Source organism: Mauremys reevesii, linkage group 4 (assembly GCF_016161935.1).
Source record: "Mauremys reevesii isolate NIE-2019 linkage group 4, ASM1616193v1, whole genome shotgun sequence".
Lineage (NCBI taxonomy): Eukaryota > Metazoa > Chordata > Testudines > Geoemydidae > Mauremys > Mauremys reevesii.
The window spans coordinates 120,689,377-120,973,395 of record NC_052626.1 but is presented as its reverse complement, the minus strand read 5'-3'; the positions used below and the strand labels follow the sequence as shown (position 1 = coordinate 120,973,395).

At 50.4% G+C, this 284,019-nt stretch overlaps 4 protein-coding genes across 18 annotated transcripts; 3 read left to right on the top strand and 1 right to left on the bottom strand.

The window, feature by feature from the left end:
• The first annotated feature begins 54,478 nt into the window (after window positions 1–54,478).
• Window positions 54,479–96,346, top strand: AMPD2 (adenosine monophosphate deaminase 2). Of its 8 annotated transcripts, none has more exons than XM_039536493.1 (18): window positions 54,479–54,696; window positions 72,317–72,447; window positions 75,250–75,380; window positions 76,256–76,324; window positions 77,810–77,921; window positions 83,484–83,670; window positions 84,306–84,447; window positions 85,413–85,502; window positions 85,899–86,028; window positions 86,426–86,620; window positions 87,170–87,301; window positions 88,109–88,272; window positions 88,879–89,005; window positions 89,376–89,539; window positions 89,971–90,091; window positions 90,525–90,698; window positions 92,191–92,301; window positions 93,601–96,346. In XM_039536493.1, the coding sequence occupies exons 1-18, from the start codon at window positions 54,687–54,689 to the stop codon at window positions 93,814–93,816; spliced, it is 2,406 nt and encodes an 801-aa protein (XP_039392427.1). In that variant the 5' UTR covers window positions 54,479–54,686; the 3' UTR covers window positions 93,817–96,346. The 8 variants fall into 8 exon arrangements, with proteins under 8 accessions (XP_039392427.1, XP_039392425.1, XP_039392428.1 ...); XM_039536491.1 differs by lacking the exon at window positions 54,479–54,696 and adding an exon at window positions 58,825–58,984; XM_039536496.1 differs by lacking the exon at window positions 54,479–54,696 and adding an exon at window positions 65,775–65,792.
• Window positions 96,347–118,460: 22,114 nt separating this feature from the next.
• ADIPOR1 (adiponectin receptor 1) lies at window positions 118,461–152,172 on the top strand. Of its 3 annotated transcripts, none has more exons than XM_039538171.1 (8): window positions 118,461–118,482; window positions 138,374–138,633; window positions 139,698–139,823; window positions 140,934–141,105; window positions 143,158–143,344; window positions 144,134–144,321; window positions 149,999–150,192; window positions 151,315–152,172. In XM_039538171.1, the coding sequence occupies exons 2-8, from the start codon at window positions 138,379–138,381 to the stop codon at window positions 151,441–151,443; spliced, it is 1,251 nt and encodes a 416-aa protein (XP_039394105.1). In that variant the 5' UTR covers window positions 118,461–118,482; window positions 138,374–138,378; the 3' UTR covers window positions 151,444–152,172. The 3 variants fall into 3 exon arrangements, with proteins under 3 accessions (XP_039394105.1, XP_039394104.1, XP_039394106.1); XM_039538170.1 differs by lacking the exon at window positions 118,461–118,482 and adding an exon at window positions 129,049–129,209; XM_039538172.1 differs by lacking the exon at window positions 118,461–118,482 and adding an exon at window positions 129,053–129,209 and having other exon boundaries at window positions 138,374–138,564.
• A 10,286-nt stretch (window positions 152,173–162,458) lies between these two features.
• TIMM17A (translocase of inner mitochondrial membrane 17A) lies at window positions 162,459–184,224 on the bottom strand. 2 transcript variants are annotated; one of them, XM_039538796.1, is made up of 6 exons: window positions 184,099–184,224; window positions 177,405–177,504; window positions 174,017–174,080; window positions 169,732–169,860; window positions 168,348–168,458; window positions 162,459–164,421 (listed from the first exon to the last, which is right to left on the bottom strand). In XM_039538796.1, the coding sequence occupies exons 1-6, from the start codon at window positions 184,122–184,124 to the stop codon at window positions 164,351–164,353; spliced, it is 501 nt and encodes a 166-aa protein (XP_039394730.1). In that variant the 5' UTR covers window positions 184,125–184,224; the 3' UTR covers window positions 162,459–164,350. The 2 variants fall into 2 exon arrangements, with proteins under 2 accessions (XP_039394730.1, XP_039394731.1); XM_039538797.1 differs by lacking the exon at window positions 162,459–164,421 and having other exon boundaries at window positions 169,704–169,860.
• A 13,009-nt stretch (window positions 184,225–197,233) lies between these two features.
• Window positions 197,234–249,215, top strand: LMOD1 (leiomodin 1). Of its 5 annotated transcripts, none has more exons than XM_039533157.1 (4): window positions 197,234–197,639; window positions 245,135–246,020; window positions 246,192–246,604; window positions 247,690–249,215. In XM_039533157.1, exons 1-4 carry the CDS (start codon window positions 197,379–197,381, stop codon window positions 247,714–247,716), a joined length of 1,587 nt encoding a protein of 528 aa, XP_039389091.1. In that variant the 5' UTR covers window positions 197,234–197,378; the 3' UTR covers window positions 247,717–249,215. The 5 variants fall into 5 exon arrangements, with proteins under 5 accessions (XP_039389091.1, XP_039389092.1, XP_039389090.1 ...); XM_039533158.1 differs by having other exon boundaries at window positions 245,135–246,316; window positions 246,498–246,604; XM_039533156.1 differs by having other exon boundaries at window positions 245,135–246,410; window positions 246,498–246,604.
• Window positions 249,216–284,019: the final 34,804 nt, after the last annotated feature.

Sequence of the window (284,019 nt, the reverse complement as noted above, 5' to 3'; positions counted from 1 at the left end):
GTCTCCCAGAATGACAGGGGAATCACAGAACCGTTGATGTCCAGAGTGGTCCTGGGAGCAAAGTTCTCTTTCTCATTACATTAAACCGGCTAAAGGCACCATGGCCCTTTCCAGACCCACCCCAGTTTAATATTGGCAAACCTGCCACGGTGATCAGCCAAGGCCTTGAAGCACCCTGGAGAAATCTCCCTTTCTGTTGATGAACTCTGAGGCCTTGTGTAGGGCTCAAAGAATGGGCACATGTGGGTCCCACCTATGGCGCCAATACAATTTTGGAACCCCAGCTGTGCAGATCCATCCATAACCTCCTGTGCATTGCTGAGCTGTCTGACCCAGGCATCAGCATGCTCTTTTAGCAGCACACACCACAGTGTGCCCTGCCATGAGAATCCTGATGGTTGATCTACTAACCCCAAATTGGTGAGCTACTGACCAGGGATGGCAAGCTTCAAGATGGCAATGGCCACACACTTTTTCAAACCACGAGGAGCTCTCATGTTGGTTTGCCACCACTGCAACTCCAGGTGAGCTTCTGCACAGATCTCTAGGAAAGTGGCCTTTGTCATCCTGAAATTCTGCCCTTGGTGGTCATCCCAGATCTGCAGTACTGTCCCATCCTGCAGTCAGGGCTAGTTGGCCAAGCCCAGAAACAGCAGGTTCCCGAGTGAAGCTGCTCCAGGAAAAGTTCAGGCACAAGTAGCTGCTTGACTTCATCCTCCTCTTCCTCTCCTTCCCAAACTGGCTCAGCAGCACAGCGGCATCTCCCAAAACCAAACATCTGGCTCTGCAGCTGAAAATACAAGTGCAGCAGCCACTGTATATTAATGATTGCCAGGATCACCGTGTCCAGCACAGTCCCCTCCAGGCTGGCTGACAGCAGTTTGAAAATGGTGCTGGCTCACGAAAGACAAGTGAATCATGGGGACAGGAGGGGAATCATGGGACCCCCAAGTCCCAGAATTCCAGTGGCTTCCAGTAGGTATCCCACAATGCGCTGTGAGAAAAATCCCAGCGTTCATAGACCCCGGGAGCAGGACAATGCATGACGGGATACCTGCCCAGAATGCTGTGCACTTATTTTGAAAAAACTCACTGCTGTGTGGGCACACTGATTCCAAGGGGCATAGGTTAAAGCCGGCCATGTGGACCCAATTTTTTTGGATTAGTTACTCTGTGAATATTTATACACAAACATATGTTCTGCAAAAGCCACCCTGTGCGGACAACAGCTTGTGAACTGTGGGTCCTCCTTGCCTTACTTGGCCAATTAGAAACTCCCTCTGCTTGTCAGACTTGTCATTCAATGGGACAACCTGGAACTCGCCTACTAGTCCAACCTGCCCCATCCAAAAGGGAGCCAATGGGAATGCTGTCTCCCCTCTTCCCCCCAAACTAACTGCTCTTGAATGGATTAGGACAATGGAAATCCATGTGAAAGACACTTGCTGTAGGCCCTTGGCACCTGCAGAGCTTTCACCCAGCATGGGAGAGAAGGGATCCATTTCCAGGAGCCACTCCACAGGTGCAGGGCTTAGAGCAGACGTAGTTTCCAGTGCAAGCACCCTGTCCTCTGCTTGCACAGGGTTCTGTGCAGTTGACCTCAGGCCTGGCCTCTCAACTTCTATTAGGCAAGATGAAGCCTGATGGCTTTTGTGATTTCTGACCCATGCCTGCTGCAGGGTGCAGTCAGGGAGGGAAGGAAGCCAAGTTTGGGTCCATGCCAGCTGGGGTCTGCAGGGTTCAGATGTCAGGCTGTGATGCCATGGAGTGTTCTGCTCTGCAGGAATGGGGAGACATGCCAAGAGTTAATAGATACAGAGGTGAAAGTGGGCCGGTACAGAGGACCGGTAAGAAGAGGTGCAGTAACTACCGGCAAGAAAATGGAGCATTCTCTCCCTCTCTGACTCCTCCTCCTGGCTCCAGCAATATTGAGGGTCTGAGCCTGGCTCCACAAATGTTCGGGGCCGGGTCTCCCACCTGGCCCCACCTGCTGCCCCCCCGCGCCTCCCCCGAGTGTGCCCCGGCCCCCCTTTGCTGCCCCCATGCACCTCCCTGGGTCCGGGAGCAGAGCATTTGTCTCTCCCTGTCCCCTGTAGCTCCATGCTGCCTGCCTGCATTAACTGTTACCACAGGGTCCTAGTGCCCCCCTTCACTACTGCCAGGGCAGGCTGCCATTCCCCCTCGGACCCTTTCATTTTCCAGTGGGACCCTCCACCAGTACAGCCGCCCCCCTGCCCGCAGTCACTGCTCTTGCTCCACGCTGGGCAAGGGGCAGCCCCAATGAGGCTACAGTGAGGGGCAGCAGCAGGGGAGGAGGTGCACATGATAGCAGCCCCCGCCCCGGAATGGCACCCAGCACAGGGGAGGCGAGGGGGATTCCTGGACCTGAGAGGGGCCCTAGGAGCACGTGCAGTGACGGGGGGGTGAGTGTGCTGGCGGGGGGAGAAGGGGGTCCCTACCCCAGAGCTCGCTGCTGCCAGCAGGGAGAGGGCGGGGGAGAGTCCTTCTCTCTGGCTCCAGTCCCAGGGCAGACTGCCTGCACCCCAAACTCATCCCCTGCCCCACCCCAGAGCCCACACTCCCAGCCAGAGCCCTCATCCCCTCCGCACCCCAACCCTCTGTCCAAGCCCTGAGCCTCTCCCAAACCCCTCATCTCCAGCCCCAGCCAGAGCCCTCATCCCCCTGCACCCTAACCCTCTGCCTCAGCCCTGAGTCCCCTCCCACACCCCAAACCCCTCATCCCCAGCCACACCCCAAAGCCCTCACCCCTGCACCCCCTCCCTCCACACCCTCTCATCCCCAAACTCCCTCCCAGAACCTGCACCCTGCACCCCTCCTGCACCCCTGCCCCAGCCCAGGGCCTGCACCCCAGACCTCCTTCCTCACCCAAACTCCCTCCCAGAGTCTTGGGCAGGTGGGGGGTGGAGTTTGTGGGGGCAGAGTTTAGGCAGGGGCAGGTTCTGGGCACCATCAAAATTTCTACAAACCTACCACCCCTGCCGGCAAGAGCTGGTGCACCATACTGGGGTGGACCGGCTTCCTGAGGCAGCAATTTAAAGGGCTGGAGCCCAGGGCCCTTTAAATTGCTGCCAGAGCCCCGCTGCCAGAGCCCTGGGGTAGCGGCTGCGGGGCTCGGGTGGCGATTTAGAGGGCCCAGGTCTCCTGCTGCCACTACCGCCCCAGGCCCTTTAAATCGCTGCTGGAGCCCCACTGCTACTACCCCAGGGCTCCGGGTACAATTTAAATTTAAAGGGCCCCCGGAGCCTGCCGGAGCCTTGGGGTAGTGGCAGCAGGGCTCTGGTGGCTATTGAAAGGGTTTGGGGCTCCTGCTGCCTCTACCACCCTGGGCCCTTTAAATAGCCACCGGAGCCCTGCCGCTGCTGCCCCAGGGCTCTGGCAGCAGGGCTCCGGAGATGATTTAAAGGGCCCTGGAGGGTAGCGGCAGCCGGAGCCCTGGGCCCTGCTGCTGGAGCCCTGGGGCGCCGTTGGCAATTTAAAGGGCCGGGGCTCTGCTGCGGTAGCAGCAGCTGGAGCCCTGGGCCCTTTAAATCGCCCCATTTAAATTGCCCCCGAACCCCAGGGCTCCCAGCCACCTTTGCAGCTGGGAGCTCAGGGGGTGATTTAAAGGGCTTGGGGCTTCCAGCTGCTGCTACCACAGCCCTAGCCCTGGGCCCTTTAAATCCTGATTTAAAGGGCCTGGGGATTTAAAGGCTCCGCCTCTTCCGGTGGAGGCCACGCCCCTCCTCAGGATTTCAGAGTACCGGCAAGTCCTTTAAGTTACTTTCACCCCTGAATAGATCTGGTTTCTCTAGCATACTGCTGGCCCCATGGTTCCTGTCCTCCCAGCAGTTTGGACAGTGCGGGGTGGGAGTGAGGAAAAAGAGAACTGGATCGCTTTTCGTTTTCTTCCTTGTGGCACTGGCTGCTCTAAAGGATGAGGCGGTTAACGAGTGCTCCTAATCCCTCGATGCCAGGAGAAGGACTACCACTGGCTAATCAGGCTCCTCTATCCTGCCACTTAAGCTCTTTAAAGGGTTAGCGTTGCAAACCAAATCCTCCTCCTCCTCCACTCCCTGCTGCAGTCAAGTCCCTCCCCTCCTGCATCTTGGTGGGCCTGCCTCTAGAAGGATCAGGAGATCTCTGCTCCCAGCCTTTGGGTGATGCCTGCTAGGTGGGTGCCAGTAAAGCTCACAGCAAGCCACCCTTCCCCATCCCCCACAATGTTACAACATCTTTCTTATCCTCTCTCCTGAGCCACTTGCTCTCTGCACATTTCTCCTGCTGTTGCTGCAGATTAATCTGGTGAGTTCCCAGCCGTTCCCCTCTGGCACATTCCCAATCTATTGCCTGGCCCCTGCTCCCCAGGAAAGTTGGTATTTCTCCTAGATGGCTGGTGTGTCAGACTAGTGTCAGACTTGGCCAATGCCCCAAGGTCGCTACTCAAGCTTAGAAGCCCTGGCGCTCACTCCAGAGGCTAGTGCAGGACGCTCAGAGAAATCCTTTCTCTGGTCTCTCCAAACCCGGCATACCTGATGGTAGATCCATCTGTGGGGAGCTGTTGGGGAGAAGTGAGCAAAAGGAGAGTGGATGTCCTGAGAAGAATTTAAATTTGTGTGCCATCATGGCCATTTCTTGCTCCATCGTTTGCTACTAGTTCTTAGGGTTGGATGAAAGCCACTGTCTTGGCTGGCACCGGGGACCACTAGAGCTGAAAGCCTGAAGCTGTAACAGATCCACATCCCCAGGGATTCAGACACACAGGGGGACCCATAACACACTGACCAGTGGATTGTGCTTGCTTTCTCCAGGCCTAGTGACAGGGCAGCCGCAATCACGGGTCTCTGCCTATGGAACCAGCTTCTCTCTCTAGTACTTATCTGGCCCCCAGAGCCATTCTGGGACCACTGGGACCATCCAGTCTGACCTCCTGTGTAACACAGACCAGAGACCTGCCCCCAAACAGAGCCCATCTTTGAGAAAAACATCCCATCCTGAGTTAAAAATTGTCACTGGTGGAGAAAGCACTACAACCCCTAAGAGGCAGGGCAGGGCTGTTATTCTATTGAACAGACTGGACCTGAGGCCAAGAGAGAGCAAAGGACTTGCCCAAGGTAACACAGGGCATCTGTGGCAGAGCAGGGAATTGTCCCTTGGTCTCCTATCCTAGTGCCCTAACCACTGGCCCATCTTACCTTCTCTGCCCCTCATGCTCTGCCAAAGCACAAGCAGGAGATTTCAAGGAACAGTTTGAGGCTTGTTTTATTTTCAGTCAGGCCTTTCTTGAGTTACACTGACTAGAACCACCACGTGGGCGTGAATTTCCTGTGTGTAATGTACATGCTTTGGTGGCACGTAGGGTGCCAAGTACTAAAAAAAGTAATTAAGGCCAAGATATTCACAAGTGACTAGTAATGCGGAGTGTCTCGAATTTTTAGTGCCCAGTTTAAGATGCCTTAAAAGGGCTCAGTCATTGCCAAATGCCTAGCCTCTGCAAATCACGTCACCGCAAGGGGTCTCACGGTGGGTGCCAGATATTGCTTCTGGAAACCTGGGCCTAAATAAAGTAAATCTGTATTGGCACAGCAGGATTTCCCTTTTGGATTCCAGCCCATTCATATTTAAACTGTCAACTAGAGTACTTTAGACCCAAAGTTTAGGTTTTCTTTAGAGCTAGTTGGGACTTTTCTGCCAAAGTTATTTTCCAATGGAAAATGCAGTTTCCACAAAGTCAAAATTTTCTATGAGGAAAAATTCTCAGTTTTGCCAAAAAATTCTATATTTTTTTCAGTTGGGGAAATTTAAATGGAAATATTTCATTTTGGGTTGGTTGAACCCAAATCAGAATATTTTGTTTTATTGCACTGACCCAATAATTTTGTTCCATATCAGTTGAATACAACATTAAACTTCACCTTCCTATCACTGCAATGCCTTATGGGATTTGTAGTTCAGCCCTCAAGTCTCTCCTATAGGCTGAGCTCCCTAGAGAACCACATCTCCCAAAATACAAATATGATTTTTTTCCCTCTGACTAAACTCTGTGTGGTGCATCATGGGAGTTGTATTCCAACCAAGGAGCTTGACCTAAAGGGGAAAATGGGGGCATCTGGCTCCCAAACTGTAATTTCCATGAGACAATGTGCCACAATGGGAAAATGCAATTTAATGTTGAAATGACCTGAAATGAAGTGTTTCAGGTCATTTCAACAAGCCTAAAGGAAACATTTTGATTTTTGGAATATCAGAATGTTTCATTTCAATTGAAAATGTCAAAACAATTTTTTTTTGTCCAGTAAAAAAATTCAAAATTTCAACTTTTTTGTCCCAATTGGAATGAAAACAAATGTAGAGCTGTTGGAATTTCCCAAGGCACAGCGATGCTCAATTTTGCTCACCTCTAGTTGTGTTTAAAACAGCGGAAGAGGGGAAATGTTCTGGTTTTCAGTAGCATGAGCTTCCCCAGAAGCGTTGGCAGAATTGCCAGTGCCTGTAATGTTTTCCTGGGGCTCACCGTACATTTTCATTTTCCTTTGCACACTTTTCCCCTTATCCAGAGGACTAATAATGCTTTGTTCTTACCTAATGCCTTTCATGAGTAGATCTCAAAGCACTTTACTAAGGAAGTTGGTATCATTATCCCTATTTTACAGATGGGAAAACTGAGGCACGGAGCAAGGCAGCTACTCACCCAAGATCACCCAGCAGGCCAGTGGCAAAGCTGGGAATAGAATCTAGGTCTTCTGCATGCCATGCTGCCTCCCCACCAACTGCTAGTACTTTCACGGGGATTGAAGGCAGGCAGGCCCTTAACTAAGGCTAGCCACACACTGTTCGCCAAGGCCCATTGAAATCAATGGAAAGATTCTACACAGGCTTCATGGGTTTGGAATCAGTCCGACCGAACAGACCCCCCGTGTGCAGACAGTGAGGAATGTGGGAGAGGGAAGAGAAGGAGACTGAGGAGGGCACAGAGGGAAAATGTGGGAGCCAAGAAAGACTGGGAAGGGAGGGAAGAGCTTACTGGGGAGGGGTGCAAAGAGGGCTAGAATGTCAGCTCTCCCCACTGAGGGGCTAGCGGAGGTTAGGGGCAAGCAGCTAGGGGATAAGACCTGCATTTCTGTGTGACCATTTTCACCCTGAAATGATCAGACTGGAGTTGGGAGGGTTAAAAATCAGAAGGCTGCTGGAAAAAACAATACAGCTTTTGCTTTTTCCCTCCCATGGTCATTGCCCAGGTTAAGATTTTGTCACGGTTACTTTTAGTAAAAGTCATGGACAGGTCACAGGCAATAAAAACAGAACAAAACAAAAAGCATGGAAGCCTGTGGCCTGTCCCTCACTTTTACTAAAAATAACTGTGACAAAATGGGGCTGATGGTGGCATTAGAGCCCAAGCCCTGTTGCAGGACGGGGGCAAAGTCCAGCATCCACTGCCACCGCGTCTGGGAGCTCCAGGGTCCCCGTGCCACCTGTAGCGGCTCGGAGCTGTGGGGGCCCCAGCGGTGACTCAAAGCTCTGGGGCCGGAAGCTGGGAGCTCTGGGTCCCACTGCTGCCTGCAGTGACTGAGAGCTGCAGGGGCCTCCTGCCTGCCTGTGGCGGTCAGAGCTTCAGGGCATGGGTGGCACATAAGGGAGGCTAGTGGAGGTTAAACCTCCCCAAACCTCTCGCCGCCAGGAGGGGGGCAGTGGCAGATTACCCCATGGGGCCCGTGCCCAGGGGCCCAGGCCAATTTGCAGCCTTGGGGCTGGAGGAGTTCTTGCTCCCAGCTGTGGAGCTTTTCCGAGGGTGGGAGGAGTGAGTGGGGGATGGGGCCTCGGGGCAAGAGGTGGAATGGGGTGGGGTCATGGGCAGGGCTGCGGGTGGAATGTGGGAGGGGCTTCAGGCTGGGAGTTCTGGCCAGGGCCAAGAGCTTCATGGTCCCAGCCCAGGCTAAGAGCTTGACCCTAGCCACGGTCGAGCTCTCAGCCCCCTGCCCTCCATGGCCCTGACCAAGCTCTCAGGCCCCCGCTGCCCAGCCCAAGGCCATGGGGGGTGGGGGAGGATGGGATGAGAGCAGCAGGTCACTTGCTGGAGGATTCTCTGCAGCTTGAGGTCTTCAAACTGCAATTTGGGGACTTCAATAACTCAGACATAGGCTAGGGGTTTGTTATAGAAGTGGATGGGTTAGATTCTGTAGCCTGCATTGTGCAGGAGGTCAGACTAGATGATCATAATGGTCCCTTCTGACCTTAAAGTCTATGAGTCTATGAGTCTATAAGTGGGGGCGGGGCCTTAAACAGACAAAGCAGGGCAGTACAGACCCCTGGGGGACACCACTATTTACCTCTCTGCATTCTGAAAACTGACCATTTGTTCCTACCCTTTGTTTCCTGCTATCTTTGTTACCAGTTACCAATCCATAAGAGGACCTTCCCTGTTATCCCATGACAACTTACTTTACTTAGGAGCCTTTGATCAGGGACCTTTTCAAAGGCTTTATGAAAATCTAAGTACACTATATCCACTAGATCCCCCTGTGATGTTATCTGATTAAAATATGGCCATATAGATCATTGTTGCAACCACTGTTATATATTTGCATCAAATATTGTACAAAGGTTGTCAAGTGAGGTGTCTATGAAAAGGTTATGATTTGCTGGTTATGATTATGCTGTCCGTATGCAGCCATTTTCTTGTTAGCCAGTGTGGTGAAACAGGAGTTTACTTCTGTGGCTGGTTTGTAAGTGAGCTTTAGCTCACGAAAGCTCATGCTAAAATAAATTATAAGTATTGGCTCTATACTTGGATTTCAAATGTTTGCTCCTGGGGTAACGCCCACAAGATAACGCCCAGCACATCTTGGAGGGACTATTCAAATTAAGTGGCTCATCAAGAAACACTTGGTTGACAATGGACCATGGGAGATGCCCATCTACACTGAGTGGACTGTCATGTAAACGTGCTGTCTGGTGTGTAGGTAATGGCTTCCTGCAATGACTGAGGCGAAATACATGGACATGGACTTGCCTATGTGACTCCAAACTCCATCTTGTTGCTGTCATTTTCCGCAGTAAGAACAATGGGATGCCCTCCACATGGCAAAAGCTATAAAAGGCCCTGGAAACATCTCTCTTTTGTTTTCAATCCTGCTTCTTACCTCTGGAGGAACTTTGCTACAAACTGAAGCTCTGAACAAAGGACTGAATGACCCATCCAAGCTGTGGCTGTACTCCAGGGACTTAACTTAAGCCAGCAGTTTATTCCATTACTGCTACAAGCCTGAACCAAGAACTTTGCCATTATTGTATGTAATTGATTCCTGTAACCAATTTTAACTCATCTTTCTTTCTTTTTATAAATAAACCTTTAGATTTTAGATACTAAAGGATTGGCATTAGCGTGATTTTTGGCTAAGATCTAAGTTATATATTGACCTGAGTGTGTGGCTGGTCCTTTGGGATCAGAAGAACCTATTATTTGATGAGCCTGGTTGTAAAGAACCACTTATCTCTGAATCCAGTGTTTTTGGTGGTGATATAAGAACTGGAATACCTGAGGAAACTGCCTTTATGTTTTCTTGTTAGCCAGTGTGGTGAAACAGGAGTTTACTTCTGTGGCTGGTTTGTAAGTGAGCTTTAGCTCACGAAAGCTCATGCTAAAATAAATTTGTTAGTCTTTAAGGCGCCACAAGTACTCCTGTTTTTTTTCACCAGTTTTGGGTTGTGTTTGCCCTATTTCTCAGCAGTTCGTCCTGAATTTGGCTATGACATTGTGAGGACCTATTGTAATTATGCAAAGTGTGGGCCATTAATGGTAGTTTGGAATCTTAATGGCTCCCATCAACCAAGATAATTAACTGGGGCTCTGTTTGCAAGCAAGCCTTCCTGTGAGTCAGGCTGGGAGGAATGAAGGCTTGGGGTCTTACAGTGACATGTGATCATGTCACATGAACTGGAATCCATCTTTAACCTGGTGCTTTTCCGGGCGGGGGTTGGAAACCCAGAGAAAGACAAAGGATTCCTGCCTTATGCAAAAGATATATAAAGGGGTGAAACAGAACAAAGAGAGTGAGCCATCATGAAGAATCTGCTAGCTACCACCTGAGCTGGAACAAGAGCTGTACCAGAGGAAAGAATTGTGCCCAGGCCTGGAAGCTGTTTAGTCTGAGGAAAAAACTTACTGAAGCATCTCTAAACATCTCTAAGGGTGAAATTATCTGTATTTAGTTTGATTAGACATAGATTTGCATGTTTTATTTTATTTTACTTGGTAATTCGCTTTGTTCTCTCTGTTACTACTTGGAACCACTTAAATCCTACTTTCTGTATTTAATAAAATCATTTATTACTTATTAATTAACTCAGTACGTGTTAATACCTGTGTGGGCAAACAGCTGTGCATATCTCTCTATCAGTGTTATAGAGGGCGAACAATTTATGAGTTTAACCTGTATACGCTTTATACAGGGTAAAATGGATTTATTTGGGTTTAGACCCCATTGGGAGTTGGGCATCTGAGTGCTAAAGACAAGCACACTTCTGTGAGCTGTTTTCAGGTGAACCTGCAGCTTTGGGGCAAGGAAAACAAGAGCAGAGGTAGTCCTAGCACATCAGTTGGCAGCTCATGGGGGGGTGGTTCTGTGATCCAACCCGTCACATTGGCATCCTCAGTTGTGACCCACTAAGGCACGGTTACACCCCTTTGTCCACATGCTTCTTGACTCCCTCAAAGAATTCTACTAAATTGGTGAGGCATGATTTCCCTTTACAAAAACCATGTTGACTCTTTCCTAACAAATCATGTTCATCTATGTGTCTGATAAATTTGTTCTTCTTCAAGTGATTGCTCATATCCATTCCAGTTAGGTGTGCGCGCGCCGCGTGCACGTTCATTGGAAGATTTTTACCCTAGCAACCCGAGTGGGTCGGCTGAGCGCCCCCTGGAGTGGTGCCATAACGGCACCGCATATATACCTCAGCCAACCCACCCAACCCTCAGTTCCTTCTTACCGCCCGTGTCGGTCGTTGGAACAGTGGAGTGCAGCTTGCCTGACCTCCGCTTCCCTAGCTTCCTCATAGTTCTTTCTCTAAATTTGTATATAGTTGATATCTTAGTTGTAGGTTTTCTTGTTTTTGATAGTTTCAGTCATTTTAGTGTTAGATAGTTAGCGGGTTCGGGGATTAGCCCCCACCCACACCGGGGACCGGAGCGCATGCCCGGCTCCCCGGGTTTCAAGCCGTGTTCGGCCTGCCGCAGGCCTATGCCTACAGGGGATCCTCATACCGCCTGTTTGAAGTGCCTGGGAGAGTCGCACTTGTCTTCTAAGTGCCCAATTTGCAAGGCTTTCAAGCCTCGCACTAAGAGGGAAAGAGACATTAGGCTTAAACAACTCCTAATGGAGGCAGCCTTAACCCCTCCGGCTGCGGCACCGCCTGCTGGCCCTCTAGACTCTCGCAGTGTCGCTGCAGCGCCGGGCCACTCTTCGGTGCAGCAATCAAGAGTGCCGTCGGCACCGAAATCCGCCCAGCGCCGCTCTCTCTCGCCAAAGGCGAAGAAAGGCAAAGCCGCTGCCTCTTCGGCACCGCCGGCTCCGAAGCACCAGAGCGCGCCCTGCCTGGACCACCCGGCACCGAAACCTGCCGCGGCACCGGTTCCTCCACCGCAGACGCTTCTGCCGGCACCATTGACTCCGGCCCCTCAGAGGCCGTCGAGTCCGGCACCTGTGACCTCCCCGGCTCCGGCCGCGGTAGAGATGCCACTGCCGTCGACTCCGGAGACCTTCGCAGCAGCGCGGGACCTTATTGCGTTGACAGACCCGGCTGTGCCTCCGCCCCCGGCACCGCCAGTGCGGGCGCCCCGTTCCATGGGCAAGCCGTCAATGCTTAAGCCGCCTGCCGGCACCGACTCCGACCGGCACCGACCCCGATCCCGGTCTCACCAGCGCTCACGGTCTCGACGCCGATCTCACTCCGGGCCCCGATCGCAACGCTGCTTGCAGTCCCGGCACCGCTCGACAACGCGGCACCGGTCAGACTCGTGACAGCGATCATTCTCCCGCTCTCCGACTCGTCGTTCCCGGCACCGTTCCGGATCCCGGTACCACTACGGCCGCCGCTACTCACGCAGCCGCTCCCGGCACCGAGCATGGAGATCCTGGTCGACCTCCCAGCACCGTGCCGGTCGGAGGTCCCGGTCTCGCTCCCGCTGTTGGGATGCCTCCCGGCATCGGTCGCCACAGAGGCGGGCAATGCGATCAGTTGGCACTTCGGCGCAGGGGTTATCCGCTCCTCCCTGGCCCTCCAGGCACGCCTCGGCCTCTTCACATGCCGACAGCTACTACGTCGACAAACACGACCCTCAGGTCCCTTCGGGGGTCTTCCAGCAGTCCCACTACGCGGACCAGGACCCTCATCACTGGGGTTATTGGACCCCTTGGGCCTACCACCAAGCCCAAGGCGCTCCTGTGCCTACCACGCGCACCGTACCACACGAGTCACGCATCCCGGAGGCTACATTAAGCCGCCCCCCAGTTGACACTGAGGTACCATCGCTCGTGGAGGAAGGTAATCAGCCTGCCCAGGAACCTCTGGAGCAGGAACCTTCCCAGGTCCCAGATGCTGAGCGGGATACCATCATTCCCGGGCTTTCTTCTTCTGCCTCCTCCCCGGATGAGGCGGTGGCGGGGTCGTCATCTGCAGGTCCCCCTCCAATTGACGTACGGGCACACCAGGATCTTCTTCGCCGGGTGGCCTTGCGAATGGACCTACAGGCTGAGGAGGTATTGGAGGTGGACGATCCGATAGTGACCATTTTGTCAGCGGACGCCCCAACCCGCATAGCCCTCCACTTCATTAAGACTATCCAGGCGACTGCTGATAACTTATGGCAGACTCCGTCCTCTATTGCGCCCACAGCCGGGGGGTGGAACGCAAGTACATGGTCCCTTCCAAGGGATATGAGTATTTGTATGTGCACCCTATCCCCTCGTCGTTGGTGGTCCAATCTGTCAACGATAAAGAGCGACACGGCCAGCAAGGCCCGGCTCCTAAATCGAAGGAAGCCAGGCGAATGGACTTGCTTGGTCGCAAGGTCTACTCTGCTGGTGCCCTGCAGATCCGAGTGGCTAACCAGCAGGCCTTGCTGAGCCGTTACGGACATGACACTTGGGCTGAGGTAGAGAAGTACAAAGAGCTCCTACCTCAGGACTCACGACAGGAGTTCGCAGCCTTCGTAGAGGAAGGTAAAAAGGTAGCGCGCACTTCGTTACAAGCCTCCTTGGACGCAGCTGACTCGGGGGCACGTACTATAGCCTCGGGCGTTTCCACGCGCCAGATTTCTTGGCTCCAGAGTTCGACGCTTCCCCCTGAAGTACAGTACACCATTCAGGACCTTCCTTTTGACTCCAAGGCTTTGTTCTCCGAAAAGATGGACTCTAGGCTCCAGAACTTAAAGGACAATAGAGTCATTATCCGTACTTTGGGGATGCATACCCCTGTGACCCAGAGGCGTCCGTTCCGCCCCAAGCTTAACCGGCCTTACTATATACCTCGCTACAGGCAGGACTCTGGTCGGCGACGGGGTCGCGGGGGACGTAGACGGCAACCGGGCCACCAACCGTCCCAAGGGCGGACCCCTTCCAAACCAGCGGGGCCTAAACCGTCCTTTTGAAGTTGTGCTCGGGGACGGCATACCAGATCTTTCTCCAGATCCCTCCCTGCCTTTTTCCAACCGTCTTTCCCATTTCCTCCCGGCATGGGCCCGGCTGACCACCGATGCCTGGGTCCTACGCACTGTGGAACGTGGTTACCAACTGCAATTCATTTCACCCCCACCTTCCCATCCTCCTTCCCAGTCCCTCTTCAGGGTCCCCTCTCACAAGCAACTCCTCTTGCAAGAGGTGCACTCGCTCCTCGCCATCGGAGCGGTGGAGAACATTCTGGAGAGGGAGAGGGGCAAGGGGTTTTAGTCCCGTTATTTTTTGATCCCCAAGTTCAAAGGGGGCCTCCGACCCATACTCGACCTGCGAGAACTCAACAAATACATGCTGAAGTTGAAGTTCCGCATGGTATCCCTGGGGACCATTATCCCTACATTGGATCTGGGAGACTGGTATGCCGCCCTCGATTATTTTCATATCGCCATCTTTCCACCACACAGACGTTTCCTCCGATTTACAATCACTCACCTTCACTTCCAGTTTGCGGTCCTCCCCTTCGGCCTATCCACGGCCCCAAGGGTGTTTACGAAGTGCATGGCCGTTGTCGCCGCCCACCTCCGTCGGCGCGGCATCTGCGTTTTTCCCTACCGAGATGACTGGCTCATCAGGGGGGACTCGCAGACCACAGTCCAGCAACATGTGACAGTGATCAAAGACTTGTTCATGTGCCTGGGCCTGGTTCTCAGCGTAGAGAAGTCCACCTTAGTACCAACTCAGAGGTTGGACTTTATTGGCGCGACCCTGGACTCATCTCTAGCCAGAGCCTATCTTCCTCAGCTATGATTCCAGGCCCTTACACAGCTAATTCGCACCCTCCAGACCTCTCGTATGACCTCCGCCCGCGCTTGTCTCTGCCTCCTCGGTCACATGGCGGCTTGCACGCACGTCACTCCGTTTGCCAGGCTCCGCCTCCTCCCCCTCCAGCTGTGGCTCAACTCGCGATACCGTCCGCACAGGGACCCTCTGGATACCCTGCTCACCATTCCAACGGGTGTCCTTCAATCCCTGGACTGGTGGCTGACCCCATCCCACGTATGTGCGGGGGTCCCATTCCATGCTCCTCAACCTTCCCTTTCCCTGATGACGGACGCCTCGTCCCTCGGATGGGGAGCCCATCTCGGCAATCTTCGTACTCAAGGTCTTTGGTCGGTGCAGGAATTGAATATGCACATCAACGTCAGGGAGCTCCGGGCAGTGCGCCTGGCTTGTCAGACGTTCCAGACTTGCCTCCGCGGCCGTTGTGTCTCAGTCTTTACAGACAACACAATGGCCATGTACTATATCAACAAGCAGGGCAGGACTCGCTCTTCCCCCCTCTGCCACGAGGCGATGCTACTGTGGGAATTCTGCATAGCCCACTCGATACATCTGGTGGCGTCGTTCCTTCCCGGCGTCAAGAACACCGTTGCGGATTGCCTGAGCAGGTCCTTTCTCTGCCACGAGTGGTCGCTGAGAGCGGACATCGCTCATGCCATTTTCCAACGGTGGGGATTTCCCCATGTAGACCTGTTTGCATCCCGATCAAACCGCAAATGCCAAGAGTTTTGCTCCTTTCAAGGCCTGTCACCGGGCTCTCTGTCAGATGCGTTTCTCCTTCCATGGACTCGTCATCTGTTCTACGTCTTTCCCCCATTCCCCCTCATACACAGAGTCCTGCTGAAGCTCCGACGGGACAAAGCACGTCTCATCTTAATCACGCCTGCGTGGCCCAGGCAACACTGGTTCACCACGCTGCTCCGTCTGTCCGTGGCCAGCCCAATTCCTCTGCCGCTTCACCCGGATCTTATAATGCAAGATCACGGCACTCTCCGTCACCCAGACCTGACGGCCCTCCACCTCACGGCGTGGCTCCTGAGTGGCTAGACCAGTCGGAATTGCGCTGCTCTGCTCCCATGCAGCATGTTTTATTGAGCAGCAGAAAGCCTTCCACTCGATCTACCTACCCGGCCAAGTGGAAGCGCTTCGCTTGCTGGGCTCAAGCGCGCGATGCTATTCCTTCAGAGCTTCCGCTTCTGGTGGTCCTTGATTATCTCTGATCGCTAAAACAGCAAGGCCTTGCTCTGTCCTCTATAAAGGTGCACTTAGCGGCCATCTCCGCTTTCCACCCCGGTGAGGGAGGATATATGCTGTTCTGTCACCCGCTGACTACCCATTTCAGAAAGGGCCTTGACCATCTCTACCCCCAGGTGTGCCATCCGACTCCCACCTGGGACCTCAATCTGGTCCTCAACAGGCTCATGTCCCCACCCTTTGAGCCGTTAGCCACCTGTTCCTTGCTGTACCTGTCATGGAAGACGGTTTTTCTGGTAGCTATCACATCAGCCACACGGGTCTCTGAGCTCAGAGCGCTCATGGTGGACCCACCGTACACCGTTTTTCATAAGGACAAGGTGCAGCTACGTCCACATCCAGCATTCCTCCCGAAGGTAGTGTCTGCGTTCCACAACAACCAGGACATCTTCCTTCCCGTATTCTTTCCAAAACCTCACGCATCCTCGCGAGAGCAACGACTTCACTCCCTTGATGTTCGTAGGGCATTGGCCTTCTATGTTGATCGGACAAGACCGTTCCGCAAATCCTCTCAACTGTTTGTGGCAATTGCTGACCGAATGTGAGGTCTTCCTGTCTCGTCGCAGCGAATCTCCTCATGGCTCATAGAGTGCATACGCACCTGTTATAACTTGGCTGATGTCCCTTTGGGCCATCTCACCGCCCACTCTACCAGGGCCCAGGCGTCCTCCGCTGCCTTTCTGGCACACGTACGAGAAATATGTCGAGCGGCGACCTGGTCGTCAGTTCATACTTTCGCCTCTCACTATGCTCTGGTCCAACAGTCGAGAGATGACGCAGCCTTTGGCTCTGCGGTCCTGCACTCCGCCACGTCTCACTCCGACCCCACCGCCTAGGTAAGGCTTGGGAATCACCTAACTGGAATGGATATGAGCAATCACTCGAAGAAGAAAAAATGGTTACTTACCTTTGTAACTGTTGTTCTTCGAGATGTGTTGCTCATATCCATTCCACACCCACCCTCCTTCCCCACTGTCGGAGTAGCCGGCAAGAAGGAACTGAGGGTCGGGTGGGTCGGCTGAGGTATATATGCGGTGCCGTTATGGCGCCACTCCAGGGGGCGCTCAGCCGACCCACTGGGGTTGCTAGGGTAAAAATCTTCCGACGAACGTGCATGCGGCGCGCGCACACCTAACTGGAATGGATATGAGCAACACATCTCGAAGAACAACAGTTACAAAGGTAAGTAACCGTTTTTTCTTTACTAGAGTTTCAACCAATTTGCCTGGTACAGAAGTTAGGCTTACTAGCCTGTAATTGCCAGGATCACCTCTGCAGCCTTTTTAAAAAATTGGCATCACCTTAGCTATCCTCCAGTCATTTGGAACAAAACCTGATTTAAATGATAGGTTATATACCACAGTTAGTAGTTCTGCAGTATCACATTTGAGTTCCTTCAGAACTCTTGGATCAATACCATCTTGTCCTGCGGACTTATTACTGTTTAACTTATTAGTGTGACCGGTTGGATCACAGAACCCCACTTGGGAACTGTCAGTAGCGTAGGTGGGGGGGGGAGCAGTTGCTCCCACACTGAGCACATTCCCCAAAAGTAGCACCTTTTTAATTTTTAGAGTCACGCGGGGACGACATTACGAGGTGAGACCTTGGAAGTGCCTCTTTGCTCGCAGCTGTCAGCTCGCAGCGCAGCAGGCACGCCTGTCCCTTTAAACCGGGCAGGAGGGGGCATTCCTATGCTACCTAGCGGTAGGCAGCTTGGATTTTAAATCCTAGTAGCTGGCTGTGAGAGCAGGGTGAGGTCAGCGCAGGGCTGGAGCCGCGCGGGGAGCAGGGCAGGGTTTGGGAGCCACGGGCAGTGACAGGATCACAAGCGTGGTGGCCAAGAAGGAGGTGAAGCCGCTGGGCACGGTGGATCCTGGGAAGGCAGCTGGGGCTGGGGCACAGGCACTCACCGGCAGCAGCGCGGGAAGTGGAGCAACGTGGCCCCAGCCCGCTCCACTCCACCAGCGATGCTTCACTTCCCGCCATCAGGGAATGTGGTGTGTGGAGAGGTTGGGGAAAGGACGCCTCCCGCATTCACCTGCAGCGGAAAGCAGAGCAACGCGGCCCCAGCCTGCTCTGCTTCCCTTGCCCAGGCCCCAGTCATGTCTCTGGGATTGGGGGATTGGGGAAAGGTCCCTCCTCCCCCCCACCACCACTCACCAGCAGCAGTGGAGCAGCCTGGCCCCAGCCCGCTCCACTCTGCCAGCTCCCAGCTGTGTCGCTTCGCTTCCCGCCGCACGTGAATGCAGGGAGGTTGGGGAAAGGACGCCCCCCCTGCACTCACCGGCAGCAGGAAGTGGAGTGACGCAGCCCCAGCCTGTTCTGCTTCCCTTTCCCCTGCCCCTACCCAAGCCCTGTTGCTTGGTTGGGGGGAGCTGGGGAAAGGTCCCCCCTCCCCTTCACTCACTGGTAGGGGGGAAGCGGAGCGCCGTGGCTGGGAGCTGGCGGAGTAGAGCTGGCTGGGGCCAGGCTGCTCCGCTTCTGCCACTGCCGGTGAGTGCAGGGGCGGGATCCCTTCCCCCAAGCCCCGTCCCCTGAGCAACATGGCTGGGGCTGGGGTGAGGGAAGCAGACAGGGACAGCTCTGACTTTTTTGCTGCCCCAAGCCAAAAAAAAATAAAGCGCCCAGGGCACAGGGCGGCCAGACCCCTGGAGGCAAACCAATAAATAAATAAATAAATAAAATAAACCCCAGGGTGCAGGGTGGCTGGACCCAGAGGCAAAGCAAAAAACACACCACACCCTAGGGCAGCCGTGCCACCCTAGGATTGGACAGAATGCTGCCCCTTAGAATCTGCCACCCCAAGCACGAGCTTGCTTCGCTGGTGCCTGGAGCCAGCTCTTGAAGCAGACCAGGCTGCTCCCTGTCTCCCACTAATCCCCTGCGCCACTCTGGGGCTGAGGGCCCCCAAAAGTGCCCCCCACAGCTCCTGCCTCCCAGACCCTGCAGATCTTCGGTGGCGGGACCTTCAGCACCACCGAAGAAACCTGGAGCAAGTGAAGGTCCCGCCGCTGAAGACCTGGAGCGCTGCCGGATAAGTAAAAGCGCTGCAGCGGGTGGCACCTTTTTTTAATTATTATTGCTCCCCCTGTTCCCTCCACCTGGCTACGCCACTGGGAACTGTCAACTGATGTGCCAAGACTATTACTGCCCCTGCTTTCCCTGCCAGCCTGGGAATCCAGCACCCTGTCTTGTTGAGCCAGACACCCCCATCTGCTCCAACAAAGACCCAGGGTCTCAATTACTTGCCCCGAAGCTGCAGACTTAACTGAAAGCGGCTTACAGAAGTGTTCCTGTCTTTAACACTCAGATGTCCAACTCCCAATGGGGTCTAAACCCAAATAAATCCATTCTACCCTGTATAAGGCTTATACAGGGTAAACTCATGAATTGTTTGCTCTCTATAACACTGATAGAGAGGTATGCACAGCTGTTTGCCCCACCCCCAGGTATTAACACATTCTCTGGGTTAATTAATAAGTAAAAAGTGATTTTATTAAATACAGAAAGTAGGATTTAAGTGGTTCCAAGTAGTAACAGAGAGAACAAAGCGAATTACCAAGTAAAATAAAATAAAACATGCAAATCTATGTCTAATACAATAATAAAACTGAATACAGATAAAAATCTCACCCTCGGAGATGTTTCAATAAGTTTCTTTCACAGACTGACCACCTTCCTAGTCTGGGCACAATCCTAGTCTGGGCCCTTGTTCCAGCTCAGGTGGCAGTTAGGGGATTTCTCATGATGGCTGCTTCCCTTTGTTCTGTTCCACCCACTTATATATTGTTTGCACAAGGTGGAAATCCTTTGTCCCTCTCTGGGTTCCCACCCCTTCTTCTCAATGGAAAAGCACCAGGTTAAAGATGGATTCCAGCTCAAGTGACATGATCACATGTCACTGTAACACTTCATTACCCACTTGCCAGCACACACGTATACAGGAAAACTTACAAGTAAAACAGAGCCATCTGCAGTCAATTGTCCTGGTTGATGGGAGCCATCAAGATTCCAAACCATGATTAATGGTGCACACTTTGCATAATTACAATAGGCCCTCAGAGTTACATTTTATATTTCTAGTTTCAGATACAAGAGTGATACATTTATACAAATAGGATGAACATACTCAGTAGATTATAAGATTTGTAATGATACTTTACAAGAGACCTTTTGTATGAAGCATATTCCAGTTACATTATATTCATACTCATCAGCATACTTTCATAAGACCATATAAAGTGCAACATCACAATTAGTTTGTTCCAAAACCTCTTCTACTGACACCTCAATCTGGGACAGTTCCTCAGATTTGTCACCTAAAAAGAATGGCTCAGGTTTGGGAACCTCCCTCACATCCTCAGCTGTGGAGACTGAGGCAAAGAATTCATTTAGTTTCTCCATAATGGCCTTATTCTTGAGTGCTCCTTTAGCATCTCGATCGTCCAGTGGCCGCACTGGTTGTTTAGCAGGCTTCCTGCTTCTGATGTACTTAAAAAAATGTTGCTGTTACTTTTTGAGTCTTTGGCTAGCTGTTCTTCAGATTCTTTTTTGGCCTTTGTGACGGGGTGTGCATACCCCCATAGGCGCTGACTTCCTCTCTGCCCCATGGGTGCTTGACCCCCGGCCCCACCCCTGCACCACCCCTGACCCACTCCAATTCTACCCCCTTCCCCCAAGTCCCTGCTCCTGCCCCGCCTCTTCCCCTGAGCACGCCGTGTCCCCCCTCCTTCCTCTCCCTCCCGGAAAGTCCTAAGCGCCACCAAACACTGTAGGGTGGGGGATGTACTTTCTTTCAAGGACCTTTCAGACTGGGTCAGGTGCATGAGAGTCTCCCACACCTTCGCCAACAGCTGGGCCACATTAGGCACAGCAGTCTTGGAGTGGAGGAGTTCATCCTGGCCCAGGTTCCCTTCAAATTCCCTTGTAGATTCCTCGATCAACTGCAACTGAAAATCAGATTGATACTGAGCAGGTAGGGACCTGAGTGGAGCTACACCTGCCTCCCACTACCCTCCAGGGTCAGAAGATTTCTACCAGTTTCATGCTAAAGAGCTAAGAGCCAGGTTATCTACACGGGTATCCTCAGGGAAGGAGTCACTGATATCCACCAGTGTGGAAGGGTAAACAGTGGTGAGCTGGAGCTGGTTCGCACCAGTTTGCGCGAACCAGTTAAATTTTGAAGCAGTTTTAGAACCGGTTGTTAACCCGCCTCCCTGTGAGGGGGCCCTGCGGCTTTGATGGGCTCTGGCTGGGAAGTGATGTAATTCATCCTCCGGCCGCCAGGGGCACTGTGTTGCGGGAGCCACGTAAGCCACCGCCACTCTGCCAACAGCCAGCCCCTGCCACGCCCCCTGCTGGGCCCACACCAGCCCCGCACCCTCTGCCTGCAGCTAGCTCTGCACCCTCTGCCTGCAGCTAGCCCTGCCCCCACGCCCCTGTCTGCAGCCCACCCCATGTCCACTGGTGCCCTGCAGTTCCCAGGGCAGTAACCCTGCACACCTGCTTCAGTCAGGGGAGCAGCTGGGACCCACACATGTGCACACCACACCCCCAGGGGGTGGCGGGGATCCATACATGTGAAACGGAGCTCATTTCTAGTTTAGGCCCATCTTTAAAAAAAACACACACACACACCCTTTAAGTAGGGTTAACATACATCTGTATTTTCCTGGACATGTCAGGCTTTTTGGTTCTTAAATCGCCGTCCCAGAAAATATGGACGTATGGTAACCCTATGGGTACAAAAAATACATACTGTGGCACATCCCTTAAATCAGAACTTTTTATAGGGAACCAGTTGTTAAGATTTTGGCAGCTCATCACTGAGTGTAACCCTTCTGCCGGGGGAGCCGGCAGCAACCAGGGCCAGATTCAATATCTAGGGGTTCTTTTTCAACAGTACAACACAGAGCTGGCTCAAGCCCCACCCAGTAACCTCAGAAAATTACACCCCACCCACAGGTGCCTTTGAGAGGCAATACTTCCCCACTCACAAGCACAGAGTCTGAGTGTAGAAAAGAAACTTGTAGTGAAAAGAGGGAAGTCACCCGACATTAATTAGGGAAAATACCACAAGCAGGATTCATAATCATAGAATATCAAGGTTAGAAGGGACCTCAGGAGGTCATCTAGACCCACCCCCTGCTCAAAGCAGGACTAATCCCCAACTAAATCATAAAACTGTGAGCAGGGTGCATGGGGCAGAGCTTCCTCCTCATGTTCTTGAGTTCTACAACCAACAGTTCCTTTTCTGTGGCCCTCTCAGCTCCCTCACCACACTCCACTCACAGTGGCTGTCCTTGGTCAGTGATGACCCAGGGCTCAGAGGTGCAGCGGTGTGAGTTTACCTCCCACCAGGAGAAGAAGGCACCTGGCTTCTCCACCATCTGAGCACTTGCTCTGGCTGGCTGCCCCGCCAGCCACAGTTCCTCTCCACTCGCCACCCCACCAGCTACAGTTGCTGGCCGCCCGCTCACCACCCTCTGCTAGCTGACTGCTCCTGCAAGTCAACTGTCACTTACCTTAGCTGTCATCTGCCTCTCTACAGGCAGTGCTTGTCTGTTTTTAGCAGGCTCTGCAGAAACACTGCCCCACCACAAGTGATTTCAACTCTCATTGCAGCACTTAAAATAACAAAGGTTCCTAATGAAGCCTATTTTGTTCTATCTGAACACTGGGGAGGAACAGGTTAAACCAGACCAGGGATCCTTAGAGAGAGACCACACCTCCTGGCTGGGACACCTGTCCCCCACCCATCTTACTTTAACATGGCTCTGGCATTCTAGCCCCTTGCTTAATGAGGTCCTTTCAGCTGAGGATGACCCACTCATTTGGGACAAGTTAAGCACAGTTCTGCTCCACTTTAGTCATACAAGTAAAGATAACAACACTGACAACAATCCCCAGACAGCCAGAGGCCACAGTGCCAACCCCTTGTCACTCCCTTTCACCCCAGTGGGAGCTGAGGGTGTGCTACACTTTTACCTGCTGGATGAAGATGCAACAGACTATGAGCCCTCGACCAAAGGAGTCAAGGAACCAGAAGCAGCCAGCATGGCATTGCCAGGGACTAATCAGAGATGGGACATTCAATAAGACATGCTAGGAATAGAATAGATGGGAGACATTCAGCCAAGAAAATAGTCAGCTGAGGCTTTTAAGGGGCAGTTAATGACATTAGCAAATGATGAAGCAACATCAGCATTAGGAAAATGCTAAAGTTGCCAGGGAAGTTAAGGGGAATAAGAAGGGCTTTTATACATGTGGCAGGAGGGGAAGAAATATTGTAGGTAAAAGAGGAGGGAGGCTAAAATAAATAATGATCCCAAATGGTTGAGATACTGAATGCCTCCTATTTACAATCTGAATGCTATTTACAATCTGCGTGTAAGCGTGTGCTGTTGGGGTCGCCCCTCTCTGGGCGGCTGGGAGCCAGGCCACCTCGCTACACAAGTCCGGTGAGTCGGGGAATTAGCCTGGTGGGGCAGGAAACAGTCAAGGGCTCAGGCCCTCAGGCAGGGGCTGAGCAAATAGTTCTGGAACAAACCCAGGCCCTGGGTCAGGGCAGGACAGCAAACAAACAGTTCAGGGCTCAGGCAGGGGCTGAGCACAGAGTTCAATAACAAGCCCAGGCCCTGGGTCAGGGCAGGGCAGCGAATAAACAGTTCAAGAACAAAACCCAGGCTCCTGGTCCTGAGCGTCGGGGCAAGGGGGAGACTGGCACCCGTGAGTGGGGTGGTGGGGGGACACAGGCCCACCCACTCCACTGCATCCCAGCCCAGAGCCCTAACAGCAGCAGGTTGCTGCTGTGTCAGTGGGGATCCTGGCCGCAACACACTGACATCAGCTCTGGGTGTGCCACAGCCACATTAGAGTCAGCTGCCCCCGAGCTACTTCCGACCTCCCCCTCTAGCAGTACCTGCATCTGGTCAGCATCTTCCATGGCATCACGGACCATGGGCTCCTCGGGGTACTTAGCGAGCAGCAAGCTGGGCAGTTCCTCAGGGTCACTTCTCACCAGTAGGCTTACTGGCTTCTCCAGCGTTTGGTCAGCATCCGGCCTCAACTGGTATGGCCAGTCCTCGGGCGGTCACAGGCGGCAGGAGTCTCCCTGGTGGGAGCTAGGGCACCAGCGTTTGGCCTCTCCAGCAGCTAGGCAGCTTCTGAGCCCTGGGGTTGGGCTTTTATACTTCCAGTCCTGCGCCTTGACCTCTGGGGGGCGGGCGCAGGCTCCAGTAGCTCTGCCCACTTTGGCATCCAGAGGGGCTCGTCCCTCTCTGGGGCGGCTGGGAGCCAGGCCACCTCATTACACTGCCCTTAACTCAAATTTTAATTTAAGCCCCAATCCTGCAAACAATGGATGCTTCCACTGACTTCAGCAGGGGATGCATTGTGCTTGGATTGAAGCGAAGGCAGGGTGCATGACCATGGCCCATGGATTAAGGCACCTGCCTGGGACTTGGGAGACCATGAAAAATGGAGACACTCAATTGCTTATCGCTGGTGAAAATCTTGGCCTAATTGATTTCGTAAGGCACTGTGGTGGCACTAACAAAATTAAACACACACATTACACAAAGGACATGGAGATACGCAAGTCAGCATTTCTCACACTGGGGGGTCCCAACCCAAAAGGGGGTCAGAAGGCTATTGTAGGGACATTACTGTATTGCCACCCTTATGTCTGCGCTGCCTTCAGAACTAGGTGGCTGGAAAGTGGTGGCTGCTGGCTGGGCACCCAGCTGTGAAGGCAGCGCTGCTGCCAGCAGCAGCACAGAAGTAAAGGTGGCATAGTATGGTATTGCTGCCCTTACTTCAGCACTGCTGCTGGTGGCAGCACTGCCTTCAGACCTGGGTGCCTGGTTCTGAAGGCAGCACAGAAGTAAGGGTGGCAATACCATAACTCCTACAATAGCCTTGCCAATCCCCTTTTGGGTCGGGACCCCCAGTTTGAGAAAAACTGCCTATAGCATAGGGTAAAAGCACACAAAAGACCAGATTTCACAGGAGAGAGCGGATTTCACAGTCCGTGATGCGTTTTTCATGGTCATGAATTTGGTAGAGCCCTAGCAATGAGGAAGGATGGTCCAATTAGTAGGGCAGTGACTTGGGGGATCTGGAGCTTAATTCCCTGCTCTGCTACAGACTCCTTCTGTGGCCAAGTCCTTATAGGTATTTAGACTCCTAACGCCCAATGAAGTCAGTGCGCATAGGCACCGACTCTATGGGTGCTCCAGGGCTGGAGCACCCATGGGGAAAAAAAATAATGGATGCTCAGCACCCACCCTCGGACTCTGCCGATCAGCTCCTCCCCCTCCTTCCAGCGTCTTCTGCCCGCCATGGATCAGCTGCTCAGCGGCAGGCAGGAGGTGCTGGTGGGGGGGAGTGGAGCAAAGGCGGGGCGCACTCGTGGGAGGGGGCAGAATGAAGTGGGAAGAGACTTGGGGCAGAGTGGGGGTTGAGCATCCTTGGAGAAATGAGAAAGTTGGTGCCTGTGTCAGTGCCTTAATCCCTTTGAGGAGTTGGGCCTTAGTCTCTCTGGGTCTCAGCCCCCCACCCCATTAAAATGGGGGTAATAGCGTTGCTCTCCCCCACAGGGGGACTGTGAGGCCCTCAGGTGACGGCCATCTAAGTACTAATAAACAGACCAAGAGCAGCCCCACTATATATAGCCTGATGTGACAACACCCAGAACATTGGGTTAATTTCTGGACATGTTAATACCAAATAGAGCCAGGGGGACAGGTGGGAAATGGGGAACAGAGAAAGCAACAAAAACTCATCAGGAGCTGGAAGAATTAATTTATGAGGAAAGATTAAAAAGCTAAATTAGCAGATCTTGGCTAAGAAAGGTGAAGGAGCTGTGCTCGTCTGCAGATAACTGAACAATGTCATCAGAGGGAGAAACTGGAATGATTTCAAGAGGCACCATGGGGTAAAACTCAGAGGAATTAGATGGAATTAAAAATGCACAGATGAGTACATTGAAAAACAGAAAAATAATTGCTGGGTTCAGTCTCTTTCAGATACAGTCAATGCTGCACGTGGTTCGGACAGAGACATCCCTTAGGGGAGAATCTATTAATGGCGATTCTCTATATCCTAGTAAGGAGGAGAGGATGGAAGATGATAAAATATGGGTAGGATCTGATGAGAAACAGTCAAATAAAAAAGAGTCCCATTCAATTACATCATATAATGGCAGACAGCTAAAACGTGACAAATTCTTAGAGTGCTTATATACAAATGCTAGAAGTCTAAATAATAAGATGGGTGAACTAGAGTGCCTCGTATTAAATGAGGATATTGATATAATAGGCATCACAGAATTTTGGTGGAATGAGGATAATCAATGGGACACAGTAATACCAGGGTACAAAATATATCGGAAGGACAGAACAGGTTGTGCTGGTGGGGGAGTAACACTATATGTGAAAGAAAGTGGGGAATCAAATGAAGTAAAAATCTGAAATGAACCAAACTGTACCATAGAATCTCTATGGATAGCAATTCCATGCTCAAATAATAAGAATATAGCAGTAGGGATATATTACAGGCCGCCTGATCAGGATGATGATAGTGACTGTGAAATGCTCAGGGAGATTAGAGAGGCTATTAAAATAAAAAACTCAATAATAATGGGGGGCTTTCAACTATCCCCATATTGACTGGGTACAAGTCACCTCAGGACGGGATGCAGAGATAACCTTAAATGACTGCTTCTTGGAGCAGCTAGTCCTAGAACCCACCAGAAGAGAGGTAATTCTTGATTTAGTCCTGAGTGGAGCACAGGATCTGCTGCAAGAGGTGAATATAGCTGGACCGCTTGGTAATAGTGACCATAATGTAATTAATTTTAACATCCCTGTGACATGGAAAACACCACAGCAGCTCAACACTGTAGCATTTAATTTCAGAAAGGGGAACTACACAAAATGAGGAAGTTAGTGAAACAGAAATTAAAGGTACAGTCATAGGTGGGGGGGTATAATAGGGCGGGGAGGCTCTGCCCCCCCTAGTGAAGCTGCTGCCGCGGGACCCCAGTTGCGGGTTTGGTGGGGGAAATTTCTGCTTTTTATTATGCCCCATACAGGTTCCAGGGCTGCTGAGGAGATGGTATGTGCTATTCAGCTTCCAGGATTCATTAGTAATCTCCCTCTTGGACTCCAGAGAGAATACTGATGAACCAAAGAAGCTGAGTAGCAAATACTGCCTCCTCAGCTGCCCTGCAACCTGCATGGGGCATAGCAAAACTCTGATTCTTCTTCTAGAAGAGAGAAGAGAAGAGCTTTTGAATTTTTGTGGAGCAGCTTGGGGTTTCTGGAGGGGAGGCATGGCTGCAGGGGCACCGGACAGCCCAGGGCTCATCTGGCCAGGTGGCAGGGGGGCTCCAACTGTGGAAGGGGAAGGGGGGTCTTGGGGCTCAGGCTACAGGGAGCAGGGCAGAGGGCATTTTTTGGGCAGGGCAGAGGGTCTCAGAGCTCTGGCTGCTGAGGGGGGAGTGGGGCTCAGGCTGTGGGGGAAAGGGGGGCTCAGGGCTCCAGCTGCGGAGGGGAGGCAGGGGGACTCAGGGCTCTGCCTGGGGGCGTGGGAGACTCTCATGCACCTGACACAGTCTGAAAGATCCTTGAAAGAAAGTACATCCCCCCCCTACAGTGCCACAGCTCCACCTCCCACTGAAGAGTGTCTTTAAGACACAGGGTAAGTAATTTCCCTCCTTCTCCCTGTGCAGTCTGAGCACTGGAGGTCTCAGTTCCCCAATGTTTTCTTTCCTGAAATCAACCCCCCCTCCTACGGCTGACATAGGTGAGCCTGTTCCATACAGTGATGAATTCAGGTAGAATCATAGAATATCAGGGTTGGAAGAGACCTCAGAAGGTCATCTAGTCCAACCTGCTGCTCAAAGCAGGACCAACACCAACTAAATCATCCAGGTAGCTCACAGTCACAGGTACCAACCTGCCTTATGCTTCTCACTCAGGCCCGCCTAGCAGGGTGAAGTAGAGCTGAGATGGTTGGCTTAGGGTGTCTACTCTGCATCATAAATTTGTCTTCTATGTAACTTAGGAGCCACTTTGATTATGCATGTTTGGCAAGTCTCCTACCCAGCAGACAGCTCGGTAATTAACCCCTTGTGACTATAGTACAGTAGCTAGTGCTGGCGTAGGAATACTTTGCTGCTATTTTCCCCCATTCCTGGGGCTCTGGGGAAGATGGCCATTATCCTTGCTCCTTTATTCCTTGTATTAGTCCAGGGTATTTCATTATCACACTCTCCATTTCTCGTTGCCACTGTAAATACTTTTGATCTAGAACATCACTTCTCCGCCCTTCCATCATACACCGCTGGATGAGAACACAGAACCACAGAACTGTAGAGTTAGAAGGTACATAAAGGGATCATCTAGTCCATCCCCCAGCACTTGACCAGATGTCAGGAATGCCTGAGATGATGTCTGTATTGTAACTCTCCTAGATCTCTTTGCAGGTTTCTCATGCTGCTTGCGTTGTCCTTTGACAGCTCCCTTTCCGGCCTAGAAGCTGCAACTTCTACCCTGATCTTAAACTGTTATTTTGTCCTCTGCTGGAATACGTGGCTGAGGAAAGAAGGAACCCGTTTGGATGCTGGTGGCATGATAGAGCAGAGAAACACAATCCCAGTCAGCAGGGCCTTTCCCTCAAGAGCTAGGGACTGGCCTCTCTTGCCTTCAATGTGATCAGAAAGGAATCTGAAAATCTGGAGCTCATCTTCCTCTCTCCTGTGTCCCAACCTCCCAAGCAACCACTTTTATGGGTCATGATTAAGGTTGCAAGTTTGTCATGGATTCTGTGTCTTCTGTAGCAGCTGGCTCCAGGGCAGGACCAGCTGTAGGCACCAGCAAACCAAGCACGTGCTTGGGGTGGCATAATTCCAGGGGCGGCACTCAGAGGTAACCTAGAGCCGGCCCTGCTCCGGGGCTGCCCGAACATCTCAGGCAGCCCCTGGGCCAGTCACACCAGCCGCTGCTGGGGCAGTCTCGGACTACCGCCCCCCAACCCCAGCAGCAGCAGGAGGAGTTTGGGTGGGGGGCTCAGGGCTGGGGTTTGGGGTGCAGGAGGGGGTGAGGGATCTGGGCAGCGCTTACCTTGGGGGCCGCCCTAGAAGCGGCAATATGTCCCTCCCTCAGCTCCTACCTCTGTGCGCAGCCTCCACCCACAGGCACCACTACCACAGCTTCCATTGGCCGTGGTTCCTGGCCAATGGGCTCTGCGGAGCTGGCAGTGCATGGAGCTAAGAGCTTAGAGAGGGACATATCCCCACTTAAGAGAAGCTGGGTAGAGAGCCTGCCAGACCCACCAACTCCCGCCCCCACCCCAGCACCAGGGGGGGCCCAGGCCACCCCCCCCCCAAGCACTCATGGCACCCCCAGTTCTCCCCAGCACCTGCGGCCTCCCCTGTGCACCCGCAGCGCTCCCTGGGCCATCTCCCTTCCAGCACTTGCGGCCCCTCCACGAGCATCTGCAGCACTCCCAAGATTTAGTCGGGATATATAGTACAAGTCATGAACAGGTCACAGGCTGTGAATTTTGTTTATTGACCGTGACCTGTCCATGATTTTTACTAAAAATATCTGTGACTAAAACAGAGCCTTAACCATGATCCAAAACACACTGATGCCAAGGGGTTTGGATTATGGCCAGGTGTCTCTGTCGCCAGCAGCTCGGCATCAGCCTCTTTCATTTGATGCAGCCACATCAGAGGAGAGTGGTCATTGTACACAGTGAAGTGCTGCCCAAATAGATATGGCTGCAGCTTTTTAAGGGCCTGCACCATAGCCAGGCAGCATAGTTCTGCTCCTGGGGCAGCAGCTTCTTGCTCAGGTACCCGATGGGACGTCTCTCCCCATTAACATCAGCACCGTGCCCAGCCCTGCGTCTGAGGCGTTGGTGAACACTGTAAAGGGCTTGGCAAAGTCTGGGTTTACCAGATTTACCGGGCCCTGGATTAGAGCCTCCTTCAGTATACAGAGAGCCCTCTGACACTGCTCGGTCCAGACCACCTTGTCTGGCTTACCCTTCTTACATAGCTCAGTGATGGGGCAGCTAGGGAGCTAACGTGGGGTACAAACTTCTCATAGTACCCTGCCATCCCGATAAAGGCCGGGACTTGTTTCTGGGTCTGGGGAATGGGCCAACCTCTGATCGCCTCCACCTTGGCCAGCTCTGGGCTTGGGCAGCTGCTCCCCACCTTGTGGCCCAGGAACGACACCTCTGCCACCCAACCTTACACTTTCCAGCTTTTGCCATCAGTTCTGCCTCCTTGAGGCAGCCCAGCATCCTCTTTACCTGGGACACATGATCCTCCCAGGTCTGGCTAAAGACAGATATCAATGTATGCCAGGGCCAACTTCTCCATCCCCCTCAGTAACCAATCCACCTGGTGCTGGGAGGTGGCCGACGTCCCCTTGAGGTCAAAAGGCAGGACCAGGAACTCAAAGAGCCCCAAAGGGGTGGTGAAGGCAGATTTCAACCAGGCATTTGGGTCCAAAGTCACCTGCCAGTCGCCTTTGGTGAAATCCATAGTAAAGAGGTAATGAGCCCCTCCCTCGGCTTATCTAGAATCTCACCAGGCGTAGGCATGGGGTAGGCCTCAGACACGGTGATGGCATTAAGCTTCCGATAGTCCACACAGAAGCTGATTGACTCATCCTTCTTGGGGACCAGCACCACAGGTGAGGCCCATGGGCTGTTGAACGGCTGGATCACCTCTAAAGCCAGTATGTCTTTGACCTCTCTCTCCAGGCTCTGGGCTGTTTTCCTAGTAACTCTGAACAGGGGGCACCTGATGGGAGGATTGGCTCCCATCTCAGGGAAGAGCTCCACCAGGGGGTCTTCCCTCTTCTCCTCCCAATCATCCCTTACCAGGTCCGGGGTCCCCTCACTCTCCTTCCATACAGCAGCTCAAAAAGGAAGAACCCTGTGGATTCCTGGAGCACTTCCCTGTACCGCAGGTGGGGCAGGTACTTGTCCCAGTCCTGCGGATACTGATTCATAAAAGTCCTCAGCATCATCCTCAGGGTTCCATAAAATCTCTCCTCCAGTTTGTTGCACTGAGGGTGATATGTAGAGGACTAGGTGGGCCAGACCCCATATTTCTCCCACAAGCCCCGGAGCAGGTCTGACATGAAGTTGGACCCCTGATCGGTAAGGACCTCTCTGGGGACCCGGACTCTGTTGAAGATGGTCAGCAGTGCGTCTGCCATGATGTCTGCCTTGGTGGAGGACAGAGCCACCCAGTGATGAGCTGCCAAAATATTAACAACCAGTTCCCTCCTCCTCACCCCACGAGGGGGTCATGGCCCCCCCACCCCCCGGGACTCCTGCCCCATCCAACCCCCCACATTCCTTGACACCCCACCCCTTGCCCCATCCACCCCCTTCCCTGTCCCCTAACTGCCCCCTGCCGCCCCATCCAACCCCTCCTCTTAGTCCTGATTGCCCCCCGGGACCCCTGCCCCATCCAACCACCCCTTCTCTCTGTCCCGACTGCCCCTGGAACCCCTGCCCCTGACTGCCTCCCACTGCCCCATCCAATCCCTGGTCCTTCCTGACTGCCCCCCCAGACCCCTTGCCCCCATTCAATTCCCCTGTTCCCTGCCCTCTGACCACCCCGAGTCCCGACCCTAATCCACCCCCCGCCCTCTATCCAACACCACCTCCCTTACCACGCTACCTGGAGATGGGGGCCGTGCCATCCAGAGTTGGGGCCGGGAGCCGCGGGTGCCGGGCCGGAGTTGGGGGCCAGGCCAGAGCCACTGACCAGCCCGAAATTGGGTGCCGGCCCGCAGTCGGGGCCAGGGGCTGGCCCAGACCCGGGGGCCGGAGCCACTGTCCGGCCCGGAGTTGGGGGCCGGCCCGGAGTCGGGGGCCGGCCCAGAGTCAGGGGCCAGCCTGAAGTTGGGGCTGGCCCAGAGCCACTGGCCAGGCCGGAGTCGGGGGCTGGCCCAGAACCGTGCCGCCTGGCTGGCTGGAGTTAGGGCCGGGGCTGCCCGGAGACACGCGGCGCCTGGATCCCTCCTCGTGCCCCCCACCCCAGCTCACCTGCAGGAAGCTCCTGTTTCCTTCTCAGCCCTCCCAGGCTTCCCGCGCTAACAGCTGATTCGCGGGAAGCCAGGAGGGGGAGCCTTCAGGGGAGGAAGCAGAGGCAGAGCTGGAGCCAGGTGAGCTGGGGCCGGGGGCAGAGCAGGGAGCTGCTGGAGCTTTTGTTAAATTTAAAAGCCTTTTACAACCAGTTCTAAAAGGGCTTCTAAATTTAACAACCAGTTCCTGCGAACCGGTGGGAACCGGCTCCAGCTCATCACTGGAGCCACCTTCTCTGGGTAGCGGGTGGTAAAATCCATCATCACCAGAATGTATTTCTTCCCTGACCAGGTTGCCTCACTGAGGGGCCTCACTATGTCCATAGCCACCTTCTGGAAAGGTACCTCTATGGTGGGCAGGGGTTTCAAGGGAGCTTCACTCTTATCCCAGGCCTTCTCCACCCCCTGGCAGGGGTCACAGGACCTGCAGTATTGCTGGTCTGTGTCACAGACTGCAGGCAAGTAAAAGTTCTGCAGCAGCCGCTGCCTGGTGCACTGGATCCCCTGGTGTCCTGAGAGAAGGACATCATGGGCCAGGTACAATAGCCTGCGGCGGTACTTCTGGGGCACCACCAGCTGTCTCCTGATTCCCCTCAGTTCTACTTCCCTTTGGGGAGCCCATTCTGGTACAGGAATCCCTTCTCCCACAGGACTCTGTCCCTGCAGCCTTCCCAAGAGGGTTTGCAGTGCTGTGGCCAGCAAGTTCCCTCAGCTTCTCTAAGGGGGGATGCTTCTGCAACTCAGTTTGGAATTCAGCTGCTGGGGAAAGAGAGTGGGACCTCTTCCCTCTCGCTGGCTGGGCCTGGGGTCACAACCCCGCTGAGCCCCATGGTTCCTGGCCAATGGGAGCTGTGGAGGTGGCCATGCGTGAAGCTAGGAGCTTAGGGAGGGACATGTTGCCCCTTTAGAGAAGCTGGGTAGGGAGCCTGCCAGACCCACCAACTCCCCCACCAGCCGGGATCCTGGGCTCCTCCCCCCCAGAGCACTCATGGCACCGCCCCAGGCCACTCCACCTCCTGAGCACTTCTGGCATGCTCTGGGCCAGTCCTCCCCAGCACCTGCAGCCTCCCCTGTGCACCTGCAGCCACCCTGCCCCCAGCACTTGTGGCCCCTCCACAAGCACCTGCAGCACTCCCAAGATTTAGTCAGGGCATATAGTACAAGTCATGAACAGGTCACCGGCTGTGAATTTTGTTTATTGCCTGTGACCTGTCCATGACTTTTACTAAAAATATGTGACTAAAAGAGAGCCTGAACCATGATCCAAAACACACAATGCCAAGGTGCTTTGGAATATGGCCCACAGCTGTTTCCCTGAGCTCCCATGCAAGAGAAGATGAGCTGAAGGGAGCCTCTTGTTTCACCAGTGACCCCCTACATCCTGTCTGAGGGGTGGTGTCACAAGGATACCAGCATGGTGATGCCAAGAGCTATGTCTACATCAAATTGTAACCTCCATTTTACATGGCAACCACCATCTTGGACTGTGACTCATTTCCTAGTGTAACCTCCATGTTGGATTAGATGCTTCACACCTGGTTGAATGACTGGCTGAAAAGCCATTGTTGGGGTGCATGACTCACGGCTGCACTGCCTCTTGGTGGTCATCTCAAGGAATTAGCATTTCCAGCCTCCAGAGCACCCTCTGCAGGCCAGTGTCCCACTGCTGCTAACCCCCATGTCCCTCCCAGGATCCAGTGCCCCTTGCCTCAGTCATGGGCTACTGCCAGTCACCATCTAACACCCACCCACTGGGGCAGACTGCAGTGTAAAAGCCACTTATCACAGGCAAGAAGGATTGGGACCTGCTGCCTCTGCCTACCTGTGGGCTGCCCCCTGCAAACCCAGTACCTAAATGGCCTTCCACTAGACTGCAGCCAGGGGCTGTTTCCAGGCCAGAGCTCCCCAGCTCCCTTAGCCTTCCCCCAGCCCTGCTCCACTCCAGATACCTTCTCTTTGCTCCCTGCAGCCAAGTCCCTCCCTCTCAAAGCTAAAGAGAGTCTGTCTCTGGCTTCTGGACCGAGCCCTCTTATAGGGGCCAGCTGGGCCCTCATTAAGCCAGCCTCGGCCTGATTGGGGCATGGCCCCCAGCTGAGGCTACTTTCCCCAATCAGCCCCACTTTTCCTTCCCTGCCACAGCCCTATCCCCGGGCTGTTTTAAGCCTTCTAAGGCAGGAGCAGGTAACCACCTTGCTACAGCCATCAAGGCAGTGGGCGCTGTCCGGGCAGTGGGCGCTGTCTGGGGTTCTCTGCTCGGTGTCCCCATCAGGCTCCCTCCTTATGACCCTTTGACCTCACTCCTGTCCCTGTTCTTTTATTAGTTGTCCCCCGCAATTAGTGGGTTTCTGAGGCCCTGTGGAACCTCCCCTTAGGCTGGGGGGGGATCCGTTAGCATGGGGCAGGCTTCGCCCGCCCCGTTTCCCGGAAACCCAATAGATACAGCCATCAAGGCAGTGGGCGCTGTCCGGGCAGTGGGCGCTGTCCGGGGTTCTCTGCTCGGTGTCCCCGTCAGGCTCCCTTCTTATGACCCTTTGACCGCACTCCTGTCCCTGTTCTTTTATTAGTTGTCCCCCGCAATTAGTGGGTTTCTGAGGCTCTGTGGCACCTCCCCTTGGGCTGGGGGGGGTTCCGTTAGCAGCCATCAAGGAGCATGCTAAGGCTTTGATTGAGCTTTGTTTGTCTCTCAAGTACCAGCCCATTGCTAGGGACAATGGACTCTTCACAGAAGCCTGACTGCAGGATGGAGCTAGACTTTTCCCGGGCGGGGGGAGAAAGAGAGTGTGGTAAGAGGGGCCTTTGAGAGGGGGAGCTGTGTCTGCACCACAAGACGGGGCGAGAGGGAGACAGGAGGGAGGACTGCCCCCTGAGATGCTGACCAGACCAGACAAGAGAGAAGAAGAGATGCGTGGTTTGTGTTACGTGTTTTTTTTTCCAAAGATCTGTAACTCTCTAGTGCTTTCCTAAGAGTAAAAGTGACTGTGGTTAAGAAATTCCTTTACTAATCCCTAATGTTCTCCCTGTGTTTGTCTTGTGTCTTGTCTGAGGAGATGAGAGAAGCTCAGAGAGCCCACAGCCAGGTGGATTCTGACAGAGCATGGGGGCTTGGGAAGGCTGAGTTGCTGGTTGTGGGGGTTTAAGGCAGGGGGGGCTGCAGGCATGTCCAAGAGAAGGAGGAAGAGAGAGGAAGGAGAGGAGAGTGTTTGAGACCTAGAGTAGAGACTCTAGAGCCATGACTGAGCCCACTACTGTAGGGAGGTATATTAAAGGTTTTTTATATGAAAATTTTATGAGAGAAATGATGTTTTTTGTTATTTAATTTTAATACTTAATTATAAGAGGTTTATGTTAGAAGTAAATTGTGATTCCCAACACTAACCCCCTAACCTGCAAGCCCTGTGTGTGCCCCAGCTAAAGCAAAGAAAAAGAAACTTGTTAATAAAAAAAGTAAAAGCTCAAACAATAAAAAAAAAAAACTGTAAAATACTGACTCTCTAAATTGGTTCTCTAAAATAAGGTAAAGACACGAAAAAATAGATGAAACAGTGAAATAGATGTGATTAAGAATGAGGTGCTAGTTGCTAGTTGAAATAATGATAATGAATGAATGACCTGAAAAAGCCTGAGAAATTGAATGTCGTGGAAGAAAGAAGGTGTCATGGAACCACAGACCACCCCTCAAAGGAAAGAAAAGGAAACAGACACAAACATCAAACAACACCTGAGCCACATTTAGCAACAGCAGAATGAAGCAACTCTCATGAACTAACATAGGGAAAAATCCCTATAAAACTGGACTCTGGAGAGTAAGGACTTTGAGTCTATGGTTCTGCTGCCAGCCTCCAGGAGCATCAGATGCATCTGACACAGACTCGGCTCCATCCTCATGACCAAGATACCTGGCCAGTAACTTGGCATGAGCAACGTCTAGGCTGGTAACTATGACACCTATACAGAACCTGAATGAATGATTGTGTGTGTGTGTAAGGAATAAGTAGTGATAGAAATAAGTAGTAAAACAACGTTGTTTACTGTTGTCTTTTGTTTTGTTATGGTATTTACAATAAACGTGGCATCTTTGCCTTATCCCTCTTAATAAGATCCTGCTGGTTTTTATTATAATGGTATAACACTACTCTGACCTGGGAGCCTTAGGGCTTGGCTACACTTGCAAGTTGCAGCGCTGGTGGAAGCTTTCCAGTGCTGCAATTATTTTCCGTCCACACTTGCAAGGCACATCCAGCGCTGCAACTCCCTGGCTGCAGCGCTGGTTGTACACCTGGTCGGGTTGGGGTATAAGGAGTGCAGCGCTGGTGATCCAGCGCTGCTCATCAGGTGTAGACACACACCAGCGCTTTAATTGGCCTCCAGGGAATAAGGAGATATCCCAGAATTCCTGTTCAGCCACTCTGCTCATCAGTTTGCACTCTACTGCTCTAAAGGGTGACCCGCCCTTTAAATGCCCCGGGAATTTTAAAAATCCCCTTCCTGTTTGCTGCAGCCAGGTGTGGAGTGCAATCAGTTAATCTTTCCAGGTGACCATGCCTCCACGTGGCAAACGAGCCCCAGCATGGAGCAATGGCGAGTTGCTGGACCTCATTAGTGTTTGGGGGAGGAAGCTGTGCAGTCCCCGCTGCGCTCCAGCCGTAGGAATTATGATATCTTTGAGCAGCTATCAAGGCCCATGCTGGATAGGGGCCATGATTGGGACGCGCTGCAATGCAGGGTTAAAGTAAAGGAGCTGCGGAGTGCCTATTACAAAGCTCGCGAGGGAAACCACTGCTCCGGCGCTGCCCCCACGACCTGCCGTTTTTACAGGGAGATGGACGCGATACTTGGGGGTGACCCCACTGCCAATCCGAGGACCACGATGGACACTTCTGAGCAGGGTCGGGGACAGGAGGAGGAGGAGGAGAAGGAGGCGGGGGGGGAGGAAACCGCGAGTGAAGCTACTGGGATGGGGGAAGACACCCCAGAGTCCCAGGAGGCATGCAGCCAGGAGCTCTTCTCAAGCCAGGAGGAAGGTAGCCAATCGCAGCAGCCAGCAGTTGCTGAAGGACAAGCAGAGGAGCGGGTTACCGGTAAGCGGCTTTTATTTTCAGGGTGGAAATGTTTCGGGAGAGGAGGGGGGGTTAGGGCTGCATGCATGCATGCCTAGATGTGGAATAGCCCATTGATGTGGTCTATCACGTCGCAGTAATCGGCTGCAGTAATCTCCTCAAAAGTTTCAGCCAGAGCATGGGCAATGTGCCTGCGCAGGTTTATAGGGAGAGCCACTGTGGTCCTTGTCCCAGTCAGGCTAACGCGTCCGCACCACTGTGCCGTGAGGGGTGGGGGGACCATTGCTGCACACAGGCAAGCTGCATAGGGGCCAGGGCGGAATCCGCATTGCTGTAGAAGACCTTCCCGCTCTTCCCTGGTGACCCGCAGCAGGGAGATATCTTCCAGGAGTAACTCCTGTGGAAAATGTTGGGAGACTGTTTAGTGCAGATCCCCCCTGCAGCTGTTTGCTGTCCCCAATGCACAGAAACCCCTGCACAGCCCTGAAGCACCCAGTACCCCTTACTCACCATTTCGTGGCTCCTGTTGTGTTATGTGTGCTCTTATTTGGTATGGGAAAAGTATGCTAAAGTGAAGACTGTAAACTCCTTCAGTGTGTGGGAATTACTGTCTGGATGAGATAATTAACAATGCTACCCTGTTAACTGTTGCCATTTTTGCCTTCCAAAAGTGACCTTGACTGCTGGACTGCCCAGATCTACCACAGCACAGAGACTACAGAATCTGAGGAAAAAGCCGCCAAAAAACAAGGAAGACATGCTGAAAACAGTTATTAATCACTCTGCTAGAGAGAGTAAACACCTGCAGGAGTGGAGAGAAAGGGAAAGCATGATCCGCCAGAGACATTGGCGGAGAAACGCTGTGGCAAAGAGGAAAAGCACAAACCAGCTGCTAGGCATCCTGGCGCGCCAAGCGGACTCTCTCCAGGCACTCGTAGCCATGCAGGCAGAGCAGTCCCGTGCTGCCCCACAGCCCCCCCTGTCCCAAATTTTATTCTCTTCTGCCCCAATGTCAGCTCCAAACCCCCTTCCCCAGCATCCAGGTTCTTACCACCACCAGCTGCCTCCAACACCTGTACGTTCACTAACCAGCCCTGAGAACTACGACCCTTATCCTCTGCACTCAACCCCCATCACCATGCAGTATATGCACCCTGAAGTGCAGCAGCCATTGCATAACACTGCAGACAGGACATATGCAAACTTGTGACTGTACAGTTCACCAACCCACCCCCCCTGCCCTTTTAGGTTCCTGAAATGTTGTGTGTCTGTCAATGAAGTTTTTTTCTTTTCAATAAAATAAATCTTGGCTTTGAAAACAGTCTTTATTATTGCAGATAGTGAAAGATACCTTATCCCAGTAAAGAAACAGTCCCTGCAAATCATGTTAGGGATAATAGAATCCTAACAGTGTAACCACTGCACTTCACTCCCATGCAAGGCAGCAAACATTACTGGTGGCTTTCAGCCTCAAATTCTTCCCTCAAGGCATCCCTAATCCTTGTAGCCCTGTGCTGGGCCTCTCTAGTAGCCCTGCTCTCTGGCTGTGCAAATTCAGCCTCCAGGACTTGAACCTCGGTGGTCCATGCCTGACTGAATGTTTCACCCTTCCCTTCACAAATATTATGAAGGGTACAGCATGCGGATATAACCGCGGGGATGCTGCTTTCCCCCAAGTCTAGCTTCCCATACAGGGACCTCCAGCGGGCTTTTAAACGCCCAAAAGCACACTCCACAGTCATTCAGCACTGGCTCAGCCTGTAGTTGAACCGGTCCTTGCTCCTGTCAAGCTTCCCTGTATAGAGTTTCATGAGCCAAGGCAGTAACGGGTAAGCGGGGTCTCCAAGGATCACAATGGGCATTTCGACGTCCCCTACTATGATCTTCCTGTCTGGGAAATAAGTCCCTGCCTGCATCTTCCTGAACAGGCCACTGTTCCGAAAGATGCGTGCATCATGCACCTTTCCAGGCCAGCCTGTGTAAATGTCAATGAAACGCCCACGGTGATCCACAAGCGCCTGGAGAACCATAGAGAAATACCCCTTCCGATTAACGTACTCTGATGCTAGGTGGGGGGGTGCCAGAATAGGAATATGTGTCCCATCTATCACTCCTCCACAGTTAGGGAAACCCATTTGTGCAAAGCCATCCACAATGTCCTGTACGTTCCCCAGAGTCACAGTCCTTCTTAGCAGGATGCGATTAATTGCCCTGCAAACTTGCATCAACACGATTCCAACGGTTGACTTTCCCACTCCAAACTGGTTCCCGACCGACCGGTAGCTGTCTGGAGTTGCCAGCTTCCAGATTGCAATAGCCACCCGCTTTTCCACCGTCAGGGCAGCTCTCAATCTTGTGTCCTTGCGCCGCAGGGTGGGGGTGAGCTCAGCACACAGTCCCATGAAAGTGGCTTTTCTCATACGAAAGTTCTGCAGCCACTGCTCGTCATCCCAGACTTCCATGACGATGTGATCCCCCCACTCAGTGCTTGTTCCCGAGCCCAAAAGCGGCGTTCAACGGTGCTGAGCATTTCCGTGAATGCCACAAGCACTGTAGTGTCACACGCGGCAGGCGACTTGATATCATCATCGGACTCCTCACTGTCACTTTGGAGCTGAAGGAATAGCTCAACTGCCAAACGTGTTGTGCTGGCGACACTCATCAGCACAGTCCTCAGCAGCTCGGGCTCCATTTCCCACAGAAATCGCGATTCACAGACAGAGAGTAAAAAACAGAAAGAGACTCACAATGGCGCCAAACGTGGCCGGAAAAACTGTGAATGCTGGGATGTGAAGCGATGCACCACGGGGCGTTGGGACAGGAAGCGGAATGACCCGCACCCTTCCGTCCCCTTCCCACAACCCACAGTGCCAAAATGGGACAAGGTGCTCTGTGGGATAGCTGCCCACAATGCACCTCTCAATACAGCGCTGCAAATGCTGCAAGTGTGGCCACACTGCAGTGCTGGTAGCTGTCAGTGTGGCCACACACCAGCGCTGTCCCTACACAGCTGCACGACCAGCACTGTAACTCCCAGCGCTGCAACTTTCAAGAGAAGCCAAGCCCTTAGAAGCACTAAGATCCAGCAATTGAATCTGCTCGTAAGAGGTTGGTATCCACTCACAGACAGTGACTGGGCCAGGTTGTGGCAGCTTGTTCTCTCTTTTGCTGTGTGTTAAATAGGAAACAAAGGGCCTGTTGTGAAAGACTCCAGAAGGGACAATGCAGTGAGTGGTCAAAGATTCCCAAGCACCCTGGGAAGCATGCAAGTCTCCAAACACTTCTAATAAACCTGCTGCTAATGGAGTGGTGCCAGTAGATGTGACCAATTAAAATACCAAACCCTTCACACCCCTCTAAGCTGAGCTAAGGTTGCTGGGAACATGTGCCCTTCTGGGGCTGGCCTGGGGCAACCCACACCTCCTCCGTCATGGGATGGCAAGAGGAAGGACTGGCTTGGTTGGGGGGGGTGGAAGGACTGCACCACAATAGGAGGTAGCTGTGAGTGGTGGGGGTCTGCACTGAGACCCTAGGATAGGAAGTGTCCCCCCCGGATGCAGCATCAACATCTCCCGCTCTCATCTGAGAAGCTGCTGCCTCGCACATCCTAAGGTTTTGCCACACTAGGCAAACACACCTCCCGGTCTTGCTCTCCCTCTGGGTATTTGCTGCTGTGGGTAATGGCCAGTTCAGACCCATGCAGTAGAGATGACCCCATTGCTCTGGTAGCAGGCGCTGCGGCCAGTCATAGCCACCGCCCCCCTCCTTGCTTTCCCTGGCTGTTAATATCTGCGGCTCACACTTCCTCCATGAGACCCTTCCCACCACCCTGAAGGTCTGATCACCAGTGGGCACAGACTCACGCTGCCTGCCCACCTCACACAGCTGCCTGGCAGACTCTGTGCCAGTTCATACCCACCCTTAGCCTGACCTCTTGGTGCCAGCTGTCTACCCATGGGCTCCCTTTTCAAGAGCAGGGTTGGGAACTGGCACCAGATGCCCAGCAAGGGCATGACAGGCTGAGTGGCTGCTCAAAAGGCCATGAGAATGTGCCTTTTTCTCAGTGAAAATCTGGCTGGGAACTGACTAGTTTTCAAAGGGTTCAAATCAGGATGTGGCAGGGGAGCATGGGTGGTGGTTCTGAACTGATTCCCTGGGGTGATGCCTCGAGGTTGGCTGGCAGGTGCTTGGAACTCTGGGTGCCTGGACCCCTGATCCCCAGCCTGGGTGGGGATCTGACTGGGAGAAAGTAGGCAGGGGAAAGGCATCTCGCCCCACTTCCAGATCCTGCCTGGAGAGAGGGGCATTAACTCTTCCTTCTGCTTTCACCAGTAGCTGGAGACCAGCCCTGCCAAGGTGAGTCCTGACCCATCTTGTCATCCTCCTTCACCAGCTGGATCCCACAATGGCCATAGCAGGCCGTGACCGGCCTTCCAGTCTGCAGGGCCCACCTGGGGAGGAGCAGAATGGCTGAGCCCAGGGGTCGATGCAGCACTGCTGGCTCTCTCCCCTCCCCTGGCAGTCACAGAACATGTGGGTGCCTGGTGCCAATGGGGACTGCATGCACTAGTGACCTTTCTTTCCCAGAGGAGGGAGGCAATGGAGCAGCATGTTCCACCTCCGCCCTGCCCTGAGATCTGCTCCCTGATGCTCTTTGATGTGTGTGCCATGTTAGCTCAGCTGGCCACTTTGCATGCCTTATTTATAGCCCCAAGCTTTGCAGCCACCTGAAAATGATCATCTTTAATGATCCCCTTGTAGGTTTCCCCTAGAAACACTCCAACGGTGGGTGCATGGCAGGAAGGAGCCACCCGGCTGAGTGTGTGGAATTCCCTTTGCTTGGAGGCTTTCTAAAAATAGCCCCTTTGCTAGCCACAGATTAGGGGGACTTTGCAGAGCAATCTCCTGGGAAAGGTCCCTAAGCCCTGTTCTGAAATCCACCCCCTGGCATGACAGCTGCTCTGCCTCCCTGGGGCTTTTCGGGAGGCTCCAGCTAAAGCACTGGAGAGGAGACACAGGGCTGTGAGAGGGAGGCAAAAGGTGCAAGTGGGGGGTGGGGCAAGAGCAGAAGTGGGCCAAGTGAATGAGGTTAAGAGCCATGGGGGGAGGTTTAAAGAAGCATCTCAAGGGGAACTGGTGGGACTGGCACTTCCAAGGAGAGGCTGGCTCAGTGGGATGTGGCTGCTAGGTTGTTAATTCAAATACAGCCTGGGGCAGTCATGCCTAAAAGACGTTGCCTTCTGGTGGCTTCAGTGAAATGCATTGGTGTGTCTGAGTCCGTCTCCTGGCAGGCAGGCACCCACCCCTCCATTGCTGCATCCAGCCCCTTGGCTGGCAGGCTCAGCATAGAGACCAAAGGCCGAATGCACTTTCAAGACTGAGCCCCCCCACCCCCCTTCTTCCCAGCGTGAGGCCTACAGGGCAGGGTGAGGTGCACTGCTGCGGGGGGCCCTGTCTGTGGAGACCGGCCTGGCCCCCCCTCTCCCAACGCTGCTGTCAAGCCCACATCCTTCACCAGCTGAGGAGTTATAAAAGCTGCTGGCCAATCCCCCTCACTCAGCCCTTGAGGGATTAACAGGAAAGCTCTGGAGAGGGTGGATAAGGGGAGCTGCTGAGAATGAGGAAAGAAAGAGAGAGGTAGAGATGTGGGGGAAGGAGGGAGACACATGAAGGGGGATGGCATGGGCTGATTTCCCCCCACACACACCCACACCCACAACCCATGGTTGGTACAGTCACCAAGGGGCAGCCTCATTCAGCCTGAATGATCCTTTCCTTGGCTGAAGTGACTCAGTTGTAGGCTGGAGCACAGCCCCTGTCCAGGTGTGGGAGCTAAGTGCTGCCTTTACCTCTGGGGCTGGCCTGCTCTCCTTTCATGATGGGAGCCTGCTTGCCATGGGGCCTTTCTGGTGGATGGCTTTGCCTTCAGCCGGCACTGGTGGCTAAGAAAGGACCTCCTGCTGTGCACAAGCACTCCCGCATGCTTACAGCCTTGCACAAACATGTACACACACACACGCGCACACTCACACACACACACAAGCACACCCCTTGTGCTCCACAGGCCATGTGCTATGCTTCCAGTGGGGCTGGGCTGGTATGAGCGAGAGGCAGAATTTAACGCCAACACTTCCCATTATCACTCCACTTCTAATGCTGAGATGTGGATCCCAGGCCCCAAAGGGAAAGAGACGTGTGAGGAGCTGAGGGGTGAATGGGGCAGAGTGAACTAGAGACCTAAAGCGAGGGACAGTGAAAGCTAGGTGGGCAAGCAGAGACATGAACCACTGACCCTTGCCATAGCCCTGCATTGTAACGCTCTTCGCCTTTGCTTACAGACCCCTTTCCTCTGGCTTCAGCCTAGGGATTTGTTTTTCTGTTTCCACAACAGACCCTTATTATTAGCACATATTTAACTGACCTAGAATCTTTCCTATGCACATCCGTCCCTCCCTCTCCTGGGTGCTGCTTACCGCTGGGCATTTGAAGCATTTCCTTTGCCTGACAGCATCCCTATGAGGTATAGACACACAGATAGGCTCAGGATTTGAAGGGCCCTTGAGAGCCCGTCATCTAGTCCCGTCACCGGTGCTGAGGTAAGGCCAAGTAAACCTAGACCGTCCCTGGCAGGTGTGTGTCCTTCCTGTTCTTAAAAACCTCTAGTGATGAGGATGCCGTGACCTCCCTTGGGAGCCTGTTCCAGCACTTAACTACCCAGGAAGTTAGACAGTTTCCCCTAATATCTAACCTCAATCTCCCTGGCTGCAGATAAAGTCCATTACTATTTGTCCTCCCTCCAGTGAACAAAGAGAACTGATCACCAGCCTCTTTAAAACAGCTCTTAAGGTATCTGAAGACTGTTATCAGGTCCCCACTCCCGTCTTCTTTTCTCAAGACTAAATGGACCCAGTTTTTTTTACCTTTCCTCATGGGCCAGGTTTTCTAAGCCTTTTACTCTTTTGATTGCTCTCCTCTGGACTCTCCAGTTTATCCACATTTCTCACGTGTGGCACCCAGAACTGGACACAGGACTCCAGCTGAGGTCTCACTAGTGCAGGACAATTACCTCCTGTGTCTTATGTATGACATTCCTGTTCATACACCCCTGAATGATATTTGCCTTTTTCATAACTGCATCATATTCAGGTTGTGATCCACTATAACCCCCAGATCCTAGGTGATGTAGATAGCCTTATCAATCTATCTAGAAGATTTAATCCGCCTTTGTAATGCAGCCACCTCCTGAGTGGCACATCAGTATTCTAACAGTGCACTATAACACTATACAGTTCTCTAGAATGAGAGGAAAGCAAATCCTGAATGGAAATATTATAGGGTAGTGGGCTGATCAGGTGACCTGAGCTCTGCGGTTCTGTTTCTGGCTCACCCAAAGTCACACAGCAGGTCAATGGCAAAGTTGGTCCATCTTTCTCTGCCTCAGTTTCCCCATCTCTAATAAGGAACATGATTTCCCAGCTTTGTTGTTTTGTGACGTGTACCTGACGTATGCTAGATCAGTGCTGGATTCATTTTTTACATAATGCCACAGGCATGTGCAACCCCTTGTAAACAGGGTTGGCATTGCAGTGGGATTGATGGCCCTGTGCTTAGGATGCTGCCTGGGGACTCTGCAGACCCAGGGTCAATTCCTCGGTCTGCATAGAATCCCTCCGGGACCTTGGCCAAATCACTTAGGATATGTCTATGCTCCAGTGTGTCTGTGCCACAGCAGTGTAGATGCTTCCCACATAAACAGAAGTGGTTTTCCTGTTGATGTAGGTAATCCACTGTGACCCAGCGACTGCCTGATGCCAAGTGGCAGAGGGAATAGGGGATGCATAAGATTGTACAGGGATCCCCATGGCCAGAGATCTGCATAATAGTTCACCAAAGGGTGGCATGAGAGTCAGTAGCCCCGGGGCATCAAAATCGTTGTGAAATGTCTGCACGGAGAATAGATAAGGTGTTGTGTCTCTACTGAACACTATGTTGTTAAGGTCCTGGTGTTAAGGCAGGTCACCAGGTGGTGACGTAACTTGGAGACATTCCTTTCAGACAGGAGGTAACTGATACCTAACTCCCTGTCTGGCCATGTGTGCATCGTCTGCCTCACACCGAATGGCTGTTTGCACACTGAGCCCAGCGCCAATTGAGAGATTGCAAAATTGACAAGAGAGGAAATCCACAGGTAGAACCAAACAACTGGGGATGTTCTGTTCATGAATGAAGCCGAAGGATTGTTATGGTATAGCTCGGAGTGCAAAGAGACATTGAATCCTTCACCAAGGAGGCAAACTACCAGCGTGCATGTCTCCTGAGAGAAGCCTATAAAGCAACTGGCTGTAAAGTGCTGGAAGGATTTTTGGTGAGCAACATGTTATTAGACAGGAGAGCACCTTGTTAATTAAGTCTGTGCTCTAGAATGGGTGTTATGATTTTATTTTATCTGTAACCATTTGTTTCCAATGCTACTACTAGAATCTCCGAGCTTTGTTAAATAAACTTACACTTGGTTTCACTATAAACAAATCTAAGCACTGTGTGGACCTGGTGCACTGGGGTGTTCTCTGTCTTTGGAAGCAGCAGATCAGTGAATACTGCGAGCATTGGGATGGGACACTCCAGGTAGATGCTCGGAGGACTCGAGGGCTGGTGTGTGCCTGTTGCAAATCTGTGGAGTGATGGTGGGACCTGCGTGGCCTTAGAGGGCTGGGCTTGTGTTGCCCGTGGCCTGTGGAGTTGACTCCCAGCAGGCACAGACAAGGCTTCCTCATACTAAGGGCAAGTGGTGGCGAGGTACCTCACAGCTTGAGTACCCCAGGAGGCTTCACATCCACCTCTCCAACAGGCAGCAGCTAGATTAAGAGAAAAATTCTTCCATTGACCTAGTGTCTACAGCAGGCGTTAGGTTGACCTAACTATGTCTCACAGGGCATGACATTTTTTACAGCCCTGAGCAACACAGCTAGGTTGACCCAAGTTTTAGGTGTAGACCAGGCGTTAGCTACTCTGTGCCTCAGTTCCCCCTCTGTGAGCTGCCAGGCTGCACAGGAGAAATCCGTGAAAGGTGTGAGGGGCTCAGAGGTTGTAATGATGGGGGCCAGATAAATACCTACGATCCCTAGTAAATAGTTATCCAGGATGGAATTTATTAGGACAAGAGCCCAGGAATCTTTCATCACATGTGTGGTGGACAGAGCCTTGGCTCTGTGTCTCATCAAAGACGGCCCTGCCAGCAGCACAGCACCTGTGAGTGCTTTCCTAGAGCACTGATTCAGCACCAGCTGGGAAGAGCACCCTCTACGGACTCACACTCCCCATGTTCTCCAGTTCCTGGATGGTGCTTGGGGTCAGGAACCTTTGCTGGAGTAAACTAGGGAAGCTGATGGAGCTCTACTGAGTTACACCAGCAGGGATCTGGAACATCTGACCACGTAGTGACCCTGCTGCAGTTGGACTGTCTTGGCACATGTGTCTCTTAGAAGGAAAAGCCAGCCTTTTAAACACCCAGACCCCCAGTATTGCCAACCATTCCCCTGTGGCTCACGCTCTCTGCTGCTTGCAGATCCAGCATGCTTGCAGTTCCCTGTTGCGTAGGCAGGGTGTTACCCGTTAGCCACGGAGCAGTTCGGCAGTGCCGGGGGCTTGGCTCTCAGCACGGCAAAGGCCCATGATCCCTGCCCCTCCTGAAACTCGCACAGCTCCAGATTTCCATGGGTCTGTCGCAGGAGTGACAGTTCAGTGATCCCACATTGAGAAGCTGTTTAATGGCGAGAGGCTGTTCACACCGGCAGAGCCCCAGCACCACAAGGTCTGAGTGGGGAATTTGCAGCTATACAGGCATCCCCATTACCTCGCTATGAATCATGTGACGGACTATTTTATAACAGGCCCAACAGCAAGGTGGCATCCAGCCCCCCAGGACAGACTTGCGGTGCAGTAGGTTAGAGCGGAGTAGAACCCCTGCTGGGTTCAGAGATCAGGTGACACGGGGCTGCCCTCTGGAGCCCATTTCATGCATGGCTCTAATCTCCTGAGCAAAGTCTCAGGAAGAGGAACTCGTAGGTGCATGCACTGCGATTCTGGGCGGAGCTGGCAGCTGCTGGGAGACGCTGCCAGGCAATCAGCTTGACATCTGGAGCCGCTGGCAGCTGGGACCAGCCTTCTGCACCACAGGGAACAGCACACGGGGATGGAACCCCCTGTTAAACCAATGCAGGGTTATTCCCTCCAGTTGCTTTAAATGCCCCATGGCAGGCTGGTGACCAATCTGGTAGATCAGCGCAGGTGCTTGGCTCAGCTGAGCGGTTTGGGCTCTTTTAGTTTCTCCCCACCTGCCAGCTCCCCCTTGCTCTTCTCTGACCGCCCTGCTGTTTGTCAGTATCGTCTGGGTGATGTGGCGCTGCAGCTGAACCTGTGATCCCTAGTGGCATTGCCCTGGGACCACCTCCTCCTTGCTCTGGGGGCTAGAGGTTTCTGTGGGTGCAGCCTCAAAGAGCAGCACCATAAACCCTTCATGGCAGGGAGGGGGCAGGTCACAGTACCCTCTGTGCAGGGGAGGGATGGATCATGGCAGCCACACTGAGGGGCGTTGGATCGCTCAGGAGGCCAGGCTGTCTGACCAGCTGTGGAGGTGGATGGTGGTGCTTGGGTGCCTTTGCCTTTGGGGATGGGTACTGGTGATCAGCCAGCTAGTCCTGTCCATGCTCTAGCATGGGTTCACACCTTGATCCCACCCCCAGGGACCCTGGCCAGCATCCAGAAGAAGATCCTGGTGTTTTTCTGGCCAGGAGTGTACTGGGTTTCTCTCTGTGGGTGTCCCGAGCCTCCCCCTGGGCCCTTATTCACAGACAGGTGCACTCGTTCAGCCATCTGGCCATGCAGAAACCCCTTTATAGTGCTCATAGTCCGGTACTCGATATGACCAGCAGCTCTTTTATCTCCACCTGACAGGTCTTCCCTGGGACCTATCTGAGCCGCTGTTTGTCTGCCAGGACCTGGAAGCTACTCTCAGTGAGCATGGCCACAGTGACCACCGAGGGGGAAGGTCTCCTTCCCGACCCCAAATATGGCGATCAGTTAAACCCTGAGCATGTGGGCAAGACTCACCAGCCAGCACCCAGGAAAGAATTCTCTGTAGTAACTCAGATCCCACCCCATCTAACATCCCATCACAGACCACTGGGCATACTTACCTGCTGATAATCAAAGATCAATTGCCAAATTAATTGCCAAAATTAGGCTATCCCATCATACCATCCCCTCCATAAACTTAGCAAGCTTAGTCTTAAAGCCAGATATGTCTTTTGCCCCCACTACTCCCCTTGGAAGGCTGTTCCAGAACTTCACTCCTCTAATGGTTAGAAACCTTCGTCTAATTTCAAGTCTAAACTTCCTAGTGTCCAGTTTATATCAATTTGTTCTTGTGTCCACATTGGTACTAAGCTTAAGTAATTCCTCTCCATCCCTAATATTTATCCCTCTGATATATTTATAAAGAGCAATCATATCCCCCCCTCAATCTTCTTTTGGTTAGGCTAAAGAAGCCAAGCTCTTTGAGTCTCCTTTCATAAGACAGCTTTTCCATTCCTCGGATCATTCTAGTAGCCCTTCTCTGTACCTGTTCCAGTTTGAATTCATCCTTCTTAAACATGGGAGACCAGAACTGCACACAATATTCCTGATGAGGTCTCACCAGTGCCTTGTATAACGGTACTAACACCTCCTTATCTTTGCTGGAAATACCTCGCCTGATGCATCCTAAAACCACATTAGCTTTTTTAACGGCCATATCACATTGGCGGCTCATAGTTTTTCGCCTTCCTCTGCAGCATGGGGCACTGGTCACTTGCTGGAGGATTCTCTGCAGCCTGAGGTCTTTAAACCACGATTTGAGGACTTCCGATAACTCAGACATAGGTTAGAGGTTTGTTACAGGAGTGGGTGGGTGAGATTCTGTGGCCTGCATCATGCAGGAGGTCAGACTAGATGATCATAATGGTCCCTTCTGACCTTAAAGTCTATGAGTCTATGAGAAACCCTACACAGCCCACACCTTTGTGTGCAGTGGATGGTGTCCCTCTGGGTGTGCTGGAGGCTGGTCCTGGCTGATGCCACCAGAATCGAAGACCTCCTGGACTATGGTGGGACTGTGTAGAGCCCATGGTGCTCAGCCAGCACATGGGTTTGCCTGCTTTGTGCATCCCCGTTGTATGCCCCAGGAGGTGAGGGTGGCCTTGTCCCCTGCTTCTCTCACTGTTCTCGAGCACGTCCTGCAGGAGGGCGCTCCCCGCCCACCCCTAGCCCTCCTGAGCTCCTCATTAGACCCCTGCCCTGTGTGACATACAGGCCCATTGATGGTTCACTACTCTGTGCCAGCAACTCTGTCAGACCTGACACACTCACTACACCTAACACACTGTTGCCATGATATATATCCAAAAGGTGGCATGTCGTATGTCACTGAAAAACTCATATCTCACTGATCACTAATATTCTTGCATGATGTCTGTAAGGGGGATGTACAAAGAGTTATGGATATGTGCTAGGATTATGTTCTTAAAACGTGTTTGGCCAGCAATGCATAAGCCAAGGCTGCCTTAGACAAAGGAATGTGTATTTGCTTGTCTAACCAGGCTGGTCTCAGGCAGAGACAATGAAGGTATATTTACATATAAGGTAAACAAAGCTATCAAGCAGGGGTGGAGCCAACACAGCATCTACACCCCAGAAGGAGCAAGAAACTGTATCTGGGGATACACTTCAGAGGAATCCATTTCACAGGTTTACTGGGCTCTAAAGACATGGTGTCTGACCCGCAAATGATAAGTATTGAATCAACAGATTGTAAACAACATTACTGCGTGATAGAAATGTACTGAGTGAGCTCTTTTAGGAAAGCCTGTAATACACTAGTCTGAATTAACACTATAGTAGGAATTATGGATACTCATCGATATTATACTTTAAAATTGGTGACCAGACACGGGGTTTTCTCCCAGATAGGAGGGAAGGCAGCTAATTGTCTCCAGTGTAAATTAAGCCTTATGGGATCAAAACAATGGAAGCTCCATTTACATATGAATCAGCAAGGGCATGGAAAGCCCACAGGAAGAGAAGAACAGCAGGAAGCCCTTCCAGCCTCTTGGAACAGGGTCAATGAGCTTTGGGAGGTATAAGCAGAAACAGAGCCATTCAGGTATCCATCACTTGGGGGATTCCAGGGGCCGGAGCTCTTGAGATCACAGAACGTCTGAGCCTTCAGCCAAGGGGAAGGATTGTAGGCAAAGATGGTAATGTGCTGAAATTAAGTTTTAGTCTTATATGCCTATTTTTACTTTTGTTTGCTTGTGAACCCTTCTGTCTTTATTCCCTACACTTGGTATCACATAATCCTGCTGTTAAATAAACTTGTTTTACTTTTACTATAAGCCAGTTCAGGCTGTTATTGAAATCAGAGTGTTTGTCAAGCCTCAGTTAAATTATATTGTCTCTTTACAGAAGCAGCAAACTGAATAAATCCTGGGAGAGCTACAGGAAAGGGCTGGACACAAGGCCTGTTACCTGCCAGGCAAGGCTTGGACTGGCAGAGCCCTGAAGAGTTTGCTGGCCAGGCAGACACGCTGGGGTGTCAGGAGTTAGAGACAATCTCCTTTATTGGCCCAACTTCTGCTTGTAGGAGAGACAAGCCTTTGAGCTACACAGAGCTCTTGTTCCGGTCAGGAAGTTGGCACACAGCTTAGCAATAGCAGAACTCCCACTTGCTGAGGCTGTGAGGGGTAACACTAACTCCAAGCCTGGCAACCCCAGCAGACTGTTATGTTGGCAGATGGCTTTGGGAAATTTGGGACTAGGAGGATGTTGGGGTCACCCTGACAGGAATCACCAAGGCAGATGGGAACCAGGGTGTGACCTACATGCCTGTAGGCTGGCTGTTGGTGTCAGAGCTGTGAGCCATCGCAGAGTAGCATTTAAGGCACCCAGAGTTGCAGGGCAGGTGGTGACACAACCCCTTACTGGTCTGGGTTGAACCTCAAAGTATCACACCCCGCAAACCCAGTTGCCCCTGACACACTCCCTGAGTTGGCTAAATGCCATCCAGCCAGTCCATCTCTGAACTGCACCCAGAGAACATCCTTACATGCTCATGCTTCATACCATCCACTTCCTTTCCCTTGTTTCTCACACCGACACTGAGTGGCAGGAGGAGCTGCCATCTGCGGAGGGTGGAAGCTCTAGTGTGACAGTCTAAGCTCTACCCAGCTCCACAGCCCATTGGGGGTATTAGCTGGCGGCTCCTCCAAGGAGCCATGAGCATGGGCATATGTCTGGCATGGTTCACAGAATCCCCTGACACCCGTCCCTTCTGTGGCAAGAGAGAGACCCTGGCACACATCTATGCAGTGTGCCAGGCTGCAGCCCCTTTTCTGGCTTCTCCAGGACCTCACTGAGAATTGGGCTGCACTTTTTCCCACCCTGCCTCATCTATGCACACCTCATCCATGGCCCCATAAAGTTGTAAGACCACCTCGACTGCCTCCTCCTGGTGCTGGCCAAGATAGCCACCCATCAGTCCAGGAGGAGGAAGCTGGATGGGGGGTGATCTGGGCCTGTTTCCAGGCCCTTGTCCAATCATGCCTCTTCTGGGTGGCATCCGCTGACACCTTTGAGCAGTGGTGGGCGCTCTCGGGGTTCTCTGCTTAGTGCCCTCTTCTGAGGCCCTGATTTTTAACCTTTGACCCTGACTCCCAGTCCTGGTTTTGCATTTGTTGCCCCACAAATTCATTTGTGGCCTAGGTTCAGGGGTTCCTCATCCTCCGCCAAGGGGCAGACAGAGCATTAGTTCTGGGCAGGCCTCGGCCCACCCATCCCAGTACCCACAATAGCCACACTGCAGGGAGGGAGATCTGTGGTTGCCTCCTTGGAGCTGAATGGGAACAGCCGCGTGGGTTCGGCTGCTGGGGCAGGAGAAGTATAGGGCTTCACTCTGCCCCCACTCGACCTCCTCTGCAGCCGGCTGAGGGGAGGAGCTCAAAGTAGGCTGGTCTCCGTCTCCTCCCCACCCCTACCCTTGCGGAGTCCCTGGGGGCAGATCCTGGACACGGTGGAACTCAATATGTGGTGCTGGCCCTGGGATTTGGGTCCCGGTGGGAGTGACTCAACGGGTACAAGAAGCTGGTGCCTGGGATTACCTGGGGGCACTGAATGCAGAGCCCCCACCCCGGATCCACTGCGGCTGCAACCTCCACGGCCAGGAGGGGGGGGGCAACCCCTTCCCTTCATCACTGCTTCCTCTCATCCTCACCAGCCTCCTTGCTCCCCCTCACATGCTCTCCCCTCTGCTACCATGTGATTACTCCCTGTCACATACAGACTATGCCCCTTACTGTCCCGCAACGCCCTCTGCATCTCCTGCTCAGAAGCTCTAGCCTAAAGCAGGAGAAACCAAAGAACAGCTGGAAATGGATTCTGCGTGTGAGGGGGCAGGACTTTTTATTGTGTCTGTTTAGGGAAACCCCCCTAAAACCTCAACTCTCTTGTTGATCAGTAACAGGAAATGGGGGCGGGTGGGGGGGGGGAGAAAAGATGTGTCCAGTGAAGATCTGAAATGAACCCAGTACACAGACAGGCCAGGAGCTGCAGAGCAGACTCCAGATGGCTCTTGCTCCAGGTGGCAGTTAGCTGCAGAGCTGGAGACTCTTGTATCGGTGCTGGGGAGACTGTATGGGAGCACAGAGAGGAGAGGGGCCAGCACAGGTGTAGGAGAGAGGAGGAGCTTGGATTTAGAGGCAGGCAACCCAGGGGGTGCCGGGCTCAGGCAGATTATTTTGTTTTTAGCGACAAAAGGGAAAAGAGAAGGTTTGAGGTGACATGTTTCAGGTGTTCCATAGGTGGAGTCATTTGTCACTAACCTCCTAGAACGTAGAATCTCATGGAACCTTCCAGACTTTGAGAACTACATTTTCCGCAGGTAGATAAGGGGCGGGGCGTCGCTAGCCAGTGAGATGTAAGAATGAAGAGACATGAAATGAGAGCCCTGCTGTGATATTGTGTGAACCTTGTTTGTTTGTGCAATTGTGAAAGTGTACTTGTGTTTTAAGACTTGGTGTAAATAGTGACTAATAAGGGACATATTTAATGAGATGCCAGAGATCCCTATGGAACCCCTGTCTACGCAACAGTATAAAAGAAATACTGTTACTCCTTTTGCCCTGCTTAACACATAATGTATGATGACTCTCTAAGACTGCAGAGGAGTGTCCGTGTGTGTAAGATGTTCCTCGCCTGAGATGCCATTTAGCCTAGGGCTGGCCTTGGCCGCTCTAGTCATACTGATGCTGATGAAGTCACATCCATTTACTCCAGCTGAGGATCTGGCCCCAGGTCTGGGAGGTGGGCTGGAGTGAGTCCATGAAGGGTTTTAAACAATCGGGGGCCAAAATTACTGCCTGGTGAAACCCTACTGAAGTCAGTGGTGTCACCCCTGAGAGAAGAATGACAACTCTGAATAAGGCCCTGTGTCACGGAGTCACTGGGCGATGCTCTGGAACTGCTCCCCACCAAGCCAGTCAGGACTTTGGGGAGCCTCCTCTCCCTTGGAGCAGACTGTCTTCAGGGCAAGAAGCTCACACGTCTTCACCTCCTGGGTCTCTCCTTGGAGCATTCAGCATCCTCTGCCCCTCCGGTCGCTTCCCACAGCGAGCCCGCCCCAGCAGGGTCCTGAGGAAGCCACAGGTTCCTGCACCCCCACTTTGCAGTCAGACGTGACTCTCAGCCAGCCAGTAAAATAGAGGTTTATTCGATGACAGGAACAGGGTCTAAAACAGAGCTTGTAGATACAGCGAACCGGACCCCTCGGCCGGGTCCATTCTGGGGGGCAGTGCGCCAGACCCCCACGTCTGCACTTCACTCCTCGTCCCCAGCCAGCTCCAGACTCCCAAAACCCCTCCAACCCCACCTTCTTTCCTGGGCCAGGAGGTCACCTGACCTCTTTGTTCTCCCACACCTTTAGCATCCCCTTGCAGGAGGGAAGGGCCTGGCCATTAGTTGCTAGGTGACAGAGTGCCAGGCATTTAGGTGCACTGGCCCCTTCCTCTGCAGCAATCACACACCCTTATTCCACCACCTAGATATTAAGAACTGCAGAGGGGACACTGAGGCACCAACACAGTATTCAGAGCAAACATTAAGAACATTCCCAGTTCGTCACACCCTGCAATGATGTAGGGGAGGGACATTTGGGGAGGCCAAGAATTACTCATGGGGGGAAGGGGCTGAAAATTGCAAGATTCTGCTATTAATGTCTGTAGTGTAATGAGCTCACTGGTGTGTCACTGCTGTTCTCTGCTGGATGGATTCAGAACTGCTCCGCTGGGGGTCATAAGCACTATACTGCTAACAGCTAATGGAGATTCTCCTTTAGCTCCTGTGCTTAGCATTAGCGCTAAAGTTCCAGGCACAGCTAGAGCTACAGCTCAAGGGGTGGGAGGGGTTCCTGCCTGCACTAAACTGGCCTCCGTAGCCCAGAGCCTGCCCTGGCAGGACTCCAGGGCAGGCAGAGTGCCCTGGCTGGGACAGCCTGCCTCAGTGACTGTCTTTGCTACCAGCAGGAGCATTTAGTCTGGGCCTTGCTCCATTCCTAGATTTAACACAAAGCCTGCTTTCTTCTCCCCACGCAGTGGGAGGCTCAGCCGCCGCTTCCCAGGCAGCCTGCCCCTGCTAGCCTCCTGCCGATCAGCATGGCCTCAGGTAGGGCAAGGGGTGCTCGGGCTGGGAGAGAGCAGGGCGGGGGCTGGGAGCTTCTGTATCAGTGCCTCCCCCCCGCTTTACTTCCCTTTCCGCTCTGTTATTCTGAAGCTGACATTGGTGCCCCCCCTTCCCCCTCTCTTAATCGAGCAGATAAGCCTCCTTCCCCCATCCGATCCGCCCTCCCTCTCGCTGCTGTTCGACCCCCTCCCACGCAGGGCGCGCAGGTTGCAGAGCCCAGCGGCGGCTTTGCAGCTCGGGCGGGCGCTGCCGCGGGGCCCGAAGGAAGATCCGGCGCTCGGCTCCTGTAGCACAAAGGCTGATTGTTCGGTTCCTCTTTGTCTTTCCGCCTCGCTTGTTCGCGCCCTCCACCCCCGGGTTATCTCCAGCTCCCCGGTTAAGAATTGAGGCGCTAACATCCTGGGCCCGGCAGGCAGGGAAAGGGTCTGTGCGGGGGAGGGGCAGTGTTAATCCCACTGACTCCGCTGGGGCCTTGGTTTGGGTCCAGCTCAACCCCTGCGGTAACGATTCCCTTTGGAGGCACAGCTGGTGTTTACTACACACAAGTTATGCAGCATAACATGCAGGGACATTACAGGCAGCCCGGGGGGGAGGCAGAGCTGTCAGCCGGGGCAAGGGCAGGGGGATGCCAGGACCCAGGGGTTTGTGTGTCACGTTCCCTGCTCCACGATCACACTTCGCTAGGAATAATCTGCAATTCTCCTGCAGCTGGTTGGAAATGGCCCTTCAAATCGCAGGCGCTCTTTGCTCCAGCCAAAGGCCCTGGCCTGACTCCGCCCCTGCTCGGGGTTTAACACAAGGGCTGCAAAGATTTTCTTTTCTGAAATGTGCAAATAGAAACGTTTCCCCCTGGGGCACCAAGGTTCCTAGCGCAGCGGAGCAGAGCCTAGCTGCTGGCAATTCCCCAAGACAAAGGTGATGCAACCAGCAGTTGTGAAATCTCCAAGCCCCAGGCTGAAGCCAGAATCAGTATCTAGACAGAGCTCCGGATTCTTCCTTTAATTGTTATTTCTGTGAGGGCAGCGTGACGCTTTTTGGGGTGACCTGAGGTGTCTGGAGTGAATCACTGCCCTCGTTTTACAGGGAGTGAGGGCCTTGTCTGTGCCCACCAGGGGAAAGTCTCCCAGTTCTGGTGGCTACTGGTAACACAAGCAGTGGGCTCTGGGCTCCCTGAGCAAGGGCGGCTCTAGGTATTCTGCCGCCCCAAGCACAGCAGGCAGGCTGCCTTCGGCGGCTTGCCTGCTGGAGGTCCCGCGGATTCCGCGGCACGCTGGCGGGAGGTCCGCCGAAGCCACGGGACCAGCGGACCCTCTGCAGGCAAGCCGTTGAAGGCAATGTGCCTGCCGCCCTCGCAGCAACCGGCAGAGCGCCCCCCCCCCCCCCGTGGCTTGCCGCCCCAGGCACCCGCTTGGCGTGCTGGGGCCTGGAGCTGCCCCTGTCCCTGAGCCCCACTCTGTCAGTGGGCTAGCTATTAACATATCCCACTTGAGAGGCTGATTCCTTTGCCTTCTGAACACCCGCAAGGCACATCGATCCATTCCCTCCTTGGATGCAGGATGCCCGGTTCCGCAGCTGACCCTCAGCTCAATACTCTCCTTAGCTCACAGCACTTAGATGTGTCGATACTAGAACCAAACAGTTTTACTTAACGGAACTTGAGTTAAAGATTCAAATAAAAGGACACATGAGGTAAAAGGAAAAGGTAACAAGCAGTCTAGAGCCCACATGCATTAACAACTAACAAGTCCCTTTCCTGGAATAAAGTATTCCTCAGCTAATGCTCAGTGCTTGTTCAGTTCACAAAGCTGAGATCCACCTTTCATAAGATGCTCCAGCTGGTAGAGTGTCTCCTCCATAATGGATCACCACTGGGGCTCTTCATCTCCAGCACAGTTACAGACTGTCTCTTCCCCCAGAGGTCCCTTGTTCAGAGACATTTCTTGGGGTTCTTTTGTTTCTGTAAAGCTTCAAGCTTGCACCTGGTCCAGACAGTAAACACAGGGCTGGCTCCCCTGATGTCCATTGTTCTCAGTGTTGATTGAGTTTGCCCTGAGACCCACCTCAGCTCAGGTGACAAGTGTCATTTCAACAGGCCTGAAACCCAGCACCCTGCAGGTTACATGCTCTAAAACTCTCTCCCATACAAACATCCTGCAATAACCCAGAAATCAGCTAGTGCTCGGCGCCCGATCCCCTTCAGTGAAATAGCGAGAGGATGGTCAGACCCAGGGTAATATATCTGCCTGGGCATGTCTGTGTCACAGGTGGTGCCAGGTGCAGCACACATGCAGCACCAGACAGTCCTTGCCCCAAAGAGCCAACAGTCTAAATCAGTGGTCCCCAAACTTTTAAGGATACCCCCCTTACCCCTGTCCACATCCACTCGGACAGAGGGAAGGGGGCTGCAGCTGGGGGGTGGGTCTAGGGCTGGAGCGGGGCCACGGCTGGGGGTGGAGCTGCAGCTGGGCTGCGGTGGTGGCCTTTGGCCAGCGGTGAGGCTCGGGGCTGGTGCAGGGCCATTAATGGAGCAGCACTGAGGCTGGGGACGCAGCTGTGAGCGGGACTGGAGCACAGCTGGGGTGGAGAAGGGATGGATGGCACTCCCCCCCTACCCTTGTGGGGGCTGGCCCGGGTCCTGCTGCACTCCCCCAGACTTTTCTCTGTACCCCCTTAGGGGAGTGAGCCACTTGGGGGACCTCTGGTCTAAATAGATATGAAAGGCAAAGGGTGTGGGGGGGAACTGAAGCAGAAATTGGTGAAATGTTGCCCAAGGTCACCTAGCAGCAGAGTCAGCAATAGAACTCCTAGTCCAGTGCTCTCTCTCTACTAGGCGATGCTTCCTTTTCCAGAGTCGTTTTATTGATGATGATGCAGGTGGGGAGGACCTGTCCCAGCTGTGTTGTTCCTATTCCACAGTGGATCCCCTTTTCATGACTCTTCTTCTAGCACTGCTCGGAGCAGAATGTGTGGGACATGGCTGACGCCTTCTGAAAATACTGTTTGGGGGAAAGTAGAACATAAAGCAGTGTAAATCTTTGCCTGTGTTGCAGATCAGGATGAGAGTACGACTCTGTGGTTAGCGCAGGGGGTGGAGGTGGCAGGACAACTGGGTTCTGATTTTGGCTCTGATATCGATGTACTGCTGCATGTGACCTCTCTGCTTCCCCAGGGAACGGAGCCTAGCAGGGTGGGTTGGAAACAGGGCCGGCTCCAGGGATTTTGCCGCCCCAAGCAGCCCCCCCGCGCCCAAAAAAAGAAGCCCTGATTGCGATCCCGATCTGTGGCAATTCAGCAGGGCCCTCCACCGAATTGCCGCCAAATACCTGGAGGTGCCGCCCCTCTCCAGAGTGGCCGCCCCAAGCACCTGCTTGCTAAGCTGCTGCCTGGAGCTGGCCCTGTTTGGAAAGCGCAGAGGAAACATGCTGTGCAGCACAGCATGGGATCATCACCCGGTGCCTGTTCTGTGGGGAGACCCCTGACAGGGGGGCCTGGATTGCTCCTCTCCTCTCCAATCCCTGTCTAAATGCAGGGGTGAGAGGGTAGATCTGCCTGTAAGTGCCACTGTGGGCACAGATACACCCCTGAGGCATGTGTTTGTGGAGGGGGGCAGGCACCAGGGTGGGGTGGGGGGCAGCTCTGTCTGTCTGCCCCATCTTGTGCCCCATATTCCATAACTGCCCCTTGCAGAGTTCTTTCTTCCCTCCTCTGAAGCTGCTGGCCCTGGCCTCTGGCAAAGACTGGAAATTGAGCTACAGGGACCCCTGGCCTCAGCGGGTCTGGAAACAGCTGTGATTAGACAGGCCTGGTTGAGGAAGCTGGGGGGAGCCCCCCCAAGGGTGCTGCTAATGGAAACCCTGTATTTGGTGTCTGTTATTAGTACTTCAGCACCCCTAGTTCCAGCACCAGTGCCCCCCATTTCTATCCATGCATTGCTCCAGCCCATGCACCTCCCCGCCCCTTCGCCTGGGAGCAGGGGGTCGCCCCTTCTCGGTCCCCGGGGCCTGAGGCGCGCGGGTTTGCCACTAGGGCGGGCAGCCAGGGACTTCGGTCCAGCCCCGAGCTCGCTGCATCAATCATCAACCAGGGGAGGGGCCGAGCGGGCCGCGCAAGCTCTGGGACGCTGCTGCAGGAAGAGCCCCCGGCCGCCGCCGGCTCCTTCGCTGCGAGTCCCCGGCCGCGCACGGAAGCGAAATGTCAGCGGGCGCCGCGGCCCCCCGGGGCAAGCACCCCTTCCAGAAGCGGGGCAGCCTGCAGGGCCCCGGCGCCGCAGGTGAGCGCCGGCCGGGCCCCCACGCCCGCGGGTGGCGCTGCCTTTGTTCCGCGCCCCCCCCTCCCCCGGGGGACGGGCGGACTGAGGGAGGGGGGGTCGCTGGTTCCCCTCGTGGCCATGTGGGCCCAGGCGGCGTCGCTGCGCGGGATGCTGGTGATCGCGGGCGTCTGGCTGGGGGCGCTGCTGCGCGGAGGGGAGCAGCGGTGGCAAAGGCAAGGGATGGATCGGGCTGGGGGGAGGAAAAGGGGACCCCCCGCACCCCGCCTTGCACGCGAGTGTGAGGCCGGGAGCTCTGCACGCGAGTGTGTACCATGGACGTGTGGCACCGCATGCGGGGGGAGCGAGCAGGAGGAGGCAGTGGTTTTAGTGGTTAGAGCAGGGGGCGGGGGGGCCTGGGTTCCCTGCCTGGCTCTGGGCAGGAGTGTGTTGTCATGGTTAGAGCTGGGATGCCTCAGTTCTTTCCCTTCCTAGCTTTGAGCCACCCCCAATGAGTTAGTGGCTGTTTCCCCATTTGTGAAATGGGGGTGATGTATCTCGCCTGCCTTCAGCGAGTGCTTTGAGATCCCGGGCTGAAAGTTGCTGTGGAAGAGCCACGTGTTGTTATGTCCCTGTGTGCCCTAGCTGGTCCGGGGGGGGGGGGGCATGGATCAGTGGGCACAGAATGCATGGACCAAATCAAAATTTGGGGTCATCTCCCAGGCTAGGAAAACAGCCGCCACCTCCTTTGAGGGCCACACAATATTCTCCCTCCACTGTATTCTAGGTCCCCCAGCATGCAAAGGCAGGTTGCTTGCAGAGATGCCAAGCCTTGGGGGACCTGGGCAGCATCCTCTAATATTGGGGGACCTGGTCACTGGCTTTGATGTTAGCTCTGCAGGCCAGGTAATCCGGGGCCCTGTTCTCTGGCCACAGAATACTAGTGATGCCTGTTCTAGTCAATGGGGGATGCTTGTATCTTGTGGTGTGAGAATCATGCCACTTAAGCACAGACTTCAAAACTTGACCCCTAGGGGGGCTGAGAATGTTGGGTGGGTCTCTGACACCTTTGGGGGTGCTGTGCACCTGGCTCGTCGGGTGTGGCTGCATGTGCCCCACAGCGAGTGCCATACTAGGTTAGATGGAATTCCGCTTAATACTGGATCTGGCCATTGTGCCATCTATTCACTGTCCTATATTAGTCTTGGGCACCATGGTATCTGAGCGCCTAAGCAGCTGGTACCCTGATGTGTCAGAGGCAGGCAGGGAGGGAAAAGCCCATAATGCATCTAGCTAATCTGCGTGTGGGTGTTGTGTTGTGCACTCATGGAGCTGTGTTGCATGGACACATTATTCTTATTCATTTATTTATCATCTGTGTTACCATAGAGCCTAGAAGCCCATCTGACACTGATAAGCATGCTGTGTACTTGGGGGAGTGTGTATTTGTGTGGCTGTGTCGGATGGACACCCTGATGCTAACGTGTATGTGTGTGTGTCTGTGAGAGAGGATGTGCTGTGTGCCCTGGACACATGGGGATAAAGGGGTGTGCAATTCTGCATGTGGCTCAATATCTTGTTTTTTCTTGCCTGCAATTATAATTCCTGAAATGGGTAGCAGCCTCCTTAGTAACCTGCCTGGCCGGCCCCAGCCCAACAGTGCTTGGTGAGGCATGTCACTGCATTCTCCGCTGTGCGCTCCTTCGCATGGGGAGGGCAGGTTACAGAACCCACACGGCTCCCGCAAGGCAGAGCCACCTGGGCCAAGGGAGTGGAGAGGCTGACTAGAGGAGGAGGAGGTCAGGGCAGACAGGATTCCAGCAGAGGAAGAGTCACTGGGTTGCACCATCCCTCTAGGGTGTGAGATGAGAAAGGTGATGAAATCAGCATCTCTGTGTGATGCAGCTGGTTCTGGGAGTCAGAGCTGGTATTGACAGGGCACTGCTCACGCTGCCGAGAGCCTACTGCCAAAGACACACTTTGCCTCATGCAGACAGCTGAGGTGGGTGCTGCGAGTCCCATGGGCTGTGGGAGGCATCCTGCAGACAGGCAGCAGACTCGGGCTTGCTGGGTTGTAGATGTTCAGGCTTGGGCTGGAGCCCAGGCTCTAGAACCCTGTGAAGTGGTCCTGTGTGTATACTACAGTTAAATAGCCCTTTAGCCTGAACCTTGTGAGCTGGGAGTCAGCTGGCACAGGCCAGCTGCGAGTGTCCAATTGCAGTGTAGACACATCCTAGAGGGGATTCCAGCTTGGCTACACCTCGGTGTGAAGCTGAGACCTGCAGCCCAGGGATGCTGGGCTTGGGGAGAAGTAACATGGGCTCCAGGGTAACTGAGAAGATGGGGTGAGGGCTGATCGCTGACCCAGGTCCTTGGGGCACCCATTTGATGTTTGCCGGCAGGTTCCCGGAGAGTCAGTACCCAGGTGCTGTTTGTTCCCGTGCATTGCTGGGTGGATCTGTGGCCCCTGCTCCCCAAGGACATAGCAGCAGAGCTGTGTCACCTGCTGCCTGGACTCTGCCCCTACGCCCACCCCAGCCTGGGGGAAGTGTGTGTTTGAGCAGGGCCTGTGCAGCCAGGGCCCAGGGAGCCTACTGGTTTCTGCTGAGCAGATGGTGGGGTCTAGCCCCACATTTGTGGTTGTTCTTAAATATGGGCGTCTTGGGCCAATTCACCCTTCAGGACCTTAAATCTGACCCTCCCCCACCTCCAAGCCGAGCCTCTCCTTGTCCTGCTTCCTCTCTGTGCTCCCCTGAGATCCCTTTCCTGCCACCCACCTGCCATACTGCAGTCTCTGGCAAGCATTGCTCCTTGCCAGATTCCATCCACCTCCCCTCCCTTCACTGCCACTGCTGCTTCCCAGCATGAGATCTGAGGCAGGGTGGGGTGGGGGAAGATGCAGGAGGGAGTACATGAGAGGGGCCAGGTATGGGGGGATGGGAGCTGCACTGTTGCCCACTGGTCAGAGATGCCAACCCTCGCCCTAGGACAATGACTGCCCTTCGATCTGTACAATGCTTTAGGCAAAGGCATTTTACGAAGGGTTAAGGCCATTGGTTACTGACACAGCCTGGATTAGTAGAGAATTCTTTGCCACATTCCCAGTAAGCGAACCCCGCTGGATGGTAATTATTCCAGGAACTGTTAATCAGATGCTACCAGCTCTCTAGAAAGCGTGGGCTTCTGAGAGCAGGAGCATGCTAATATCACAGCTACTTGCTTGCCAGCTTGGGTTAAAGGTGCCGATGGGAAGCCCCCATGAGAAGACATCCCGGGGTTTCTGGGACTTGGATCCCGTAGCCATAAGAATGCTTAGCACTTATCCACTTCTCAGCCGCAGATCTCAAAGCACTATGCAAATAGTAGGCAAGTAGCACGGTCCCCTTGTTTTCCTGGTAGGGAAACTGAGGCACAGGGAAGCGATTCATCCGGAGACACACAGGTAGTTTGGTGCATGGCCAGGAGTTGAACCCAGGGACCTGATTCTTGGTCACCCTACAGCTCATGCAGACACCGGGTGTAGAACATGACTGTTCTGATTCACACTTGTGTTGCACTGGTATAAATTATGGCACAAGGGAAGTGGGAATAATTGGGCAGATGGTCTTGTGACTACTAGTGGATAGGGTGTGGGCTAGTCACATCCTGTGATACCTGAATGCTGTGTGATGCTTTAAAGTGTCCCAGAAACCCATCACAGGCAATTCCAGCTCTCCCAGATCAGCCTGTGGGGAAATCTCATATCTTACACACATGGTGCATGGGGACCCTACTGAAGGACCTGTGGTGAACTTGCTCTGGTACAATAAGCCTTTTGACTTGATTGGCCTATTGCTACGCTTCTGTGTTAGAAGGTGTTTCTCCCTGTCAGGAGGGCATGTTAGTAGCTACGTAGGCAGTGCAGCCCAACAGTTAGTAACAAGGAACTGGAATCCAGGACTCCTGGCTCTGTCACTGGCTTGTGGTGTGACTGGGCAAGTCGCTCATCTGTGCCTCAGTTTCTCCATGTGTTCAGTGACTTGCCTACCTCCCAGTGCTGATGTCATTGAGGAAGAAAACAATTTGAAAATGAGAGGAAAAAAAAAGTCTATCTGACAATGTCACTTGCAATGCTGCCAAAGGGAGACAGAACATTAAGACCTGGGGTCAGGTCCTGGTTTGTTTGTGAAGTGGGCAGTGAAAGTTTAATAATCACTCTTCAGTTTCGCTTGCAGCCATTAACTTGGCCAGTGCTTTTCCACTGACTCTAGGGTTGGAAAAGACCCCCTCAGGCTTCTCTGCTCCAGGATAGTCTCCTATGGCCTAGGTTTCAGAGTGGTAGCTGTGTTAGTGTAGCAGCAAAAAGAATGAGGAGTCCTTGTGGCACCCTAGAGACTAACACATTTATTGGAGCATAAGCTTCATCAGATGACGTGGGTTTTAGTTCATGAAAGCTTATGCTCCAATAAATGTGTTAGTCTCTAAGATGCCACAAAGACTCCTTCTTCTTTTTCCTATGGCCTAGCCACCCAGTGGGATGGAAGGGGAAGGGGAGGGGTAATTAGCTGTGTAGGATTTGGACTGTAGAAATGCAGCTACAGCCCTGGCTGCCAGCAGAGGTATTAAGGGCAACGGCTGACAGCGCCTGAAAGGGGACTAGATTTTAGTTCTTTTAGGATTGGGGGGATTATTGGATATTCTCCCCACCCCCAGCTGTGAAAGCTACAATGGTTCACAGCTGCCCCCCTGCTCCCTCTAGCCCTTATCTGAGGCAAGGTGGGATGTTGAGCAAGTCACGTCCCTCCTCTGGGCTCCAGTTTCCCCGTCTGTGCCATGGGGATGGCTATACTGGCTCATCTTTGTAAAGGGCTGTGGGACCACTGGCTGAAAGACCCTATAGAAAGGTAAAATATACATGGAGATTTCCTGTTTGTTGCTAGCACAGTGTCAACTGTAGCATGGATAGGAGGCAGGAAGGGGATAATTCTGACTCTCTGCACAGCCCTCCCTGAGCCAGAGCACTGCAGAGCAGCGTTTGAGGAACCTGACCTTGTGCAAGGGGCTGTATCAAGAGGTTGCAGCCAGGTTGCATAAGGGGACTCCTTCCCCATGCTCTTTCACAGGGGAGGATTTGCGTGTGTGCTGCAAGCAGCCGCTCCTGAGCTTGGGGCCCCTGCCGGCTGGGCCCAGAGGCCAGCAGAAGAATCTGCTGAGAGAGGAAGAGGGGACTAGTGCAGGGGGACTGGGGTGGGGAGGGAGAGTTGGCGTCTCCCATCAGGGGAACTCTCCTGGAAAGGAGGGCTTGGAGGGTGCCCCAAGGTGACTCTCATAAGGAGACGGGTTTGGCTCGGGGATGCTAACAGGGTCAGAATGGGAGCAGGGTTCAGCTGTAGGCTGGAGCGAGAGGGAGGAGCTGGCGACCGAGGGCTCCTGGTGCAACAGAGAGGCGTAGGATTTGTGGTGCACCCCTTTGCTGGTGGTGCACTGTGGCCCCGCAGCTAGGCTCCAGGCAGGCTGCTCCTCAGCGCCAGCCTGTTCCGTCTCCGGGGACAGAAGCTGTTGTCTTTAATCCGCTGCATGGAATAGGAAATAAACCAGCCATCTGGGAGCAGAGCCGAGGCCGCAATTGCAGCGACCCAGTCCCAGCCAGGGCTCCAAACGGCGGTGCTGGGTCTGGAGGGCCTCAGGAGCTGGGAGCCCAACTACAGTCACTGGAAAAGGGCCCGATTGTGACAAAAGCTGAACACCTGCAACTCCAGCGCTCACTCCCTGGGACACCTGGGCCCTTTATGGTGTCCCCAGCTGGGCACTCCAAATACATTGGGGGAGCTGTGTTAGCAGTGACTGCCACCCGCTTCCAGCTATCAGGGTCCCCCCAGACCTGTGTTTGTTCTGTGAAGCTATGGCTAGAGCTGGGGCGTGATGTCCAGGGTGGGGAGGGGAAACTCCCATCTGTGACTCATTTCTTGCACCCCAATGCCGATGGCCAGACTTGTTTGCCAGGATGTGAGCCACTAATCTCACCTCACAGGTGCTGGGCCTGGGGTTGTCCCAGCTGGTGCTTCCTCAGGGCTGCCCATTCTCTCTGGCACATGTGCCTCAGTTTCCCCATGTGTTCAGCGACTTGCCTACCTCCCAGTGAGGATTGCAATGAATGAATGTTTATGAAGCTGTGTGAAAGCCTTGCAGTAGTTAAGAGAAGGGCAGAGTATTATTTTAATAGCATCTTTTTGCACAAAATGATGATGTCATTTTGATGATGTCATTGTCAGGGGTGCCAGGTCCCCTGACCTGAGGGCAGTATCTTGGCATGGCAGCCGTCTCCCACTCTCCCAGCCCTGGCTGCCTCCCCTCCCCACTGTCTTGTTAATAAGCAAGCAACAGTGGCATGCTTGAGGGACAAACCTAAAGGCAGGGCCTGAGGCCAAGTGCAGCCTGATCTAGGGCATTCAGACCCCACTCAGGGTGTGGAGAGCAAAGGGATGAATCTTTCCTGATATTTACTTACCCTGGATATTGGGTGGATCATCTGACCCCAGTCCAGCCAGGTCTCACCAATCCCTTGCCCCCTGCTTGGCCCAATAGATGCTAAATTAGAGCCAAATGCTGAGCACCTGAGACTCCCATCAGCTGAAGTCCAGGTGCTCAGCACCCCCCACCCCCCAAGCTGAGCCTCCGTTCTTCCCTGGCTGTAACAGGTGGGGGGGGGGGGTCCAGCCGGCTTAGGAGCTGTTGCCAGGTGCTGGGAGCAGGCAGTGGTGGGGTGCTGTATCATCAGGGTGCCCCTGAGGCCTCCCTCTCGCCATCTGGGAGGGAAGATGCTGCCCTAGGCTGGAGTCCAGCCCGGCTGTGGGTGAGCACAGAGCTGTGTAATGAAAGGCCTGTCACTAGCTCCTCTGTAGCTTTCCATCTCGGGGACGGGGAGTGCGGGCTGGGCACGTCCATTCCCTCCACAGGGAGGGAGGGAGGGAGGAAGCAGCTGCTCCTTCTAGGTCAGTGTGAGTGTCTCATCGATCCAGGGCTGCAGCACCAAGAGCCAGCCCTGGTAGCCAGCCTCACCTAGCAGTAGCCCCCACCCCCTTCAGCTGCTGGGCCTCAGCCCTGCAAGGAGAGCGTTAAACCACACAACCAGAGTGAGATTTAATCTCCCCTCCTCACCCTAGCCCTGCTCTTGGCTTGTCCACTACTTCCCTCAGTAACTCCAAGCCCCCAGGGGCTTGGGGGAGCCAGTGAGGTCAGACTTTGCCTTCTTCTGACTTGGGAGGAGAGTGGAGTCTAATGGTGGGGGGCTGGGAACCAGGACTCCTGGCTCTTTGCTCTGGCTACAGGATAGGGTTTGGGAGTCAGATCATGCTGTGAGTTGCACACCCACCACTGGAAGAGGGATGCTCAGGCCGGCATGTGAGTCTGCACTGGAGTAGCATGTTCTTGTGCGCCAGGCCTGGTTCTGGCCAAGGCCTGGCCCAGCCCTCCCGCCTGGGTAGCCTTGGCCAAATCAGGATGCAGAGCCGCACAGGCTGAGCCAGATGCTCCAGTGCTGGGTGCTGCTGGGCTGGCGATAGATGGGCTGAGCTGGTGCCGTGGGCTCAGGGCAGCAACCTTGGCGCAGGCAGGAGAGCTCCTTGGGCATTGATGCTACCTTGTGGGCGAGCCAGGCCCCATGTGCTGGCTCTATGCCCAGTTTGTGACCTAGTGCTTCCGCCGCCTCGGGAGATGATGTCTCAGGGCTTTGTCTGCCTCTTGTACGGGGCTGAAATATTTCTGATCTCCGCCCCCCGGCGCGTGGCTACGGTTGGTACAGCCCAAGCCGGCTTCAGAGCTGGAATCCTGTGGGATTGCAGCTGCACGGAGGAGGCTGTGAAACGCCGACAGCAGCCACGGCCAGAGCCGTGTCCAGCCTATCGCCCCTCGTCTGATCAAGGCTGCTCGCTTGCTGCAGCCGCACCTGATCGGCTCCCCGGGGGCTGTCCCCCGTGCGCCGTGCTCAGGTAGGAGATGATGGGATGCTCTGTTGGGAAGCAGTGGCTCAGAGAGGCCCTGATGTGGCAGCTCTGGGTTGTGTCTGAGCAGAGGAGCCTGCAGGTTTTGTGGGGTACCAGGTGTGAGGAGGGATGGGAGATGAAGCCCCACGAGGGCACTGTGCCGTGGATGCTGGGGAGGAAACCCTTCTAGCAGACCCAGCAATATTGGCAAAGGGGGGCTGAGGTCTAGGAGTGGGGTATTTGCAGGGGCAGTAAGTCCCATGTGGGGGAGAGTCTCTGTTCTGTGCCATTGCATGGGTGGTGTCAGGCTTCTGGAGCTGGACAATTATTTTTGGAGGGTGGTGGGGACAGCCCGTTCTTCCCAAGGGGTGGGGGTGGAGCAGGCAGCAGCTGACAGACCCAGCAGCACTGGCTGCTGGAAGTCAGGGGCACTTCTTGCATGGAGCAGGTCTGGGCTGGGGGAGGCCTGCACCCATGAGGGCCAAAGGACCCTGGAGGTGCTCAGCAAAGGCAGCTCCTCTCACCCCCCACCCCCAGATGAAGATCGGGAGAGGGGAGCGCGGGTGAGGAGATGCAGCTGCAGAGGGCAGGACTGGCTGAGGGAAGAGGGGGCAGTGCAGGAGCATTCAGGAGTGTTTGGAGCCATGGTGCGGGGAAGGAGTTTGGGCTGCTGAGACAGCTTAGGCTCTGCTGCAGCACTGCAGGGCCTCCCGGGCGAGGTGGTCACACCAGGATTTGGGATCCCCAAAGACTGATGGTGGTGATTTGAAGGAGTCCAGGTGGAACTGGAGGCCCTTGCCTGGAGGCTCACTGAGCTGCAGCCCCTACCTGGCCCGGTGGCACACTCATTAGCTAACGACACATTTGCTCTCGCTGGGCTTCCCAAGTGGGCGCTCGTCCCGATGCAGGCACTGTCCATGTGCCATTGCCCTGGGAGGCAGAGCCAGGTGTTGCTGGGGGTCCGGAGAGCCTGGCCCTCATTGGGTTGGATTAGCTGAACCCTGTCCTTGGGGCTGGCCTCGCTGTGGCTGCCCAGCACCAACTGCTTCACCTAATGAATTGATGATGTGCGCGGTGCATGGAGACCATTAGGAGACATGTGAGGCCATTGACAGCTGGAAAAGGAGCTTTTCCTTTCAGCCAGTGCCAGGGCTTGGCCATGAGGCCTGAGAGGAGAGCTCCAGAGGGGTCCTTTGCAAACACCCCTCATCCACCCCGGCCAGCATTCAGCCAGGGAGCACTCTGGGTTGGAGGTCTGATTTAACCCCTTCAGCAGCCCCAAATGGGCATCTCCAGGGCTGCCCCATGCAGCAAATACACCCCCATTGAGTGATAACTTTGCTATGAAGCAGAGTCCAGACACAAAGGGGTTAATGCGTCTAAGGGCTCAGCCTTTTGGCATGAGAGAGCCTAGTTTCCCAATGAGACCTGACTTATATCCAGAGCGGTGATCTCAGGAGGTGAGTAACTTCAAAGGGATTAAACCAGTCCTTGTCTCCCCACCCAGACTTGCTAAATGAGTGCAGTGGTTTCCAAACCCACTGGATAGTTAAGAGGGGTAGGAAGTGTCCCTGGCTTCGGAGCGCGACACACTGAGCCGGTAGCCAAGGGGGATGCTGGCTACTGCCTGCATGCTAATAGCAGCACCTTCCGTCCCCAAGGACCCCACAGCACTTGACACACAGTATACACAAGAATTGCTCCCTGCCCCCCGTGGTGCTGCAATGCAGCCACCTCTTGGGTGTCTCACAGCAGCTGTTTCACGGTGCAGGGCAATGTTACACAGCTGCTGAGGACAGGAAATGAAGAAGAGTTGAAACTCAGAAGGGGGGAAGGGCAATGTAGCTCCAGGCAGCCAGGATTACAGCTTCATTTCTTATCTGAAAGATGTTGCCCTTAGAGCACAGCACAGCACCCCCTGCTGTAGGTGTGGATTCCTCAGTTTGAGGAATCTCTTCCCAGTGGCAGCATCTCTCCCTGCACACTTCTGCATATTGTGTTGATTTTTTTCTTAACTCCCTCCCATCCATCGTCTCTGTTTAGCAGTTAAACATCCTTTGAGCAGCTCCCCAGCAGCTTTGGAGATCAAATTAATCCGCGCCTCGGCAGCGAGTAGGAGTTTCCCCAGAGAGCTTGGGGAAGAAACCAACTTCTGTAGAATTTAAGCTTTCATTGAGAGAGAAAGAGTGAGTGCTTTGCTTTTAGTTATGGAAAGAACCCCCCTTGAGTGGAATGTGGATGCACAGACAGAGATGGAAGGCTCCAGCTTCTCTGCCCCTGCTCAGAACTTTGCCTACCAGCTGCAGAGTGAAATTAACAAGATGTTGGTCAGTTCCAGGGCTGCCCTTCAGAATCCTATGGAGGGGGAGAATCAGGGTCATTCTGTGCTGCTGTTTGGGGAAGCTCTGAGCAGAGGCAGGTACTGGAGTGGATCAGCTGAGGGCTGGGTAGAGTAGAACAGTAGCTGTCTCTCTCCTCTCCCCTGCTCCCGCCACCTACACCTCACTGGCCACAGGGAGAATAGCAGAACCACCTCAGCAGTCAGCAGGGCCAGCTCCAGGGTTTTTGCTGCCCCAAGCAGCAAAAAGAAGAAAAAAAAAAGCCGCGATCACGATCTGCAGCTCTACCGCCACCGCTTCAGTCTTCGGCAGCAATTCGGTGACTGGTCCTTTGCTCTGAGAGAGATTGTGGGGACCCGCCACCAAAGAGCTGGACGTGCTGCCCCTCACCGTTGGCCGCTCCAAGCAGCTGCTTGCTGGGCTGGTGCCTGGAGCCAGCAGGTTCTCAGGTGAGGGTGGAAAAGAAGTAATACACGTCTCTCCCAGCCAGAGGCCAGGATGTGTCTGCCCCTCTAGTGAGAGATTGGAAAGAAAGAGGAGGCTCCTTGGGGGAACCTGGGACAGCCTCTCCGGTAGGGCTTTGGCCAGTCTCAGGCGATGGGGTTCCCATTCCTTTCCTTTGGGAAACTCTGCTGTTTTTCTTACTCTGTTGTGTGACAGTCCTTCTGCCTTTTGCAGGTGGGCATGTGATTCCAAGTGGCAGCAGTTGCGTGAGGAAGCCAGCACCTGGCTGCTGCTGCACTAGTATTATCCGTTCCTTCTCTCTGTGCTGCATGCCTGACATTTGGCACTTTCATGTTCAAGGAATTTAGGGTTTGATCCATGAGATCAGCCCATTAGCCGATGGAGCTCAGCATCCCACTGCACCTGGCTAATTAACACAGCACTGTAGATTAGGAGTAGGGGGATGAGTGAGAAAATCTTCCAGTCTGGAACTGTTTATAGCTTTCCTCTGCACTGCCCTCTCTGCCTGTGGAGTGGGAGGTAGAGGTGGCTGTGCTATCTCAGCCCAGGACGCAGGGAGGTGACTTCTATTCCCAGGAAATCCCAAGGCCAGGGAGTTTTAGCCAGTTCACCCATTAAAACAGAGACTCAGGTTTTTCTATGGTCCTGTGCCTGCTTTCCCCTGGTGTGAGAACTGACGGCTGGGTTCATATTCATTTGGACAGGCTGAGACAGGAGAGAGTTCTCTCCCCGGGCCTCTCCTGGGTAGCACGTTGTTCTTGTTACACTTGCATTCTCTCCAGAGACCCTTGCAGTGAGCTCAGTGCCGGCTCAACAGCCCTGGGGGCTGAAGGTCTGGCTTAGGCCCAAAATAGACAGCACGGGACAAGCTTCCTCATTCACAACATCTAAACTGTGACCTGGTGGGACCAGCTGTAGGGAAGAGAGGGGAGTTCGCTCCCAGTGCACCGCTCAGTTCCTGGCCTCTCTGGGAGACGTTAGACGGTTTGGCAGTGCTCTGGCCCTGGGTCCTATTCCTGCCTCTGCCACAGAGTCCCTGTGTGACCTTGGGCCAGTCACCTCTCTGCTCTAGCCAGTGGTTTCCGAAGGGCCCATCCCTCACGGGAACTGAGTACACCGGGTGCCCACTGGGCTCTGGAATCACTCATCCGTATTGGTTTCCCTAACTGGGAGCGGAGCACTGGAAAATGCGGCCCTCTGCCTCGGGCTCCCCCATCTGTGAGACAGGAGCAACGCTGAACTGGCTTGAGGAGGCTGTGAGGTTAAATAGATGCTGGGATCCTGGTGCAGATTGCTATTGCGGCCTGTAAATGACCGTTGTCAGCGTGGGGGCCGGTTAGTGCTGGTTAATGTGCTGTGGGCGTCTGTTCTCCCTAGGGGCTGGGCCAAGACCCACCACCCATTTCATTCTGGCCACTAACCCAGCCATTAGAAGGTAACATTGTCCCATTCCTGCCAGGCTGGACTGGATTTGGAGCAGCAGTCCAGCAGCGAGAGCCTCCTTCTCCTATTACCCCTCTGTCTTAGGTTTTTATATAGCCTCTATTACCATGGTGTCTGAACTGCCAATCCTCTGAGCTATCGAGTGCCCTGGAACCATCCTGCTATTTACTGCTGAGGGAAGGGAATGGCTTTAGGAAAAGCACCAGCTCCTCTGACAACGGGGCTGGGGACAGCATGTGCTGAGATATTTCTGGGTGCTTTGTTGCTCACTCATACACCTCGGCCTGGATGCTTTAGATGTCTGAATTGCTGCCTCACATGGGAGGTCAGAGTGAGGGACTAGGAATCAGGCCTCCTGGGTTCTCCTTTGCTGCGTGATCTGGAGCAAGTTGCTCCGTGCCTCAGTTTTCCCAACTGTAAAGCGAGGATGAGACTTCCCTCTCTCTTTTTCTCGCCCACTGAGTGGCTGTGAAGTGCACTGAGGACTGAAAAAGCTAAGGAAGTGAAGGGTAGTACCCCTGTTATTGCCCTCCCCCCATTGACCTAAATGCCTCCTCCCCTCCCCTCCCCCATCCACCCCAGCAAAGAAACCAAACCAAACCCTGAAACAAAAATAAAATCCCATCCTTACCCCAGCCGAGCTGTTACCCCAAAATAGGGAGGCATGCCCGAGACTCCGTGACATCTGCTAGGGGCTTTGCTGGTGCTGTGGATTTGATGTGGAAGGTGCCCAGATGCCACGGTGATGGGAATGGAAGCCCACGTTACACCAATGGAGACCGGATTGCAGTGATAGCAGGCAAAGGATCTAAGGGAGCTGGGCAGTGTTGTAGCACTGTCGGTTAACTATTGTTACAGTAGCGCTTAGGAGCTGTGGCCGGGACCCCGCTATGCCAGGTGCTGTACCAACACAGAGACCCTCCTCGCTGATCCCTACTGTGCTAACTCCAGGGTTGGTTCTCTCCCCCCCCCCCCCCCATTGCTAAGTGTATTTTTCCACCTCTCCCCCCCCCCCCTGCCTTTTTTTTTTTTTTTTTTAACTCTGGCTAAAGTCTGCCCCTTTGTGTGGCTGGCATCTGCTGCTCGCTGGGCCGTGCAGACCACACTCTCCCTTCCCTGGCTGACTGGTCTGAACTGTGTTTCCACAGAGATCCATGGTGGGCTGGGGCCTCGATCACTGCAGTCTGCCCACTCCCTGCCAGGGACTCTGCATTGCCTGAAGCACTTCCCTGTCGACCTGCGCACCTCCATGGATGGCAAGTACAAGGAAATCGCTGAGGTAGCTGTTCCATCTCATGCAAACTCCCCACCTATTTATCCATCCACCCATCCCACCCTTTGCACCTCTCTCTCTCCCATCCCATGCACACTCATCCATTCATCTATCCCTCTGTCATCCACCCCACCCCATTCTCCAGGCCTTCCAACCCACCCAGCCATCCATCTATCCCACCCTATTCTCCAGGTCCAGCTAGCCATTCCACCACATTCTATAGGCCCTTCTAGCTATCCATCCCTATACACCTCCATCCATCATCTTTTTGTGTTCTCTTTCCCTTCCCTTCCATCCCACTGACTCCCATTTGTAGTCCTGTAGATGGGCCGGACTCACCCCCCGCAGTGCCTCCTGCTGGTCACTTCTGGGAATTAGCTCGATTCAGCTCTGGAGCACCCTCTGCAGGCTGGTGATCCACCTGTCCTCTGGCCCCCATGTCCCTCCCTGGACCCGGTGCCCTTTTACATGGGCTGCTGCCCCCTGGCAGTAACCCCTTTCTCTCAGGGTCTCTCCTCCCCAGGGAACCCCCACCCTCTATCCCCACCTTGCCTCAGTATATGGCTACGGCCAGTCATTGTCTAGCTCCATGCCCTGGGACAGATTGTAGGATCAGTCTATTCATCACTGGCAAGGCTGGGTCTGGACCTGCTGCCTTGGCCTACCCCTGGGCTGCCCTCTGCAACCCCCAGGACCTGTTAGCCCAATGCTAGGCTGCAGCCTGGGGCTTTCCAGGCTAGAACTCCCCAGCCTTTCCCCAGCCCTGCTCCACTGAGGTACGCTGGCTCTAGCCCCCTACAACCAGGCCTATCTCCCTTTGTAGCTAGAGAGAGACTCTTTTGGGCTTCTGGCTTCTCTGCCTCTTATAGGGGCCAGCTGGGCCTGATTGGAGCATGGCCACAGCTGAGCCTACTTTCCCCAATCAGCCCAGGCTTCTTGCCCCAGCCTAAAGGCTGCTTTCTCCAGCCACAGCCCCTTCTCAGGGCTGTTTTTAACCCCTTCAGGGCAGGAGCAGGGGTCCACCCTGCTACAAGTCCCTTTAAAGCAAAGCCAGGGAGGGGTCCCCAAATCAGGGGAATGAGCAGGAGCCCACTTTCCCTCAGCCTCTGTCTCGCAGTGTCCCGGTGCATTGAGTTTGCCAGGGCTCAGCCTGACGAATCAGGTTTTTCAGAACTGTGGGTGACTCCTCAGCAGCCACGAGCTGTTGGGACATTTCTGCCTGTCTCCTGTCAGGAATGTTTGGTACGAGCCCCTTGGGCATGTCAGAGCCCTCTAGCCCCATGCTGGCTTGGCCAAAACAGTTGCCTTGATCCCAGTGGCTTCTGGGAAACGGTGGTGGAGCGTGAGACGGCGCTCACAGCCTGGCCCTCTCTCCCTCCTGAATGGAGCCAATGCAGGCAGACGTCAGCTGGCTGTTTAGAAGGAGAGTTAGACCTAGGGCTCTTTGGGAGATGTTTGCAAACTGCGGGGCTGCTGGCCTCTGTGGATGTTGCTGTGACTGAGGGGCTCCGGTGCTAGTGGCTGCCCCGGGGAATGGCAGGGGAAGAGAGCAGTAAGGAAGCAGGGGAAGGCAGCAGCTCCGGCCCTGCGGGCTCCTGGCTGGCCAGCCTGAGGATTGCTCCAGCTTGGACACTGTGCTGGTCTTTGATGTGTCCTTGGAGACCTTACGCTTTAATGGAAATGATCAGCCTGTGTGCCCAGGCTCAGGGAAGAGCCTCATTAGTGCTCCAGCCAATAACTGCCCATCTCCTTTCCGGATGAGGCCGAACGTGTCCCAGGGAGCCCGGCACCTCCCTGCCCCAAAGCATTTCTGAGGCACCAGGGAGATCCCTGCAGAGCAGGCCTGACTCAGCCTGGAGCTGCATTTCTCTCTGCTCAGGGCATGGTGCGGCAGCCTCCGGGCGCTCTCAGTGGGGAGACGTGTCCCTAAGCGAGCGCTCTCGTGGCATTGATCACTGACCACGCTCCCTCGCACTGCCAGGTTCTGACGCTGGGCCGGGAATCCACTGAGGCATGTCCGTGGGGCCCTGCGCCTCATGGCCAGGACGCTAAAAGCCATTGATCAGCAACACCCTGACTCCTGGGGGCAGATTTATCATCGTCCAATTGAGAGGGATCAATGATCCTGTCAGGAGCCCGGAGCCTGAGGCAGCTGGGCTGGGTATGCCACATGTGGAGGAGGAGGAGGGGAATGCTGAGAGCTGTCTGATCAGGCCCTGCCCCCTCCCCATTGAGCCTCCCAGGCAAACCACACCAACTCCTCTCTGCTTTGAACAAGCATCTGGAGCAGGTTTAGTGCCAGCCTGTGAACCCTGCTGGATTGGCAGCCCTGGGCTCTGAAGGGGCAGCAGCAGCTGGTGCCTTCCTCCATGCTGCCCTGCACCAGAGAGGCCACTTTTGGGGGTAGAGGGGCTACCTGTGGCCCTTCTTCCAACAGACAGACATTCATTCCCTGGCTCCTGCACTGAGGCTCCGTCAGTGCTGGCCTGCCTTGGCTTTGAGCTGCTCTCCTGTGGCTGGTTCCCATTGCCCTGAGCCAGGCAATCTCTGCTTGCTCATCTATTTCCTCCCACCCTCACCCTCATTTGCGGACTCACTTCTCGCGCCTTGGGGCATGTCTGCCCTGCTGCTGGGAAGTCTGGCATCCTCTGGGAAGCCTCTGGCGGCTTCCCTGCACCAGCTGAGGATGGGAGGAGCTCGTCACGCTGCTGCATGCCAGCGATCGGCCACAGCATGCTGGGCGGGGATGATTTGAAGGCCGTGCTGGCAGCTCCCTTCACGGCTTGTTCTGTGCTGCTTTGCCCCCAGGAGCTGTTCTCCCGCTCGCTGGTGGAGAGCGACATGCGCAGCGCCCCCTACGAGTTCCCCGAGGACAGCCCCATTGAGCAGCTGGAGGAGAGGCGCCAGCGGCTGGAGCGGCAGATCAGCCAGGACGTGAAGTAAGGCGATGTCCCCGCTCTGTCCCCATCTCCCCACGTCTCTCTAGGTCCTGACCCCAGTATGCCCCGCTTGGGGCAGAGTGGAGGGAGTATCACTGGATTAACGGCTAACCGGCTCCACCAGTGCACCAGGGAGCTGGGATTAGACAAGGGGGGAGGGTCCCTTCCAAGGCCAACTGTGAGCTGTGGCTGGTCAGGGGCCTGAGAAACTCACTGCGCCCCAGCCAGGATCGCTCATACACCCCCAGGGCCCTCAGGATTGTTCTTAGACCTGCCTGCTCGGTCTTCAGGCCAGGTCTGCTGCCATGGAGCCCAGCAGGGCAGCTTATGGGCAACCCAGGAGCAGGGTGAGCCTCTGGCTGGAGCAGGTGTTTGTGCAGGGCTGGCAGCTGCAGGCTGCCCCATCCTGCCTGGAGTTTGTGTAGCCGGAAGCATCCTGGGGTTCCTTGGGGGTCCCCGCCAGGGGGTTAGCTGAACACGCTGTCCCCACCCCGTCTGTCAGGCAGAGCAGGCTCTGTCTCTCCTGCCTCACTCGGGCCTCAGGCTTGCCAACACCCCAAAGAACAGAGCTGGGTGGAGTTTGGGGGAGGAGGGGCTGGGCTCTTGGGTTGCTATGGCTCTCCTGGGTCCCCCAGCCCTGGTCCTTCTCTGGTCCCACAGGCACCCTGGGCACTCTTGGGTCTCTTCGCTCCGGGGTCCCCTTTCCCATCCCGGTGAGTTTTACTTGGTTGTGTCTGTGGTGCCTGGTGTTGGTTTCTGCATTAACACCAGTGTTTTCTTTCTTCCTCTCTCCTCCCTGTCTGTCTCTGTCCGTCCATCCATCCATCCATCTGCCCCTGCCCCTGCCTCTGCCTTTGCTTCCCATGTGTCCTCAGACTAGAACCCGACATTTTACTCAGAGCCAAACAGGACTTCTTGAAAATTGACAGTGCTGCTGACTTACAGTGAGTGTCTGGCTTTTCCCCCTCTGCCAGCGACTTGGGGTGAGCTGGGGGCTGGGGCTCCACCCGATCCCAGCCCAGCTGGGGAGCAGCATTCTCTAGGGCAGGGGTCGGCAACCTTTCAGAAGTGCTGTGCCGAGTCTTCATTTATTCACTCTAATTTAAGGTTTCACGTGCCAGTAATACAATTTAATGTTTTTTAGAAGGTCTCTCTCTATAAATTATATAACTAAACTACTGTTGTATGTAAAGTAAACAACGTTTTCAAAATGTTTAAGAAGCTTCATTTAAAATTACATTAAAATGCAGAGCCCCCCAGACTGGTGGCCAGGACCCGGGCAGTGTGAAATCAGCTCGCGTGCTGCCTTTGGCACGCGTGCCATAGGTTGCCTACCCCTGCTCTAGGGGATCCACCAGGATTGTGGGGGACATCACAAATGAGCTCTGGGAGCTCTGGTCACTCCTGCAGGAGCTGGTGCCAAAGGGGCCAACCTGGGGCTTTCCTGCACCCTCTCCCATTCCTGAGTGATGGTGTGTACTGAAGGCTCTGCAGGTAGCCAGGCGTGGGTGGGGGAGCGGAAGAGGAAGGGATGGAGCCATGCATATCCTTCTGGGGAGCCGCTAAGCAGGGCGCTTCCTCTAGGGATAGGGAAGAAGGGACGCAGCTAGGGGAGAAGGGGTGTGAGCTGGAGGAGAAGGGGGATGAATGGGGTGTGCTCTTTGGGGAGCAGCTAAGCAGGGCCTGCTCTCTAGGGTGGGGAAGGCAGGCGGAGCTGGCATCCCTGTGATGAAAGCTGGTGATCCCACAGCTCTAGGCTCGCTGGTGCAATGGGGTGGGTTTTGCTTCCATGCCCTCTAGGGGAAGGTGCCTGCCTCAGGGATGCCAGGCTGGCTGGATCGCTCTTCCCGCCGGGCACTCTCCCTAGCTCTGAGCTCCCTTTCCCACCTGCCTTTGCTTCCAGATGCCGCAGACGGTACCGGCGCTGCCTCTTGTCTCTGTTGCGGTTTGTTTATGTCCCCCTCGTTGCTCGTGCGTTCCTGGGCTGAGCTGCCCGGGGCAGGGTGCTCAGTCCAGAGCCAGGTTCCCAGTAACTCAACCTCCAGCAGCCAAGCTGAGTCCTGATGACTGGTGAATGGGACATTCTTGAGCGGCATCTTCGCTGCAGACTGCTTCCCAGGAAGTGGCACTCAGCTGGGGATTGGCTTCTCTCTTCAGCTGAGCGCCAGCCCCCGGTGCACAGAGCGGCTGAGCTGTGAATCTGGTTACTGGGTCACAGTGGGCACATCATTGCTGCTATGTGGCTGCTGAGATCCCAGGGGAGCTCCCCCTGCGGGGCTGAGTCCGTGTTTGCACATCTCCCTGTGCCGTGTGTCTGTCTCTGGATAGCTCCACGGGCCTGTGTGGAAGTGACGGGGAGCTGGGGCATGGCCAGGGCCAGACACCCGCCATTGCACCCTGACCCATCTCTTCCCCCCTCCCTCCCCCAGGCTGTACAAGGAGCAGAACGAGGACCTGGTGGATCATCTCCCCAAGGAGAGGGATGTGCTGCTGGAGAGAGAGTTCCAGAGGGTCACCATCTCCGGGGAAGAGACATGTGGGGTGAGTTTGCCTGGCACAAGGGGCTGCCTGCGGGGAGTGGGAACTAACGGTTACTTGAGTTACCCTCCCTCTCTCTCTCAAAGAGGTTCAACGAGGACAAGGAGCCAGTCACTCCCCTCCAACTTGACACTAAACTGGGAGGAGTGGTAGATACGCTGGAGGGTAGGGATAGGATACAGAGGGACCTAGACAAATTAGAGGATTGGGCCAAAAGAAATCTGATGAGGTTCAACAAGGACGGAAGAATCCCATGCACTGCTACAGACTAGGGACCGAGTGGCTAAGCAGCAGTTCTGCAGAAAAGGACCTACGGGTTACAGTGGACGAGAAGCTGGATATGAGTCAGCAGTGTGCCCTTGTTGCCAAGAAGGCTAACGGCATTTTGGGCTGCATTAGTAGGAGCACTGCCAGCAGATCGAGGGACATGATCATTCCCCTCTATTTGCCATTGGTGAGGCCTCATCTGGAGTACTGTGCCCAGTTTTGGGCCCCACACTATAAGAAGGATGTGGAAAAATTGGAAAGTCCAGCGGAGGGCAACAAAAATGATTAGGGGGCTGGAGCACATGACTTATGAGGAGAGGCTGAGGGAACTGGGATTGTTTAGTCTGCAGAAGAGAAGAATGAGGGGGGGATTTGATAGCTGCTTTCAAGTACTTGAAAGGGGGTTCCAAAGAGGATGGATCTAGACTGTTCTCAGTGGTACCTGATGACAGAACAAGGAGCAACGGTCTCAAGTTGCAGTGCGGGAGGTTTAGGTTGGATACACCTCTACCTCGATATAACACTGTCCTCGGGAGCCAAAAAATCTTACTGCGTTATAGGTGAAACCGCATTATATCGAACTTGATTTGATCCGCCGGAGTGCGCAGCCCCGTCCCTCCGGAGCGCGTTATATCCTAATTTGTGTTATATCAGGTGGCGTTATATCGGGGTAGAGGTGTATTAGGGAAAATCTTTTTCACTAGGAGGGTGGTGAAACACTGGAATGGGTTACCTAGGGAGGTGGTGGAATCTCCTTCCTTAGAGGTTTTTAAGGTCAGGCTTGACAAAGCCCTGGCTGGGATGATTTAGTTGAGGATTGGTCCTGAGATTCTATGATTCTATGACTTGGGGCTGGATCAGAGCCAGTGCTCCCTAGAGGGGAAAGGCTCCTTGTGACAGGGATTGGCTGGCTACAGGGACCTGGGGTGGGATTGGAACTGACACCCCCTGTGTTGCATTCTCTGGTCTCCCTGAGCCTGCCAGTCCCCCTCCCCTCTCTGAGGTATGTCTGAGCTGCAGGTGAAGGTCTGACCACACCTGTGATCTAGCGCGGGTAACAAAGGAAGACTCAACAGCACAGACCCTGACACGGGCCAGCAGCCCGAGTACATCCCCTGAGTCTGTGGTGGGCTTTTACGGGTGACTAGCCCGCATCACCACGTCCTCGCTGCGCTGTTAGCACTAATCCAGCTGGTGCAGGTAGTGCAGGTGTGCCGGCTCGTGCCACAGTGACACGTTCCCTTGTGGTATGGACATGCCCTGAGACACCTCTGCCCATGGCGCCTGGCACCTCGCTGCATCCGGTCTCAAGGGCTGGGCCACAGCATCTATCCCCAAATCCCCTTGTCTTGGGTGATGGGCAGCACATCTGCCCCTGAGTACCTGAGCCAGGGGCTGGCCCTGCCCTCTCCAGAACCAGCAGGGTCCAGTGAGATCCTCGTGGGACCCTCTTGAACCCCATTCGGGGCCACCAATCCCTGGGCCACATCCCCAGCTGGTGTAAATTGGCACAGCCCCATTGGAATCAACAGAGTGATGCCAGTTTACATCAGCTGAGGATGTGGCCCGTTCGTCTCTCTCCCTGTCCCTTTTCCCTCTGGATCAAGGTGACATCTAAAAGTAGTTCCTAGCACAGTCCCCTGCCGAAATAGCAATGGGTGCCCATCGTCCGAGCGTCTTCCCTTCCGCCACATATCGCTGTGCAGCAGTGGGATTTGGCTAAGGAGTTCTGACCTGTACGGTGCCAGCTGCTTCCATCACATGGCTGGGAGAATCCATTGCTCCTTTATTAGCCCGTTAGTCCTGCGGAAAGGGACCTGGCCCCCACTGTAATGGGTTTTACCAACCCTGCTCTAGATTGGATGTGTTCCTGTATTTAAAGGTGAGGGGTTATTTGTGCATAATTTAACCCGTCGCAGGCAGGACAGGGAACCTGACTACAACCCATGGGGATCAGAGAGCAAACCTGATTGATCTAGGCAGGGAAATGCAAAGAGAAAGCTGACAGCAAATGTAAATAAGTAAGTGACGCTTGAATCCTCTGTAAAGTATTGTTAGGAGCAAGAGGAAGTTTTAAAATATGAGGGGCCAGCTTCTCCGCTTTTGGAAATTGGTGTCGCTCCACTGACTGACCACCAGCTCAGGATCTGGCCCATGATTTTCTTCTGGACAATGTCTTTAGAAACCCAGCCCACTATGAGCCTGTTCTAACACCCGCTGGAGTCAGCAGGGCCCGGATCCTCAGAGGAATTTAGGTAACTCCCCAATGGGAATCAGATGCCTAAATACCTTTGGGGATCTGGACCCGGGAGCCTTTAATTTCCATGGGCTTTGAATCAGATCCCATGCGTGCGCGTGTGCACACACTAGTAACAGGAGCTAGCCAGGCCATGCCGCCCTGTGGTCTTAGGGTGCGTTTACATGGCGAGCAGCATCCTGTGCCAGTGCGTCTTAGGGCCACGGTCAGCGGGGTTCGTCGGGCCCACGCTATGGCCCTAAAGCAGCTGGATAGAGATTTGGGCTCTGAAGCCTAGGGAGGGGGGTGGGTTTCAGAGCCTGAGTGCCAGCCTGAATGTCTACACAGCTAGTTTTAGCACTGGAGTGTGAACCCCGTGGACCCAAGCCTCTGGACCTGAGCTCTGAGACTCGCTGCTTACTGTGTAGGTGGACCCTAAGAGACTTTGCAATGGTACGCTCCAGGAAATGGGCCCATTGCCTTGGCCTTTCTCTAGCCCTTTTCCCTCTTCTCCCCTGCGAGGCTCAATGTACTAATCCTGGTAAAGCATGTTATGATCCGTGAGTAGAAAAGAGCAATGTACTGTATTGTGATTTGTGTAGCCAGTACAATCCTCCGCTACTCAGCGTCCTCCAGGGCTGAGTGATTCCTGTTTCTCTTCCTGATCCTCTAATTCCTTATCTCCCATCACCTTTACCTTGTTGGCTGTTAGCTCGATCTGCCTCTTAACGTGTCAGGCAGAAAACATGGACAGCGAGCTGAAAAGGACCACAGATGGGAAGTTAGAGCACCCAGGGAGAGTCTGCAAAGCCCCAGGGGCCAGAACATCTTGTGGCAGCACGTCTATAATGTACACAGTCTCTGCATGGGAGATCGCAAGCCTGCCCGGCAGCACATCTATAACGTGCACGCTCTCTGCGTGGGAGATCGCCCACCTGCCCGTCAGCGCGTCTGTAACGTGTACGCTCTCAGCGTGGGAGATCACACGGTGCCTGGCATCGTGTCTATAACGTGCACGCTCTCTGCGTGGGAGATCGCCCACCTGCCCGTCAGCGCGTCTGTAACGTGTACACTCTCAGCGTGGGAGATCACACGGTGCCTGGCATCGTGTCTATAACGTGTACACTCTCTGCGTGGGAGATCGCCCGCCCGCCCGGCAGCACGTCTGTAACGTGTACGCTCTCTGCGTGGGAGATCGCCCGGCAGCGCATCTGTAACGTGTACGCTCTCAGCGTGGGAGATCACACGGTGCCCGGCATCGTGTCTATAACGTGCACGCTCTCTGCGTGGGAGATCGCCCGCCCACCCGGCAGCACGTCTGTAACATGTACGCTCTCTGCGTGGGAGATCGCCCGCCTGCCTGGCAGCACGTCTGTAACGTGTACGCTCTCTGCGTGGGAAATCGCCTGGCGCCTGGAAGCATGTCTATAACATGTACACTCTCTGCGTGGGAGCTTGCACACACGCCTGGCAGCGCATCTGTAACGTGTACGCTCTCTGCATGGGAGATCACATGGCACCCGGCAGCATGTCTATAACCTGTATGCTCTCTGCTTGGGAGATTGCCCGGTGCCCGGCAGTGCATCTATAACGTGTACGCTCTCTGTGTGGGAGATCAAACGGCACCCAGCATCAGATCTGTAACATGTACGCTCTCAGCGTGGGAGCTCGCACGGCTGTCCGGCAGTGCATCTATAACATGTACGTTCTCTGCGTGAGAGATCACACGGCACCCCGCAGTGCATCTGTAACGTGTACACTCTCTGCGTGGGAGATCACCCAGCACCCAACAGCGCGTCTGTAATGTGTACGCTCTCAGCATGGGAGCTCGCACGCCTGTCCGGCAGTGCTTCTGTAATGTGTACGCTCTCTGTGTGGGAGATCACTAACTTGCACACACATCCACGATGGGGATGTTAAACTGCCAAGGCAGCATTGCTGTTGCAGCCTCAGCCACGTGCCTTCCTGCTCGTTCACAAGATTCCTGGTGCCCGTCCAGATGACTCCCCAGCCGGCGATAGACGAAGCAGCAGTGTTTCCCTCTGTGTGGGTGTGTTACACTCTTGGGAGGATGTGGCTGTACACAGATCCTCTTGTGCAGCAGAGACGGAGTGGGTGTGTGTGCCCAGCAGGCTGCAATGATACAAGGAGTGGAGAGGCTTCTTGTGGGAGGGGAAGAGAGCTCCGCCCACACGTCTCTCTCCCACTTGCTGCTGGCCTAGGGCTGGGATTGATGTCTCCTGGGCCAGGCAGGCTTTGGTCTTACCCCTCCACAGGCTCCCCTGCTACAGGAGAAGGGTAGATGGTGATTGGAGCTGAGGATGTGGGGATGCACCCTCTCTCCTCTCTGCCCCCAAGTCTCCCCTCCAGGGGATCCTTAGCCCCCTCTCATCTTCTTGGTTGAGGCCCGAAGAAGAGAGTTAATTTTCAGGCCACAGCCCCCTGTACATCCTCCCGGGCTGGCTCAGCACCAGCAACCAAGGAAGGGACCCAGGCAGTGGGAGGCACCGCATCCCAGCACGACTCCTGCAATAGGGAGGTTGATGGCTTCTGTCTAGGGTGGCTGAGGAAAACCCTAAGACAGGAAATGAAGAGGTGACCAGTTGGGTCTGGTAGCTCTGAAATCCTTGACAAGGGTGTGTGTGTGTGTGTGTGTGTGTGTGTGTGAGGTGAAATTAAAAGGTAACATTTAAAAAGAATGAAACTCTTACTATGTTAAAACTATTATTATTTTAAATCCACCATGTATTGTTAACCTGCGGAACTTGCTGCTGCAGGATATTACTGAAGAAAACCTGCTTCCAGATCCCAAACCTGCTGACCATTTTTTAACCCTTTACATATGAGCAAGATTTTCCCTCCTCCCCTTAGGGAAAACTCAGGCCCTATTCTAGCCCCTTAAAGCACTGGCATTCACATCTTTCTGCATGCCCCATAGGATGGATCCTCCCAGACCTCAGTTTGGGGCATGGAGCATATTCATCCATGGAAACCTGCCCAGGCTGGTTCCAAGCCGTGGGCCTGACCCTGGCTAGAGCCCGTGTCTCCTCTTCACCCTCCAGGTGCCCTTCACAGACCTGCTGGATGCAGCCAAGAGCGTGGTGAAGGCACTGTTCATCCGGGAGAAGTACATGGGGCTCTCCCTGCAGAGCTTCTGCAAGACCACTGCCCGCTTCTTGGAGGAGCTCTCCGGGAAACCGCTGGAGACCCGGTCCTATGAGGAGATCCCAGAGACCCCGGTGGCTGCAGGTGAGGCCAGGGCTGCGGTGGGCAGGGGAGCAACAAGTGGCGGGGTAAACCCCGAGGTGCCCCGGGGTGGGAGCACGATGGATGGCTAGGAGAGGGTGGGCCGGTGGGGAGCTGACCAGGGCTCTGTGGATCAGTTCCCATAAGGCTGCAGAATGGACTTCCGGGGGGTGGGGGAGAGGGGAAGAAGCCTCATCCCTTGGAACAATCCTGCCCGGGGCGGGGGGGGGGGGGGGAGATGTTGAGCTAGCTTTCAGCTCACTGGGTGACCCGCCCCTTCCCCACCTGCTGGCACTTGCATCCTGGTCATGCTCCCCCAGCCCCCGTTCATTCAAAGGGGGTGGTCGGAGGGGACATTGTGTGAGGGGAGTCAGATGGGGGGCCCTGAGGGAGGAGGGTCCCTGCTGGGGGGAAGGGGCAAAAGTCTGGATTGCGAGATGGAGGGAGTCCTGGGGGGCGGGGGCGGCATTGAGCAGGCGAGTGATGTATCTGGACTGGGGAGCCCCGCTCTCAGGACCCCCCACCTTTGCCTTGCCCTGGGGCTCCACGAGGGACCTGGTTCCAGGCTAGCGCTAGGTGCTGTCCAGACCCCAACCCAGTATGAACACTCCCTGCGCTGCTGCTGCTCCTGTTTGCAGATGCTCCTGTGCACCCCCCCTTCACAGACCAGCACCCCTACGAGACCTGCCTCCCTGAGGCCATGCCGGCCGACCTGGGCTTCGGCCTCAGGATGGTCAGTGGCGTGATCCACGTCTACACCAAGCGCGATGTCGTGGACAGGTGAGGGAGGGGGACGCGCAGGTGGGAGGGCTTCCGGCTATGAACCCAAGTGTAACCCAGGTGCCTGGCATGGCGAGGAGCAAGGGCTGGGGGGTCTGAAAGGAGCCAGGACTGTACTGGAGAAGCAGCCTCTTTGGGGCACGTGGAATGAGAGCCCTGCCCGTGGGCAATCCCACCCCTTCCCAGCAGGCTCTCTGAGGCACTGCATTGCGTGGCATGTGCAGTGCCCCTTTTGCATCTGGATACCAGGTGCCCTTTGCCTTCTGCCTTCCTGGGGCTAGCCTGGGGCCAGCAGGGTGGCCTTCCCTGGCCATCTCTTTGGGGTTTCTTCCTCTCATTCGCCCCACTTCTGCAAGCCTGGCTGGCCGGCTTTCCTCAGGTCACACAGAGCCAGGGACAGAGCCCAGCCCCTGGTCCCAGCCCGGGCTCTAAGCACTGAGCGGCACTGCCTCTCCTGGGAGGAATAATATTATTCAGAGGAGGTTTTTTATTACATTGCATCAAAAGATCCCAGGGAGCCCTATGAACTGTCACTTCACTTAGCATCTAAGGGCAGCCACCTCTGGGGTGGGTGTAGCTGCTGCTTAACAGCCTCCAGCAACACTACTCAATGGGGGCTGGGAGGGAAGGTGACAAATAACACTGCCACTTGAAATGGCTTGAGGGTTTGGGGAGATGGTTGGAAACAACCCCTGTGAATGGGCACTGGATTCCCCTGCCCTTGTGAAAGATCTGAATTGCAGGGCAGTGCCCTAGCCATGGAGCTATGGGGTACTCTGGGTGGGGCTTTCTCTGTCTCTCCTCTGGAGCTTGGCCACCTTGTAAATAGTTCCTGGAGCAGGGACTTGACCTTGGGTCTCCCACATGCCAGCTGGGTGCCCTGCCCTGGGCTGCTCCTTTTCCCTGCCCCCATGACTGTGCGTGACATGTCGGTGTGACCAGCCCTGTGCCCTCTCCTCCCGCAGGAGCACAGAGCTGGACCTGCCATACCCCGACCTGCAGGAGTTCATCGCCGACATGAACGTCTTGATGGCTTTGATCATCAATGGCCCCATGTAAGCAGAGCAGCTTCCCTTCCTGCCCACTACCCTGGGGCTGCATGGCTTAGGCAGCTGCTCCCACCCATGAGGCTGCCTGGCCCCTCTGTTGGGCTGGCTGCTGCACCGTGACAGCTACAGAGCTGAACCGAGGGCCGCCTCGCGTGTGAAAGGGACTGGTCCAGCCTCAGACTGCAGGCGGTACAAGATGCCCCCTCTTCAGACTCCAGCCTGAGAGTTGCAGTTAGTAACACCAAGGCCCCAGAGGGGCAGAGCCAGGGATCAAACCCAAGACTCCTGGGTCCTAGTCCACTGCTCTACCCACTAGGCAACCACTGCCCTGCAGTGAAGGGGGTTTAGGCCCAGGGGCTTGTGAACAGAGACCCCAGATCCATCACCTGTTCCCTTGTCCAGAAAATCCTTCTGCTACCGGCGGCTGCAGTACCTGAGCTCCAAGTTCCAGATGCACGTCCTGCTCAACGAGATGAAGGAGCTGGCGGCTCAGAAGAAGGTCCCCCACCGGGACTTCTACAACATCCGCAAGGTACTATCAGGGCCGGAGCCCACCCCAGCCCTGTGTTCCCCGAGGCATCATCCCATGCAGCCAAGCAAATTCCTCGCTGGTCTGATTGCCCCAGGGAGGGAGGTCCTCTGTCCCCCGAGCTTGGCCAACAGCACTGCCAGCTCCTCCCAGCTTGCAGGGACAGCCTGCATCAGCCCCCGTGGCCCAGTTGGTTCCTGTCCTCTCTGCTGTGCTGGGACCATGAGCACCTCCCCACTGAGACTGAGACCCATCAGGCAGTGACGGCTTTCAGGTCCTGCTGACCTTGGCTTGGGTTCCAACCTAGTGGTCAAGGGCTCCTGCTCCCAGCCCATGCTGGTGGGAGGGCTGGGGTCTTGGGCCCTGGGCCTTGGTCACGTGTGTCCCTCCCCCCGCACAGGTGGACACGCACATCCACGCCTCCTCCTGCATGAACCAGAAGCACCTGCTGCGCTTCATCAAGCGCACCATGAAGAAGCACCTGGACGAGATCGTGCACGTGGAGAAGGGCAAGGAGCAGACCCTGAAGGAGGTCTTCGAGACCATGAACCTCACGGCCTACGACCTTAGCGTGGACACACTGGACGTCCATGCGGTACGCTGCCCTTGGGAGGTGCTCCGGCTCTGCTGCCCTCTGGGGATGGCCTCCTTTGCTCTGGGCAGGACTGTGGCTCCCACCTGGGATGTCGGGAAAAGGTGCAGCACAGGAAAGCAAACCCATTCTGGGTAGAACCTGCCCCACTGTGCTCCCCAAGGGACCCGGCTCTTGAGCTGAGGCTCCCGCACCCCATGCCTCCTCAGGCCAGCTCCCGCGCTGTCCCAGCACTGGCCTGCAGGGACATCCTGTGGCTGAGGCAAGAGGATGCTCCAGCCCCATGGCCTTTGCTGAGCTGAATGATGGATCCTCTCTGTGAGACCTGGGCAGCCGGGGCCCCTTGGGAGGAGAAGATGTCAGGCCTGGGGGAGAAGGCGCTGGAGGCAGGGGATGCTCGCCCCTGCCAAGGGATGGGCACTCAGAGAATGGGTCTCTGCAGACTTTCTCTGGGGGGAGCCAGGGAGGGACAGTGGGGTCACTGGGATGGGACTGCACGTGCTCCTCCCCTGGCTGCCTGTGCGCTGACATGTCCCTCTGCTTCGGCGGCAGGACCGTAACACCTTCCACCGCTTTGACAAGTTCAACACCAAGTACAACCCCATCGGGGAGTCCATCCTGCGTGAGATCTTCATCAAGACGGACAACCAGGTCTCGGGGAAGTACTTCGCTCACATCATCAAGGTGAGGGGCCTGTGCTCCCAGGAGGGGCATCCCCCAGGCCCTGGCACCTTTGCCAACCTGCTGCAGAGACCGGCCCCGCCTGCCTTCACCTGCCAGCCCCCCTGAGCAGGCAGCCTGGGAAGGAAGCCAAAGGCCAATTCTGTCATGGGGGCAGGTCACCAAGGGCTCGTGCAGCCTGGCAATGGTGCCTCCTTCCCTGGCACCGGCTCACTGTTCAAATCTGTCTCTTGCTTGATCCCACCTGAGAACAGCAAGTGGATTTAGTGTCCGGGCTGCTCAGTCTTGTTGACGAGTTTGCAAAGCTGGGTGTCGGGGCACAGCAGCATAGAGATGGGAGTCTCAGGGTGGAAACAGAGCTAAACAGAGACTGTTTGAGGGAGCAGGGGGTGGGGGATCCAGAGAAGAGAACCTCCTGGGGGTGAAAATGTGTGTGTGCGTGGAGGGTGGGGGGCATATAGGATGTGCCCAATTTGGGGCTGGCTGTCTCCCCTAGAGAGGCCTGTTTGTGTGGGGGGGAGAGTCTCATGTTTCATGAGCTGTACGTGGGGGAGTCTTACATCACTGTAGCATGCACACGTGTGCCTTTGATTTGGGAGGCAAAATGTGCAGACGTCCATGTTGCAAGGCCAGGCGCACACTTGCATCGCTGTTTTGCAAGCTGAGGCGTGCACGAGCATATGTGTCTTCCCGTGTCGCATGTGCGTGTGTCTCCTCGTGTCTCACGAGCCAAGGCGTGCATTTCCCAAGCCAGCCCGCTGGCTGGGAGGGCACTTCCCACGGCAAACGTGCGTGTTACCCTCTCCGCAGGAGGTGATGTCCGACCTGGAGGAGAGCAAGTATCAGAATGCGGAGCTGCGGCTCTCCATATACGGCCGGTCACGGGACGAGTGGGACAAGCTGGCCAAGTGGGCCGTGAGCCACAAGGTGCACTCCAACAACGTGCGCTGGCTGGTGCAGGTGCCACGCCTCTTGTGAGTAGTCTCTGTCTGCGGGGCTGGAGCAGCAGAGGGGGCCTCCAGGCAGAGCTGGTCACGTGGGCTTCGAGCCAGGGACTGACCCTTCCAGCCAAGGATGACAACGATGATTCTTTGTATTGCAGTAGCCCTGCTCTGGGGCCTGGGCTTGGCTAAACCTGGACAGCCCAGGAGCTCCCTAGTGGGGCAGTGTTCTGACCCAAGTGGTAAGGGATCCAGCTGGAGGGGGAGCCATCCTGCATCTCCAGGCAGGCGTCAGGCTCGTTGGGAAGCCTGGTTCCAGGGCCCAGGAGCTGGGTGAACCCAGCAGAGGGAGGGATGGGACTGGGGGAGGCAGCAGGATGAGGGAGCCTGGGAGGGAGGGAACTGACAACTGAGTGTGGGGCAGGGAGAGGAGGAATCAGGCTCCAGGGTCTAGAGGAATCCTGTGACCATTGGCCCAGGGCTAGTGGCCTGATGCCCTGCCCTGTGTAAATCAGGACTAGCCCCGTTGAAGTCAGGAGCAGGATCCAGTCCCAAGAAGCCAGCTGCCGAGCTGGCCATGGTGGGGAGGTGTCCCGGTCTGAGACTGCCCTCGGGGGGGCCCCTCTCTGTCTCTCACAGTGATGTGTACCGCACCAAGAAGCAGCTGGCCAACTTTCAGGAGATGCTGGAGAATATTTTCCTACCCCTATTCGAAGCCACCATCCATCCTGCCAGCCACCCGGAGCTACACCTCTTCCTGGAGCACGTGCGTGCCGCCCACAGGGCTTGGGGACTGGCTTGGATTGGGCTGGGGGCAGCAGGGCGAGCAGGGAATGGCCAGCACAGGCCCATGTATGTAGCTCAGTCGAGTGCTTCTGTGGGGCGACAGGAGCCTTCTTGGGGAGGGTAACGTGCCAGATCTGAAATCCATCAGGCTCCTGCTTCTGTGGTGCCCTGCCCCTGGCCTGGGCACGTCAGTCCCTCTTCTGCCAGCTGGGGCGTGGGGTCTGTAGTCACCCGGGAGGCGACAGTACGACCTCCAGTGGGGGTGCCTGAGGAAGGAGCCCTGGGAAGGTCCTCCTGCCCCGAGCCATGCGCTCCTCCTCCGGCTTCTCACGCTCCCCTCCCCATGGCAGGTGGACGGCTTTGACAGTGTGGATGACGAATCCAAGCCAGAGCATCGCATCTTCAACCAGGACAGCCCCCTGCCCGGGACCTGGGTCGAGGAAGACAATCCGCCCTACTCGTACTACCTGTACTACATGTACGCCAACATGACGGTGCTGAACCACCTGCGCAGGTAGGAGACCCCCCCCGAGTAGGGGAGGAGTCATCTGTGCAGGTAGAGGGAGCCCTCTTGCCCTGCCTGGCCCATCCCCACGGCACTGGGGGCGGTCACTTGGCAATTCTGGGCGGGTTGCAGGGACCCATGGAGGCATTGCTAATCCAGCTGTTCGTGTCCTGCCAGGGGGCTGTCTGTTACATCATTTTGGCTGTGGAGTGCCCCCTTGTGGCTGGGGCATTACACAGCAGGTTATTGGATACCTTTTAGAGTGCAGGGTCTGTCTGGGGGTTCCCTATCCAGGAAAGCCCGCTCCTGGTGGTTGCGTTTGGGTGACGGCGGTTCCCGGCATCCCCTGCCCCCATGGCTCCCTGGCTCACGTGCTGTGGGTCCATGCCCACCACAGGCAGTGGCCAGTCGCTGACTAGCCTTTGGCAACCTCTCTGCAGGAAGAGGGGCTTCCACACCTTTGTCCTGCGCCCTCACTGCGGGGAGGCGGGCCCGATCCACCACCTGGTGTCAGCCTTCATGCTGTCGGAGAACATCTCGCATGGGCTGCTGCTCCGCAAGGTAAGAACCCAGAGAGCTGCGCCCACAGGGAACTCGGCAGTTGAGTCTGTCGGGCACCGCGCGACCGGTGACCCTGACGCACCAGCGGAGCACAAGACAGGGGCAGGCAGGGGGCTGTGATGTTACCGGTACAGATGGCTGCATCTCCATCATGGCAGGTCTTGGGAAAGGCCCTTGGCTGATGGGGAGCCCGGATACCATGGTGATGGGCGCGTTAAGAGAACGTAGCTTGGTTAGGGTGCTACAAGTGCCAAGACAGAGGGACAGCACTGGAATTCTAGCATGCCAGCGGGAGAGCTTCCTAGCCAACGGGCGCACCGAGGCACCATGGGGGGTCTGATCCTGGGGCTCCGAGGTGGAGGGGGAAAGTCGTGGTCTGAAGGGAGCTGCTCTGCCCTGTTAACCACGCTGTCTCTCGGCTCGTCCTGGCCAGGCGCCCGTGCTGCAGTACCTCTACTACCTAGCCCAGATCGGCATTGCCATGTCCCCGCTCAGCAACAACAGTCTCTTCCTGAGCTACCACCGCAACCCACTGCCCGAGTATCTGTCCCGTGGCCTGATGGTCTCGCTCTCCACTGATGACCCCCTGCAGTTCCACTTCACCAAGGTGAGCGAGACACACGGCGCCCAGGGCTGAGACCCCAGCCGCCCCGGGTAGCTCTGCAAAGCGCCATCTGGGGGCCCTGTGTCAGGGCTGGGAGGAGAGCAGCAGCCAACGATCAGGGGTGGAAGACACTGACCTTTGGGGAAAGATGGAAAGAGCTGGATGTGTCTAGCTTGGCCCAGGGAGGTAGCTGGGGGCATGAGAGCAGCCTTGGCGTGCCCGTAGGCTCTGACACCAGGACTCGGGAGCGGTTGGGGGTGGCACAAGGGTGCATCGCTAGGGTGAAAGAGGCGAGGACACCCTTCCTGTCAGGGAATGGGCTGCGGCCCTTGTTCTGTGTCAGGAGCCAGAGGGTCCTAGAGCAGTGGCGGTGCTGGTGACTGGACCCCGCAGCTCTCTGCCGGCTCCGGCCTGGGCGTGCGCTGTCCCCGCAGACAGGGCCGTGCACTGGGGAGGTCGGGGTGTTTAAAGCAGGGCGTAGGTTTTGTTGCAGCTGCTGGAGGAGAAGCCGGAGGTCCCCAGCGATGTTGCTTTAATGTAAGCCGGCCCAGCTGGTGAAATGGCACCTTTCTGCGGCAGGGCTAAGGGACTCCTGCAGACAGCTGCAGTGAGAGCAGAGACTGGGCTGTGCCCCTGAGGCTGGGGGAGAGGTGAGGAGCTCACCTGGGTTTTGGTTCAGGCCCCAGTCAGGCTGGAGGGGGACTGGCTGCAAGCAGCTCCCTGTGCTGTGATGGGAGAGACGCTGCTCCCAGGGCTTGCTTTGATCCTGCTGCTCCCAGGCCTCCTGCTTGTTCCCAGATTTCTGTCTGCCCTGCCTTTGGCAGCAAGTCCAGCTCCAGCCAGCTGGGGGACTGCGCCCTGTCCCCAGGCTGGGATTCCTCTGGCTCCAGTGCCAGTCCCCGGCGGGTGAAATGCCAGGGAGGCTGGGACTATCGCTGCCCTTTCCCCTCCATTGTGGACCCATTCAGGGTCAGGACTCCCCCCAGTCTCCTGGCTGCTGGGATCAGTTGTGCAGGCCGCCCGGTGCGTGCAAACAGGAGATGCATGCACCGAGGCCCCCCGGGGAGAGGCGTGTGGGGTGGAGGCGGGTGCAGAACTCTCCCCGCCTGGAACCGGCTGTGCTCCCCAACCGCATCTTTGAGCACGAGGAGCCCTCCTGCTGCCCCCTCATGGGAAGCGTCTGCACTGCGGCTTCCCCTTCAGGCCCAGTCACCGCTGGTGCTAACTGAGCCACCAGCCCCAGCAGAGAGGCCAGGGACTGAGCTGCTGCCCCTGGGCCCTGGAGGGGCCCCTGGCAGGGCAGGGCAGTGTGGGGGAAGCATGCTGGGGTGCCGCCCATGCCGGCTGTTGGCCGCAGCGATCAGCAGCCCCCCCCCTCCCATGCTCTCCTGCCCAGCTGCAGACAGGTATGGGGTGAGAGGCTGCTCCGGGGAGCTGGCTGCTGGGGGGAGGCGGGGGCAGTGGGGGCCGGTCTGACGCGGCCATGCCATTGCAGGAGCCCCTGATGGAGGAGTACAGCATCGCCACGCAGGTGTGGAAGCTCAGCTCCTGCGACATGTGCGAACTCGCCCGCAACAGCGTGCTCATGAGCGGCTTCTCCCACAAGGTAACGCCGGGGTCCCCCGCCCCCTGGCAGGGCCCCCTTCTGCTCCGAGAGCCCAGCACGCATTCAAAGCCTGGGCCGCTCAATACTGTGCAGGCCATGCTGAGGAACCTCGGCAGGTTCCTGCCCCCAGCCTGGCGTTAGGGGGCACTGTGCTCTGTACCCCACCCACGCCCCATCTCCCAGCCTGGCAATAGGGGCACTGGCTCTGTACCCCGCCCATCTCCCAGCCTGGCGATAGGGGGCACTGGCTCTGTACCCCACCCACGCCCCATCTCCCAGCCTGGCGATAGGGGGCACTGGCTCTGTACCCCGCCCATCTCCCAGCCTGGTGATAGGGGCACTGGCTCTGTACCCCGCCCATCTCCCAGCCTGGCAATAGGGGCGCTGGCTCTGTACCCCGCCCATCTCCCAGCCTGGCAATAGGGGCGCTGGCTCTGTACCCCGCCCATCTCCCAGCCTGGCAATAGGGGGCACTGGCTCTGTACCCCACCCACGCCCCATCTCCCAGCCTGGCGATAGGGGCACTGGCTCTGTACCCCGCCCATCTCCCAGCCTGGCAATAGGGGCACTGGCTCTGTACCCCGCCCATCTCCCAGCCTGGCAATAGGGGGCACTGGCTCTGTACCCCACCCACGCCCCATCTCCCAGCCTGGCGATAGGGGCACTGGCTCTGTACCCCGCCCATCTCCCAGCCTGGCAATAGGGGCACTGGCTCTGTACCCCGCCCATCTCCCAGCCTGGCAATAGGGGGCACTGGCTCTGTACCCCACCCACGCCCCATCTCCCAGCCTGGCGATAGGGGCACTGGCTCTGTACCCCACCCAGGCCCCATCTCCTGCACTGCCGCAGAGGGGACTGTGGTGCTGGAGGGGAGGTCCTGTCGAGCGGCACACGCTGCTTCTGTGAGAGTCAGTGCCACAGTGCGGTGCCAGGGGCTCTCTGCTTCCAGAGCTGCACTGCCTTTCAGGCGAGACACAAAGCAGAGGCTGGGACCTTTAGTGCCTGTTATAGAGCCCCTGGCACATCATCCAGAGGGTGGGGGATTGGCCAGATTCCAATTCTGGCTATTCCATGCCTGCTCCATGAATCCCCCCTGTCTGTTGGGAGTCTTGTTCGCTCCCCAGCCGTGACTTTTGCATAGCATTGCTGCGCTCTGTTATACGACTGCTGCTCCCCACCCTAGAGGTGGCTGCATTTCAGCAGTGAGTAAAGGCACCCCTCCCAGCCAGCATGTGATCCATCAGGCTGAAAGTCCCATCCTGAGACCTCCTGACCGTCCGTCTCGGCCATCTTTCCCAGGTGAAGAGCTACTGGCTGGGACCCAATTACCTGAAGGAAGGGTCCGAGGGGAACGACATCAGACGCACCAACGTGCCGGACATCCGGGTGAGCTACCGCTTTGAGACGCTGTGCCAGGAGCTGACGCTCATCACACAGGCCGTGCAGACGGCAGAGCTGGAGACCATCCAGGAAGAGGACTCCCTGATCATGAGCTCGAGCCTGGGCACGCAGTGAAGGACGCTGGTCTGGGTGTTCCCCCTCCAGGCGATCTCCCCCCGGGGGGCTGGCCTGGCGCATGAGAACCCCCTGCTGCCTTTCGTAGCATCTGCGCTCCTGGCCCTGGGGATCCTGTCCATTCCCTGGCGTTGGGTTCACTGCATTCCCCTTTGCTTGGTGTTTCCCCGAAGAAGGGGCTCATTCTCTTTTCTTAGTGGCTGCCCTTGGGAACGGGCTGGGGCCATTTTAGTTGGTTGCTTTGGGTTGTTAGTTTTCTTTTGGGTTTGTTTGTTCTGCCCTTTTTTTTTTTAAAAAAAAACTCCTGCTGGACTCTAGCGTGAGGGTCTGCAGGGCCGTTTGGGGGCACTAGTGCAGAGGGAGCTGGGTGACAGGCCAGGAGCGTGGATCCTGGCACCATGGGGAGAGGAGACACAAGGGGGTTGGCATGCAACCGCACAAGCTCGGTGAGAGGCTTGGAGGTGCTAGTGTGCTAGCATGAAAGCACACGTGCTCTGGTACGCGTTGAGGGGCTGGCGCCCCTCTCGGTGGGGTGCACGGGAGAATGGTGCTCTGGGCAGGTGCCACTCTCAGCACCTTGAGATTGGTGCTGTTGCCTTGAGATTGTCAGTCCAGTGAGTTCTGTGGCAGGATGTCTCTGTAGCCATGAGGGCAAATGGCTGAGAGCTGGGCTTTGCCCTTGCCCAGTACTCCAGCCTGCTGCAGCTGTGCCCCCTACCCCAAGCGGCTGTGCTCTGTGGGGCTGCCTGGGCCACGGACTTTTTAAATAAAGGAGGATCCACCCTCCACATTCCTCAAACTGTGATGCCTGAAGCCTCAGACCCAGGTGAGCAGCTTGGGCCTGTGCCCAGCGTGCAGCTCCTGCCCTGGGTTGGCATGGGGGTGAAGGCCAGGGGGCAGGGGCAGAGGTATTTTTAACTCTGTATGCATCTGGTGTCAGTCTGAGCATTTCTCTGTCAGCAGCAAGGGAGGGCCCTGGGCGTCTTTATTAACCCTCTAGCTCCTGGGACCCGCCCAGTCAGGGCAGTCACAGCCAGCCTAGTCTCTCGGGGGCAGTTCCCTTGGGAGACCCCGGGAGCTCTCCGGCGGCAGTAGGGAGCGAGGCGCCAGTTGTCTGTGCCTGGTGCTGAATTTTGTCTGTGCACGTCGGGCTGCAGAACCGTCCTCCCCGATGCGCTTCTTCACGGCCGTCCCCATCACCTGCTTAGCCACCACGGCACCACCCGCTCCCCGCCCACTCTGCTCCCGTGCATCAGGGCCCGGCCGTGGGCTTGCAGAGTGCTCTGTGGCCGAGTCCGCGTGGCATTACCCAGAGGGGTCCTAGATCTGATGGGCTTCTCCCCTGCCACCTCTGTTCTAGTCTCCTGGAGAGGGATGTTGCCAGTGTCCCAAGGGGTGTGGGAGGAACCATCTCTGGCCCCCCCATAGAACGGATCCAGACCATGTGCCCCCCACCCCGTGACGGCTGTGGGGAAGGGAGGCCCTGCCTGCTCTGCTGGGGTCAGCGAGGAGCTCAGCCCCACAGGTCCCCTTGAAGTGAAGTTTTTATGGGTTGTGGGGTGACCCCTTCGCTGGAGAGGAGCTGGCTGTATGCGTCAGGGGCCAGAGCTGTCAGGAGCAGGTTGGGTCAGCGCTGCCCACTCTGTCCTAGGAACAGGCCCCTGGACTTTGTGCCCTTGTGTCTCCCCTCTGCATTTGGCTCCCATGTAGCCAGTACAGCTAGGGAGCCCTGGCACCACACCCATCTCACTGCCATGGTGAAAGATCAGGGTGTCGCACAGTGGCTTCTGGGAGCAGCCCACCATGCTGGGGCAAAGCTCAGCTCCCTCCCCACTTAACTCTGGTCATCATCACTGCCTGGGCCCATATGGGTGAGGTGCTCCCCTCCTCCGTCCATTCCTGTCCCCTTGCTCCTCCCCACACGAGAGCGCTGGTCACAGGCTGCTCCCGCTCTGACCCATGAGGGGCTGTCAGCCAATTCCAGCAGCCATACCCTAGCCAGTGGCCTAGCTGATGGCACCCTGGGCAGAGCGAATGTCTTGGGAGGGCCCAGGACCTGTCCCAGAGCACTCACAATGGGGCTGGTCTATGGACGATAGGAGCTCTTCATCAGTGTTAGTCCCGCCCCTGGGCCCCTTACCTGGGGTCCTGCTGCTGGAAGCTCTGAGGAGCCGTTGCTGCACTGCAGGCTTTGGCCAGTGCTGGTGCACAGAGCAGTGCGGATCAGAGCTGCAAGCAGGATCCAAAGCAGAGGGACTCTGCGGATCCTGGCTAAGGAGTGAGGGCAGGGACCGTCTGCCCAGTGGCCGGGTTTATTATCCGCCATACTCACCCTGCCTCGCTGGAGCCTGTCTGTGCTGCCTAGGCCGAGAGAGTTTTGATTTCTGTGTATCTTAGAGCTGTATCTTACCCTCCCACTCACGCTGTGGTGTCACCACGTCGTTCGATGAAACAGCTGACGCACGGTTGTTGTTCTCCAGTGTCATGTCAAAAAAGAGCATGATCAATAAATACAAACTATTTAAGTAAACTCCCGGGGTGTGTGTGACTCCCTGAGCAGGGTGGGGACATGGGAGCTGCCTTCAGACCCAGGTTTCACTGCTTATTACTGTGCTGATTTCTACGTGCAAACGGCTGCAGGGGCTGTGAATCACTAATAATGCTCAGGCCTCGCTCTGGCTCCCAATTGCCTTCCAAACCTGAGATTAATGCCCAGTGCCTGTGGGATGGGTCATTACCCCTCATCTTGCAGATCAGAAAACAGGCACAGCCTGAGCCAGCAGCATCCAGCATCTCAGCTCCCTCAGTTCAGCTTGTGCTCATGCATGGTCCTTGGAGAGCTCAGAGGTTTCCCTGGGAGAGCAGCAAATGTGGGAGGGTAGGTACTAAAGGTGAAAGCACCAGGCTCCTGCCACTTTCTAATGTGCAGAATACAGTGAGTTAGTGGGTTTTGACCCTAAGAAACAGTTCAGGTAGAGAAGCGAAAGGATCTGTCCGAAGATCACCCGCGGCTGACAGTCACCATCAGCAGCCATGTCCCGGCAGTGGTGTTAAAAGGAACCAGTACAAGACAGTAGGTTTATGGCCCTTGTGTGGCGTCTGTGCGATGGTGAAAGGTCTGAGGGCTCCAGCAAAGCCAGACCCATCCAGCCTTCAGCTCTCGGAAGACACCATGCAGGAGAAAATGAAACCCCAAGTCCTTCAAGCCTTAATGGAAAACCACAAAAAGGGGCATAATCCCAGTATGTTAACTCTGGTGCAGGCTCCCTCTAAACTGGTTTGGCTTTTGGTCATTGCAGCACTGCTCGGGGGTGTGACTGAGCTGGGAGAGTAAGGGCTCCGGTGGAAGCCATTGCTGGCAGCTCTTTTCTGGGGGCATCATTTCCTAGTGTAGCTGGGGCTTGCGAGGGTGTGTCTGCACTGCCGTGCCAGGCTGGGATTACAGCACAGGCAGACCTGCCCAGCGTTAGGGGGTGCTGTGCTCTGTATCCTGCATATTCCCCCAGCTTCCAGGGCCCCTGCCTGCTGTTAGGAGGCACTGTGCTCTGGACCCTACACATCCCCTGTCTCCCAGCCCCTCTGCCTGGTGTTAGGGGGGTGCTGTGCTCTGTATCCTACACATTCCCCATCTCCCAGCCCCTCTGCCTGGTGTTAGGGGCGCTGTGCTCTGTACCCTACACATCCCCCGTCTCCCAGCCCCTTTGTCCAGTGTTAGGGGTGCTGTGCTCTGTACCCTACACATCTCCCAGCTCCCCTGCCCGGTGTTAGGGGCACTGTGCTCTGTACCCTACACATCCCCCGTCTCCCAGCCCCTTTGTCCAGTGTTAGGGGTGCTGTGCTCTGTACCCTACACATCTCCCAGCTCCCCTGCCCAGTGTTAGGGGCGCTGTGCTCTGTACCCTACACATCCCCCATCTCCGAGCCCCTCTGCCCGGCGTTAGGGGCTCTGTGCTCTGTACCCTACACATCTCCCAGCTCCCCTGCCTGGTGTTAGGGGCTCTGTGCTCTGTACCCTACACATCTCCCAGCTCCCCTGCCTGGTGTTAGGCAGTTTCTAGTGTCTGTGAACTTACTGGATGTTCCAGAGTCTATCAGCGCACGCTGGGTGCAACACGCTGTGGGTATTGACAGGGCCTAATGCTGGAACCTGACCTGAAGGTGGGATTGGCCAGTCCTAGCGGTTAGGACACAGGCAGGTAGTAGAGGGGTTCTGCTTGGAGACCTGATTCTGCCTTTCTGTCCGGCCGCATCCCCGCCCATCTCCCCAGACTCACCATAGCACAGGACTTGGGGGCACCTGCTGGCAAAGTGGCCTAGATCCCCACCAGGCAGGCAGGGATCATCCAGCTGGCGATAGCCCTTCTCTCGAGCCCCAAGCGCCTGTGTGTCATGGCTGCCTGCAGGGGTTCAGGGCCAGCAACTGCCTGGGGGAAGGGAACAGGGCCTGGCTAGGCAATGGCTCAAACTGGTGAGTGGCAGTTTGGATCCCCAGCGAGCTGTAGGGGTGCAACACGGGGTGGGGAGACACCAACCCCAGCCGGTTTGTATCAACCTTGTCCCTGAGGCCTCAGTAGAAATGGGGATGTTCACCGGGCAGCACGCAGGTGCAAAGGACTGGAGAGGGAGGTGGCGGATGTGCCCTGTTGATGCCTGTGCCTGAGCGCACGGGGAGAGCAGGGGCGCAGGCTCCTCTCCGTGGTACTGCTGGCAAACGTCTGTGACTTGTGTGACCTGGGTCACACGCCCTGACAGTGGAACGTCTACGGGCACAGCCCAGCCTGAAGAACGCCAGCTCCTGTGTAAGGGAAGTCACCATCTTTTTACGAGAGCTGGAAACTCACATTGGATAAGCCAGGAACTCCTGACTGAAAGGAGGATGGGGGCAAAGGGGAGAGCTGCTCAAATGATGAATTCCCTGCAGGTGAGGAGCAGCGACAGCCTGTAGGGTGACCAGATGTCCTGATTTTATAGGGACAGTCTGATTTTTGGGTCTTTCTCTTATATAGGTTCCTATTACCCCCCACCCCGTCTCGATTTTTCGCACTTGCTGTCTGGTCACCCTAAAAGCCTGTGCCATGAACGCTGCGTCCCCATGGCTGGTGATGATGCCAGGTGCAGAGCATGCCACCTCCTCCGCTTTGTTCTGCTAACATCTGCCCCCACCAAAGGCTTTGGAGAGCTGGGTTGGAGTCTGCTCCCCAGGGTCCTGACCCGCTTGGGGCCGTATGCTGGGCTGGGAACACGTCCTGCAGCCAGAGACAGTTACACTCTCTGTTAGGGTTATGTTTTCTGAAGAAGCCCATGTGGGGCAGAGGCTCTAGCACTGGCTGAGGAACCAGACCTTTTGGGGGAAGGTCACAAGCAGTACGACAGCTGGTGTGAGTCCAAGAGAGAGGAAGCGTGAGCGAGAACACACGGGAGATCACGGGGGGACTTGGGCTGAGCACTGCAGCACCTAACATCAGGTGCCTGGCCGCCCAGTGGAGTCACAGCCCCTGCCCAGGTGCCCAGGCTCCCCATACAATGCAGTGGGAGAGCCAGGCACTGAAACGGGGGGTGGGGGGGGGGGAAGCCCTTTCTAGATCCAGCCCCTAAGTGCCACAGCAGGGGCCTATGCCCAAGATTTAGATCCTCAGAACCCCAGCATGAGGCGACCTGCTGGCTCTGCAGCGACCCTGCAGATCCCCCATTCGAAGGGTGTGATCATTTCTGCACTGACATGGACGAGGCCTCGTGTACTAGTGTTAGGGGGCGCTGCGCTCTGTACCCTACACCCCCCATCTCCCAGCCCCCTGCCCAGCGTTAAGGGTCACTGTGCTCTGTACCCTCCACATTCTCAGCCCCAGTCTCCCTGCCTGGCATCAGGGGGCGCTGTGCTCTGTACCCTACACCTCACCATCTCCCAGCCCCCCTGCCCAATATTAGGGGTGCTGTGCTCGGTACCCTACATACCTCCCAGCCCCAGCCCCCATGCCCAGTGTTAGGCAGTTTCTAGTGTCTACTCGGAGATCTGATTCTGCCACTCTGTCCGGCCGCATCCCCTCTAATGAGGCTGAACCCACCCATCTCCCCAGACTCACCATAGCACAGGACTTGGGGGCACCTGCTGGCAAAGTGGCCTCGATCCCCACCATGCAGGCAGGGATTATTCATCCGGTGATAGCCCTTCTCTCGAGCCCCGAGCGCCTGTGTCTCATGGCTGCCTGCAGGGGTTCAGGGCCAGCAACTGCCTCAGGGGAAGGGAACAGGGCCTGGCTAGGCAGTGGCTCAAACCGGTGAGTGGCAGTTTGGATTCCCAGTGAGCTGTAGGGGTGCAACACGGGGTGGGGGGACACCAACCTCAGCCCGTTTGTATCAACCTTGTCCCTGAGGCCTCAGTAGAAATGGGGATGTTCACCTGGCAGCACACAGGTGCGAAGGACTTGAGAGGGAGGTGGCGGATGTGCCCTTTTGATGCCCGTGCCTGAGTGCACGGGGAGAGCGGGGGCGCAGGCTCCGCTCCGTGGTACTGCTGGCAATCGTCTGCAACTCATGTGCCCTGGGTGCACACGCCCCGACAGTGGAACATCTACGGGCACAGCCCAGCTGAAGAACGCCAGCTCCTGTGTAAGGGAAGTCACCGTTTTTTTACAAGAGCTGGAAACTGACATTGGATATGCCAGGTGTGACAAAGTGGGACTGTTCTTAATGTTTCCTCTGAATACTGTGTGGGTAGCACTGATTTTTAAAAACAGGCTTCAGAGGAGATGCTGGCAATTACAGGCTGGTAAGCCTAACTTCAATACCAGGCAAATTGGTTGAAACTGTAGTAAAGAGCAGACTTACCAGACACTTAGATGAACATGACATGTGGGAAAGAGTTAATGTGGCTTTTGTAAAGGGAAATCATGCCACACCAATCTTTTAGAATTCTTTGAGGGGGGTCAACAAACATGTGGACTAGAGTGATCCAGTGCATATAACATACTTAAAGTTTCAGAAAGCTTTTGACAAGTTCCCTCACCAAAGACTCTTAAGTAAGCAGTCATGGAATCATGGAATCATAGAACTGGAAGGGACCTTGAGAGGTCATCTAGTCCAGTCCTCTGCACTCAAGGTGGGGCTAAGTATTATCTAGACCATCCCTGACAGGTGTTTGTCTAACCTGCTCTTAAAAATCCCCAATGATGGAGATTCCACCACTTCCCTAGGCAATTTATTCCAGTGTTTAACCACTCTGACAGGAAGCTTTTCCCAATGTCCAGCCTAAACGGCCCTTGCTGCAGTTTAAGCCCATTGCTTCTTGTCCTATCCTCAGAGGTTAAGAGGAACATTTTTTCTCCCTCCTCCTTGTAACAACCTTTTATGTACTTAAAAACTGTTATCATGTCCCCTCTTAGTCTTCTCTTCTCCAGATGAAACAAACCCGATTTTTTCAATCTTTCCTCATAGGTCATGTTTTCTAGACCTTTAATCATTTTTGTTGCTCTTCTCTGGACTTTCTCCAATTTGTCCACATCTTTTCTGAAATGTGGTACCCAGAACTGGACACTATACTCCAGTTGAGGCCTAATCAGTGCGGAGTAGAACGGAAGAATGACGTCTCGTGTCTTGCTTACAACACTCCTGCTAATACATCCCAGAATTATGTTTTTGCAACAGTGTTATGCTCTTGACTCATATTTAGCTTGTGATCCACTATGACCCCCAGATCCCTTTCCTCAGTACTCCTTCCTAAGAGTCATTTCCCATTTTGTATGTGTGAAACTGATTGTTCCTTCCTAAATGGAATACTTTGCATTTGTCCTTATTGAATTTCATCCTATTTATCTCAGACCATTTCTCCAGTTTGTCCAGATCATTTTGAATTTTAATCCTATCCTCCAAAGCACTTACAACCCCTCCCAGCTTGGTATCATCCACAAACTTTATACGTGTACACTCTATGCCATTATCTAAATCATCGATGAAGATATTGAACAGAATTGGACCCAGAACTGATCCCCGTTGGAGCCCGCTAGTTCTCCCTTCCAGCATGACTGTGAACCACTGGTAACTACTCTCTAAGAATGGCTTTCCAACCAGTTCTGCACACACATTATAATAGCTCCATCTAGGTTGTATTTCTCTAGTTTTTTTATGAGAAGGTTATGGGAGACATTATCAAAAGCCTTACTAAAATCAAGGGGGAGGGATAGCTCAGTGGTTTGAGCATTGGCCTGCTAAACCCAGGGTTGTGAGTTCAATCCTTGAGGAGGCCACTTAGGGATCTGGGGCAAAAATTGGTCCTGCTAGTGAAGGCAGGGGGCTGGACTCAATGACCTTTCAAGGTCCCTTCCAGTTCTAGGAGATTGGTACATCTCCAATTATTAAAAAAAGATATACCACAGCTACTGCTTCCCCCTAGCCACAAGGCTTGTTACCTTGTCAAAGAAAGCTATTGGGTTGGTTTGACACAATTTTTTCTGGACAAATCCATGCTGACTGTTACTTATCACCTTATTATCTTCTAGTAGTTTGCAAATTGATTGCTTAATTATTTGCTCCATTATCTTTCTGGGTACTGAAGTTAAGCTGACTGGTCTGTAATTCCCCGGGTTGCCCTTATTTCCCTTTTTATAGATTGGCACTAGATTTACCCTTTTCCACCCCTCTGGAATCTCCCTCGTCTTCCATGACTTTTCAAAGACAATCGTTAATGGCTCAGATATCTCCTCAGTCAACTCCTTGAGTATTCTAGGATGTATTACATCAGGTCCTGATGATTTGAAGACATCTAACTTGTCTAAGTAATTTTTAACTTATTCTTTCTCTGTTTTAGCCTCTGATCCTACCTCATTTTCACTGGCATTCACTATGTTAGATGCCCAATCACTGCTAACCTTTCTGGTGAAAACTGAAACAAAAAAGTAATTTAGCAATTCTGCCATTTCCACATTTTCTGTTGTTTCCCCCCGTCATTGAGTAACAGGCCTACCCTGTCCTTGGTCTTCCTCTTGCTTCTAGAGCCCAGCAGCGAGAGGGCCAAGCCCATGGCGAGACTGAGGTAGGCCCCAGCACTCAGCAACGGCTTGGAGATCACAATGCTCTGCAATCCACCGGGGTCTGCAGCCACCCAGATCCCCATGCCCAGGAGGCAGACACCCCCAACCTGCAAAACACATAGGGGGTGAATGGCTGCCGCACCCTCCAGCCGCAGCGTCCAGAGCAGGGCTCTGCATGCCCAGGTGACGCAATTTCCCCTTCACTCCCCGGCTGGGACTGAGAACTGTGCTCGTCCCTTGCATGGGGGTGGGAGGAGTCACAGGTCCAGCGTGGGGGGAGGCACTCCCAGAAACAGCTGTCTTCATGCCAGGGGCACTTCACCTTCCCCCCACCAAGGCTCTGCATGGGGGAGGGACCTAGAGGGAGGGGCTGGAACTGACCCCAGCCATGGCAGGGCCACTCCCCCATAGCTGGGCATGGGCTGCAGTAGGGCCACCACCCTTGCAGGTGGTTGGGGTCACTGGGTCAGTCTCCAAAGCCCAGATCCCCCCTCCCCAGCTGCCTAGCCCTGCCAGAAGTTCTGCAGAGGTTCGGGGCCCTCCTCTGCAAGGCGACTTTCCCTGTGAGTGACCTACAGAGGGCTGGGCTGGGGCTAAATATCCCCCCAATCCCTGCTGGGGTGGGGCTCACCTCTTCTACGCCACCGTTGCTTTTCCCCTCATAGTAGATTCCTTCAGGCCACTCAGCATCATCTGGCTCCTGGGCTGTAAACTGGATAATCTTGATTTCTTGGGAATAAAAGGGCTTTAGAGAATTAACATGGTATACTTTAGGTTTTAGGGTAGGGCCTGGGAACACTATGATTAACAGCTCCCAGGTGCTCTCGGCCCATATATGTCCGGGGCAGACTGCTGAGCCCTGATTAGGGGGCAGAGCTAGGCGGAGGAGGGGGCCTATAAAAGCGGCCGCCCAGCCAGGCAGCGGCACAGCTGATCGCAGCGGCCCAGGAGCCGGCCAACAGGGCTGCTAACAGGGGAGTTTGAGTGGGAGTTTACAGGGGGAGGCGGAAGGGGGCGGCACCGTGCTTCCCGTGCTCCCCAGGTAAGAACGCCGAGCGAGGCCAAGACAGCAGCAGCCATGAGCCAAGCAGGAGAGGATACACCGAGGATGAGAGCATGCAGCAGCTGCAGTATGTACATGGTCCTAGCGGGGGACCCAGAACAGTACTATGTATGCATGAAGTGCCGCCTAATAGAGCTGCTGGAGGAAAAGATCCAGGGTCTAGAGTTGCAGGTAGAAACCCTGGTAGAGCATAGAAGGGGGTTTGAGCAGCTGATGGAGCAATGGCAAGCAGTGGCTGAAGGGGAATGCCCAGAGGTACAGGGGGAAGCAGGGGCTAAGGCCAGTGAGGGGGGACTGCCAGACAAGGAATATGGGCGGTGGAAGCATGTGACCGTGAGAAGCAGGCAGGGGAAAAGGAGAGCCAGTGAAGGAGAAATAGAGCTAAGGAACAGGTTTGGAGAATGAGGAAGGGGTACAGCAGGTGGTAGCTGACAGTGGGAGGGCAAGGAAAAAGAGAAGAGCGGCTAGTCCGATAGAAAGAGGGGAGGAGTCCATGGAGGCAGCACCAAGTTTGGGCCCAGGGAGGATACAGGATGGCTTAAGGGGAACCACAAGGGATGATAGGAATGGAAGGAGCTTGCAACCAGGGGGGACGGAGGATAGGTTAGAGGACCGCACTGTCCCCAGGCAAAGGCAGGTCTATCTGATTGGGGATTCCATACTGAGAAGGTTGGACAGGCCTGTGACCAGGGCCGATCCAGAGAACAGAAGGGTGTGCTGTCTACCGGGCGCTAAAATACGGGATGTGGACCTGCAGTTGAAAAGGATCCTGAGAGGAGCAGGTAAGAACCCTTTGATCATCCTTCATGTAGGAACGAATGACACGGCTAGATTCTCACTAGAGAGAATCAAGGGAGACTATGCCAGGTTGGGTAAGACGCTCAAGGAAATTGAGGCTCAGGTGATCTTCAGTGGGATTCTACCTGTCCCTAGGGAAGGGCGCCAAAGGGGTGACAAGATCGTGATGATAAATAGTTGGCTGAGGGAGTGGTGTTACAAGGAGGGCTTTGGGATGTGTGGGCACTGGGAGGCTTTTGGGGACAGAGAACTGTTCTCACGGGATGGGCTCCACCTAAGTAGGGAAGGAAGTAGAATTCTAGGAGGGAGGCTGGCTCATCTGATTAAAAGAGCTTTAAACTAGACATTGGGGGGAGACAGTTGGGAGAGGTCTAGGTACTCTCCACACCAAATTTATACGTTGAGAGTGAGAACAACAGTATAACAACAGATATAGCCAGAGGGGGACGGTTAGGTATAAGGAAGAGGGGCGGGATGGATACTAGACCGACAGGTCATACTGGTAGTACTGTGTCCCTACCAAGTTGGGTGAAAAGGGTGAGAGGAGCCAAACAGCAAAAATTAGGATGTTTGTTCACCAATGCGAGAAGCTTAGGTAACAAAATGGAGGAACTGGAGCTCCTGGTCCGAGAATTGAAACCGGATATCGTAGGAATAACCGAAACATGGTGGAACGGTAGCCATGACTGGAGTACAGGTATGGAAGGGTATGTGCTGTTTAGGAAAGACCGATACAAAGGTAAAGGTGGGGGAGTAGCATTGTATGTCAATAATGAGGTGAAAAGTAACGAAATAACTAGCAATGCAATGGATAATACGGAGTCTGTTTGGGCAATGGTCACATTGGGGAAGAAAACTACTAGAGCGTCCCCTGGGATAGTGATTGGGGTGTGCTATAGACTGCCGGGATCTAGCCTGGATATGGATAGAGAGCTCTTTAATGTTTGTAAGGAGGTAAATACTAATAGGAACTGTATGATCATGGGAGACTTTAACTTCCCGGATATAGATTGGGAAACAAATGCTAGTAATAATAATAGGGCTCAGCTTTTCCTAGACGTGATAGCTGATGAATTCCTTCATCAAGTAGTTGCTGAACCGATGAGGGGGGATGCCATTTTAGATCTGATTTTGGTAAGTAACGAGGACCTTGTTGAGGAAATAGTTGTAGGGGACAACCGTGGCTCGAGTGATCATGAGCTAATTCGTTTCAAAATAAATGGAAGGATAAACAAAATTGCATCTGAGACTAAGGTTTACGATTTCAAAAGGGCTAACTTTACTAAATTGAGGCGACTAGTTAGGGAAGTGGATTGGACTAACATATTTAGGGATCTAAAGGCGGATGACGCCTGGGGTTATTTCAGGTTGAAGTTGCAGGAGCTGTCAGAGGCATGTATCCCGAGAAAGGGAAAACGGTTCGTAGGTAGCAGTTTTAGACCAAGCTGGATGAGCAAGCGTCTTAGAGGAGTGATTAAGAAAAAACAGAAAGCGTACAAGGAGTGGAAAATGGGAGGGATCAGCAAAGAAACCTACCTTATTGAGGTCAGAGGGTGTAGGGAAGCAGTGAGAAAGGCAAAGAGCCCGGTGGAGATGGACCTAGCGAAGGGGATTAAAACCAATTGCAAAAGGTTTTTTAGCCATATAAATAGGAAGAAAACCAAGAAGGAAGAAGTGGGACCGCTTAAAACTTTAAACGGAGTGGAGATTAGGGATAATCTTGGCATGGCACAATATCTGAACGAATATTTTGCCTCGGTCTTTAATGAGGCTAATGAAGGGCTAAGGAATAGTGATAGAGGGACTGATGGGAATGAAGATATGGGGGTAGACATTACAGTATCTGAGGTGGAAGCCAAACTTGAACAGCTTAACGGAAGTAAATCGGGGGGCCCGGATAATCTTCATCCTAGAATATTAAGGGAATTGGCGAGTGAAATTGCAAGCCCGTTAGCGATGATTTTTAATAAATCTCTAAACTCGGGGGTTGTACCGTTTGACTGGAGATTAGCTAATATAGTTCCTATATTCAAGAAGGAAAAAAGTGACCTGGGTAACTACAGGCCTGTTAGTTTAACATCTGTAGTATGCAAAGTCATGGACAAAATTTTAAAGGAGAGAGTGGTTACGGACCTTGAGGCCGATGGCAACTGGGACAAATTACAGCATGGTTTTACGAAAGGTAGATCGTGCCAAACCAACCTGATCTCCTTCTTTGAGAAAGTAACAGATTTTTTAGACAAGGGAAATGCAGTGGATCTAATATATCTTGATTTCAGCAAGGAGTTTGATACGGTACCGCATGAGGAATTACTGGTTAAATTGGAAAAGATGGGGATCGAAATGAAAATCCAGAGGTGGATAAGGAGCTGGTTAAAGGGGAGACTGCAGAGGGTCATATTGAAGGGTGATCTGTCGGGTTGGAGGGGGGTTACCAGTGGAGTTCCTCAAGGTTCGGTTTTGGGTCCGATTTTATTCAATCTTTTTATCGCTGACCTCGGAACCAAAAGTAGGAGTGGGCTGATAAAGTTTGCGGATGACACAAAGTTGGGAGGTATTGCCAATTCGGAAAAGGATCAGGATATCCTCCAGGGAGATTTGGATGACCTTGTAAACTGGAGTATTAGTAACAGGATGAAATACAATAGTGAGAAGTGTAAGGTTATGCATTTAGGGATGACTAACAAGAATTTTAGTTATAAGCTGGGGACGCACCAGTTGGAGGTAACGGAGGAGGAGAAGGACCTAGGAGTCCTGGTTGATTGTAGGATGACTGAGAGTAGGCAATGTGATGTGGCCGCTAAAAAAGCTAATGCGGTCTTGGGATGCATTAGGCGAGGTATTTCTAGTAGAGATAAGGAGGTGCTAGTCCCGTTATATAAGGCGTTGGTGAGACCTCATTTGGAGTATTGTGTGCAGTTTTGGTCTCCCATGTTTAAGAAGGATGAATTCAAACTAGAACGGGTACAAAGAAGGGCCACTAGAATGATCCGAGGAATGGAAAGCCTGTCCGTATGAAAGGAGACTTGAGGAGCTCGGTTTGTTTTCCTTAACCAAAAGAAGGATAAGAGGAGATATGATTGCTCTCTTTAAATATATCAGAGGGATAAATACCAGGGAAGGAGAGGAATTATTTCAGCTCAGTGCTAATGTGGACACGAGGACAAACGGATATAAATTGTCAGTCAGGAAATTTAGGCTTGAAATTAGACGAAGGTTTCTAACCATCAGAGAAGTGCAATTCTGGAACAGTCTACCGAGGGAAACAGTGGGGGCGAAGGACCTCCATGACTTTAAGATTAAGCTGGATAAATTTATGGAGGGGATGGTATGATAGGATAACGGGTTTAGTCAATAGGTCAATAACGTGCCACAATGGTAATTAGTACAAAGGGTCAATGATAGGATATTGTTAGCCTTTTTCCAGAGGGTCTGGCTGGAGAGTCTTGCCCGCATGCTCGGGGTTCAGCTGATCACCATATTTGGGGTCGGGAAGGAATTTTCCTCCAGGGTAGATTGGCAGTGGCCCTGGAGGTTTTTCGCCTTCCTCCGAAGCATGGGGCAGGGGTCGCTTGCTGGTGGATTATCTGCTACTAGAAGTCTTTAAATCATGATTTGGAGCATTCAACAGCAGAGTCAAGGCAGAGAATTATTTCAGGAGTGGGTGGATTGGCTTATGTGGCCTGCATCTTGCAGGAGGTCAGACTAGATGATCATAATGGTCCCTTCTGATCTTGAATTCTATGATTCTATGATTCTATGATATATGAACCCTCCCATGACACTTCCGTCTTATTGGCCTGGAGCTCTTTTAGGACTATGACTTGGTCACCTACTTTGAAGGAACGCTCTCTGGCATGTTTATCATACCAGGCCTTTTGCTCTTGTTGAGCATCCTGTAGGTTTTCTTGAGCAAGGGCTAGAGAGTCTTTGAGGGTGTTTTGCAGGTTCGTTACAAAGTCCATAATGTTAGTTCCTGGAGAAGATATAACCCCCTCCCATTGCTGTTTCACTAACTGTAATGGCCCCTTAACTTTGTGGCCATAAATGAGTTCAAAGGGTGAAAACCCCAAACTGGGATGTGGTAAAGCCACGTAGGCAAAAAGCAACTGCTGCAACACTAGGTCCCAATCACTGGAGTGCTTATTCACAAATTGACGTATCATGGCCCCCAAAGTTCCACTAAACCTCTCCACTAGGCCATTCAATTGATGGTGTGAAGGGGTGGCAACCAAGTGGTCCTCCCCATGAGCTTTCCAAAGATGTTTCATGGTCCCTGCCAGGAAGTTAGTTCCCAAATCCATAAGGATGTCTGAGGGCCAACCTACCCTGGCAAAAATGTCTGCCAATGCCTGGCTTACGCTTTTAGCCCTGGTGTTGCTTAGAGCTACTGCTTCCGGCCTTCAGGTAGCAAAATCCATTAAGGTCAGTGTCACATTCTATACCTTCGGGGAGCGTACTGTAACCCCTATATTCCTCATTTTCATATCATTGTGATCTTACATATAAAGCATGCCTTGTAAGGTATCAGGGGAAAGGTTATGATCTGCTGAAAGTCATTTCTCTATCCAGATATGTGTATCATTAATGCATATGAAGTTATGAGAACTGTGTTGTATGGTGGTCACTAAAGCATGCTGTAAGTTGGGAAATCAGCCACATATTAGCTGCACAGAGGCAACAGCCTGGGCAGGGTGTCAAACAATCCATCAACAGCCATTGTCCAGCAAGGAAGCTACAATGAAATGACTCACCTGCATGAAGTCACACCAGGGGAAGTGCTCAACCTTGCCTGGAGACTCAGTAATGCTCACCTGACTCTGAAGGGGGGGGCAAAGCCAAGAGGGAGGAAAGGCCATGATAAAAGGGAGAGACGGTTGCCATGCTCTTCCTCTCTCTTCCACCGACATCTACAGACACCACACCAAGAGACTGAAGTGCTGATCAAAGGGGAGAGCCTGGCTGAAAAGCAACCAGTCAGCCTGTGATGAGAAGCATCTAAGTTTGTAAGGGCACTGAAAGTGTTAAGATCAGCTTAGAATGTGTTCTGCTTTTATTTTGTTTGACCAAATCTGACTTGTTATGTTTTGACTTATAATCACTTAAAATCTATCTTTATAGTTAATAAATTTGTTTGTTTATTCTACCTGAAGCAGTGTGTTTGGTTTGAAGCATGTCAGAGGCTCCCCTTGAGATAACAAGCCTGGTACATACCAATTTCTTTGTTAAATTGACGAACTCATATAAACTTGCAGTGTCCAGTGGGCATAACCGGGCACTGTAAGATGGAGGTTCCTAGGGCTGTGTCTGAGACCGGAGATATTGGCTAGTGTCATTCGGTTGCACAATCCAAGGAGCAGCTTACATGCCAGAGGCTGTGCATGAACAGCCTAGGAGTGGGGATTCTTAGAGTAAAGCAGGGTAAGGCTGGTTCCCAGAGTCAAGGATTGGCGTGACCTAGCAGATCACTGGTCCGGATAACACCAGAGGGGAACATGTCAGTATGTACAGCTTTCCTCTGGGTGTCTTCTTTGGGAAAGGACCAAGAATATCCACAGCTATATGCTGAAATGGAACCTCAATTATGGGGAGTGGCTGGAGAGGGGCTTTGACCTGGTCTTGGGGCTTTCCCACCCTCTGGCACACCTCACAAGACCGGACATAGGTAGAAACCTCCTTGCCCATTCCCTCCCAGTGGAATGACTTCCCCAAAGGAGCCTTGGTCCTGCTCACCCCAGCATGGCCACTAGGGTAATCGTGGGCTAAGCTCAAGAGCTTTTCCCTATACTTAGTTGGAACTACCAACAGTCTCTGAGGATGCCAGTCCTCCTTGTGCCCACCAGAAAGGGTTTCCTTGTACAAGAGTCCTCCTTCTACAACAAACCTGGACCTATTGGAAGAGCTGAGAGGCAGTGGGTCGCTCTGTGCCGCCATCCAAACTCCCTTGAGTCTCTCATCCACTTCCTGCTCTGCCTGGAACTGCTCCCTGGATGCTGGAGACAGTTCCTTGCTGGGTTGTGGACTTGGGCTTGGTCCCACTGGAAGCGATGCAGGTGATGGGGGTGTCTCCATTGACTGTGAACCACTCTCCACTGGTGCACTGGGTTGTATTTCAGGCTCTGGTTGAGCTTCTTGCGCCAGTTTAGCTGCTGCTGTAGATGTAGTCTCTGTGGTGCCCTTTGGTGCTGGCTTCCCTGACGCTGGTGGGGTTGCACTCACGGGCTCTGGTGCTGACTGATCCGCCAGTTCTGATCCTTGGGCTGGTTCTGGCTGGGGCCCAGGAACTGGCTCTACCACTGCTGCCATAGAGTCTGGTCTGGGGTCTGGTTCCACCACCTCTGGCTGGGTCCCTGGGCTTGTGGTATCAGGGGACACAGACTGAGTTCTTGTAGCAGGCTCAGGAATGGAGTTAGGTGTGGAGGCCCGTTTAGCCTGGCTGTGGGTGACCATCCCGACCCTTTTTGTAGCCTCACATGGTTGGCTAAGTCTTCTCCCAGCAGCATGGGAATGGGATAATCATCATAGACTGCAAAAGTCCATATTCCTGACCAGCCCTTGTAGAGGATAGGCAACTTGGCTGTAGGTGAGTTAAAAGAGTTGGCCTTAAAGAGTTGTACTGTTACTTGGGCCTCTGGGTTGATTAATTTGGAGTCCACCAGGTACTGGTGAATAGCTGACACCTGTGCTTCTGTGTCTCTCAATGCAGTAATCTTCCTTCCACCCACACTCACAGTTTCCCTTTGCTCTGGGGATATTTGCAAGGCAACTGGACCTGAAGGCGCTCAGTGGGATCCCGGGGTGATGAGTTGCAGTCAGCTGGTGCTCTTGGGGCAGTTGGCCTTCACATGCCCCAGCTCATTACATTTAAAGCATCACCCAGCTGACTGTGGGCTGGGGCGAGGTGGGTGGTTGGAGAGTAGGGTGGTGGGATGAGAGAGCATCTGGGGTCTCCCTGGCTGTGTGGAGGGATCCTCCTTGTGAGGTGGGCCTTGGGCTGACTCCAATGGTGGGGTGTCATCTCAGGTTGCCCCTTCTGGTATTCCCTACCAGCTTTCTTCTTCTCTGCCACCTCCACCCATTTGGCTCCAATCTCCCCCACCTCAATTACAGTTTTGGGCTTCCCATCTAGGATGTACCTTTCTATTTCCTCAGGAACACCTTCTATAAACTGCTCCATTTATATTAGGAGAGCCAGATCTTCCAGAAACTTAACATTTACTCCTGATATCCAGGCATCCCAATTTTTTACAATGTAGTAGGTGTGTCTGGAAAATGCCATGTCTGGTTTCCACCTTAGGGTTCTGAATCGCCGACAGGCATGCTCGGGTGTTAGCCCCATTCTAATTCTGGCCTTTTGCTTAAAAAGTTCATACTCATTCATGTGTTCTTTAGGCATTTCAGCTGCCACCTCTGCTAAGGGTCCACTGAGGTGTGGCCTCTGCTCCACCACATTCTGGTCTGTAGGGATGTTGTACCCAAGCCGAGCCCTTTCAAAATTTTCTAAGGCCTCTGTATCATCACCTACCTTGTATGCAGGGAATTTCTTGGAATGGGGAGCGGTACCTGGAGGAGGACTGTTAGGGCTAGCTGGTTGACCCAGTTTAGCCCTTTCCAGCTCTAAGCACTTCAGCTCTGTCTCTGCTTCTAAGCGCTTCGCCTCCGTTTCGGCCTCCAAGCACTTTGCCTCCGCTTCCGCTTCCAAGTGCTTTGCCTCCGCATCCGCATCCAAGCACTTCATTTGTAGGAAGAAATTCCTGTCTGCTGCATTTCTGTCATGGAGCTGGATGTCTGGGCTTTATCTGAGTCTGTCTTCTCTGTGGTGTGCTGCTTTGGGAAGACTGGTTGCTCTAGGGTATCAGTGCCCGACCACAACCTCATGCACAGGCTGCTCTACTCTAGACTAGCTATTTTGTTGCCACGAAGCTAGAAAAAAAACCTTGCATGTTGTACTCCCTGGGTTTGCAGGCTGAACCCTTTGGGTGCCTGTTCCCCCTCAGGCAGAAAAAAAAGAAAAGAAAAGAAAAGAAAAGAAAAGAACTCCCTGGCTTTGCAGGTGGCCAAAAGGAAAAATGTGTCCTTTTAAAATCCTGAGGTCTGTGCCTCTGGTTAAAAATGATCCCACCGCTCTGCCACCATGTCAAGGCTGATTCCCCACTCTGGCACTTTGAGTGCAGAAAGTGGGGGCCCGCAAGGATTCTAAAAATTAATACTGGCCACTCCAGGCTTGTATTATTCCCCAGGTTACAACTTTTCTCTGACCTTGGATTGGTAGATGCTGCCACCACCCAAGTTCAGAACCCCTTTGAGAGCCCAGGAAGGCACAGTTGGGAATTCCTTCCTGTGGGGTACCCTCAAGCCCTTTCACCACCACCCCCTCCAGGGAAGAGCTGATAAAGAAAAAACAGGAAATCAGCTGTTGCCAACAATATGTGCACAAACCTCTTAAGATACAAAAATCCAATTACGTTCTTAAAAAGGTAAATTTTATTTAAAACAAAGAAAGAAAATACATCTGGGTACTCAGGCTATTGCTAAATTTTAAAAGAGCAACTACAAGTAAGCACCAAGAGTAGCTTTCTTGAGGTCCAGCTTAAAGGTTGCAAACAAAACAAAAGCACCTGGGGTTAGCACAGAGGAATCCACAAGCTATAAAGAAATAAAAGGGATAAACCTAATAGCATCTTTCTGGACATTTCCTGATCTACTTACATATCTAGGGTTTTAAATGAGTAGTTTCTAGATATGATATTGATGATTTTTTTCATACCTGGCCCAAGCTTCTTACACCATAGCTCAGGGTTTCTCAAACAGGGGTTGCCGCTTGTATAGGGAAAGCCCCTGGCGGGCCAGGCCAGTTTGTTTACCTGCCGCGTCCGCAGGTCTGGCTGATTGTGGCTCCCACTGGCTGCGGATCGCTGCTCTGGGCCACTGGGAGCTGCTGGAAACCTCTGCTGTACTGAGCCCACAAACTTTTGCGTTTGGCTAACACAGCTCCCAGAAAGGCTCCAGGCTGGAGCTGAAGACATCATGAGATGGAGAACACACTGCTTCCCTGGGAGATTTTGCCAAGGTTTAATCACCCTCCTGGTAGAAATAGGGGCCGTATTTCTAATTGGAATTTGGCTGGCTTCAGCTTCCAGCCAGTGGTTCTTGTTCTGCCTTTCTCTGTGAGATCAAAGAGCCCGGAGTACCCAGTACCTTCTCCTTGTGGAGGTCCTTAGACACTGTAATCAAGCTACCTCTCATTCTTCTTTTTGATAGCTAAACAGATTGTGCATTTTAACTCTCTCTCTGCAGGGCATTTTCTCCAGCACTTGATCATTTTTGTGGCTCCTTTCTGCATATCTCCAATTTTTCAACATACTTTTAAAAATGTGGGCACCAGAACTGTATGCAGTATTCCAGTGTCACCCTCACCAGTGCCATGTACAGAGGGAAAACCACCTCCTTGCTCCTACTCACTCCTCCCCTACTTATAGAGCCAAGGAGCCTTTTTGCCACAGCATCACACTGGGAGCTCACGTTCAGCTGCTTGTCCACTCTGACACCTAAACCATTCTGGGATACAGGCCCCCATTCTGTAGGCATGGACTGTTTTCCTTGTTCCTAGAAGTAAAATTTTGCATTTGGCTATATTAAAATCTATTTTGTTGGAATGGGCCCAGCTTACCAAGTGATCCAGTGCTGAGCACCCACCAGTAGCCCTCCATCAGCTCCCCCTCACGCCTCGCAGAAGGCCCTGTGGATCAGCACCTTCCCCTCCCTCCCTGCGCCTCCAGCCCTCCGCGAACAGCTGTTTCGTGGTGTGCAGGAGGCTGGGAGGGAGCAGGGAGGAGCAAGTACGTGGCAGACTTGGGGGAGGGAATGGAACTGGGTGGGAGGAGGCGGTGCGGGGCCGGGGAGAGGAGGGGCAGGGGTGGGGCTTTGGGGGAAAGGGTGGAGTGAGGTTGGGGTCAGAGCCGGGGGTTGAGCATTCCCTGGCACATTGGAAAGTCGGTGCCTGTGGATCCAGGTTGCTCTCCAGGACTGCCCTGTCCTCATCATTTGCTGCTCCACCTATCTTTGTGTCATCTGCAAATTTTATCTGCAGTGATTTTATAGTTACTTCCAGCTCATTGATAAAAATGTGACTAGCTCCAAGCCTAAACCAATCCCTGCAGAGCCCCACCAGAAACACCCCCATTTGAGGAGGGTTCCCTAACTCCTTTTTGAGATCTGTCGGCCAGTTCTTAATCCATTCAATGTGTGCTCTATTGATATTACATGGTGCTAATTTTTTCATCAGAATATCGTGTAGAACTGAGTCAAATGCCTGACAATATCAAGTGTATTACATCTTTGCAGTTATCTCACCAAAGGAGGAAATCCGGGTATGTTGGACGAGACCTATTTTCCAAAACAATCCCTGGTGACTGGCAGTGATTATATTTCTAGCCTTTAATTCTTTGTCAATCAAATTCCATGTCAGCCTTTCAGTTATTAAACAGCTCACAACTGGCGCATCCAGCACCAGCACGTGGCTCAGATTTGGAGCCCCAGGCTGAACTCTGTTCTCTGCGTCTCTCCTAACTGGGGAGTCCGGTTGCTGCTCTCTCCATTTCTTGCACTCTAGCAGCCTGAATGACCCAAGGCTCTGAACTGGCATTGGCATAGCTAATATGGGTTGGAGATGCTGAAATGCCAAAGGCAGGGCCTCCAGCCCAGGAAACAGACCACAAGCAGTGGCCAGGGTCCCTCTGGGTCAGATGCTGAATGACCAAAGCAGGGTTGGAGTTAGAGGCCTCCCCAGGTACCAGGTGTTTTCCTTCTTAACGCCTTCCAGTCAAGGTCAGGGAAAAGCCAACTCAGTTCACCAATGTTGTACAATCTGGAAACTGGGTCCTCCACTCTGTTTGTTCTGCATTTGGCTGGTCACTGTCAGGGGCGGCTCTAGCAATTTCGCCACCCCAAGCACGGCGGCATGCCGCGGGGGGCGCTCTGCCGGTCGCCGGTCCCGCGGCTCCGGTGGACCTCCCACAGGCATGCCTGCGGATGCTCCACCGAAGCCACGGGACCAGCGGACCCTCTGCAGGCACGCCTGCGGGAGGTCCATCGGAGCCACCTGCCGCCCTCCCGGCGACCGGCAGAGCGCCCCCCGCGGCATGCCGCCCCAAGCACGCGCTTGGCATGCTGGGGCCTGGAGCTGCCCCTGGTCACTGTGATATACGGGGCTCAGAAAATGCCTGGATTTCACCTACCTCCTCCACTGTCTCAAGGCTTTAGTGAGTCCTGTCCAGGCTCCCACCTCCCAGACGGATGGATGCCCTAACCACTGGGCCACAGAATCTTCACTTATAGTTCTTTCACGCACAAAGCTGAAAAATGAGGCATTTGTTTTCCTGCTCCAGTTCCAGTTAACAAAATGCATGTTAGACTAGTTTGGCTGCAAAGAAGAATTCTATGTTTACATTGGGGATGGACACCACTGATTCCTGTCAGGCTACAGAATTGGGCTAACATCAGAATCCAAACATCCTCTGGTCAGTGCAAGCAGAGGCATTCCTCTAATGATTTGTACTTGATGTGATGCAGTATGAATGTCATGGATAACTCAGACCAATGGGGAGAAACAGAATAAAAAACACTGTTTTATTTAAACACCTTCTGTCCCCACCCCCCACCCCTCCCCTCTTGAGGACCAACATAAAACAGTGCAATACATATGCTAACAAACTTAAGAAAAGCTTCTGTTTAAGTTTGTTAGCATAGGTATTGTACTATTAAAGCCATAAGAATGAATGCCCTCCCTTTAAGGAGTAGAACACAGGAGTAGTGTGCTCCGGTGGGGGTGGGGGGAAAGGGATTGGCCCCACGTCTTTCTTGTATTCCATACCGGCTAGCAATCTCTTGCAGATACAGGTACCGGAGGTTGCCGCCCGACTTGCACTCCTCGCGTTCTGTGATTTTCCAGGTACCAAGACACTCAACACTATAACATACAGCCCTTCGTGGCTCCAGGCTGGGGTCCCTGCAATTTCTGGGGCTTGGTTTGAATGGGATGAGTTTAAAGCGTCACAAGCAATTGCTTACAGGAGTTATTGTCTGAGGTTCTCATAGGCCAATGTACTCACAAAGGAGGAACACGCGTATGGCACTTCTTAGTTAAAACCCCATATAAAGCTCCTTGAGGTCACCCCACAAAGAGTGCAGCATGGACAAGGGACCCGTCAGTTACCTCTGTCCAATGACACAGAAATACAGTCACTCCAAGGAGTTCCAGCGTCGATCCTCAGTCCTGGTACTCGGAACTGGGGGGAATCTCACCTCATGGCTAGTCCAGGTGTCAGGAGCACTTCTCGATTCTGCCACTTCCTTTGTGGGGCCAGCAAAACTTGGAGGCCTCCAGTGACCACAGGGGTCTGTTGGAGGAGGGGCAACCCTCTAATTTCTATCAGACTCTTTCCAAATAGCTCTCAGATTTCTGTACTTGCAGGTTCTCTGCCACTTCCATAGATATCCACGAGGTGGCACCTGTGTATAACAAATTTCTTTGATCCTCTTATGGGAGGCTTTTTATGTTTGCTTCCTTTCCAGGGGGGTATTTCTGCCTTACCCAGACTATTCACCGGAATCCCTCCCCGTTTTATGTAGTTTTGTTGAGTATTTCAAAGCTCTGCCCTGCTGAGGGAAATGCAGGCGATCCGGTTCTCCCCAGGGCCCAGAAAGGAAGGGGAGAGCAGAGCAATTCATAGGCTAGAAGGGACCACACACACACACGGCCACAGAACCTCTCCCAAAAGCTGGATGGAAGCATGTCTTTTAGAAATATACCTAACCTCCTTGCAAAGATTCCAAGGGATGGTGAGTGCGCCCCCTCCCAGGGAAGCTGTCCAACATTTATTCACTCTCATTTCAAGGATGAATTTGTCTAACTTCAGCCTTGATTTGCATTTGCTAGCACGGCTGAAAAGCCCCCCACTCTCAGATCTCTTTCCCACAGGTAAGGACCTAGACACAGAGCGCACGTCACCTCTCAGTCGTCTCTTCGACACACTGAACAAGCTGAACTCACATTGTAAGACCTGTTTTTCAGATCCTGCATAATCTTTGTAGCCCTCCTCTGACGTGTCTCCAGCATTTCCACATCCTTCTTGAGGGGTGGTCACAGCAGTGGACACAGTGTTCTAGTAACCGTCTACCCAGTGCTGTGTATCTTCCCATCTTCCACTTGATAGTCCCTGATTTATACAGCCAAGCATTAGCCCTTTTTGCCACAGTATTGCACTGAAAGCTCAGGTTGAGGCAAATATCTCTGATGACCCTTAAGTCCTTCTCTGAGTCACTGCTTCCCAAGACAGAGGTCCCCCTCCTGTAGGTATAAGTTCAATTCTCTGTTCCCCAAGTATTACCTTGCATTTGGCTGTGTGTAACGGGACGGATTGGCCCTGCACTGGTACAGCAGGGGTTAATCCTTCCCTCCTAGCAGAAGATGCTCCACCCCTGAGGTTCTGCTGGGCATGCTCCACCTGGAAGTCAGGTATAAAAGCCTGCAGAGCTGCTCAGTCAGGGTGGACTGCTGGAGGGGAAGGAGGCTTGTCACTCTCTCCAGCAGAAGAGTGGCTCGCACACCAGGACGCAGAGACCAGTCACATCCAGATGCGCTGCAGAGGGGAAGCAGAGGACGCTGTGGATCAGGTTGAATCTGAGGAAGGGCTGGGAAGTGACCCAAGGAGTCCTTAAAGGGAAACGGTGCTAAGACTGTTCAGTCTGGTGTGCTTCAGGAGAATCCCCGCTGGACCAGTGGTGAGGAGAACTTGCCACCAACAGCACCCTGGGTCGGGAATGAGACCGGGTCCCCCATCTCTGCCACCCACCTTTGAAATGGGGTGGCCCCACACTGTGAGTTGATTGATTTTCAGCCACTAGGCCGCATTATCCCACCAGAGGAGGGGAATTAGATGGATTCTGGCCATTGGGCCGCGCTGCCCTAAGGGCATATCGTATGGACTCCGACCGCTAGGCTGCATTATCCCACTAGGGAAGGGGAAGTAGATGTGCTCTGGCCCTTGGGCCACGCTGTGCTAACTACAGAGGGGTTTAGAACATGGACTTGGGCATAGAAGGGCCACTGAGGAACAAGCCCCACCACACTGTGTTAAAATGCCTTTTATAGGATTGTGACCATTTAACTGGGTGATTCAGATCACTCTGTAACAGTAACCTGTCCTCCTCCTTATTTGCCACCCCACCAATCTTTGTCATCTGCACACGTTCCCAGCAAAGGTTTTATAGCCTTGTCTAGGTCATTGATACCCATATTGAATAGTGTTGGGCCAAGAACTGATCACTGGGGGACTCTGGTAAAAACAGCCCCTCTCACTGATATCTATCCATTAGCAACTATGTCTGAGATCTGCCAATGAACCTGTTTTCAATCCAGGTAGTGTGTGCCCTCTAAATCCATATAATGCAAGCTTATTAATTGTAATGTCATGGGATACCAAGGCAAATGCCTGGGAGAATCCAAGTGTATTATGTAAACACAGTTGTCTGTACTAGGCTTGTAAACCTGTCAAAAAAGATACCAGATTTGCTTGACAAGATCTACCTTCCATGAAACTGTGCTCATTGCTCACCAGCATTCGTTCTATTTTTATTCTCTAATTCTTTGTTGGTAAGAGCCCCAAATTAACCTTTCCTCAATTTTACCTGTAATGGATGTCAGGCTATTGAGTCTATAGTTCCTTGGATTTTTTTTAATATTGAAATTACATTGGAAGTCCTCCAGTCCTTTGGCATTTCCCCAGATTTCCAAGATTTATTAAAAATTAACATTAGTGTTTCAGAAAGCTCCTCAGCTTTAAGACTTCCTTTAAGACTCTTGGGTGTAAGTTGTGGTTTTAAAGTGTTTAATTTTAGCAGATGATGTCTCATCCTCCTTTGTTACAGATGATTAACTTTCTATTCCATCCACAGCATCATGTGGGATAGATACATTCCCCCTGCTTCATACCAACCATAGAACAGAAATCCCTGTTGAATATTTCTATCTTTTCTGCATCACTATTTATGATTTTACTATCTGCATCTAGTAATTGAATTATAACTGATGTAGGCTTTTTTGTTCCTAATATGTTAAAATCTTCTTATTGTCTTTAACTTTATTGGCCACTGACATTTCAGTGATTCCTTTGGCTTCTCTTATCATTTGGCTACATTTTTTAACTTGTGACTTATATTCATGGCCAATTACTTCCCCTTTTTTCTATTCTTTAAGTTTAATCGCTGCTTCCACATCTCCTTAAAATGACGATGGCTTCTTGTTCAATGTAACTTTTTTTGTGTCTGTGGAATTGTGGCTTTTCAGGCATCCAGTCTGATATCCTGGAACAATTCCCAGTTTTCATTAACACTTCCCACTTTAAATTTACATTCCCAATCAGTTTGTGCCAACAACTGCTTTAAGCCCTTTTAAAGTTACAAATATACATCTTACTGGTTGGTGCCACATTTTCTTTGCACAAAGTAATGTAACCAGTAATTTTTAGGTTAGCAACTAACTCTTCTTTGTCCATCAGAATGAGATGGCCTAGGAGACCATCCTGACTGGCTCCTTTAGAAAGGAAACTGGTCACATCTATGGTTTTAAAATTGCTAAAAAAATATTTTTTTTAAATCCCTGGAATGGAGCAGGAAAGACTCACATGTAGGATCAGGTCTTCCAGGTCCAGCAAGGAGATATGCAAGCTCTCATTCTATTGCTTGTTGCCTTGAATTGGTTTGTGCCAGATTGTCCCAGTATAACTGCGTTCAAAAAAGAATTAGATCAGTTCCTGGAGGATAGATCCATCAATGGCTATTAGCCAAGATGGTCAGGGATGCAACCCCTTGCTCAGAGTCTCTGACTGCCAGGTGCTGGGACTGGATGACAGGGGATGGATAACTTGATAATTGCCCTCCAGTGGAAATGCATTTCAGTGTATCAAACTGGCTCCCATTCACTGCTTTTTCAGTGCACAAAAGTGAAAGAGTGAGGACCTAAGAACGGCCATACTGGGTCAGACCAATGGTCCAATTAGCCCAGTATCCTGTCTTCCGACAATGGCCGATGCCAGGTGCCCCAGAGGGAATGAACAGAACAGGGCAATGTATTGAGTGATCCATCCCCTGTCGTCCAGTCCCAGCTTCTGGCAAACAGAGGTGTTTAGGGACACCCAGAGCATGCAGTTGCATCCCTGAGCATCTTGGCTAATAGCTATTGGTGGACCCATCCTCTGTGAACTTACCTAGTTCTTTTTTGAACCCTGTTATACTTTTGGCCTTCACAATGTTCCCTGGCAAGGAGTTCCACAGGTTGACTGTGCGGTGGGTGAAGAAATACTTCCTTTTGTTTGTTTTAAACCTGCTGCCTATTCATGTTATTGGGTGACCCTTAGTTCTTGTGTTGTGTGAAGTGGTAAATAACACTCCCTTTTCCTCTGATTGCTGAGAGGGCAGGATCATGTCTTGCAGCTGCTTACAGTTTGGCCCTTTAAGTTGGGGTAAATAAACAAACCAGTTTTCTCTGCAAGTGCCATGAATGCTTATCTGTAGATGAGAAGATCTCCTAATACAGCAGTTCTCAAACTTTGGCAACCGGAGGACCCCCATCTTGATTTAAAAAATTTTCATGGACCCCCATGCTGACCTCTAATTTTCCCTGGGGGTGCTCAACCCCTACTCAGTCCCAGGCCCCGCTGCCACTCCACCCCTTCCTCCAAGGCCCTGCCCCAACTCTTCCCGCCCCATCCCCACTCCTCTCCCTCCCTCCCAGCTTTTCCACGGTGTGCAGGAGGCACTGGGAGGGACAGGGAGGAGTTGATCAGCAGGCCCAGACATGACTTGTGGATCCCCTGGAGTACCCTCACGGACCCCTAGGGGTCTGTGGATCCCACTTTGAGAACCGCTGTCCTAATAGATAAGAGCTAGGTACTATTATTGGTGCTTATTCTACCTGGTAAGTTAGTCTCCCACAATGACACAATTTCTCATAGTATTTTCTCTCTCTAATTATTACAGAGATTGCTATCCATATCCAAATCCAACCCTACAGGTCTAGAGCAAGTCTCTAACACTTCCCTCAACACAACCTCTTTTACAAGCCTTCCCCTAGGTGATTTTGACCCAAACCAATTGTTTTATCCACATCTAATTTCTTTATAGTCTACTGCATTATTGCTATACAATATTACCCCACCTCCTTTACCTTCCTATCTATGCTAATATTGGTTGTTAATTAATATATTTGGCAGGAGACGATGCAGGGAACTGTACCTTTAACAGGCTCTGGCACGAGCTAGTTGGAAGTGGTTGTTATGTAATGCAAAGCTGATTGGTTAGAACTCAGGCAACAAATGAAGCAGAGCTCTATTAGACTCCTTGGATCAGATGATCACTGATAACCACATGGGGACAGCACAGTATCATGAATTCTCATGATTTCAGAACAAATCTTGCGGTATTTGATTTTTTCCTTAAAGCCCAGCTGCTGGAATCAACAGATTTCTGAGATCTCAGCTTTCAGTTTAAAAGAAGTTTCTAGATCTCATGATTGCAGAGAAAATCTTGGGAAAAAAAACTTAAATCTCACAATTTTGGGAGCCTGACTAATGGTTTTTGAATGCTGGGGGTTGACAACATTGGTTTGGGGCCTGACTTTAGGTTTGAAAATGCTGTCTGAAGAGTTTACTGAGGGTTGGATTGTGCCCTGTGTTTGTGGAGTGGGGATTGGAAGAGCCCTTTAAGTTTCTCCTGGGGCTGGAGGGCATAATGTAGGGAATTCAGAATGCCAATGCTGTTGACTCTTGCAAATAATGTCATGTTGGTCCATGCTGCAGCCACTCTCATGATGACATTAAAAGCTCCAGCCCTCATATTATTTGGGGAAAGCAAAACCAGCCTGAGACACTCCCCCAGACAACTCCCTATAGCCTAATAGAACATGCACTAAACTGCCCGCCCAGAGACCGAATCCCAGCTTTTGCACTGGTTTCTGCTAAGGGCATTGCTAATGAGCCTGTCACCTGTAGATCAACAGTTTGGAACCTGCCCACCTCAGCAGGGATTAAAAATTGTTCCCATCTATCAAGATTGTGGTGGCCCCTGCATAAGATGAGTTAGGTTTTAGCTCCCACATCAGAAACTCACCTATGTCAGGTTTCAGAGTAGCAGCCGTGTTAGTCTGTATCCGCAAAAAGAACAGGAGTACTTGTGGCACCTTAGAGACTAACAAATTTATTTGAGCATAAGCTACAGCCCACTTCATCAGATGCATGCAGTGGAAAATACAGTAGGAAGATATATATATACACAGAGAACATGAAACAATGGGTGTTACCATACACACTGTAATGAGAATTATCAGTTAAGGTGAGCTATTACCAGCAGGAGAGAGAAAAACGTTTTGTAGTGGTAATCAAAATGGTTCATTTGCAGCACTTGACAAGAAGGTGTGAGGAACAGTGAGGGGGCAGGGGGAATAAACATGGAGAAATAGTTTTACTTTGTGTAATGACCCATCCACTCCCAGTCTTTATTCAAGCCTAATTTAATGGTGTCCATTTTGCAAATTAATTCCAATTCAGCAGTCTCTTGTTGGAGTCTGGTTTTGAGGTTTTTTTGTTGTAATATTGCGACTTTTAGGTCTGTAATCAAGTGACCAGGGAGACTGAAATGTTCTCCGACTGGTTTTTTAATGTTATCATTCTTGACGTCTGATTTGTGTCCATTTATTCTTTTACGTAGAGACTGTCCGGTTTGGCCAATGTACATGGCAGAGGGACATTGCTGGCACATGATGGCATATATCACATTGGTAGATGTACAGGTGAACAAGCCTCTGATAGTGTGGCTGATGTGATTAGGTCCTATGATGGTGTCCCCTGAATAGATATGTGGACAGAGTTGGCAACGGGCTTTGTTGCAAGGATAGGTTCCTGGGTTAGTGTTTTTGTTGTGTGGTCTGTGGTTGCTGGTGAGTATTTGCTTCAGGTTGGGCGGCTGTCTGTAAGCAAGGACTGGCCTGTCTCCCAAGATCTGTGAGAGTGAGGGATCATCCTTCAGGATAGGTTGTAGATCCTTGATGATGTGCTGGAGAGGTTTTAGTTGGGGGCTGAAGGTGACGGCTAGTGGCGTTCTGTTACTTTCTTTGTTGGGTCTGTCCTGTAGTAGGTGACTTCTGGGTACTCTTCTGGCTCTGTCAATGTGTTTCTTCACTTCAGCAGGTGGGTATTGTAGTTGTAAGAAGGCTGGATAGAGATCTTGTAGGTGTTTGTCTCTGTCTGAGGGGTTGGAGCAAATGCGATTGTATCATAGAGCTTGGCTGTAGACAATGGATCGTGTGGTGTGGTCTGGATGAAAGCTGGAGGCATGTAGGGAAGTATAGCTGTCAGTAGGTTTCCAGTATAGGTTGGTGTTTATGTGACCATCGCTTATTAGCACTGTAGTGTCCAGGAAGTGGATCTCGTGTGGATTGGTCCAAGCTGAGGTTGATGGTGGGGTGGAAATTGTTGAAATCATGGTGGAATTCCTCAAGGGCTTCTTTTCCATGGGTCCAGATGATGAAGATGTCATCAATGTAGCGCAAGTAGAGCAGGGACGTTAGGGGACGAGAGCTAAGGAAGCGTTGTTCTAAGTCAGCCATAAAAATGTTGGCATATTCTGTGGGGCCATGTGTTACACTAAATTGTGAGTTCAGGTCAGGGGCTCTCTCTTGTTACCCGCCTCAACACCCGCTTCACAAGTGTTTGTACAAAGTCAAGCACAATGAAGCCCTGCTCTCAGCTGGGTCCCCCTGCAGATGCTGTTGCAGCTGGGGCCAAAATCACCTTGTTAAAAATGTGCAAGAGCTCGTAAAAGACTAATCATCACACACGTCAGGGCACTCTGGAAGATTCTTCCCCCATTCCTCCGAGGTTACTGACCTTCAAGATAACATACGGTCCATCATGTCTGAGGCTTTTGCCTGTGATTGGGTTGAGGCTAGAGTTCACTGAAGCTAAGACTATCAGTTCCTGTTATGGGCTGGCTTTATGTTTCTGCCTGTGAGGGTGAAACCAGTGTTGTCAGCTCATGTGATATTATCATGAGTGTTGTGATATTTGGTGTTTTTCTCAAAGCTTCAGGTCTTTCAGTCAGGTGAGAATTCTAGCTTTCACTGAAAAATGAAAGTAAGTTTCTGGCCTTCCTGATTGTGGAGGAAAGCCAGAAAACATGAACCCTAAAGGTTCAAAAAGCAGAGAGCAAACAAACAGACCAGTGACTTTTTTTTTTTAAATCACATGAGTTTTGGGGTGTGACTGCTGCTTTGAATGCTGGAGTGCTGAATGGCAAGACTGTGAATGATTTATAAATGACAAGAGAAAGGACCAGAACCCAGTAGGTGACTCCTAGGGCAGGAGACTTTTAGAGTCATTGTCATAGAGTTTAAGGCCAGAAGTGACCACTAGATCACCTAGTCTCACCTCCTGTATATCACAAGTCACCAACACCACCCAGCACTCGCACACCAAACGAAATGAGACCAAAGTATTACAGCCCACAGGAGACTAGATTATTACGTGCCACAGGCAGAGAATAGGAGGCACCAAGGTGCACCAGTGCTTGAGGCCCCTGCAATGGCAGAGAAATGATTAAATGAGATATACCCAGTTAATCCTGGCAAGTGACCCGCATCCACACACTGCAGGGGAAGATGAAAACCCGCCAGGGTCACTGTCATTCTGACCTGGGGTTAAATTCCTTCCTAACCCCACATATGGTGTTCAGTTAGACCCTGAGCATGTGAGCAAGAACCAGCTAGCTAAGCACCTGAGAGAGAGACTGCTTGGTGCTACCTCAGAGCCCTGACTCACCCTACCCAGTGTCCCATGTCCAGCCACGGCCAACCCTGATGCTTCAGAGAAAGGAGATTAAAAAAAAAAAAACTCCCAAAAATACTGGGGGCAGGGAATCCTTTTCTGACCGCTGCTGAAACTCTGACATGTGAGCATTAGGAACACCAGACATAAACTGGAAGAGAGCCCCAGGGCTGCTGAGCCCTGCCCCCCATCACCACAAATAACCCTGCCATACAATTGCACTCACAAATTTGTCCAGCACTGTCTTAAAACTAATTAAGTTGTTTGCCTGCTGCAGTGAGTGGGTGTGGTCTCCTTCCGCCCACCCCACCAAAAGCATGGGAGCGGGACAAGAAGTACAAAAGACTGTGCAGCTCAGTTAGGTTGGAGATGCTGAGGGAGCCATATGCTATTCACCTGCTGCTGGAATGGCCTGAAGAGGACCTCTGCTGAGCCAAAGACTTGCAGACCTACCAGAGCTGCCAGACACCCCAGATGCAAAGAAGCTGCTAGGACTGTCACTGGCAGTGTACACCAGAGAGATGGAGGACAACCCCAGGATCCAGGTACACCCCGAGGGGAGGGAAGAGTCCAGGGATAGCTGACTCTAGTCTGGCTGCATTGCTGCCTACATCCAGGTCAGCATGTTCCAGCTGGATCCCCACTGACCCAGTGGTGGAGCACTTCGCCACTGCTAGGGCCCTACTCCCTGATGCCAACCCCACCCCTGGGTGGCAGCCTCCCCACCACAGGCCAAAAGGCCTGAATTTGCCTGCTGTCTGCCAATGCTAGAACAACAGGCTGCTTAGCTACTCTGCTCTGCCTGAAGGCCAGAGCCACAAAGACTGTTTGGTGCCCCACCCTGCTTGAGGGCCTGGGCTCCTAGACTGCCTGTTTGCTTGGTTCTGCCTGTGGGCGAGAACTCCTTAGTTTGTTTGGTGCCCTGCCATGCTTGAGGGTTTGTCTCCTAGACTGATTGCTACCAGAGCCCTAGACTGTTTGGGGTTCCACCCTGCCCCAGAGACTAATTACTGCCCAGGTCAGAGGGCCTGGGTGTGAGAGACAGCTAATTTCCCCCTTTCCAGACTGCATTTCTGGGAATGAGACAGAGACGGAGGGTGGCCTCTTCCAAGACTGACAGGGAAGGATGGCCATACACTCTTACACCCCAACAACACCTACTGGGAGGCTGTCCCAAACCTTCACCCTCTGATGGTTAGAAACCTTCTTCTAATTTCCAGTCTGAATTTGTTCATGGCCAATTTATATCCATTTGTTCTCATACCAACATTGTCCTTTGGCTTCAGTAGTGCTTCCCCCTCCCTGCTTTTTACTCAACATATTTATAGCAAGTAGCATATCCCCTCTTGGCTTTGTTTTGCTAGGCTAAACAAGCCAAGCTCTTCTAGTCTCCTGTCATAAGACAGGCTCTCCATCCCCCTGATCATCCTAGTAGCTCTTCTCTACACCTGCTCCAGATTAATCTTTCTTGAATGCGGGTGATCAGAATTGTACACAGCATTCTGAATGACAAAAAAGAAAGATCAAGGATGGTGTTAGTTTACTGCTCAATGGAGAAGGTGAGCTGGTAACAGAAAATTATAGGAAAGCAGAGCTGCTCAACGCCCACTTTGGTTCAGTCTTCTCACAAAAAATAATGTGCAGATGACTGTTGAAGTTCCCATAGAAAATAAAGGGGAAAGGATGCAGATTGGGATAAGTAAAGAACATGTCAGATCTTCTGACCAATCTGAATGAATTCAAATCAGTGGGGCCGGATACTGTTCGCCCAAGGGTACTGAAGGAAGTAGCTGAAAAAATCTCAGAGCCACTGGCAATAATTACAAACTTATGGATGACAGGAGAGATCCCAGAAGACTGGAGAAGGGCTAATCTTTAAAAAAGGAGGAGCTGGGGAACTACAGACCAGTCAGCCTGACCTCGATACCTGGGAATTTACTGGAACAATGTATAAAATATTCAATTTGCAAATACCTGGAGGATGAAGGGGCGATCACTGGGTTTACCAAGAACAAATCATGCCAAACCAGCTTAATTTCCTTTTTTGACAAGGTAACTGGTTTGGTGGATAGGGGAAATGTGGTGGACATAATAAACCTAGACTTCAGTGAGGCTTCTGACAGTCCCACATGACTTTCTGAGAGGTATGCTGGAGAAATGTGGGCTGGGCAGAATTACCATTAAGTGGATACATAAGCAGTTAAACAACTGCAAATAATGATGTCATATTGGAGGGAGGTCTCACATGGGGTCCACTGGGATCTTTCTGGATCCAGTGTTAACATCTTTTTATTAATGACTTGGATGTGTCAAATTTGCAGATGACATAAGGCTGGGGAAGGGTTGCCAACTCTTTGGAGGATAGAGCTAAAATTCAGAGGGAATGTGATAAATTGGAGACCAAGGCTATAGACAACAAAATTAAATTCAACAAAGACAAATGTGAGGTGCTACACTTATGGAAGAAAAACCAAATGCATCGATACAAAATGGGGGATAATCAGCTTGGCAGCAGCACTGCTGAGAAGGATGTGGGAGCTGTGGTGGATCACAACCACATGATGAGTCAGCAATGCAATGCTGCTGCTGCAAAAAAAAATACAATTTTAGGTTGTATTAACAGAGGTATAGCATGCAAGTCATGGGAGGCGACAGCACTGCTCTACTCGGCGCTGGTTAGGATTCAGCTGGAGTACGGTGTCCAGTTTTGGTCACCAGTGTTTAGAAAGGCTGTAGAGAAACTGGAAAGGATCCAGAGGTGAGTGACAAAGCTGATCAGAGGGATGAACAGAAGCCATAGGAGCAAAGGCTGAAGGACCTGGCTAGGTGTAGTTTGGAAAAGAGGAGATTAAGGAGGAGGCTGATAATGGGGCTCAGATACAAGGATGGAGAAAAGTTGTTCTCTCTGGCCGCAGAGGGCAGGACAAGCAGCGATGGGGGTCAAACTACAGCACAGCGGATTAGATTAAACCTCAGGGACCGCTCCTGCCAGAGCAGCAGGCGAGGGAGGCTGCGGAAGCGCCTTCGCTGCAGGGTTTCACAAGGAGGCTGGCGCCTCTGCCTGGTGCGGGTGAGACGCAACCGGAGGCGCTGGCCTCGCGGGCCCCTCGCACCGAGTCTCTGAGCCGGCCTCGCTCCGGGCCGAGGCCCAGCGCTCCCACAAGCCCGGCCTTGCCCGCGGTCCCTGCGCCCGACCCCGGGGGGGAATAAAGCGCCTGCGGCCCCGGCCCCGCCCCCAGGAGGGTCAAACGCGACAGCCAGCGCGGGGAGCCGGGCTGAGGGAATCTGCCCCCGCCGCCGCGAGAGGGGGGGACGGGGCGGGGCCAGCGAGCAGCTGCCAGCACAGCACACGCGCCAGTCCCAGGGTGGCTCCAGCAGTCGGGTCGCAGAAACAGCCCACGTGACTCACGCAGCCAATCACACCAACGCAGGGGATACCCGGGGCCGCTCATGCCTTGACCACTGCAGCCTTACACACAGCCCCCACCCCCAGCGGAAGTGCTGCTGCCCTGAGTCACGTGGCGTGTAGGTTGCGCGGTGCTTCCTGCGGCGGAAGTGGCGTAACACCCAGGGCTGTTTCCGGTGTTGCCACTGCAGCCGGAGCCGCCGCCGCCGCCCGGGATGTAGGGGCCGGTGAGTGCGGGCGGTGGGGGGAGGGGCGCGGGCCGACGCGTCCCACGGGCCCGTGGCGGGTGTTGGCCCGGGGGCCGCCTCTCCTCGGTGCTGGAGGCCGCGGTCCAGGTCTCTCCTTGGGCCGCGCGTGACCTGCCCCGGCTGGGGTGACCCCTCGTCCCGCTCCCCCGAGTAGGACCCCCGTGAGCGGCGGGCGGGCGGGCTGGGTGCCGGAGGTAGCGGCACCTCGCGCCTGGGACGTGCTTATTGCTGCGGCCGCGGAGCGCGCCGGCCGCCCTGGACCGTGGAAACGGGTCTGAGTGTGGAAGCGTCAGGCCCGGTAGCACCCTGCGGACGTCAGCAGTTCTCCGGCTGCTCCGCTTAGGGGCTCGACACGCCGCTCTCCCAACCGGAGCTGTTCCTCCTGCCCCTTGGAGACCAGCATAGGTTGCATCAGGCCATTTAGGGATAGGTTCTTGGGAACAGTTCGCTTTAAAATCTGTGGGGCAACAACAGGATCTAAACACTTAAATGCGCGAGCAGCATATTTTATGTCACTTACTGAAAGGCATCTATGACAGAGACAAGCTGGGGAAGTAATATCTTTTATTTGGCCAACTTTTGTTGGTTGAGAGACAAGCTTTCAAGCCACAACAGAGCTATAAAACTTCTCTCTCACTAACAGAAGTTGGTCCAATAGAAGATATTACCTCAGTCATCTTGTCTCTCAAGTGTCCTGGGACTGACACAGATACAATTACACTGCATGAAAGGCATCTGTGTCATGCAGTGAAATGACAAAGAGAATACACTGAGAAATGCAAAGTCAGTGCCCCCCTAAAGATGTGAGGCATCCCTCATCCAAATGGAGCCAATTTCCAGCAACACAAAGAATGGGGATGGCCCAATGTCAGACACTGAAAATAAAGGGAATGGCTTAAAAAAAGCATAAGAACATAAGAATGGCCATACTAGGTCAAACCAATGATTCAAATCAGTTATATTGATCTATAGAAGGACCTTCCCTCTTATCCCATGACAGCTTACTTTGCTTAAGAATCTGTGGTAAGGAACCTTGTCAAAGGTTTTCTGAAAGTCCAAGTACACTATATTCACCCCATATTGACTGGGTACATGTCACCTCAGGACAGGATGCAGAGATAAAGTTTCTTGATACCTTAAATGACTGCTACTTGGAGCAGTTGATCCTGGAACCCGCCACTAAGTGGAGCACAGGATCTGGTCCAAGAGGTGAATATAGCTGGACTGCTTGGTAATAGTGACCATAATATAATTAAATTTAACATCCCTGAGGTGGGGAAAACACCATAGCAGCCCAGCACTGTAGCATTTAATTTAAAAAAGGAGGACTACACAAAAATTAGGAAGTTAGTTAAACAGAAATTAAAAGGGACAGTGCCAAAAGTGAAATCCCTGCAAGCTGCATGGAAACTTTTTAAAGAAGCCATAATAGAGGCTCAACTTAAATGTATACCCCAAATTAAAAAACATAGAGAACCAAAAAAGTGCCACTGTGACTAAACAACAAAGTAAAAGAAGTAGAGGCAAAAAGGCATCCTTTAAAAAGTGGAAGTTAAATCCTAGTGAGGAAAATATAAAGGAGCATAAACTCTGGTAAATGAAGTGTAAAAATATAATTAGGAAGGCCAAAAAAGAATTTGAAGAACAGCTAGCCAAAGACTCAAAAAATAATAGCAGGTTGTTTTTTTTAAAGTACATCAGCAGCAGGAAGCCTTCTAAACAACAAGTGGGGCTCCTGGATGTTAAAGGAGCACTTAAGGATGAGGAGGCCATTGCGGAAAAACTACATGAATTCTTTGCATCGATCTTCATGGCTGAGGATGTGAAGCAGATTCCCAAACCTGAGCCATTCTTTTTAGGTAACAAATCTGAGGAACTGTCTCAGATTGAGATGTCATTAGAGGAGGTTTTGAACCAACTGATAAATTAAACAGTAATAAGTCACTGGGACCAGATGGTATTCACCCAAGAATATAGCTGGACTGCTTGGTAATAGTTGAGTTCTGAAGGAACTCAAATGTGAAATTACAGAACTAACAACTGTAGTTTGTAACCTATCATTTAAATTAGCTTCTGACTAGAGGATAGCTAATGTGACCTCAATTTTTATAAAGAGCTCCAGAGATCATCCCAGCAATTACAGGTCAGTAAGACTGACTTCAGTACCGGGCTAACTGGTTGAAACCACAGTAAAGAACAGAATTGTCAGGCACATAGATGAACATGATTTGTTGGGGAAGAGTCAACATGGTTTTTGTAAATGGTGAGGCATGATTTCCCATCTACTAGAATTCTTTGAGTGGGTCAACAAGTATGTGGACAAGGGGGATCCAGTGGATATATGCTCCAATACGTCTGTTAGTCTATAACAGTGTTTCCCAAACTTGGGATGCCGCTTGTGTAGGGAAAGCCCCTGGCTGGCCGGGCAGGTCTGGCCGATCGCGGCTCCCACTGGCTGCGGTTCGCTGCTCCAGGCCAATGGGAGCTGCTGGAAGTGGCGTGGGCCGAGGGACATACTGGCTGCCGCTTCCAGCAGCTCCCATTGGCCTGGAGCAGCAAACCGTGACCAGTGGGAGCCGCGATCGGCCGGACCTGCAGACGTGGCAAGTAAACAAACCGTCCCGGCCCGCCACGGGCTTTCCCTACACACGCGTTGTCCCAAGTTTGGGAAACAATGGTCTATAAAAGCAGCAAAGAGTCCTGTGGCACCTTATAGACTAACAGACGTATTGGAGCATGAGCTTTTGTGGGTGAATACCCACTTCGTCGGATGCTGTTCTGGGACCAGTCCTATTCAACATACTCATAAATGATCTGGAAAAAGGGGTAAACAGTGAGTGAGGTGGCAAAATTTGCCAATGATACAGAACTACTCAAGATAGTTAAGTCCCAAGCAGACTGCAAAAAGCTACAAAAGGGTCTCGCAAAAAGCTACAAAAGGGTCTCGCAAAAAGCTACAAAAGGGTCTCACAAAACTGGGTGACTGGGCAACAAAATGCAGATGAAATACAGTGTTGATAAATGCAAAGAAATGCACATTGGAAAACATAATCCCAACTATACATATACAATGATGGGGTCTAAATTAGCTGTTACCACTCAAGAAAGAGATCTTGGAGTCATTGTGGATAGTTCTCTGAAAACATCCACTCAGTGTGCAGCAGCAGTCAAAAAAGCAAACAGAATGTTGGGAATCATTAAAAGGATAGATAAAATAGAAAATATCATATCGCCGCTATATAAATCCATGGTATGCCCACATCTTGAATACTGCGTGCAGATGTGGTTGCCCCATCTCAAAAAAGATATATTGGAAAAGGTTCAGAAAAGGGCAAAAAAAAATTATTAGAGGTATGGAACGGCTTCCATATGAGAAGAAATTAATAAGACTGGGACTTTTCAGCTTGGAAAAGAAATGACTAAGGGGGGATATGATAGAGGTCTATAAAATCATGACCTGTGTGGAGAAAATAAATAAGCAAGTGTTATTTAACACAAGAACTAGGGGTCATCCAATGAAATTAATAGGCAGCAGGTTTAAAACAGAAGGAAGTATTTTTTTTCACACAATGCACAGTCAACCTTGGAACTCCTTGCCAGAGGATGTTGTGAAGGCCAAGACTATAACAGGGTTCAAAAAAAAACAAGATAAGTTCATGGAGGGTAGGTCCATCAATAGCCAGGATGGACAGGGATGGTGTCCCTAGCTTCTGTTTGCCAGAAGCTGGGAATGGGCGACAGGATGGATCACTTGATGATAACCTGTTCTGTTCATTCCCTCTGGGGCACCTGGCATTGGCCAGTCGGAAGACAGGATACTGGGCTAGATAGACCCTTGGTCTGACCCAGTGTGGCCGTTCTTACGTTCACGGTCTCACCTTTGTCCATATGATTGTTGAATCCAGGGCTTTGGAGCTGTGCTCCGCTCCAGCCAAAAACCTGCAGCTCCACTGCTCCGGAGCTGCTCCGCTCCAAAGCCCTGCTTGAATCCCTCAAAGAATTCTAAGAGATTGGTGAGACATGATTTCCCTTTACAAAAGCCATGTTGATTCTTCCTCAACAAATTGTGTCCTTCTACGTGCCTGGTAAATCTGTTCTTTCCTATAATTTCTACCAATTTGCCTGGTATTGAAATAAGACTTATCAGCCTGTAATTGCCGGGATCGCCTCTGGAGCCTTTTTCAAAAATTGGCGTCACTTTAGCTATCCTCCAGTCATCTGGTAAAGAAGCTGATTTAAGTGATAGGTTACACACTACAGTTAGTAGGTCTGCAGTTTCCTGTTTGAGTTTCTTCAGAACTCTAGAGTGAATACCATCTGCTCCTGGTGACGTATTACTGTTTAATTTATTAATTTGTTCCAAAACCTTTTCTAATGACACCTCAATCTGGGAAAGCAGTCATGGAAAGACCAGCTGAATGCATGGGAATTGCAGCCGGGTGCAAAGGCAGCCAGGGCTGAACATCTTACAGAGACGTCTTGGGGCTATACCCATGTGAGAATACTAGCTTCAATAGCATCTCCGTGTGTCTTATATACTAGCCAGAAGCTGATATGAATCTGATCGGTTGGAAGCTTTGGTCCTTTCAGCTATGGTTGTGGCATTAGCTTTGCTACTCTATTCCCCCGCCCCACCACCACTTCTTCTGGGGATCCTTCTCCCTGACCATTAACTCCAGTGCTGCCTGCTGCTGCTGATAGCTTTCCTTAGTGGCTGCAGTATACTGAAATTCACCCAACTCTTGACATTTCATTGCTGTGCACAGGGCTCTGGCTAGTAGCATTGATTAGTCTTGTCACTTTCACTCTACTGCTGCTTGCCAAGTAAAGAGTACCAGAGAGGCACTGGAGCCCTCTGTGTGCAGACTCAGGAGCGCAATGCCACATCCTTACATTCTTTGTATTTGGAAAGATTTTTTTTCCCCTCACAACCATAAAGACTAAAAACTTTATTTGCAAATTCTATAGGATTGATAGGTTAAGCCCTTACACTCACACAGAAGGGTTCCCACTGCTCATTGGGGAGGAGACAAGAGCATCTTTCAAGCCCTGAATGTACCTGATAGGGGACCCTGACCCTGCAAGTGTGAATCCTGCAAACAAGGATGCTCAATGGAGTTCTGGCAAGTCACATTAAGTCTTTCTCTGCGTGGTCTTGGCCCCTGACTCTTAAGGAGCGAGAATGGACCCAGCCCAGCAGCTAACTGTGTTGCACAGGGAAAGAAGAGCTCATTCAGGTACTCCAGGGTGTAGGAATAGCAGAGTTGGTTATTTTTTCTTAATTTACTATTTTCTCCACTTACATTATTAGGCAGTGTCAGCTGTTTGTGTATAAGGAGACAAGATGCTTAATAGTTCGAATGGCCTCCCAGACTTTGCTGAGAGAGCGTTTCTGTAACACTCATTGCTGTATTTAAGTGTAGTCTGGTGGTCTCCTTTGGACTCATAATTCTAGCCTGGGGCACTAAGACCCTTCAGAGAGTTGCTTTGCTCAAATCTCAGATCTGTGTATTGGTTGGAGATAGAGCAGAGCTGGCTGGCTCCTTCTGCTTGCAGCAGTTCCTAATGGTTTGACTCTTTGCTTCGACATTAGAAAAGCCAAGTGTATTCATAGAAATCAGGGTATTCCAGGGTCCAGAAGGGGATTGTGCCCAAAAGCTAAGAAAAGGTTTCTGGAGAGAAGAACAAAACCATGTTTGTGTGCTCACTCTGTCCAACTGATGAGCTGCAAAACTGTCAGGGAAGCGTATAGACCCAAGCACAAAACATACTTCCTCAATTGCTGTCATGATGGAAAACTTAACATCTTGTTCACCCATAAAGAGAGAACTCCAACGCATCATCAGGGATCTACAACCCATCCTGGACAATGATCCCACACTTTCACAGGCCTTGGGTGGCAGGCCAGTCCTCGCCCACAGACAACCTGCCAACCTGAAGCATATTCTCACCAGTAACTGCACACCGCACCATAATAACTCTAGCTCAGGAACCAATCCATGCAACAAACCTCGATGCCAACTCTGCCCACATATCTACACCAGCAACACCATCACAGGACCTAACCAGATCAGCCACACCATCACCGGTTCATTCACCTGCACATCCACCAATGTAATATATGCCATCATATACCAGCAATGCCCCTCTGCTATGTACCAAACTGGACAGTCTCTAAGGAAAAGGATAAATGGACACAAATCAGATATTAGGAATGGCAATATACAAAAACCTGTAGGAGAACACTTCAACCTCCCTGGCCACACAATAGCAGATCTTAAGGTGGCCATCCTCCAGCAAAAAAACTTTAGGACCAGACTTCTAAGAGAAACTGCTGAGCTTCAGTTCATTTGCAAATTTGACACCATCAGTTTAGGATTAAACAAAGACTGTGAATGGCTTGCCAACTACAGAACCAGTTTCTCCTCCCTTGGTTTTCACACCTCAACTGCTAGAACAGGGCCTCATCCTCCCTGATTGATCTAACCTCGTTATCTCTAGCTTGCTTCTTGCTTGCTTATATTTACCTGCCCCTGGAAATTTCCACTCTTGCATCCAACGAAGTGGGCATTCACCCACGAAAGCTCATGCTGCAAAACGTCTGTTAGTCTATAAGGTGCCACAGGATTCTTTGCTGCTTTTAGTGTAACTTATGTTGCTCGGGTGGGTGGAATATTCACAACCCTGAGCAATGTAAGTTTTGCCGACATACGCAGTAGTGTAGACATAGCCTAAGATAACTAAGATGGGTTCCTAACAGTGGGATGCTTTGCATAAGCTGCAGGTGGTGGCATAATATTTTTCCCTGGGGTTTGGAAGAGAGAGTGAATGCTTGTCACCCCTCACTGAGGTAAGAAAGTAGCCTGGGGGTCAGATACCAACACTGTGATTAGGGTGGCTCTGATAAGTGAGGGCTGAACGACATAGACAGCTGCTAGGCCAGCATTCCCTGTGTCTACATCCTGAGCATGAGCCCCTGAGCATCCTGCTTCTTGGTCCTCTTCTGAGCAGAAATGGCCAGTTCTGCCAAACCATGCTGGTTTTGTGACGTGAAGTGATCTTGGCTAGTGAATGGAATGAGGCTGAAATCCTCATCCCTTCCGTCCACACAATGCTACTTAGTACTTCTCTAGTCATGTTCACAGGCACAGCGCTGTACAAACGCTGTTCCCTAAATGCCTCATGAATTGGGCATATTAGTATCACCCATGTCCTACAGAGGGGGAAACTAAGATTCCAAGAGACTGAGACTTGGTGGAAGCCAGCAAGGGAACCCGTGGCAGAGCTGGGATCCTGGTGGCTCTGGTCTCCTGCTTTAACTGCTAAACCATGGAGTTTGCTTCACCTCTCTGGAGAGGTAGTTGAGTCTCTCTGCGTGGCTTATAATGATAAACATATTTCCTTTGGTTTGGTGAACGTTTCCCTTCTCACCTAATATCTCTGCCTTCTGATTTTCCATTGCCCATTTAAAGAGTACTCCCAAGTCCTCTCCTCTCTTCAGACTATGGGGTTCCACTTGGATGATCCTAGTTTATGGCAGATTCCCAGTGAAAACTCTGCTTTTGCCCGTATCCTGTCACAGCATCCTGGTTGTGTTGTTTAGAAATTCCAGTCCAGCGTGGTAGTATCCAGAGAACCACATGTACTTCCAAAGGTGCTGCCCTTGTAGACCCACCCTCCCATGACGCTGTTGATGCAGCACAGAAGGTTGTGGCTGCCATCTTGGGTTTGCCTCCTCTGGGAGTTGAGATTCCCTGGGCTCCTTTTAAAGCTTGGCTGGAATCAGGATAAAGGGGCCTGAAGCCAGGGAGAAGGAGATTCCAAATTGGAGGTGATGGGTTGCTCCCCCCTGGGGTGCTACCTCAGGTACTGGGGTACCACTGAGCCCACTGGTTCTACCAGTCAGGATTCCCTTACGCTGCCCTGCTGAGCCAGGCCCTCAAGCCTCCTCCAGTACACACCCAGCTGCACAAAGAGACAGACACTGAGATCAGCTCTGTGTCGGAGGACTCAGCTTGGGAATTGCCCAGCACTCACGTGCACACCCCCTCTGTAGTGTAAACCCAAAATTGTATTGTCTTGTGCTGCACAGGGTGTACAGGAAATCTACCCCCTCCCTCAGTGTGGAAGAAGATATGCACAGCTTTTTGCTCTCCCCAGTTATGAATTCCACAAACTGGTTTCAGAATAAACAAAAACAAGTTTATTAACTAGACAGGATAGATTTTAAGTGACTATAAGGGATAGCAAACAGATCAAAGCAGATTACCTTAGTAAATAAAAACGCAAACTGATCTTAACATACTAAATAGGTAGGATATAAATTAGCAAATTCTCACCCTGAGCGATAAACAGGCTGGCAGATTCTTAAGGCATAAGTTGCCTTGGCTTTCCCAGGCTTTCATTCCCAGGCTAAAGATCCTTCTAACCTGGGACCATCACTTCCCACAGTTCAGTCCTTGCCCCTCAGGTGTTTCCAGGTGTGTTGTTGCAGGGAGAGTGTGGTACCCTCATGATGTCACTGTCCTGTTTTTATATCTTCTTCCCACTTGCTGGAAAGCTCTTTTGCTGTGACCTGGGTCAAACATTTCCCATTGTGTAGTGTTATCTCTGAGAGTTTTCTATTGTACACAGTTCCTGCGGTAATCCTTGTGCTTGTGTGTATTTCCTCAATAAGCCATTAGCATTACTGTTGTATCTGAAAGGCGGCTTGTGGGTGTTTTCAACCTCACAACATGTTTCAGTAACGCATACCTAGCCAAAGTTCATAACTTCACATATGGCAATGCGATGTTAATGTCTAGCAGATCAAGACTTTTAGAATGATACCTCACAAGTCATACTTTGTATAAAACTTATCCTAATTACATGACAGTGGTGAATATTAGGGTGTCACAGGGGGGTTGGGATTTTCCAGTTCTCATGAACTCTGAATGGGCCCATGCCCAGAGTACAGCTGCACCTTGCAAACACCAGGGCTGCCGCCATGGGCACTGAGCTGAGGAGTTGGCTCTTGTAGATGCTCTCATCGGTGTTGGCCAAGGCAGTAAGTTGCAAAGCATTGGGTCACTTGGTGTGGCAGATTTGGATTTGAATGGAAGGAGGCAGGCCTGCAATGTCACTTGTCTTGTTTTTATTCCTAGTGTGAATGTTCAAGAACACAGAAGCTCAAGACCTTTTGTGTGTTGACCAGATGTCGTCCCGCAAAGGGTCAGCAACCAGCCAAGGAAATGGACTTTCCAACAGTAGCCGAGAAGGAGACGATTTGGAGCTGACAGAACTGGGGCCGCTGCTAGAGGAGAAGGGAGACCAGGGAGCTGTCAGCTCAGCCAGCGTAAGGCACAATCCAACGGAGTGCCCCCAGGCATGGCAGCTGCTGGGATCTGCAAACCAAACCCATTCGGTGCTTTTTCTTCCTATAAATTGCTTCCAGTCAGTCCTGTTGAATGTGCCCTATACACCCTAGAGTTACAGACAGATATACTCCTAGTTATTTAGGCTCTCAACACTGTCCTTGCAGATTAACCCAGAAATCTGCCTGTAATCCCATTAGCAGCATGGTGCATGGAAGTGTGGGGCTTTGGGCTCCCTACAATAGACCCTGACCCTTGTCATCCCTTTACACCAGTGCACATTGTGGGTGAAAATGGACTGAATCTGAATGATGAGGATTTGCACCCACTCTCTGTTGTTCAGAGTGATGACATGTCAGAAAATCTGTCCTGGAAATCTTATTCCATTGCATAGAAAGTAATCTGTCATAAGCAAACAACCCCCTCCCATCCTAGTGTGCTCCTGTTTTCTGGGGCAGAGGGAGGAGGGTGAACTGGGCTCAGCCAGCCTTCAACAAACCTCGCCTCATAACATCAGCCAAGGAACACCCTCTGCACGCCTGCTGACAGCACTGCCTGCAGGTGAACAGGGTGCACTGCAGGAATTTTAAGGAGCATTCTTATTGGTTCACCTGCTTTTGTGGCTTTTAAGATTAGGAGTCATCTTCTAATACATGTGTTAGTAATAGGTAGGGGCAGCATGTTCACAGCAGCCTCTGCTTTAGACGTGCAGTGAAAAGGGGCCGCCTCTGTTCTTTAACGCTTCTGCTTCGGCTGGTACCTGGCGTATTTTCTGGGCTCACTTCCCTGGCTAGAGCAGAGTGGCCATTTCAGGCTGCACCGTGGACTGTAAAGAAGGAAAATCCTCCATTCTAATCCTTGTTCGAAGCAAAACTGAATCTGGGATTAGCCCTTCTGTGTGCGGTTTAAGACAGTACCATGATGCAAAAGCAATGGTGACTGGGAAGGCTTCCATCTCTCCCCTCTCAGAAGAGCTGTAGCACCTATATATTCTAAGGGTTCACACCCCTCTTGGTTGGAATATACTTGCTGTTTTCTAAGTTCCTCACATCTTGATGGTCCATCTCTCTGGTGGGTTGTGGCTTGTGTCAAATAATGGCATCTCTCCCTTTAGGCCAAGGAGCAGCCATGCACAGCGCCGCAGGAGGAGGAGGAGGAGGAGGAGGAGGTGGTTCGTGTGCTGACTCTACCTCTGCAGGCTCATCACGCTATGGAAAAGATGGAGGAATTTGTGTACAAGGTATTGTCAGCTCATGGCAGCCCTGAATGCTGGCCGATGGAGGACGGCTGCCAGGGCTCTGGGCCGCTGTCCTCTGCTGTGACAGAGTCTGAGGCATTGTGCTGGGTCTGCATTGGGGTTAATTTTCCTTGTTAGGAGGAAACTATAAATGTGGGTGACTAAATCCAGTGCACTGGGGTTCTTCCTAGCATGGGCAGGGGGCCTGAGCCAAGAGCTTAACAAATTTTCAACTGCAAGGCCAAGAGGAATGAGAAGTGAACAGCAGCACCTGTGAAATGCTGTTTCTCCTTCCCGCCCTTGCTGTCGGTGCTCCTGAGAAGCCCTCTACAGCCAGCAGTGACCCCGGGTGCTGTTTAGAGAATGCCAAGGACCTGACAAGTGGAACAATCTGGGTGTATCTAGTGCATGTGACAGTGAGGGCTATCCATGTCTGGCAGGGGCAAGTGTGGTGCAAACCCCTGTCCTAATCTAGCTCGGCAGGGCCCCTCTGATCTGTCCTGGGGTCTGGAGCACTGGCTGCTACCTGTCCAGTATTGCTGTGGTGTGCCTTGGGACTAAGCAGAAGCTTCTGTACTCACTCATACACCTGTGGAGCCATGGGAGAGAAGGGCTAGTGCAGCGATTGCTGGGGCCAGGATGAAAACGTGGTTCCAGGGCACTCCTGTATGAACTCCGTTGGGGTTTTTGTCACAATGTCCCGTAAGAGCTGTCACGTCGCCAGCCGTGGCTCTGCTGACAGTGTTACCTGTTAGGGTGATGAAGGGCCAAATTCTGAGGGTGCTGGTCTCTGTCAGTCCCAGGGTATTGAGTGTGGAGAAGGCCTTTTACGGGCATCCTGTGGGTATTTGCAAAGCATTTAATTTTGCAACAACGGAACTTGCTCTTGAGTTGTCATGTCCTCTGAGGAGAGAAGGCTGGGCCAGTTCAGTACTTAACTCACAGAAGAGACTGACTGGTTCTGTATGGTTTTCAGCGTGACTTTCACAGCGATGGGCACCATGGAAACAATAGCTAGCAGTCACGGGGATAGAAGTGGCTCTGGAGCGGCTGCCATGCCTGGCCGGGGGCCGCCAGTCAGAGTAACCGCCTGCGTGGGTTGATGTGTTGCAGGTGTGGGAAGGGCGCTGGAGGGTGATTCCCTATGATGTGCTCCCGGACTGGCTGAAGGATAACGATTACCTCCTGCATGGACACAGACCCCCTATGCCGTCCTTCAGAGCCTGCTTCAAGAGCATCTTCCGAATACACACCGAGACGGGCAACATCTGGACTCACTTACTAGGTGACTGAGGGGAAGCTCTATCCTTGGGGCTGATGAGTACGGCTGTGGCGTGCCCTGCTCAGGACAGAGACCCCACAAGGCAAGGGCCCGGCCTCAGAGGGCTCAGAGGCTGACTCTAGTGGATGCCTTTTACCAGGGGAAAAGTTTCACTCAGCTTCATCTGTCACATAAACAGTCAAGGGTGGGAGGGAGTGTCCTGTTCTCCCCCCCATCCTCCCTCTGCTTTCTCTTTAGTGGGCAGGAAGAAGGGGAGAATTCCTCCCCGGCGAGGGGATGGAGGGAGCTTGGTATGGGCCTGTCATGGCTGCACCCTCAGTCAGAGGGGCAGAGGCATCCCTGGGAGTTATTTTGTCTTCCCCGAAGGGCTGGATACACTGCCAGGGCAGCAAACCTGTCTGTCTAGGAGCTCGGGATTCTTGGGGGCCCCCATGCTGCCTTCAAATCATTCTGCTGGCCAGTGTTGGTAGACTATTTCAGGGCCCAGGTCACTCTTGGGTTCCCATGGCCTGTTGTGCCAGATCCTCCACTGGGCTGGGGTGGTAGCCATTTGAGCCCTGTGTGGGACTAGTGTAGATCCCTGAAGGACCCACTGCCATAATAGCAGGAGCAGGTGGGAGTCCTGTGCAGGACTCGAGTAGGCATGTTATCACTACATGCACTGAGTGAGTGTGGAGCTGGCAGAGCGATAACCTATTGGACTCTCGGGATGGACACAGGGTTTCCTGTGGGGCGCTGGTGAGGATTAACCCATGTGAACAGACACGTTTGTGTTCAGAATCTGACAGACCTGCAGAGCAGAACTGGGACTTGCTGGGCTCACGGAAGGGGAAGGTGGGAGCTGCTCCCATTGAGAACAGTGAAAAATGTCTGTCTCTCTCCCCCCCACACACACACACAGTGGGAGTATGGGAGCTGTTTGATGCTGAGCCCTCTGTGCTCCCTAGACCCTCACTTTGTGCTGCGTGGGGGGTCGGGTGCCCCCATTCAGATGTACTGCTCTGTCACTAGGGACCCAGAAATGAGGAACCAGAAGCTCTCGCCTCTCCTGGAACAGAACACACCTTGTCAGGGTCAGAGTGGGCTTGTCCCATCAGGGTGTGTAGCCTGCTTCCTCGTCGTCTGGCCAGGGATCCAGGCTTGGCATCTGTGCTGAGCACCAGACAAGTAGTTGGATTCACTTTAGGGATTATGTTGCTGTCATTGCTGCCAGGGTGCACCTGACCTTTGGGTGAGGGCTGTGTGTGGGGAGAACAGGCCACTCCCTTTCCCCAGCATCACAAGGCAAAGAGGGATCTGACCCCCTAGGTCAACTGAGACTGTTCATGCTCTCCTAGAACCTGTTATGGTGGGCACCAGCTTATTGTCTGGTGGCTGGTACAACTGTGATCTGTCAGTTCTCAGCTGTGCTCAGCTGTCCTCAGAGCTGGACCGGCTCAAGGAGGAGGTGCAGTCAAGTAAATGTAACTGCCAGGCAGGCAGTAGCTCCCGGAAAGGTCCTGGCCAGCACATCTGTCGTCTAGCTCACAACTGCCATTGACCTCCTCACAGTGTCCCTGTCAGTGCTACTGGGCAGCACAGCTCAGCCTCCATTTCAGTAAAGTGAGGGGAGCGCACAGCGAATGATATCTGTGTGATGGGTGGGGTCTCTAGAGGCTACTGGGTCTTTGGAGAATAAGTAAGGCAGCCTGGCCTTTCCCCACTTCTATCCCCCCAAACGGGTTTGGCCCCTTCAAGGCAGCAGAGTGGAATGCATGTTGCACTGGGCACAGCAACACCCTGCTGCAGGCCCTACCAGGGAGATCCGGACTAGCCCCATGTCTGTTCTTGTTCCCAGGGCAGCTACTGAGTTCCCCTGTTAACAGGACTGACACTGTGTGACCCTTCTGTGCTGCTCTCTCCTGGCGCATGCAGGGATCACAAAGACCATTGGTGTTGATTTTCCCCAGGTCTTCTGTGAAACGCTGGCTCGCTGCCATTGCACAGGCACTCCCTTGGGCAGCTGTTGGAAGTGGCTTCTGTTGGCTGACTGACTCTTTGGTGTGTTGGCTGCAGGTTTTGTGTTGTTCCTCTTCTTGGGGATTCTGACCATGCTCAGGCCCAACATGTACTTCATGGCCCCTCTTCAGGAGAAGGTGGTGTTTGGGATGTTCTTCCTTGGAGCAGTGCTATGCCTCAGCTTTTCCTGGCTTTTCCACACCGTCTACTGTCACTCGGAGAAGGTCTCCCGGACGTTTTCAAAGTGAGTCGGCTGCAGCAAAACAACCACAAAACTGTGTTCAGCAGCAGCTGCTAACTCCTGGTTGTGTCCTAGCAGCAGGCTGACCTAGCCCAGCCTTAGCCTGCCAGGCACTGAACAACATAGTGTGCGAGGCTTTTGGAGCAGACCTTGCTCAGGCCAGTCTGCCAAAGGGATTTACCCACCAGGTGCTGCTTTGCACAGCACTAAGATTGGGGGGAAGGAGGACGGGGGTGCCCTTAGCCAAAATGCCTTGATGTGCCATGGGATGTTACATAGCTGCTGCTCTTCACCCCAGCACTGGCTGCATTTCAGTGGGGAAGTGATTCCCATGTGTATCATTTGCAAGCACTTGGGGATGAAAGAAGCTGTCAGCATTCCTGTGCAAACAAGGACTCAGAGCTACTGCTTCCCACTGAGGTTGTGCCAGTGCTTGTCCTGTCCATGCTGTCAATAAACAGTCAGAAAACTGCACAGACACACCTAATTCTGCTCACACCTGTACTGCCCAGACACACCCACCCTCCTACGCTTCTGCTCCACAAACTCACTTGGAACGCAAACAGAAGTGCCCACAATGCATTGCTGCAGTTCTTCCCAGTCACACTCTCCCTAGCTAGGCCTGCAGACGTAGGTAGGGTCGCAAAGTCTGGAGGGCTACAGCTGGAGAGCCAGCAGTTGGGCTGCGAGAACAGGAGCTGAGGGTGTAGACATGCCAGAGTGGGGGGAGTGCACTTCCAAACTGACCCCTGGGTTTTTCTCTCTCTCTCTCTCTCTCTCTCTGTGTTCTAGATTGGATTACTCAGGAATAGCACTGCTGATTATGGGGAGCTTTGTCCCCTGGCTCTATTACTCATTCTACTGCTCACCGCAGCCTCGGCTCATCTACCTCTCCATTGTCTGCGTCCTGGGCATCTCTGCAATCATTGTTGCTCAGTGGGACCGGTTTGCAACCCCTAAGCACAGACAGACCAGAGCAGGTAGGAACGTTTTTCATTCAGCCACAAGCTGTTCAGCTGGGGTTAGTGGATGTTGACTTTGTACATGCTGGATGTAGGCGGGGCCATTCCCACTGGGTGTGACATGGAAAGCCCCACAGCCTGACGGAAGGGCTTGTGGCTAAGGCACTTAACAGGGACTCAGGAGATCTGAGCTCATTTCCCACCTCTGGGTAGGTCACTTCATTCCTCAATCTGTAAACTGGAGATAAAGAGACTGCTGCCTCCCAGAGAACTACAGTGGCTAACTTCAGTGCATGAGCCATTTGGGGATCCATAGAAAAGCTACCAATCAGTGTGGGCACAAACCAGTTTCCCCAGAAGGATTCACTCCACCAGTTCTCTGGCAATGGAAACTCCCATCACTGTCCTTGTCTTTAGCTTCCTGCTGTACCTTCCTTGCTTTGCAATACAGCAATGTGCCAGGAGAGAGCCCGTGTTGGGCTTCGAGTGCCGATCTGGGTAGACTGGCCTGGCCTGGAAATGCAAGTGTCACGAGCCTGGTGCCATTGATGTTAAGGCCACAGCTCTTAGTATCCTCAATGGAAACAGGATCACACCCTTTATTTGTAGGCCACTGAGTGCCTGGGTGAGCTGTCACTTTTGTGGTGTGATTCTGGTGTTGGCTGGTGTGGAGCAGTGGCAGCCCCCTAGGAACTGGGATCAGTGACTGACATACACATCTGCTCTTGATTTGGGTACGCGGAGCCAAGCCTCCACAACCCAGCTCTAGTGAGAAGAGCAGGAGAAGGGCCTGAAGCATTCCAGTGTGACAGCTGTGTCTGGCCAGCCTTGGTCCTGGGTTGCTGTTACAGAGTTAAAGGCAACATATATTTCCCTCCCACAGCCACAGAGCAGATGCAGGGCTCTGCCACCTGGCAGCGATGGCTAGTGTTGGACGTTTACTAGTCCAGAAGGCACAGGTAGTTTTCACTTAGATGTAGCTTAAATGAATGTTCCTGTGCTTCCTGCCCCAGCCGGAGTCCTGGCTGCTTCCCCCAGGGCTGCCCCACTCCTGGCTGTGCCGCGAATCGCGGGGTCATACTATTGTCAGAGTCCCCCTGAACTGGGAGACTCGGGCTCACTTGAAACAGAGGCTGCAGGCAGCACAGGGTTCTTGTGATCCTTGTTCAGGATCGTGCCACAGCAGGAGGCTAGTCAGCCTGCTTAGCACTGAGGCCTGGAGGTGGATGGAGGTCATCTAGTGCAGGGAGTCTCAACCTTTTTCTTACTGAGGCCTCCCCGACATGCTGTAAAAACTCTGTGGCCTGCCTGTGCCACAACAACTGGTTTTCTGCATATAAAAGCCAGGACCAGTGTTAGGTGGTAGCAAGCAGGGCAGCTGCCTGGGGCTCCATGGTACTGGGCCCCACACAAAGCTACTTTGCTCAGGTGTCGACTTCAGACACAGGTGGTGGGGCTCAGAGCCCTGGGTTTTAGACCCGTACAGTGAAGCTTCCGCTTTCTGTCCTGGGCCCCAGCAAATCTAATGCTGGTCCTGCTTGAGGAACCCCCTGAAACCTGCTCACAGCCCCCCAGGGGGCCTCAGAGCCCTGGATGAGACCCACTGGTTTAGTGAGCCCAGGGGTTTCCTCTCTGCTCCCTCTTGACCGGCTAAGAGCCGGTAACCCTCCAAGGGGAGCAGGAGCTGCGGAATTGCTGCCTGAGGTTATGACTTTGTCCAGGGAGCCCTTCCCAGAGCAGCATTCACCAGGGACATCTGCTTTTATCTCTTCTTCCCCACCCCGACCCTGCCCCATGCCTCGAGCCGGGTTGACTTTGCCAGTCGCAGCAGTTACTGGTGCCGAGGGCACGTGGCGCCAGAGCATGGGAATTGTCTAGCAGTACAGCTGAAAACTGGTTGGCTTGTTCTCAGTAGGGAATGATTCCCCTGCTAGACACAGACCCAGCAGCTCTTACCCCAACTTTGTGTCCTCTAGGCTGTAACCCTTTCCTTGCTGGAAGCCAGGGTGGGTGTCCTGGCAACTGCTTGAACAGGACAGCCACTGAAATGATGGATCCAAGATCCTTCTAGCCCCCCTGAGGATCCGTTGCTCCCTGAGCGGTGGAGATAGCCCAGCTGGTGAGATGTACCATGTGGCAGCCCCATGGAGGACATCAGGAACAGCTGTGCATTAGAACAGAGCGGGTGACATGGGGCCCTTCTGCCAGAGGCCTGAAGAGGTAGCACCTGGTTCTATCTAGAACGCGCCTCCTTCCCAAAGGCTCTCTGTTCTCGCCACGGCTACCGCGTCTGCTACCACAGCAGCATGGCCAGCCTGTGTCCTACTATCCTAGGTCAGTCCATCTCCCCCGGCGCCTGTCCATCACTGAGCTGGAGCCCCCGCCTAGCTGTGCTCCAACCGGCAATGCAAGGGCAGCCAGACCCCATGCTGAACACTCCTCGCCTGGGGGAAAGTTCAGGACCTGGGCCAGGCCCACACTTCATGGTTTGCTACTGCTTTTAATGTGCTGCACTGACCTGGGAGGGGTGGCTGGGAAACCACAATGCACTGACTTGCCCCCTGGCCAAATCTGTAGGGTTTGTGCCTTTGCCCAAGGGGTGGCACAGGGCATGGAGCTGCCTGCCTTGAATTCCAGCTCTGCCTTCTGGCTCCCCCATCCTGCCCCCAACATGCTCCCTATGGGCCCTGTGCGGAACCCCCCTTCCCCCACACGCCCCCATGGGCTGTGCGCAGAACTCCTCTATGCCCTACAGGCCCTGTGCAGAGCCTCCTTTCCCTCCGCCCCTAGCCTCTGATGCGGCCTCTGCTGTCTGAACAGGAGCACTGGCGAAGTGACACTCCTTGGTTGCTCAGATTGCAGGGCCTGGGGTGACACCCCACCAGTGTCTGGTCCTGGCCAGGCATAGGGCTGTGCCCCAGCAGTGCTATCACCAGGGCAGCTGGCAGTGCTCTGTCAGGGACCCTTTCCTGCACCCGGCTGAAGGATGCTGCTGCTGGTTGGGCCTGCTAATGAGGATGGGATGGAGTGAAACAAGGAGGGGGCTGTGCCCTGTTGGGTGGAGTGAAGCTGGCCTGAAGCCCCTAAGATGAGCTCTCAATCTCTGTGCCTGCAGGACCCCCAGTGGTGGGGTTGGGGCTGGCGAGGCCTCACAGGGGATGCATGGCAGAGGCCAGTAGCCCTGTCCCCCACGGGGAGCTCATGGAGTGGAAGGCAGCTGTGGGAGATGACACTTGCTGCACAGTGGCACTCCAGCTGGCAGACTTCCTGCCTGAGGGGCTAGTGCATGAAACCTGCTCTGGGGCCACAGGAGCTGGCGTGCAGCCCTAGTGGAGAGGCGTGGGACAGAGGCTGGGGTAGAAGGAAGAAGCAGAGCTGGTGCCAGGCTTGTTTCTGCCTGTGCTGTGGGTTCTGAATATGCTGATGCTGGGCACAGGCTGCCAGCTGCCTCAAAGGGCAGGAGGTTCCTGCCTGGTGCCACACTTTCTGGAGTTTGAATCCCCCAGATTGCTATCTGGAAAGGCCCAGAGGCTGCTGCAGCAGAGACCTCCCTTCTCTGGGAAGTGGCTTGGCAGCCAAAAGCTGCCACTCAGCTGTAGAAACGAGCTCCCTCCTCCACATTCATCCCTGCCAACCTCCCTCTGCTCCCCCCAGTGGGGGTAGGGGGGCAGCATACCTGCACTAGAGCACTTCTGCACTTGGCCACTTGCTACCTGGGCTCTGGGCTGAGCAGGGCTGCAGTGGTTAGTGCTGCCTGTGTCTTGGCTGAGCTGCTGTAGCTGTAATGGCCCCAGGTGCTTGGTGGAACAGCTCACGTGCTCTGTTGTATGTGCCACAGTCTGCTACAGTCCACACTGTATCCCCACTGGAGCCTCTCCCAGTCAGCACCAAGGTCACAGCCCCAGAGACCAGGAGGGAGTCACATAGGGGAAGGCCACGCTGTATAAAATACAAAACCTGTTCTTGCTGGCCTGTTCCGAAGATGAGTAGAACTGCACCAGGGTCAGCCAATGCAGGGTTAACCCAACCAACCCATTCAGCCTGGGCATCTCTCTGGCTACACCAGTGTATGTATTGAGGGGAACAGTTTAACACGACACAAATAGAGACTGCACAGCCATGGCCAGTCCCCGTCCCAGAGAGCCTGAACGCCTTCACTGCTTGACTCCTGTGCAATTACATTTGGTGCATTGACCTAGGTTTTGCTGTTTAATTTCCCCATTTTTGAAAAGAAAACAAGCCCCAGGCCAATCAGGGCTTTTCAGTGCAAGCTGCTGGACTGGCACGGATTGGCCTCACTACTTTGGCCACAAAGGGGTGTGTATCTGGAGTTGGCTTGAAACCCCGCTCAGTGCCAGTGTAGATCATCTGAGCTGGCAGTGTTGTAACCTAGACTCCCCTCCCAGCAGAGGTTTTGAGCAGGCTTCCACCTACCATGCAGTGTTTGCTGGATGTTTCTACTTACATGACCACAGTTAACAATTCTGCCATTTAAACTTACCTGCTGCTTGTTCTGAATCCCAAACTGGGGGGTCTCAGCTCAGCTGCTGTGGCGAGGGCTCTGTCTGCGGCCTCAGGAAGACATCACTACAGCAGTTCCATTTGCAAATTTTTCTTTGCAATTCAACATCTAGAAATCTTTTAAAATGGGTCGATTCTGCAGCAAGTGGTGGATGCTGCAGACAAGCCGGTTCCTGTGTGCCTAGTTCTAAATGCTGCATGGGCCCAGAGAGCTCAGTAGATAATCGGTCTGCAGAGACACTGGGGAGCATGTGTCAGTGTTGGTTCTGAGCTGAACATAGGGTTGTTCTCCCAGCATTAGCCCCAGGGCCTGCTGTGCAGAGGCAGAGCCCAGCTCTTTAAATGTTTACACTTGTCCGGGGGACTTTTTGCAAACGACTAAAGGACCAAGTCCTTGGGGAGCACGAGTAACCCTGACAGCTCCGTGTTGGGCAGTTCAGCCATTTCTGAATTGCCTATGCCAAAAAGCCCCTTGCATTTCCCAGACTTGGCTTTCATGGAACTCAAAAGCAGCTACCAGGACTCGGCTGAAACTTTACCCCAAAAGTACATTTCCATTTAGCTTGAAGAGAGCAAGGGAGAGAGCAGTGCTTGGGGAGCCGGCTGTACTGAAATCCAGCCTGCCCCCAGGCAGTGCAGGGCAAAGCTAGAACCAGCCCAGAAGGTGCTGAGTGAAACCCGCTGCCTGAGTTCTGTCCGATGGGGGAATGACTGGTTCAGTAGATTGCTTGTGCGATATATGGTCTCTTGGTCTCCCGTTAAATGCAGTCTTGGGGCTGAACGCTCCAAACAGTTTCCATCTGACCGGCACATGAAGGAGTCTGGTCTCAATCCACTCCTACTGTCCCATCACCGATGGCCCATGTAGGCCTCTCTGGAAGGCTAAGCAAGAAGGCCAAGGCTCCTGTCTGTGGAGTCAGCCTATTTGCATTGGTACCCATTGCTCTGCAACCCTTCTCCCCCCATGGGCAGCCTTTGTGGGGCAGCTTGCAGGGATGTGGGAGCTATTCATCCCAGAGTGGTCAGTCCAGCCACTCTCCCCAACACTCAACTCCCTCCTGGCCTAGAGGAGACCTGCATTCTGCTATGGTGGGAGCTGCGGGACAGCCTCCGGCTCAGGTGCCTTGGCTGTATTTTGAATGAAGGCTGAGGGCTCTCTCTCTCTTTCCCCCAGGGGTATTTTTGGGGTTGGGGCTGAGTGGCGTTGTGCCCACCATGCACTTCACCATCGCTGAGGGGTTTGTGAAAGCCACCACCGTGGGCCAGATGGGCTGGTTCTTCCTGATGGCAGTGATGTACATAACAGGAGCAGGGCTGTATGCTGCCCGCATCCCAGAGCGCTTCTTTCCTGGCAAGTTTGACATCTGGGTGAGTACAGCCTTTGCTGGGGGCATGGGAAGAGCCTGTCTTCTCCTCGAGGGGTATCCTGCTGAGAAAGCCAGGAGAAGTGGTGCTAGATGCACTCCATAGGGCAGCCTGGGCTGGACCCAGAGCTTCTGGGTTAGACTCATCTGGGACAGCTCTGGGATGTGGGGCTCTGCTGGGTAATGAAGGGCAGATTGTGAAGAGAGCAAGAGGGGCAAAAGAGAAGGCAGGGGTAGCCTGTGGTTCCAGGACTCAGCATGCAATGCAGCCTTGCTGCTTAGATCAGGCTGGAGCAGCGCTTGTGGGGATTTGTAGACTCCATGGGCCAGTAACAAGTGCTGTTACTGCCCCTAAAGCTCTCCAGTCCCTGGGTCTGTGGCCTCCCATTGGCCTCTTCAAAATGGACCCCGTACATCCCTTGCTTATTGCCTTTTGAGGCTGAAGTAGTGTTTCAGGGGCAGTGATTTCCCATTGCCCCAGACTGAGCTCTGCAAGCCAGGCAGCTTCAGCAGTGGAGCCAGCTGTGCTCAGGGAGTTGCCCTGCCTAGGTTGTCTGCGGGCTCTGCAGCCCAAACCATCTAGGTCCCTCTTTCAGAATTGTAGGTCATGTCTATTGATATCTTGGCCCCAGTATGTATTTCAAACTGAAAGTTCGAAGGCCAGTGGTTTCCTTCCTGCAGCTCTTAGCTGCTGTCAGGGGCTAATTTCAGAGGGACTTGACTCTGCCATCAAGTCCAGCTCCAGGGAAGGCAGCTGACTCCGCTCCCCTCCATTTAGCTTGGCTTGTGGTTCCACACGAACATACGCAGAGGAATGTACCTCTGTGTCCCTGGCAGTTTTAGTTCCAATAGGGTGAGATAAATGGCCTGTTTCAAATAGAATCTCCCTTTATCCTGTTTATTGAGCTTTTTCCCCCGGCATTGAGATGTAAACTACCAGCTAAGCAGTGGGTTGAACCAATAGGTCATGAGTAGAGGCACTAAAAGGACCCCTGATCAGTCTGCCTGCTCTGTGATGCTGCAGTATATACATGGAGCTCTGACAGTTTAGGACAGGACTCACCTTTTGTGGTTGTTGGCTTCTTGCTGGTCTAACTTTTAAGGGCTTTATCTCACCTTCCCACAGTTCCAGTCGCATCAGATCTTCCACGTGCTGGTGGTGGCTGCAGCCTTTGTCCACTTCTATGGAGTCTCAAACTTGCAAGAATTTCGCTATGGACTCGAAGGGGGATGCACGGACGACTCTCTGCTCTGAGAACATCTAATGACTTTAGTACCAGCTTCCTAAGTGCTTTTTTAAACTACTTCTTTGCTAAAATCAAAGGAAGACTCTCAATTCTTTGGGTTTTTTGTTTTGTTTTTTTAAGAGGATGTTCTCCAGCAAAGTCCATAATGACCAAATCCTTGTCCTATTTCCTAGTGATTTGCTGGACATTGCCAATGGTGGCCAATAGGAGGAAGCACGTTCAACTATTAGCCCTTCTTGGGGAGTAAAAACCCTCCACCACCACACAGTGTTCTAATCACATTAGGATTTTCTGTCTAGTGCAGAAATTCTGTTTCCGAAAGCCAAGGGTGCAGATTGCCTGCTCCCAGCACAGCAGGGTGGCCCCATTTTTAGCCCAGTTCTGGAGAGACAGGAAACTCATGTATTAGTCCATGGTCTGGATCTCCTCCATATCTGAAGGAGCAACCCGCCGCCTTCCTGAGGACTGGCCCCAGAGCCTGCAGTGCTAATGAACAGGGGCTGTTCACAGGTTCATGTAACTTACCTTTTAACTATCTTTTTCTTGACACAGTAATGTAAATGGAATAAGAGACTATTTAATATTTAATACTAAGCTTTAAAGAGAGACTTGGTGCCACTTCAGTGTGTCTGCCCATGAGCTGTTTGTGGTAACACAGGAGGGTCAGGGCAGTATTTTAGGGGAATGTAGAGCTGCTGTAGCTGACTGAAATAAAAAGGTCAATAGTTATTGTCATGCTGGGAGCCTCCGTGTCCTGGTTTGTCCCCTGTCAGCCAACCGTGAGAATGGAAAGGTGGCTCCTGCTGAGGCTGGTGTGGAGCCTGCAGCTAAGCCAATGGGGGTCTGCTGCTGGGCTGTGGGTCCGGACAAGGCCACGAGCACAGTGCTGAGAGCAGAGACTGCAAGTTTGGCAAAATGGTGATAAGGGGGGGACTTCAACTAACCTGCTCAAATAGCATAGAAGCTCCAAATTCCTCAACCCATTCAACGATTGCTTCTTGCAGCAGGAGAGACTGACTTGTCAGTAACACGCAGGGGTTGGGTAAGGAAGTAATAGCAGCTTAGCCACTAAATAATGGTGGCTCGGCCTATTAGCCAGTTCAGCAGGGTAGGTTTGGTGCCAGAACCTTTCGGAAGGAAAATTCCACCACAGTGAGACAGCTCATTGCAAAGGCCCTGAACTCAAAAATGAAGGAAGTAAAATTCTTCATGTGGCATAGATGCTCCATAAGGAAAGAATAGGACAGTCTCTGAAGATGTGTGTACCGCTGAACAAGAAGTAAACTATCTGGCTAAAGGCCAGGGGGCTTGAGGTTATCTGAGCCCAGAGCTCCTTTGCAATGTGGAAATCTAGCCCCAGTGAAGCCAATAAGAAGGAGCATAAACTACAGCTGCAAGGTGAGTGGAATGAGCAGGGCTAAGCCAGTATTCAGAAATCTAACACAAAACACACCTTCATTGTGTCTGAGAAGCAGGAAAGGCTAGAGCCACAAAGCTGCTTGGGGCAAGTCTACACTACAGCGCTACATCAGCGCAGCTGCAGCACATCTGGTGCAGACCCCCTGTGCCCAGGGGAGAGCGCAGCCCCAGCGGCATTATTACGCCACCTTGGTGAGAAGCGGAAGCTCTGTTGGTGGTGGAGCAGCTCCTGTGGACAGCGTGAAACTTGTGTCGCTCGGGGAGGAGGGGGTGGCTTTTACACACCCTGAGTGACATAAGGTATATCGACTTGGGCAGCTTAGCAGGGCCACACTGTCCACTCAGACCCACCACTGAGCTGCTGCTGGGGCCTTAGTGCAACCCTACAGCTAATGAGCTGCACAGAGCCCTCTGTCAAGCCTCCCTGGTGGTATTCTCAGACTGGGGCTTCCCAACCCAGTGCCACAGGTGTTCTCTGAGCATGCCCAGACAGGAATGTGGATGTGCATACAGACTCTGGCAGAGGGGGAATGGGGAACCCTGGGAATAGAAGGGCAGAGAGTGTATGGACCCCTGGTATGAGAGGGAGGGAGGAAGGACGAAGGGCTGCCGGGGGGGGGGGGCGGCAAGTGGGGCAATTTGCCCTGGGCCCTGTAGGGGCCCCCATGAGAGTTTTTCGGGGCCCCTGGAGCGGGGTCCTTCACTCTCTCTGGGGGCCCCGGAGCGTCTTCCACTCCGGATCTTTGGCGACGAGGGGTCCTTCCGCTCTGGGGCAGAAGGACCCCCTGCCGCCCAATTACTGCCGAAGACCCAGCACTTCGGTGGCAGGTCCCGCTTCGGCGGTAATTCGACGGCAGGAGGCCCCACCGTGGGTCTTCGGGGCACTTCAGCGGCGGGTCCCGGAGCAGAAGGACCCCCACCGCCGAATTACTGCTGAAGCGGGGGCCCCCCGCCACCAAAGACCCCAGGCTCCCTGAATTCTCTGGGTGGCCCTGGAAGGAGGTGGCCATGCACACAGCCCAAAGCATGATGGGAGGAGTTGCAGGGAGTCCCTGAAGTAGAGGGGGATGGGAGGGAGAGAAATGGAAGCGTGTCAGGAGCCAGGCGTGATGGGTGAAGAACTGAGTGTGCAGAAGTTAGGAAGTGTGTGACCCTTAATGATGATCTGGAAACGTGAGGTGACAAAATTCACACCTAGATCTACAAAGAGACTTAATTGCTGAATTGGTTGTTCAAGCCGCTCTGACAGCTAGTTCTCAAAACCACCACTGAGCTACCACCTAACCCCCAAGGTGCTTAAGTTCCACTGGTGGGCCTGACCCAACCCACCGCCCCATGGCCAAACACATGACCCCTCATGCTGAAACTGCAGCCCTGCCAGCCTCAAAGCAGGATTCTCAACTCACGTTTACCTGCCCATCTCAGCAGCAGAGCCTGATCCTGCAAGTGTTCTGGGAGCATGCCTAAGAGCTGGCGGCTGTCTGTCACAAGGGATGGCCGGGGGGTGTCTGTGGCTGTGTCCCAGTTTAGTGGTCTCCCACAGCCCATGTGAGTGTCCTTACCCAAGTTAGATCCCTGCTCTGCCAGATTTGGAGCACCAGCTGGAAGCCAGCTCTTCCCCATCTTGGGTGAGTCCCCTCTCTGCCAGGGTCTTGGTTATAACAGGGTGATTTTGTGTCAGAAAGGTCTGGGTCATAGGTGTAGTTTGGGGGGGGGGGCACTGCAAGCCTCGGGCAGGTGTGGCATTTGCCTCCCCTCATGAGGCTCTGTTGGCCCCTCCAAACATATAAGTCAGACTACACCTATGCTCTGGGTGTTGTCTGGTAGGGCAAGGGCTGGCCTGGTATTCAACTCCAGATGAGGGTTCACAGGTGCAGGGAGCTGCCTCCTGCCTGTCTGTCAGTGGGAGTTAGGCACCTAAATACCTCTGCACAGGTGAGAATCCTGAGTGCAGAGAGCTGCCTCCTGCCTGCCTGTCAATGGGAGTTAGGCACCCAAATACCTCTGCATTTCACCCCTGGCAGGCTCTGGTGCGGCCTGCTTGGCTGGCTGGCCTCTGAGGACCTTTCCTTAGGTGCCCAATCCTCTCCGTGGTGAGGATGCCACTCTAGCAGGGCACCAGGAGTTAGGTGCTGCAATGCTTACATGAATTTAGCATTTAGTTCTGTAGATCGGTCAGGACTAGAGGCCCATGAGTAACGCCAGGGTGATCGAACCAAGCTAGGTGAATGAGCAACATGATGGCAGATTAAATTCAGGTGATGCCTGCTGAAGGGGAAATGTGTCATCAGAATGGATGTTGATAAATTGCAGAGGGTTCAGCAAAGAACTACCAGAGTGATTGAAGGATTAGACCACCTGCCTCATAGTGAGAGACTCAAGGAGCTCCATCTATTTAGTTTAATCAAATGAAGGCTAAAGTGTGACTGGATCACAGTCTGTAGGTACCTTCTTGGGGACCCAAAATGTGATAATGAGCTTCTGTTTGAGCAGACAAAGGTAGAGTGAGATCCACTGGCTAGAACTGAAGCTAAACAAATTGAGACTGGAATGAAGGTGCAAATGTTTAACAGTGAGGGAATTAACCATGGAAACAACTCACCAAGGATTATGGTGGATTGGCCATCACTGGCAATTTTAAATCAAGATTGACTGATTTTCTGAAAGATCTGTTCTAGTTCAAACAGGAATGAAGTCACGACAATCCCATGGCCTGTGTTATACAGGAGGTCAGCCCAGATAGGTCCTCTGGCCTTGGAAGCTATGAACACACTTCACCGGATCCAAAGTTAACTGTCACTTGAGGAAAGCGACTGGCTCATCCCCGTGCACACCTTACTGCACACACCAGCTCACTGTGCAGCTGTGGGCAAATGAAGCAAACAAAATATTAGGCAGTAAAAGGAACGGGATGGAAAGTAATACAGAGAATATCATTATTAGTAGCAACTGCACAAGTGGTGCAATAATGAGGGGAAAAGGTTTAGCAATATAAAGTAAGGAGCTAAAACAGAAATGTATAAGTAAAAGTCTACAAAGGGCTTAGGGAGACATCACACATTTTATTCATTCAGTAGCTTTGGGGTCAGCTATGTGGAGTCTGGAAGGACCTGACAGGCCAGCACAAGATGAGCAGCCATCCAGTAGGTGTGCAGCATTGCTCACTGCATCGCAGCTACAGAGGGCTGTTCTTGAGACCCCAGGTGTGGTCATTTGCCTCTGAACTGGGAAACAACGCTGCTTTGTTGTTGTCCTGCACTCTTGGGAGAAACGAAAGCAGCAAACAGTAGGCCGAATTTAGACAATCCAGATCCCAGTTATGGTGGTGCTGAGTGGTACTCGTTAGTTCTTCACTCTCCATTTGTCAACACGATATTATAATGCCATTATATAAATAAATAGTGTGCGATACTAGTCCCCCAGTTCAGAAAGGATATTGAAGCAGCAGAGGCGGTTCAGAGAAAGGCATGGAGAATGAAGAGGGACTTAGAAAAACTCTCCTCCAAAGAGAGGTTGAAAAGACTGGGATTATTATAGTAGAAAGGCAACAAATAGAAGCAGACATGCTAAAAATATACAAACTGATGCCTGGTCTAGAGAAGGGAGCATGGGAACTTCTGTTCTCTTTGGCTCATACCATAAGGAAAAGGGACATTCAATGCAATTAAAAGGATGCAAATTCAAAATTGATAAAAGGAAATACTTTTTTACACAGCATGTAATTAAACTGCAGAACTCACTGCTAGAGGAAGTTACTATCTAGCAATACTCAAAGGGAGCTTGGGCATTTATGTGGCTAATGACAAGTGTTAGACTATCTTGCTTTAAAAATAAAGTTTTGGCTGGGTTAAAACATTCTGCTTCAGGACTTGAACGGATCTGATTACACAGAGACTTTCATGGGCAGGAGGCGGCAGAGTATATGCTGTTTGCTACAGCGGGGTTCCTACACCTTCCTCTGAAGTAGCTAGTTCTGGCCTTGGCCAGCAACAGACCACTGGGCTAGGTGGGCCTTGGGGCTGAGCCATCTGGCCATTCCTGCATACCTAACTGCACGAGACCTTAGCCCCAACAGGTGGGCTGGGGGAATTACAGCCCCAGCTACACCATGGGGCAGCCTGGGCCTGCCTGAGTCACAGCCTCTCCCAGTGCTGCTCGGCACATGGGGCACTGACCTTGAGGCTGGTACAGCATGTCCCCTCCACCCCCCAACTCTGCCAGTGCTGCAGCAGGGCCATGGTCCATCAGGCTGCTCCACCCCATGTCACCCCCATTGAGTTCCACAGAAGGGATGCAGGGTTGCAGGTGTGAGCAATGCCTTTGTCTAGCCACACCGGTGAGGACAGCACAGGCTGGGTGATGTCATGAGACAAGGCTCCTACCCTGAAGCACTGGTAGGGTACATAAGTGCCTCCCAGAGTAGGGGGTGTCTCCCTGCCCCCACATCCTTTCCCTTGTCCCTGAACTACTGCCCCCCAGCCCCTGGGCTGCCCTCCCCGCTGTGAAGCGGGTGCTGGTTGCAGCCAGGCCACAGTCCTCACAACTGTCCCCTCTCCCCCGCAGGTGATGGAGCCCTGGTTCTCCCATGCTGCTGTACTCTGAACCGTCTCCTCCGGAGACACTTTTCTGAGGCCTCCTGCCCTAATCTATAAGGTCCTGCAAGCTGCTTTTCTCCCCAAAGCTGTAGGCCAGGCTTGCTCAGGCACAGGCCTATCCGCTGTTGGCCCAAGCTACAAGGTTGCCTGGTGCCCACCCCAATATGCACAAGTATTTTTAACTAGCATCCTCTGCCAGAGGCAGGGCTCAAGCTATGGGCACAACCGCCCTGCCCTTCTGCACCTTGGCATGGTCTAACCCTGCCCTAGCCAATGGGCCAGTTAGCGTCTTTGCTGGAGGCAAGGAAGGCGCTTTGCCACTGGGGCCCTAGCTTTCAGTGAACTCTGATCCCCTCCCACACTGCTCTCAGCCCTATGGCTGTGTCTATTCTGGCAGCTTTGGCACTCTGCCACCATTGCATGCTGTAGCCTAGAGTGGGCCCTTGTCTGGCCCTACTCGTAACTGAGCTCGAGGAGCACCTCAGCCCGGTCTATGCTATAGCTACCAGGAGCAGGAGCTTGCTTGAGAAGTGTCAGCGCATGTCTCATCCATCCCCCTGAATCTCCCCACTTAAAGCTAGCGCTCTCTCTTTCCTGTGCTTCCACTGCTAATCTCCAGTCCTGGTAGAGTGATGCCCAAGTGGGTGTGACTTGCTGGCTTCCCACTGGGCATGTGGCAGGGATGTCTTGGCACCTCCATTTTCTGCAGTGAAGGCTGTGCCATGTATATGTCCCCAGAGCATGGCCTCACCTCTGCTCAGCATCAGGGCTGCCCCTGTCTGTCTGTCCACAGGGCCTTCATGTTAGTGTGGACAATGGGGCAGTTGAGTCCTGCTGGCAGAAATGGGCCCACGCTGGGTGTTTACTTCATCAGAGTGAGATGGGCTCGGCCTGGGGAGGGGTTCTCTGCATGGAGAGGGGGCATCCAGAGCAACTGATATACTCAACTGGGATAAGCAAATATCTAAGAATGCATGCTGTGATGGAGACAGCGCAGCAGGTTACTGTGTTCCTGACCTTTGTCCCTTCATCAGCAGATCCCCAACATGCTCTGCTCACCGGGTGCTCCAAGAACAACTCATTAGTGTGGGAAAGGAGGCCACTGCCACACCCTTCTCTTAGCATTGCCTCAGCCTGTGCAGAGTCCAGAAGATTCCTTGGGGTGAAGCACTACTGGTCTGTGCATGTCTCAACAATACCGTTTCTTCTCTCATGACCCCGGCTCTGAGGCTGTGTTGAGCCCAGAAGCAGTCATTCATAGTGCTGGGAGACGCAGTCCCCTTCAAAAGTTCATTTTAGCATCAAAAGTGGAAGCCACCCCCAAATTACCACTGAACACCCACCATCCCTGCTTCACAAACCTTCAGATTTGGCTGCAGTTTTTTGGGTACTCAATGCAAGACTCCCCCGGCCTTTGGTTATGGCAATAAGGAGCTTTCCTTCTCTACTGTGAGGTCATCCTCTTGAAAGCCAGCACCAAGGTAGCGTATACTGGCCCCCCAGAGATTTTCAGCTGTGAGACACTCCAGGAGCTGCTGCTGGAGGGCTTGTAAACTGTTCATAGACAGGGGGCTGCTGCTGAAGAACTCTGACAGTATTTCCTCCTTGCTGTTTTGGCCTTGATCCATTGTGATTACTCATAGACAAATTAGAGCCAGGGTGTGTGTATACACCACACACACATACCCAACCACAGGGCAGAATTGAGATTGTATAGATGGCTCAGCTGGGCAGTTCCCTATCTTAACAGATTTAGATTCTTAAATTTAACCTTAAATTTGAAATCTCCCTTTATCATTTTTGTTTCTGGGATAATTACACATCCCAAACATATTTAAATATACAAAATTGGATAACTTGCATGCAGGAGTTTGAAAGAGACTGGTCAATAAGTTCTCTGAACCATCAATGTTGATTTTGAATAAATCTTGGAACACTGGTTATTTTTTCAGTCCTCTGGAAATTCCCCAATCTCATGCCAATCTTTTAAAATGGTAAATGGGACAATCTAGATAACTACAGGCTGGTTAGCCTGACATCCATCCTGAATGAAATCATGGCAAGTATCATACACGATGCCAACAGGAAAGAGGTAAAGGACAGCAGCATAACTGATACCAAGCACCATAGTTTTATGCAAAATGGGACTTGTCAAACAATCCTGATGTTTTTCATGAGATTACAAATTTGGTAGATAAATGTAACTGACACACTGTATGCAGTCTTCTGTAAGGCATTTGACTGCATGACATTCCAGTTAAAAAAAATCAGACTATTCATATCAATTTAGTGCACATTAAACAGATTAAAATCTGACTGATACATTGCAAAAAGTAAATGTTAGTAGGGAATCAATCATTGGGTGAGGCTTTTAATAGGGTCCCACAGCGATCAGTCATTGGTCCAACATTATTCCATATCTTTATCAATGGACTAGAATAAAATATAAAATTATTGCTGGTATGTGTTTGCTGGTGTCACAAAATTGGTGGAGGGGAAATGATGATACAGTTCAGTTCTACAGAGCAATCTGAATCATTTACGCTGGATTTTTCTAGAAGAGAGATATATTAATACCACCAAATGCAAGATCATACATTTAGCAACAAGGCATATAGGACACACATACTGGATGGGGGCAGCTTTAAGTGGTTCTTAAAAGGATTTACAAGTCACCATGAACAATAAACTGACCATGAGCTCCTTTGCTGTGGCTAAGGCTATGTCTACACTGCAATCATACGGTGACCAGACAGACCCAAACTAGCTAGCTCAGGTGCTTCAGCATGGGCTCACCAAGCCTGCCTGCAGCCCTGAGTAATTACTTGGGAGACTGGCTTGCAGTGAAGCATGACCTGCTGCACCCTCATTGCTCTGGGACCTGGCCTGAAGGTCAATAAATTCATGCTGGAAATAAGGAGCAAATTTTTAACAGTGAGGCTAGTTAAACATTGCAACAAATTATCAAAAGATGTACTGGATTCTCCACCACTTGAAGTCTTTCATCAGGAATAGGCAACTACCAGCAGCTCATTTTATTTAGCCCACCACAGCCCAGTTTGGAGCAGGCAATTTGGTGGCACTAGAGCCAGGAAGGCTGGGGCATGGTAGGGAGAGGGCCCCACCTGTGAGCAGATGCCACAGCCTCATGTGATGCGTAAGAGCCAATGGAACAGGTGCTTACTCTCCAATTCCTGCATCACACTCCTCCAGGAGCAGGACCCATTTCTCCCACATCACACAGCATGACTTCTCAAATGGGTTGTAGTAGTGGTCAACTACTGTCTTAAAAGTTACCCTTCTTGATTTTAAATCAAGATTGAATATCTTTCTAACTGGTACACTAACTCAACCAGAAATTATGGGCCTGATGCAGAGATAATGGGGTGAAATTCTGTGGCCTTTGTATGCAGCAGGCCAGACTAAAAAATCACCATGGTCCCTTCTAGCCTTAAAATCATGAATTCCTGTCAGGCTTTTTAAAAACATTGATATATACTCTGCCTTAACTCCATTCAACAGTTTAGGATTGAGTTTCTTTTTTTAATTATTAAATTGTTCATATATGGAACAGTAACCAAGAGACCCAAAGAGAATTCGACCATGTGATATAATTTCACATTAGAAACGTCAGCCTTAAGTCAATTTTATAAAATGTTCGCTTTTAGAGCCCGAGTTGTCTGGCAGTTTTGTCTCACTCTCACAGCACAGCTCACTCCACTTTCCTCCTCTCCCTGTTGAGTAGCTCTAGTCTAATGGATTTTCAGTTTGGTTGGGTTTATTTATGAAGTGTTTGACCAAAAATAACCTTTCATCCTATTCTTCATAGCTGGGAGTTTTTCCTTCAGCAGAGGTGGGTACATAAAATCTTCAGAGAGCTCCCTAAGAACTGCCCTCTAACAATGGGACTAAGGTCACAAGCTGCCCTTTTCAAAGATGGCCATTGTAGTAAGTGCAGGCCCTGATAAAGTCCTATATGAGGCCTAAACTAAAGTAATGGTCAAGGCTTTGCTAACAAAGCAAAGTTAAGCTGTGAGCCAGAGGCAGGCCCTGCTCACAAGGAGCTGGCAAGGAAAGGGCTGATGCTGCAAGAAGATACGTACCTAAAAGGTACTGAACACTAGATATCAGAACATTCACATACTTGCACATTCCACACAGATAACAAAGAACAGGCTGGCCCATCCCAATGACAGGGGCAAAAGGGTAAAATGATGGATAGAGTTGTTTTGATCGAACCAACATGTACAAGGTGAGAGGCGGCACCTTAATACGTAGAGAGGTTGAACCTTGCTGCGTAGAAGGGTGCCCCCTCAATACGTCAGATGTGATGTGTAACTTGTTTGTATCTGTGTACAAGAATGCATTCCTGAGGCGGTGCCTTTGTCCGGCCGAGGGGGCAGTGGAAAGTCCCGCCACTGACTGAGCCAGGTCCATTGCCAAGAGGCACTTTCTCGTAGTATGCCCTGAGTTAGGCTAAGAAACCTACAGGGAACTGCCATTGTGTCCGAGGTCGCAATAAACCTAGTTGACGTGACTTTGCATCTTACTGGACTCTGTGGTTATTGGGGGTTCTCATCGGGTCTGCTGTGTCAGCTACCTGCAGAGCTGGGGCAGCACACAGAGGGAACTCACGCACGCAGCTAAGTGATATCAACATTGGAGAGAGCAGAGCACCATACAAACCGGACAAACACTCTGACAACAGCCATTACCTATCTCATTGTTCCCAATGGGAATGAAGCCATGCTGCCTCACAAAGGATGGTGGTATACTCCACCACCTATAGTCAGGAGGCACTGAGGAGCAGGTACATGAGGTATTAACCATCTTTGCTATGGCCTCAGTCAGCAAAAAACTTCAGTACTTTGGGAATGAGTTCTCAGTCCAGCTTTAGTTTCTGTCTTGCTTTATCAAAAATAAATGTGTTTTGCACAAGTGATCATCACAAAGCTCAGTTAAAGAGGAAGGAGATTTTAAAATTCAGAATATATCTTACACTCCACATACTTGGTATTTGAACTAACAATCTTTATTATAAACTATTTTCCCCATTTTGTACATGAGCATCTTTAGATACATTGTAATTATCTGACATTCTTTTTTCTATTTAAGCAAGCATGATCACTTACTAGTACCAATCCACAAAGAAGATATGGCTGACTAAACACATTGTGCTTATTTGAGTACAGCATTTGTTCCAATCCTTTTAAAATGACCCATTTCAAGGCTCAGGCTCACAAACAGACAAGAAAGATTTAAAAATATGCATTATAGACACTATGTATTTACATTTTCTTGCTCAAATGAGCTATAAGCTACAGCCAAACCTCACTAATTCCCATTAATGACAGAAAGAGACCCAGTGTGAAAGCTACATTTAAAACATTAGTACCTAAAGTTTCAAAAACCAAGGATACTGCATCACAAAATTGAGTTGCTCATCCCCGCCAACACACAGATGTAGTGTCATTTTAATTATTTATTATGCTATTTCATATACTAGTATGGTAAAACAGTTTTGTAAAAATAATGAAGTCCTTGAGGTCTCATACTGTCATCACATCTTTGAGCAGTGGAGTAAGGCAAACATTTTTATGCATTATAAAAGCATGGAAATCACTGAAGTTCTGCTTAAATTAATACCTGGCTCATGTTAAAAAAAAAACAAGAAAAATATTTTCTTTCCAACTGCACCTGAGGAAATCAGTAACTTTTTATGAATGCAAATGACACTCATCAATACAGAACTCTTCTTCTGAAGTATTTTGAGCATTACACACCAGTAACACTAAGAGAAAGGTCAGGAATCAAGGCACAGTAGCCCTCTAGGAAAAAGAATTCTGGAACAGGCACCTTTTATAAGCAAGATATTTTACTTACAATTGGGCTTTAATTTGTGTGGAAAGAAATACTTTATGCAGCACAAAGGAGAGTTACAAAAATATATTACTCTTCATTGGCTCAACACACAATATCCTCCCCAAAATTCACCTCAGGAGTGTTGATTGGAACTCATGTAGATGAATGAATTTTCTTAAAATGAACTGAAATGCTCAGTATTGTGACCTACATGTGATACTGATTGTGAAGAGAGAGGATAAGTTCTATTGTTAATGGTTAAATAATGGTTTAAGATTAACTAAGGCTAAGATCTTGTCACAGATATTTTTAGTAAAAGTCAGGAACAGGTCATGGGCAATAATAAAATAATAATAATAATGATAAAAAAAAAAATCACAGAAGCCCATGACCTGTCCCTGACTTTTACTAAAAACATCCATGACGAAATTGGGAGCCTAGGCATCTGCACATGGGCTGGGAGCTCCAGGGTCCCCTTCCACTGGTGGCTCCAAGCCGCCAGGGTTTTCCCCAGTTGCCCACAACAGCCGGAAGCTCCAGGGGTTCCCCCTGCCACTGCAGCGGCGGGGATCCGCTGTGCCGCCCGCCGTGGCCAGAAGCTACAGGGGCCTCCTGCATCTCCCGGCCTCCACAGGCAGCAAGGGACCCTGCAGCTTCCGGCCAGCGCTGGCTGAAGTCACAGATTCCGTGACTAAATTGCACCCTTGTTCATACCACACTTCAGAGAAGTCCCCAAGGAAATTCATTTCATTCCATATCCAAAAGTAGTACAGTTTCTGTTTGATCCTCATCTTAAGCATTAATGTGTTATGTCAGACATATCAACTTTACAACAATGGAATCCTATGATGAATAAATATATTTATGATCTTCTAAAAGTTCTCTTGTGCATCTTTACAATGAAAAAGTGCTAAGTGTCCTCTTGCCATAGTTTGCACAAAGAGGTCTACCATACACTTCCAATTTTCTGTATCTTGGTTTTCCAGCACTTTATAAATGACAGCTCACATGTACAATATGAAACAGTAGAACAATGTAATCATTGATATTGCCTATAATCTCCAAATGGGGAGGGCTGCAACTGGGAGGGATCATCTGAAAATTGAGGGCCTGTTAAAGGGAAGAAAATAATTAATAAAAGCAAAAGGAAGATTAGTAGGACAGTGATTTATGACAAAATATTATGATACACTTTCAAAGTATTGTCTGTTTGCATAAATCCTTTATGGATTAGCAGGACCAAGAATAAAGAAGGCTTCCATGTACATAGTCTCTTTCATTCAATGAAATCAAAGCTTTACCCACTAAAATAAAACCTCACTCATGCAAGGTTGGTTATGTGTTTTCATCCCCATTTCACAGACAGGAGACATGCGGCACGGAGAGATGAAAGGAAAGATTTTCAGAATTACCTGCATAATTTAGGAGCCTAAATCCCAATGACTTCCAATGAGATTTAGACACTTTGCCCAGTATCAGTTAGCCAGCGTAGCTGAATAAATACTACTATGGACCCCTGACTTCTAGGGCTTGGCTCTGACCACTACATGCACAGGTTTTTATTATTTAGGGTATGCAGCGTAAGACAGGTAAACAGTTAACACTCCTTCACTAATAACTCACACATGTTTTACAAGAAACTACAGAACTGGAATTAATTTGCAAACTGCACACCATTAAATTAGGCTTGAATAAAGACTGGGAGTGGATGGGTCATTACACAAAGTAAAAACTATTTCCCCATGCTTATTTTTCCCCTACTGTTACTCTCATCGTCTTGTCAACTGTTAGAAATCGGCCATCTTGATTATCACTACAAAAGGTTTTTTCTCCTGCTGATAATAGCCCACCTTAATTGATTAGTCTAGTTATAGTTGGTATGGCAACACCCATTTTTTCATGTTCTCTGTGTATATACATCCTTCTACTCTATTTTCCACTGCATGCATCCAATGACGTGGATTTTAGCCCACGAAAGCTTGTGCACAAATAAATTTGTTAGTCTCTAAGGTGCCACAAGTACTCCTCGTTCTTTTTGCTGATACAGACTAACACAGTTACCACTCAAACATGATTTACAAAACAATTCTGGATCAAAGAGGAAAATTTATGATAATTTGGAGACACCAATAAGAATGCTACTGAACAGAAGCTGAAATACCGGCTCAGCAGGAATTAGTGTCTTGCTTAATGTAATATACCTAAAGGCCTGTGTAAGTCAAGACTTCACAGACTGCATGGAAATAGTGAAATTAGCTCCTCCCCACTGAGGCTGCAGCTGCTCACTGCAGGTTAGCAGGCCTTGCCCCATCCTGGAGGAGGACAGGGAGGTGGTGGGCCAGTCCTATCCCAAGGACTAAGAGGAGCAGCCTCACCACGTAGTGCAGCTGGTTCAGCCTGGCCCAGGGCAGGGATTGTGGCCCAGCTTGCTTTGTGCTCAGATTCAGCCCAGGACACCGCAGCTGACAGAGGGAGTGGCACTGATGATGCAGTGATTAGGAGCTCCAGCCTGGCCCACCCCACAGTGGTCCCCAGCAGGCCCAGGGGAGACTGTGTGCAGGAGCCATCCACCAACTGAAGCCAATGCCAGCGCCACTTGGAACACAAGCAGGTGTGTGAGAGGGCCGACCGCAGTCAGAAGAATTGGGGTGCAGGGATGGTTCCCAGTCTCATTCCTTGCCAGCTGGTGCTACAGTGTCTCCCCTGGGCCCATTTGCTGTGGGGCAGGCTGAGGCTCCTAACCACCACATTTCCAGTGATGCTCCCCCCCCAACAGAAAGCAGCAGAATTGGCCTGGTCCAGAGCTGAGTGCAGGGCAAGCTGGATGCCAACTCCTACCCCAGGCTGGGCTGGACAGCAGCATATTGTGACACTCTCTCACCCTGCCCTCTTTCTCCACTCCCCAGGACAGGACCAGGATTGGAACAGTCTGCTAACTCCCATGAACAGCTGCAGCCTCAGCGGGGAGGTGGAAGCAGGGATGCTCACTTCTGCCTCCCTGCTACTGGAAAAGTCTTTTGGCTGCCATGCATACTCCATGAAATACATACATTGCCCCAGCTTGTTGTTATGGGGGAGCACAGACAGTGTTGTATAGATAAATCCCTGAGGGGGGGGGGAAAATCACTTTTTTTTTTTTTTAAATCATGGCAGCATCATGGAGCAATTTTGTTTTATTTTTAGGTTGGCCTGTTACTTAGATCCAGTCTACACTGCATGTGCAATAGTGTTTTTGTACCCAGGCTGTGAAAGGAACCTATGACTTTGTTACAACAAACAGAGGTATGTCCACACAAGCTTTTTTCACAATAGCTATCACACTTTTGCCTGTTTATCTCAGTGCATTCTGGGGAGAAAAAAAATATCTAGGCAGCTATCCTAGCTATCCTCATTAGAAGACAGAATGCTCAGAGGACATGCACAAAGAGTGGTACCAGCAATACAGAGATCAGTGCACTCTAGGATGTCCTACTGCACAGAGAACTGGGAAGGAGGAAGATGGGCAAACCTAACTAAATACTACACAGGCACAGATGGAAGGTTCTGTCTACACTGCAAAACTTTATAACCTTGTTGTAGAAACATAACCATGCATCATCGTCAGCTGCTGGCAAGGCCAGCATATGTAACTCCCAGGGATACCAGCCAGGTATTAAACATGTTTTATATCGATCCAGGCCATGTTTACAGCCAGCTATGTAAATAACTGGTTACAAACTCAGTTAACCAGAGCCTCAGACTTCATTTTCTTTTAAAAAGAGATAGTCTCTCACTATTATAGTTGCAAAGAAAATTTTACAGAGAAAAATATTTCAATACTTTAAGCACCGTAACGGTCTATGAGTATTATCCCCATTCTACAGATGAGACAACTGAGGCAGACAGGTTAACTGATTTGAACCAGTAAGTCAGAGGGAGAAATGAGAACAGACTTCTAGTCCTGCTGCTATAAACACTACACTGTCCTTCCTCTGAAAATTATTCAAATACAAGAACACAGGCCAAATATATCTAGGAATGCTATATTCCTAATGATGAGGTGGCAGAGAGCAGGTGTAAAGTAGGTGGCCTGGAATATCATGCAATATCGGAATATAATCAGGGAAAGTGATTCTCCACAATCACTGAAACACGAGATTTGGGGTCCTCACATTACATTCCCAAACTTTAACTTAAAATGGTTGTTTCTAGCTCCCTTCCAGTAGAAAAGAACCTTTAGAACATGAACTGTTGTCTATGTTAGTCTGCAACCAAACAGGAAAAGCTTCCCAAATTAATCTTATTTATGTTTTGATGCTGCATGTTAATTATCAGGGACAATGATCCTTCATGTTCTTGGAAATGCACACAACTAAACAACATTTATACTTTGTACCAGCACAGATGTGCTATTTGGGCCTGACACAGCAAAAATGGATGGGAACACCTGCCTTATCTCAGTACATAAGTAAACGTTGTCACAAAATGTCCATGTGAATGGCTTTTGCCCTCCAGATAATAGTCTCTCTCAGAAATGGCATCACCATATCATATTACTGCCTACAACATGAAAAAAGAAAGGCAGATTAATGTTGTAGGCAGTAATATGATGTGGTGATGCCATTTCTGAGAGAGACTATTATCTGGAAGGCAAAAGCCATTCACATGGACATTTTGTGACAAAGTTTACTTACGTACTGAGATCTGTTCTGCTGACCTGCCTATGTGTGAATTAATGCGGAAGATGAGAAGGGGACAAAAAGGTACAAATGTGATAAGGTTGGAGGAAGGGGTGTAAACAGACAAATTCACTTCTATAGTACCTATTATATATATTTTTTAAAATCTGCATAATTGAACTATACATTGGAAAGAAATATAGAATGAAGAAAATCAGAATCCTAACGACATCCTAGAAAATGAATCCGGTATTTCAATACTTGAAAAAGGAATCTGGCCATTTCATTTCCCATAAACTGTTGTGCTTGAGTGTTTGTATTCTGAGAAAGCATTACAAACATTTTGAGGTACTGTAATCTGAAGTGCAGGACACATACCATTTGGAAATTGTGTGGAGGCAAATCTTGTTAATAGGATACCAGCTCCTTCAATTAAAGCTAGAAGTATTCCTCCCATAGCAGCTGACCCAACCATGGCAACTGGTCCATCTAAAAATGTCAGAATACAAAACAGATTGCTTTTCAAAACCCTGTTTTGTACAGGATTGGCAATTTATACATCACTTTTAATACAATTACCACCACTCCAGTGATCAGACTGTGAAGTAGATTTGTCACCATTAACATTACAAATAAAGATATAATTACCACACATACCTGTCCCTAATGAAACAAGATAGTACTGGTACTCTTTAAGAATACAGTCATTTTAGTTTGCCTTTCTCTAGCACCTTCCATCCACAGACTTCAAAATACTTCACGATGCCCTAGTGAGTTAGGTGCTATTTATTATTTGCATTGCAGTAGTGCCTAAGGGCCCTAGCCTGGACTCCACTGTGCAAGGTGTTGTAGAGTTATCCTCATTCTACAAAGGGAGATATGAAAGCAAAGAGAAGGTATTTTGCCCAGGGTTTCACAGATGATCAGTGGCAAATCTTGACTCCTAGTTCTGTGCTTTAATCACTACTCCCTCATAGTATTGGCAGTGGCCAAACAAAAAACTCAAGCACATGCTTAAGTCCATCCCTTCTCACAAAGGTGTCTAGTTTCCAGATTCTGTGCTGCAGTTAATAGATGGGAGTCCAAGTTGTCATTCATGGACATATTTAACTCAACTACTATCTAGATTAAAGATCATTTTTACCATTAAGAAATTAGACTATTTAGAATATTTGTATTTATAAAAACAAATGTACTTACTATATGTAAAATAATACTATACATTCTTAATTTGTCATCCACAAAATTAGATCTTCAATGTCCATTAAGACCCACAAAAAACCTTTTCAACTACACAGTGTTGTCAACATTAATACACTCAACAAAACATTGTTGAGAAGGTCTAACTGCTTTACTTCCAACTTTCACAAATGTAACAATTCAGGAGAGCATTAAGAACATGTTTAGGTCCCATGGACTATTGAGAATACTTCCTGTATTGGGCCTAAATGGTGTATTGCAACTTTAAAAGTAAACTCTAATCCACCATGTTAAAAGATCTTTAAATAACCATTTTGAATGTATTATGCCACTATTGATAAAACAGTCAAGACAATTACAACATACAATATTCTTGAAAACAAAAAGGGTTAATATTGCTTTTTAGGTATACGGAATTCCAAAGTTTCATAAAAGATAAATGAAGTTCTTTCTAATTACCTGATTATCACTAAAATGTCTGACGGACATAAAAATTTGGTATTTATAGTTTCAAATATAAAGGCTTTTCAATACCCATTGCCCCCAGGTCGCAGTTCCTTACTTCTCGAGGCCAATATGGCTCCAGTTAAGGCACCACTTGTGATTGAGTTCCATGGATCTTCTTTACCCCTCATTTTCACCATACTACAGTCAATCATGGAAAAGAGACCACCCCAGACTGCAAAGCTACCTGTTTGGGGAAAAAAAATTTTTATAGCACAGTAACCAAAGCTATACTCCAGCCACATTATAAAGTTGTGTGTTGGAATATTTTAGGAAATTTACTTTTGAGCCTTAAAATATACCCAAACTCACAAAAACTAGATTAAAACATTACATAAACGAAATTTAGGAAATATCCTTACTCATCCAATAAAGTGGGTAATAATATTTACTGTTTTGCGTTAGACAACAAAATGCCTCCCAAATATCAGTGATTGTAAAGCCATTATGCCATTCTACTACTGCTGGCTTAATGATCAGAGGATCTTTAGTATTTAACTATAAATTTAACAGTTTAAAGGTTTTTTTTCCTTCTGCCAATGGAACCATCATAGAATCATAGAAGTGTAGGACTGGAAGGGATCTCAAGAGGTTTTCTAGTCCAATCCCCTGCACTCAAGGTAAGTATTATCTAGACCAGTGATCACCAACCAGTCGATCCTAGAGGATCTCCCAGTCAATCGCGATCTCCAGTGGCATAGCGTGGCTGCCTTTAAGGCAGACTCCCTTCCTACCCCAGCCACCCGCTGCTCCCAGAAGAGACCAGCGCAGCCCCGGGGGGGGGGGGGGAAGACAGAGGTCTCCCACCATGCGCTGTGCCTGCCTGCAAGCACCACCCTCGCAGCTCCCATTGGCCGGGAGAGCTGCAGGGGCGGTGCTTGCAGAGAGAGGCAGCGTGCAAAGGCACGTGCCCCTCCCACCCCAGGGGCCACAGGGCCATGTTGGCCCCTTCCGGGAGCGGTGTGGGGCTGTGGTAGGGACGGAGCCTGCCTTAGCCTTGCTGTGCCTGCTGCCAACTGGGAGCCACCAGAGGTAAGTGCTGCCCGGCGGGAGGCTGCACCCCAAATCCCATCCCTGAGCCCCCTCCCAGAAACAGCACTCCATACCCCCTCCTGCACCCCAACCCCCTACCCCCTCCCACACTGCGAACCCCTCGGCCCCAGCCCAGAGCCTACACCCCTTCCCGAACCCCAACCCCCTGAAAATGAGTGAGGGTGGGGGAGAGCAAGCAATGGAGAGAAGGGGGATGGAGTGGGCAGGGCTTTGGGGAAGGGGCTGGGCAGATCCTGGGTTGCCTTTAGATTAAAAAAGTGATCTTGAGCGTAAAACAGTTGGAGGCCACTGATCTAGACCATCCCTGACAAGTATTAGTCTAACCTACTCTTAAAAATCTCCAGTGACAGAGATTCTACCACCTTCCTAGACAGTTTATTCCAGTGCTGACCGTTAGGAAGTTTTTCCTAATGTCCAACTTAAACCACCCTTGCTGCTTCTTGTCCTATCCTCAGAGGTTAAAGAGAATAATTTTTCACCCTCCTCCTTGTAACAACCTTTTATGTACCTGAAAACTTATCATGCCCCCCACCACCCAGTCTTCTCTTCTCCAGACTAAACAAATCCAATTTTTTCAATCTTCCCTCATAGGTCATATTTTCTAGACCTTTAATCATTTTTGTTGCTGTTCTCTGGACTTTCTCCAATTTGTCCACATCATTCCTGAAACGGGGCACTCAGAACTGGACACAATACTCCAGTTGAGGCCTAATCAGTGCAGAGTACAGCAGAACTACTTCTCATGTCTTGCTTACAACAGTCCTGCTAATACATAAAAATCATAAATAAATGCTGTATGACAGTTTAGTATCTTATTTCAATACTGCTTTTGTCATCTCCAAAACATGTTTAATATTAGTCTGTCTGGCAGCTGCCAGCAGAATGCAACTGGCAAGATTTCTAGAAAGGCAAATTAAAAAACTACCTAACAAAAATCTAGTTCAGTACATTTTCTTGCAATCCTCTTTATTTTGAAGAGCTTTCATGCTTGTAAAAGCTTAACGCCAGAAAATAAAAACAGGAGACTTAAGTCCTCTATTTTAAGAAGGGCACGATGAACAGCAACAATAGCTTCTCCAGAATGCAATACCAATTTCTGTGCTCTTCAAGGAATCTGCTGCCATCAATGCATTTTCTTCCTTCAATTTTTTCCCTCTTGCAAGATCTAGTCAATATTCCTCCCTTTTTCCTTCTTGAAGTAAAATTACCCAGAACATACAACTTTTTGTTAGAATAGCAACAGTGAGACAAGGAATATAACTTCATGTATATCTTATTACCAAATCACCTTTAAGGGTGATAGGATTGTTAAAGCTTCATTTTGATTAAATCCTTGAAACAGCCACCAAGAGACCAAATATGGATAATAATGTTGTGATTTTGGATAGCTGTCCACTGAGACCTCTGACTCCTTTTACAAAAAAAAACATACTGTAGGTCAGATAACCAGTTAGGGGTAGATCCAAAAAGGGGACTCAGGCTCAGCATTGCAGTGCCTAACTTTAGCTGCCCTGACACTTAGTGGAATCCATAGCTCCAAGTTAGGTGCCCAAGCTCACTATACAATGCATGTGGAGGGTTAGGCACCTAAAAAGTGTATTTACAAAAGCCAACAGAGTGGGAAGCTGCCTAAGCTAGCCCACAGGAAATGTAAAGCTAGACGGGACCTTGAGAGGTCATCTAGTCCAGCCTCCCAAACTGAGGCAGGACCAAGTACACTTAGATTATCCCTGACAGGGGTTTGCCTAATCTGTTCTTCAAAACTTCACTTGAAAGCCTGGTCCAGTGCTTAGCTAGCCTTGTAGTTAGAAAGTTTTTCCTAATATTTAACCTAATTCTCCCTTGCGGCAGATTAAGGTCATTACTTCTTCCTACCTCCAAAGGCCATGGAGAAGTGATCACTATCTTCTTTATAACAGCCCTTAACATATGTGAAGACTTACCAGGTTCCTCCTCAGTCTTCTTTTCTCAAGACTGAACATATCCTATTTTTTTTAACCTTTCCTCACAGGTCCAGTTTTCTAAATCTTTTATCATGTTTGTTGCTTTCTTCTGGACTCTCTCCAACTTAGCTATAAAGTGTGGCAGCCAGAACTGGAACATGGTATTCCAGCTGAGGCCTCACCAGTGCTAAATAGAGCAGGACAATTACCTCCTGTGTCTTACATACAACACTCCTGTTAAAAACACACCAGAATGATAACTTCACAATTGCATCTCATTGTTGACTCATATTCAATTTATGATAGACTATAACCTCCAGACGCTTGTCAGCAGTGTGACCACCTAGTCAGTTATTTCCCCATTTTGTAGTGTGGTACTTTGTACCTGTTTTTATTGACTTTCACCTTGTTGATTTCAGACCAGTTCTCCAGTTTGTCAAGGTAATTTTGAATTCTAATCATGTTCTCTGAAGTGCTAGCAACTTCTCCCAGCTTGGTGTCATACACATTTTATAAGCATCCTCTCCACTCCATTTCCAAGTCATTCATGAATGGCAAGGAAGGGTGTGGCATAAGCCCCCGCCCTTTAAAGGGACTTAGGTGCCCTAACTCCAAGTCAGAGGGAGAGATTCACAGCCACGAACCCTCTCCTGGAGTTAGGCACCAAAGCTAGGTCAGTCCTTTCTAGCAAAATGCAGAAGGAGGAAGAAGAGGTGGCAGAAGCTATCGCTTCATTCCCTATAGTTCTGTGGTGAGTGCATATAATTCCCAGAGAGGAGCAGGGTCTCGAAGTTCAGTCTCTCACTTCCCAAGTGAGTGCCCTAATCACTGGGCTGTGTGGTACCCTGGGATAGGTTTCTCTCTCTGGTTCCTATTAAAGCTGGTCAACTTTGTATAAAATAATTAAATATTCATTGGAATAGGGACTTCAACCTCACTCTTTATATCCCAGAGGAGTTCCCTAATCACTGGGTTCTAAAGTCACTCTCACTTTCTCTCTGGCCCAATCCACTAGGTGACCTTTGAGCACTCCTACTGGATCAGGCCCCACAGGCAAACACCTAGTTTGGAAATCTCACTGGGGCTTAGGTATGAACTAGGTGTCAGGTAGATGTGCACACTACCAGCAGAAATGTAGGCACCTGAAGGGTTAGATGGCAACTGAGTATTGAGGGTCTAAATTTGACTTAAGTGCCTCAAGTGGCAGTTAGGTGCTTTTGTGGATCTAGTCCTTAGAGGTTCTGAATCCCATCCAAATCCCCTGAGCTATTCTGTTCCCTTGAAGTTCTCTTTTAAAATTGGAAAAAGGCTTAAAAATACAGGCTTAAGTGTACAGACTGCAATTACCTCCCAATTGTGGTGCTCTGGTTTTAATAGATGTCAAACTTCCCCGCAGCCGGTGGTTTACACCCTAAAATAAACCAAAGACGACAATCAGAATGAAACAAAACTGAACATTAAATTTTACAGCTAATTCAATTGCACGCTTTCAGACCCAGTTATAGTTATTACTAAACATCTGGAAGTTTTCATTATAAATCTGTTTTTGTCAGGAATTTATTAAAAACAGCCATTTCATACATAAACTGATAAAGTGGAATTGTTTTTAATTCATATAGTTATCAATGCTTTCTGACATTTTTATTTTCAGTTAATATTTAGTATGTAATTATAACACCTGTAAACTACACAAATAGTTGTATATAATTTTCTGTGATGATGTAAAGTCTAATTGCTGGACCACTTGTTTTTTCCTTTACTTTTTTTTTTTTTAAACCAAGACACCAAGTAATGTTTTTACCACATAAAAAACAAACAAACATTACATGATAGTATTTTACATTTATATATAGTAGAACCTCAGAGTTACAAACACCAGAGTTACAAACTGATCATTTAACCACACCCCTCATTGAGAATTGGAAGTACACAATCAGGCAGCAGCAGAGACCCCCCGAAAAAACAAAAGGCAAATACAGCATTAAATGTAAACTACTAAAAAAAAAAAAGCAGTATTTTTCTTCTGAATAGTAAAGTTTCAAAGCTGTATTAAAATAATGTTCAGTAGTAAACTTTTGAAAGAACAACCATAACGTTTTGTTCAGAGTTACGAACAATCTCCATTCCCAAGGTGTTCATAACTCTGAGGTTCTACTGTAGTTCCTTTTCTCCTGAAGGATCCCAAATTGCTTCACAAAGTATATACGCAGAAAACCAATGAAATTCAGAGTGGAAGCAAGTCAACAGATAATTGCTGCACAACATAATGCACACAAGTGAACAGAGAGGAAATTTCATCCACATATGCTAGGGAAACCTACTTTTATGAGAGACTGCCGTGGGAATGTTAAAGGGAAACTGTTATTACACTTCTGTCTAAAAATATATTATCTATTACTATTACAAGTAACTCCCAAGATTGCTATACTAGGAAGATTAGTGAAAATATTTAATTTTTCAGTTTTACAGCAATTTTTCTATAGTCAGTTTTACTATTTCTCCTACAGAATTTTTGTTTCTCCCGTATAATCAGTTTTCATCATTTCTGTGTCTTTCACACAGCAACAGTGAAGAGAAAAATTTTTTTTAAAACATGAAAATACGGTTTTATCCCCAAATTTAATAGAACTCAAAAAAAGTGTAGCAAATGAAACTATTTTAAACTCTTAAAAAAATAAAAAACAAAAAAACCCTTTAGTTTTTGTTTGTTTTTTTTAATTAAGACGGTGTCACTTTTGCATCCACACAGAACAGAGAGGAATTCAACTTTTAAGATCAATAACCTTTCCAGAATGGAGAGAGGTAAATAGGGGTGTCCCCAAGGGGTCTGTACTGGCACCATTGCTGTTCAACATATTCATAAATGATCTGGAAAATGGGGCAAACAGTGAGGTGACAAAATTTGCAGATGATACAAAATTACTCAAGATAGTTAAGTCCAAAGCAGACTGAGAAGAGCTACTGAGTAACTGTGCAACAAAATGGCAGATGAAATTCAGTGTTGATAAATGCAAAGTAATGTACATTGGAAAACATAATCCCAATTATACATACAAAATGATGATTCTCAGAAAACATCCACTCAATGTGCACCAGCAGTCCCCCCGCCACTGGATGAGAAGGGGTTTAAACAGAGATCTGCCACCTCTTAAGTGTGTGTCCTAACCCAGTGTTCCCAAACCTTGTGTGTCTTTTTTTTTTTTTTTTTGCAAACCATCATAACATATACGCATCCTCCACCCTGACACTGCAACCCTAATCAGTAGCGTAGCTAGGGGGGAAAAGGGGGAGTGGCTGCTCCCCTGAGCACTCACTCGGCGCTTCCCAGCACATCCGGGTCTTCGGTGGCACTTTCGCTGTGTGCATCTTGCCGGTGCTTCTCCTGCTCCCCCCGCCCTCGCTTTGCATCAGCCGGGTGATGCTCCTCCCTGAGCCCGCAGGGGGGTGCCTGTTAGTTTGCGGCTCCGGCTGCGCTGGGCTGAGGACTAATCCAGCGCGCGTTTCCCACAGGCAACTCAGGGTTGCGGCAGCAATTTGGCAGCAGGTGCTTCAGTCGTTCCAGGTCTTTGGCAGCAATTCAGTGGTGGGTAATTCGGCGTGGTGGGTTCTTCAGTCTTCGGCGGCAAGACTTGGGTTTTGTTTTTCTTTTTTTCCTTCGCTGCTTCACAGTGGGTGGCGCCTTTTTTTAATGTGTTCGCTCCCCCGGCTCTTAGAACCTGGCTATGCCACTGATCCTAATCCTGGCCAAGTGTGGAGAGGAGGCTTTGGGCCAGGGGAGCAAGCCTGCCCTGCACTCACCCCACAGCGACAGCTCCTGTTCCACTGGGCTCAGTCCAGCTCCCTGCTCTCGGCATTGCGACCTGGTGCTGGGGACAGAGTGTGACTTAGTTTGGCTGATGAAAGATTTGGTCCAGCTTCCCCTCCAAGTGGCACTGCGACCCCAGGCACCAGGTCACAATGCCTGGGAAGGGACAGGAGCCACTGCTGCAAGGTGAGTGTGGGGTGGGCTTATTCTTCTCACACACACCCCTAGGCCAGGAGAAGTGTGTGTCTGCCTAGGCCAAGGCCCAATGACAACTTAATCCGGCCCTGGACATCTAGAACCTTCCCATGATGCACTGGTGGGTCAGAATCCACTGTTTGGGAAACACTGACCTAGCGGACGGGCTTTCGTGAATCCCATTCTTAGGTGCTTATCTCTCTCCACTCACTGTATAGAAAGCACATGCACCTAACCTAGACTTTGTGAATCCCAGTGATTTTCTAGGCCCCCCCCTTGTAGGAAGATGTCTCAAAGAGGTTTCCCTGGGGCTGCCACCAGCTGTATAAGCTACAGAGAACATGCCGAAGGCAGTGAGCTGGTGTAGAGGCACAAGACTTCTAAACAGATAGACCTGGAATCCATGTGGCTCGTGGGTGATTTACCTGGCCTGCAACCTGTTCTGCCCTGCCTCTCAATACGATGACTGGGGACAAGTACTTCATAGAATATCAGGATTGGGAGGGACCTCAGGAGGTCATCTAGTCCAACCCCCTGCTCAAAGCAGGACCAATCCCGCAACTAAATCCCCAAATGGCCCCTCAAGTATTGAACTCCCAAACCCTGGCTTTAGCAAGCCAGTGCTCAAACCACTGAGCTATTTCCTCCTCTTAGGTCACTCCCACACATTTACTGTTGGAAGGAAAGGGAAGCAAAGCTACTGTTAGTTTATCTACAATAAATTATTTTACTCACTACTGGGGAATTTCTGAATCCTTTGATAGCCTGGAAGATTCCACCACCTATGGCTCCCATTGTGAAGGCACCACCACAGTCATCCACTATCCGCCAGGGGCTAAAGAGGGGGGGAAAAAATTAGTGTACCCATGCTCTCCCAAAATACTTACAAAGCTCTAAGATTTTCTGGCAATTCATGTACAAAGTTAATGCCATGTTATTCGAAAATGAGAGTGAAACAAGACTGCCAACTGCAATATCTGTCACATCTAGTTTATTGACCTCCCAGCAAGACCAACACCACATTTACATACAGCAGAACCCCATTTATCCAATCTAATTGGGACCAGGGCCAGATTGGATAATGAAAAATTCAGATAATCAGGAGAATGGGCAAAGAGCTTTCTATCTGTTATTTAAAGATGCAGAGTTACTTTTAAACTAGCTGACCCCTCTTGGAAAAGCATTAAAACTTACCCTTCTTTCTTATCTACTTAACTGAAAATACAACCCCTAGTTCTTGTGCAGCAAGAGAGTCAGGCCACCCACCCTGCCCAGGGCTGACAGTCTGATCCCCACTGCCTGGTTCGGTTAATACGGAGAGCCAGAAAATGGAGGCTTGGATAAATGGGGTTCTACTGTACTTAGTGGCACAGAAATCATACCAAAACAAACCAATGATTTATCTATAGCTTGACAACCTGCCTCCCTATGGTGGTGAACATCTTCTAATTCAAAAGGAAGATTTAACCTCTTTCTCCAATCATGCACCTAGCCAAATTTCCCCTCCCCTTTGCTCCCTTATAATGGAACCCTCCCACCCTTCCCTGGTGAAACTGATTTAAATTCTTCTCTTATGCACCATATTTCCTTGAAGCACACAACAACAGACATTTAGGAATTACCAGACTGGATCAGGCTCAAGATCTATCTAGTCCAGTATCCTGTCTCTAGCAGTAGCCAGCACCAGAAACTTCAGAGGAAGGTGCAAGAACCCTGCATCAGGAAAATGTGAGAATCTACTCCCATATTATGTCTCGTCCTGATCTCTAACAGGTAGAGAATGGCTTCAGACCTACAAGATGAAATTTACTAACCCTTCAAAGCTATTAATTACAACAATTCTATATAGTCTCAATCCATATACACATCCAATCCCTCTCTTTGAATACTTCTGATTTTTTAGATTCAATGACCTTCTATAGCAGTTAGATCCAGTTTAAAATTTGCCACCTTTCAGTTTCATTGAATGTCATTTTGTTCTTCTGTTATGAGCCAGAGAAAACAGAAGCTCCCAAATCTACTGTCTGTAGACCATTTTATATATTTCTCTCATGTCCTTTCTAAAATTAAAAAAAAAAAAAAAAACAAGAACAATCTTTTCAATCTCACTTAAGAGTTTTTCAAGGCTCCTAGTCATTCTTGCTGTCCTTCTCTGAACCTCCTCTACAATATCCTTTAAGAGACAGAGTGACTGATACCACACAGGTTTCAGAGTGGTAGCCGTGTTAGTCAATATCAGCAAAAACAAGGAGTTCTTGTGGCACTTTAGAGATTAACAAATTTATTTGGGCATAAGCTTTCGTGGGCTAAAACCCACTTCATCAGATGCATGCAGTGGAAACGGGCGGCTCTACAAATGACGCTGCCCCAAGCAGCGCGCGGCGCGCGCCGCCCCCCCCCCCCGCGCGCGGGTCCTCTTCCTCGGCTCCGGCATCCTGGGGAGCGGAGGGTCGGTCGGTTGAGCTCCGCCCGGCCATGCCGCCCGGGCAGGTCCCGGGGACGCGGACCGGACCGCGGGCATGCCCGCGGCTGCGAGCGGAGCCGCGGGAAGGCGGGACCGCGCGGCAGCGCGGACCAGCGCAGGCGGCTCGTCCCGTCCTCCGCTCGCCGCGGGCATGCCCAGGCATGCGCGCACCGCCGGCCCCCCACGCGCCCAGGATGCGCCCGCCCAGCGCTGCCCTGCGCGCTGCCCTGCTGCCCCCTCCCTGAGTGGAAAATACAGTAGGGAGGTATAAATACACAGCACATGGAAAAGATGGGAGTTGACTTACCAAGTGTGTGTGTGGGGGGTCAGTGCTAACGAGCCAATTTAATTAAGGAAGGTCCCTGTGTATTTATACCTGCCTACTGTATTTTCCACTCCATGCATCTGATGAAGTGGGTTTTAGCCCACAAAAACTTATGCCCAAATAAATTTGTTAGTCTCTAAGATGCCACAAGGACTCCTTGTTGTTTTTGCTGATACCACATAGTATATTCTAAATGAAGGCAAGCTGTTAATTTCTACAGTGGCATTATATTCTCCATGTCATTCTCCATTCCATTCCTTTTTCATCTTAACATTTTGTTTGCTTTTTTTACACTGCAGCTGCATATTCAGAAGGCAAGAGCACTGAGTTGTTCATAGTATTGCCCCAGTCTCTTTTCTGAATGGATAAGTTAATTTAGAACCCTGTGGCTAAAAGACCAATTCAAGTTTTCTCTTCAATCTGCCATCCCGTTGCCCATTCAGCAAGCTTGATTAGATCATAGAATCAGAAGGTTAGAAGGGACCACAATGGTAATCTAATCTAACCTCCTGCCAAGCTGCAGGATTTGCTCTGTTTAAACCATCCAAGACAGTTGGCTCTCTAGCCTCCTTTTGAAAACCTCCAGTGAAGAAGCTTCCACAAGCTCCCTAGTTAGTCTGTTCCATTGCCCTACTGTTCTTATAGTTAGGAAGTTTTTTCCTGAGATTTAATCTAATCTTCTGTGCTATAGTTTGACCCCATTGCCTCTTGTCCTGCCCTGTGGCAAGAGAGAACAACTTTTCTCCATCTTTTTTATGGCAACCTTTCAACTATTTGAAGACCACTATCCTATCCCCCTTTAATCTTTTTTCCAGATGAAATATACACAGTTCCTTCAACCTTTGCACATATGGCTTGCATTCCATCACTTTGATAATCTTTGTCGCTTGCCTCTGGATCCTTTCATAAGGATATAAGAATGGCCATACAAAGGTCCATCCAGCCCAGCATCCCGTCCTCCGACAGTGCCAACGCCAGGCGCCCCAGAGGGAACGACCAAGCAACCATCAAGTGGGGGAAGGCTAGCTCAATGGTTTGAGCATTGGCCTGCTAAACCCAGGGTTGTGAGTTCAATCCCTGAGGGGCCACTTAGGGATCTGGGGCAAAAATTGGTCCTGCTAGTGAAGGCAGGGGGCTGGACTCAATGACCTTTCAAGGTCCCTTCCAGTTCTAGGAGATTGGTATATCTCCAATAATAAAAAAAATCTGTCCCCTGCTGCCCATTCTCAACTTCTGGCAAACAGAGGCTAAGGACACCATCCCTGCCCATCTTGGCTAATAGCCATTGATGGACCTATCCTCCAGGAATTTATCTAGTTCTTTTTAAAACCCTGTTATAGTCTTGGCCTTCACAACATCCTCTGGCAAGGAGTTCCACAGGTTGTGTGTGTGTTGTATGAAGAAATACTTCCTTTTGTTTGTTTTAAATCTGCTGCCTATTAATTTCATCAGGTCACCCCTGGTTCTTGTGTTATGCAAAGGGGTAAATAACACTTCCTTATTTACTTTCTAAATACCACTCATGATTTTATAGACCTCTATCATATTCCTCCCACCCCTTAGCTGTCTCTTTCCAAGCTGAACAGTCCCAGCCTTTTTAATCTCTCCTCATACAGAAGCTGTTCCATACCCCTAATCATTTTTGTTGCCCTTTTCTGAATCTTTTCCAATTCCAATATATCTTTTTTTAGACAGGGCAACCCCATCTTCATGCAGTATTCAAGACATGGGCATACCATGGATTTATATAGAGGCAATATGATATTCAGTCTTATTATCTAGCCCTTTCTTAATTATTCCCAATATTCTGTTCGCTTTTTTGACTGCCACTGCATATTGAATGGATGTTTTCAGAGAACTATCCACAATGATTCCAAGATCTCTTTCTTGAGTGGCAACAGCTAATTTAGACCCCATCATTTTGCATGTATAGTTGGGATTATGTTTTCAAATGTGCATTTCTTTGCATTTATCAACACTGAATTTCATCTGCCATTTTGTTGCCCAGCCACCCACTTTTGTGAGATTCCTTTGCAGCTCTTCGCAGTCCTAACTATCTTGAGTAATTTGATGTTAAATTTAATTATATTATGGTCGCTATTACCAAGCAGTCCAGCTGTATTCACCTCTTGGACCAGATTCTGTGCTCCACTTAGGACAAAATCAAGAATTACCTCTCCTCTTGTGGGTTCCAAGAAGCAGTCATTTAAGGCGTCAAGAAACTATGTCTGCATCCCGTTCTGAGGTGACATGTACCCAGTCAATTTGGGGATAGTTGAAATCCCCCATTATTATTATTATTATAGCCTCTCTAATCTTCCTGAGCATTTCGCAGTCACTATCACCATCCTGATCAGGCGGTCAGTAGTATCTCTCTACTGCTATATTCTTATTATTCAAGCATGGAATTGCTATCCATAGGGATTTTATGGTAGTCTGGTTCATTTAAAATTTTTACTTCATTTGATTCCCTTTCTTTCACATACAGTGTTACTTCCCCACCAGCACAACCTGTTCTGCCCTTCCAATATATTTTGTACCCTGATATTACTGTGTCCCATTGATTATCCTCATTCCAGCAAGTTTCTGCGATGCCTATTATATCAATATCCTCACTTAATAAGATGGGTGAACTAGAGTGCTCGTATTATTTAGAATTCTAGCATTTGTATAGAAGCACTTAAAAAAATTGTCACTTTTCAGCTGTCTGCCATTACATCATGTAATTGAATGGGACTCTTTCATTTAACTGTTTCTCATCAGATCCTACCAACTACAGGATCATTTCCCTCTGCTCCATTTGGATGTTCTCCTTCCCTGAGACTGTCATCCTCCCTCAACAGCACAGAGGCTGTCAGACCAGGGGTGGGACTGTTCCACAGTGTTCTGGAAAGTCTCATCTATGTACTTCTGTCTCCCTTAGCTCCTGCAGCTCAGCCACTCTGGTCTCAAAGGCCCACACAGTCTGAGGGCCAAGAACTCCTTGCACTGAATGCACATATCCAGTTTTTCTATATCCTTTCTATTCATTGGTGAGCAAAATTGGACACAGTACTCCACCTGAGTCCTAACCAGCACCAAGTAGAGCAGTACTATCATCTCCTGTGATTTGCATGCTATGCCTCTGTTAAAGCAATCTAAAATTGCATTTGCTTTTTTTGCAACAGCATCCCATTGCTGACTCACATTGAGGTAGTGATCAGTGCTGCTGCCAAGACAGTTTTCCATATTTGTGCAGTTGGTTTTTCTTCTTTAAAGTGTAGCGCATACATTTGTTTTTGTTGAATTTCATTTGGTTGTCTATAGCAGTGGTTCTCCACCAGGGGTGCATGTACACCTGGGGGTACTCAGAGGTCTTGCAGAGTGTTCTCAACTCATCTACATCACTTTCTCCCCATGTAGGGGCTGCAGCCCCCAGGGGAGTCACAGGACAGGTTGCAAGCGCAGGGCCGGCAGTAGGGGGCAGCAAGCAGAGCAATTGCTCAGGGCCGCATGCTACAGTGAGCCACACCTACTTCAGCCCCATGTGGTGGGACTCAGACTTCAAACAAGGCTTACAAGTGAAAAAACAAGCTGAAGCATCACACTGAAATGTAAGTACAATATTTATATTCCAAAAGATTTATTTTCTAATTATATGGTAAAACTGAGAAAGTAAGCAATTTTTCAGCAATAGTGCCCAGCATCACCATGACGTTTCTGTATTTTTATGTTTGATTTTGTAAGTATTTTTAAGTGAGGTGAAACTTGGCAGTATGCAAGACAAATCACTCCTGAAAGGAGTACAGTAGTCTGGAAAGGCTGAGAACCACCAGTCTATAGCCCAGTTCTCCAATTTATCAATCCCTCTGAATTTTAGCTCTATCTTCCAAAGTATTAACAACCACCCACCTTTGCATCATCTGCAAACCTGATCAGTATGCTCTGGATTCCTACCACCAAGTCATTATAAAAATGTTACCACCACCAGATCCAGAACAGAACCCGGTTGAACCTCACTTGAGACACCCCCCTCCAATCCGACATCATTCTATTAACACCACCACCTTGTTGGCAATTGCTTAACCAATTATGTATCCGCTTAACAGTGGTTCTAGCGAACCACCATTTCTCCAGCTTGCGTCTCAGCCGGTCACGTGGCTCACTCCGAAGCACCCGCAGCTGTCTCCGGACCCGACTCACGGAAATCACGCTGTGAAGTGAGTCAATTCTGAGGCTGCCCCATTATTTTTACAAGGGCATCATAGCTGCAATTCCCCCCGTTATTCTCCAGCCTGCCCTCCCGGCCTGTGGGCACAGCTGGCTGCCACCGGCCCCGCTCGCCGAGCAGTGACCCCGGCCCCGCCGCTGCGGGGCGCTCCAGGGGCTTCCCCCGTCGGCGCCAGGCAGGACTCCCTCGCCAAGAGCCCGCGGGGCTACGATGGCCTCATGCTCTGGGGTGGGACACCCCAACCCTGCCCCCCCCACTACTCGGCAGGCCCGGGCACGGGCCGGCGAACGTAGCCCCCGGCTGGGGGAGGGGCCCACGGGCCCGGCCTCGCGCTGCCTAGCGCCCCCCGAACCGGCACAACGCCCAGATGAGAGGCGCGAGGCAGCGACCGCCCGCGCGGCAGGTAGGGAGCCCGCCAAGGGCCGCTCACCAAGGCTCGCGCGCGTACTCCTCCATCTTGGGTCAGCGGCAGAGCCCGAGCCGGCAATGAATGAGTCACGTGACTGACCTATAACACGTCCGCGTTCGCTCGTGACCCTGAGGCAATGCGGTTGGCTCCAGCCGTGGCGTGCTGGCCAATGGGATTCATGGAGGGCGGGCCGGGCGCGCTGTCATTCGGAGTGGGCGGTCTTCGTCCTTTGACCCCAAACCACCTGATTCCTGCTGAGGCTGCCGGAGCCTGTAGGGGGCCGCCGCGGTGATCGGCCCAGGTGGGCTGTTGCTTGCGCACCTCCCGTGTAACCCCAGGATGGTGTGTTGTCTGTAGTGCCCCTCCCCCCACACACACTGTGAGCCCAGGGTGGTGGATCACCTGTGATGCCCCCCAACTGATTCACAGAGCAGGGGGTGGCTGTGATTCCTCCCCTAGAGGTAGAAACATAGGAAGCTAATGGACTTTTGTGAAAAACATAGGAGATGACTGAGTTTGGCAAGAGTTATGTGGATTGCAGAGCAGCCAAAACTGGGACTTTTGTGGCGCCCAACCCTTATCCTGGCAGCTTCCCCTAACTAAGCAGCCAAGGACTATTCAGACATTCCTCCTATTGTAATTGGAACAACAGAGAGTGATTCTGGCCTAGCACTGAAGCAGCACTAATCAATGCTTTGAGTGCCTGAGGATCAGCTAACTCAGCTAAAAGTTTTCAACCAAGTTTCATTTGTGCACCCCTAAAAAATTTCAAATGGAGGTGCAGACCCCTTTGGAAATCTTAGAGCTAGTTTGTGGATCCCCAGGGAGCCGCAGATGAAAGGGTGAAAACACTGTTCTGTGGTAATGACAATCTTTTGCGGACCCCTTAGATATGGTCTGCAGAACACAAGTTGAAAACCACTGAGGTAACAGATCCCCCTGAGGACTGAGTTTTCAGTGCAAGCAAAGCAATCAACTGGTCAAAGAAATCACTGAGACAATGGGGGAAAAAACCTTTTTCTTCTTTATTTTGCTGTTTACAGAGGTGTTAAAAGGCGGTCTTGTAAACGTAAAGATTTATTCTTATCACTGAATGCAGCAAGTTCATATTTGTCTTCATTGAGAAGAGGATAGTAGCTTTATTTCACATGTATTGTTGTGCTGCAATAATGAAGGCTGCCAGAAGGCTACATTTAGGTAGGACCCTGAGGGGAAAAAGAAGGGTAAGACACAGAGTGAGTGGAAAACCATGTTCAGTTTAAAGCTGCAGCCTGGCTGTGTAGCCTCTACTCCAGTTAAAGCGTGAAACATCTTTCCAACATAAAGTTCATTTCTTTGTATTAATACGTGTGGGTACATAATGAGCTGATCCACCCAATACCAGTCACTTGGGAGCTATGGGAATGCCATGGTGGCAATGGGATTCGGGTTCTCAGACAGCTGTTACCCTTTTCTCTAATAAATGGTGGACTGACTGGGGCAAATTAAATGCTAAGGGAACAAGCAAATCCATAAAACTCATCCTTTGGGGAGAGTTCTCAGGATGGCTTCCAACATCTCAGGTGCAGCTGTTTTTGGCAGTCACTGCCCAAGTGCCATAACTGCAGTGGCTACAGCCATAGACTCATAGAATATCAGGGTTGTAAGGGACCTCAGAAGGTCATCTAGTCCAACCCCCTGCTCAAAGCAGGACCAATCCCCAACTAAATCATCCCAGCCAGGGCTTTGTCAAGCCTGACCTTAAAAACCTCTAAGAAAGGAGATTCCACCACCTTCCTAGGTAACCCATCACAGTGCTTCCCCTGGTGAAAAAGTTTTTCCAAATATCCAACATAGACCTCCCCCACTGCAACTTGAGACCATTAGTACTTGTTCTGTCATCTGCCACCACTGAGAAGAGTCTACATCCATCCTCTTTGGAACCCCCTTTCAGGTAATTGAAAGCAGCTATCAAATCCCCCCTCATTCTTCTCTTCTGCAGACTAAACAATCCCAGTTCCCTCAGCCTCTCCTCATAAATCATGTGCTCCAGCCCCCTAATCATTTTTGTTGCCCTTTGCTGGACTCTTTCCAATTTTTCCACATCCTACTTGTAGTGTGGGGCCCAAAACTGGGCACAGTACTCCAGATGAGGCCTCACCAATGTTGAATAGAGGGGAATGATCACATCCCTCGATCTGCTGGCAATGCCCCTACTTATACAGCCCATAGTGCCGCTAGTTTTCTTGGCAACAAGGGCACACTGCGGACTCTCATCCAGTTTCTTGTCCACTGTACCCCTAGGTCCTTTTCTGTAGAACTGCTACCCAGCCATTCGGTCCCTAGTCTGTAGTAGTGCATGGGATTCTTCCGTCCTAAGTGCAGGACTCTGCACTTGTCCTTGTTGAACCTCATCATATTTCTTTTGGCCCAATCCTCTAATTTGTCTAGATCCCTCTGTATCCTATCCCTACCCTCCAGCGTATCAACCACTCCTCCCAGTTTAGTGTCATCTGCAAACTTGCCAAGGGTGCAGTCCATGCCATCTTCCAGATCATTAATGAAGATATTGAACAAAACCGGCCTCAGGACCAACCATTGGGGCACTCCACTTGATATCGGCTGCCAACTAGACATGGAGCCATTGATCACTACCCGTTGAGCCTGATGATCTAGCCATCTTATCTCACCTTATAGTCCATTCATCCAGCCCATACTTCTTTAACTTGTTGCCAAGAATGCTGTGGGAGACCGTATCAAAAGCTTTGCTAAAGTCAAAGGAATAGCCATGAAAGTGTAAGGGGGCTGTTGGCCCCTTACTAAAACTCAATGTGGTTTTTTTGGTCGCTGGCTCCCAGTTACCAAAATGAAGGGGAAGGGTCAATGGGAAATCAGGACCCTGAGATTGACAGTTCCCAGGAACAGTGGAGAGAGGCCAATGCTCCAGGTCAGCCTGATTGACAGGCAGGCAGGCCAATGAGGGAGTAGGAGCCTGGGATCCCATCCTCCACATGCACTGGAGCTGCTTGAGGCAGTGCAGGGCCAAGCTGAGCTGGGAGCAGAGCTGCAACAACAAAAGCCAGAGAAGCAGCCCAGAAAGCAGATCTGTCCTGGGAGGAGAACTACAGAAACCAGAGCCAGAGGGGCCAGAAAAAGCAGCCTAGAGAGCTGGAGGTAGAGCAGCAGCAGTGTTGAGACAGGGTGGAGCTGGAGCTGAGACTGGGGCCATCCGGAGCTGGGTGTGGTGAACAGCTGGGCAGAGCAAGGGGGACCCTGGGCAGCGGGCCCAGCTCAGGAAGATGCCCCCAGCCAAGAGGTCTTGCAGGCTAGACTTGGAGGGGGATCGTAACCCCAATGGGATGGGGGTGATGCTGGGAAGAAGGGTCCTGCCACCTAGAGCTTGAGGTTGTGCACGTGTCTGACACACAGCATCCCTGCAGCACAGTCAGAGCCTGGGACGTGTGAAGAACAGACTGTGAATTTCCCTTACATTCCAGTGATGCTGGTTGTGACGTCCCCGTGCCACAGAGCAGGATTATGGGTTTTCCCTTAACCTTTCTCATTTTTCCTTATTTTTTAAAATTGATTGCTGTTAAATAAATAGTATTTGCTTTGAACTATATGCAATGATCAGTCAGGGAAGTGTCCAGTCTGGAGAGTGCATCCTGGAGTGGGGACACCGTAGCCCCTACCTTAAGTGACCATGACAAGGTTGGGGGTCGAGCCCCGCAGGAATCCTGGGCCCAGCTTTGTTGGAGTTACGAGGACTCTGCCACACAGCAGAGTAGAAGGGGAGCCCATTTTACCAGGATAGTGTATAAGCCAGGAAAGTTCCCCACAAACAATAGTGGGCCTATTCTCCCCCTTACAAAAGTGGTATCAGATAGGTTGGAGGGGGAATAGTATGCTGAGTGGTGTCCTAGCAGCTGCTGAGAAGACATTTCTGAAATTGTGGGCCCCAACATTATCAGAATCCCCTGCCAGTAAGGGATTGATTATTTTCTTAATTTAAAACAACCCCCAAAATTAAAATTAAAAACTCCAAATGGGAGTGAGACATCAGGCATATGAGGGGAGACAGGAATGAAGAGGAATCAGGGCAGGCAGCCTCAGCCAAAAAATGTTTTAATTTCCCATCATCAGTAAATAGGAGATACTTTATCTGAGGGGCATTATGTGTGAAAGTACAATAAGACTCAGGTGAGAGGGGATATTTGTCCCTTGTTAAATAATGAGAGTGGAATGTTGGACCCAAAAGGTTCCATGACAATTGTGAATCACAGCTGTATGAGCTGGAAGCAGGTGGTGAAGAGAGACATTACTTGCTTGAGGGTCTTTCTGTCCAAGAGCATCGTATTGTAAAACGACAGAGAAAGCTTTTGACTTTGTGTCTGTTGAGTGAGTGATGATTTTAACCTCTGCTCTCTCTCTGGACATTCTGAAGGGAAGGGAGAATTTAACAGATGAGAGGGATTAATTAATTTCTAATGTTGCTCTTTTTGGCTATAAAGAAGGATGAAGGGAAGGAAGGATGGTCTTGGGGTTGGGGCAGTGGCATGGCAATCTAGAGGTATGGAATAAATTCCGATCTCTGCCACAGACTTTCTACATGGACTTGGGCAAGACACTTGATCTTACTGTGCCTCAATTCCTTATCTGTAAATGTGGCGCTAATAATGCTCCTGTACGTTACAGGAGTGTTGTACAGACATGCTCATCAATGTTTGAGAGGTGTTTCATTAATGTGGTGATTCTGATAAGTACACAGACTGATAGAACCTCACTTAAAATGTGTTGCTGCATGTGAGCTTCCTTGAAGGACATTTATTTTCCATATGGTATCATACCCATCTTAAGTCTTCATCTCTGACAACTCAATGCTGTCTCTGAACTGAATTCTCTTGGTGAAATTCATAATATCCATGAATGGGCAAATCCTTACACTTCTCCTAAATTTCCCCGGTACATGCATGCCTAGGCTCCTCTACATTAGTCCTTTCCTGATGTTCACAATGCCTCCCATTCTAGTACAAACAGTGAATTTCATTAATGTGCTATTTTACTTCTTCTAAATCATTAGTTAAAATGTTAAATAATACCAAACATAATACTAATCATTATGGTACCCACAAGATACTGCCCTTCAACTTGGCCTTTGCCTTCTTCCTGGCCTACTGATCTGTAAGAAAAGGTGTGACAGATAGAGGCTGAGAAAGTCACAGACGAATTTTAGGAATGCAGAGGAGCACCACACCAATACGTTTCTAGAGCCATTCTGCATGTGGTGAAGAGTGTCCGAGTGAATGTCTCCAGGGGCCCTAAGAGGTGCACACAGAGTAACAACTGCTGCACAGTTTAAAAGGATGCAGCATGAAGTCTATGACTGGAGTTGCCCCCTGTTCAGGAATGCAAGGTGGGAAAGAGATCCCTGCACACACTTTCTGTGACTCCCTGTACCTCATTTTCACCACTTTTATATGGTTCTGATATGTTTTGTACAAAGTGTGCCTTGTGAGGTGTCATTTGAAAACTCATAATCTACTGAACATCATTATCCTGTTTACATGTGTGTGTGACAGGTTGGATCACAGCAACCCCCTTGGGAACTGCCAACTGATGTGCCAAGACTACTTCTGCCCCTGCTTTCCTGCCCTGACAGCTTAGGACTCCAGCACCCTGTCTTGTTGAGCCAGACATGCCAGTCTGCTCCAACACAGACCCGGGGTCTGAACCACATGCCCCAAAGCTGCAGACTTAACTGAAAGCAACTAACAGAAATGTTCCTGTCTTTAGCACTCAGATGCCCAGTTCCCAATGGGGTCCAAACCCCCAAATAAATCTGTTTTACCCTATATAAAGCTTATACAGGGTAAACTCATAGATTGTTTGTCCTCTATAACACTGATAGAGAGAGATGCTCCTCCCCCCCAGTATTAATACATACTCTGGGTTAATTAATAAGTAAAAAGTGATTTTATGAAATACAGAAAGTAGGATTTAAGTGGTTCCAAGTAGTAATAGACAGAACAAAGTGAATTACCAAGTAAAATAAAATAAAACATGCAAGTCTATGTCTAAGAAAACTGAATACAGATAAACCTCACCAGTTCCAGTAAGCTTCCTTTTACAGACTAGTCTTCTTCTAGTCTGGGTCCAGCAATCACTCACAGCCCCTGCAGTTACTGTCCTTTGTTCCAGTTTCTTTCAGGTATCCTTGGGGGTGGAGAGGCTCTCTCTTTCGTCAGCTGAAGACAAAATGGAGGGGTTTCCCAGGGGTTTAAATAGACTTTCTCTTGTGGGTGGAGACTCCCTCCTCTCTCCTATGCAAAGTCCAGCTCCAAGATGGAGTTTTGGAGTCACATGGGCAAGCCACATGTCCATGCATGACTCAGTTTTTACCAGCCAAGCCACATTCCTGTGCAAGCTCAGACATGGATTGGCATCTTCAAATTCATTGCTGGCTTATGTGGTTTTTGACTGGGCACTTAATTTGCACTTTTCTCAAGAAGCTGACCAAATGCTCTACTAGACTAGTTAAAATCAAGCAAGTATACACCCAATATTCCTAACTTCAAGTACAAAAATGATACATGCATGCAAATAGGATTAACAGATTCAGTAGATCATAACCTTACAGAGATATGTTACATGGCATATGTAGCATAAAACATTATAGTTATGTCATATATACATTCATAAGCATATTCCATAAAGCCTTATGGGGGGCACCATCACAGTGTGTATCAACATTGTATAGGGAGCTATGAGACCTTGCTATGTGATTGTTACTGAAATATGATGTAGTTCTGGGTAACACCCTCAGACTATTTTCTCAAAGACAAAGGCAGACTTGTACACCAGCAAGGTGCTAAAGAGCCATTACCTACTTGGACATCCACCAGCAGGGGAGGAAGGTATTTGCAATTCACCTGAAGGACAGCTTGTACACAGTGGAACTGCTGACCCCATGACCCAGCAAAGACTTTTCCAATACAAAGGGTCAAAATATAAGAAGGGTGGAAAAGGCCTCTGGCTACCTCTCCTCTCCACCTCCCAGGCCATGAAGGAATACCTGAAGAACACTGAACTAAGGGGCATGGTCCTAGGCTGGAAAAAAACCAAAACATCCTGTGAAATACATTGCAGCTAATGGTGAGATGACCTATCTTGCTTTTAGAACTATTAGCCTGGGTAAAGTTTAGAAATTAGATTGTGGTTTTATCTTTTTATTTCTTTTGTAACCAATTCTGACTTGTACACATTATCACCTGTAAATCAGTTAAAATCTATCCTTCTCTAGTTAATAAACTTGCTTTACTGTTTTATCTAAACCAGTGTGTTTGTTTGAAGGGTTTGGGAAGCCTCCCCGTGAGACAAAAGGCTGGTGCACATTCATTACCCTTTGTTGGAATGATGGACTGCTTTATGAGTCTGTACAGTCCAGTGAGCTACTGAATTGTATAAAATGCATATTTCTGGGAGGCAAGGCTTGTACTGAGGGGAACGTGAGTATCACCCTGTATCTATTCATGGATGGCTGGGCATAGTATTCATGTACTGAGCTGGGGGCGACTTTGCATGCTAGGAGTGATCAGAGCCAGGAGAGGTTTGCTGTTCACTAGCAAAGCATTGCAAAAGGCACCCTGGGCTGGAGAGTTAAGGGGACCTACCAGCTCAGCAGTTCGGGTTGCACCCTGGGGAATGTCACACTTCCCCCCCTCCACCCCCCCGATATTGTCCCAAGAAAGGGCAGCCAGAACACAGGCCTGTGTGTAAAATACTCTGAATGTGTTTGGTGTATCTCCTAAGTATCTAGCCTACGTTTTCATGCACATACATTGATTTGTGTTTGTTATGTAGTTTACAAAGTCCTTTATGCGACAGATGCAGTGCTTTTTATGAAGCACAGAATATTCAGACTATTTTATTAAATTTAGAAATGTTACATGTATCTTTGTGGACTGGCTAGTGATTGAACCAGGAATACAATGGGAGCTAAACGATCTCCTGGAGGAACTAAAATCACAGAGGAAGTGTTAAATACATACATTCTCTACTAGTGCCAAGCACCATATCCTAATATATGGTAGACAAAATACACAGGAGTCAGAGGCCAGCAACCTTCCTCCATATTTTGCACACAGCTTTGACAAGTGTGCTGTACCACATCCTGGCCAATCAATCACATTGTTGAATCCCAGTTGCCATTCCCCTGAAAATTTGCACCAGTCCCTGCAACATTTGCTTTGGCAATCTCCCTCCGCTCATCCGACCCAAGTGCCCCACAAACTCAAGTTTTCTTCATCGTACCCAACAAGTCCTGCAACTTGGCAGGGGCTGAGACTAGCTGACCCTTGCGGTCCTTTCTAGCCCCATGGTTCTACATGTCTAGGATCATCTTGATGAGATCAGGTATCACTCCAGTTATGCTGTGAATTTGGGCAATTACCTCCTTGTTAGTCGTGTGCTAAGTACTGCTAACATGCAGCAATTGCCTGTGGAATTTCCATTTGAAGGCAGAGAACCTCTTAATGTCCAGTTTCCATGCATCCGACGAAGTGGGTATTCACCCACGAAAGCTCATGCTCCAATACGTCAGTTAGTCTATAAGGTGCCACAGGACTCTTTGCTGCTTTTACAGATCCAGACTAACATGGCTACCCCTCTGATACTTGTTTCCTTAATGTCTCACATGCATACAGCAAAATGCTGAAGACGAGACAGCAGCAATTTCATTTTACGCTTCCTGGTGTAGCGCCCCTCGCCACCTGGTTACCTCCTTTAATGCCAATCCGCTTACAGGTTTTGATGGACAGGTCTGGGTTCTTTCGGATCCCGCCACCCACTCAGCAGGGTGTATCTTCTTTCTTTTTAATATGAAATTATTTGGCTCCTTCCTGGCAGGGTCACTAGGGCAGCTTGGCTGGAAAATTCTACCTACAGAGTAATCCCCACTGACTTGCCAGATAGTTGGAGACTTCCAAGAAATAACACAAACACACAAAAATATTCAACACAATAATTATATTAAACAGGAGAAAAATACAACACAACAGGGTGAAACACTATTTTTAGGGTCAGCGGTGCCCACCCTGAAAATACCTGTGACTTGATGTAGCAAATGTAAAATTAGTGTCCTGTTGGTACACGTACTTTGCTGGGGCCCTTGATGACCTATAAACCACAGAATTCTTCTCTGCAGTGGTTTAGCCGTGTGGCTGATTGGGTTCAGTACAGCCCAAAGGACTCACAAATGGGAGGAGGTGGTAACTCCCTCCACAGGTGTAATAAGCAGCAGGTTATAAAATCCTCAAACCCTCACTCCCTGGCTTGAGGACACAGTTCAGGGAGTAAGGGGGTCCCCAAAACAAATTCCCTGACTAACTAACTAAAAGCTGGTGCACTCACAAACTCCATGAATGATCCTTAGGTTCGAAGATGATGCTGGACTCCTCAGTTACTGCAGAGGGGCTGCTGTCTGCTGGCAGGGATCCTCCTCAGGCAGGAACCAGGCTGTGTCGGTCCCAGGATTTCCCCTCACCACAAAGGGGTGCAGCGCTCAAGGTGTAGGTTATACAACTACACAAACATCCAAACTGTAGCCTCCTAGCCCAGCCTCCAGTCACATACTCAGCAGGCAGCTTCCCAGGACTAGCAGAGCTGACCAGGTGGTGACTGGTCTCACCTAGGGAGCTGGAGGGTGAACCCAGCCTGGCTGGGGAAATTTCCCAGCAAATGCTACAAATTGGGAATCACCAGTGGGGAAGGAAAAACCCAGCTGAGGGATCTGCTGTCAGGTCCCTAGAGGCCTGTTCTCAGGGGGAGCCCTGCATGCAGGCCTGGGACTCACCAGCTCCCCACACAGCCAGTCCAGCCCTTTTCCTGGCTGGCTCCAGACTGACTACAAAATGGCTTCTCCCTGGGAGGGCCTGTCACTCCCTATTGGTTGCCAGGCAGACTCTGAGTCTGCCTTGGCTCCCCCTCCCTGAGCTGCCATCAGAGTCCCAGGAATCTATGTAATCTCTTTGGGGGTTATAGTGGTAATACCTTTGCTTCTCCAAAGGAGATTGAATGCTAGAACAGCAGTCACAAGTCCCATTCTGTGTCACATCTCTAAGTGATGTTTAGTGTTCATTGTGGTTATCCTACCTAGGTATTTGAAGTGCTCAGCACACTCCACTGCCTCCTCAAATGGTAACAAGTCTGAAAGTTTCGCCCCAGGGAAATTGTGTACACTGGGTTTGATATGGTTCAAGAGGTCTGGCAAATAAAGAACAGCAAACTGTATAAAGAGGCAGCCTTAATCTGGGAGAAAGGTCACCACTCCCCCTTGATCCAAAAATGAACATCAGACTGGGAGAGAGGCCCTTGAGTAGGGGTTCTCAAACTGGGGGTCAGGACCCCTCAGAGGGTCATGAGGTTATTACATGGGGGTTCACAAGCTGTCAGCTTCCACCCCAAACCCTGCTTTGCCTCCAGCATTTATAATGGTGTTAAATACATAAAAAAGTGTTTTTAATTGATAAGGGGGTTGTTGGTGTCCCCAGGCCTACGTGAACCAAAGTTGTGACTCCGGGCCTGAGTGAACCAAAGTTCTTCCATGCTGTAAACTTTAACCAGCCTAAGATGCTAATAAATAGCAAGCAAAATGTGTAACTGTCAGCTTTCTTAGCTTGCAGCTGCAAGATAGTTCGAAACAGCAAAAAGCGGCAGTAAGACTGGGGGGAGAAGGGGGAGGAAAGTCTGCATGCGTCTGTGCTGTGAAGGCCATAGATAAATATGTGAATGAGAACAGTTCTAACAAGCTACATTATAGTGTTAAGTGTAACTGTTGCAAGGGGGAGGGAGAAAGGGGGAAAAACAAGGGGGTATAAATGCTGGGACCCCGCCTGCATGCATGCAGGATTTGAGATTGTAATTTCTCCCTTGCACCTTTTTTTGAGCTCAAATAAACTTGAGCTCCACCCTGGTGTGTTAATTAGTGTGACGCACACCGGGCAACGAACCCCACTGTTGCCCCTCCTCGGGCCCTTTGGGCCAGCAACAGGGTCACACTCAGAGGCTTGCTATGTGAAAGGGATCACCTCAGTACAAACATTTGAGAACTCCTGCCCTTGAGCAAACATGAAATATTTTGTTGGCACTAGGTACTCTAGGCTGTGTATAAGCTGTTTATTTTTTTAAGAGATGTCTTTATAATGGTTTTGTTCTGAATAAATAGTACTTTGCTTTCTGATGTCTGGCTGGTCACTGATTAACCCTGGCACCACCCCCGAGAGAACTGGACTACAGGTCCTGCTGAGAGAATCATAGTGGATTACAGGTCTAGAGGAAGAGAGTTGTGGGTCTCTGCTCTGAGAAAGGTGACGGCTAAAGACCTGAGACTTAAGGGGGGGGGGAGGGGGGAGAGATCATCCAGGGGGCTACAAAGGGGTCAGAAGTGCAGTTAACTTGGGAACAGATATTTTAATACACCAAGCACTCACACTGGCATACTATAGGGAAGGTAGGCCATTTAGAGCTATGCTAATACCTCCATAAAAGAAAAATATGATTAAGAGCCAAGATGATGTGAAGATAAAACTGTCAATTACAAACCTTTGACAGCTCCCGGAATTTACAGTCATCCAGTCTGCTTGCTGCAGATCTGGCCAGGTACCCTGTCCAGAAAAAGATACCCATTTTCCCACTTCGTCCTCCTCAGCATCTCACTTCTTTCAAAACAGTGGGTTTCTCTTGGTTTTTGTTTTTTTTTTGGATAGCCACTGTTGCTCACTGTGATGGGCTGAGACTCACCAGCACAGTGCCTCCTGCTGGGCATCATGGCAATTAGCTCTTTCCAGCCTAGAGTGCCCTCTGTAGGCCAGTGTCATCTGCTGCTAGCCCTGTGTCCCTCCCAGACCCCGGTGCCCTTCGCCCAGGGGTTCTGCCCATCACAGTACCCCCTTGCTCTGGGTCTCCCTTCCCAGGGGAACCCCTACCCTCCAAAACCATCTTGCCTTAGTGGCTACTGCCAGTCATCATCTAGCCCCCAGTGCCTAGGGCAGACTGCAGTCTGTAAACCACTCATCATTGGCAAGGGTGTTAGGCAAAGACAGCAGGTCCTATCTCTGGAGCCCCAGTACCTATTTGACCCTTTTAGCAATACCTGCAACCTGGGGGTTTTCCTGCCTGGAGCACCCTCTACCCTTCCCCAGCACTGCTCCACCTCAGGTACCCTTCTCAGCTTGCAGGTAGGCCTCGGTCCCAGTCCCTCTCTCCCTCACTCAAGAGAGAGTGTATGTTAACTTCTGGCCCACAGCCCTCTTATAAGGGCCAGCTGGGCCCTGATTACACTGGCCACAGCTATGGCTGCTTTCCCCCATCAGCCTACCTTTTCCCAGCTGCAGCCCTCTCCAGGGCTGCTTTAACCCCTTCAGGGCCGGAGCAGGGTGACCACCCCACTACACTCACCCAATACACATACCAATCAGGCAATAGTTGTCTGCAATTTTACAAAAACCATAGCCAGAAATATCCAGTATACGCATGGATTTTTTTGAAAGGCAGGAATTGTATGCGCTTCCAAATGAAAGAATGCAGATTTGCTTTAAAAGGACGGGAGACTGTAAGTGATTTCAGGGAACTGTAAATATATACAGGGAACATTTTGTGAAAATGAAAACTTTCTTAAATGCTGTGCAGGCATATAATGGTCTCCCGCATACTGTTATCAAATTCAGCAGAAAGCTGGGAATTGACAGAATGTGAGTTCCAACTACACATTTCACCCCTGTGATGGGGAAGCAAACTGTGTGTTACAAGTAGCTTTAATGCCTTTGCTATCAGATCTTGAAGCTGCATATGGATGCATTCTAAGGATCTGCAGCTCTGGTTCTTTCCTCCCTAAGTTCAAAGCCCCAGCCTAGCAGCTTGTGCATTTTTGCATATTTTCTCACTGTGTTGTCCCATTGCCTTTAAAAGGCTAAATGTTCAGTACTAAATTTGGTCATGCAGCTCTTCCAGATTCCCTGGAATGTCCTCAGGTTTCAAACTCCTCTGACAGAGAGAAAGCCCTCCTCCTGCTTTTCCTGATTGGTTTTTCTGAACCAGGCTGTACAGCTGTTAAATGTAATTGGCCAGCTATTGTACCAACCCAGGTCCTCCCTTTATAACCAATTTATCCGGGGTTGCAGTAAGTTAGAGCTGCTTAGATTTAACACTTCAGCACCTGAATGGTGGGGAGGGGGGAAGTAACTTCTAGTCTTCTATTACTTAACTAATTTTCCTAGACTCTTTGGCTTTGCACATCATCATAGCTGTGCTTCACCTAAACTGCCAAGATGTCCAGGGTAGCAAAATACAGAAGGCAAGTCAGTGAAGATCCAGATATTGATAGCTTATTGTCTACGTTGTCTCCAGAGGAGATGGAAGAGCTAGAAAAGGAGTTGGATGTGGCTGATCCAGATGGAAATATCCCTGTGGGGCTCAGACAGAGAAACCAAACTGACAAGCACTCAACTGGCTTATACAACCGAGAAGCAATGCTCAACTACTGTGAAAAGGAGACGAAGAAACTTATTCAGAGGGAACTGTCAGTGGATGTAAGTCACATCTGCCAGTATTTGAGTTGTAAACAGGGACATTTGGAGAGAACTCCATCAGGCTAACTTAGGGGACAGAATAGAAACCAACATTTATGAATAATTGATATGTAGGAAAGTGAGCCAGCATGCTCCATGGCTGGGTTCTGAGAAATCTAAACAGCATCCCTTTCTATTCAGGGGATGGGCAGATGCATTGGGAAGGGGTCAGGGGAATTCTTGAAAGCCCAACATTATTCAGAAGTACAGAAGCCCTTGCTACTGCCCGGAAATGTATTTCTGTTTGACTTTGGTAATCTACTAATTAATGTAAGGTTAACATCCTTTGGCAAGGCTTTTTTGGGAAACAGCTTTTCCCACCAGAACACACCTCAAGATTTCAGTGCATTAAAACAATCCACAGTTGTGTGTTTCTCCACATTTGTTCTCTTTGGTTTTGGAGAGTTCCACTACCCCAGTCTTTTCAGTTCATCATATACAAATATTTGAAAGATTTATTGGAATAGCAGAAAAGGTGGTAGGTGGGTTTGCTGTCCTATGAAAATCAGTGTCAGAAGTAGGTGTTGCAATGTACTAAACAGTGGTTCTCAAACTTTTGTACTGGTGACCCCTTTCACATAGCTAGCCTCTGAGTGTGAGCCCCATTAGAAATTAATAACACTTTAAAAAATATATTTAACACCATTATAAATGCTGGAGGCAAAGCAGAGTTTGGGGTGGAGGCTGACAGCTCACAACCCCCAGTTTGAGACCCCCTGCACTAAGCTATTTGGTTTGTGATTTTTTACTGTAAACATAATTCAACTGAAGTTCACTCTTGTTAGAGTTGGGTTTATTTATACTTTTTTTCTGTTTCTCTTTCTCTCTACCTGGAAAGTCTCATCAGTTTCTCAGGTACTGTGAATTTCTCTCTTTCAATGGCTTGCTCTCAGCCTTGAAGCTGATGAGTAGTTTGGCTTGTGGCTTCTTGTATGTAGCTTTGATGGAAGCCAATTTCATTTCTCTGCAACATTTATTACCCTCTGGAGTAGGAATACACAGCATTTGCTTCAGCCTTGGGAGGGTGGGGAAATGTTGGCTCGTATTTGCAATTTTCTGCAAGGGTTTTTTTGTTATGGCAAACTAGAGCCGCACCCAAAAGGCTGAATGATAGGTCCCTCTACTTGTCTTCAAGCTTCCATGTCCCAGGCCTGACTGTATATGCTGTAAGAGGACAAGGCTGAGGAATATAAACGGTGTAAGCATAGTAAAGGCTTATGTGAAATACCCATTTTAACAGTCTGTATTGACCCTAATTTCTTACTTGTTCCAGTTTATCTAGGAACACCTTGAATCTGCTAGCTCACAGCTGAGTAATCAAGCCCTAGACTAGACTGTAAACTCTTTGAGCCCTGGATTGTGTCATCTTATGTATTTGTATGGTATTTGTTGTAATAGAGCCTCAATTCTGGTTAGGGCTTCTGGGTGCTGCCAGAATATTAAGGGGAAGAAAATTGCAGATTTAGAAGGAGCAAACGAGATATTTGATATCTAAAGAGTTAAATATTTCTCTCTCCTCTCCCCACCCCCCATGGTTTGAATACCTGGGAGATTTGGTCTCACTCTGATGTGGCCTGGCCGTTTTTCTCTAGCAGGGCACTCACTGACTTCCACAATTATCTATATGGGACATTCTGTGTAGGTTGATGGACTTCTGCCCACTCCCAGAGCCTGTACTTAACAACTCACTGTCTAGATACTGTGGCTGTAAAGTACAGTTCACCTTAGTATCACAGGTCCAAATTTATTCTCTCACTTGCTGACTGGCATGCAATGGGAGATGTGCTCTTTGGCATGTAAACCAGGCCAAATGAAGAATTCCTGTTATCATAAAACAAATGGTTGTGTAAAGAATGGAATCTTGAGTAGGAGTAGGGAGGTTATATTACCCCCGTGTTTGGGTCATATATTTGGAGCAACTACCACTGGAATCCGGTGTCCAGTTCTGGTGCCCACAATTCAAGAAGGATGTTGATAAACTGGAGAAAAGTCATGAGACTGATTAAAGGATTAGAAACCCTGCCTTACTGTAGGAGTTCATTCTCAATAACAAAAGAAAAGAGTTTGTTGATCAGTCCTATAAGGTCTAGATCAACAAAGGTCCTCGGGTGCCTAAGTCCAACTTAAGCATTGCTGATATTGTGTGTGCATCTCATGCTAGGGGTCAGGGCACTCAGCTGGGCTGGGGGAGACCCATGTTCACATCCCTGTTCTGCCTGATTTGGAGAAGGGACTTGAACCCAGGTCTCTAATAGGATGGCTTTTTGGTGTGTTGTTTTTGGATACATTTCACTCCTGGACAGCTTAGGCAGCTTGTTGGCTTCTGAGATCCCTTTCTTGGATGTCTAACTCTCTCAACGCATTGTATAGGGAGCCTGGACACCTAACACAGGGCTGAGAATTCTGTGGGGTGGCCAGGCACCTTGGAGTTACACATTACAGTACCTAAGTCCCTTTTTGGAGCCCTAGGTACCTACATGGGGAACAGCAATTTCATGACAGAGGGCTCTTCAGTCTAGCAGACAAAGGTCTAACAAGATCCACTGGCTGGAAGGTGAAGCTAGACATTCAGCCTAGAAATAAGGTCCACATTTTTAACGGTGAGAGTAATTAACCATTGGAACAACTTACACAGGGCTGTGGTGGGTTCTCCATCACTCACAATTTAAAAATCAAAACTGGATGTTTTTCTAAAAGATTTGCTCTAGTTTAAATAGGAATTAATTCAGTCCATTGGCCTGTGTTATGCCGAAGGTCAGACTATATGATCACAATGGTGTTTTCTGGCGTTCTGGTCTATGAATCTAACAAATGATGTTAGGAAGGGCTTGTGACAGTCAGCGTTCTGCAATGGCATGCAGATAACCCAAGTTCACAGTGAGCATTCAAGAGCTGTCATTTGGAAAGCCTAAATAATCAGGCTGCATGAGATGCGCTGGTTCTCAATAGATTGTAAGAAGGCTTCTGCTACTTCTTGCATTTGGCATCTATGATGATGGCACATAGTTTTTATTCACAGGCAACACCAACCATGAATTGGAGTTAGATGAGACAGTATCTGTAATATAAAGGAAGAGGAAGGAAAACGTGATTTTCCGAAAACTAGAAAGCTAGGAATGTTGTCATTAAGGTTGAACTTTAAATAAGTTAGAAATTCACCCCAGGGGTGTGGGTATGTGTGTTGTAGGGGAAGGACTTTGTGGTGGAGTGGGTGAGGGGAAGGACTGTGGGAGTGACTCACTTTTCAGAGTAGAAGTGCACAGTAAGAAGAGATTTGAAGGAGAACAGCGAGGTCAGTTGCTCTGTGGCTGGAAAGATGGGGCTGTGGTCCTGGCATCTTGAGGGTGCTGCTTTCTCTCTTAGTTGACCCTCAGCCTGTGGAATACAAAGGATATTGGCTGTTGGTCAAACTCTTAGGTAAAATTGGCCCCATTAGATTGCGTTGCAGTAATTGGATATTGTGGAGCTAACTTACTTCTTCTATTTCCATCCCTGGAGGGAAAACAAAAAATATCCCTCCAGCCCTTCCCCCGTCTTGGCATTGTTAGGAACTGGAGATTAGCACTTGTAAAATACCAAGTCCCAGCACTAACAGTTCAGTGCCTTCTGCTCTGTCCTGGGCCACACAGATTGGGATAGAGCTCATACGACCACAGTGGCTATCACCGAAAGCAGGCCACTTTCATTACTCTAGAACAGGCCTGCACAACTCGTAAAGCGGTGAGGGCCATATTACTCCAAAGAAAACAGCTGAGGGCTGAACCCTCCAGCCCTGCTGACCCCAGCCTCCCTGAAATACCCCAGCACCGCCTGCCCCGCGGAAACAAACCCTCCTTCCCCAGCGCTGCCCCACTGAAACAGCAGTATTGAATCTTAGTATTATGTTATAGCGGGCCCCTAAGATAGTATAATTAAGGTAAAAGAAAAATGTCTTTTTGCTAGTAGAATAAGATTCCCCCCCCCACTTTGTAATCAATTGCCCTGTTGAATGAATGAGGTGCGAATAAGGAAGGCATGGAAGGCAGGCACCTCCAGACAGCTGCAACCCTTGGAGAGGGGATGGGAGCCAGACCAGATCAGTAGGACAGGTCAGCCACTGACTCCTCGCTCACCTCCCACCCCCTCACTCCCCCGGCTCGCCTACTCAACCCCCACCACTGCCCGCCCGCTCGCCTCCTCAGCCTCCCAACCCCCCTGCCTTGCCTCGTCACCCCCTGCCACTGCCCACCCACCTCTTCAGCCCCCCTCCCTCACCCGCCACTTGCCTACTCACCCCCCACAGCCTCACAGTGAGCCCACCGTCTCATCCCCTGTGGGCCACACCATGAGCCCCCGCGGGCCGCATGCGGTCCCCGGGCCGCATGTTGTGCAGGCCTGCTCTAGAATTTAGGAGGCATGTACAAAATTACTATTATTTTGTTAGACTGCTTTAGCATACAGGACACAGCTGGAGCTTTCTGATTTGCTCTGTGTCATCAGTTAATGCAATGGCAATAATGCCCAGTGACTACACAAATCACTTTCCCTGTGTATAGATTTTATATCATGATAATCTTTGGCTGTACATTTGGAACTACTATTGCATCTTGTGGAGGGGGTGAAGTCACTTAGCTTTCAGCTTTGTGCTTTACAAGCCCGCATGTATTTGGTCTCGTGCTCCTGATTAAATAAATCAAGCAAAAATGTTACAAGCAGAAAACAGAATTGGAAGCACGGGGGAGGAAGGGACGGGGCAAGGACCAACAAGGGAGGGGCGTAAAGTTTCTTTTGACTGTAATGACTTTGGAAACATCTTAAAGATTTTACTATCTATTGGCTCTGAGTTTCCAGTAACTGGAAATCAGACCATTTTTTCCTCCCTTCCTTAAACTATAGAAAGTGCCTGAATCTGAAACATTGTAGAAAAAGGACATGAATATTAAATATTCAGGGGGATTTTCTTTCTAGCTCCATGTTAGAACCTCATGCTGCATGACATTATTGCTAAGCAGCTAACTTTGCAAGGCAGCATGTGTGTTCACAGGTCCAATGACAGGCAATACAGAGCCCTTACAACCTCCCCACAGCTTGCCTGGTTTTGTTTAACATTGCAGTGCCTTTAACAAGAATTACAGGAGGAGGGCTGTTCACGCTAACCCAGGCAGTGGCGAGAATTTTGCTAATATCTCAAATACCAATCTTTTAAAGAGATTTTGACCAGACTGCTAGGCTAAAATGATACTTACCAATGTGGGTGTGGATTGTAGACACATCCTACTTTTCCTGCCGCCCCTCCCCCCCTTCTTCTTAGTAGCAGAGTATTAATATTTATGAGAACTCTTTGAAGCACTTGGAGACAATTCTAGCTCTGCTGTAGCTCTTCTTTGGGAAGAACTGATCAGTTTCCCTGGATCTGACAAAATATACAGGAGCAAACTATGGTATTGTACAGAGAGGGTCTCAGCCCTGCTAACCCTTGAAGTATCTGATTTTTTTTGTTTTCTGAGGACTAGCTCCAGATACCCCAAATGCCTGCTGAATCTTGGAGGAGTGAGGTGAAAAGGGCAAACTTGGGTAACCATGAAGCTGTTTATAAACAACCCAAAATAGAAGTGAGCTTCTCTGCACTGGGGAGCCAAGTCCACATCTTGGTTATGCATTAATGAACCTTTGTTTCTTGTTGCTAGTGAGTGAAAATATCTCCCAGTTCAGTCATTAGCCTTAGGAACATGTCTCTTTAGAATCACTTAACAGAACCTCAGACCTGAACAGAGATCCATGTATCAGGGGGCTTGTGTGAAACTAGGCATTGAGGTGAAATTTAGGTCAGGGATCTACAAGATTTCTGGTAGCAGAGGGCTCTGTAATCTAGCAGACAAAGGCAGCACAAGATCCAATGGCTAGAAGCTGAAGCAGGCCAGAGATGTGGGGCACATTTTTAATGGTGAGGGTAATTAACCATTGGCACAGTGTACCAAAGGAGACGTGATGGATTCTCCATTGCTGGAAGTCTTTAACCAGGATTAGATGTCTCTTTCTAAACAATAAGCTCTAATTCAATCACAGGCTATGGGCTCGATCTGGAATCACTGAGTGAAATTCACTGGCATATATATGTGGGGGAGAGGGGAGGCTGTTCTTGTGGGGAGAGTATTACTGAGCACCAGGAATTGTGCTTTGGGTTTCCTTTCTGTCTGTCTGTGTCTCTCTGTAGTTTTGGGGCTTGAGGAACTGGGTAAAGAGTTGTCCTGCTGGGTTCTGTCTAGAGTTATTTCTGCTAACTATTTGCTAGATCCTCTCCTCTTCGTTTATGTTCTGTACACGCACTATCTCTGGGGACTTTATAGGCAGGAAAGGGGGTGTATGTGACAGGGTCACACACACACACACACACACACACACACTTCTTTCAAATCCAGATCTGTACCCTTAGCACTCCTGCTCTGTGCGGTTTATTAAAGTTGTTTTTAATCCACTCAGTAGTGTGCTCACATGACACTCATGTGCCGACATATTTGGGTTAACAAGGTTACCCCCAGGGGATAGCACCTGGTTTGGTATGTGCTGCCCTCGCCATTGGATTCATGTGGCGTCTCTCCTGAGACCCTGGAATTCCCATTGCTGGAGCAGGGAACCAATGACCCCTACCTCTCTGTGCTCTGTGGCGTGCCCCAAGGGCTTGTTCCACCTTCCTGGCAAGTGTCATGAGCAGCTTAGGAAGGGTTATATGCTGATGCTATGGCACTCCTTGGAATCCTGCTGGTGACTTGGGTGCAGGGACAGGTGACAAGAAATGGAATTGCTCCAGAAAAGGGTGGGTGCCTGTAGGCTCAGACTCTAGGGCTTAGAACAAAGGGACTTTGGTACTGTAATGCTGAGCACCTTTAGGGCCTCCGCTCCCAATGGAATGCACACCCCTAGGTCAGTTGCCTAGGCTTCCCATACAATGCATGGGGAGAGATACAAGCGTAAGAATGGGATCTTCAAAAGCCTGCCTGCCGACTGGGGAGCCACCCAAACTAACCAATGAAAATGCCAAGGAGAAGGGTGTGAGCTAAGCCCCACCCTTCAAAGGAAGCTATGGGCCTATTTGTGCTTGGGGCTTTCTGCTGTGAAACCTCTCCTGAAGTTCGATGCCCAAGCTCCTTTTTGCAAGAAACAGGACAGGAAGCCTCCCATACGACCATTACCCCAGTGAGCAGAGTACACTTGCAGATCCACTTCCACCTACTGGGGAGCAGGGATTTGAACTTGGGTGCCTCAGCTGAGCTCTCTAACCCCTGGGCTATAGACTCTCTTTGTCTGGCTCCCCGTGTATTTAACTATTTATATACAGTGGAACAGCTTCAACAGGAGAGAGAGAGAGAGAGAGAGGGTGACCCGCCCCAGAGCTTCCCATAGTCCATTAGTCAGGGCTCTAATGTTCAAATCCCTGCTCCACAGAGTGGGGAATTGAGCATGTCTCCCTTGTCCTGGGGAGTGTGTGAACCAGTAGGCTAAAGGCTCTTGCTACTTCTCCCTCTTCCCCAGTCTGTTTGGGGAGGTCGAGGCATGCTCTGAGCATGCCTTCTGAATTGGGCCCCCAGGCAAGAGGAGGAGGGATAACTAGTTTGAAGATCCCACTGGAGCTTGGGCAGGAGGTAGGTGCCCAGGCACCCAAACTGAGGTGGCTGTGCACAACCTCACTGGCAGAAACATCGGCACTAGGGTTTCCAGGTGTCCAGTTTTTGACCAGAACGCCCAGTCGAAAAGGGACCCTGGCGTCTCCAGACAGCACAGCTGACCGAGCCATTAAAAGTCCAGTTGGCCACAGCAGCCGCTCCACATGGCTCTCAGAAGCACCCGGCATGTCCCTCCAGTTCCTAAGCACAGCTCCACACGCTGCCCCGCCCCGAGCACTGGCTCTGCAGCTCCCATTGGCCAGGAATGGCAGCCGATGGGAGCTGCAGGGGCAGTGCCTGAGATTAGGGGCAGCGCACAGATCCCTCTGCCTGTCCCTAGGCCTAGGAGCCAGAGGGACATGCCAGCTGCTTCCCAGGAGCCACATGAAGTGAGCGGTGCCTGGAGCCTGCACCTCTCACCCCCTCCCGTGCCCCAACCCCCTGCCCCAACTCTGAGCCCCCTCCCATACTCTGAAACCCTTGTCCCCAGCTTGGAGCCCCCTCCTGCACCCAAACCCCTCATCCCAAGTCCCACCCCAGAGCCCTCACCCCAATCCCCTGCCCCAGCACCTGAGCCACTTCCCGCACCCAAACTCCCTCCTGAAGCCCGAAGCACCTCCCACACTCTAAACGCCTCAGCCCCAGCCCAGAGCCCACTCCTGCATCCCAAACCCCTCATCCCTGCACTCACCCCAGAGGCCACACCCCCAGCTGGAGCCCTCACCCCCTCCTCCACCCCTACAGCAGAAACCTGTGGGCCTTGGTGCTTCCTCCACCCTCCATGTCAATATACTGACTCTTTGTTTTGCTTCTCTGCCCCTTTTACACATGGTGGGAATTTTAGATTCTCCTTTAGAGTCCTCATCCATCCACAGCCTCACTCACAACAATAACTCTATGCTTTTCACACCAACCTGAGCAGAGACTGCATTTTCTTCTGTGTGTGAAAAGTGCTAGCACATTGGGGCACTATCCTAGTAACAAAAATAAATACTGTTTTATGGGGGTTCTCTTCTAGGGTCTCCCAAACTGCACCGTTAGACACTTCAGATCAGCAACCCACTTTCCAGTCATGGAGCCTGGAAACATAAGCCAGAAGGAGTGGAGTTTTGCCTGAGTAAGCACTTTGGGATTTGGCCCTGGAATAGCAGGGGCTTCTGAAAGCCAGGAGTGAAGCTCATTGGGGGACCAGGAGTGGAACAGCAGTAGGTATTGCAAGTCAGGGTATTGGTAAATTGGCAAATGTGCAGAGCAGCTGCTGACTGTCCCTAAAGGTCTCTGTATTTCTGAGCACTAGATAGCCTCACAAAACTTAAAAAATGAACCCTCCCCAAAAGAGAATTTGAGCTACCTCTGCTGAGTTTTCCAACACCTCTGTTATTCCCAATCTTTGGGAATGGTCTTCACATACCCTAATATTCAGAGGACAGACTCTTTTCAGAGCAATTAAACCTTCAAGTGCCTCCTATTGTTCACATGTCCCATGTCCTACAGGAGGTTTTGTCTGAACCAATATGCCTGAGGATTTCCCTATGCTTTGGATCAATACAGTTTATCTGTTGTTGAATAACATTGCTGCTGGGCAGAACTTTGCTCTTTCGTGCCATGTTTCAGTATTAACAAGCACTGAAAAGGGATCTCAGAAGTAGTTTACATACTCCAAATGTACTGCATCTGAGGAGTCTAGCTTTCAGAGAACAGTTGGAGAATGTAGAGCAATGGAAACACTGGGTGTTATCCCTAACTGATGTAATATTGGCTGAAAATCTCCTTTAATTTTGACTGGATTGCCCCAAGGAACCAATTCTAAGAGACCAACATGCATCCAACGAAGTGGGTATTCACCCATGAAAGCTCATGCTCCAATATATGTGTTAGTCTATAAGATGCCACAGGACTCTTTGCTGCTAATTCTAAGAGAGGCACCAATATATGAAAACAATATTCAGTTGGAGAGCAGCAGTCTATAGCACCAAAAACGTATACTTGAGTTCCCAGCAAAGGTCTCCCAAAGGTTCCTAGTACTCTCTCTGAATTGTTACTTGGGCTGGTGCAGTACTTCATGCTGTGCAATCCTGAATACAGGATTAATGCTTGTCATCTTTGGAAGACGATGCCACCAAAAGCTAAATCTGTGAAACTTTAACTCTGTGTGGAAGCTGTGGAGATTCGAGAGAGTTTCTTAAATTGCATGGGCATACTCCTGAGCTTGCTATTTTATTTTTTTTCCTGAGTGTTTAGAAAAAACGTGCTCCAGATTTGAGTAGCTGGGCCAGGCTTGAGTGAAATCATAAAAGACGAAAACAAATGGTTGTATCATTTTCTAAACATGTTAATGATTTTTGTGACTAACACTGTGCATTTAAACTCTGCTACTCTTGTTTACCAGCCATTTCTGTAGACTTGCCAGGCATGTTCCTTCATTGACTCTGGACGCCATCTCTCTTTCTCCCCTCCTCCCCCCTCCCCAACACACACTTCTCCTCCTGTAGACCTTGCTCTGGGCATTGTCATGGTCTCCTGTAACCAGAGCCGGTGCTACCATTAAGGCGAACTAGGCGGTTGCCTAGGGTGCCAAGATTTGGGGGCGCCAAAAAGCGGTGCCCCCATTTTTTATTTTTTTTTAACAGTGGTTCCTCCCCAAGTGTGCGATCACTGCTCCACTTTTCCCGCCTCCCAGGCTTGCGGCGCTGATCAGCTGTTTGGCGCCACAAGCCTGGGAGGGGAGGAGAATTAGAGCGGGGGCGGCGTGCTCGGGGAGAACACGGAGCAGAGGTGAGCTGGGGTGGGGAGGTGCTGCACGGCTCCCCGGGGGGGGGGAGCTGCCATGGGGGGGCGCACCTCAGGGTGGAGTGGGATGGGGAGCTGCTGCAGGGCGGGGGGGGGGGGGCGCAAGGTGGAAGTTTTGCATAGGGCGCAAAACTTCCTTGCACTGGCCCTGCCTGTAACCTCACTGTCTGGGGTTCATTTAGCCTGGTCTGCAAAGCAATGAATAGGCTGTAGCAATGACCATGGGGGTGTGCGAGGTTATCCTCCCTAGCTGCATGTGGATCACCCACTTTCTGTGAAATTGGGGAAGGAAGACAGATGCTGCTGTGGGTCCAGGAATGGGGGAGAGGCAGTGGGACATGCATCCCCCCCCACACTAACACACAGAGAGAGTACACTGAAAAGTGAATGCAGACTGGACACTGTGTGTCTGTTCTGGATAGGGGCTATTCCAGCAGACAGCAGCTGGAGATGGAACAGGCAGTGACCACTCTCAATCCCAGGGGCCTATATGTCTCTTTCTTACAATAATGTTTACAAAACACCAAAATGAAGCCTTTGGATAAACATTCTCTAACAATCTGGAATAGAACAACTAATCCCCTTTCTTTCTCTATTAACTTTAATTATAGGGAATTAAATCCACTCCAGCTTCTGGAATATGGAATAGGCAAGGTATCATAACCTACAATCAGTTCTTTAAAAACAGGGGAAAGACACTTGAGACTTTGCAGGTATGATATCTAGCTCTCTGCAGTACCTGTTTGTGTCTTCAGATCCTTTAGAAAATACAGATACTTTGCACTATATGGCTATATTAGTAGTTTGGGGGGGGGGGCTCATTTCATCTTTGTTCACCTAACTTCTTGATTATCAAACAGAGAAGAATGTTTTATTATATTAAATTGCTCATAAATGGAGTTTACCAGCAGCAAAAATGTGCAGATGATCAGTTTTACACTCCCCCTGTAACTACAGAGAAGGGTACACATGGACTCTGTTCTCAGCCATTCTATATCTGGTTGCAGAACAGACACACATCCCGTACTCTCTGTCATGAATCATAGAAGATTAGGGTTGGAAGAGACCTCAGGAGGTCATCTAGTCCAACCCCCTGCTCAAAGCAGAAACAACCCCAACCAAATCACCCCAGCCAGGGCTTTGTCAAGCCATGCCTTAAAAACCTCTAAGGATGGAGATTCCACCACCTCCCTAGGTAACCCATTCCAGTGCTTCACCACCCTCCTAGTGAAATAGTATTTCCTAATATCCAACCTACACCTCCCCCACTGCAACTTGAGACCATTACTCCTTGTTCTGTCATCTGCCACCACTGAGAACAGCCGAGCTCCATCCTCTTTGGAACCCCCTGTCAGGTAGTTGAAGGCTGCTATCAAATCCCCCCTCACTCTTCTCTTCTGCGGACTAAATAAGCCCAGTATCCTCAGCCACTCCTCATAAGTCATGTGCCCCAGCCCCCTAATAATTTCCATTGCCCTCTACTGGACTCTCTCCAATTTGTCCACATCCTTTCTGTAGTGGGGGGCCCAAAACTGGATGCAGTACTCCAGATGTGGCCTCACCAGTGCCAAATAGAGGGGAATAATCACTTTCCTTGACCTGCTGGCAATGCTCCTACTAATGCAGCCCAATATGCCGTTAGCCTTCTTGGCAACAAGGGCACACTGTTGACTCGTATCCAGCTTCTCGTCCACTGTAATCCCCAGGTCCTTTTCTGCAGAACTGCTGCTTAGCCAGTCGGTCCCAAGCCTGTAGCGGTGCATGGGATTCTTCTCTTCTAAGTGCAGGACTCTGCACTTGTCCTTGTTGAACATAATGAGATTTCTTTTGGCCCAATCCTCTAATTTGTCTAGGTCCCTCTGTATCCTATCCCTACCTTCCAGCGTATCTACCTGGCTAGATGGTCAGACTCAACGGGTAGTGATCAATGGTTCCATGTCTAGTTGGCAGCCGGTATCAAGTGGAGTGCCCCAAGGGTCGGTGCTGGGGCCGGTTTTGTTCAATATCTTCATTAACGATCTGGAGGATGGTGTGGACTGCACCCTTAGCAAGTTTGCAGATGACACTAAACTGGGAGGAGTGGTTGATACGCTGGAGGGTAGGGATAGGATACAGAGGGACCTAGACAAATTAGAGGATTGGGCCAAAAGAAATATGATGAGGTTCAACAAGGACAAGTGCGGAGTCCTGCACTTAGGACGGAAGAATCCCATGCACTGCTACAGACTAGGGACCGAATGGCTGGGCAGCAGTTCTGCAGAAAAGGACCTAGGGGTTACGGTGGACGAAAAGCTGAATATGAGTCAACAGTGTGCCCTTGTTGCCAAGAAGGCTAAAGGCATTTTGGGTTGTATAAGTAGGGGCATTTCCAACAGATCGAGGGATGTGATCATTCCCCTCTATTCAGCACTGGTGAGGCCTCATTTGGAGTACTGCATCCAGTTTTGGGCCCCACACTACAAGAAGGATGTGGATAAATTGGAGAGAGTCCAGCGGAGGGCAACAAAAATGATTAGGGGGCTGGAGCACATGACTTATGAGGAGAGGCTGAGGGAACTGGGATTGTTTAGTCTGCAGAAGAGAAGAATGAGTGGGGATTTGATAGCTGCTTTCAACTACCTGAAAGGGGTTTCCAAAGAGGATGGATCTAGACTGTTCTCAGTGGTAGAAGATGACAGAACAAGGAGTAATGGTCTCAAGTTGCAGAGGGGGAGGTTTATGTTGGACATTAGGAAAAATTTTTTCACTGGTAGGGTGGTGAAGAACTGGAATGGGTTACCTAGGGAGGTGGTGGAATCTCCTTCCTTAGAGGTTTTTAAGGTCAGGCTTAACAAAGCCCTGGCTGGGATGATTTAGTTGGGTTTGGTCCTGCTTTGAGCAGGGGGTTGGACTAGATGACCTCCTGAGGTCCCTTCCAACCCTGAGATTCTATGATACCTCTCCCCCCAGCTTAGTGTCATCTGCAAACTTGCTGAGGGTGCAATCCATTCCATCATCTAAATCATTAATGAAGATGTTGAACAAAACTGGTCCCAGGATTGACCCCTGGGGCTCTCCGCTTGATACCAGCTGCCAACTAGACATGGAGCCATTGATCACTACCCGTTGAGCCAGACGATCTAGCCAGCTTTCTATCCACCTTATAGTCCATTCAACCAATCCATACTTTTTTAACTTGCTGGCAAGAATACTGTGGGAGACCATATCAAAAGCTTTGTTAAAGCTTTACTTATGTTCTTTCCTTTTTTTTAATTTCCCCCCATTTTTTTTAAGTTTAAAATGAAAATTATTGTAGACAAAGTAAAGGTTTGCTCTTTGTGTTTTAGAAACATAACAAGCATTGCAATGAGGGGTATGATCTCCTAGACAGCAAAGGAACAGCACAATGGTCTGGTTAATAAGGAAAAGGGTGAACTATGGAAATAGGAAAAGTTTGCAGTTTAATGAAAAGCAGGAACAATTAGGATGATATGCACACAGATAAGAACTGCATTTTCATGTAAATTCTGTATAAGACAATGGCATAAAAATATTTTGTTTCTAATGCTATTCGGAAAAGAGACATTTGAAGGGTTTGTGTTTTCCAAAGGAACTGGGTGAGTTGCAGTATAAAGTTTGGCCAGAGGTTCTTAGGATGTTCCAAAAATGAACTTCCTAGCTGAAAAATCTTAGTTCCATCTATGAGCACAAATGGAGGGAGAAAATGGCTCTGAATTTCTAACCAAACTATAAAAGCATCTTCATTCCATATTTACATATAGGACAGCTATATAGGACTGCAGTGAAATACATGGAGACACTGTATTGTTAAATTTATATGGACTGAGCTCCCACTGATGAGGGAATTTTCTATTTATGGTTAGCTGGTAAGCTGACTTATAGAGCAGAAAGGGAATTCAGATGCTTTATGTATCGCTTTTCCCCCCATAGCATTATTATATCATTTATACATTAAAATGGCCTCTCTGACTCAACTCCCAATGAGGCAGTCACACTGAACCAGCTGTGTCACTCAATCCTCCCCATGTCTCTTTGGGCACTGTGGCACTTTGGAGCATGCATACTCTCAGGCTGTATTTCATAGGAGATGACATTTTCAGGGCAATTATATCTTCCCCCATGGTAACATGTGCAGTGTGGGGATAGAAGCATCAAATGAAGAGGGTTCTTTTCAAATGTTTCCAAACCAATTGTGAATTGATGGTGGAAAAACATCATCATGGTGAAATATCACATGATGAAGCTGCATGATCCCTTCTCAGTTCCCTCATTACCTTTTACCAAAAGCTTAGTGGCAAATAAAATAACACCCACAGAATCCCTAGGAAATAGCCAAATTGCAAAAATAAGGCAATGAAGGGGACCATGAATATACCACCTCCTGCTGAGAGAACCAAGATCAGGTCACTTCTGATTAGGACTTTCATACTTGTGGAAGAGGCATGTTTCCATTTGACTCATCAGGCCAGATTGAGCAGCAACCAGAACTGGGACCAAATATTTCACTTGTATCCATCTGTTCTGAATGTGCTGTAAAGTGTGAGAAATTAGGTGAGTTTAGGTGGTGCAGCAGTGGGCCAGCCGAAGAGGAAATGTAAACAGACCAGTTATCAACCAGCGTGATCAGGCTGAATTGGTAGGTGCCAAGACACTTGGGACAAGCCAGAGTCCAGCACTTTTTAGAAGCTTTACTCTCCATAGGCCATCTCTCCAGATGAAGATAACTGCAGTTTGTTCCATTTGATGCAAAAGTCTCACCCCCTGGCCCATAGACCATGTGCCCCTTCATTTGGATGACCCTACTTTATTTAAGTATCATGTTCTGGGTAAAAGTTTCAGAAGTCCTCAAAATCCAGGGCCTCAAAGGTATTTAGGTGCATAACTGAGGGAGGAGAAAAATAGGCTTTTCTTATAACCTCTATCCCAGTGCACAATGACATGAAAGAGAATCTCTTACTGACCCTCCCCCCCCACCCACCCTTGAAGAAGTAACACAAGCCATTATGCAAACTAAGAAGAACAAGGCAGAAGGGCCAGATGGCATACTAGCTGAAGTCTACAAGTTTGGAGGTGAAGAACTGGTAACAAAGCCCCACAAACTTTTTCTTCATATCTGGTATGAGAAGATTCCAGAAGACTTGAGAAATGCTAACGTTGTTATAATCTTTAAGAAAGGAGATAAGTCAGAGTGTAGAAACTAGCAAGGCAATGTCTTGATAATCTACAACAGGAAAATTTCTTGCCTTAATTCTTGATCTTAATTACCACTTCAAAAGTTTTTTTTCTCCTGCTGATGATAGCTCATCTCAGTTGATTAGACTCTTCCTGTTGGTATGCATACTTCCACCTTCTCATGTTCTCTGTATGTATAAATATCTCCTGTCTGTGTGTTCCATTCTATGCATCCGAAGAAGTGAGCTGTAGCTCACGAAAGCTTATGCTGAAATAAATTTGTTAGTCTCTAAGGTGCCACAAGTACTCCTGTTCTTTTTGAGTATGCAGATGACTGTGCTATCCTTGTGCACACCGAGAATGACCTTCAGTCTACACTGGATTTTTTTTTTGCACAAGCTTACCGAAACCTAGGACTCTCACTGAATAGTGAGAAGCAACCTGCTTCAGGCCTTGCACGTGATCCACCACAAATCACCATTGAGGGACAGACTTTGGAGACAGTTGAGCACTTTTGCTACCTGAGTAGCCAACTTTCTCAAAATGGAAAAATTGACAGTGAGATCCAGCACAGGATCCCGTGCGAAAGTGCTTCCTTTGGGAAATTGCTCTGACGCATTTTCACGGACTGTGACCTATGACAAGATGCCAAGTTTCAGGTGTATAAGACAATTGTTGTTCATACACTCCTCTATGAATGCGAAACCTGGGTGACCTATCGACAGCACCTCAAGAGTCTGGAGAGGTACCAGCAATGATGCCTCCAGAAGCTCTTTCTCGTCAAGTGACAAGATCGCTGCACTAATGCCCTCATCCTCTCTGAAGCCAGTGTCACCAGCATTGAAGCAATGATCCTCCTGCACAAACTTCACTGGGCCAGACATTGTGTGCGGATGCCAGACTCTCACCTCCCAAAACAGGTCCTCTACTCTCAGCTCACCCACGGTGGTCAGAGAAAACGCTACAAAGACACACTGAAAGCGTATCTTAAGAAAAACTGATGTGAACATCACAATCTTGGAGGAGGAAGCCACCAACCAACCCCAATGGTGCCATATCCTTCATCAGGCAGTGGCTCGCTTCCAGGAGAAGCACCTTGCCCTTGAAGCTGGAGAGAGAGAGAAGGAAGGAAAAAGAACTTTTTCCCAGCAGGCAGCTGGCCTGCCATGAAATGTCTGTACCTATGCAGGCGGATTTGTGGTTCCAGAATCGGACTCCTGAGTTATCTCAGGACCCATATGTAAATCCGTGGTAGAGATCACCCTCGATTCGAGGGATCACCAATCAGCCCAGTGTACAGCACACTCACCTGGGATGTGGGAGACCTCAGTTCAGTTTCCCCCTCTGTGTGACGAGGCGAGAGGTTTTGAGTAGGGATCCCTCACCTCATAAGTGAGTGCCCTAAGCACTGGACTATGGGATAGTCTGAAGTAGGTCTCCTTAAGTCTCTTGTTGACTATTAACTGGGCCAAGGACACAGTGTGATTGACTCCAGGGGGTAGGACACAACTGATTTATTCTCACTCTATCTCTTGCCCAATTAATTTTGTAACTAAAGTGCCTTCAAGAGGAGAGGGGGGGCAAGCCCCACATAGGAATATCCCAGAGCACCATGGTTAGGGCTCTCAAGTCATTCTGTGCATCTGGGTCTCTGGAAACCTGTCCCATAAATACTTTTGCCTAAGGTATTCAGGCACCCAAAGATGCAGATAGGTGCCCAGTGAGATTTCAAAAGTGCCTGACTCCCTAGGAGCCTATGCTGTGTTGACAGTCCCACTGTATGGGTATCTTCATCTCTTTAGGCACCTCAATATCTTAAAATCTGGTCCTAAGGCACTTTTGAAAATAGTACTGTCTATCTCTACTGAACCTCCCAGGCATTCCAAGGGGGTATTCCTGCTAAGCGTCACCTTCTGGGACAATGTGTCTTTCACTTGCCCTTGGCACCAGAACCAGGGGCTGGTACAGATGGCTCTGCCAGTGCCTATTCATGACTGTCCTTGCAAAAAAAAAAAATCCAGCTCCAAATAGCCTCCTGAATTTCATTTGTGTTTCTTAATTCATAGATTTCAAGGCCAGAAGGGACCATTGTGATAATCTAGTCTGACCCCCTTTATAACACAGACCAGAGAACTGCCCCACAATAATTCCTAGAGCATATCTGTTACACAAACATCCAATCTTTATTTTAAAATTTGTCATTGATGGAGAATCCACCACAACCCTTAGTGAGAGTAACCACTGCAACAACTTACCATTACAAAAATTATGCCTTATTTCCAGTCTGAATTTGTCTAGATTCAGCTTCCAGCCATTGGATCATGTTAGACCTTCCTCTACTAGATTGAAGAGCCCATTATTTTATTTGTTCCCCATGTAGGTACTTATAAACTCTAATCAAGTCACCTCTTAACCTTCCCTTCATTAAGCTAAGTAGATTGAGCTCCTTGAGTCTGTCACTACAAGGCCAGTTTTCTAATCCTTTCATCAGTCTTGTGGCTCTTCTCTGAACCCTCTGCAATTTTCTAACATCCTTCTTGAATTGTAGACACCAGAACTGGACACAGGACTCTAGCAGGGGTCACAGCAGTGACATTTTAAATTTAATTTTGTTTTTATTTAATTACTTATGCAGCTCCATTTCCACAGCATCTAAACACCCCACAGTCAGTTTAAATTCAACACATATGAGTTGGCCAAATGACTGACTCGTAATTATACATCACCAGGCATGCTGCAATGGTAAATTCTTATTAAAGAATTGGAGCTGACAGTGACACAGTGCCTCAGAGGCTGGCAAACCTGAGCTCCAGTGGTCAGAGAGATCAGATTCTGTAGGGGAAAGCTCTGCACAGGAACCACACCTAGATGATTCATTTCTAGGCTCTGGGAAGGGCCATACTCATTGCCGGCACTGCCTAGTGGTCAGGCGGGTGTGGGGCAGGTTGTCTTCCTCCCAGGCATCCTCCTTTCTTGCTACTGCCCGCCCTTTGTCACTCTTTCCGTCCAGTGACTCCGCCCTCCAGCCAGGTCTTGTGTTCAAATCCATCCCTTTTGGGGTGTATATAAGAGTCCAATAACAGAGAAGTCTTGGGGATAACCAAGAGACTCAGGGCTTCCCCCTTGGGCTAGGGTTTTATGGTCCAAACCCTTGTATTTTCAGGGTTTTCCTCCAACTAGGGTTCCTTCATCAAGGATAGATCGACTTCTGTAGCTGCCCTTCTGTAGGGGTTGATAGTGGAGATGCCCACCCTCTCCACCAGGCTCTGATCCAGGTCCCAGTGGCAGACAGCTAAGTCCTGCACCCTGGAGTGCTCTGCAGCTGCCTCCTGGATCACACCCTCCCAATCCCCTCTCCTCCCACCAGGTAAAGACAAGAACTAAACACCAGCTAGAGTCTCTGGACTTCAGAGAAGTACAGGTCCCTTCTTTGTGGGCTTAGACAGGTTGCTACAGCCGGGCCTCAGGCAGCAAGGGCTCATGGGGTGCAGGTCAGCTCAGCTCCCCGTTGGCCAGGCACTGAGCCACTCTGCCCCCCTTGTATACTCCTTTTCCAGTCTGTGTGGGGGTGGTGTGGTGGGGGCACCTGGGCCCAGAGTAGTTCTTTAGCCCCTTCCTTTCCAGTGTGGGGTTTGTACGCCCCATCTCAGGAGCAACCATGTCCTGTAATCATAAGTCATAATGGGACAAACAAACAAGGATAAAAGCAGACTCAGGGATTCTTGGACTCCAGACCAGCTAGGGCTGCATGGATCATAAACAAGAGCTTGAGTATCAGAGGCGTAGCCGTGTTAGTCTGGATCTGTAAAAGCAGCAGAGAGTCCTGTGGCACCTTATAGACTAACAGACGTATTGAAGCATGAGCTTTCGTGGGTGAATACCCACTTCGTTGGAATGTGAAAGCTGTGCAGACTGCAGGTATTGTACACCTGCAACAGCACAACCTACTGGAGGGCCATTGCATTCTGCACTAGCTGAGGAGATGTATTTACAATATTTGTTAATGGGAAATAAGTGAAGTGAGGTGGTAACATTTGCAGGTGCCACAAAATGTCATTTGGTTAGTCACTATAAGGGAAGACCGTGGAACCTCACAGGGACAGAACAAAGCTCCCTGAATGGAAGCCATGATGGTTGATCAAATTCAGCATTGGCATGTGTAAGATAATGCATGTTGGAAGAAATAATCTGTAGTACTGAGACCCCCCCACTATTGGGCTCTATATTAATTATAACCACTCAGCAAAGGGTGTGGGCACCATTGTAGACAGCTCAATAAGGACCTCTGCAGTCAAAAAAGCAAACAAGATATTAGGGTGCATAAAGAGCAGGGTAGAAAAGAATGTTGAAAATGTGATGATGTCATTCTATAAATGAATGATATACCCTCAGTTGGAATACTGGGGCCAGTTCTGGTCACCACATCCCCAAAAAGATACAGCAGAAATAGAAGGAGTTTAGGATTTGGGCAATGTGAATTATCAGAGGCCAGGAGAGACTGTCATGAGAGGAAAGACTGAGACTATTTGGCTCAGCAAGAAAAGGGGGGAGGGATAGCTCAGTGGTTTTAGCATTGGCCTGCTAAACTGAGGGTTGGGAGTTCAATCTTTGAGGGGGCAATTTGGGGATTTAGTTGGGGATTGGTCCTGCTCTGAGCAGGGCATTGGACTAAATGACCTCCTGAGGTCCCTTCTAACCCTGATATTCTATGGAACACAATGAAGGTGTATAAAATAATGAATGATTTGAGAAGGTTGATCTGGTGTTTCTATTTACACTCTCCTAATACAAGTTGAAAGGTAACAAATGTAAAAGTTTTAATTAAAGAAGCATATGTAACCTGTGGAACTCATTGCCTCAAGATATCAATGTGTCCAAGAGCTGAGCAGGTTTCCAAAAAGAAATAGAAATTTTAAATATGGATAATGAGAACATCCACAACAGATTAGATAGGACATAAGAACATAAGACTGGCCTTACTGGGTCAGACCAAAGGTCCATCTAGCCCAGTATCCTGAATTCCAACAGTGGCCAGTACCAGGTGCCCCAATGGGAATGAACATAATGGGGAATAGTCTAGCGATCCATCCCCTGTCACTCATTCCTAGCTTCTGGCAAACAGAGGCTAGGGACACCATCCCTGCCCATCCTGGATAATAGCCATTGATGGACCTATCCTCCATGAATTTATCTGTGCGTTATATAAATAAATACTTCCTTTTGTTTGTTTTAAATCTGCTGCCTATTAATTTCATCAGGTCACCCCTGGTTCTTGTGTTATGCGAAGGGGTAAATAACACTTCCTTATTTACTTTCTCCACACCAGTCACGATTTTATAGACCTCTATCATATTCCCCGACCCTTAGCTGTCTCTTTTCCAAGCTGAACAGTCCCAGTCTTTTTAATCTCTCCTTGTACAGAAGCTGTTCCATACCCCTAATCATTTTAGTTGCCCTTTTCTGAACCTTTTCTAGTGCTAGAATATCTTTTCTGAGGCGAGGAGACCACATCTGTACACAGTATTCGATATGTGGGCGTACCATGGATTTATATAAGGGCAATAATATATTCTCAGTCTTATTTTCTATCTCCTTTTTAATGATTCCTAACATCCTGTTTGCTTTATTGACCGTTCTTTATTATAGTTTCAACCAGTTTGCCCGGTACTGAAGTCAGGTTTACAGGCCTGTAATTGCCGGGATCACGTCTGGAACTTTTTAAAAATTGGCGTCACATTAGCTATCCTCCAGTCATCTGGTACAGAAACTGATTTTAAATGATAGGTTACAGATTACAGTTAGTAGTTCTGCAATTTCACATTTGAGTTCCTTCAGAACTCTTGGGTGAAAACCATCTGGTCCTGGTGACTTATTGCTGTTTAATTTATTAATTTGTTCCAAAGCCTCCTTTAATGATACCTCAATTTGGGACAGTTTCTCAGATGTCACCTAAAAAGAATGGCTCCGGTTTGGGAATCTCCCTCACATCCTCAGCCGTGAAGACCAATGCAAAGAATTCATTTAGTTTCTTCACAATGACCATGTCGTCCTTGAGTGCTGCTTTAGCACCTTGATCGTCCAGTAGCCCCACTGATTGTTTAGCTTCTGATGTACTTAGCAAATTTTTTTTTAAATTCCTTTTTGAGTCTTTGGCTAACTGTTCCTCAAATTCTTTTTTGGCCTTCCTAATTGTACTTTTACATTTCATTTGCCAGTGTTTATTCTCCTGTCTGGGAGGAGGGGCTCAAAAAGGAAACAGGCAGAAGGGAGACTGCAGACTTATAGATTCATAGACTCTAGGACTGGAAGGGACCTTGAGAGGTCATCGAGTCCAGTCCCCTGCCCTCATGGCAGGACCAAATACTGTCTAGACCATCCCGGATAGTTAAGAGTAGGTTAGATAAATGTCTATCTCCAGAGATGGAGATTCCACAACCTCCCTGGGCAATTTATTCCAGTGTTTAACCACCCTGACAGTTAGGAACTTTTTCCTAATGTCCAACCTAAATCTCTCTTGCTGCGGTTTAAGCCCATTGCTTCTTGTTCTATCATTAGAGGCTAAGGTGAACAAGTTTTCTCCCTCCTCCTGATGACACCCTTTTAGATACCTGAAAACGGCTATCCTGTCCCCTCTGTCTCCTCTTTTCCAAACTAAACAAACCCAATTCTTTCAGCCTTCCTTCGTAGGTCATGTTCTCAAGACCTTTAATCATTCTTGTTGCTCTTCTCTGGACCCTGTCCAATTTCTCCACATCTTTCTTGAAATGCGGTGCCCAGAACTGGACACAATACTCCAGCTGAGGCCTAACCAGCGCAGAGTAGAGCAGAAGAATGACTTCTCGTGTCTTGCTCACAACACACCTGTTAATGCATCCCAGAATCACATTTGCTTTTTTTGCAACAGCATCACACTGTTGACTCATATTTAGCTTGTGGTCCTCTATAACCCCTAGATCCCTTTCTGCTGTACTACTTCCTAGACAGTCTCTTCCCATTCTGTATGTGTGAAACTGATTGTTCCTTCCTAAGTGGAGCACTTTGCATTTGTCTTTATTAAACGTCATCCGGTTTACCTAAGACAATTTCTCCAATTTGTCCAGATCATTTTGAATTATGACCCTATCCTCCAAAGCAGTTGCAATCCCTCCCAGTTTGGTATCATCTGCAAACTTAATAAGCATACTTTCTATGCCAACATCTAAGTCATTGATGAAGATATTGAACAGAGCTGGTCCCAAAACAGACCCCCTGCGGAACCCCACTTGTTATACCTTTCCAGCAGGATTGGGAACCATTAATAACTACTCTCTGAGTACAGTTATCTAGCCATTTATTCATCCACCTTATAGTAGCTCCATCTAAATTGTATTTGCCTAGTTTATTGATAAGAATATCATGTGAGACCGTATCAAATGCCTTACTAAAGTCTAGGTATACCACATCCGTCACTTCTCCCTTATCCTATCAAAGAAAGCTATTTGATTGGTTTGACATGATTTGTTCTTTACAAATCCATGCTGGCTATTCCCTATCATCTTACCACCTTCCAAGTGTTTGCCGATGATTTCCTTAATTACTTGCTCCATTATCTTCCCTGGCACAGAAGTTAAACTAACTGGTCTGTAGTTTCCTGGGTTGTTTTTATTTCCCTTTTTATAGATGGGCACTATATTTGCCCTTTTTCCAGTCTTCTGGAATCTCTCCTGTCTCCCATGGTTTTCCAAAGATAATAGCTAGAGGCTCAGATACCTCCTCTGTTAGTTTCTTGAGTATTCTAGGATGCATTTCATCAGGCCCTGGTGACTTGCAGGCATCTAACTTTTCTAAGAGATGTTTAACTTGTTCTTTTTTTTATTTTATCTTCTAAACCTACCCCCTTCCCATTAGCATTCACTATGTTAGGCATTCCTTCAGACTTCTTGGTGAAGACCGAAACAAAGAAGTCATTAAGCCATTTCCAAGTTTCCTGTTACTATTTCTCCCTCCTCACTGAGCAGTGGGCCTACCTTGTCCTTGGCTTCTAATGTATTGATAAAAAGTCTTCTTGTTTCCCTTTATTCCTGTAGCTAGTTTAAGCTCATTTTATGCCTTTGCCTTTCTAATCTTGCCCCTGCATTCCTGTGTTGTTTGCCTATATTCATCCTTTGTAATTTGTCCTAGTTTCCATTTTTTATGTCTCCTTTTCCTTTTTTAGATCGTGCAAGGTCTCATGGTTAAGCCAAGGTGGTCTTTTGCCACATTTTCTATCTTTCCTACCCAGCGGAATAGCTTGCTTTTTGGGCCCTTAATAGTGTCACTTTGAAAAACTGCCAACTCTCCTCAGTTGTTTTTCCCCTCAGTCTTGATTCCCATGGGACCTTACCTATCAGCTCTCTGAGCTTACCAAAATCTGCCTTCCTGAAATCCATTGTCTCTATTTTGCTGTACTCCCTTCTACCCTTCCTTAGAATTGTGAACTCCATGATTTCATGATCACTTTCACCCAAGCTGCCTTCTACTTTCAAATTCTCAATGAGTTCCTCCCTATTTGTTAAAATCAAATCTAGAACAGCTTCCCCCCAGTAGCTTTTTCAGCCTTCTGAAATAAAAAGTCTGCAATGCAGTCCAAGAACTTATTGGATAGTCTGTGTTATTTTCCCAACATATATCTGGATAGTTGAAGTCCCCCATCACCACCAAATCTTGGGCTTTGGTTGATTTTGTTAGTTGATTTAAAAAAAGCCTCTTCCACCTGGTTAGGTGGCCTGTGGTAGACTCCTAGCATAACATCACCCTTGTTTTTTACCCCTTTTAGCCTAACCCAGAGACTCTCAACACTTCCATCTCCTATGTCCATCTCCACCTCAGTCCAAGTGTGTACATTTTTAACGTATAAGGCAATACCTCCTCCCTTTCCCCCCTCTCTATCCTTCCTGAGCAAGCTGTACCCATCCACACCAACATTCCAATCACGTGTATTATCCCACCACGTCTCGGTGATGCCAACAATGTCATAGTTTTATTTATTAGCACTTCCAGTTCTTCCTGCTTATTACCCATACTTCTCACATTTGTATATAGGCATCTAAGATACTGGTTTGATCTTGCCTCCCAGTTTTGCCCTGACTTCTAAAAATGGGGTTTATTAGAGAAACTGAACTCTCTATGTGCAACGCATCCAGCAGCCTAATCGGATCTCTGAGCACTCGCTTCACAATACCCACAAGGAAATGGAGCTATTTCCATCAAATGTCATTTTTGACAAAAGAACTAAATCTTAAGGTCCATTCACTGCATTCAGTTCAGCAAGCAAGGCCAATTTAGGCCTAGACTTAGGGCCAGGAAAAGGTTAGTCTCTGGAGAACAGTGTTCCAGTCCTGTAGGAGCATGTTTCAGGACTAGTGGCCTGGGGAGCAGAGAAAGGTGGTGGACTCTCTCGGCCTGACCAGAGAGGAATTGGAATAAGTTTGTGCCCCTTGTTAACATAAATGAAAGGAATGGCTAAAGAACAGAAAATAAGCTTTTCATGGGTTAGGGCCAGGCAGGGTCTGAACAACAGCAATGGCATCCCTGCTTGACACTGGAAGCCAATGTCAATTTGCCAGTGCCAGAGTCACACTGTGTCTTGCCAAAAAATGTAAATATGCCAAAATGTAAGTCAGCAGCAGTCTGAGAATCACCTTATTAGGGAAACTCTAGAGACAGGATCTCTGGTTGTCAAGGCAGTGCACCAAAGCATTGGGAGGGTCTTCAGCATATGTGGGAAATGGGCTTAGCTGACCAAAGGGAGGGCAGATCCCCACTGAAGAATGGATGCGGTCAGAGGAGCTCAGAGCGAGAAATGCCAGATTTCCCTGGGGGTGGGGAAAATCGATCCTATAGGACCTGGCTACCTTATGAGCAGATTGGGACCCTTTGCTCACACTTAGTCATACTTTATTCTGTTAGTAGACACACTGATTGTAATGTGACTGTTTTCAGACTAAGGTGCTACTTGGCTCCGTATAAGCAAGGGCATCCTCGTCTGGCCTTTAGAGCCCTCTGTCTCTAGGACCTGCTGCAGTAGCTGTCCCTAAAAGTGCATTTTCAGGGGCAAGCTGAGCCCCACTTTAGATCTTGCTCCCTCTGGTGGCCATTGGGAGTTGGAGTTTAGTAACCTTCAGAATATGGCCAAGGACACATTTTTGCCAGGAATTTGGTTGACTATAGCCTATGCCTGGGTTATTTATGCTTGGCTGGGGAGCACAAGGAATGGAGCTGTGTGTCCTCTCTGTTGTGGACAGTTTGAGTTAATTAATCTCTCCCATTTGCCCAGATGTTGTGATAACAGGTATATGAAAATTCAAAGAACCTGCCTTTACTTGTTGGCAGCCTCCCTCAGGTCTCCGTGGGAAGGAGAAGGCTCTGGCAGAGGTGCTCCCACTCACCATCAGCTTTGCTGGGCCTGCGTCTTCCCTTGGTCACGGCTACCCACATCCCTACAGCTGGCTCCTGCTCCTCCCCTTAGTCTTTGTCCCTTTCCCCTGGCTCCTCCCCTTTGTCAACTGCTCTCCATTTCCACCTCAGCCAGGGCTGGTGGGGCTGCTCCGCACTCTTGGTTCTCACTGAGCATTCTTATCCCACTCTGTCTTCCTTTATGCTGGGTCCTGTCTAACATGAGGCTGTTATGTAGATCTTGAGACCTTCTGGTGCTCATCAGGCCTTCTGAGTAGCATCTGTAGAACATGCAGAAGCATCTTGGGCAAGCAGCTGGGCTGGTTGGTTGCAGGGCAGTAATTATGATTAAATCCCTTCATTAGAGTGACACACGAGCTTCCCACACATAGTGGTCTGCTCGGGAGAGTCCTGTCTCACTCAGTTTCTTGCTAGCTGCCTCTTTAAATCCCCAGACCCTCTCCAGGCTCTTGCGAGACCCCTGATTCACTGCCTTGCTCTCTTGCAAATTCAAGATGGCGTCAGCACCTGACAAAGCTTTGCCATTCACTGTGTGGATTCCCCACTTTTCCTCCATAAAGCTCAGAGATAGTGAGCAGCAGGGAACATTCTGTCAGCTGTAGAAGGCTTTTAACAATACAGTGGGCAGAGGAGAAGAGGGACAAATGTTTGTCTCAGGTTTTACCAGGCTGCCCTACGGTCTCTGTGCTATTCAGGTTTGCTTGCAAGGCACAAACTCCTCTCTGGAGATTATCTGCCCAGGAGAAGATAAAACTCCTGCCTGCCACTGGCCATGCAGAAGACAGTGCCCTTAATAATAGCTGGGTGAGTCAGGAAAGGGGCTGTCTGTTTAAATCAATGAGAGCTAGGCACCTAAATATGTTTTAGGATCTGTGCCTAACTCCTGCTCCTTGGTTGATGAGAGGTTGAGGAAAACGAAGTATCTTTCATTTGAGGTCCAGTTTACACACACAAACTACACTGATTTGACTAAATCGGTTTCTAAATTGATTTAGTTAAAGTTGTGCACTTGTCTCATGTGGATGCTCTTAATCCACCTTAAGAGTGGCAAATATCAATTTAGGGTAATTCAGTAACAAAGAGAAGAAGCTAAACGGGTGTCAGCCATTCCTAACCCAATTTAAGAGCATCCACTCAAAGGGGTTGTGCTGATTTAATTAACTCAACTTAGACATCAATGTTGTTAAATCAGTGCAATTTCTGTGCATGGACAAGGCTTGGATGTGCAGAAAATTGCCTCCCAGTTTCTCTGTGGACTCAATGGTATGTGGTCCTCCACTGCCTTCCTTGTGAGCAGATTTCCCCAAGTGACACATAGATTTGGATCTGTCTATTTTAGGGGTTAGTGAAGCTCCCATCACTGGAAGACATTAGCAAGGAGTTTCTGGAGCCCTGGATCACTCAGGAGTTGCCAGTCCATAATTTCCAGTGCTCAGTGTCCTGATGGTAAAAGATTATGCTGTTTGGAAGGTACCATCACACAGATCCCTAAGCAAACAACACAGTGTGATGGGTTGGATCACAGAAAACCCCTTGAACTGCTAACTGATGTGCTGAGACTAACCCTGAGCCCATTTTCCTCGGCAGCTTGGGACTTCAGAACCCTGCCTGGTTGTGCCAGGTTAGCCTCCTACAAACACAGACCCAGGTCTGAACAACGTGCCCCAAAAGGCTGCAGGCTTAACTGAAAACAGTGTTCCTGTCTCTAACACCCAGATGCCCAGTTCCCAATGGGGTCCAAACCCCAAATAAATCCGTTTTGTCCTGTATAAAGCTTATACAGGATAAACTCATAAATTGTTTGCCCTTTATAACACTGGTAGAGAGGTATGCACAGCTGTTCCCCCCCCCCCGCTATTACTACATACTCTGTGTTAATAAATAAGTAAAAAGTGATTTTATTAAATACAGATAATAGGATTTAAGTGGTTCCAGTTGTAACAGACAGAACAAGGTGAATTACCAAGGAAAATAAAATAAAACCTGCAAGTCTAAACCTAATACAGTAAGAAAGTGATTACAGATGACAGCTCTTTTGTAGACTGGCCTCCTTCTAATCTGGGTCCAGCAATCACTCACATCCCTGTGGTTACTGTCCTTTGTTCCAGTTTCTTTCAGGTATCCTTTTGGGGTGGAGAGGCTATCTCTTGAACCACTGAAGACAAAATGGAGGGGTCTCCCAGGGGCTTAAATAGACTTTCTCTTGTGGGTAGAGAGGTGGGAGGGATAGCTCTGTGGTTTGAACATTGGCCTGCTAAACCCAGGGTTGTGAGTTCAGTCCTTGAGGGGGGCCATTTAGGGATCTGGGGCAAAAAAATTGGTCCTGCTAGTGAAGGCAGGGGGCTGGTCTTGATGACTTTGCAAGGTCCCTTTCAGTTCTAGGAGATTGGTATATCTCCAATTATTACCTTTATTACCCTCTCCTATCCAGAATCCAGCTCCAAGATGGAGTTTTGGAGTCACATGGGCAAGTCACATGTCCATGAATGACTGAGTTCCTTACTAGCCAGGCCACATTCCCAAGAAAACTCAGATGTGGATTGGCATCTCCAAGTTCATTGTTTTCTTGATTGTGCACTTACTGAGAATAGTCTTTTCTAGGAAGCTGACCAACTGCTTCACTGAGGCTACTTAAAATTAAACAAGTACATAGGCAATACTCATAACTTGGAATACAAAAACGATACATGCATACTGTCATAAATAAACAGGTAGTTAAGGGTTAAGGTCTCTTTTACCTGTAAAGGGTTAACATGCAGTACCTGATGACCACCTGACCAAAGAACCAATCAGAGACAACATAATTTCAAATCTCTGTGGAGGGAAGCCTTTGTCTGTTTTCTTTGTTAGAGCTCTCTTTGGATTTAAGAGAGGTCAGTCATGTCTCCAAGTTCTCCTGGAGTAGTTTCTACTATTTAATAGTGAGTATTAATTAGAAAGGCGTATTAGTCTTTTAAGTTGCTTTCTATATTTGCAATTGTGTGTTTGCTAAAGGAAATTCTTTATTCCTGTTTGCTGATATTGCTTTTACTGAGAATGGAGAGAATTCCCCCTCCCCCTGAGATTAATAAGTTTAGACCCTGTATATTGTTCCAATTTGGTTACAGAGACAGTGACTTTTCTTTTTATTCTTTAATAAATTATTTTCTATTAAGGACTTGGTTGGTCTTTCCTTGGGTGGATTCTCAGGGAAAGAGGAGGGGGAGGTATCCCTCTGTAGTTAGATCCCGGTGTCTCTCCTGGGAGGGGGGAGGAAGCAGGGGGGAATGGTTTATTTTTCCTGGGTATAAGAACTCCATGGATTTGGGGCTCTTGGGATCCCCTAGGATTTTGGGGAAGGATTGTGTCCCAATCCACGTAATTGATTGGGTGGTGGCAGTTTTACCAGATCTAAACTAGGATTTTAGTTTAGAGGAAAACCAAGGCAGGTCCCCACATTGGAACCCAACAGCTCTAAGTGGGGGTGAGACCTATGACACATACAAATAAGATGAATATATCCAGTAGATCATAACCTTTGCAGAGAGCTATTACATGGCATATCTAGCATAAAACATATTCCAGTTATGTCATTTAATTTCATAAGCATATTTCCATAAAGCATTATGGGGTGCAACATCACACACAGTTGTCTCCAAAAACTCTGGATCAGCTCTGATTTCACAGCTAGTTCTCATTCTGCCACTCAGCCATGCCACAGCCTGATGAGAAGATCTTACTCACCTGACACATATCTGAATCAATCTAGCAATCAGGTTGGAATGTTTTTGGAAGACCCCAAATTGTTTAGCATAGGATCTTTTGGGTTTCACCATCTTTAAAGATAGGACCATTCATCTTACAGTGTGTAAGTAACTAGATTTTAGGAGGATTTAGCACTGGTGAAAGGTGCAGACTTTGACATCCCTGGACAGTGTCTAGAGGGATGTGCAGCCAATATCTGAACAAGGGGCTCCTACAAACAATTTCCCCGTAACTGATAAATCCCATGTCCCATGGTGCATGTGCTTTACAGAGAAGGAAGGAAAGTCTAGGAAATCTTTTCATTTGTTTACTCATTTAAACCAAACCCCTCTCTGAATCAAGGAGGGAAGCAGCTCCCCTTATCAAACAAGTTTACGTTTAGCTGCCAATTCCTGGCAATGTTTACATTTTGTCCCTGAGAACCAGGAAAGCTCAGCAGAGTGCATGGAGAGTGGAGCAGAGCAGTGTGTTCAGCTTATGCCAGCTGGGGGCAGATTGGAGGGGCTCTGCAGACACGTTTCCAGGACATGGTTTGAAAAGACTGGCTCTTTGGTGTAATCTGATCTATTCTAAAGGCAAAACATTCTCTTCAGATGTACTTTTACGAAGCCTGTGGATCCGTGCTCTCTGCCAGGAATGATGTAACAGAGAGGCAGGGAAATCACCCCTGCCTTCCCGTCTGTTTGACTGCAGGATTTTAAGAGAGTCCCCCCCAGCACATCACAGGTGGCAACATGTAACTGTTCTTCACATCACCTGCAGCAATATATCTGCCTCTGCCCTGAAGAGACCACTTCTAGGCACATAGGGGAATTTCTGTCTCCACAATCCAGTCACTCTTTGATTCCTGTGCTGAGACAAAGTAGGGTGCCGTTTGCTGAAGGCTGTGTGATGTAAGCATCCAGGTTATCATCCACATCATTACTGGTGTTCTTTAGCTAGCCACTCTCCATCCCTGGCAATTTGTAAATCGAGATGACTCCTTTTTCTCAGAGCTCTGCTCTAGGAATTCTTGTGGGGCAGGTCTCTGGGCTGTTACACGCGAGTTCAGACTAGATGTCACAATGGCCCTTTCTCACCTTGGAAGCTATGAAACTGTCACAGAACCTTTGTGACACTTTGGTATTCAGCCCAGACCAGTAAGGGGCTGTTGTGGCTCATAGCCCTGACACCACCAGCTGGCAGACAAGCATGCAGGCCACGCCCTGGCTTTCACCACCCAGTTACTTTTTGTAGTGACCCCAACACCCTTCCAGTTCTACATTTCCCCAAAGTCAGCTGCAGATGTGACAATCTGCTGGGGGTCCCAGAACGGTGAGTGGCAGCACTACTCCTCTCAATCTCAGCAAAGGAGAGTTGCTGCTGCTCAGCTGTGAGACAGCTCTCTGACACCCCAGCATGTCTGCCTGGCCAGCAAACTCCTGAGGGCTCTGCCAATCCAAGCTTTGCCTGGCAAGTAACAGACAGCGATCCCCAGCTCCTGAGTTCCCCAGAGATATCTCCCTGCAGTGTCCAGCCCATGCCCGTAGGACTCTGAGGAGTTATTCAGTTTGTTGCTCTAGTAAAGAGACAATACACTGCAGCACATTAAGTGAACTGGGGTTTGACAAACACTCTGATTTCAATCATAGCCTGAACTGGCTTATAGTAAAAGTAAAACAAGTTTATTTAACAAAAGGATTAAATGATACCAAGAGTAAGGAATAAAGTTAGAAAGGGCAACAATCAAACAAAAGTAAAAATATGCTTCGAAGACTAAAATGTAATGTCAGCAACTTAGTCTTTGCCTAAGTAGGTTTCTCACCTAAACTCAGTTCCTAGGGCCTTCAACATTCTGTGATTTCAGTAGCTCCAGCCCCTGGAACCCTCCTAGTGGTGGATACCTGAATGGCTTCTCCCAAAGCTCAGTGACCCTGTTCTAAGAGGCAGGAGGACCTCCTGCTGTTCTTCCCTTCCTGTGGGCTTCCCATCCCGCTGCTGATTCATATGTAAATAGGGCTTACGTTGTGTTGGTTCCATGATGCTTAATTGACACTGAAGACAGGTCGATAGCTGTCTTCCCTCCTGTCTGTTTCTCCTTGTGTTTGGACACAGACTGTAACACATGATATCCGTGAGTATCCATAATTCCTCCTATAGTCTTAAAACAGACATTTCACAATGATATCAATCCCCAGTGTGTCACAGGCTTTCTGAAAAGACCTCACTCAGTGCACTTGTATCATATAGTCATATTGTATACAATCAGCTGTTTCACTTGCTTATCACTTGAGGTTCAGATCTCTTGCCTTCATAGTCCAGTAAACCTTGAAATGGATTCTTTGAAAAGTCAGCCCAGACCAAACTTCTCTCTCTTGCTGGGGTGTGGATGCCATGCTGTCTTCCCAAAGCTCATTGACCCTGCTTCAAGAGGCAGGAAGGCACCCTGGGGGTGCAGTCTCTATCCCCCATTGAGATTGTTAAGTATTCCTCTTTCCCCGCTCACTCTCCTGATGGCTTTGTTCACCTTGCATGTAAAGATGCCTTCTTTGTCTTTGATTACACCCTGTACACATTTAGGCAGGTGGAACCACGATCCTATGTCTGCAGCAGGCCTGGCTTAGGCATTGCTTGCCAAACTCATTTTAAGAACATAATTCTAGCCCCTATTTATAACACTTTCCTCCCCCTGATCTGTGCACCAGGCAATGATTTTTGGGACCAGTGTGTTACCAGATCATGACATCCGTTTCTTAGGTGTGGTGAGTGTGTCTGACAACAGTTGCTGACACACAGTAATGAACCACCAGTCCACCTCTGGGTCGCAACCTTCCTATGCAACATGTGCATTTTAATTGACTTCTACACAAAGGGCCTGTCTACACTACAGTTCTAAGTCAACCAATGTTAGGTCAACTTACAGACACTGCAGTAATTACTGCGTGGCTGATGTTCGCGCTACCCTCTTTCTATCGGCAGTGCGCATGCTCACCAGAAGCCCTTCCACCAACTGCTGTCTCTCAGCTCCCCGCTGGGAGCCCAGCTCCCTCCCTGGGCTCTCAGCTCCCTGCTCCCAGCTGAGAGCGGAGGGGCAGCCACCTAGGCTATTCAGGGAGCCTCGAGGCACCAGTCAGGGTGGCAGTGGGGAGCCAGGAGCAGCCTGACTCTAGCAGCCAGGTTTTCTTGTCAATTTCATGGTTCCAGCATGGAGAGGTGAAATTGAAAATAAGGCCATAAGCCTATGTTAAGTAACACAGTGTCTACACAGACACTGTGTCACTCTAACAACACCGACATAAGCCCTATGCCTCTCGTGGAGGTGGAGTTATTATGTCGCTGTAGTAGGGCATTTACATTGATGAGACAGGACTGTGGTGTGTACACTGACATAAGTAGGTCAACATAAGCTATAAGCTAGATAGAAAGCTGGTTAGATTGTCGGGCTCAACGGGTAGTGATCAATGGCTCCATGTCTAGTTGGCAGCCTGTATATAGCAGAGTGCCCCAAGGGTCGGTCGTGGGGCCGGTTTTGTTCAATATCTTTATTAATGATCTGGATGATGGGATGAATTGCACCCTCAGCAAGTTTGCAGATGACGCTAAACTGGGAGGAGTGCTAGATACACTGGAGGGTAGGGATAGGATACAGAGGGACCCAGACAAATTAGAGGATTGGGCCAAAATAAATCTGATGAGGTTCAACAAGGACAAGTGCAGAGTCCTGCACTTAGGACGGAAGAATCCCATGCACTGCTACAGACTAGGGACCGAGTGACTAGGCAGTAGTTCTGCAGAAAAGGACCTAGGGTTCCAATGGATGAGAAGCTGGATATGAGTCAACAGTGTGCCCTTGTTGCCAAGAAGGCTAATGGCATTTTCGGCTGTGTAAGTAGGAGCATTGCCAGCAGATCGAGGGATGTGATAATCCCTTTCTATTCGGCATTGGTGAGGCCTCATCTGAAGTACTGTGTCCAGTTTTGGACCCCACGCTACAAGAAGAATGTGGAAAAATTGGAAAGAGTCCAGCAGAGGGTAACAAAAATTATTAGAGGGCTGGAGCACATGACTTATGAGGAGAGGCTGAGGGAACTGGGATTATTTAGTCTGCAGAAGAGAAGAAACAGGGGGGATTTGATAGCTGCTTTCAACTACCAGACAGGGGGTTCCAAAGAGGATGGATCTAGACTGTTCTCAGTGGTACTAGATGATAGAACAAGGAGTAATGGTCTCAAAAGTTGCAGTGGGGGAGGTTTAGGTTGGATATTAGGAAAAACTTTTTCATTAGGAGGGTGGTGAAGCACTGGAATGGGTTACCTAGGATGGTGATGGAATCTCCTTCCTTAGAGGTTTTTAAGGTGAGGCTTGACAAAGCCCTGGCTGGGATGATTTAGTTGGGGATTAGGTCCTGCTTTGAGCAGGGGGTTGGACTAGATGACCACCTGAGGTCCCTTCCAACCCTGAGATTCTATGACCTAACTGTGTAGTGCAGACCAAGCCTAAGACCCAGATCCTCAAAGATATACTGCCATTAATTTCAGTGAGTGTTAGGCACCAAAATAGCTTTGAGAATCTGAGCCTAAGTGTAGAGCAGTCACTGCACAGAGACAGGGAGCAGTAAGATAGCACTGTATTCTATTTGCTGGCCCACCGCAGGACTCAGGAAGAAGCAATGTGGGTCTTTAGCCCTTAGTTATTTTCTTAAAAACATTGACGCAGTGTGCTGCACTTCACCTTCATGCCAATCTTCTGCTAAATGCCACAGACCAACAGGTGAATCTCCAGAGTCAAACGATGTCTGTTTAATAACCCCTGCAAACATCTGTCTCTGACAAACAAACTTTGCAGTAGAAGACTGGCAGTCTGTACTGGGGAGGAACCACTAGCTTCTAATGCTCAGATTCCAGACAAGTTCTCAGTCTCCTTTTCCTTTTAAGGAAACATCTGAGTGGGTTTGGGAGTGCAATCACCAGCAAGCAATAGCAATACTCATTTTAGTCTATTTAGAGGAAACTAGCAGTCATTTCAGTTCATCAAAACACCAATGATTAATCAGCCAAGCACCCGGCTATTTTTGTTAGACTTCTTTTTAAAGGTCTGACACTGGGTATGAAAACACTACCCTAATTAGGGTGACCAGATGTCCTGATTGTATAGGGACAGTCCCGAATTTGGGGGCTTTTTCTTATATAGGCACCTATTACCCCCCACCCCATCCCGATTTTTTACACTTGCTATCTGGTCACCCTAACCCTAATAATTGTGCTCCAGGATGACTAAGGAAACACACTTAGATGGGAGATTTGCACTGTCATTCATTTTTAGACCTATTAGAAGTAAATGTGTCAGAGCACTATGGAAAAGCCTAAACAGATGAGGTGTGAACAGGGCAGCAGAGATGGAGCAAATTGGCAGGGTGCAACAAAGCGGGAGGGCCATACACTTTAAGAGGCTCTAGCATTCTGTGCAGCCACTCATGTTCCTCAAGGCTGATTGTTGAGAACTCAGTGACTGAATGAAGCAGAGTGTGTCAGACTCCTTCACTTGGCACTGACCACCTTGTATGGTAGCAGTGTGACTAAGGCAGTGGCCTAGGTGCAGCAGGTGGGGGTTCAGTTCCTGGATGTGCATAGCTGAACAGAGTTTAGAGGCAGGAGAGGCCATTATGATAAACTAGTCCAATGGCCTGAGAATCCACCCCCAATGATCTCTACTGTATCAAGCCCCTCACTTCTGGATGACCTAGTCCAGTGTTTTTCAACCTTTTTTTCATTTGTGGACCCCTAAAAATTTTTTAAATGGAGATGCAGACCCCTTTGGAAATCTCAGACATAGTCTGTGGACCCCCAGGGTTCTGCAGAGCACAGGTTGAAACCACTGAGCTAGAGGATAGATTTTAGAAGAAGACATCTAGCCCTGATATAAAACTAAGTGAGAGAGAATCCAGCATAGCCTTTGGGAGTTGTTCCAATGGTTAATTACACTCACTGTTAAAAACTTGCACCTTATTTCTAATTTGAATTTGTCTAGCCTCAGCTTACCTTGTTACACCGTTATCTTGTTAGACTGAAGATCCCTAGACTGTCGGAAAACTTTTCTCCACTAGGTACCGGATGGTCTGTGAGCAAGTCATCCCTTGACCTTGTTAAATTAAATAGATTGAGTTTGTTTATTCTCTCACTGTAAGATCTGTTTTCCAGACCTGGAATAATTTTTGTAGCTAAACGGCTTTTTTAAAAGTGTGGGCACAAGAACTAGACACAGCATCTAGTAAGGATCTTGCTAGTGCAGTATTCAGTAGTGATAACACCACCCCTACTTCTGCTTGGATTGTAGTTGCTTCCTTAGCCACCTCTCTGCACTGGGGCCAGGAGCTCCCAGTACGGTGCTGTGGCCACAGGGGTAATGAGGAATCTCACGTAGGGTTAGAGGGGGTGATTTTCCCTCTGTATTTGGCACTGGTGCTACTGCTGCAGGAATCCTGTGGCCTGTTCTGGTGCCCACAATTCAAGAAGGATGTTGATAAATTGGAGAGGGGACATGAGAATCATTAAAGGGTTAGAAAACCTGCCTTCAAGTGCTGGGGCAGGTCTACATTCAAAACAGTGCATTGGCAAGCTGTGCTGCTGTAGTGCTTAAATGAAGAAGCTCCTATGCTGATGTAAGAACTTCTCCATCGGCATAGTTACTCCACCTCCCCGAGAGGAGGCAGCTGTGTGGAGGGAGGAGGGATAGCTCAGTGCATTGTTTGAGCATTGGCCTGCTAAACCCAGAGTTGTGAGGTCAGTAGTCCTTGAGGGGGCCATTTGGGGCTTTATTTGGGGATTGATTCTACTCTGAACCAGGGGGTTGGACTAGATGCTCTCCTGAGGTCCCTTCCAACTCTGATAATCTATGATGGGAGATGCTCTCCTGCCAACATAGCACTGTCTACATGGGGGTTGAGGTCCGTGTAACTACATCACATGGGGATGGATTTTTCACACCCCAGAGTGATGTGGTTATACCACTATAGGTCTGTCGTGAAGGCCTGGCCAGAGATTCAAGGATCTACTGTGTATTTAGACCACTATGTTTCCCTATCAGAGTGACTGATTGATATTTTAGCCACATTAAAGACCTCAGTGTTCACGGATTGTCAAACTACCATTTCCAGTTTCCAGAGAGAAATTTTTTTGCACTGGGCACCTGCCACATTGGCCTCTGAAATCTCTAGGGTTGCCTCTTTCTTCCCCTGTTCCCCAGCTCCCCTCAAGCAAATCTAATTACCCTCCCCTCGTGGGTGACTGTGCTTGGCTTTGGACATTAGGGAAGAACAGTGATTTCAGAGAGCTCCAGAAGAAGTGATGTGAAAATCATTTTCAGAGCCATGACTCCAATGATATCAGCTTTGCCAGGACGGAGACTTCACAGCCAGTTTATGCCTCTTGGAAATTTTGTTGCTCTCCCCAGGATGAATTCCTGAGGCTCTGCCATTGCCAGAGCAAAGAAACTCAAGATGATGCTTATTGGAGTCTTTGTGAAGATGAAACTTGTAGCAGACCCTGCAGTGGGCCCAGGAGTTAAACATGCATGCTGGTATCTGGAGAGATGGGAATGTGATGGAGAACAATGGCAATTAGGTGTTACTGTGCTGGAAGCGATAGGAACTGTTGCTTCTATTGCAGATTTGCTAAGCCTGGACCTGCCCCGTGTTCTATTTTGCTCTAGTCTCTTCAGATTTGGGGGAGACCTATCTCCTACTCTTTCTTTCTGCCACTCCCAGTGCAGGACATGTTCCAGCTTCTTCTCTCTCACATCTTCCTTCACAGCCTCCCTTACTCCAGGGAGTCCTCATTATTTGCTGCTCAGCCATATGGCGCCAGGCGGCCTTGGGTCCCAGGTGTGCCCAGACTGTTGCTGATTTGAACCTGAAGGACTTGGAGAGGCTCAAGAGTCTCCAATGTGCCAAACTGCACTGGCTGAGGTGAGAAAGAAAGAGATATCAGAGCTGCTGGCATGTGGAGTGAGCAGCTGGCACTTGCATAAAGAGCTGAAACGATCAGGGGAGACGGGATTCCTTCTACTTGAGGCAGGAGGACGAGTGGAACTCCCAGAATGCCAGCTATTACCAGTGCCCATCTGCTTGGGTCACATCAGAGTGTGGGGGGCAAACGTTCTTCCAGCCCCCACCCATGTCCATGAATACTATTATTATTGATTCATATTTCAGTAGTGCCAAGGGCCTTAGGAGGAGTGGGACCCATTGTGCGGGTACAGACAAACTGGGACACTCCCTGCCCCAAGACGCTCACAAGACAAAACAGGTGAACACAAAGAGACAGACACCAACGTGCAAATGGCTAACTCTGTCCAACCTGACCCATGAGATCAGAGTATCCTTGGTCATGTAATAGTATCTCCCAGCATCATGCCCCATGTAGCTAGGTGATATGGCTGTGTAGGGGCTCAGTGGGGGTGGGGGCCAGGTGGTATGGCTGTGTAGGGGCTCAGTGGGGTGGGTTAACCACACCAGCAAGAGTGCCACACCAAAGTGCAATGAGTGAGGGAGTTTCCACCCACTCAAATGGTGTTGTAATAGGAATGTGGTGCTGTCCTGACTATGGCTTCCCTGGGATAACAGTGTCTCTGAGACTGCACTGATCTTGTGCTAATGCTCCCAGCGAGAGGAAGTCCCTGCGCTTGTGCACCTGCCATCTACATGTGTGATGAGCCTGAGGCTTATTCCACCTCATGTAACAGGACACAGGAACGCCTCCTGAGCTATGCAGCGAGACACAGGCTGGGGTGCTGGGTGATGTCCTAGTGTCTGGGGGATACTCGCAATAATGGGGACATGGGGTAGTAGCTAAAGCCAAGGAGGCAGGGTCTCTGCCAAGAGGAAAGGGCTGGAGGAGCAGTGGTTCATGGAGGGGTAGCTCATTACCGGGAGGCTGGAGAGGGTGAATGGAGTTGCTGTGGAGAAGGAAAGGTGCTTCTCTGGCAAAGGGTGGTGTTGGAGATGGGACATTGTGGATAGAGCAGGAGAAGGGGATTCCTGAGGCAAAAGAGAAGCATTTACTGAGGATGGGGCTGGTACCAAGGGGAGCAAAGGGATCATATTACCATGCAAGTGCCCCTCACTGGGAAGCTGGGACAGGATCGGTGTATGATGGCTGCGGGAAAACTCCTGGGCCTGCTGCTGAGATCCCTGATTTGGAGACAAGAGTGAGCCTCATTTGCTTCTGCTTGAAGCAAAGAAAGTGTCTGGCAGCAACCAACATGGATTAGTCATTTTTGTTCCAGAGCTGGAGATATCACCACCTAGATCTCAGAAAGGGGCTCTCGCCTTGGTTGAGGGGAAATGCCACCGCCCAAGGTGAGCTCAAGCTGCCTGCTCCCAGCAGCTGCATCCAGAATGAGAAGGAGGAGGAGCTGGGCTGTGGGTTGGTGAAGCCCCAAGGCTGCCTCCCAGAGCAGCTAAGCATCTCCTCTCCCAGGTGGGTGGCTGCAGGGGCTAGTTTGCATTCCAGGCTGGAGCACATGGAATTGGCAGGAAAAGCTGCTGCAGGGCTGTTGCTCAGTCTGGTGTATGCGCTTCTGCTGCTTGTTTAGATCTGAGATGAGCAGCCAAGAAGTCTCTAGATGAAATAAACAGAACTCCCATCCCAAATGGCATATGTGTATGCTCCAAGTACAAACAGTCTCCAAGGGCAGCTCCACACGCACTTAGAGCCAGGCCAGATTTTTCCACAGAAAAACGTCTGTCTTTGTGGAATTCACTTAACCCTGGGTTTGCGAACTGCACATTACACAGCAGGGAAACAGTTGGGATGGAGATGGGCCTGAGTCAGAGCCGAAGATCTTTGCAGGCAGTGGCGTTCAGAGCTGGGGGCTGGCCCATTATACAGAAGGGGAACAGTGTTGACTGCAAACTTCCACAGAGGTCAATGGTATTTGGACTGGGATTTTGTGCTGGCCCATCTCCAGGTTCTGGGCTTTGGTTGCAGTTCAGTGCCAGAAGCTCTGGAGTTCCCTGCAGCTGAGACCACTATTAGCAGGTTCCTACATCAGAGCAGGACAGAGCCCCATTTCTTCTCCTTTCCCCTACACCTCAAAGGGCCCCCAGTGATGGTGCTGCCTCTACCAACTCCTCCACACCACTCTGTTCAGAAACAAATCTGTGGTGTTGCCAAGTCCTCTGGGGCATGCTTTTCTCCCCCCTTGCAGCGCTAAGCCCTGCAGGTCAGAGCAGCAAGGGGACCCATGTTAATTCATATAGGTAAAGCTCTGAGCCCAGCTGAGCACCTACCTGTGTGGTGGGGGCAGCTCCCTGTTAGCTATAGTGCAAGGCTATGTTCCTCTTTGCCTGTCGTCAGACAGAAAACCTTTCCCACCTCGCCACTAGGCTCAGCCCACTCTGTTCCCTTCTGAACTCTTAGAGGAGGCAGAAACTCTCCCAGGATCAATGAGTGACACACAGATCTGATCCCACCCCTCATAAGCTACCTAGTGCACAAAGACAGAACCAAACTAACTGCAGTGGATCCCAAGGAGCAGTCCCACTGCACTTCGTGAACCACGGGAGAGTACAATGCAGGTTAAACTAACAGGCCTCAGGCCCAGAATTGACAGGAAGATTTTAATTCACCCAACAAACAAACAACCCAAGCCACCTCTCCAAATGTGGTCTCCAAGTGACAGATGCTGGGGTGCTGTGCAAGCGCCGAGCAGTCTGATCATGGGGTTCCAGGGAGCTGTAGAACAGCTGCCCTGGGTGTTTGCTTTGAGTAGACTGGCTGTGTTGTGTCTCTGTGAGGCACATAAAGAATAGAAGACAAATCCTAAGCCACAAGAAAACATTATTTGAGTCAAATGGAGATCCTCCAGGATATGGAAATCTAACCCTCATTAAGCCAATGAAAAAGAGCCTAAACAACATCAGGATATTTGTACAAGGAATAGGGAGGCTAAGATGGGTTTTGAAGAGCAAAAAATAAACACAAACTACAAGAAATTCTTTAAGTGTGTCAGAAGCAGGAAGCCTGCGAAAAAAACAGTGTGTCTGCTGGATCACCAGGGGTTAAAAGGACTAGGAGCAACTAAGGAAGATAAGGACATTGGTGAGAAGCAGCATAATTTCTTTGCATCAGTCTTCCCTGTGGAGAAAGTTGGGGAGATTCCTACTACAAACACACTCTTTCCTGGTAATAAAGATGAGATACTATCAGAGAATGAGGAGTCAGAAGAGGACAGGCTGGGAAAAAATAGATGCATTCAAAAGTGGTATGGCAGCCTCATGTTACAACTCTAGTTGATCTACCCAGCTGAACATGTGCCAGACTGGTGTGGGGGAGCCACCCACTTAATCCCATGTTTCTTTAGCTTGGTGGGGCTGGGCACTGTTAGGCCCTGCTCTAGGCATGCACTCCAGCATGGAAGCTTGGAGGGTAACTCATGTTGAACCAAGATTTAGAAACATTTATATAAGGTTCTAAAGGCAATCTGAGGAATTACAGACCAATAAGCCTTACATTTGTACCTGGTAAATTGGTTGAAATTATGATCAAACATAGAATAATAAAATTGTAAGATCATGCTACATATAAGATCTAAGCAGCACTGCATCCTTTCTGCTAAGGAAAATCATGTCTCACTAATCTATTAGAAAACTTTGAAATTGTCAGTAAAGTAGTGGATAAAGAACTGGTTGACAATTTAAACTTTCAAAGGCCTTTGACAAGGTCCTACACAAAAGGCAACTAAAGAAGCTAGCTAGTCATGCAATGAAAGGAAAGTATTGTCGTGGATCAAAACAAAGAATAGAACTAACTGACCATTTTCATTCTGACAAAAAGTGAACAGTGAGGTCCTGACGTTCTGTACTAGGCCCTGTACTAGGCACTGTCTTATTCACTATATTTATTAATGAGCTGGAAAGGGGCATGAGCAGTGAGGCAGCAAAATCTGAAGATGACACAGAATTCTTTAGGTCAGTGGTTCCCAAACTTGTTCCACCACTTGTGCAGGGAAAGCCCCTGGCGGGCCGGACCAGTTTGTTTACCTGCCGCGTCTGCAGGTTCTGCCGATCGTGGCTCCCAGTGGCTGCAATTCGCTGCTCCAGGCCAATGGGAGCTGCTGGAAGAGGCACGGGCCAAGGGACATACTGGCTGCCACTTCCAGCACAAGCAGCGGAACAAGTTTTGGAACCACTGCTTTAGGTTAATCAGGATCACAGAGAACTGTGAGGAACTTCAAAGAGACCTAACAAGCTAGGGGAATGGGCAACACCATGGCAAATTAATTTCAGTGTCAATAAATGCAAAGTAATACCCACCGTAGCGGAAAATGTGAAGTACTCATGCACCTTTCAGACTGCTATACTAACTGCATCATGTCAGGAATAGGACCTGGATGTCATTGCTGAAGCTCAATGAGACTTTGGCTCAACATCCATCTGTCATCAAAGAAGCAAACACAATGTTAGGAGACATAAGCAACGGGATGGAGAATAATACATATCATAATGTCATTATAGAAATCAAAAGTGCTGCCTCAGCTGGATACTGTCTGCAGCTCTGATCTCTCCATCTCCAACAGGATATTGCAGAACCAGAGGGTATTCAGAGAAGGGCAACTAGAATGATCAAGGGCCTGGAAAAATTCTCCTATGAAGAAAGATTGAAAAGTTTGTGATTGTTTCATAAAAAAGGCAATGAGGATAGGAAAAAATGATTAGCCTAGAGAAGGGAGATTGGGAGCTTCTTTTGTCCCTTCTCACAACAGAAGAACAAGGGGACACAATTAAAATGAAAGGTGGGAAATTCAAAACTGATAATAGGAAATATATTTTCACACTACATGTAATCAGACTGTGGAACTCACTAGATTTTAGTCCATTTAATGTGTGCCAGGTTAATTTGATATCATTCTAGTTTTATAATCAAAATGTGGTGCGGTTCCAAATCATAGACTCTCAGGGTTGGAAGGGACCTCAGGAGGTCAAACACCTTACAGAAGTGTAAGTAAATTACATCAACACTAAATTACATCAACACTATTATTATCAACCAAACTTGTCATCGCCTCAAAAAAAGATAGTTTGGCAGGATCTGTTTCTATAAACCCATGTTGTTTTGGCATTAATTATATTAGTTAATTAGTATCCTCTGGCATTTGGGGCAGTGACGAAGCTCCTCCACTCCTGTCTGTTTCTGGCAAGTCTTTCAATGGTTCCCCAGCTGTGCCCCAGGTTTTTCAGCTCAGCTTCCACAGGTCTTTGCCATGTGTTTTCAGGCGGCCTCGTTTTTGCTTGCCTTCAGGTGTCCAACTTATTGCTACTCTGGTGATGGAATCAGTTTCCATCCGAAGCACAAGGCCAATCCATCTCCAACGCCTCCTGGCAATGATAGTGTTAATATCTTCTTGGCTGCACTGTGTGAATAGGTCTTGGTCTGAGATTGTTCTGGGCCAAAAGATAGGGAGGATTTTTCTGAGGCAGCTTGTGTGGAATGAAGACAGTTTGGACATGTCATACTTTCTCATTCCCCAGCATTCTGCACTATAAAGTATAAACGCAGCTCTGATAAATCTTGAGTTTGGTTTTGGTGTTGTATTTTGATGATTTCCAGACTGTATTTAAGCTCCTGAAGGTGTTCCTGGCTTTACTGATTCTGTTCCGGATGTCCTGGCTTGTTCCACCATCCTGGCTGATGGTGCTGCCCAAGTATGTGAATGTTTCTACATTGGTGAGAATATAATTCTCTATCCATACCTGTGATGGTGAGGCAATATTAAGGGTCATGATATCTGTCTTATTATGGTTGATTTTCAGTCCGATTTGCTAGCTGAATGTATTGAATCAGGTTGTTTTTTCTTGTATATGGTGTTGGGTATGTGATAGGAGAGTGAGATGATCTGTGAAGTCCAGGTCTTCAAGGGATAAGAAGGGTGTCATCTGATGCCTCTTGGCATGTCTTCTGTTGTGCGCCGCATTACCCAGTCGATGGCAATGCTGAAGAGGATTGCAGACATGATACACCCCGACATACTCCTGTTTTGACTTCAAAACAGCTCACTGTGATCAACATTGCATGTAAAGTTGGAATAGAAGCTTTTGATGATGTTGATTATACGGTGGGGGATTCCATATGCCTGCAGAATACGCCATAGGCTGGTCCTCTGAATGCTATCAAAAGGCTTCTCAAAGTCTATGAAGTTTATGTAGAGTTGCCATTGTCATTCTGAGCATTGTTCTATTATGTTTTGTAGAGTGAGGATCTGGTCCGTCCATCCACCCTTTCCAAAAACCAGCTTTCTCTTTCTGAGAATGCTATCAACTGTCTCTGATATACACTGGACTATGATCTTACACAATACCTTGCTTGGCACAGATAAAAATGTGATACCATGCCTGTTATTACAATCACTGAGAGCATCTTTCTGTGGTATCTTCACTATAGCCCCATTGGTCCACTCATCTGGCACTTTTTCCCTTTCCTAGACTGATGTAAACAGAGGGGTCAGGATAGATGCTACTAACTCAGGATTTACCTTGAACCTCAGGATTTACCTGCATTCAAGTTGTCCTTGCCAGGAGCTTTCCCATTTTTTAAGGATTTGATGGCATGGATGATCTCTTCCTTAGTTGGGGTGTCTGTGTTGATATCAAGATCTTTTTCTGCCTTCCAGATGTTTGTTTCCTCTTTGCTCCCTGTTCAGCAATCCTTTGAAGTGCTCTGTCCAGCATATTTCTTGTTCTTTTTCTGTTGTCAGTGGGTGGCCTTATTTGTCGCTGATGAGTGTGTTTGTTGGTGTCTGCCGTTTGCACTGATAAGTCGCATCATTTTGTAGACAGTTCCTTGTTCACCACGAGTAGCTGCATCCTCTGCTTGTGTTGCCAGATTATCAATATAATGTCGTTTGTCCACTCTCACAAGGTGTTTGACCTCCTGGTGTGTCCTGATATACTGCTTGTGGTATTTGTCCTTTAGCTTCTGGGATTTTGTGTCTAAAACTTTTTTCTTCAGACTCGTCTGGTTTCTGTGACGTTCCATGTGCTGGGTGTAATCCACTCCTTTCTTCTCTTCTGCCTGTAGCCTAGACAGCTTCACTGCTCTGTTTATAGATTATTACTTTGTCTCACTTCTTGTTGATTCCCTCATATGGGTTCCCCTCCTCTTCATCGTCTGCAAGTGCCTGAAGCCCGTTCTTTAACTGTAAAATGAAGGCTTTCTGTATTTCAGGGACCTTTAACTTGTTAACATGATAACTTCTATGTCCCTTGTTTGGTGGACCCACACTTCTCAGTTTTAGCTTGATGGAGGCTGTCACAAGGTGGTGGTCGCTGCCAACATCTGCACCCCTTCTAAATTTCACATCTGTCAGTGAGCGTCGCCATTTGCCATTGATCATCATATGGTCAATCTGGTTCTTATCTCTGCCATTTGGAGAACACCATGTCAGCTTGTGAATTTCATGATGTTGAAATAGGGTTTCGCCAATGACTGGGTTGATCATATTGCAGAGATCAACAAGTCTCTCTCCGTTTTCATTCATGGTGCCACTCCCATGTCTTCCCATTGCTCTGGCATTGTTTGTGTTGTCCTTACGACCTTGGCATTCAGGTCTCCCATGACGATAGTTAGGTTGTGGCGTGGTATTTCTCTAACTCCGCCTGTAGTGTAAGGTAGAATTTGTCCTTTGCTTCTTCATCACTATCATTTGTCAGAGCATAGCACTGGATCAGGGTGATGATATTGTGTTTCCCTTTCAGTCTGGCTCTCATAAATCTGCTGCTGATGAACTTCCATTCAAGCAGGGACTGCTCCACTCCCTTCTTCAAAAGGATAGCCACATCCTCATGGTGTTGTCCATCATCCCATGCAGAATACAGCAAAGTTTCTCCTGAGGCTATTGTTAGTCTTCCTGATCCCATCCATCTGCTCTCGCTGACACCCAGGATGTGTAAGCTGTAGTGTCTCATCTCTGCTGTGACCTGATTCGTACATTCCATCTATGTTCGAGAAAGCAAGTTTGGTTTTTGTCTTGATGTTGAGTACTTCAGTCTTCAGGCTTCCATTAATTAATTATATTACCCTCCTTTAAATATTTATTAATCGAGTCCCATTTCAGCCACTCCTTTATTTTGTCAATTTCTAACAAATAGGTATTAGTATGAGACTGTCATGGGGGATGGGTTATCCCACATCTGCTACTGGAGGTTTCCTGCACCTTTCTCTGAAGCATCTGGTGCTGACCATTGTCCAAAACAGGGTACTGGGCTAGATGGATCCTGGGTCTGATCTAGTCTGCAAAGTCTTCTGTTCTTTTCATGAGCTACCAACATACTGCATGTATCATACAATGCCTAATTAGTGTGTTTGGATGTGTATTGTATACTGTGGGGACCCAGATTAATACCGAGAGTTATTAATCTACCTTTGAAAAACCTGAATAGCAACAGAATTTATAACTGTTTTGCATTAAGCAGTTACTGACATTATAGTAAATAACAGAAACAGAATGCTCTGTTACTCTGTTATATTTGCTAGACAGTTACGGGAGTTTGTGACCGGGGTCCTAGTGGGGAGCCAGGTGTGGTCACTCAACTAGGGTGAACTGCAAAGAATGGTGCAAACAATCCCCATAAAGCTGGTGGATATTCCAATACCTAGATTTACCAAGCCAGCATAAAACAGCTTCTTTATTACCTCACTGGTTACTCAGAAGTCCTAACAACACAGTTCCCTTAAAGTGATCCAGCCTCAGGCCTCCATACAGGTATCCATGTCAAATATGATGAAAATTTTTGTAAATCATATTTCATCATATACAAGAAAATGTTCTACCATTCCCAAAGGATCGGACACATTACCTCCCAGGTTAATGAATGTTTCAGACCTTACACAAATATATGCTACAGCCAATTCTTATTAACTAAAATCTAAAGGTTTATTTATAAAAAGAAAGAGAGAAAGGTGAGAGTTAAAATTGGTTAAATGGAATCAATTACATACAGTAATGGCAACATTTTTGGCTCAGGCTTGTAGCAGTGATGGAATAAACTGCAGGTTCAAATCAAGTTTCTGGAGTACATCCACAGCTTGGATGAGTCATTCAGTCCATTGTTCAGAGCTTCAGTTTGTAGCAAAGCTCCTCCAGAGGTAAGAAGCAGGACTGAAGACCAAATTGAGGTGTTTCCAGGCCTTTTATAGCTTTTGCCATGTGGATGGCATTCCATTGTTTTTACTGTGGAAAATCACAGCAACAAGATGGAGTTTGGGGTTACACAGGAAAGTCAGATGTCCGTGCATTTTGCCTAGTCACAGCAGGACATTCCATTGAGTATCTCCCATGGTCCATTGTCAGTTAAATGTTCTTTCGTTGGATTACTCAGTTTGAATAGTCCCTCCAAGATGTGCAGGCTAATTACTTGGTGGGCGTTCCCCCAGGAGCAAACATTTGAAATCCAAGTATAGAGCCAATACTTATAACTTCACATACAAAACTTCACATACATGCATACAGATAGCATAATCATAACCAGCAAATCATAACCTTTTCATAGACACCTCACTCAACAATCTTTGTACAATATTTGCTGCAAATATATAACAGTAATTGCAACAATGAAATATCTGGTCATATTTTAATCAGATAACATCACAGAGTTGTATCTAATAGTTTGTTGTTTCTTTCTCTAATTTTCTTTCTCATTAGGAAGGGATGCCAGCAGAGAGGAAGAGAGACCCCAGGAACCTGGAAGGAAAGGGCAAGGAAGCTCGTTCCCAAGACCCTGTCAGGAAACGAGACTTTGATCTGGGAAAAGAACGTAACAAAGGAGAATGTGCTCAGAAAACAAGTTACAAAGGAAAGGAAGAATTAGAGAGTAAATGCAATGAAAAACCCAAAGGAGAAAAGGCCCCCAAGGACAAAGACAAGGCCATTGACAAAAAACTCATAGGAAAGGACAGAAAGGAAGAAGAGAAGAGTGCAGCACCAAAGAAACAGCTAGGAAAGGACAGAAAGGAAGAAGCACCAAAGAAAGAGCTAGGAAAGGACAGAAAGGAAGAAGAGAAGAGTGCAGCACCAAAGAAAGAGCTAGGAAGGAACAGAAAAGGAGAAGAAAAGAGAGAAAAGGAGAGTAAAGAAGAAGAAAGGTGTTCAGCTTTAAAGAAATACTCAAAGGTTGATGGTAGGGAGAAATCACTTACAGACTCCAAAGGTGTCACTGAGGAAAAGGCTCCTCCAGCACCAGAGACAGAGCCTAAACAGATCCCAGAAAACAGCTCCTCAAAACCTGTGGATAGCCCCCCAAGCCAGACCAAGGAAGAGGAAGAAGCAGCTTCCAGTATTTTTGATGAGCCCTTAGAAAGAGTGAAGAATAATGATCCAGAGATGATGGAAGTCAATGTCAATAACTCCGACTGCATCACCAGTGAAATCCTGGTGCGCTTCACAGAGGCCTTGGAATTTAACACCGTGGTCAAAGTGTTTTCACTGGCCAATACCCGTGCTGATGACCATGTCGCATTTGCCATCGCCATTATGTTGAAGTCAAACAAGTCACTAACCAGCATCAATCTGGACTCTAACCACATCACAGGTAAAGGGATCCTGGCCATCTTCCGTGCCCTGCTGCAGAACAACACCCTGACAGAGCTGCGTTTCCATAACCAGAGACACATCTGCGGGGGGAAGACAGAGATGGAGATAGCCAAGCTGCTGAAGGAGAATACCACCCTCCTGAAGCTGGGCTATCATTTTGAATTGGCAGGTCCCCGCATGACAGTCACAAACCTGCTGAGTAGGAACATGGACAAGCAGAGGCAGAAACGTCTGCAGGAACAGAAGCAGCTTCAGGAACGTAGTGAGAAGAAGGACCTGCTAGAGGTGCCAAAGGCAGGCAGCTTGCTAAAGGCGTCCCCCAAGCCTTCGCCACAGTCATCCCCAAAATCTTCCCCGTGGTCTTCCCCTAAAAGTTCTCCTAAGAAGGGTGGGCCTCCGGCTGCACCTCCCCCACCCCCACCTCCACTAGCCCCACCCCTGATCAATGAAAATATAAGGAATTCTCTCTCTCCAGCCACCCAGAGGAAGATGGTGGAGAAGGCACTTCCTGCTCAGGAGAAGAACTCAAGGGACCAGCTGTTGGCAGCCATTCGATCCAGCAATGTCAAACAGCTAAAGAAGGCAAGTGAGGGACAAGGAGCTGGGATCTCCACAGAACATTACCAGGTTCATTGGGTGACCCAAGATTTCAGGTCTAGCTTTAGATTCCGACAGCCGCCCCGCCCCCCAGCATTTGATTCCAAGCACATTTGGACACCACATTCATGTCACCTGAGTACTGAATAAAGGGAGGCTAACCTGCTTTGGAGAGCCTCTGTGTGCTAGCCAATCAGAAACAACCTCTGGAATGGAATTCTGGCACATTAGTCAGTTCCCTAGATCCTCTCGCCATTTGCCTCGGCAAAGCCTGGTAACCCCAAAGCAACTGGCTGAAGGCCCCTGAGCAGTTTTGCTGTATTCTTTTCAGCAGCCAAATTCTGGTCCCACCCATTTAAGTCAATGGCCAGTTGCTGGGGGACCAAGGTTTGGCTTCAGATGAGTTTAATAGCCTGAAACTTCCTGTGAGTCAGCAGCCGACAGTGGTGAGACTGGGGCGTTTCTACACTCTGAGGTTGAGGATTTTCTACAACTTCTCCCTCAATAACCCAGCCACAGATAACTGGGCATGTGCTCAGTGTAGTACCCAGAGGCATGTGCCATGGGACCCAGCTGAGCCAGGTGTTAGTGGGGTGAACATCTGTCTTTTTCGCCATCTCAGCCCAGTGCCGGTGTCCAAGCCCAGGTGATACACGACAGGCTCTGTCTGGCTCAGTGTGAGGACAGAGATCTCCTGTTAGTGTCAAGTGTGAATGCTGGTGACTCAGGGAACAGTAATGGGGTGCCCTGTCTCTCAGCAGTGGCTTGGGGAATTGCAGGCCCCACCTGAGTTGCCCATATTGCAACTGGTTTTCTGGCATCAGTGAGAGGCACAGACTGAATGAACCATGGAGACTGAATTCCCCTTGACCCTCTCGAGCTGGGACAGGGAAAAGAGCCCTTAGCTGCCGCTGCTGCCTGCCCACTGGAGAGAGAGTCACTCCCCATGCTACTAATGCAACAACTGGCTCACACTCAATTCATTTAAAAATAAACAAGCCCAACCCATTCCAGTAACTCCCTGGTTCCAGTCCTGTGCCGAAGGGTAATCAACCCTTTTATCTTGGCAGGTGGAGGTCCCAAAACTATTGCAATAGAACATCGAAGCTGGATCTCCCGCATGGATGAGACCTGTGGCAGAAAATAGGACGTTAGCCTTTCTTATGACTGTTTACATGACCAGTCCTTGGGGACTCTGCAGTGGCCACCTGCCTGCCCCAGAGCTGGAGGAGCAGTGTTCTCTGTGGGGTCCAACTGAGGGGGGCAGCCCTGAGAAGGGCCCTGGGGTCATTGGATGCAGTGTATGCGGCAGACCTGGTATTCATTTTTACAATTTAAAAAATCTTAAAGCTCTTTCTTTTAGCCAGCACCAGCGTGCGACGTGCCAGTGCAAGATGGGGGCAGGGTTGCAAGAATGGGGGGAGGGTGTTTGTTCCTGTTGCTGCTGACAGAGTTTGGAGCGTGAGTAGTTACCAAGTGCAGCAGATGCAGGATGGACGTCCCTGAATGTCTGGGTCCACATCTCCAGAACTGCGTGGCTCTGCCAATACAGAACAGCACACGGACAGCAACCTGCACCCCGAAGAGCCTTGCTTTGCTCTCAGCTTGGAGGCTGTCAGGCAGAACTGGCAGCGGGACATTGTCTAGAGTGACGCAGAGCCAAACTCAGGAGAATGCTTGGGGCAGAAATGAATTGCCACCTCTCTGTGGGTTCAGGATCTCCAGTGCCCTGAAAAGGAAAAGGGAGCGTATGGTGCAAGGGGAGAGATGCTGACTGCCACAGACAGTTAGTATTGGCAGAATGTGTTGGGGGGCCTGGGGAGATACACCTGATGCTGATATTTTATGCAAAGAAATAACTGAAATGTGCAGAGGGCTGGCCCAGAGATGTCACCTCCCCCCAGTATCTTCAGGGCTCAGTGCAGCCACTGTCTAGTGCCATGCTTTACATGACTGATCTTGCTGTCACTGTGCTGCTGCCCTTAGTGCTGGACACGCATGGGACGAGGCTTCGGGACTGGCAAGCAGAAAGCAGGGTTTTTGCTGAGAGAACACTGCTCCTGGTTTTCAGACCCATTTGTCCTTGAGGGAGGCACTGGGAAGGATGTGCTTGGCCTGCAGGCTGTAGCCCAGCATGCCCAGAGCCCTCACTTTGCATGTGACATGTGTGTGCTCTAGCTCAGCTTTGTCAATGGCCGTGGGGCTGTGCGTGCTCCCCACACACCTGGCCTTCAGCCGAGCACAATGGAGGGCAGGTTCAGAGGTGGCACTAGCACATGTACCTCAGGGGCAGCCCAGCCTGGCTGGCGCATGCTCTGCTTTTCTCGGGAGTGCAGGCAACTGGATTTGTCTTGCTATTGGTTTCACAGACTGTAACTTTCCAAGGAGGCTCTGAACTCCCAGGAGATTTGTGGGGCCTTAGCACAGGAACAGCTGCAGATGCAGTGCTGCTTTCCAATGGCCCCTAATCCCCTGGAAGAAATAGCTCAGGGTTAATGATCAGAGTTGCTTGTTGTGCACCACTCAGTGTGGAGTGAATAAGTGTGTGAGGATGAGGGGCCTGTGTGCCAGTGGAGGGGGGTGTCTGTCAGTGGAGCAGAGAAGGGTGGGGTCTGTGCTGGGCGGGGGAGCAGAAGGGTGGGTCCTGTGCTGGTGGAGCAGAAGCAGGAGAGTCTGCGCCAGTAGAGAGAGCAGGGAGGTCTGGCCCACTGGCTCGGGGGGGGGCCGTGCCAGAGGAGCAGAGGAGGGGCTGCGCCTGAGGAGCAGGGGGGGCTGTGCGTGAGGAGCTGGGGAGGTCTGCGTCGGTGTAGCGGGGGGGTGTCTAGGGAATCACACCCTGGGGTCTGCTCTTGTGTGCCCCATGCCCACCTGTCCATGCCCATTCTCTAGGCTCATCGCTTTGCGTGCCTTTAAATCCCAATTGGCCAAATGCTGTGTCATTTTCACAGTAGACCAGGTACCCTAAGCCACCATTGTCGGGGAGATGGGCCCTGAGAACTGCTCTCTGGGGAGGGAGCAATTCCCTGCTGAGCTGTTCTTGCCAAAGCACAGGGCAGGGCCCCAGTGGAGCGCTGTCCCAGGCCCAGGCTGTTCTCAGAGCCCTGTCAGATGGCCAGCGATGAGAAAGCAGGGGGCTGTTGACGTGCTGCTGACCTGTGGCCCTCCTGAGCCTGGGTGAGATGAACTGAGGGGCGATAACGCATCAGCATGAGAGGAACCTCCCACTGCTCAATGTCACAACGTAGCACCTGACTCCACAGGAACTGGCTTCTTCCTTGCCCTGGGGGGTGCTCAACCACTGCTCTGCCCCAGGCCCTGCCCCCACTCTACCCCTACCCCTGCCCTGTCTCTTCCCGCCCAGTTCTGCCCCCAATCCCAAGCACGCCCTGTCCCTGCTCCTTCCACTCCCCCAGCACCTCCTGCACACCACGGAACAGCTGATTGCAGTGGGCGGGCAGCACTGGGAGGGAGGGGGACTAGTTGATCGGCGGGGCAGCAGGTGGGTGGGAGGTGCTGGGTGGGGGGGAAGAACTGGTTGCTGGTGGGTGCTGAGCACCCACTAATTTTTTTCCTTGGGTGCTCCTCCCCTGGAGCCTCCAGCCCTGGAGCATCGATGGAGTCAGCGCCTATGCCTGACTCACCTGGTGGTGCCTGTAGCTGCACCCAAGTCCAGAAGCCATCTCAGGTCCTGCAAGTCCCAGTTTCTGAAAGGGGGCAGCAGGCGTGGCCAGCCCAAGGCACAGCTCTGTCAATGTGTTGATCAATATGCAGGTGTGCTCAGATGGGGCCTCGTCTGCCTTGCTGTGCTTGGTCGCCAGGGACTGGGCCTTTGCAGCTGCTTGGTACGGCCAGTGTGAGCGCAGTGGGCTCAAGGCGTGGTGCGGGCCCAGATGCTGCATGGTGCAGTAGCACAGTAAGCTGGGCAGGGCCCATGAAAGCAGAACGCCAGCCATGGGCACTGGCTGTTATGGAGTAGCACTGGAGGGGCTCTGTTCTCACTTCTCCCTGCTGATGGATAAATACATAAGGCTGGTGTAGTTGTTCTGCTATTGGACAGTGGGAATATGCTGCAGCGAGCTTGGACTCTCACACACTGCACAGGCAGGCTGCCAAGCATGACTTGCTCCAAGCATGGCTTGCTTGCTGCCAAGAGCAAATGGCCCGCCAGGCTGTCCAATGAGAAATGAAACCACCCTGCTTTCAGGTCTGACCAACACCCCAAGTTCTCATGTTAGTGTCAGACACATGACACCTGCCTCCTTCAGGGCCTTGTGGCAGCTGCACTCTTGGCTGACACCAGCGATCAACCAGGGATCTCCAGAGTTGAGGGCCTGAGCTAGGCTTTGGCACTGGAGCTGCAACTAGGGTGACCAGATGTCCCGATTTTATAGGGACAATCCTGATTTTTGGGTCTTTTTCTTATATAGGCTCCTATTACCCCCCACCCCATCCCGATTTTTCACACTTGCTGTCTGGTCACCCTACTTACACCCAAGCTTGCCAGGCGGCTGGATGAGCCTGACCCTTGCTTGGCCAAACAAGGTACTGCGGAGCAGCACAACAAGCTCCCATTCCCCACCCCCGAGACTAAGCATGTTGATACTGCATCCATCTGAGACCTCACATCAGGTCAGGGATTGGCGCTTGTTGAGATCCCCCAGATCTCCCTATGGCCTGACGGAGCAAGACCCAGTCACTGAGCTGGCCCAACATCCACTGATGCTCATGAGTAACCCACTCAAAAGACCTGCCAGCAGCATCTTGAAGATGTAGGGAGACAATGTTGCATGCTCTGCTACTGCACAGAGTACAAGTTACCTGCCAACCCCATGCTCTGAGCTGTCCTGCCCCATTGTCTCAAAGGCACAGGCAGTGTGTGCCAACGAATAGCGTAGACCTCAGAGCCAGGAACAGCTCAGTTCTAACCCACCACTGATGCTGACTCCTTGTAGCCCTAGCAAAGTAACATAGCCTCGCTGCTTCAGTGTCTCTCGGTATAACAAGGGACTAATGCCCATCTTGGGGGGTGGGGAGCATTTCATTAGTGTCTGCAAAGGGCTTTTTAAGTGCTGGAGATGCTGATTTATAAACAGAAGCCAAGTCACGTTACCCCAGAACCACCCAGTGGGGGCTTCATCCTGCCACGCAGGAAAGGAAGGACATTGTGGAGAATACATTGAAAAGTGTGAAGCTACAAGCAAACACCGCAGCTGTTCTCAGCTCTGTCCTCTGTGACGGTAAAACCTGTTTGCACCGTGTACAACATCACCCACTGTGTCACTAATAAAGCTCACCAAACACTGCCTGTGATCAATATGGATGGCTCTGGGGTTGGGGGAAAACAGCCCTGGGGCTTGCTGCAGAGTTTACCAGAGCAGGGCAGCGCTGCAGCAGCAGGACTCCTGCCCTTGGCTGCTGGTGAAGATTGGCCCAGGCTGTGGGTGTGCCAGTGGCACTAATGGTAATGTGACTGGCCTGGGTTGGAATTAAACCACCAGGGAGAATTTGCACCAGAGGGAACTGTTGCATCTATGCACATGGCTGATTTGGGAACACATTGTTCCTTGTGTAAATAGGTGTTTAAATGGGAATTCTGCTGCTCCTGCTGGTTGTTGGCAGGAAACTCCTTCTCCTGATGGGGGATGCTGAGGGTTTCAGGCACATTAAGATAAATGCTCAACTGCTGGGAAACTCCAGAGTTGCTGGGAAAACCTGCCAGAGCAAAGCAACTAACCAGTGCAAAGTAAAGGACAGTGATTGGAGGCTCTGGCCTGAGTCGCTCCTTGTTTGTCCAGTGCAAATTGTGGGGTAGGGTTACCAACTTTCCAGTCGCACAAAACTGAACACCCTAGCTCCGCCCCTGCCCTGAGGCCCCACCCCCCGCTCACTACATTTCCCTTCCGTCCGTGGCTTGCTCTCTCCCACTCTCACTCACTTGCACTGGGCTGAGGCAAGGGGTTGAGATATGGGAGGTGGTGAGGGCTCTAACTGAGGGTGCAGGCTCCGGGGTGGGGCCAGAAATGAGGGATTCAGGGCACAGGTGCCAACTTTTTTTTTCTCCAGTGGGTGCTCGTGCCCCCAGCTCCGCCCTTGCCCTGATTCCACCCCTGTGCCAAAGTCTCCGCCCTAACTCTGCTCCTATTGGATCCCTCTCCAAATCCCGGTCCCACCTCCTCCCACAAGCGTGCCACATTCCCCCCCTCCCTCCCAGGCTTGCCGCACGAAACAGCTGTTTTGTGGTGCAAGCACTGGGAGGGAGGGGGGAGAAGCAGTGTGCTCAGGGGAGGAGGCGGAGCAGAGGCGGAGGTGAGCCGGAGTGGGGGGGGGGAGCTGCCGGTGGGTGCAGAGCACCCACCAATTTTTCCCCATGGGTGCTCCAGCCCTGGAGCACTCACGGAGTTGGCGCCTATGATTCCGGGTGCGGGATGGAGCTCCGGGCTGGGGCAGGGAGTTGGGGTGTGGGAGGGGGTGAGAACTCTGGCTGGAGGTGTGGTCTCTGGGGTGAGGGGGTGGGGATGAGGGGTTTGGGGTGCAGGAGGGTGCTCCAGGTTTGGGGGTTGGGGCGTGGGCTTATCTCAGGCAGCTCCCAGTCAGTGGGGCTAAGGCAGGCTGCCTGCCTCTCCTGGCACCATGCTGCATGGTGCCCTGGAAGCGGCCAGAAGGTCCAGGTCTTAGGTGGGGGGGGGGAGCAGGAGGTTCCACGTGCCACTCTCACCCGCAGGCACCGCTCCCCAAGCTCCCATTGGCTGGTTCCCAGTGCATGGGGCGGGGGCAGCGGCACACAGAGCCCCATAGTCCCACGCCCCTGCCTAGGACCTGGACCTGCTGGCAGCTTCTGGGGCACCGCGTAGCACGGTGCCAGGATAGGTAGGGACTAGCCTGCCTTAGTGCTGCAGCACCGACCAGACTTTTAACGACCCAGTTGACGGTGCTGACCGGAGCCGCCAGAGTCCCTTTTCGACCAGGTGTTCCGGTCGAAAACCGGACACCTGGTCACCCTAGGGCCACATGCACCACTGACCCCAGTGGAGAGTCTCCGGTGAAACCCAGAAGCAATGAGACTAGCTGGGCCCTCCATACACTTGATGAATGGCAGGGCCAGGCATGGAGGCTGGGTCAAGGCTTCATAAACTCAAAACTGATTTTCCCTGGTAACCTAAGTCCAGCAGATGAGTCCAGGTCTGCAGAGCCGAACAGCCAATGGAAGACCAACCCACAGAGCCTCATGGCAGTAGCAGCCTTTCTACCGCGTCCAGGAGGAGCAGAGATTTGGTGCTGAACCTCCTGCAGCTGGGGTGGAGGGCGAAGGTGGGTCAATGACCATCAAGAGGAGAGGCACTATCGCAGCACGGGGCTCTGGCTCTGGAGCTCAGAGACCTGCCAGAGAACAGCCAAGGCTGTAGTGTCAACCAGGCGCAAAGCCATGACTGCAGCGTAGCTCCCCCTCCGCGCAACCCACAGACACCCAGCACACCTGCTCCCAGCACACCCACACACCCTCCTCCCCCGCCCCACACCCCCCCACCACCACCACACACCCTCAGCTGAGAGAACCTTACAGGCAAACAAGCACTTGCCCAACGCTGTCCTCTGGGTCCTTTCCAAGCAAGGACAAAGCAACTGCAGAGCTACTCCTCTGCCCCACTGGGACGGCCCATGTGTCAGGAACGCCTAAGCACTGGCAATGGGACCAAAGGCTGAGCCCAAAACATCAGCATGGGCACTTCATCCCCACCCTATGCTGGCAGGAGGCCGCTGACTCCCAGGCCCAGAGTCTGCATCCCACAGCAACGCCCCCACCTGACAGGTTAGTCCCAGGATGGCTCACCCTAGCCAATGCACCCCTTAAGGGCTGGTGGGGGAATGGGCCCTTCCTTGTAGGGCTTTTGTATTCGCCAGCACTCACAGTGAGGCTGTTGCTACCCGATCAGGCTCTGGGCTTAGCTCACATATAAGAGAGGAGTTTTCAGAGGGGACCATGGAAAAGGCCCCATTTAACAAAATGCCGGTGGAACACCACATAAGAGTTTGCCATGTGGACATCCCAGTACGCACAGACACATGCCTGGGTGTACACATGCACACAGAAACACATATGTGCAGCCCCACCTACACGCAGATACTCCCATGCATGTGCGTGCAAACACATAGCCAGCCAGCTCAGGGCTGCACCAGGCCAGAGGGGCCCCTCCCTGGCCAGGCCTCGCTGCTCGTTCAGCTGAGCCCTGCAGCAGATGGCTGAGTCAGGCTCATACCCCACATTAGCTGCAGATGCTGCCGGCTGCTGAGTCTGGTTCCAAAGCTGGCTTCTTGGGACCCAGCAAAATGTCTATATTTGGGCATTGTGCACAGAGCTGCCCAAGCGGAGTCTCATTCCTCTGTTCTTCCTAACTCTGGGCAGGCAGCCAGTTCCAGGCCAGCAAGAGCGCTGGGATTTGCTTACTGCACCCACAAGGAAAGAAAACAAGGCCCAACTCCCTCCTGCTGCCCTCGACACAGTCACAGCGCGCCCAGGGGATGGGGAGGGCCTGGCCATCACAGGACTTGGGGGCAGGGGTCCTGAGGCCCAAGGGATGGAGGTCCTGGCCATCAGAGACTCCTGTGGGGGAGAGGGTCTGGCCATCACAGGCTCCTGGGCGGGGAAGGGTCTTGCCATCACAGAGTCATGGGGCGGGGGGGGTGGGAATCTTGCCATCACAGACTCCTGGTGGGGGGGAGCGTTTGGCCATCACAGACTCCTTGAGGGGGCGGGAGGCCTGGACATCACAGGGGCCTCACAGGGGCCTGGCCATTGGGGTGGCGGGGAAAGGTAGTGCTCATCTCCTGAGCCCTGTGGCACATAAGTGTAACAGCCTAGAAGAGCAATGGTGGCACATGGCTAGGGCCAGATTAACCCCTCCCTGTCCCTAGGCAAACATACATGTCTGGGCCTTTCTACTGGCCCACTAAGACAGTGGCTCCCAGGCATAGCGTAAGAGCAAAGCCCCTACCCAGCGACACTGACACCCCAAAAGCTGCACTGCGCGCAGGGCATTGATTAGCTTAGCTGGGCCCATGCCCAGCATTCCACCTCCAACTGGTTAATGGCATGGGTTTTGCTCTACTGGCATCTATTTCCATGATAGCAGCATCTTTCGCAATAGTTTTCTTTCATATCACCAAGTGACCACCTCTTTCCCCTTTTCCACAAGGTGGTATCCTCTCAAGGGCTTGTCTAGGTACACATTTGAGAGCCATACAGCAGCCAAACCTTCTCAAAGCGTCTGTTGGCCAGTCCTTTGTCACACACCAGGGCCATGTATGCTAAGAGGCATGGCCCTTGGGTGGTGTATGAGGGATGTGACATTATGCCCTTGTATTCTTCATAGAAATATGTTTATGATATGAATATGACATACATAAGATGTATTTTTTTTTAGATTCAGATTCATAGATTCAAGGACTGGAGGGACCTCGAGAGGCCATCGAGTCCAGTCCCCTGCCCTCATGGCAAGACCAAATACTGTCTAGACCATCCCTGATAGACATTTATCTAACCTATTCTTAAATATCTCCAGAGATGGAGATTCCACAACCTCCCTGGGCAATTTATTCCAGTGTTTAACCACCTGACAGTTAGGAACTTTTTCCTAATGTCCAACCTAAACCTCCCTTGCTGCAGTTTAAGCCCATTGCTTCTTGTTCTATTCTTAGAGGATAAGGTGAACAAGTTTTCTCCCTCCTCCTGATGACACCCTTTTAGATACCTGAAAACGGCTAGCCTGTCCCCTCTGTCTTCTCTTTTCCAAACTAAACAAACCCAATTCTTTCAGCCTTCCTTCGTAGGTCATGTTCTCAAGACTTTTAATCATTCTTGTTACTCTTCTCTGGACCCTGTCCAATTTCTCCACATCTTTCTTGAAATCCGGTGCCCAGAACTGGACACAATACTCCAGTTGAGTCCTAACCAGCGCAGAGTAGAGCGGAAGAATGACTTCTCGTGTCTTGCTCACAGCACACCTGTTAATGCATCCCAGAATCACGTTTGCTTTTTTTGCAATAGCATCACATGTTGACTCATATTTAGCTTGTGGTCCACTATAACCCCTAGGTCAGGGGTCAGCAACCTTTCAGAAGTGCTGTGCTGAGTCTTCGTTTATTCACTCTAATTTAAAGTTTCGCGTGCTGCTGATACATTTTAACGTTTTTAGAAGGTCGCTTTTTATAAGTCTAGAATATATAACTCAACTATTGTTGTATGTAAAGTAAATAAGGTTTTTAAGAAACTTCATTTAAAGTTAAATTAAAATGCAGAGCCCCCCCGGACCGGTGGCCAGGTCCTAGGCAGTGTGAGGGCCACTGAAAATCAGCTTGCGTGCCGCCTTTGACACCTGTGCCATAGGTTGCCTACCCCTGCCCTAGATCCCTTTCTGCCATACTCCTTCCTAGACAGTCTCTTCCCATTTTGTGTGTGTGAAACTGATTTTTCCTTCCTAAGTGGAGCACTTTGCACTTTCGATTTTATGAAAGATGGGTCATGTGAGGTATCACTGGAAAGGTTCTGATTTACTGAATATGATTAGCCAATTCATATGCATGTATCATTTCTGAATCTGAAGTTAGGAATATTGCCTATGTAACAATTACAACTGTGTTTTCACCTGGGGAATGCCCACCAGACAGTATGCAAACAGCCTGTCACGTGGTACTGGACACCATTTTGTACTTCTAGTGTTTTTCCATTAAGGGGGGAGGGTGTCGTCAAACTGGGAAACAAAGGATTCTCACCATATGCAAATCCTATTTAAGGCTGGGAAGGAAAGTAATCTTGGTTCATTCTACACTGAATCCCCACCCAAGATGACTGCTTGAGATATCAAAGAAACAAAGACAAAAGGGAAGGCGGGGGGGAAGTACTGAACCCAGACTGGGAACGGTGTCTGGCCCATGAAGGATATACCTGGAGTTTTAAACTGCAAGCAAGAGCTGTCTGTACACAAAGAAATTCTGCAATCTGCTTAAAACAACATTTTAGGATGAGAAATTACTATTTGTAGCCAGTTTCTTTAGTGTATTGAACTTAGTCTGCGTGTTTGTTTTATTTGCTCAGTAATCTGCTTTGTTCTGTTTGCTAGCCCTTAAAATCTACCTTTTATAGTTAATAAACTTGTTTTTTGTTTATTCCAAAACCAGTTTGTGTAATTTGTAACTGGGGGGCGGGAGGGTGCAAAAAGTTGTGCATATCTTCCTCCACACTGAGGGAGGAGGTGGATTTCCTGAGCTTGCGCTGTCCAGATTCCTGTGCAGTGCAAGACAAGACAATTTTGGGTTTACACTACAGAAGGGGGCGTGCACGTGAGCGCTGGGCAATTCCCTAGCTGAAAGCCTTCCCATGCAGCACCGATTTCAGTATCGGTGTCATTCTGCAGGTGTGTGTGTGTGTGTGTGTGCGTGTGTGTGCGCGTGCAGCAGGACAAGGTGAAGGAGTTCAGGCTGGTGGAATAGGCTCAGTGGAACCCCAGTACATCAGGTGCATCCTGGAGAAGGGTGGGAATCCATCACAAGGGACTCAGCCATGGGAAGGAGAGATTAAAAACACTGGGACTTTTCAGCTTGGAAAAGAGACGACTAAGCGGGAATATTATAGAGGTCTATAGACTTGTGAATGATGTGGAGAAAGTAAATAGGGAAGTATAATTTATTCCTTTATATAACACACAAATCAGGGGTAATCCAATGACATTAATAGGCAGCAGGTTTAAAACAAACAAAAGGAAGTACTTCTCCACACAACACACAGTCAACATGTGGAACTCTTTGCCAGGGGATGTTGTGAAGGCCAACACTACGACAGAACTAGAGACATTCCTGGGGGATAGGTCCATCAATGGCTATTTGACAGGCTGGTCAGGGATGCGACACCTTGCTCTGAGTGTCTCTAGCCACTAATTGCCAGAACCTTGGTGTGGCTGATGGGATGGACCCAGGGCCGGTGCAACCATTAGGCAAACTAGGTGGCCGCCTACGGTGCCAAGATTTGAGGGCGCCAAAAAGCTCACCCGGTGCTGCAGCTTTGATCAGCTCCAGCCGGCCGGGAAGTGATGTCATTCCTCCTTCGGCCGCCAGGGGCGCTGCACTGTTCCCTGCTGCTCTGGCTCTTCTCCAGGGCCCCGGCCCCTGCTCAGCCCGCCCCGCCCCCACTCTCCTGAGGTCTGCAGCAGGGCCGGCCTGCACTCACCGGCAGGGGGAAGTGCAAAGACCCAGCCCCAGCCGTGCCGCTGGGGAGTGCTGGGGGGGTGGTTTCCCCCCGCCCTCAAAGCCAGTGCAGGGGGGAGGCGGTGTAGGGCCCCAGAATATCTATGGACGGCCCCGGTACCTGCCACCCTGCCTGCAGCCAGCCCCACACCCCCTGCCCACAGCCAGCCAGCCCCACACCCCCTGTCCTGCCTCCAGCCAGCCCCTGCTGCACCCCCTGCCCTGCCTCTAGCCAGCCCCACAACCCCTGTCTCCAGCCAGCCCGTGCCGCACCCTCCTGCCCTGCCCGCAGCCAGCCCCGCACCCCCCTGCCCTGCCCGCAGCCAGCCCTGCACCCCCTTGCCTCCAGCCAATCCCTGCCCCCGCCCCCGCCTGAAGCCAGCCAGCCCCACACCGTGTCAGGTTATTCATTTATTTTCATTAAATATGTAGACTAAATAATGAAATTAATAAATTTTCAAGCCAAACGTGTATTAATTCTAATGAACAATGCCATATTATGCAGTATTCATTTTTGAAAGTTTATAATCGATGCTCTGCGGGGATGGGTGGGGGGAGGGGCACAAGGTGGATGTTTCGCCTAGGGCGCAAAGTATCCTTGCACTGGCCCTGGATGGACCACTCAATGTGTGTCTGTTCTGTTCATTCCCTCTGAAGCACCTGGCCTAGGCCACTGTCGGCAATCAGGATACTGAGCTAGATGGACCATTGGCGTGGCTCAGTGTGGGCGTTCTCACATAAGAGCTGCTCAGAATATATTGCATAATGAGCCTGGCCCTACACTTGTGAATCAGGCTAAGTACCAATCCACATGAAAAAGATATAACCCAAGGTCACTGACTACTCACCAGTGATACCCCACCCAGGGACACTGACCACCCACCTATGATGGGCAGACAGACACATGGGTGCTGACTCCGTGGGTGCTCTGGGGCTCAAGCACCCAAGGAAAAAAATAGTGGGTGCTCCGCACCCAGCAGCCACAGCTCTTCAGTGGCAAGGGGAAGCACTTGGGGGAGGGAGGAGAGTGGCGAGTGGCAAGTAGGCGGGAGCCTCAGGGCATGGGCTGGAGCTGGGACAGGAAGAGGCACAGCGAGGGCAGGGCCTTGGGGAGGGGGCAGAGCGGGGTGGGGCCTCAGGGTGGACCGAGGATGTACACCCCCAGGGAAAAATAAAAGTCAGCACCTATGGACAGCCCCCACACTGACCAAGTAGGGGGTACAACTAGGTGAGATGTCAAGCCTGGCCAGAGGCATTACAAGGGGAAAGGCCAATTCAGTCCCACTGGCTTTGGGAGACGCAGCGATTCCCAGGCCAGAAGGGACCATTGTGGCACCCTGTAACACAGGCCAGAGACCTGCCCCCACAGTATTCCTAGTGGAGAGCTGGTAGACAAACATCCCAGCTGGATTTGACCATTGTCAGTGACGGTGAATCCCCCAGCCCTTGGTCAGTAGTTGCAGTGGTGTGGGAGAGGGCCCTCGCGCGGGCCCTGCGAAGGAAGGACGGGTGGGGGCCAGCGCCTGACCAGCAACTCGTAAACCCCAGCACTGCCTTGTGGCAGGTAGCCCGGTGTGGGGCCTTTTGTTTCTCTTGTTCCACAGAATTAGTTTGTTCTGCAGAGGAGTCGTCTGGGGAAGAGCCCATGGGCAGGCCGAGCTGCAGGCTACAGAAGGAAGCAGCCATGTCAGAGGTGACATGTAAATGTTGGGAGTGGGGGGGCAGAATTTAAAGATGGGCGGAGGGGCACATGACCACCCAACGCATATCCTCTGGCTGCAGGAACCTTTCAGCCCCACCTACCTGGGCCAGGGCAGCCAATCCCACTGGGGGGTCTGGGGCCACAGGAGTCAGGATCATGTGCCTCTGGGCCACCTCTGGGTGGGGGGACTCACAGACATCTCAGCAAGGGGAGGGGCGCGGGCACTACCCACAACTCGGGCTGAGCAGAGAAAACTGCCTCCCAGCGCCTTCCCCAGTCACACACACCCTCGCCGCCCCCCGTGCCTGGCCTGGAGCTGCCGCACTCTCCTCAACCCACCAAAGTTACCTGCCACACAGGCCTCCACCTCCTCCCCTGCACAGAGGCAGCAACCCAGAGCAGCCACCCTCACCCTGCAGGAGAAGCAGATCTGTCCCACCCACCCCCTTCACTCCCCGCCCAGGCCCAGTTGCCAGGGAGAGGGGCCAAGTGAGCTGGAAATGTGCCAGGTGGGTGCAGCATGAGATGGACAGAGCACCCCCCCCCCCCCGCTGGCTGAGCAGAACAAGCCCTGCAAAGGCAGCTTAGAGCTCACCAAAATCTGGGGGTCACGTGTCGCCTCTGGGTCAAGGGTGGGCCTGGGGTCCTGTGCGCCAGGTGTGTGAAGCCTCTGGAACCAAGGGCTGGAAGCCCCACAAAGTCTGAAGTCAGTCCAAAGCCCTGGTGCAGCGCTGCCAGACTATTGATGTTAGACTAAAGTGATCTGGCTGGAGGGCTGAGTCGCAGGATAAGGCAGCCCAGTGCAGGCCCAGTGCAGGCCTCGGCAGCTGTCTGCAAGGGGGTGCCAGAGAAGGAGAGGATGCTCTGGAATATATGTGCACAAATAAGATGACCACCCTCTTTCCAAATGCTTTTGTTGCTCTGCGCATACTTCTAATACTTCCTGTAACAGTTGCCAGTGGAGAATGCAGCTTCTCCAAGCTGAAGTTAATAAAAACACATCTACACTCCACAATGACACAGGAGAGGCTGGTTGGCCTTGCAACCATCTCAGTAGAGCACGAGCTGGCCCAGACTGTGGACCTTCAGGAAGGATTTCAAATCTTTGCAACCAAGAAGGCATTTGATTATTCAAACAGATTAAAATGCCACTGTTTACTATGCAGACAAGAAAAGTTACATTTCGTGTTCAGGCATTTGAAAGTTGTGTTACTTACATTTTTTTTTGAACAAGGCATTTTTAAGTTGTTAGTTCTCCTTTATTGTGGGCCAGCCCTACCCCCAATCTCTGGGCTCTCCCCCAAGGCCTATAGCCAGACTAAGACAGACCATCCGAGTGCTGGTGTGTGTGTCTGTGTGTGTGAAATCTCTCTCACACAACCTAGAGACGGCACCAACTGGTGGGCTCATCTGTGACAATTCGACCAACAGTTCTTAGCTAACATCTATGGCAGAAACCCTCCATGTCTCACCCTGCTTTTCAGACCAGCCAGTTGTGCTGAGGGCCCATTGCTGCTAGCTTGTCTGAGAGCCCCTTACCTCGGTGCTGCGGGCTCCGTGTTTAGTATTCCTGGGGAAATTATTGTGCTGCGCATAATTTTTTCCCACTAAAATAACTTCTGCCAGAAAGTTGCTGCAGTTCCACCTTTTGCCCAGCAGGGGCCACTGTGGCAGGAGCAGCCCCAGCTGCTGCTAAGGAAGGGAAGAGGTTGCCTGCCTGGCAGCACTTGTCAGGCCATGTAGGAGACGGGGGGAGAGCCAGCGTTGGGCTGGGAGGTCAGAGACTGGGGGTCATAAGGGCTATTGGGGGAGGACAGACTGGGGCAGGGGCTGAATGGGAGTGGAGGTGCAGGACAACATGGGGACAGTGGGGAGGGGGTGCAGGGCCACATGAGAGAAGAGGGGTTGCTGAGGGGGCACAGGGACCCACGGGGATGGGGGAGGGAGTGCAGGGACACACGAGGGGTGTCTGAGTGCAGGTGGAGGGACACATGGGGACAGGGGGAGGGGGTGCAAGGACACATAGGGACAAGGGCAAATGTGCCTGACTGAATGGGAGGGGCTAGGAGTCAAACAAGATCTACATGGGGGCAACTCCTTAACAATTCCTCCCTGCCCCCCCAAAACACCCTTTCCATATTTCTCCCACCCACACCAAACAATCCTCCAAGTTCACTCCTAGGCTCCATCCCTCTTCCTCAGCTCCTGTTACCCCTAACTCCCACAAGCCTTTGCCCTGCTTCTGAGGGGGGAGGTGGAAAATACGGTACTGTATTGTAGTTTAAATGAATTACTCAAAGTTCTGTATTTATATGCCTAGTAAGGATTCTATTTGACTAAAAAAAAAATGCTAAATTTTTTTCATTGTCTGTATTGTTACAGACGTACTTGCTAACAGGTATTTTGAAATAAATTACCAAAATAATTGAAACAGGTGTGATTATATTGTGTTATTCTGACAAATAAAATATGAAGAATTTTGCAGAATTTAAATATATTGTGTGCAGAATTTTTTATTTTTTGGCGCAGAATTCCCCCAGGAGTAGTTTAGGGGCAGGCTGTCACTCAGGGGCATGGTTCATGGCATAGCAATGGGGAGGAATGAGACACTTCTGGGGGAAAGAGAAACAGCTAGGCTGTGCTGAGGCCTCCCTTCCCCAGTACAAATTCCTACTACTCACCAGCCAGGACAGGGCCTGCTGCCTAGATTGGGCAAAGGCTCATGCTCTAGTCTGGTTATAGAACATGATTCAGTGCCCATCTGCACTGCAGCCTAGAGGTGTCTGCCAGCGAGGTGTGTGCACATACACACACGCACACGCACGCACGCACGCACGCACGCTGACAGCTTTATTCAGATCCAGGTCTGCTCCTCACTCCTGTCCCGTCATCTCTTTTCACAGATCTAAGAGTGGCATTTGCATTAGTGAAGAGCCAGGAGTGGGGGCCCCAAAACCCATCCAACAGCAGAACAGCAAAGGGATGTGTGACATCATTGCCTCGTGCAGGGTTCTTGGGAACGGGCAATGGAGTCAGCAGGGCAAATTCAGGCCAGCAGGGACTGTGGGACGTCGCTATCTGCTGGCTGTTTGCTGGCCTATGTGTAGTGAGTCAGAACAAGAGGGACAGCTCGGCCCACTTCCTAAGGAACTGGCATCCTCAGCACAAATGCCTGACCACAGTGAACAGTGTGTGACACCCCATTGGCCAGCTCGGCAGAGAGGCTGCAGTGAGTTTGCACGGCGGCCCACATCATATCTGTCCTTCTCTCCTGGATGGCCAGAGGCCACCAGATCCCAGACATGTTCCAGCTGCGGTATATACATTACAGAGACAGGGGGATTCCATGGTTAGCTGAGCTGTGCTTTCCACTTAAAGCAGGTCTCAAATCCCTGCCTTTAGTAACTGAAGTTAATCTCCAAATTTGGCAGTAGCCCTTCAGAGGATGCGTGAATTTCCTCTACCATTTTTCAGTAAATACTGGCTCACTTTCACAGGGAAGCGTTTAAAAATGACCTTGCTTGAAATGTTGCCATTTCCCCCACATTTGTTTGGGTTCTTCTAGCTAAACAACCCCTCAAACTCCAAACATCTTGCTCTCCCATCTACTACAGTGATGGAGGCCAGAGCCATATCTTAGACAGATAGTGTTTGCAATGCTGGCAGACCAAGCGCCAGCTCTTGCCAAAGTGCCTTAGTTGAATACTGACAAGTACAGAGCTGGAATCAGTTTGGCTCACCTGGCTGTTAGTATTGTTCAAATAGGTATCAGAATGATAACAATGTGTTTGGTGTTTAGACTTTATGAAGAGCTTGTGAGTTGCTGCAGCATTAATCCCACTTGTAACATCTGTATCCCACACTGTAAGATAACATTGAAGTGTTTGCTTTGTGAGCCTTTGTGATGGTGTGAACCACCAGCCAGGAGGGAGACATGAATCAGTGGGACATGCTGGTCTTCAGCAGAAGGAGTTATGTCCTGCCACACAAGGGAGGCCCAGCGACACCAGACGGACCAGAGTGGAACATTAAAAGGAGACAAAAGACTTGGTTTACTCTGCCCCTCCCAGGAAGATGAGCCTTGCAAGTGAATTCCTCCCATCGCCTGAGCTTGCAGAAGGTGGGAAGGGAATAAAAAAACACTAACAAGGAGGAAGGGACTGTATTTCAGTGCTTCTTGGACTCTGGGGGGCAAGGTTTCTAGGCATAAGCAAGGGATTCCCAGTTGCTTAGCCTGGGCATATAGAGCTTGCTTGTTATAGAAGCTTTTACTACCTTTTGAAATTTAAGATTGTAACTCATTTGTGTATCTATGTTTACCTGCTTTAACCTTGTAAATAACTCTTATTTCATAGAATTCAAGATCAGAAGGGACCATTATGATCATCTAGTCTGACCTCCTGCAAGATGCAGGCCACATAAGCCGATCCACCCACTCCTGAACTAATTCTCTCCCTTGACTCTGCTGTTGAATGCTCCAAATCATGATTTAAAGACTTCAAGTAGCAGATAATCCACCAGCAAGCGACCCCAGCCCCATGCTTCGGAGGAAGGCGAAAAACCTCCAGGGCCACTGCCAATCTACCCTGGAGGAAAATTCCTTCCTGACCCCAAATATGGCGATCAGCTGAACCCCGAGCATGTGGGCAAGACTCTCCAGCCAGACCCTCTGGAAAAGGCTAACAATATCCCAACATTGACCCTTTGTACTAATTACCAGTGTGGCACGTTATTGACCTATTGACTAAACCCGTTATCCTATCATACCATCCCCTCCATAAACTTATCCAGCTTAATCTTAAAGTCATGGAGGTCCTTTGCCCCCACTGTTTCCCTCGGTAGGCTGTTCCAGACTTGCACTCCTCTGATGGTTAGAAACCTTCGTCTAATTTCAAGCCTAAATTTCCTGACTGACAATTTATATCCGTTTGTCCTCGTGTCCACATTAGCACTGAGCTGAAATAATTCCTCTCCTTCCCTGGTATTTATCCCTGATATATTTAAAGAGTGCAATCATATCTCCTCTTATCCTTCTTTTGGTTAAGGAAAACAAACCGAGCTCCTCAAGTCTCCTTTCATATGACAGGCTTTCCATTCCTCGGATCATTCTAGTGGCCCTTCTTTGTACCCGTTCCAGTTTGAATTCATCCTTCTTAAACATGGGAGACCAAAACTGCACACAATACTCCAAATGAGGTCTCACCAATGCCTTATATAACGGGACTAGCACCTCCTTATCTCTACTAGAAATACCTCGCCTAATGCATCCCAAGACCGCATTAGCTTTTTTAACGGCCACATCACATTGCCTACTCATAGTCATCCTACGATCAACCAGGACTCCTAGGTCCTTCTCCTCCTCTGTTACTTCCAACTGGTGCGTCCCCAGCTTATAACTAAAATTCTTGTTAGTCATCCCTAAATGCATAACCTTACACTTCTCATTATTGAATTTCATCCTGTTACTAATACTCCAGTTTACAAGGTCATCCAAATCTCCCTGGAGGATATCCCGATCCTTTTCTGAATTGGCAATACCTCCCAACTTGGTGTCATCCGCAAACTTTATCAGCCCACCCCTACTTTTGGTTCCGAGGTCAGCGATAAATAGATTAAATAAAATCGGACCCAAAACCGAACCTTGAGGAACTCCACTGGTAACCCCCCTCCAACCCGACAGATCACCCTTCAATACGACCCTCTGCAGTCTCCCCTTTAACCAGCTCCTTATCCACCTCTGGATTTTCGTTTCGATCCCCATCTTTTCCAATTTAACCAGTAATTCCTCATGCGGTACCGTATCAAACGCCTTACTGAAATCAAGATATATTAGATCCACCGCATTTCCCTTGTCTAAAAAATCTGTTACTTTCTCAAAGAAGGAGATCAGGTTGGTTTGGCACGATCTACCTTTCGTAAAACCATGCTGTAATTTGTCCCAGTTGCCATCGGCCTCAAGGTCCGTAACCACTCTCTCCTTTAAAAATTTTTCCATGACTTTGCATACTACAGATGTTAAACTAACAGGCCTGTAGTTACCTGGGTCACTTTTTTTCCCCTTCTTGAATATAGGAACTATATTAGCTAATCTCCAGTCAAACGGTACAACCCCCGAGTTTAGAGATTTATTAAAAATCATCGCTAACGGGCTTGCAATTTCACTCGCCAATTCCCTTAATATTCTAGGATGAAGATTATCCGGGCCCCCCGATTTACTTCCGTTAAGCTGTTCAAGTTTGGCTTCTACCTCAGATACTGTAATGTCTACCCCCATATCTTCATTCCCGTCAGTCCCTCTATCACTATTCCTTAGCCCTTCATTAACCTCATTAAAGACCGAGGCAAAATATTCGTTTAGATATTGTGCCATGCCAAGATTATCCCTAATCTCCACTCCGTTTAAAGTTTTAAGCGGTCCCACTTCTTCCTTCTTGGTTTTCTTCCTATTTATATGGCTAAAAAACCTTTTGCTATTGGTTTTAATCCCCTTCGCTAGGTCCATCTCCACCCGGCTCTTTGCCTTTCTCACTGCTTCCCTACACCCTCTGACCTCAATAAGGTAGGTTTCTTTGCTGATCCCTCCCATTTTCCAGTCCTTGTACGCTTTCTGTTTTTTCTTAATCACCCCTCTGAGACGCTTGCTCATCCAGCTCGGTCTAAAACTGCTACCTACGAACTGTTTTCCCTTTCTCGGGATACAGGCCTCTGACAGCTCCTGCAACTTCAACCTGAAGTAACCCCAGGCGTCTTCCGCCTTTAGATCCCTAAATATGTTAGTCCAATCCACTTCCCTAACTAGTCGCCTTAATTTAGTAAAGTTAGCCCTTTTGAAATCGTAAACCTTAGTCTCAGATGCAATTTTGTTTATCCTTCCATTTATTTTGAAACGAATTAGCTCATGATCACTCGAGCCAAGGTTGTCCCCTACAACTATTTCTTCAACAAGGTCCTCGTTACTCACCAAAATCAGATCTAAAATGGCATCCCCCCTCGTCGGTTCAGCAACTACTTGATGAAGGAATTCATCAGCTATCACGTCTAGGAAAAGCTGAGCCCTATTATTATTACTAGCATTTGTTTCCCAATCTATATCCGGGAAGTTAAAGTCTCCCATGATCATACAGTTCCTATTAGTATTTACCTCCTTAAAAACATTAAAGAGCTCTCTATCCATATCCAGGCTAGATCCTGGCGGTCTATAGCACACCCCAATCACTATCCCAGGGGACGCTCTAGTAGTTTTCTTCCCCAATGTCACCATTGCCCAAACAGACTCCGTATTATCCATTGCATTGCTAGTTATTTCGTTACATTTCACCTCATTATTGACATACAATGCTACTCCCCCACCTTTACCTTTGTTTCGGTCTTTCCTAAACAGCACATACCCTTCCATACCTGTACTCCAGTCATGGCTACCGTTCCACCATGTTTCGGTTATTCCTATGATATCCGGTTTCAATTCTCGGACCAGGAGCTCCAGTTCCTCCATTTTGTTACCGAAGCTTCTTGCATTGGTGAACAAACATCCTAATTTTTGCTGTTTGGCTCCTCTCACCCTTTTCACCCAACTTGGTAGGGACACAGTACTACCAGTATGACCTGTCGGTCTAGTATCCGTCCCTCCCCCTCTGGCTATATCTGTTGTTATCCTGTTGTTCTCACTCTCAATGTATAAATTTGGCGTGGAGAGTACCTGGACCTCTCCCAACCGTCTCCCCCCAATGTCTAGTTTAAAGCTCTTTTAATCAGATGAGCCAGCCTCCCTCCTAGAATTCTACTTCCTTCCCTACTTAGGTGGAGCCCATCCCGTGAGAACAGTTCTCTGTCCCCGAAAGCCTCCCAGTGCCCATACATCCCAAAGCCCTCCTTGTAACACCACTCCCTCAGCCAACTATTTATCGTCACGATCTTGTCACCCCTTTGGCGCCCTTCCCTAGGGACAGGTAGAATCCCACTGAAGATCACCTGAGCCTCAATTTCCTTGAGCGTCTTACCCAACCTGGCATAGTCTCCCTTGATCCTCTCTAGCGAGAATCTAGCCGTGTCATTCGTTCCTACATGAAGGATGATCAACGGGTTCTTACCTGCTCCTCTTAGGATCCTTTTCAACCTCAGGTCCACATCCCGTACTTTAGCGCCCGGTAGACAGCACACCCTTCTGTTCTCTGGATCGGCCCTGGTCACAGGCCTGTCCAACCTTCTCAGTATGGAATCCCCAATCAGATAGACCTGCCTTTGCCTGGGGACAGTGCGGTCCTCTAACCTATCCTCCGTCCCCCCTGGTTGCAAGCTCCTTCCATTCCTATCATCCCTTGTGGTTCCCCTTAAGCCATCCTGTATCCTCCATGGGCCCAAACTTGGTGCTGCCTCCATCGACTCCTCTCCTCTTTCTATCGAACTAGCCGCTCTTCTCTTTTTCCTTGCCCTCCCACCGTCAGCTACCACCTGCTGTACCCCTTCCTCATTCTCCAAACCTTCAAACCTGTTCCTTAGCTCTATTTCTCCCTCACTGGCTCTCCGTTTCCCCTTCCTGCTTCTCACGGTCACATGCTTCCAGTGCCCATATTCCTCATCTGGCAGTCCCCCCTCACTGGCCTTAGCCCCTGCTTCCCCCTGTACTCCTGGGCATTCCCCTTCAGCCACTGCTTGCCATTGCTCCATCAGCTGCTCGAACCCCCTTCTATGCTCTACCAGGGTTTCTACCTGCAGCTCTAGACCCTGGATCTTTTCCTCCAGCAGCTCTATTAGGCGGCACTTCATGCATACATAGTACTGTTCTGGCTCCCCCGCTAGGACCATGTACATACCGCAGCTGCTGCATGCTATCATCCTCAGTGTATCCTCTGCTGCTTGGCTCATGGCTGCTGCTGTCTCGGCCTCACTCGGCGTTCCTACCTGGGGAACACAGGAAACACGGTGCCGCCCCCTTCCGCCTCCCCCTGTAAACTCCCACTCAAACTCCCCTGTTAGCAGCCCTGTTCGCCGGCTGCTCGCAGCTGTGCCGCTGCCTGGCTGGGCGGCCGCTTTTATAGGCCCCTCCTCAGCCTAGCTCCGCCCCCTACTCAGGGCTCGGCTGCCCGCTCAGCAGTCTGCCCCTACGGATTTCCTTTTCCTATTTAATAAATCATTACTAGTTTATTATAGGATTGGCCAAAAGCATTGTCTTTGGTGTGCGATCTAAGATGCAATTGACCTGGGGTAAGTGACAGGTCCTTTGGAACTGCGAGTAACCTGATTAGTGCTGTGATCATTGGTGTAAGGGACCACCTAACACAAAGGCAGCTCATCTGGGTGGCAGGACAGATCGGAGTGTCTGTGACTCCATGGTCAGCCTGTTACAACACCTGAGGAGTTCGCACTTGATAATTGGTTGGTGAAATCTAAGTATAGAACTCAGCCGTTTGGGGGCTTGGATCCTACCAGGCTGCCCATGTCCCTGCAGGACAGCTTGACAGTGTTCACTAAACAGTGCAACAGTCACTTTTCTGTGCCAGGAGTTGTAACTTCATCCAGCATTAGTTCAGCTGCCCTGGACCATTACACAGGTTTAGAATCATAGATATTAAGGTTAGAAGAGACCTCAGGAGGTCATTTAGTCCAACCCCTGCTCAAAGCAGGACCAATCCCCAACTAAATCATCCCAGCCAGGGCTTTGTCAAGCCTGACCTTAAAAACCTCTAAGGAAGGAGATTCCACCACCTCCCTAGGTAACTGATTCCAGTGCTTCACAACCCTCCTAGTGAAATAGTGTTTCCTAATATCCAACCTAGACCTCCCCCACTGCAACTTGAGACCATTGCTTCTTGTTCTGTCATCTGCCACCACTGAGAACAGCCGAGCTCCATCCTCTTTGGAACCCCCTTTCAGGTAGTTGAAAGCTGCTATCAAATCCCCCCTCATTCTTCTCTTCTGCAGACTAAACAAGCCCAATTCCCTCAGCCTCTCCTCATAAGTCATGTGCCCCAGCCCCCTGATCATTTTCGTTGCCCTCCGCTGGACTCTCTCCAATTTGTCCACATCCTTCTTGCAGTGGGGGGCCCAAAACTGGACGCAATACTCCAGGTGTGGCCTCATCAGTGCCGAATAGAGGGGAATAATCACTTCCCCTCGATCTGCTGGCAATGCTCCTACGAATACAGCCCAATATGCCATTAGCCTTTTTGGCAACAAGGGCACACTGCAGACTTATATCCAGCTTCTTGTCCACTGTAAACCCCAGCAGAACTGCTGGTTACCAGTCAGTCCCCAGCCTGAAGCAATGCATGGGATTCTTCCGTCCTAAGTTCAGGACTCTGCAGTTGTCCTTGTTGAACCGCATCAGATTTCTTTTGGCCCAATTCTCCAATTTGTCTAGGTCACTCTGTATCCTATCTCTACCCTCCAGTGTATCTACCTCTCCCCCCCAGCTTAGTGTCATTTGCAAACTTGCTGAGGGTGCAATCCATCCCATCATCTAGATCGTTGATAAAGATCTGACCCCTGGGGCACTCTGCTTGATACCGGCTGCCAACTAGACATCAAGCTGTTGATCACTACCTGTTGAGCCCGACGATCTAACCGGCTTTCTATCCACCTATCCAATCCATACTTTTTTAACTTGCTGGCAAGAATACTGTGGGAGACCATACCAAAAGCTTTGCTAAAGTCAAGATATATCACGTCCACTGCTTTCCCCATATCCACAGGGCCAGTTATCTCATCATAGAAGCAGGGGCGGCGAGTTATATGGGCCCGTGGGGCCCAGGCCCCACCAATAATCCAGGAGCTGGGCTCAGCCCCACCAATGTTTGGGCCCCAGGCCCTGTGCTGGGGGTCCCCGCGTTGCAACACCCGGCGCTCTCACTCACCGCAGCGGCAGCTCCTGGGAGGGGCCTCAGGAGCGACTGGACTCCCAGCCCATTGGCTGGGAACCCCAGCCAATGGGAGCTGCCGGGGGCGGTGCCGGAGCTGCCTGGCCGCGCCTCCACAGCAGGGAGGGGGAGCGAGCCACAGGCAGCGGCTGAGCCCTGGGCATTGTGAGCAGCAGACAGACACAGACGGTGAGCTGTGGGCAGCCAGACACACACAGCCGGGGAGGGGGGGTTGGTGGGGACAAACACACACAGCTTGGGGGTTGTGGGACAGACACACACAGCGGGGGGCAGACAGACAGACAGACACAGCCGGGGGGGTTGGTGGGGAGAAGCAGACACAGCCAGGGGGTTGGGGGTTGTGGGACGTGGGACAGACACACACAGCGGGGAGCAGACAGACAGACAGACAGACACAGCCGGGGGTTGTGGGACAGACCGACACAAGGACACAGCCAGGGGGTTGTGGGACAGACAGATGGACACAGCCGGGGGAGTTGTGGGGACAGACAGATGGAGCCGTGGGTGGGGAAAGGAGCAGCAATGGGCACCCCGGGGCTGGTATAAAATACACAGGATGGGGGGGGGGCTTCCTGAGGGGTCTATAGCAACACCCCCCGCAGAGCAGACCCAGGTTGCATCTGGCTCCGCCCATCACAGCCCCCTGCCCCACAGAGACCCACACAACCCTCTGCCCCCTCGAGAGACTCCCAATGACCCTGTGCCCCTGTCACTCCTCTCCAAAGAGCCCTCCCCTTTGTGCCAGCCCACTCCCCTCCCCCACTGCCTCCCCTCCTCCAAAGCTCCCTACAATCTCCCGCTTTGCCTTCCGCCCCCCAGCCCAGCCCATTCCATTGGCCAGGAGGCTCCCAGTCTAGTAGCTAGCAGGGCCCATGGGAGCTGCACCTGAGGCAGGGTGCCTGCCTGCAGATGCAGACCTGCCTGGTTGTGCCTCCACAGCACAGGGAGGGGGAGCCACAGGTGAGCAAGCCCTGGTCATCATCATCATCACAGGCCCAGTAATTCTCTGGATATTTAATTTCACTGAGGCAAAATGTGTGCAATTTTATGGGTTGAATGATTGAATGACATAATACCCACCTGCCTGCATTGTCAGTCACTAAGTCCAGTAATTTTGTCAAGCGTTTGTTGCACAACATGGTGGTGCCTACCCCTACCTTGTGCTTCAGGGGGTGATGGGGTCAGGGCAGCCTGTTATAGAACTACCTGATTAGTAATTGGATATGTTGGCTGGCATCTTTTTTAGTAATTGGATATGTTTGCTCCCCCTGATGTTAGAACCTGGCTACACCACTGGGGAGGGGAGCTTCCTAGACCTGTGCAGCTGGGGCTTAGGTGAATTTTGTGATACTGTGCCCCTTCCCAGCTACCACCCTGCAGTCCCCACTCCTGTACCATGCTGAGCAAGGGGCAGCCCCATCCCCAGTGAGGCTATGGTGAGGGGTGGCAGCAGGGGAGGCCATACGTGATGGCAACCTCCCCCCTCGGTACCCACCATAGGGGAGCCGAGTGGGCTTTCTGGACCTGAGAGGGACCCTAGGAGCATGTGCAGTGAACTGCGGGGGAGAGGAGGGGTCCCTCCCCTGGAGTTTGCTGCTGCCAGGGAGGGTGGAGGGGAGTCCTCTTTGGCCCTAGCCCTGGGGCAGCCTGTCTGCACCCCAAGTTCCTTATCCCCAGCCCTGCCCCAGAGTCCTCACCTGACCGGAAAAACACGCAACTTAAATTTGGTGGTCAGTTTAGAGTATCATAGAATATCAGGGTTGGAAGGGGCCTCAGGAGGTCATAAGGTCCAATCTCATGCTCAAAGCAGGACCAATTCCCAACTAAATCATCCCAGCCAGGGCTTTGTCAAGCCGGGCCTTAAAAACCTCTAAGGAAGGAGATTCCACCACCTCCCTAGGTAACCCATTCCAGTGTTTCACCACCCTCCTAGTGAAAAAGTTTCTCTTAATATCCAACCTAAACCTCCCCCACTGCAACTTGAGATCATTACTCCTTGTTCTGTCTTCTGCTACCACTGAGAACAGTCTAGATCCATCCTCTTTGTAACCCCCTATCAGGTAGTTGAAAACAGCTATCAAATCCTCCCTTATTCTTCTCTTCTGCAGACTAAACCATCCCAGTTCCCTCAGCCTCTCCTCAGAAGTCATGTGCTCCAGCCCCCTAATCATTTTTGTTGCTCTCCACTGGATTTTCCAATTTTTCCACATCCTTCTTGCAATGTGGGGCCCAAAACTGCACGTAGTACTCTAGATGAGGCCTCACCAATGTTGAATAGAGGAGAATGATCATGTCCCTCGATCTGCTGGCAATGCCCCTACTTATACAGCCCAAAATGATGTTAGCCTTCTTGACAAAGGCCAGAGGAGGGAGTGTTAGTGCCTGTGTGGACTTCTGAGAAGTGCATGGGGTGGAAGGAGATGCTGGGATGCTCTGGAACCACTCCTTCAAAGCCAGTCAGGACTCTGGGGGAGCCTCCTCTCTGAGCAGACTGTCTCCAGGGCAAGAAGCTTACACCTTCCTGTGTCTGACCTCAGAGCATTCAGCATACCCTTCCACACCATGCACTTTCCGCAGTGAGTCCGCCCAGGCGGGGTCCTGGGGCAGCCAGAGGTCCCTGCACCCCAACTCGGCAATCAGATGTGACTCTCAGCCAGACTGTAAAACAGAACACAGTTTAAACAGAGCTAGTTGGTACAGAAAACAGAACCCCTCGGTCAGGTCCATCTTGCGGGGTGGGGAGCCCAGAACCAAGTTCTGAGTCTCTCCCCATTTCCCCAGCCAGCTCCAAACTGACACTCCCTCCTCTGGCCTCTGTCTCTCTTCCGGACAAGAAGGCCACCTGATCTCTTTGTCCCCAACACCTTCAGTTGGCATCTTGCAGGGGAAACTGAGGCACCCACACAGTATTCAGAGAAAATATTAAGAACATTCCCACTTCATCACAACAGGTACAACAAAATATAATACTGTATATTGAAGTAGGCAAGTGCTGCTTCTGACTTTCCACTTTTAATTGACCCTTGTAATCTTGTGGCGCTGACGTGTTGTAGCTTCATTTTATATCGGCTTACAGGGCAGGAGCGGGGGGGCACCACCATTTTGGGCCCCACCAAAAATTATACAAACCTGCCGCCTATGCATAGAAGGCAATCAGGTTGGTCAGGTTGGCTTCTCACAAGCTCTCACTTCCACTCACATGCTCCTGTCCGTCTCCTGTTTCTTTTCTCATTGACAGAGTCTAATCTACTTTCTGAAAGATGGGTCTTGGTCCCCATCTTATTTAATCTTGTCATTAATGACCTTGACACAAAAGTAGGATGTGAGCTAATGAAATTTGCTGGCGACACAAAGTTAGGAGACAGCATCAATACTGTGGAGGGTCGGAAGATTGTACAGGAAGAATGGGATGACCTAGAGGACTGGAGCAATAGAAATTTAATAAGCCTTGCACTTAGGGTCTAATAACAAGAATTTCTTCTATAAACTGGTGTCTCATCCATTGGAAACAACAGAGGAGAAACATGTGGGTGTATTGTACAGTCACAGGACAACTAAGAGCCACCAGTGCGGTGTGGCTATGCAAAAGGCAACTGCAACTCATTTGGAGATGGGGCCTGATCAATTTCTGAAGGGGATTATGTGCTATGGTTGCCTACGTTGGACTCCGGGGCCAAGGAACCTGTCCTGTCCTTTGTCCTAATTGCTTCTTTCCGGCTCTCCCTCCATCTCTCTTCAGATCCTGCCGAGCTTTTCCTTTTCACCTTCCCCACAGAAGCATCGGGTTGTTCAGCACAGACAGGATAAAAACTCCAACTTCCTTGTCTCCTGTGGAGAGTCTTGGGGCTTGTCTCTGCCCAGGGTTCACACTGAGGCCAGTTCTAATGGCTCAGTTAGCTCGGCACAGCTAGTTCACGGAGGGTGTTCACACTGTTGTCCTTGCACCACTGCACGTTGCAACGTTTGTGTCCACAGAGTGGCACATTACACCATGCATACATCAGAGCACATGGCTTCAGGGACATTCTCACAGCACAATGTAGGATACTTACTGGCATCTGAGGGAATTGCAGGAGAAGGGGTTATGAAGCCCCCCCGATAAGGCTTTATGGAAATATATGACATAACTGAATCTATTAATCCTATTTGTATGCATGTATCATGTTTGTACTCAAAGTTATGAATATTGGCCATGTACTGGCTTGATTTCTAAATAACCTTAGTAGATCACTTGGTCAGTTCCTGGAGAAAGGAATTCACAAAGTTAAGTATCCAATCAGGAAGCACTTAAGGAACAATGCATCTTGGAATGCTCCAATCCACATTCAAGATACCAGGTGGCCAATGGCTTCTGCCTGTAAAAACTGTGAGTCATGCATGGACATGTGACTTGCCCAGGTGACTCCAGAACTCCATCTTGGAGCTGGACTTTGCATAGGAGAGAGGAGGGGGTCTCCACCCATAAGAGAAAGTCTATTTAAGCCCGTGGGAGACCCCTTCATTTTGTCTTCAGCTGGCTAAAGAGAGAGCATCTCCATCCCCAAAGATACCTGAAAGAAACTGGAACAAAAGACAGTGACTGCAAGAGGTGTGAGTGATTGCTGGACCCAGACTAAAAGGAGATTAGTCTGTAAAAGGAAGCATTCTGGAACTGGTGAGGATCTTATCTGTATTAAGTTTCTTACTGTATTAGACATAGATTTGCGTGTGTTATTTTATTTTACTTAGTAATTCACTTTGTTCTGTCTGTTACTACTTGGAACCACTTAAATCCTACTTTCTGTATTTAATAAAATCACTTTTTACTTATTAATTAACCCGGCGTATGTATTAATACCTGGGGGTGGGGCAAACAGCTGAGCATACCTCTCTATCAGTGTTATAGAGAGCAAACAATTTATGAGTTTACCCTGTATAAGCTTTATACAGGGTAGAATGGATTTATTTGGGTTTAGACCCCATTGGGAGTTGAGCATTGAGTGTTAAAGACAGGAACACTTCTGTAAGCTGCTTTCAGTTAAGTCTGCAGCTTCGGGGCAAGTTGGAGCAGACAGGGGTGTCTGGCTCAGCAAGACAGGGTGCTAGGGTCCCGACCTGGCAGGGAAAGCAGGAGCAGAGGTAGTCTTGGCACATCAGGTGGCAGCTCCCAAATGGGGTTCTGTGATCCAACCCCTCACAGGGGTCAAATATCCATCAGCCCAAGAAGGCATCTCTGCCTGTGCTCATTGTCATCATGGCTGAGGGAACTGGGATTGTTTAGCCTGCAGAAGAGAAGAATGAGGGGGGATTTGATAGCTGCTTTCAACTGCCTGAAAGGGGGTTCCAAGAGGATGGATCTAGACTGTTCTCAGTGGTAGAAGATGACAGAACAAGGAGTAATGGTCTCAAGTTGCAGAGGGGGAGGTTTAGGTTGGACATTAGGGAAAACTTTTTCACTAGTAGGGTGGTGAAGAACTGGAATGGGTTACCTAGGGAGGTGGTGGAATCTCCTTCCTTAGAGGTTTTTAAGGTCAGGCTTGACAAAGCCCTGGCTGGGATGATTTAGTTGGGTTTGGTCCTGCTTTGAGCAGGGGGTTGGACTAGATGACCTCCTGAGGTCCCTTCCAACCCTGAGATTCTATGATTCTATGGCTGAGGGACAGAGAATGCAGTGCTCCTGTGTGTTGTTAAGACAGGAAAGAAGACTCTGCTACACTCAGCCAAGAGGCACAGGAGTGCTGAGCTTGGTGAGCCATTCCTCTTTGATCTATGCTCAAAGCAGCCACACTCAGTGGATTGACAATCTGGGGTCCAACCGATAAGCACTGAATGGTGGGACCGGATCATTCTGGAGACCCTGGATGGCCAGCAGTGCCTCCAGAACTGCCAGGTGCAGAAGGTTGTGTTCCTGGAATTGTGTCCCAAGCTTACCCAGACCTGCAGCACTATGATGAGAGCTGCCACCAGTGTGGAGTGGCACAGCAATATGGGAACTCAGCACACTAGATTTACTTACAGACCAGTAACAATCTTCAGTGGGGCACTGATGGATGTCTGCCAGGGAATTCAGCATGTCCTACTGCACAGGGAGACAGTGGGCATTGTGCAAGATATAACAGATGAATTCATGCAGTCAGGGTTCCCTCATTGTGGCAGTTGATAAGATCAATATGCCAAATTTGTGCCAGTCTCGCCTAGCCTCTGAACACAGCAATAGGAAGGGCCCAGGAACGGGGGAAAGTACTCGGCCTGGAAAGGGCTTTGCTTTGGCTCTCGGCTCTCCACCTAGACCAAGCGCCCCTGAACTAAACCACGCAGCAGACACACATCCCGGCAGAGCCCGCAGGGCCGATGAGAGGAGGGGGAAGCTGGTACAAATTACCAGGGCCTGGCGGTCCAGAAGGAGCCCAGGGCCTGGCTTCGACAGCCCTGTTTAGCCAGTCCGCCCTTGCTAGGGGGCCCAAAAAATTTTTCACCAGGGCCCGAACCCGCTCTTGGCGGTCCTGCAGAGCCGTACAAACTGCAGTACCTCAGGCCATGGCTGTTCCCCATGGTGATGTGCAGGGGGATCTCCTAGGGAGCGCAATGCATCTGCCAGTAGCCAGTGTTCTCCATGCTCCGCAAAGCAAGGCGCTAAGATTGCCTGTTCCCATGTGTTCTCCAGCAGCACTGGCTGCATTTCCACTAACTGCCCCATGCTCATCTGGAGTTCTCTGTCCTCCCACCACTCCTTGAACATCTCCTCATGCCACCTGCCATCCTGACTGCCTGCTCCCTGGCACTTGGCCAGAATTCCAAGATGCATTTTGCCCTCTCTCATGCCCGCCTTCTCCTGATGGTCACCAAACTCCTCATGCTAGGTCCATGGTGAAGGCTTTTACCCACTGAATAGGCTGATAAAGCAAACCCAGGGCACTTGTTAGCCACAGCTAAGTGCCACGATGATGGACATCAGGTCTCCCTGGATACAGCATGCAGGAGAGGAGCTCAGAGGCCTCGGCAATGAGCACAGCCTCCATAAGCAGACAGCTGGGAGGTCGTAGGTGGTCACAGACACAGCCCAGGTAAGTTTGAGTTTGCAATCCTTTGTGTTTCTCATCACCTCTGCCACGCTCATGTCCACACAACACCCTTCAAGACAAAGAATCTCAAAGCACTGTACAGACAAATCACATCCCGTTCACCCTACAGCAGCCACCTCTGGGTGGAATGAGGCAGCTTCTGAAGCAGTGCACTGCAACACTATACAGCAGCTTCAGACAAGATCCAAAGAAGTAGCCTGAACACACATGAAACGGCAGGGAATTAGGCAGCGTTTGGATCTCATCAAAATCTAAATAACTGTGTGGCATGGAGCCCAGCTGTGGCTGGCGAATGCAGCAGCGCCCTCATGTGGTGGCAATTCTCTGCTCCCTCACTTCTAATCCAGCTCATTTATACCCTGGTTTGGGGAGCCCAAGTTGAGTCAACTTGAGCCTGGTTTCTGGAGGTGCTGAGCCCCTGCAGCTCTGGCTGGTGGCAGTTGGAACTGGGAGTGCTCAGCACCTCTGACAGAGGCTAAAGCCTTGGAATTCATGAGCATTTTTAAGGTGAGGGGCTAAACCTCACACTTACGAGTGTGGGCTGCCTGGCTTCGCGCTAAGCTAGGTGACCATGACATGGGCCTGATGAGATGGCTATGCAGAAGCTCTGGCTAGCACAGAAGCTGGCTGCACCCACCGGCTGGCCAGACCATACCCCGCTGGCAGCAGAGCATTCTAAGGGACTTCCATGGCCCTTGTCACTATAGGACCTAAGCGCCTCTGACCTCAATGCATTTGTCCTCCCAATACCCCAGAGAAGTATGGCAGTGCTCTCAGATGGGAAACTGAGGCCAGTCTAGGTGCTATGTTCACAAAGGGGACTTGGGCATTGTGACACCTAGCTCCTAGGTACCCTGCTGCGCAGGGAATTCACAGCCCTGAGCTAGGTGCCCAGGCCCCCATATAACACATGGGCAAAGTCAGGCACTTAAGAAAGAGACCATTGAAGCCAGCATGCTGAACAGGGACCTGCCTGAGCCAGCCAGGGGCGAAATGCAGAGAAGGCAGTGAGACTCAGGCCCAGATGCTCCCCTTGAGCTGGGCCTTAGGTGCCTGACAGATTGGAAGGAGGCACGTCCCTCCACTCAGGAATCTCAGCTGTGAACCCTCTCCTGGAGGTAGTTGCCTAAGAAAGATCTTCCCCTTCTCAGGACGGACGGACGCACGCACACACTACAGCCAATAGACAGTGTTCAGGGCATTCACGCGAGATAATTAAATCACAGCGCTTTAATATCATGTGCTGCAAAGAGTCGCAGGAGACACGTTAAAGAGCCTCTTGCTGCTCGTGAGCCTCAGTCAATCTCACTGATCTAGAGGTTCCTCTTAACATTACAAAACAGAACCAGCTCCCAGTAATCTGGGAAAACTAAACACCACTGCTGGGTGCCTCTAAGAGGCAATACTTCCCCACGCGCAGGCAGTGAGCCTGGGTATAACAACAGAAAGCTTTTATTAAAAGGAAAAGGGAACCAGCGCTAGTTTGTGAAAACTTCACAACCACATTCAAAAGCACGTGACCATAAGGAAACCCGACCCCAAAACGTATTGGGCAGTATCCTTTGCCTCAGCTTCCCACCTTGCAGGGGAAAAGTCAGATGAATGAATGTCCCTTTAGCACATCACTCCCCTCTCCCTCTGCTGCACCCCACTCACAATTGGCTGTCCTTGGTTAGCAAAGTCCCAGAGTTCAGAGGTGTAGTCACCTCCCACCCTAGAAGGGAGAGAACATTGAACAACATCTCTGCAGTCACACCTCTGAAACTGGCTGTTTTTCCTTGCTGCTACTGCTGGATTCTTGCTGCTATTTCTACCATGCCACATTCTGAGGTTCCATTGTTTAACCCCGGTCTTTAATGATTTCACTGAGTAGCAGGGAACCTTGGTGCCAGTACCGCCTTTGCACTGTCTTTCATTTCATCACTGTCTTTACCCCTTTACCCACTGTCCTTAGACCTATTTATCAGTGATTCTGCTCTTGTAATCACTGAACACAAACACAGACCCTCAGTTAAGCCTAATCAGCTCTGTCTTTAAACACTAGAGAGGAAAGAGTCAAATGGTGGCTAGGACTCTTTGGGAAGAACCCATGGCACTAGGTTAGAGCAAAAACACTCAGCCTTCACTCTTTCTCTGGGATTTAGCATCCCTACCCCTGCTTAGTGTGTAAGATTCAGTTTAGGGTGATCCCCTCAATCAGGCAGGCTAAGTACAGTTCCTCTGTCCTTTACTAATACAATAAAGATAACAGCATTTCTTATCTTCACTGTTAAGGATGTGAGGGAGATTCCCAAACCTGAGTCATTCTTTTTGGGTGCGAGAAGATACCCCAACACCATCTGGAAGGAGAGTCCCAACTATGGGAAGGTTTCTCTCTGCTCCTGTTGACTGCTCTACTTCCCTGGATCTTTCATCCTCCAACCAAAGGGTCAGTCCTAGGACCAATCCTATTCAACTTATTCATAAATGATCTGGAGAAAGGGGTAAAAAGTGAGGTGGCAAAGTTTGCAGATGATACTAAACTGCTCAAGATAGTTAAGACCAAAGCAGACTGAAGAACTTCAAAAAGATCTCACAAAACTAAGTGATTGGGCAACAAAATGGCAAATGAAATTTAATGTGGATAAATGTAAAGTAATGCACATTGGAAGAAATAACCCCAACTATACATACAATATGATGAGGGTTAATTTAGCTACAACGAATGAGGAAAAAGATCTTGGAGTCATCGTGGATAGTTCTCTGAAAACATCCACTCAATGTGCAGCGGCAGTCAAAAAAGTGAACAGAATGTTGGGAATCATCAAGAAAGGGATAGATAATAAAGACAGAAAATATCATATTACCTCTATATAAATCCATGGTACACCCACACCTTGAATACGGCGTGCAGATTTTTTCATGCAACGTATTGTCAACCTCTGGAACTCCTTGCCAGAGGGTGTTGTGAAGGGGTTCAAAAGGGAGCTTGATAGATTCATGGAGGATAGGTCCATCAATGGCTATTAGCCAGGAATGGTGTCCCTAGCCTCTGTTTGCCAGAAGCTGGGATTGGGTGACAGGGCATGGATCACTTGATGATAACCTGTCTGTTCATTCCCTTTGGGGCACCTGCCATTGGCCACTGTCAGAGGACAGGATACTGGGCTTGATGGACCTTTGGACTGACCCAGTATGGCCGTTCTTAAGTTCTTACCCCTGCACACAACACTAGGGTAATTTGTAACCCAACCCCAGCCCAAAGTGATCGTTTTGCCAAAGCAGATCCATCATGCTGTGCACCTAGGCAGAGTAGGCCTGTCTATGCAAACATGGTCAGTTCCTCAAGTCTTTTCCCCCAGCTCAATGGAAAGTGGATATACACCAGCCTTTGCAAAACCTGAGCAGATTTATCACACGCTTCATACAAACTCACTGGTAAAGATAAATAGTAAAACAAATGTATTGACTACAAAAGATAGATTTTAAGTGATATTAAATGATAGGCTAAAAAAGTCAGAGTTAGTTACCAAAAGACTATAAAATATAAGCATGCAGTCTAAACTCTCAACCCTATTAGACTGGGCAACATCTAGATTAAACTGTTTTTCTCACCCCACTGGATATTGCAGTTCATAGTATACAGATTTCACCCTTGAAATCTGTGCCAGTCCCTTCAGTTGGAGTCTTCAGAGTGTCCTCGTTGCTTGCAGCGTAAGTGGGTGAAGGAGAAAGGTCAAGCATGGGCCCTCTGTGTGTGGTTTTATACTCTCAGTCCATGTGCTTGGAAAACACAAGCCCAGGCATGTCTGTGTGGGCATTACTGAGCCACCAGGCAAGGTTGAGCAATTCCCCTGGTGTAGCCTCATGCAAGTGAGTCATTGCATTGTAGCTCCCTTGCTGGACAATGGTTGTTGATGGGTTGATTGACACCCCAGCTGGGTGTTGGTTACTTTCCTTATTGTTGCCTCTGGGGAGCTAATATCTGGCTGATTTCCCAACTTACAGCATGTTTGGGTGACAACCATACAACCCAATTCTCATAACTTCATATGCGTTAATAATATACATATATGGACAGAGAAATTACTTTCAGCAGACCATAACTTTTCCCCTGATACCTTACAAGGTATGCTTTATATGTAAGATCATGATTACATAACAATGAGGAATATGGGGGTTCCTCCCCCCTTAGTTTACTGCAAGAGGGTATAGTCATTGACTAACTCGAAGGCAGTTTGTGTTATGGCCTTGGAGGCTGGATGCCAAGAGAACTATGAGGCAGTGTGCCTCAATTTCCCCATTTACACACAGGAAACTAAGTCTCTGTCCCTGAGAAGTCAGCTGTGTGACTGCTCCCCTCCAGGATGTCAGTTACACAGTTCCCTCTCAAAGTCTGGGCCACAGGCTGATCAGATGCTGATTCACCCATTCGGTCCTGAGCGTCCTTTCCCAAGTGACCAGTGAGGATACATTCCTGCACTCCCACTATTTCTTCCCCAGTTCCCTTCTCTGGGCCCCCCTCCAAGACACATTTCTCTGTGCTCCCTAGGAAGGGGTCTGCCCCTTGTTCATCTGCAAAACTCTGCCTGCTAACAACTGGGACTGTTTCCTTAATCACCTCTCCAGCCCCTGCTCCTGAGGGCATGTTGTCTTCTGTTGGAAAGAAGCTAGTCTCAGCCCCTCCCATACTTAGAAGCATACTGCTTCTCTGTGTTACAGAATCATTGACTTTAACGTCAGAAGGGACCATTATGATCATCTAGTCTGACCTCCTGCACAACGCAGGCCACAGAATGTGACCCACCCACTCCTGTATCTGAGCCACTGAAGTCCTCAAATCATGGTTTAAAGACTTCAAGGTGCAGAGAACTTTCCAGCAAGTGACCTATGCTCCACACTGCAGAGGAAGGTGGAAACCCCCCAGGGCTTCTGCCAATCTGCCCTGGAGGAAAATTCCTTCCTGACCCCAACTATGGCAATCAGCTAAACCCTGAGCATGTGGGCAAGACTCACCAGCCAGCACCCAGGAAATAATTCTCTGTAGTAACTCAGATCCCACCCCATCTAACATCCCATCACAGGCCATTGGGCATATTTACCGCTAGTAGTTAAAGACAAATTAACTGCCAAAATTAGGCTATCCCATTATACCATCCCCTTCATAAACTTATCAAGCTTAGACTTGAAGCCAGATATGTCTTCTGCCCTCACTACTCCCCTTGGAAGGCTGTTCCAGAACTTCACTCCTCTAATGGTTAGAAACCTTCTTCTAATTTCAAGTCTAAACTTCCTAGTGTCCAGTTTGTATCCATTTGTTCTTGTGCCCACATTGGTACTAAGCTTAAATAATTCCTCTCCCTCCCTGGTATTTATTCCTCTGATATATTTATAGAGAGCAATCATATCTCCCCTCAGCCTTCTTTTGGTTAGGCTAAACAAGCCAAGCTCTTTGAGTCTCCTTTCATGACAGGTTTTCCATTCCTCAGATCATCCTAGTAGCCCTTCTCTGAACCTGTTCCAGTTTGAATTCATCTTTCTTAAACATGG

Excerpts from the sequence above, each read along its gene's own strand:
- ADIPOR1 (XM_039538171.1), top strand. The coding sequence starts at position 138,379 with ATGTTCAAGAACACAGAAGCTCAAGACCTTTTGTGTGTTGACCAGATG. Across the intron at positions 139,824-140,933 it reads TGGAGGAATTTGTGTACAAG|GTGTGGGAAGGGCGCTGGAG; the intron begins GTATTGTCAGCT and ends GATGTGTTGCAG. Across the intron at positions 141,106-143,157 it reads CATCTGGACTCACTTACTAG|GTTTTGTGTTGTTCCTCTTC; the intron begins GTGACTGAGGGG and ends TGTTGGCTGCAG.
- LMOD1 (XM_039533155.1), top strand. The coding sequence starts at position 197,379 with ATGTCCAGGGTAGCAAAATACAGAAGGCAAGTCAGTGAAGATCCAGAT. Across the intron at positions 197,640-245,134 it reads AGAGGGAACTGTCAGTGGAT|GAAGGGATGCCAGCAGAGAG; the intron begins GTAAGTCACATC and ends CTTTCTCATTAG. Across the intron at positions 246,605-247,689 it reads ATGTCAAACAGCTAAAGAAG|GTGGAGGTCCCAAAACTATT; the intron begins GCAAGTGAGGGA and ends TTATCTTGGCAG.
- TIMM17A (XM_039538796.1), bottom strand. The coding sequence starts at position 184,124 with ATGGAGGAGTACGCGCGCGAGCCTTG. Across the intron at positions 168,459-169,731 it reads AGCCATATTGGCCTCGAGAA|ATGGACCAGTTGCCATGGTT; the intron begins GTAAGGAACTGC and ends TGACATTTTTAG. Across the intron at positions 164,422-168,347 it reads CTCCACACAATTTCCAAATG|GCCCTCAATTTTCAGATGAT; the intron begins GTATGTGTCCTG and ends TCCCTTTAACAG.
- AMPD2 (XM_039536491.1), top strand. The coding sequence starts at position 58,906 with ATGTCAGCGGGCGCCGCGGCCCCCCGGGGCAAGCACCCCTTCCAGAAG. Across the intron at positions 77,922-83,483 it reads CCGGGGAAGAGACATGTGGG|GTGCCCTTCACAGACCTGCT; the intron begins GTGAGTTTGCCT and ends TTCACCCTCCAG. Across the intron at positions 86,029-86,425 it reads ACTTCTACAACATCCGCAAG|GTGGACACGCACATCCACGC; the intron begins GTACTATCAGGG and ends CCCCCCGCACAG.